The following is a 288,358-nucleotide window of genomic DNA, read 5'->3' on the forward strand; positions in this document are numbered from 1 at the left end:
TTGTACCACTACCAGCTGGAGGGTGTGATTCTCCCGTGGGGGCTAGCTCATCTGAGAGAGGGGGGGGTCCTCGGGATAGGGAAAACGTACTTTTGTTAGTAAGGAATCCAGCCCCTTTAGGGCAGTCTTCCAGATTTCCCCCCCGTTCCCCCCCCCCCGTTAACCCCTCCCCCCCTTATATGGGCATTTAAACCTCATAAGAGCCACGGAAAACATTACTTGACTTACACTAAGTTCTTAGAATCAATGACTGTTTCTTAGAGAAACCTGCGTTCAGCAGCTCGGGTCTTCCCCTTGGCTGGATGCTAATTTATCCAAGGCTCGCACGTCTAACTCTGTCCCTCCTTAGTTGGAATACGTTCAGATTTTACCTGACAAGCGGTCCAACTTACTACTTGCCGATGCCTCACAGTTGGGGTGACTGGATAATTAAGTTCCATAGATGAGATACGAGGAATGTTCCATTCCAAATGACCTAAAGTGACCCACATGGACAGAAGCTTATGCAACCCGTGCAGAATTTTGGTTGGTAGCCAAGAATGACCCATACTAGAGCTACTCGAGCTCCTCCTCTCTTACTCATTCCCTCGTACTGTCCTTAGGTTAGGTAGTCCAGGGTTGACATATGGTGGTGGCTCTAATTGAGTGCGGGTCGTCATCCTGGAGCACGATAGATGCTTTGTATGTTTTAGACTACTTGTGGCATGGAAAACAGGTAATGCTTGTTCAGAACCACCTTATGGTGCTGTTCAGATATACATAGTGCTATATGACCAGTATTACGATTGTGGCAGTGCATTGCTTACGCAGGCTAGTTCCGCCCGTCAGGGCGCCCTGATTGCCCTTGCGGGTATAACTGCAATAGGTGATACTCCATCGGTGAGCGCCGAAACATTTTGCACTGGGGTCGTCAGCCTTAGCAATGAAGGGCAGGTTCGTCGTTTGACACTGCTGGAAAAAGGGGGACACTGGCGACCCACTGGTTGTATCTTCATATCCAGCCTGGGTGGTTACGGCGGTTAAATGATGCTTGCAATTTGATCTTGACTGTGCCTGACTTTTCCATTTCTCTCCTGTGCATTAGAGTGCCCTGCCAAAGTGGTGGGGCGAATGGGGCATGTGTCCCTGACGGTCGAAGAGGTGCCGCTCACCGTGTCTGCCTGCCTGGGATGGTATTTTCAAGAATAGAAATCGCGTTGTCAGGACGTATGATGCCACGCAGGGCGGAGCGCCGGGTTGTGCTCAGCGAAGGGCTGCCCGTGTCGCATCTCACACCAAAGGGTTTCCTGAGAGGTGCTATATCGCTAGAAAGTACCCAGAGCGCGACCACGCGCGTCGAATATCATGGTGTGAATGTGCCAGTGAGACGTCTCAATGGGGAGTTGGCGAAGTCGTGCTCAGCGAAGGCCGCTTGCTGCACCTCCCTCACTAAGATGATTTCGGAGCTGCTATGGGTCACTGTGATGGAGTCCATCTATCTGCCACTTGTATGGATACATGGAGCAAAGGGATATGGTTTCTTTGTGCTGAACTGGTCGGAAGGGGGGGAAGGGCGACGGACCTGTGGGCCCTAGTCACCCTTGTGGCGGAGAAGAGACATTCGACCATTGATAGAGACATACAAAGATAGACGGGAGTCCGCCCTGCGCACTCCCTAGGCCAGCACTGAGGGGAGAGAAGGTAAGCTCTCCGCAGGGGGATGGAGACCACTGGCTAGGGGAGGCTAGGGCGACAGGTACGAGCCTCCTAGGCAGCCTGGTGGACGAGAGGTGGGGCCCTGGAAATGGCGGACAAGGACCCGAGGGCTGGGGCCCATCGCTCAAATGGCGCAGGTGGGTTGCACCTTGCGTGGGCATCTCAACCTGGGGAGATGCGGACCAGAGGGCCCCTTTGTGCTGGGGGAAAGAAGAATATCTGTACAGTTTTGAATAATAATGCAATTAGATAATGCAATTGATAAACATGCTTCATTAATAAAGTCTTGCTCATAAATGTAATTTTAATGTAATTTCAATGTAAGTTTAATAATCATAATCTGTCATGTTTATGAATGTTGACATTAAACATGGCCTTTTTACACCCACCTTATCTCAAAGTACTGATTAATTGGTGGGTTTGGGCGGGCGTGGAGCACGCTGGGGGATCTGGGTCCTATACAAAGAGCGAGGCTCGACGAGCTCGCCTTTAGGGCCCGGCCCCCCGGCCCACGCAACGCCATTTATTGAATAGAGAGGGCCAGCCGCTTTATGGGCGGCCGGCCCGAGCAAGTACTTCCGGGGCAGCTATGACGAATGTCCGGTGGGGGCGTGGGGGTCAGAGGCCGTGACCTATTTAGGTCGAGGGCACAGGGGTCTCGGCCTCTTCCTGCGCCCACACCGGACCTCGCTGCACCCTGCTCGTGCCCGCTCCCTTGCCTGATCCATTAGAAGCATTTTTAACTCCCACCCACCGTCCCTTTAAGGCAGTAGTTCGGAAGGGTGTGTTGCGGAGAAGAGACATTCGACCATTGATAGAGACATACAAAGATAGACGGGAGTCCGCCCTGCGCACTCCCTAGGCCAGCACTGAGGGGAGAGAAGGTAAGCTCTCCGCAGGGGGATGGTGACCACTGGCTGGGGGAGGCTAGGGCGACAGGTACGAGCCTCCTAGGCAGCCTGGTGGACGAGAGGTGGGGCCCTGGAAATGGCGGACAAGGCCCCGAGGGCTGGGGCCCATCGCTCAAATGGCGCAGGTGGGTTGCACCTTGCGTGGGCATCTCAAACTGGGGAGATGCGGACCAGAGGGCCCCTTGGTTCTGGGGGAAAGAAGAATATCTGTACAGTTTTGAATAATAATGCAATTAGATAATGCAATTGATAAACATGCTTCATTAATAAAGTCTTGCTCATAAATGTAATTTTAATGTAATTTCAATGTAAGTTTAATAATCATAATCTGTCATGTTTATGAATGTTGACATTAAACATGGCCTTTTTACACCCACCTTATCTCAAAGTACTGATTAATTGGTGGGTTTGGGCGGGCGTGGAGCACGCTGGGGGATCCGGGTCCTATACGGTAAATACACCGGAGAGAGTACGGCAGTAAATAAAATAGATGCGATTCAAATCATTGCTCTATATTTCACTGTAGGCAAAGTCTCTTCTGGCTTTCCAGGGAGCAGGGACCTGTCTTCAGGAGGAGTAATCATTGCCTCTACACCCATGGGAGCTGTCCCTGGGATCCTCTGTGCCACACACAAAGTGCACCGCCAGCAGTGTTCTAACATTCCTCCACTTCCTAAGTAGCACACAGTTCAGTGTGTCCCCCTAGCACAGTCATCTCCTTTGTCTGTAATTGTGTACAGGCTCACAGGCCTACTTGCAGTGCTTAATTTGAGCGGTGGTTTCCGTGCTCGGCACCACCGCTTAATTGTCAACACCAAGCTTGTAACAGTCTGCCACGTGGTGGCTTTGTCAGTCTAATTTAAAGGTGAGCACATCATCATTTGTTTATTAATTCAATATACATTGAAAATGGCTATTGTCTGCCGCCCAAGCCATTCTTATAGCTTCAGGGGCCTGGACTAGACTGAATTGTCACACTTGAGGAGTGTCATGATTAGAAATTATCGTTAGCAGCGCTGGGAAGAGCAATGCGTAGTGCGAGCTGGAGTGGGCTCCAGATGAAGGCCCTGGCCTTTTGTTTATATAAATTAAGCACTACATACTTGACCATTCCACTCTCGATATGTTCACAGACGTAATACATATTGAAGAAGGAATATTGTAAGCTGCTGCCACTCCTATAGTTGAGAGTGCCTTTGAGTGCAAAATGAGGCAAACGCTTTTCTGCGCTCCTGCTGTTGCTTAATCCGCCCCTTGGCATCTAGGCCTCTAGTGAGAGAGTGGCAGAGTGTGTGCGTGATGTTCACCGGGACGTAAGGATCTTGCGAGGCCCCATATTCTTTGTTTGAACATGGAGCCTAGTTGGAGGCGGACGTCGCACAGTCCGTTTTCTCTGCTTACTTTCCAGCACTGACTTCACCTACCATGTTCAACCTGTAGAGGTGACGTGCCTCCTGCGTCCACCACTAATTGTTTATTGTGTTTTCTGGGATTTGTCAACAAAAATGCCATTATGGATCTCTGTAGCAATCCCGGTCAACCGGAATGTGATTCAATGTGATGCGTGCTCTGGATAAACCAATCAACAAATCATTGCAGGGGAGTGGGGGGCCGGGGGGAGGATGAGGGGGTGGGCAGAGCTTCTCTTTAATTGATGCGGCTGCCTTCCCCTTTGTGGGCATAATGGGATACCCCCTGGGAGACTAAATGTTTCCCCATTAAGACACTTGCAGCCGTAAGGCTAGAATAGCAAAGTAGGTGGGCAAATAGACACAACATGCTTTCGTTTGATCGTGCGAGGATATTCGAAGTGGAGCATAGCTTCAGAAAACGAATATTACAATTAGTTTCAATGAATTAAAATTACCTGAAACTAAGCTGTGTGAAGCATTAGGTGAAAAAATGTACATTTGACTTAGATTAACTGACTAGAAATTCCATCCTGCATGCTAATAGCAAATGCTTACATTCACTTTTTGCTCTTTTTTGGCATTGGAGAATCTGAATTGCGCCTCTTCGTCCCAGTGCTGTTTTGCTGACAGTTCAACGTCTGTCGTTTACATTGGTAGTCTTGGGGAGGGGTAGTTAGAATGGTTGGCAAGTTCCAAATGAGTTTTCTAAAATACCTTCCAAATATCTTCCAAACGAGTTCCACCATGGAAAGTTACTAAGCTGAGATGCGAGATTGGAGATCGTTGGCGTCTTCATAATTCATTTTTAGCTTGTGTTTTGTGGGAACCCATTAGTAGATGACATAAAGAAACTCAATCATTTATCTTTCAATGGAATAAAAACCTCTGACTTCACTATAGAAATCTCAAGTTGTTCAGTTTTTAGGTAGGCTACCTTACTCCATGACATTACAGACATTGTTTCCAGTCCTGGGCTTTAAGCCCACACATCATTGGTATCAAGAGTGTTAGTCTAATTAACATAATGGAACACAAAGGAAGCAAACTTAGACTACAACATCCAGAATGCATTTTGGTGCCACAATAACGCACAGGACTGGAAACAGTGTTTCTGATCATATGGGTGGAGCCCCCCCTTGCACCCCCCTCATTTTGGTATACATGGCTCGCCTAGTTCTGTTTTTTCTTTGCAATCTGGTACTTGTATTTCTACATTCATAAAAGGAAAACCAAACTATAAGCTCAGAAAATGAAGAACAGAATCGGGAGAGGAGAAACAAATAGTAACTAGTATCGGACAGCTTCCTGCACCTCTGCTCATTGCCATCTGTTTGTGTGTCACTTTGAAATGGCTGTCAGAAACCCCATACCATGAAGATGGGCTTTAGCTTTTCAACCAACAGCACTAAGGGGCAGATTTATGTTAACTGGTGCATCCCCAGGGATGCGCTAGTTAACGTGCGCCATAGTGCGCCACAGCTCCGCCACCCATGGTGCGCCGCATTTATAATGCGGCGCACCATGGTTCAAAAACGGCACAGATGCGTGACGCATCTGTGCCGGAAATGTGGCGCATTGCTGGAGTTGCGTCACAAGCGCGACACAGCTCCAGCAAGGCTCGGGGGTACACCATCTACACAGTGCTGCGTCAAGACCTACGCCTGCTTCAAGCAGGCGCAGGGTTTTGACGCAGCATTGCCCGGAAAGTGACTAAGTGAAATCTCATAGATTTCACTCAGCCACTTTCAGGAGGCGTTCCTGCGCAGGAACGCCCCCCCTGCGCAGGAACGCCTCCTTATGGCGCAGTGCTTTACAACGTGACGCATCTCCTAGATGCGCCACGTTGTAAATAGGGCGCATTGTTTGCGCGGCAGTTGCGTCAAATAAAGTGACGCAATTGCGGCGCAAAGAGGCGCAACGGCCTCATAAATCTGCCCCTAAGTGCCTTGTGAGTTGTAGGGTGATACACAGAATGGGAAAAGCTAACCTGCAAGGCCCAACATGCATAGTGCTCTTGCCTGAAAAAGCATCATTGACATAAGACATCCGGAAGACATGGGACCGGTTGAGAGCTACACATTATAGATCATTCTGTACCCTGCTTCTCTGGGACTGGAATTTCTCGGTCCACTCTACTCCATCCGACTTTATCCAGTTCTTCATCACTTGCAATCCGACATAAGAACTCTGGCACGTGCACGTGATTTCTTCGTCATTTATAAGGTGCGGTGACACTTGTGTTGGTATCAAAGCTACTTATGTACACGAAACCTCCAAATATTTTCTTTTTCGACAGAGCACGAATCCCTTCAGTAATGTTGGCTTTGCTGCGTTTGTTTATCTGCACCTATTTAATTAGTTAGCATCTCCAACAGTGTTTGTCATTGAAAGTGCTGCAGTAATTGCAAGCCTTTAGGTTTTCACTAGGAACGCTATTGTTCTGCATAAGGGTGTTCAAAGTAAAATCTGGAAGTCTGGATACAAGCCAGATGATCCGGAAAGCCATATTCTATGCAAAAAGTTCAATTTAAAAATGCTGTATAAATGATTTTTAAATACATATTGTTGAAACGCGACAAAGATCCGACCTTCCTAGACCTATGTTGCACCCCCCTGTTCGATATGTGTTTACAGCCTAAATCACAAAGCTTTTTTTCCATAAGAGTATCTCTCTCATTGAAATTCAGGAGTACATCAGACCTAAGTCAGAAGTAAGACAGACCTATTCACACAGAACGCTTTGTGATTCAGGTCTTTATTAGCAGCCACAAAAAGTACACTTAACATAAACCATGTTTTAATGCATCTCTGCCCAAGTCCAGTTTCTGGGCTTTAAAACCCCGCTGGGATTAAATCAACTCTAAAGCCTTGTAGGGGTTATGTTTTTTCCCTCTCTCCTCATGTTTGAACTGAGCAAGAACCAAAAATAACAGCATTTTTCAAGTAAGCGAAACTTTTGTAGAATACAAAAGAAATTAAACATTGCTGGAAGTAAAACAATAAATGAAGGCTCTGTCTATTTGGGCGCCTGTAGCAAAAATCTTTCCAGACAAGTTCTGTGCGTTTTAAAACTGAAGAAATGCAAGGTGGTCCGAGGAGGCCGAGATCTGTACCACATTTTAAGAACACCACATAATTTAAATACAATGGATATAAATAGAACGCATTTCACAGTCAGTGGTTACATGGACATCTGGCATGTATCTTACCTTTTAGTAGCTATGTTAGACAGCCCTATTCTAAATATTCTATATGAAAATGTTAGCAAATGCTAGCAGGAAAGCTCAGTGAGATTAATACTCCTCTGCGATTTGAAGTTCACTAGTTTAAATCCCACAAAAGCCTGTCCAGCCTACCAGATTGAGTAACATTAGCAATCAGAAATTAAAGCATAATGAATGGCTTACTAAAAAATGTTTTAAAAAAATGATTAAGGATTAACTTTGCTGGGGTAACCCATCATTAACTATATTTGGTATTTCTCAGCCAAATGTATGGCCACTGTAATTATGTGGCATGGAGGACCAAAGCATGTGGCTGGGTTGACTAAATTATGCTGCTTATTGTGGCACCAACTGTGGCAGATTTGTTTCAATAATTTATTTTTTTAACTCAGGTTAGTATTTCCTTGCAAAAATGATATAGCTCATGCTACCCCTATTTAGAATGCTGAAGTGGCATAATTTCAATAGTTGAACGCCTTAATCTTCACCTGCAAGGATACCAGTTAAACTTTGCAAATTAACTTCAATTGTGCGGCACCAATTGTCGTATTGTTATGTGCAATTTTTGGTCCATTTCAACTAGAAACAATGTTGCTGAAATCTGCAAATTATTAAGTACATTGTGCATTATTCAGCAAATGCATCATTATGTGGAAAACAGTATATTTGCCCTATTACATAATTCTATTGGCCCCGGTGATATTTCCTGAATTAAACCACTGTGTTGATGCAGCTTCTTAGTATGTAACATAAAAATTATTTCACAAAAACGATGTTTCTTTACAGGTTTAAATAACCATATAACTAACTCCAAAAAGCACAACTTACTGAAAAGAGCTTAGTATAAATTTAGAAAATTCTCAGGTTCTTGGTTCCGGGTTACGACGGATCGCGGGCGGTGGCGACGAAGCTCCTCGCCACCCGCGATCTCCCTGGCCTCACCCAGCAGCCCTTGCCTCCCCACTTCTATGAGAGAGGCAGCCGATATATCAGAAACACTGGCGGTGTGCATAAAGAACACTGGGAGTGAGACGCAGTGCCTGGGGAACGCTAATTATGCAGACTCCTACACTCACAACGGAGCCAAGATGGCGGCCCCTCTATGATCAAGCAGGCAGTCCTGATAGCACCAGTGGCCGCAGTGTTACGTTTTTGTGGGGGAAGTGCCTCCTTCCTGGCAGAATACTACGGGGGCCCATAGACCTGATCGACCCCCTTCCAACCACAACCCGCCACATATACAGTGGCGGTGGATGGAGCATGGACTTTTGGCACTTTCCAGAGCACTTGGACAGACTTCTTCTACCTTCTGCTGCGCAGATGAGTTTCAAGGAGCTGGTGCTTTCTTCTTTTGCTGCTGCTGTGGGGGAACTTTTGAATTGGTCGGCCGGCTACCCTTCCCCACTCCATTACCCTCAATACCTCCTAGCTACATCCCCTAGCACCATGACTAAGCTGGCGGCCTCCCTTTGATCAAGGGGGCCACCCTTCTTACACCTGCAGAGATGAATTTCTTTGTGGAAGACGACCCCACTTAGGGGGGTCACTTTGGGGCGCACCGCAGACTGGCTGGCTCCCATTACTCCAGTCTCTCTCCCACAGCACCGAACCGATGACTACTTTTCCTCCAATTACAAACTCTCCTACACCTGCTACGGAGCCTCCATGCTCTACAGCCCCAAGCTACCCCCCTCCCTCTAGTTGGCGCCCAGCATGAGGTCAAGAGCAGCCCAAGCTCCAGCACGCTGCCTTCACCCACCATCACCCGGCCCTCTACCCCCATGGCCATCACCAGCTCGGGAGATCCCTCCAGGTCCTATATCACCGCCAGTGAGTGCAACAGCACCCTGAAGGCCTGGCTAAATGAGCACCGCAAAAACCCCAGCAATGGCTAGAAGTTCTTGCTCTGTAAATATGTAATACGTATTTGTCCATATGGTAGAAGAGTGTGGTCTCTTGAACACAAAGGACGCGCTCTTTCAACATGAACCTAAATGGTTTTTCTTAAGATTCAACTGTTTCAGTTTGCATATTCACAAGAAAAGGTTTTCACACATCTTTTTGAGCGTGGCGATTATTTTTATTTGTAGAGCATTTCTTTAGAAATTGTCATCATTTCTAATCAAAAGTTCATTGGAGTTCAATAGTATTTCACGATGTTACATAATGCCCAATGCATTTCGGGTTGTCAAGAGAACCCTTCGTCAGGGGCCTGTGGCAAACGAAAAACATACAAGACCTTAGCATTCAAACAGAAAATATTGGTGTTCTAACAGTATTTAGAATTCATTAGTTACATCCTAATCGTGCTATATACATGTTCTATGTTATGTCTCATTACATCAAAATCAATCCGATACCTTAGGATCTTTAGTCAATGAGCATTTTAAACAAAACAGTCTATGCGTTGCGGCGGAGGGGGGGGGGTTAATAAAACGAATGGTTACTAAAGTAAACAGGATATTTGTCTGAGGATTAGCATGCAAAGCGGTAACTTACAGTTTGTGAACGATCGCGGGGGTCTCGGCAAACGATTCAAACGCGGAAGCGAAGGAATAGTTAGTTAGCCTATCAGGTGAGGTTATGTAGTGTGGTAGCGGGGTCATGTGATCGTAAGCTCGTGGAAGTGAAAGCACATTCAACAATTAATAGAATGTGCCAAAAACACAGTCAAAATGGAATGGGATAAACGTTCAGGGAGAGAACGTAAATTGATAATAGAGAGGGTGAAGCAATATTTAATACAAAGACACGAAGTCTATAGCGAATAGTGTGAAGGTGAAAAGGTTCCGATCACGTGATCAGGTTAACGGTGTTTTGATAGGTGAATCATGACGAACCCGTAGTCAGGGAGACGAGGTTATTGGCGCATCGTACACATGACGTTAGTGAGCATGGAAGATGTACTTGTGAGCTCTACGCATGGAAAAGAGACTACATACAAGCAGTACTCTGACTAATTGTCAAACAATATAAAAATATGATGAATGTTAAAATGTTGAAAAATAAATAAATGAATAAAGAATGGGCCGGGTAATGCAAGTTACAGGCAGCATAAAATGAAAATGCGTGTGTGTGTTGAGGGAATAGATTCAGCCTAACAAGTCAGAAGTTGTGTGAGCTGAGTTGCAGGTTTAACAAAACAAGACATTTCAATTCCGTCATTAATTCCAGTCGGTTGCAAAGCATTAAGTTTTTTAATCCAGAAGAATTCAGCTTGCAAGCGTTGTTTTGTTGGGTCCATGTCGCAGCGTTGCGGAAGTATCTCCAGCATAGTATATTTTAATTGAGCAATTTGATGGTTGCAATCTAGCCAATGAGTGGCTAGAGCAGATTTCATGTTCTTAGTCCGGATGTTACTCTTGTGTTCTGATATTCTTATTTTGATTTTTTGTTCTGTTTGCCCTATGTATATTTTACCACATGGGCATTTGATGGCGTAGATGACATTTTCAGAATCACATGTGCCTGTGTACTTCAAGTTGATTTTGTTTCGTTTGCCACAGGCCCCTGACGAAGGGTTCTCTTGACAACCCGAAATGCATTGGGCATTATGTAACATCGTGAAATACTATTGAACTCCAATGAACTTTTGATTAGAAATGATGACAATTTCTAAAGAAATGCTCTACAAATAAAAATAATCGCCACGCTCAAAAAGATGTGTGAAAACCTTTTCTTGTGAATATGCAAACTGAAATAGTTGAATCTTAAGAAAAACCATTTAGGTTCATGTTGAAAGAGCGCGTCCTTTGTGTTCAAGAGACCACACTCTTCTACCATATTATCAAGGCACTGATAGACACAGTGTTACAAGGACTGCGCCAACACAAAGAAACCACTACCGGTTCTCAATAACGTTGGCACACGGAGATACAAGCTAACTATACGTATTTGTCCAACTATAATCTCTTCAACTTTTCTTAAAATGTAATCTTGAGTGAAATTGCAACTTGTATACATGTAACTCTAGCCACTAGTATTTGTAGCAGACATATGTACTTACTACCATTCTTATGTGAGTTTATCTGTTTTGTATCTTTCATGTAATTCATGTACTCTGAGGTTCTTAAGTAATACATAAACAATGGTCTCCATTGCATTAACCTTAAGAGGGTAGAAGGATCCGAAGGTCATGCAAGGATTCAGACCTTTGACTTGAAGATTTTAGATGGGCCACAGCAGAGAGGAGTGTTAGCTTTAACGCCTCTCTTTACTTTCTGAATGCTAAAACTACTGGACAAAGAGTAGCCATGTCTAAACTATCAGGATTAATGTGCTATGTAATCAGCATTTTATTGGACTTACTCAACCAGCGCTTAATCGGTGCATGTGGTTGTGAGTGGTGTCCTCTGGCATCCAGCTTTAGGGACTGGGACTCATTTTTTTTAATGTCTTCCTTACCAGACAGCGCAAGCTGTACATTGGTAAAAAGACCAATGCCTTTTTCAGTGGGCTTAGAGCCCGCCCATTGCTAACTATTGGTTGGTTTAACTGCCTTATTTGCTTGATTTTATTAATCAGGTTGCGTGGGATTTACTTACTCTTCTTATGTTTGTCCCTCCCCTGGAGCACGGAGGCCTCACTTGTGTCCTCACTTTTGTAGAATTGCTTTTTTCTTTTTGAGTAAGCACTAAATGAGAGGGAATGTGTTTTCTAGCTGTCTAACTCATGTACTCCTCTTCCCCCCTCCGTTGTACTCAGTGTTGTTTTCTTTCTCCTGTGCGCTTATCACCCTCACATTGCTTTCTCACCAGTGTCCTTTCCCCCAAACAGCTCCATGTTCTTCTCAACCCTGTGTGCTTCTCTTTCTCCCCATGGTCTCCTCGTTCTTCTCTCTCATCCGTATTACTTCCCCCTCCCCCCTGCTTCCCCCACCCTTGCCCTCTGTTTTGCTTCTTCCCCCCCCCTGCCCTCCTAGCTACTTCTGCCCTGTGTTGCTTCCCCCCATCCACACACCCCTCCATCCCGCCCAGGGCCTAGGTGTTGCTTCCCTCCACCTGCACCCTCTGTATTGCATCACCCCACCTGTGCCTAAAATAAAGAACCTAGGGTTTATGCTTCTTTTTATAAATCTTTTACTTACCGATCCTACTCGTATTGACAAAAAAGTAAGAAAAAAAAGTGTCTGTGTCATTTTGCAAGCAAGGCCATGAATGTCGCGCTTGCCTGCAAAATGAGACGCACAGAGGTGGCATAGTGTCTTTATTTTTTGGACTCTTTAGCCATGCTGCTCCGTACTTGGAGTGATGCACAGCATCGCTAAAAACTATTGGCAAAACCAACAGGTCCAAAAGGAGAGACCAATGCTATTCATCATTCGACTTTACCCCAGAGGAAGGCAGCACGGAAGAAAAGAAAGAACAAGCAACAGAAAGATAGGAAAACACAGGCAAAGGGAGAAAGCAGGGGTGAAAAAGATGAGTGAGATAAATCGACAGGAAGTGTAGGGTGGAAGAAGAAAGAGGTATGAGGCGGAAGCAAGGCAAGGCAGCCTCGGTACCCGGCAGCCCCAGAATGCAGAAGCAGCGGGGGACTTAGAACAACTTCGGGCGTCTGAACTTATATTTTTACAAATGAAGTACGTTAACGGTTGTATCGGGAGATTCAGATGAGCATCCTTGGAGATTTTAAAAGACGAAGGAGGCTTGACTTTTATGCTCATGACAGAGACACGTCATTCCCGCATACAAACGTGGCATCAACTTTGGATCTGTTTGACTCTAAAAATGCACTCCATTTAAAATCTCTTGAATCTTACTCGCCTAGTATTGAATTGTCTCCAGTAGGTTCTCGCATATCGATTTCATTTCTGACTGAACGCCTGTCGCCTGCTTCAGGAGAGGTTAAAGACGGTAGGCACAGAGAATCCGTAGCGAGCAATATGATTTCTAATCTTGGCTTCTGCAGTCGATGCAATGGGAGAGCTATTGGACAAACATTTGTACCTCGTGTTTTCTAGTTCCATGCTTTGATTAACACTGGAAGAGCTTGGAAAGGGAAAACACTAATTAGCAGCATTGAGCCCTATAACAATAGACTTTTCTATCGCTATATGTTATGTTATTATGTTAATATGACTTGTCTAGCGCGCAGCTGCCCCAGCAAAGGGGCGTCCCGACGCTTGCAGCTAAGAAGTGGGAAACGCACAGTGGTCAGAAATCATAGTGGCTGTCAGAAATACCTAAGTTAGGCTGAAGGAAAAAGGAAAGTTTTAACAGCTTTCCTGAAAGCAAGTATATAACAATGGAAAAGTCCTCACACAGAACCCCCTGTATGATGAACAAACTGGTGCAGGTTTAGTTACAGAGAGTGAGATGCATTTTCAGTCTGCTGTAAGTATTTGGAATTTCGGTAGACGGCAGAAATGAGGCACGCGGGGATTTGCCGGAGATCACACAGTTTTGGTGATGAAGTCCAATCGAGAAGGAAACACCGCGTTCCTGGTTTCATGATCACAGTTTTGCCCCGACCACATCCCCTATTCATAGGGAGAATGAAACATTGCTCTATTCCCGCGTGAGGGGTCTTCTTGCTGTAACTTTGACACGACACGACCTCCACGAAAGCGAGTCAAAATGTCAATGTGGTCGTTTTTCATCCATACCTCCCTTTTATATGCACATTATTATTCTTTCGAAGTCGGTGCTGCTTCAGTACAAGAGAGTGCCGGGGAGTCGATCCAGAAAGCCGTCTCAAGTGAGGGGTTTTCTGTGGGGAAGCTCCAGTTAATGGCATTGTTACACTTTGTCTTAAGGGGTGCTGACCTGTGTTTACTTTAGGCAAAATGAGGCCACAGAGGGGAAAGTGATTGGCTAATTGAGTGTGTGACTGACACTTGTAAATGCTTGCTCCGGAGGGGGTGGAGGGAAGTGGCGGGGGAGGGAGGGGCGGGGGAGCAGCTGCTGCTGATTGGCTGCTGCCCTCTTCAGAAGCTGTGTCCTGCCAGCAGCCTGGCCATTCCACACCATGCCGGGCTGTGAGGAGGTGCCACAGACGCACCGGTGAAAGCTGGATGCCCCACTCCAACTCAAGGGAACAGAACAGTCACATCGCGCTGACTGCGAAGTTAAAAAGCCCCAGCAACAGGGGGAGGGCGGATTCCCACCCAGCCCAGGCTGAGCCGAGGCATTGTTTTTCGTTCTGAGTGGAAACAACTGTCAAGCAAGACAGGAGAGTGGAAAACGCCAGACTTTTGTTCACTACTTTCCTTTAACATGGCTCGGGTGCAGAATTTGGGGGCATGCTGTTGGAAACTTTTGGGGGTCCTGCTGGCATGCACATCTGGACTCTCTGCAGGCAGCAAGGCGACCGAGTATGATTATGTAAGTTTCCAGTCGGACATTGGCTCATACCAAAGTGGTCGCTTCTACACCAAGCCGGCACAGTGCGTGGACATCCCCGTGGATCTGCGCCTATGCCACAGTGTGGGCTACGATAAGATGGTGCTACCCAACCTGCTGGACCACGAGACAATGGCCGAGGTGAAGCAGCAGGCCAGCAGCTGGGTGCCACTGCTCAACAAGAACTGTCATGTGGGCACCCAGGTCTTCTTGTGTTCCCTCTTCGCGCCTGTCTGCCTGGACCGCCCCATCTACCCGTGCCGCTGGCTGTGTGAGGCTGTGCGGGACTCTTGTGAGCCTGTCATGCAGTACTTTGGCTTCCACTGGCCCGAGATGCTCAAGTGCGACCAGTTCCCCCAGAATGACGTCTGCATTGCGATGACAGCCCCTAATGCAACAGAACCCTCCAAACCGCAAGGTAAGTTGTGCCTTTACCAATGGAAGAAGATGTAGTCTTCTGTCTCAAATGTTGAGCTTAGACTTTGGTTCAAATTTTCCAGTTGAGTAACTGGGGTGATCATGGGCAAATCACTTCATCTCTTGTTGCCTCTGTTCCATCAGCTGCCAATAATGCAAGTTCATAAAAACAGGTTAAATGCCACTGGTCAGTTATACCCACCCTCATCAGCCCTCCTGCTTTCCCTCCAAGCTGGCACCCACTGCATTACTGCTCCATCAGATGAGTTACTAGCATTTTAGAAAGACCATGGCATCCACGAGGTCCCTTCCTGATTCTCTGAATAATGTCCCTTCATTTCTTCTTTCCTGATTCCTCTTTTTCATCTTTCCTGTCCTCTCCAGTCCTTTATTCAGTGTTTTAAAGTGAAACTAAGGTGGTGCAAAGTGTTATAGTTTACAAAAAATTGCTTAACAAACATAGTGTATTTCCCTTCACAAGCCATTGTAATCTGGCTTTCTTGAACAGTTCGCTCAGTTAAAGGTTTGGATGACTAAAGCTCATGGAATGCCAGGATCTGAAACATAGAGCTGCTGATTACTTGGAATCATCTGGTAAACCTATTTCCATGCCAGCTTTAAAAATGCATTATTTATGAGTTTGTGAGCAAGCACCATTAAGTGGGGGTCTAGTTTGATCACTGTACAGCTAAGGTACGGACCAGAAATAGTTTCACAGTGTCGGAGTACAAGTAGAAAATGTGATGCTCTGGCTGAATGTGGGCTATTCGAACAAGGCAGCGTGAGCTTTAATCATGGCTGCCTCACTTGATCAAACTGTATGATCCTGGGCAAAACATTACATCTGGCAACTCACTCACTGTAGATCATATAAGGACCCTCTCATGCAAAGCTGGCTTTGTGATCTGTTGAAGGCTGAACAATATAGCGCTTGCACAATAATTATTTGAGTTATTTTGAGGCAGCACTGGTAGCACGTGATGCTGTACAATAGACCTTTACAAATATAGTCTTGAGTGTCAGTCATGTACCATAGCTGCCACCACCAGGACAGCTCAGAAACTGGCACCCTTGTAGAGAACCGACAATCAGTTCTATTACAGACACTTTGTTTTAATGGACACCTAACATAGCAACATGACACTGTTTGCAAAGTGGCAAATTGTTTAGCTTTTGGCATCCCTGTTAGGATCATTTATATTACAAAACGTTCCAATGGCTAAGTGAATTGTGGAATTGCTGCTGACGATTTAGAAGTCACCTCAATATTTAATAATCTGTAGTTGGGTAACTTGATTATCACGAATTGGCTAATAATCACATATGATGTTTGAGGTGCTTAAAAGTTCACTTTGAAGCAATAGTTAAAAGACAAGGTGTGTCTAAAATCAGGAAACAGAAAGTCAGCCAAACACATAATAGCCACGAATAAATGTACAGTACAGCTGCAGAAGCCTTAAAATATAAACGCCTCCTTAGGAGTAACCTTATAAATGCACTTGCAATACAGTGCAATAAAATAATAAAAAGAACCCACGAGCCAAGGGCTAATAAACACTTTAGATGTGGCTAGTACATTTGTGACAATAGCCAATTCGTTTTAAGGTGACGGAGTTCATGTTTTACTCCTCGGCAGTATTCGTGCGCCTTGGCACGTGAAAGTACGACTCGACGTGCACGTAATCACCGTTCACGTTTTACGCACAGTACGTCCACATAAAACTATCATGAGGAGAGCAAGGACTGGGCTTCGAGAGGACGCACTAGTCCTGTGGCTTTCGGGGAGCTTGTAGGGAAGGATGCAGCTGGAAAAACAACGGGCTGTTGGCAAAACAAGGGGCGCACACTTTCCCAGGGAGGGCGAATGCCCCGCTCTAATAAGTAGGTATTTACGGCTTCATCGCTGGGCACACACGCTGCCGGCTCTGCCTGCTAGACTTCTGTGTGGGTGACTCATAAACCATGTTCTGTCATGTTCCTAGCGGTGGAAAAGCACTCTGGCTGCCTTTGTTTTGCTTTCACCGGTTCCCAGTCCCTCTTTCTAATTGCTTTTCCATATTGAGGGGTTCGCGTTAAGCAGATGTGGGCTGCTTTCCAGGGGTCCCACGTGCATGTCTTTTCTTTTCTCTGTGATGAATCACAAAATATGAACAAATACGATGTTCTCTCCGTCGATGGAACTTCCTTGACGGTCGTTTTTAAACCTCGAAAGAAATCAATGTACACACCAATGGTACGGCAAGCCGCTCTGTACATTTGGGCACAGTTAATTTATTCACAAGAGGAAATTTTTGAAGCCGGGAGGTTTTTGTTTGTTAGTCTTTCCAGCATATGAGGATTTCAGAATGTTACATGTGTTCTTATCAATCTAACTGTGTAAGAATGATAGCCCATGAGGTTAATGTGCGCGCTGCAGAGGTGAGCGAATCGCCTGAAGGGAATTTTACTCCTTTGTGGGGAAAAAGGCGCCACAGAGTTTGGAACACACAGTGGTATCTATTGTTAATGTGATCTCAAATGTTTGAATCAGGGTAGGAAGTCCCCTCTGTCATCCTTCCAAAGTCGATAAAGTTGAGCGCTATTGAGTTGGCGGTAATAACGTCTCTTTACAGCAGTTCATTAGTAGTTCAAAGTCTTAGGTAGCCAGCGCACTGTAGTAAATACAACTTTCTGCAACCACTACAGGACGAGACAGGCGCTCCCACAACATAAATCTAAAATACCACAGTGATTGACAACAGAGAAAGGACTCTAGTACATCAACTGCAGAAATAGAGCAATGGACTAGTAGGAAACGGGACCCAATGAATAAATACCTGAACTCACAGGCCTCTTCGAAGTCTTTGTAATGTGGTGAGCTGCCAGCACTCGTTTTTAGCTCTTAGAACACTTTCCCTTTAGCATAGTTTTACTGATTTCGCTAATGCTCACCTTTACCCCACAGTAAATGCAGAGGCCATGCTCTCCGCAGACCCTGGGCAGCTCACCCCAATTGTGTCGCTGGCAGCAAGATTCTCATGTTTACAAGTGATAGGACCCGGATCCCCCCAGCATGGCCCCGCCCCCCCTAGTTGACATACTAACCCACAATTGAATCCTTCAAAGCATTGAGTGGGTTATAAAAAGGCCATGTTTAATTTCAACATATCATAAACATGACAAAAGCAAAGTAACATGCATAATCATCATCATCACAGACACTTTTAATATTCATCTTCATAACTGCAAAATCATAAATGCAAATTCTCTCATCGCCCCCCAGCACCAAGGGGCCTTCTGGCTCGCATCTCGCACTGAGCCTACCACGCCAGGTGCACCGCGCCTGCGTCAAAGAGAAGTGGGCCCCACCCTCTGATCCTTGTCCGCCAATTCCAGGGCCCACTCCCCGACCACCGGACTGCCCAGGGACCCAGGAGGCTCGTGATCTGTCGCCCTAGCCTCCCCAGCCGGTGGTCACATCTTCCCAGCGAAGAGCTTACCGTCTCCCCCCTCAGTGCTGGCCTATGGAGTCCGTAAGGCAGTCCCTTGTGTTAGTCAATGTCACTGATCGCAGGTCTCTCTTCCGCCAAAAAACCACCCCCTCCAACTCTTAAGCAACAGGGATGGTGGGTGGGAATTTAAATTACAAGTAAAAAGGTAGGGGGTGGAAAAAGGAGTCGCCCGGCGAGGTCGTCAGCTGGGGTGGCAGAGGGCAAAGAGAGACAGAAGCCAGGGTTCCTGACCCTAAATAGGGCAAAGGTCTCCGCCCCCTGCCCCCCCAGCCGGACATACGTGTGCCTGACCCGGAAGTACTTGGGCGACCGAGTGCCGATTGGGCGACCGGTCGCCCCAGATCACGTGACCGGGGGCGTGGCCCGGGGGGCCCGGGTCCTAAGGGCGCGCTTCATGATATTCGCGCTTGGCATAGGACCCGGATCCCCCCAGCATGGCCCCGCCCCCCCTAGTTGACATACTAACCCACAATTGAATCCTTCAAAGCATTGAGTGGGTTATAAAAAGGCCATGTTTAATTTCAACATATCATAAACATGACAAAAGCAAAGTAACATGCATAATCATCATCATCACAGACACTTTTAATATTCATCTTCATAACTGCAAAATCATAAATGCAAATTCTCTCATCGCCCCCCAGCACCAAGGGGCCTTCTGGCTCGCATCTCGCACTGAGCCTACCACGCCAGGTGCACCGCGCCTGCGTCAAAGAGAAGTGGGCCCCACCCTCTGATCCTTGTCCGCCAATTCCAGGGCCCACTCCCCGACCACCGGACTGCCCAGGGACCCAGGAGGCTCGTGATCTGTCGCCCTAGCCTCCCCAGCCGGTGGTCACATCTTCCCAGCGAAGAGCTTACCGTCTCCCCCCTCAGTGCTGGCCTATGGAGTCCGTAAGGCAGTCCCTTGTGTTAGTCAATGTCACTGATCGCAGGTCTCTCTTCCGCCACAAGGGTGGCCAAGGCCCTCAGGTCTGCCACCCTCCCCACCTGCGCTCTGTATAAATGACCAAAGTCCTTTTATCCATGTGTCTGTGCCCAAGTCCGACAAATGCACCCCGTCGTTGTGGTACATAGCCTCTCCCGAGATCATCCGGTGCGGAATGTGACACAAGCGGCCCTTGACTGAGCACAACCTTGCCATCTCCCCGTTGAGTCGCCTTACTGACACGTTCAAGGACCTTGCGCGGACTCCTGGGCCCCATGTCCTGCGCGTTATCATTGCTGACCAAGCAATCCTGGCCAATGGGAAGATCTTTCCTAACCACGCAAACTCTGTCAGCAACGCCTCTTTGACTGCCAATCGACCACGATCAACCATATCATTCCCCCCCAAGTGAAGGATAATCCAGTCTGGGGACTTGTGCCCTTCTTGATCTCTTAACTCCTCCACGAGCCGCCTCAGGTGACGAATTCGCATGCCCCCGATGCCTCGCCACAGGAATTCGGTCCCGCCCAAGTCTGCCGGTTTCACCACTCGCCGTTGATGTAAACGCACCGTAGCGCGACGCACGAACGAGTGCCCCAACACCCACACCAGTTTTGCGGGCATACTAATTCAGAGAAGAGAAATGGAAAAGTCAGGCACAAGTCACAGTCAATCATTGATCAATCATCACAACAGTTCAGGCCTCACATATCTGCGATAGCAATCGGACGACCAGCGCCCCACCCTTTTAATCGCATCGCTCTGCAGGCCCGCCCCTGCGGCCAAGGTAGCTGCGCCAATCCTAAATGAATGAGAAGAGTATCCTGCATCTCCCAGACCCAGTCGCGCTAGCACCAATCCCAGGACCGCCTTAAACTGAAACTGGGACAAACAGTCCCCGTTCTCATGAACAAACAAGGCCTGCCCGCTCCCTACTGGGCGCAGGGCCAGATACGCTCTCATCCGGGTTACCGGACAGGCCGAGACCCCTGGCGCAGGACCCAGACGAATGGTGACCCCTTTTCCCAATTGGTCGGTCTTAGATCTCCTTAAAGTCACCGCCAAACTACTCGGTGATAGGCAAATGTCCCTGTGTTGAAGGCCCCCTTCCTGGTCTACTCTAGAGGACCCTACCACTTCACCCAGACGGAATGCCCCATAAAAGGTTAAAGTGAAGGCCGCCCCCAACAGGGTGCCTTCGAAGGGGGAATCACAGACCAAGGGCAAAAGGTCCACCATAGCACATAAGGTCGGGATGGTCAAGGGCCTACGAGAATCCCGCCTAGGTCCCTCAAGTCTAGCCCAGCCCGCCACAGCTTTTCTGACTAAAAAAGAGCCACCCGGGTCTCGAACTCCTGCCAGTTTAGCAAAGAAGCCTATTGCTGACAAGTTAGCTTTAACGAAAGAGACAGCCCTGCCCTGATCCCTTAATGTCTGTAGGTACCCATGAATAGCATCTGGGGCAAACAATTGAGGCAACCCAGCCTCCTCCACAAAAGACCTGTAGGAATTAAAATGCCTTTGGTAAGATTTTTTGGTGCGATCGTTCATGGAAGCACCTACCAGCCCCGCTAATGCGGGGCACCAATTGTCCACAGTGATGGTGGGAACTCCGTCATTCGCTCCTCTGCCTGCGGGTGAAACCTCCGGAATTCCTGCAACTTGGAACGAGACAAAGCATCAGCAGCATTGTTGTCAACTCCCGGTATATGTGCCGCCTTGAAAGTCAAGTTCAGCCTCAAGCATACCAACACCAGTTGTTTCAGCAGTCTCAGCACATGCACACAGGAGGCCCCCTGCCTGTTGATAGCTTCCACCACAGCCATGTTGTCCGACCAGAATACTACTGCCCTGTCCCTAAAGCGGTCGGCCCAAATTGTCACAGCTACAACAATAGGAAAGAGTTCTAGGAATGCTATGTTTTTAGTCAGTCCTGTCCTGTGCCACTCTGCTGGCCACTCTGCTCCACACCAGGCAGGGCCTAAAATGGCCCCGAAACCGATGCTGCCGGCCGAATCAGTAAACAGGCCGAGTTCCGAGCTGGACACAGGAGGGGCAGGCCACACCACCCTGCCATTGAACTCGCTGAGAAAGCTGCGCCAAACCTTAAGATCTTCTTTCACCTCTGCCCTCAGCCGAACACGGTGGTGTTTGTGCGTTAACCCACCCATTGACCTGGCTATGGATCTAGAGAAAGGGCGCCCCATGGGAATGATTCTTAGGGCAAAATTGAGCTGGCCAACAAGTACCTGGAGCTGGTGAAGAGTAACCTTAGGTCCCGCCAGAGTGGCGTCAATCGCTCGGGAAAAGGCCTGAACTTTGTCCACAGGCAGCCTGCACTCCCCCGCCACCGTGTCAATTTCTATCCCCAGAAAGGACATGCACGTGGCCGGGCCCACTGTTTTTTCGGGGGCCAGGGGGACCCCGAACTCCCGGAACATCAACACCAGTTCATTGAGTGCTCTAGCGCACTCCCCTGACTCCGCCGGACCCATCACCATGAAATCATCTAGATAGTGCACCACATTGACACAACCTGTCCTGTGCGAAAAAACCCATTGCAGCATGGAACTAAAGGTCTCAAAATACTTGCAAGACACAGCACAACCCATGGGCATGCACTTATCAAAGTAGAATTGCTGCTGAAACTGGAAACCCAACAGTTTGTAATCCTCGGGATGCACCGGCAACAGACGGAAGGCAGACTCGATATCAGTTTTTGCTAACATAGCCCCCGGCCCCAGTTCCCTCACCAGCTGCACAGCAGCATCAAAGGATGAGTATGTCACAGAACACAAGGCTGGGTCAATGCAGTCATTCACAGAGAAACCTTTTGGAGCTGAGAGGTTGTGTATCATCCTAAACTGCCCAGGATCCTTTTTAGGTACTACTCCTAGGGGGGAGCAAACATAACCTGCCATTGGAGGAGCGGGGAAAGGGCCAGCCACCCTACCCAAGGCCACTTCCTTCTCTACCTTTGCTGCTACTATTGTTGGGTGCATTCTAGCTGACATGAGATTGTTGCATCGGTCAACAGGAGGAACGCCTAGGGCGGGAATGCGGAAACCTACAGAAAAACCATTGAACAAAACCTTGGCTGCTGCCCTATCTGGGTACTGATTGAGCCAATAAATCAATTTCCCTATGTCTACAGGAGAAGGAAGCCTATTGCTGGGGAGGCTTGCGTTCCTTGTTCCCAGCCCCCCCGCGTTCTTTGAACTTTTTATTACATTTAGACTCTGGATGCGAGGAGTGACCACAATAGGAGCAGACATGTCTGAATTTACACTGGCCTGTGGGATAATTGCATGACTTCCTATTGAATGCCCAGCAAGCCCCCTTCTTCTCCCCTGGGCCACCCTGTGAAGTCCGAAAAGGCTGCTTGGTGTGGTGCCCCCCACCATTAACGTTCTCAAGCCAGGCATTAATTTCCACCTGGTCCCAGCCAATACTCGGGTTCTCCTCTTTAGCCCACCGGAATTCCCTATCATAATCCAACCATGCTGTTCCCCCATGAGTCGCATGCGCTTTCACAATCTTATTTGTGTAGAAAACCAATGGAATCGCCAACTCCGGCCTTTTCTCCAACAAGACCGTCGTGTACACATGAAAGCCAAAGAGCCAATTAGTAAGAGACTCCTCAACCCTCAGCCTCCTGTCTTTGGAGGAGCCCTCTTTTCCTTCCCTCTCCCTGAACTCCAGGTCCCTCCTAGTAGGTCTGATGAGCGCAAATATATCCACATACGCCCCTTTCCAGATTTTTTCTTTCATTTCCGTGGACACATGCGTGGCTAACATTCCAGGTTGAGATAACACATTCCCGTGACACACCCCCGCCACTAACCCTGCTTCCCCGGCCTTGGCCGCCACCTCGCATGCCTTACCTCCAATAGGCATTGTCGCTATAGCTGGTGTCGCTCCTGTAGTCGCACTGGGCTTCGCACTCCGCGCCTCAACTACAAGTGCCAATTGCCTCTGGATTTCTAACAGCGCCCCCTGTTCCACTGTCTGCCCTGGTGCCCACGGGGCTGCTGCCACTGTGCTGGGAGTCTGCCCCGCCGCCGGGGGTGCTAGTTGTCCCACTAGACTAGCTACAGATGCTAAGAGCCCCGCCATCGGGTCCTGCGCGCCTGCTGCCGCTACCACTGGCTGAGGGGGTGGTACTCCCATCACAGCCTGGTGCGGATTCACCGGGGCCAATGCTTTTAGTGCGTCCTTAATCTCTGCCAATGCTGAACTCACTGGGTCAGCTGGCGTTACTGCAGGTATTGGAGTTCCCCCCGTAGGTCCCGCTCCTAGCGGTAGGTCCCCACCTGGTAAGACTGGTATGAGGGGGGTAGGAATCAAATCTTCCAATGCAGTAGCAGGTATCTCCTCAAACGGAAGAGGGGCGGGACCGACTGGTCTCTCGCCCCCAGCTACCCTGCCATGAGACTTCTTACGTGATGCACTCCCCTTACGCTTCTGCTGAGCCCTGGGCTTCTTCACTAAGGGGGGAAAAGCAGCCCTTGGTGGCACCCCCTCCCTACGCGGTCGCTCGCTAATGACCTCCTGCTCAGGCTCCTCCTGGGAGACATCGCTATCGCTTGCGCTCTCCTGATCCTCACCTAGCTTCGCCAGCATTAGCTTCAATAGTTGTGCAATTTCGGGGTCCTTCCCCTTTCGTTTATGGCTGACCTTCTTGGGAGGCATCGCTCTCTGCTTATCACAATGCGGGATTGCGCGGGAAACTGTGCTTCCGAGATGCCTTAGATAACTAATTTCCCCACACAGCCGCTTTCAAAACAACGCAAATTGCGCGGGAAACTGACTCCTTGAAGTGGGCGCTCCAATTAAGTCCCCCACTGCTGCCCTGCGCACCTGACCCAGCTCCCGTGCAAATACCAACCCCCGCTCCCCAGCCGAGCCGCCCACGTTGCCACAAGGTACCCGGACCCCAGGAGCCCCACCGGCAGCCACCAACCACCGGAAGTAAGCCCACCAAAAACCCGCGAACCCCCTCCCGCAATCAGCGGCTGCAAGCAGGCCCCCCAGAACTCCCGGCCCCTTACCTGGCAATAATGGGCGTCTCTCCGTCGCAGCGCGCCGATCTCCCGCCGACTTTCTCCACAGCCGCCGAGCCTCGCCGCCGGGCTCCGGAACACCAGCGCCGCCTCCAAGCCGCTCCTCGCACTCCCTCGACAATCCAACGGGGGGTGCGAGCGCCGAAGGGACGAAGGGACAATTTAAATTTAAATTACAAGTAAAAAGGTAGGGGGTGGAAAAAGGAGTCGCCCGGCGAGGTCGTCAGCTGGGGTGGCAGAGGGCAAAGAGAGACAGAAGCCAGGGTTCCTGACCCTAAATAGGGCAAAGGTCTCCGCCCCCTGCCCCCCCAGCCGGACATACGTGTGCCTGACCCGGAAGTACTTGGGCGACCGAGTGCCGATTGGGCGACCGGTCGCCCCAGATCACGTGACCGGGGGCGTGGCCCGGGGGGCCCGGGTCCTAAGGGCGCGCTTCATGATATTCGCGCTTGGCAACCTTTCTGCAAAGATCCTCGTATGTAACCTGAACGCCCCAGATTCTAATTTTTGTGTTACTAACTCCGTGGTTCATCCTTCTGAGGTCGGTAAAAAATATAATGTTGCGTTGTGACAAAGTAGCAAATATTCTTTTCATCACTATAGCACACAACCATCTGCATCAGCAAGTGGTCTTTAAAACCACGCTATTAAATTCAAATGGCATGCCCCTCAAATAATAGATTGCAATTTAACCAATCCATAATCGTGTGGACTGTACATTAGAAAAATCAGGGCAGACAATCAAAAGCACAGCGATCAAACAAAGATTATACCTCCGCATTTGTATAGGAAGGGCTTCATACATGTGATGAGGCCGCAAAGCGCTCTGATTTGTGGTCAATTTCCTGGGCTCCCTTTCAGAGTGTGTTGTTGGAAGGGTGTTGGATGTTGTATGTACTTTGTTATAGATGCTGAATGAGGTCCGTGAAGTTCCAGGACATGTTTTAAACATGCATCACTCAGTGTAGGCGTGAAGTTTTGTGGAGACTTTGAGAATAGCTGCATTGGCGCATGTCTACTTAATCAATTTTCGTCAACCATCATCAGTACGTTTGTTATCCTAGAAGAGTTTGAGATCTGAAACAAATCTACTATTCAGTGTTATGCTGGTGCATAAAAATGTATCATAGGCTAGAAACATACAAAATCTTAAAGAAGCAACAGTGACATAAATGTCGTGTTGGCCATAAGGCATTAACTGCTTCAATTATTTGAGGCATATTTACAAGCCCCTATCACCACAGGAACGTCACTTTTAGTGACATTCCTGTGGCGATATGGGCTTCGCCTTATTTACTAGGCAGTTTTAAGTCACTTAAAGTGGCTTAACGCTGCCTTGTAAATAAGGCACCCTTTCACGCTATACTAAGCGTGATAGGGGTGGGCAATGGGTGTTGTGATAGGCTTTCTACCGCAACACCCATTCATTTTGACGCTGCCTCATATTTACAAGGGTGGCGTAAATATTGGCAGCACCAAAATTAAAGACCAGGGAAAACCTAGTCTTACCCTGGCGCAACAAGGAGAAATGCTTTATTTCTACTTGCTTTTTCTGTTCTATGTGTGCTGCATTGTGCAGAACACATGGAAACAGCTGAACGTCATTGATTGTATCCCTTCCTGCACATTAACAATCATTAAAAAAACGGACAAGTTGTAACTTCTATGTGTGCTGCACAAAGTATGACACAGAGAAGTCACAAAGCAGCATTTCAGATTTTTTATGTGCAGGTAGGGACACCTTCCTGCTCATAAACAATCATTCCCCTCAATGCAGGCTCCCTTGCACTATGGTGCCAGGGTGCCTGCAATGGCACTAAGCAGATAAATTAGTGCCAGAGCAGGGGGAAACGCAAGGCTGCACCATATTCTTGTACATACGGTGCAGCCCTGCTTTTCCGAAGTAGCGGATTGTGGCGTTAAGCCAATGAGGCTGACGCTACGCTCCGCCACTTCCTTGTAAATATGCCCCTTAGTTTGAGGAAAATGGTTGTTAGGCAATGAGTGTTATGTAAGAGAAGGCTTGGCTAGCCTGCAGGCCTCAGAGGTTTGAATAAAAATGATTTTGCTTGCAGCCATGGAATTTCTCCCGGAGGTTGGCAAGTGATCTAGTGTCTAAAACGCTGCCCTCTGTCCCGGAAGACCTAGGCCCTAATTCTGGCTTTTCTGTGCCACCAACAACAATGTGATCATGGGTGGAGCTCTCAATTTCCCTGTGCCTTAAATTCTTAATAAGTAACACAGTCCTCAGTTTTAGGCACTTTTAATGAGATTTGGTGTCAGCCCAGACATTTTGACTTTACTAAAATTATATGTACCTTATTGGCACTTGTAGGGGCTTTCGGACGGCCCTCATTTGTTGTTCTGTTATTGTGTCATTCACAATTTTCTTCAATGCACTACAGCAGACATCATGGGACAACGGGTCAGCCCACTTCAGTTCCTGGCTAATGTCACTGTGAATGGCACCACTCTGGCCTTTAACAAGGAGCACATCCGCACTCAAGTTAGTTTCCTTCAGTCCCAGGGAGTACCATAGCAATGTATGATTTTGGAAACCAAAAATATATGTTTTCAGTCAATTACTTGTATTTTGATTGAGGAGTGTCTAACAGCTTTCCCAACAGTACAATTTGGCAACGCTATGACAAAACAAGCTTTGACAAAGCTAAAAGGTGACAGCTAAAGACAGATCCATTGCTTTATCAAAGGTTTGTATTTTTTGTTCATAAAACCAGATCTTTGGAATGTCTAGGGGCATTAACAAATAGTGATATAGCTTTAAAGGGGGTATTTGGGGTGTTACACCCCTAATGCATATATTCTGTAGAAAATAGTTGGATACAGGTGCTTTCAGTTGGACACAGTGAGGTCTCTGGTCAGATTTCACCTGGATTTTTAAATACACACACAGGTGAAACCACAACCACACTCCCTCTCTCCCACCCTCACCTGTTTTGGAGGTGTATGAGAATGTTGATAGTTTTAGCAAAATATTGTGTTTCTTGCCACTTAGAACTCATAATAATCAACACACCTCTCCCTCCCCACATCCTCACAAGCCTCCCTCATGCCCTGCTTGTCATATAATGACTGAACATACCAGAGTGATTGTAGGAAAGTCTGAAGGTCACACCAACTCAATTGTTATGAGCGTCTACTTCTGAATGAATTTATTATGTGTGGTGTACTGCTATAAGGAATACAGAATTCATAGAAAAGTCCCATTTACTAATATTCATCGTCACTACCCTTCTATGTAACCATTGGATGCCAGTGCCCTAATAAACGTCAAGCTACTATGTACTCTACTTTTGTTAAAAACAATTTATAATAAGATGTATATTTAAAAAAAACACATATAGCATCCTATATTTATTATTTACTGCATTGAAAACCCCTTTATTTTTTGGAAGCCTTGACTGCTGGCTTTCCAAACATGGTGTTGGATTGCATGCATTGCACTTGTGATTTAGCAATTTAGGGCCCGATGTAGGTTGGTCGGTAACGGCCGAAAATCGGTATTTTTGGCCGTTACCGACCGGTATACAAGAATTGGCATGTAGGGGCACAATTTTACAGAATATGTAAATTTACAGATTCGGTAAATTTACCGATTCTGTAAAATACCGAATTGGTATTTTTACCGATTCGGTAAATCTCAGATGTAGGTGGGACTCTTCTGAGTCCCAAAGGCCCTACAAAATCGGTATTTTACCACACAATCCTATTGTGTGGTAGAATACCGAATTCAGGTGTGCATGCACATGTGTGCATGCACACCTAGCCATGTGACAGACAGACATGCCCTTAGGGCATGTCTGTGTGCCACATGGCACACATGCCTATTTGTGGGGTGCCAGAGGGTATCAAAGTGACACCCCCTGCTCCCTTGCAAAATTCGGTATTTACCGATTCTGTAAATACAGAATCGGTATTTCCCATTGATTCCTATGGGCTTCAAAGCCCATAGGAATCAATGGGAAATACCGATTCTGTATTTACAGAATCGGTAAATACCGATTGTTACAGATTCGGTATTTCCACATCTGGAAATACCTACATATCCACCCTTTAGATTTACCGATTTTTAATTACCGAATCGGTAAAATTCGGTAATTAAAAATCGGTAAATCTAATTTACCTACATCTGGCCCTTAGTGCCAGTGATTAAGCAATTTTGCAATTTCATTTGCACAAAGCAACTGGTGAAAAAACAGTATTTGAACTGATAGATCACTGCAAGAATGACATTAGCACTGACGGAAACTGATATTTCGCACTCATTGGTAATTACAACGGGGGTGCAAATTTGCCTAGCCTCTAGTGCAAAACTGCTCATACACCAGTGCTGTGCTTGGCCTCTGGTGCTGAAATGCTCATTGCCTGATCAGGTAGCGAAACTGACCACGAAGAACTGTCTTCCAACATTAGTTCACAAAATAACCACTTTCAAGCAACACCGAGAAAATCAGGTGGCTCCTGGTTTGCTGGAGATCAGACTCCCCCCCCGCTCCTCTCTGAGCTCAAAATTGCAATTTGAAGATGCAGGGCGCTGTTTAAGAAAATTGCTACAAAAAGCAATATGATGTTTCGTTCCCATCCTTAAAATACTCATGGCGCATGCTGTTAACGGAAAATTGCACCACATCTTACAAATTGGTACCTCTCTATCTTAAAAGCGAACTTAAAGTACACAATCCCAGATGAAAGATCAATCCCATTGATCGTTGCCTTTTAAAGAACGTGAGAACTCAAGGAAATAGAGCATGAGGAAGGCTGTTTGCCAAAGTGTCTAGTGAATTTAGAAATTTCCACCTGTGGTACCTCAGGAGGAACTGCAGGAGGTGATCATCTCTCTTCCCTTTAAGAAGTAAATTATGGCCTTGTTATTGTGGTCTACCTCACCACAGATTCCATTGGCTTGTTGTGGTCAATGCAGGCAGGTAGTTGTGGACTGGGGTAATTTTCATCTTGTGATTTCATAGTTACTATATGTTGCCTATGCTGATTGCCACACTGTCAGTGTTCAAATATGTGCTAAAACATTCAGTAAATCTGGTACCATATTTACCACATATTTTAGTAACTTTTGCACACAGCACATGATCTGACATTTAAATGCTCTGTTCCTACTGTGTGAACTGAATGTAGTAATGGTTTTGGTTAATGGGGCACTCTTCATAGATTTTGAGCCAGACTGTTAGTGATATTGTAGGAGTCTCCATTAATGTTAGCCTGATTTGGAGGTGCTAAGCCTTAAATATATCTAGATTAGCATTGTTGTTCTTCTGTTAGCGTGGAGACTCAGAGGTACTCATGAGTTCTAAATCGGTATCGTGTTAACAGTTGGAAAGTATTGTAACTATTTACTGGTGGAATATTTTTGATGCATTTTGGGTGCTATGTTGTTGTCCAATTGCTATATACAAATTACTTTAAATTATCTCTATTTGCTAAGCTATAAATGTGTTTGGTGTTGGTTATTAAGACTTGGGTAGATTTGGGGGTGCAAATTGTTTGCCTTGTCAACAGTTGCAATTTGTTAATTACTATTTGGTGATGCTACATTTGAGGCAGTGCTCAATTTGTGCCAGTGGTTTCCGGTGCTCGGCATCAGCACTTAATTCTCAAAAACTGGCACTAATGACTGTCCACCACATGGTGGTGCTGACTGTCTAATTTATAGTAGAGCACAAATACAGTGGTTAGCAATTAACTGTACATTACAAATTAATAACACCTGTTGCCCACACCATTCTTATAGCTTTACGGGGGTCTGGAATAGCCTGAATTGTCACACTTGTAGGAGAATGATGGTTAGTAGTTAAGTTGGTACTGTTATTGGAAGCAGGGGCAGTGGCTGGTCCAGGCTACAGTGGTCTCCAAAGAAGGACCCTGGCACTTACTTTTTTCTAAAAATAAATCACTAGTTTGAGGCATCTATGAAGATACCATGTTGTCTCATAGAGTTTAGAAAGTGATTATACTTACTTGCCTGTACTAGGTAAGTCTTTGATGGGTATTGTGTTGAAAAGTCATTGTCCTTTTGGTGTGTTAAGGCTTGAACGGATTTCGGGGTGGCAAGTCTTATCAAGAACTGCACAGTATTATCATTATAAATAGTGGTATGTTTTGGAAATGTTTAGTGATACAATGTTCTTGCCTTCTGTGTTTGGAAAGTGCTTAAATTACTTCTGATTGCTAAGTTGTAGACTTGTTTGGTGTTTTAACGTCATGGTCCTATTTGTGTGTTAAGATGTGACTCTACCTGGGAGGAGCAATTTCTTTGCCTTATTGAAGAGTTGCAAAGTTTCATAGCTAATTATCAGTGCTATGCTGTATGAAGATTTGATTATACAATGTTGGGGTCTTTCTTGGTGTTACTGAAGTACTTATTATTGCCTCCTATTTCTAAGTTTTAGCTGTATTTGGTGTGCAACGTCATTGTTATATTTAGGTGTTAAGACTTGGGTATACTTGGGGCTGGCTCCTGGATGCATTTTCAGGTTTATAGTCTTTCTTATTAAAGCTTTATACATTTTAGAGGTATTACTCGGTTGTAAGTCTCAGGTATGATGATGGTGCAGTGTGTTCTGTGCTATTTGGACATTCACAACTATGTATGCTTATTTGACGAAGCAAATTCTTAGATGTACACATTTTTATTGTTTCAGTTTTTTTCTTCTTTGAGTTGCATTATTTTTCAGGACGTGCTACAACTCTATATTTCTCTGGTCAGTTCAACCAGCAGGAAAGCGTTTCAGTGAGTGAAATGGATACTTGGGTATTAATGAATAGTCATTCTATATACAAATATGCTGATTAAAAAAAACTTGACAACTTAATTACGATATTTTCTCCTCTTTCCACGGGCAAGTACACATTTATTACCTTGCTGTTATTTGAACGACCTTTTTAACTGCGCAATAATGCCTAGTAATCCATCAGTAAATTGTAACTGGCCATACAAAATGTATTCTCTTAGAAATAAGTTTTAGAGTGTGGCTCATGCCGGGATTTATGGCGAGCCCCACACATGACACACTGCATATAACTCATTTCATGGCAGCATTTCAAGAATGGAGACTGCAAAAAGACTAGGAATTATTAAACGAGCTGCAGATGGACCAACCTTCATGACAGAGGGGCATCAGAGTTTTTATGACCTGCGACCTCCCGTCTGGAAGGGAAACATTCTTCTTTTTTATTACTTTTTGCTGTTGGCATAAAAAGGGAAATACATCTTCCAGAAACTCAGCCAGAGCCTGGGGAGTAATTTGTGAAGCTAAAAGTTGTACAATAGTGGTCTAAATCTTACAGGGGCACTTGTACGGACGATGGAGGACAAAACCGCCCATTCTTCAGGAGCTACGCGACAACTACCACCTGGCAGAGCACGCTGTGCATTCTGGGAGTCTGCTAAGCATGTGAACACTCACAGTGGAGTAAAAGGAACTCCAAAGGCTTGGCTATTTAATGGCATTGATAAGTCAGTCCGGGTCCTGACTACAGGACTTAAATGTGGTAAATCTAATTTTCCTCTGGCACATTTAGGCTTCTATGAACGAACTCCAGAGGTCACACAAAACAAACCTTGCACCTGTGAATTAATATGGCAATTCGATTGGCAGAATTGTTCTTTTTTTTTGCGCAGTTCTGAAGGGAGCAAATGAATTGCACATGCTATGTCATATGCTTTTTGCTATGTTTACCTAACAAGAATAATAATTGAAATAACACGTCAATGGTTATTCTAGGGTTAAGACAAGATTATTTTGTTCCGTGCTATATTACTACATAAGTGAGAAAACAGTATGAAATCAATTTACTATTTTTGTTGAGATGTTTTATCTTAGACAAAGGCTTCTTTTTTATTGAGAGAGAGACAATTGACATTAGCAATCATCGCTATGGCACAAGTAAAATGATTTAGATTAAAATAAAAAACTGCTAAATGTTTAGCAATTGTTACACAAACAACTTTTTACTGATTTAAAGTGTTTGTGAAGCATGACCTGGGGCAAAATGTGCGTGCTGTTTCTGTATTACACAAGCAAAAAACAGCGCAAAATTGATTTACCCTGTTTTTTTGCCTAAGTAGCGCGACCCCATGGCACTAGTTAGTGCAATAGCTGTTGGTAGCTGTCCTTACTATCTCAGTTTCTTTCCATGTGCAAAGAATGGAAGCAGGAGCTTTGCTGCACGCACAGACACTCGTATTCATCTCAACTTTAATGTATGTAGCTAAACTAGCTGGATCTTTAACCACCGTGAATGTACTGGGCAAAGATCCCAAGACCAAACATCCCGGGGGAAGGTCTTTGTCAGTAACTGCTCATAAACGTGACCATTTCGGCTGCAGATGCGGCTTTAACCTTTTAAAAAGCCACATCACATTAGTGTTTAATGTTTCAATGTGAAGAATAGTCTTATATATAGGAAGTAACATAGGCTTTAAGTTTTCACAAAATTGCCATTCAAAAAATAACGTGTTCATTAATTGCTTGTGTGCAAATTAAATACGTGTTTTGCACACTTTCATGATGAAAATCGGGCCTGTGGAGGAGCAGCCGGATCCGATGGGGGCCCAGAGTCAAACGGCACCCGGAGGCGGGAGGCCCTTCCCCCTCTGTGAGAAGCTTGCAAAAAAGGTGGGCGCACTGGATTGGTCACTCCCGAAGTAGCTGCTGCTGGCCCCCCAATCAGGGAACGAGACGGCAAGAAGCTGGCGGTGTTAAGAAGAGGCACAGGGCCCAATTTCTGCATTTGACCCCCCAAACCAAAGACAGAATCCCACCCACCCCAAAGGAAGCAGGCGTCGCAGCCGCAGGGTCGAAGTGAGGGGCGGAAGAAACCCAGAAAAATTACACAAAAGAGAAAATTACTAGAGGTAGATGGGCGGCTCACACAGTGTCCTTGGGATCCCTCACGGCAGGGGCACTGAGGGAGCTAATGATAGCACACATCCACAGGCACAGTAAATGAAATGCTTGTACAGGTTCGGTTCATTGGGATGCAACACAGCAGGGGCAATGAGGAGCAGGCGAGTGGTCAACAAATGGGCCAGGGCAAGCGGAATGGCGCTTGCAGCCCGGGCAGGTCCCAACGGATGCCCACGAAAATCGGTAGCAAGGGAAGCCTGGAACCGCAAACACAGAATGCTGGCAAAGGGGCATCTCGAGCAAAGACTGTGCTGCTGGAAATGAACCAACTACAAGTAATGTTACAAGGACAATGAGAATGTAGAACGACATGAATGTTTATGAATGACCAAAAAAATTGTGAAATGTACAACCATGCTATGTTTGAATGAACTGCGACCTTTCTATGCACCAAATCATGTTGTCACTGGGATGATTAAGGGAGAAAGGATGCAGTTTGTGGGCACAGGGAGGGGTATGAAGGCTTGCCCCTGGGAGGGGTTTATTATTTGTTTGGATAGTGAATATGCATATTTCTCTTGTGCTTAAATCACACATTTATCCTTTGCAGCAATTGTGTTATGATGTAGCAGATTTGGCAGTTGATAGAGTGAGGATCTGTCAGGTGCCTATCACATGCCTCTGTAACTCATATACAGCAGGGATGTGCCACCTTTCAAAGCGACCTTTATTCAGCCCCATGTCGTTATATAGCCCCGTTGGTCCTGACTGAGTGCTGGTAGCGATCCCAAACATAAAAAGAATTTTTAGAGGCTCATCTCCAAATATTGCTGGGGCAGGACCACAATTTTCCATTTGGTGACATGAGTCCATTATCATCATATATATATATATAGGTTTAAATCTGTCCATATCTCTAAATTGTACACTAGGATCTAGCGCTACACGGAAAGTGCTCCACCTACTCCCATTGGATACGTTTACAGCATTTTTGCATATTTCACACGTTGTTGTGGTTCTTTACATTTTGCAAACCTTTTCTTACAGAGTTGGGATTTCTAATTCTCACCCAATCACCAAATTTCAATATGGACTTTCACTAGTGCTTGTGGTTTAAGTTTTCCTTTTTATTTACATAACTTGAAATTTTGTTTGTTGTCTCCCACACCTTTTTCAAATTACACCCCTCATGGAATAACTTAACCATCCAAAATGGACTTAACTCCGCAGATGCTTTCCTCCCCCTCGTGAGTTCAAAAGGGCTTTTAGAAGCAGCTACACGTGGTGTTGTGTGGTACGACCACATTAAATCCTTCACAGCTTGATCCACACACCCATTGGTCCTATGTGCTGCTTGAATACATTTTACTAACACACTATTAAAACGCTCTGCTTTGCCATTACTTTTTTTAAAACATTTTTTATTATTAAAGATTTTGTATACATACAATACAGGCGAGAGTTGTTATGTGGGCTACCCGTCTTTGAGAATGCAAGGTAACTTTGTGGATGATACAATAGGGTTGTGATGTGTTTAATTCACACTTCCTCAGAAAATTATTAATCCCTTTCAAAATAGAATGGACACCAATATCAGTTAGAACTTCTCCTGGAAAACCTTCTCTGATAAATATATTTAAAAAACAAATGAACCACACTTTTGGTAGTGGGAAAATTAATAGGTTGTAGTTCAACTCACCTAGACAAATGATCCACTATAACTAGAAAATATTTCATAGTATGAGGTAATATGTGAAAAAGTCCTAGATTTTTTTCCATGCTCTACCTGGTGAGGGAAGAAATGATTCAACTACCTCTTTAGTATCTAGTGCTTTATCACTGGTATTCATCTTATACACCTTTCCACGTAATCAATGATTTCCCTGTTCATTCTCGGACACCAAAAATAATTTCTTATCTTTCTTTTGGTAATGGTTTTACCAAATGGCCAGTATGACCTGTAGACATTATTCTCTGTCAAAATCAATCAATTGGAACTAACTTGTTCCCCGTACTACTTTCCTACTGTCAGTCTAATAGCTCTTCTGACACCTTCCAGAAGACCTGCAGACAATTTGTTTTCTTAAGGCCATCCCTTCCTAATCAAAGACATTACTTCTTTCAGAATGTTGTCCTTGTCTACTGCAGCTACAGATTCCTTTTCATCACTACACATGTGATTATCATTAATGCAAGAACCAAACATTCCTCTATTCCCATTTCTAAATCTTGCTCTTCATCATCTTCAATAGATAATTTTAACAGTCAATCTTCCCTACACTTCTTTCCCCGTGAATATACTCTATTGTAAATGTGTACCCCAAAATTTCGGCAGACAATTTTTCTATACGAGCTGTTGTACATTTCACTTTCTTTCCTGACTAAATGTCAACTAATGGTTGGTAATCTGATTTTTACATCAACGGTCTAACCCACAGATATTGCTTACATTTTTCCACACTCCACACACATGCAAGAAGTTGTTTTTCAATAACAGAATATTTACACTCCACAGGACGCAATTTTATAGAAGCAAACCCTATGGCATTTTAATATTTGCTTTCACTTTGAGATATTATAGCCCCTAAAACATATTCACCAGCATCCACCATTACAACAGTCTTCCTCCTTTCAACAAATGGCTTCAAAGCAGGTGTTTTGATTATATTATTTTTATATCCTAAAATGCCTATTCACATTCATTAGAACACTCAAAACATTGCCTTTCTTTAGAAGTGTTCTTAAACTTTCAGTATTTTTTATGAAATCAAAATAAATAAATTGGCATAGAATTCACACATTCCTAAGAAGGAAATCAGTTGTTCTCTATGTTTTGGAGCTGGAGCTTCCACAATGCTCCTAACCAACCCAGGTCTTGATTTTACACCCTGTTCTAAACCAATATGTCCTAAATATTCTGTTTCACAACTCTTGAAAATACATTTGTACTTCATTAATGTTTCTTCCTTTTTTCTAGGATGCTGAAAACCTCATTAAGATCCTGCCCATGTTCTATTTCATTCTTGGAAAAAATGAGAATGTCCTCCTGAAATAGTACTACATGCTTGTTGTCCTGGAACATTTCTGACATTAATCTTTGAAAAACTGCTGCTGCTGGAGCTAAAACAAAAGACAATCTGAAAAATTGAAAAACTCCATCAGGAGTTATGAATTTTTGTAAGGTGGAATGACTGAACATCCAATTCTACCTGATGATTGGTAGCTTTGAGATCTAAGTTAGTAAACCAACTAGAACATCAACTTGTGGTTATCAAATCCTCTATCATTGGCAGTGGAAAATTATCAACCCAGGTGGCTTCATTTACACTTCTTAAGTCAACACACATTCTTAAGTCCCCAGTTTTCTTCTTCACTAGAACTATAGGAGAAAACCACAGTGCTTCGACCTTCTCAATAATTCCCTGTTCACATACATCTTTCAATACTATAGTAAAAACTGGCCTAACACTGAGCGGACCATTGTGTAATTTGTGCTTAATGGGTACTGCATTTTGATTTACTCTGATGGTGTGCCTGAAATCTGTAATTTTACTTAGAAGGTCTTGAAAAACCTTTAAAAATTGAAGTTCTAAATTCTCTTTAACATTGCCAGTGCTTATAAGTGAATTGACATCTCTTTTGTCTATAAAAACAGGGTTTTCCCCACTAGGCTTGATAGTTAGATTAAACTCTGCCTGGTGCACCCAAACAAGAACATTAGTTCCTTTTTTCACTACATACACCTTACCCTCAATAACTTTCCCCAATACTCCAATGGAAGCCCAATCATATCCTAGTAGATCGATATGCTCCCTTGAAAGGCTACTGTTAAGACATCAGGCGGGTGCAACACTTTTTTGTCCCAGAATTGAAAACTTTTGTCATGCGAAACAATGGTAATATGTGTGCCTGTGTCTACAAAACGTTTGATTTTAGCTTCCTCAATTAGAACATAAATGACAGGATTGGCAATTTCTTTACTATTCTTATCGTTGGTGTCTTTATTTACTAACACATTTTCCATGTTGCTTTTATCTTTATCATAGCCATTATTTTCACTTTCATTTAACACGTATTGAATGCCTCATCTTCCTATATTGTCCACATTGTTAATTAATGGCAGGACAGTTTTTGAAAGCTGAGACATGTGACAGAGAACCACATCTGTAACAGCTAATTTTTTAGTTGAAAGTTTTGGCTTGACTCAAGGATCCCTCTCCAACCTGTGAAATTCTGTTCCTTGGTGACACTAATCTTATTTGAAAACAACTTATTAGATACTACACCTGATATAGACGTGTTAGATAATGGCACTTTATACTGCTTTGCATCTTCCAATGAGCATTCAGTGCTTTTCACAATGTCAAAAGCTTTTTCTAATGATGAGTCTTTACAAGTTAATAATATTTCTTGGATTTGCTTACTAAGACACCTAGCAACCAATTGATCCCTTATTAATTTTGAAGTGAAATTTTCAAACTCACATTTTGCAACCAAAACATTTAGAGCTTTTAATGAAAGTACGTAGACTTTCATTAGGATTTTGTTTTCTCGTGTAGAATGTGTACCCATGTACCACAATGTTCTAGGTCTTAATGTAGTTTTTTTCTAACTGAGCAATCGCTATTTCAAAGTCATCTGGATCTTTGCCTTCTGGAGGTTTGTAGGCGGGCAAGTAATCCAAAACCTTTTGACCCTCAACCCCTAAATAATAATACATCAAGCTTTTTTTTCTTTCAGGTGTGAACCTCTGACCATTAATAGCTCCTAAGTATGCTCTAAAGGACCACTCACAATTTCCATTCTAGTGGTCGATCACAAGTCTCCAGAAGAGAAGGTGCAGGAGGAGAAACATTCTGCATGTTGAACACTTTTTACTAAATAAAAAATGAGAAAATCTACAAAACTAAATTTACAATTTTTTTAAGATGTGTAAATTACTGAGGATTTTTTGAAAAATTGTTAAACTAAAGTTCTCCTCTAAAGAATAGAAGAGTGCAAATCACTGAAAATGCAAATACCAAAATAAATGGTACCTATTAAAAAAAATATGGTTAGCACACACAAACAGCAAGGAATATTGACCAGAGCCTAGCAGTTATGTAGAATAGTGTATTCATCACTGTAGGTATCTTCGTGAAGAAAACCCTGTTAAATCAGCACAGAATAGTGCGCTAATCACTGTGAAAGATAAAACAAGGCTTCAGATCAGCCGAAATTCAGTACCAAAATATAACCAGGCGGTGGCAGGGTATAACAAGCTTCCCAATTGTGCAGAGAGAACTTTTGCCTATGTTTATTCTGGTGATTTTTTCTGATTTACTCAAAGACCTTCTACGCTTTTTACTACTTTCAAGTTTGTAGCAAGCCAGATGAAGTAATGGAACATGAAGGCCTCCCGTCACAAAAATTTGCAGGAATTGCCTAAATTGGCATAAATCCCATTGAGCACTTCCTTATATGGAGCTGGAGAAGTTGACACGTGCTGAACTCGAGCTGAAACAATAGTAGGTAAGCGTGGAATATGGCTTGAAAAGCAACGCGCAAACACTACTGACAAATGCAGCCTGATGAGCAACAGGCCAACATTGCTGTGAAATGTGGCCGCAGTTTGAATAAAGCCGCCGTGCTTGTGTACCTGTAACACATAGTCTTTAATCTTTGATCAGCCATGAAAAAAACAAATTCTCCCTTCTCCTTGCACCTTTTTATGGAGGCACCGATAAACATTTTCGCAATGGTAAACTTTACACAACTTGGCAACCGCCACTCCACTATACACGATTACAGTCCGCGCAAGGTTGCCAAAACACATGCAAAATGTACTCCGCTGATTAGTGCGCTCCCTGTGCCCTGAAAACATTTCTGTGCCCTTAATAAACTCAGATATTTAAACCAAATATTATAACAAAAACTTAAGCCAGTTGCAGGAAGCTGTCATTGAAACCCTGTGCTGTCCTAACAGTACTATTTTTCACAAGAGCTTTAGTTTTCCTCTGTCCCCAACATTGTAAAGACACTTTCCACAATCTTCAGATAGAAGTAAGAAAATATTCAAGAGACACAGGGATACATCTGGTAATTAAAGAGCAGAGAAATGTACTGCCAGGGAAAGGCATATAACACACAAACCTCACACATAGTTGGATGTCACCACATTCCATGCCTCGCCAGTGGTTTAGTGACATCACATACAGTGACATCACCATGCCTGCAACCACCATGTCATTGGAGGCCATATTCAGAGGTCCCTGCCAGAAGTCTGGGATCTTGTTACCTTCAGTGCAGGACTGCATAGGTTCCATTGAAGACCATGAGACCTTGCAGAGCTGGTGCTATGTGTGATGCACCAACTCATGCAAAGTGTTTTAGCAGTAAACTGAGAAAGCAGGAGTTTACTCCTGGAAAACAAAATATCAATGACCCCAACATGCAGGCACTTTTCTCCCTGTGTTTCTGGGTCTGTAAGTAATTGTCTGGTGGGCCTCGTAAGAAAAACTAGTGACGGTCGCTCCACTCTCAATAAAGCATGGCAGCTGTCACTATTTCACTATGACCTGATGGCCAAGTGCGATGCAGCGCGCCCAACGAAATTCGTTTGATTTATTTCTTAGTGTACTTACCTCTGTGCAGCCATATTCCGGAGTTTACTACCCCCCACCCTGCCCCTCCCCTGCCCCACGTCAGCGTCCGGCAGCACTCCCACCACGGGCCGCTACCGAGTTAACCCCAACCTGTAACCTAAAGGTAGTGCTTAATTTGTAAATAAATAAGTGCCACGGCTCGCCCACAGCTCCTGCTGCTGATGGCCAAATGGCAGTTCCACAATTACCAATTAACAATCACACTTAAACAAGAATGACATCCCAAGCTGTAAAGATGGTATAGTGATAACCATGGATGGCCGATTATATTATTTTTTAATTAATTGATTTGCTACACTAGTCCTATGCTAAAAAAGTGCCAGTGTTTAAAGTATTTGCCTGTGCTAAACACCGGCAAACACTCCTACAAATTAAGCACTGCTTAAAGGCTACACATGGATTCCTACTTTTGGTGACCAACCGACTTGCCTATCTTGCCATCTAAATGAATGGCGTACACTTTGCATGACAGCATAGATATAAAGTGACTCAATTTCTTGTGTGAAACCTTAAGATATTCTTGATGTTCTATGCAAGAGCACTTTGCATTCTAGGACTCATAGTTTAATTGTAAACATTGACTCAAAATCCAAACATCCAATGTGTTACTAAGTAAAAAGATATAAGTGCCTGAAGATGTCACTCGTGACATAGATTTACTTGCCAACTGTTCAGTGCTTAATTTGTAAATAAATAAGTAACAGGGCCCCAGGTATTTATTGCTCAGGAGTCCTCTGCAGGTTGCATCACCTACTGGAACTGCCATCTCTGCGATATGGCAATATACATGCTCCCTACTAAGCATAACACTCCTAGAAATGTGGCCCTTTGAACAATTCCAGCCCCGCCTCCCCAAGCAGTAAGAATGGCGTGGCCAGTCTAGATTTTTTTTTTAATGTGCATTTGATTTTTAAACTGATTTCTTTGTACAGAAATAGAAGGCAGTGCCACCTTGTGGTTAACTGTTATAAGAAAGTGCCACTGTTAAAAATTAATTGCTTATGCCGAGCAGAGTAAAACCCTAGGAAAAAAAATAAGCCATGGTGTGGGTGTTAGTTGATTAGCATGGACAAACTAATTAAGGAACAATTCAGATTTAGACACACGAATCAAAGACAATAGCCATTAGCCACTAAATGATCTAACTACTCCCATGTCCCAGTGCCATGTGTGATGCTTTGCACGATGGGACTTGCAGTATTGCTTTGCTAAGTTCCAATATGCAGACATATCTATGCGTATCTAACAGCTGAAGAAGGTTTTAGCAGCAGTTAACGATTTGTAAAAGTTGTGTTGTCTAATGTGAAGGAGAGACAAATCTCTTACATACTTTTGCAGCGGACACATTAAGAGTCAATCATGAATTTTGCACCTTCAATCACAATCTCACCCTTAGCCAGTGTCAACCGGTCGACTTAAACGGAGAGTAACAATTGGGGAATCAATGTACTTTTTTGTTAAAACCTTAATATTTAATCAAAAACCCTTTATAATCACCATTGTGGACTCTTGCAACCTTAGATCTCTGTTTCCGAGGCAGATAAATGTTCTACATTCTAAATGGCCAATCGAAAAAAAAAACTGAGTTAGAAGAGACATAAACATTTTGAGTTGGAACAACCCATAATTTAACTTGCCTGCTGCATCCCTGGCTGCAGGTAACATGATTTATTCCTTCTTCTATGGCATGTGTAGCACAATAAACTCTTGCAGGCCGCCAGGAAATGAATAGTCACTGTTGTGCCCCCAAGAGCCAGGCATACTGTTTCCAACATTTTTACCCTGTCCGACTCCCCAAGCTTTCACTTTGCGAAATTCCCATCAAAGGCGTGCCCTGCAGAAGAATTCAGCCTTAATGAGCTGAATTCAGGGGGCAGTAGCTGGGCCATAAAACCGCTAAAGACATAATGTATTCTATTAACTCTAACGATTAACTTGAGCGTTTTTTAATTAGGCTTAAATGCCTGTGACACGATTGCAGGATTGGTTTGTGAGACCATTAATGTGACCAGTCAGTGGAATCCATCATAGAAGTTCCACAATTTGGTAGTTAGGTCTGAATCATAGCAGCGGGGGCAACAGTATTCTTGAACAATGCAATATTTAGTGGTGTGGAGTTAGGGTCATCTGATTAATTGTCATTACGTAGTGTGTCAAGAATTGGACTTGGAAATAAATATCAGTGCAATGCTGAGGCTGAAAGTGGAGAGACTTCCTCGTAGGCCAGAGCATTTGAACTGCTGGGTTAATGCAGAAGCAATGAGGTTTACGATATAGAAGCTTGTCACAGAACATGTCATGGACATCAGGGGCGGCTCTAGGCTCATGGCGGCCCGGGGCAGGGAGCGTAGGTAGGGGCCCCGGAAGAGGGGGTATGGGCAGGGCGGAGCCCCCCGGAGCTCAGGAAGGTGTTACAGAGCCGGAGGCCTCCAAATCCCTGCCAGGGGCCGCCAAGCAAATATGTATCCATTCTCAGAGGATTATTATATTAAGGATATATTTTGGCGTGGCGGCCCCTGGGGTTTGGCGGCCCTGTGCAGGTGCACAGCTTGCACATGCCTAAGGCCGCCCCTGTGGACATCAGAAAATACAGTTCTACATGGGTACTACCGGAGGTTTAAAGCAATTACCACAGGTGGTAAAACTACATACATCCGAAAGTATGACAATACAGCATTACCGCTGCATTATATGCATTGGTCATGTTATCTCTGGTGTTAAATGGATAAGTAATTGTTGTAATAGCAACTTCATCCACAATCTGGCTTATACTACCATCAGAATGGTGGTGCTTAAAAATAAGATTAGCTCTGACCAGACCCATCTCCTTATACAATCTTGGGTAGGTTTTGACTGCCCAAGATGTGCTTGGGTTATAAAAGTGGACTGCTTTCCCAACGGGTACCACCATTTTTGTGCAGCAATACTTTGTGGTGGTGAAATTGCACCCCAGGCGGTATTTCGAGATCTACCTACAATAATGCCAGCCTGCTGCAATGATGAATTCTGCTAATTGAACTTTTTACAGTAAACAAATTTATGGCAATGTTTATTCCATTCCACTTATGGTAGTACTTTATCATTGTGATTGCTTTCTGATTTATTGGTATTCTCAGTAGAGCGGAAATATTTGTATAAAGTACTTCTTACGTCATGAGGCTAAAAATATCTAATTTAGGAGCTGGTTAAATTTTTATTTCATAAGTGCTGTTTAAATATTTTTGGCAAAATGCGGGTTGTCACTTTGGCTATGCTTAGGCCCTCACTTAATTATCTGTGTGGGCTTTAGATGTCACTGGTAAGATGCTAGTCTTTTGTATGCGAGTTCATACCTTGCTTAGCTTTCTCTGTACAATTATTCTGAAAAGGTGTTACACTGACAACTCACAAGCATTTTGAATGCGAGCGCACACCATTCACATTTGTTTCTTGTGAGTACTCTTGAACTGTGTCATGCTGGTAACTTGCATGCCTTTTGTAAGCATGTGCTTACCTTGCTTAGAGTTTCCTCATGAGTGATTTTTTACTTATTAGTGTTGCATAAAACATACTTGAGAAAATCCTTATTTTCACTCGAATCCTTATTTTCACTCGAAACTGAGCTCGCATAGAACTTTGCACCCTTTATGTATTTTTGAAGTTTTATCAAGGAATGCACAACGTTTGTTCTCATTCACATACCTTTAACTCTAGAAGCTACTTACAACACACATTTTCAAGGAACAGCACCTCCTAGTCTCCTTCCTCTTTTCAGACTTCCTATTTGGAAAAAAAGCACATCAAAGACCTGAAAATGGCAAAATATTACCCAGGTTCTTTAGCAAGAAAATATTTAGAATCTGAGATGACTCAGAGACTACTGCATTGAAGACTTACACACCCACGTTTCAGAAAGTGATTTTAAAAATATTGCTTCTAGTCTTTTCTCTAAAAAAAACAGAAAACACGCTCATGATTACTTACCAACCCAAACTCAGGAAAAAAAAATAATATCATTTAAAGTATGTTTGATGAACAAACAGGAACTTAAAATTGCGCTTATTTGCAAATGTTTAGATGTAAAATTGGCTTAGGATTTTAAAACTAGTGTGGCATAGGAAAACGTAAGTTATAAGTTAATGAGAGAGAGCACAATCAAAGGCATTTAAAAACAAGTGCATCTTTGAGTGATGAAGCTGCTTAAAGGTGAGAGCTTGCAAATTTAGCATTCCCCTTTGACGATCCAGTTCAAACCTCCTTATTTGTTAGTTTGGATTCCTTCACCTTTCCTAGTGTGTCCACATTTGGAGGTTCAATAGATTGAACCTTTTAATCTTCACTCCATACCATTATTTTTTTTCCTCAATATGGTCTCAGCATCTAAGTGTTTATAAACGTTTCTAAGACTGCCGTTTCTTTTGCGCTTAAAGTGGAGAGCACAGTAATTCTGTGACAGCGAGTGATGTTAACTGAAGGGTCCTTTATTTTTTTATTTTTTTAAATGTTTTTATTGATTTTTACATATTTATTCCCCCCCCCGGACAGGCAGACTTTCTGTTCATTAACATCATGAACTTTTCGTTGTGTTTGACATAAATAAATATACATTATAGAGAATTTACAAAATAAAATATATTCCCAGCATCACGAGAAAACCAATTAAAGCAGTAGCATGAATACATTACAGTATCGATAATAAATCAGTTTTGTAGAGCTCGCCAGTGTGTGAGAGGAGTCCAGATTTTCATACCCCTTTCACGTCGCCGTCTGCCTTTACGCTTATAAATAGCTGTCTCGATATTATGCACAGCTAAGAGCCTAGCTAGCCACTGTTGGAAAGTAGGTGGTAGCGGGTCTAGCCAAGCCGAGGCTAGGCATAGCCGCCAAACAGCCATAGCAACAAATATAAAATCGTGGCCGCTCTCAAGATTATCTGGATCCTCCACCCCAAGTACCATTACCTCTGGTGACAAGGCAACCTTTCTGTGAAGAACTGAAGTTAGAAACCTCTCTATACTTTGTATCAAAGGTATTAACACCGGGCAAGAGGCAAAGATATGGATGGAGTCTGCCTTAAATAGATTGCATCTCGGGCAGCAAGTCCCATTACTGGTTCCCCATTTTGCAATTTTATCGGGTGTATAGTAAAGAAAAAAACAGGTTATAAAATTGTGCCTGGAGTCTAGTCGAAATAAGAATAGTTTGAGCTATCTGATAGGAGTTCAAAAATCCTTCTTTAGAAATCTCGAGTTTACCTTGCCACCTCATTGCCGTTTTATCTAGATCATCCGGGAACCTGTCCAGCAATGACACATACACTCCACCTATTGACTGTTTCCTTGAATGTATAATTGTCTCCACTACAGTAGATTGTTCCCAGAGTGTCCTTGCTCCAGATTTGTGAGTTAGGAAGTCCCTAATTTGGAGATATTTAAAAAAATCCCGCCAGTCTAAACCAAATTCTCCCTTCAGAACTTCAAACGATTTAATCCCCTGATTGGTATAAAAATCCCGCTCATGATTACTTACCAACCCAAACTCAGGAAAAAATAATATCATTTAAAGTATGTTTGATGAACAAACAGGAACTTAAAATTGCGCTTATTTGCAAATGTTTAGATGTAAAATTGGCTTAGGATTTTAAAACTAGTGTGGCATAGGAAAACGTAAGTTATAAGTTAATGAGAGAGAGCACAATCAAAGGCATTTAAAAACAAGTGCATCTTTGAGTGATGAAGCTGCTTAAAGGTGAGAGCTTGCAAATTTAGCATTCCCCTTTGACGATCCAGTTCAAACCTCCTTATTTGTTAGTTTGGATTCCTTCACCTTTCCGAGTGTGCCCACATTTGGAGGTTCAATAGAGTGAACCTTTTAATCTTCACTCCATACCATGATTTTTTTTCCTCAATATGGTCTCAGCATCTAAGTGTTTATAAACGTTTCTAAGACTGCCGTTTCTTTTGCGCTTAAAGTGGAGAGCACAGTAATTCTGTGACAGCGAGTGATGTTAACTGAAGGGGCCTTTATAAACTTATTTTTTTCTTTCTTCATTTAAGAGGTGATATGTATGTCAGTAAACAGGTATGCTGATTTGCCACCCCTCATTACGTGTATTTAGCAAGATGTCTGCAGATTAATCATGTAACTGGCAAATACGTTTTCTTCATGGTTAAGAAAAGGTTTTGAAAAAAAAAATAAGAAGTACACCGCAAAAATGGGATATATCCCTGGCCGTCAGTTTTCTATTTTTATACAATGTAAGGCTTTTCTGTTGTAGGCTATCCTTTGGTAGCAGTCTGTCACGGTAAACATATAGGGGCTAATGTAAATCGTTTCTACATAAGGAAATAAATATTGGAGAATTACCTCAATAATTTTCAACAAGACTTTCCAACTCCTATGAGAAATGTAGAAGTGAGAATACCTGTGGAATGAAAAACGAAATTCCCACCCACCTTTAATACTAAATCTAGGTCAGAAAGATAATATAAGTGCACAATAATACACAGACTTTGTTGATCTTTGGTATGGACATGACGGTGGATTTGAATGGTTGTCTGAGGTAGCTTTCCATTGTTTTGCTATAAGCACATGCTGACAGTTTAGGCTTATATCATATTAGAACAGCGTAATCTATAGAACTGCTTTGAAGCCTTCATTGTTGGATGAGCCTTAACATGTCTGAAAAGATTGCTCATTGCACTTCAATTACCGGCCTGCAACCTATTGCTACATCAAAGCTAGGTTTAATAGAAACACCCTCCAGACTAACATTTCTGGCTGTTGGAACTAGCCAGTGGTAGGCCTTGCAGTATCCAACACTTACAGAGTGGCTTGCGATCTTGTTGTCAGTCACCACCCATGCGATTTCCCAGCATAGCCTATCCTGATGTCAGGTTTTGGTGTTTGTAATGCCAGCCCTTTGTAAAGAAGTCCAAAGGTAGATTATGGGTTGAATAAGTATTTATTATAGTAAAGGATCCCATCCACAGGATAAGCAGTCACCAGTAGTCAGGTCCAAGATCAACTGCCTAGATACTCTAAACATCACAACTATAGAATCTGTACAGAGCATTCCAATGCATGTGGCAACCTGGCAACAGGCTGCATGACCAGGATGCCACACATCTCCCTCCTTATAACAGATAAGAATAAACAGAAAATATTATCTTACAAAGTCATTAAAACGAGTAGGTATACGTGTAATTCTTGAAGATTTCCTCGCGATGACAGGACCAACCACATCCTATCCTCGTCGCCAATGTAAAGAAGTCCAAAGGTAGATTATGGGTTGAATAAGTATTTATTATAGTAAAGGATCCCATCCACAGGATAAGCAGTCACCAGTAGTCAGGTCCAAGATCAACTGCCTAGATACTCTAAACATCACAACTATAGAATCTGTACAGAGCATTCCAATGCATGTGGCAACCTGGCAACAGGCTGCATGACCAGGATGCCACACCCTTACCACAATGAGCCTACCAAAGTGCTAACAGCTCCACGGAGCTACCTACTAAAACCTCCCAAATCTTGAATGTAGCAATCTTTCCATATTTTTACTATTATCTTAAAATGCACATAGTGCGCAGAATAGGCCCCCCTTTTATTCTAAGTCTACTTTATATATTAGGATTTTAGAATTGACTTGAAAGATATAAAGTAAAATCATTTTTATGATGTCCTAAATTGATAGGTGTAGGCACACACTGAATAAATGACACATTATCTGGCTTAGCTTGATTTTAACTGTTTGTATATGTTTTTGCTATATTGTTATGGTTTTAAATAACTAGAAACAATAAAAACGTATTTGACCTTACTTTACCTTGATTGTTGGATAGTTCATCTCTAACGAAAGTAGGGGCAAATCTCTTAAATCTGAATTGAAATACAAAAGGACCTTGCTTACAAGAAATCACTGTGAGCAATGCATATGGCTTGGAACATCACATGGTTGGTCACTGGAAGCTTGTTTGGGGCTTATGGGGCTGTGCATGCCAGTTTAGCTGCTATTAGGCAAGCCAGAGATGACTCTAACTGCCCAATCCAATTCAATATATTTTTTAAAGATTTGGAATTCCAAGGAGGTCCACATAAAATGCAAGCATATTATTACAAGTAATAAAACAAGACAAGCACAATCCATACACCATCATTAAAAAACTAAAATCTAAAAATTTAATTTCAGCTAGAAAATCAATTTAGAAATAGCAGCACAAGAATGGGAGTAATAGAACATCACCTAAACAGTGTAAAAGGCAGAATGAAATCACCACATCATATGCAATAAAAAACAGAATACAAATTCAACTGATATTCGATTTGGAGTTAGTAAAAGAAGAGGAAGACTAGGCATATCCAAACCTGTGCAAAAAGCAATTCAATAGCAGCCAGTTCATGTGCGAAGTGCCTCCTGGATCCCACTGCAGTTGGGTTTTGAGGTTATCAACAGACACATAGTGGGAAACCATCACAACCCGACCCTAATGGAAAAACAGCTGTAAATAGATGCCTATCAATGTGCAGATTATGAAATTCCTAAAGAGCTGGAAAATGGTACTTCATATAAGAAAAGACAGGCTAAAAGTATAGCTGCCCAATTAAAAAAGTAGCTAGAAAAGTTTAAAATATGTACATAAGCTCCTTAAAGTAATTGAAAAGTTTCACACACACTGCTTCGTTTTTTGGACAAAGAAGATAGTCTCGGGCTGATGCTACTTTTTTCACACAGTTTTGTAAAAACATTGGTCGAAGCCAACAACGGCTGCTCAGTACCAATGCTGGACAGACAAACAAAACATGGTCCAGGGTTTGGGAGCTCAGCATGCACAAATTGCAATTTTTTCCGTTATTCAAATTCTGGGACCAGTTTGCAGTAGGGTCATTTAAAGGCAGAAGGTTCATACGATCTAAAATGAGGAAACTTCGGATTCCATGTTCTAAATTCTGAAACAAGTAATGTTGCACAACTCCAGGAGAGTTTGTCCTGGTTATTAGCTGTAATCTTTTTTTAGAGTTGCAGGATTTAATGTCTCTATCAAAACTAATTTTGCCACTTAAAGTTTTAAAAAGAGACTTAAATCCCGAAGCCGGAAGGGTAAACGCTATTTCGTCTTGTAGACCAAAGGCTTTTAGTGCCAATGAAAAGTCACAAAAGAAAAAGTAATTGCCTGCCTTAGCACCAAAGATTTCATGGCACAAGACCCCTCTTAGTGAACCTGGCTCGCTATGTTTTAGCAGAAAACCTCAACTTAAAACCCTGGACAAGCCTTGAATATAGGAATTCTAACTGCCCAGTTCTGGACCTGTTTTAAGTGGGAGACAGAGTTTGACATTAGGCCCAAATAGAGTGCATTGCAATAATCTAGATGAGAATTAATGGGTGCCTGGACACAGTGCTTAATGTGAGTCGGTGGTTTCTGGTGCTCGATGCCAGCATTCAATTCTCAACACCAGCAATAATGACTGTCTGCCACATGGTGGTGCTGTCTGTCTAATTTTAGAGTTTAGCACACCAGTGTTAAATAAATAAAAAAATGAATAATACTTGCCACCTACGCCATTGTTATAGATTGGAGTGGCATGGAATAGTCTAAATTGTCACCCTTGTAGGAGTGTGATGGTTAGTAGTACTGTCATTGTCAACTTTGGCAGGAGCAAATGGTGGTTTAAGCAACAGAGGCATCATGAGAAGGACTTTGACACTTACTATTTTACAAATTAAGCACTGCATGGACAGCTACCTGGAAGGATTGTATCAGCAACCGAGGTAACACTTTGTGAATCACGTGTAGGTAAAAAGCATGAAGCAGAAACTGCATTGCTTTGTTTCTCCAAGGTAAGTTCATTTTCAATTAAAAAGCCCAATTATTTTGCTGAGTGAGCAGGAGTATCAAGAGTTCCCAGCTCCATAGGCGGGCTATATATAAGAAGCACAGCTATTTCTCCATTTCAGTTTAGGGAGTTCGTGCACATCCACAGTGTGACTGAAACCAGAAAAGCATGGACGTTAATGGCAGAAGTGACTTAATCAACCAGGGAGACTACAAATTACGAATGACATTAAGCAAAGGTCAAAGCCTGCAATCAGTGTAGTTTGTGGGTAAATAAAGATTTTATATAATGCAGGGATCAGGGTACAGTGTTTTATTTTATAGGTCATTGCTTCTGTCTTTTTTAAGTTAAGCTCAGAATTTATCTTATTTTGCCTGATTAATAACAGCATTTTCAGGCAGCATATTTTCCTTGTTTTGTTTCTGAGGATCTAGTTTCAGCTGTGCAATCTTCCGCTTCTGTAGAGGGTGATATTTGCAATTCAGAGCCAATGTAATTTTAAATTAGCATCTGTAATATTGCCGATACTTTTTGAAAACTGGGCAGATGTATCGCAACTGTGGATATTTTCAACGAGAAACAATCACTGGCAAAGCCATTCGGTCTGGTGTTGGACGCTAGTCTTTTGACTTTGTCAATGCTTGTTTTATTTTGTCATAGTTTTTACAAAATTTTATTTTTGGGAAAGCTGCAAGCCCTTGTCAATCTAAAAAAATAACAAACAATGGCAAAAAGCAAAAATATGTTTGGGGGTCTCAAAAAGCACACATTGCCATTGTCTGATTTATGTGTGGATTTGCTCCATGTGAAAAGCCAGAATGCCGTCATTCACAGGGAAGTTAACTAGTGGATTAGGAGGGCTGTCCTGCTGCCACATGCTGTATGCTGTATTGGGCAGAAGAAAAATGAGAATGATAAAATAACAGACCAATAGATGAAGCTGCTGTCTGAATACCCTTATATGTACGTATACTATGCATATAATTTTAGTAAAATCAAAAGGCTCATGGCTAGTTTCAGACCTCAAAACAAGAGTTACCGGAATCCAGAAGGAAGAATTCAAATCTGTATGGTTCCAGGTAGATCTTTGACAACACAATTGAATGCATTTCCTTGGAAGGTTTACCTAACAGATTTAAAGGCATTTCGACCTCTTTCGCCCTCTTTTGTTGTGGTCAGAAATCTGGTCAAAACCCACGGCGAAGTTAAACAAGGAGATCCTAAAAGATTCTATGTCCCTGGACAGGTCTTCACAAATGCCTTGGCTCAAATACATGAAGGATCTCTTCCAGAGGTTTGGAAGGTGTGAGCTATATAGCTCACCAGACAGAATCACGAGGGCTGATCTAAGGTAGGCCAAATAATTTTTTTTCACCTTAGGTTTTTCACCTTAGGTGCTTAAGGAGAAAAGGGGATGCTCTTTGCAAACCCTGTATCCGTGCCCATTTTAATTTTTTATTGAAGTCCACCACACTCATAACAGCACTTATTTTTTGCTGACCAGATTTAGGTTTATTCTTTAACATTTCATGTTGGCTTATCCACCAGTGAAGAACTGGGTTTATCCTGCGGAGCCCTGCGGCTGCGACAAATTGTCTCTGCAGGACCCCATTTTTACATATTTTGTACATTTTATGAGGCTCCAAGGAAGGCATTTATTATACCCTTGTTACAAAAACAGAACCTCCATCAAGTGCGTCCTGCTCTTTTTTACCTGCAACTGTTACCTGAAGAAGTCATAGGGTCTCACCTACGCAGCACGCATGCGTTGCAAAGGCAAAAAGACCTTTTGCGATCGCTTTGGCTTTTCAGCCAAGCACGTGTACATGCACGCGCTTCATTGCCTTCAATGGCAACGCGTGCACGTCTGGAGATTCACTTGCAGGAGCGAGCACCGCCATATGGTAGCAATTATCGCTCCCGCAAGTGAATCGCGCAGGCCACCCCCCTCCTCCCCCCTGTTGCCACACGAGCGCTTGTTTTGTAAAGCGCTCTGACTCCTTTGGGTAAAGTTTGCGCTACATAAAACTGCATTAAATAACATAGACTTAAAAATACAAGCTGCCCTCCCGGGGTCACGGATATAGCTGAAGAATGCACGACCTTCCATCTGAAAGTTATCTGTCTTTCTTTGATTTGAAAGACACAGCGCCAGTCGGGGAAATAAGCGAATAGCTGCAGGGTGTGAAATACAGGGAGGCCCGTAAAATGTTCCAAGCAGAAAAAGAAACACGCTGGTCAGCAGGAAATCTGCTGATAAGCAGGCAGTTTATATCAGGAAAGGCCTGGGGGCTCGCCCAGGACCACAAACCTTAATTAACCACCGTACCCTTCCCCCACCTTCCTAGACATTCAGCTGTGAAAACAGCTGCAATAAATAGGCCTCAGTGCGAGTGAACATTACTCGAAACCTTATTTTACTATCACATTTACCAGTCTTTAAGGATGGTCGCTTGCTTTTTGTTTCTTTGTATTTGGAAGGATGGCATTCCTACAGATATCTGACCTTTCCAGGAATCTTGCACATCCCATGAAGTAAGAAAACCTTTTTATCGGAAGTCTGTAATTTTACTGCACTCAGCAACTGGACATTAGATCTAATGTTCTGCCCAAAAAAGCTCAATATTTCTTCTTGTCACGAGGTCACGAGATAGCCCTGAATATATTTGTGACCCTCGTGTGTAATTATTGTGGTGTCCGTGCCCAGTATTGTCTAATGTGCCTAATAAAAAGATGTTTATATATATATATATATATATATATATATATATATATATATATATATATATATATATATATATATATATATATATATATATATATATATATATATATATATATATATTCCTTCTTGTCAGTGAATAAATGTTGAGAGGATGCACCACACCATCTCTCTGAGGTGCAGTGTAAAATTTAAACATGCTGAACCCGTCCAAAATCTTAGTTCCACCACACTTACTTCACTTAGTCGAAAATCCACTGCCTTTCAGGCTGTGTCTTTTGTGTAGCTTCTCTATTGCACAAAGCCATGAGCAACAGCACCATTAGCTTCCTTAACACTCACACAGCAAATAAAGCACCTGCAGCAACACACACAAAATAAGCTTCAACTACAAAACAGCTAAGCGTGCAACAGCAATGCAAGATTTACAAACAATACACGAGAGGTGGCTTTGAAATTGGTACACGATATGGTAGAGGTGCCTCTAAAAGTTGTGATCTGGGTGGGGAGAGTGAAAGAGGCAGCTGACATTTAACTGTGGCTACAGTGTAGTGAGTGCTACGTAATACTGCTCTGAACTTAATCTGCAGCTTGCTCCTTTGTCCTAATAAATGTGTATTAAAAATTAATAGTGTTAGAAATCTATTGCAAAACTGAATATTTATGACACAAAGTTTGGTTATAATGTTAAAAATAGGGTCACTACAAAATGAGTTTGTCCTTACCGATTTTGTGGGATTTTGTGCTGCAGTGACCCTCTCAAAACCTTCCAGTAACAAACCAGTATATCATAGTATTTCCACATGGCGTGTAGCCCAGTAACCTCTGAAATAAGTGGGGTTTATTTTAACTGGAATGCCAGGAGCTGCAACAGTGCAATATTCTCTTGACCACTTGTGAGTTCTTATACTGGATGACTTTAAAAGTGGGTACAGAATATAATCAAGCAGGGACAAAGACGAGCAGTCTTCCCTTTTTGAGGGTCAATGTCGTTTGTAAGGGTTTTTTTAAAGCTAAGAAAACAAGCAGTGGCATAGCCAATAGGTCTCGCCTTTGGGGCCTTATAAGTGTTTAACCATGCAACAGTTAATGTTGTTGCACCAAGGATATTGTACTACATAACTAAATTCTTATAAGGTCCCAAAAGCGGGAGCTATTGGCTATGCCAATGCTTGTTTTTAACTTGCCATGTTTTCTGAAAGCCGCAATAAGATTTCAGAAAACCTGTGATTGATTTCATCATAGGGTTGTAAGTTTCTGGATATGTATTTATTGATATTTAAGTGTGTGGCTTATTGTCTTTGCTTGCACATTTTTATGGATCAGTTGTATGACAGAAGCACAAATGGTTTCACCACGTGTGCCTCCACCATGCAGCCCAAGCACAAATGCCTCTTAACCACGCATTCCTTTACCACGCATGCCTTTACTAAGAAATGTAATGGTATAGGCATGAATGGTAAAGGGGTATGTGTGGCTATGGTCACCACTACCCTGCTTCCTCCTGACCATCTCCACACCCCAGCCCCAGCACTGTCCCTTTAATTACCCCAACCCCTTCAACTGCACTAAAATCTACCCGACCCCCCCAACCCAAAAATCCAACCCCACTACCCATTCCCCTCCCACTGCCCTAAGGCATAACATTTTACACTGCCCCGACGCCCCTGCCCCACCGTCCCTTATACTACCCAAACCCCTTCCAATACCCTAAAACCTACCCCAACCTGCACTAAAAACGAACCCAACTACCCATTCCCCTCCCACTGCCCTAAGGCCTAAAACCCTGCACCCTAACTTACACTACCCTGCCCCCCTGCCCCCGCCCCCACTCCCCCACTGCGCTGTCCCTTAAACTACCCCAACCCTTTCCACTGCCCTAAAACCTGGCACGACCCCCTCCCAGTCCTTAAAAAAACCAGCCCCACTTACCTCACTGCCACGTCTTCCTGTAGCTAGATCACGCACTGCCTTATCGACCCATATGCGTGATTAAGGCATATGAGAAAAAAAAAAACGATTTTTGGGGAAATGAAGCATGGACGTTAAGTTGCATCAGACTTAAAGTCCTGGCCAAATTAGGAAGTGAAAGGGATTTACAGTTTTACAGTTATCGGAAGACAAACAAACTGAAACCTGAAGCTTTTTGGAAGCACAAAGGGCCCGATGTAGGTAGGCAAATACCGGTTGGTAACGGACGAAATTCAGTAATTTCTGCCGTTACCGACCGGTATTTGGAAAATGAGATGTAGGTGGGCATTTTACTGATTCTGTAATTTACCGAATCGGTATTTTAAGGAATCGGTAAATTACTGATTCCTTAAAATACCGATTCGGAAAATTACCGATTTTGCTACGTAGGGAGCACTCAAATGAGTGCTTTTCCCCTTTTAGGATTTGTTATTTACCACCAACTACAAGTTGGTGGTAAATAATGAAAACCTTGGAAAAATCATTTTTTTTTGCTTTTCTAACAGTGTCATGTTGCAGACATACATGCCCTTAGGGCATGTATGTATGCAACATGTGCACCCATACACAATTGAGGGGTGCAACAGGGTGTCAAAGTGACACCCTGCCACCCTTCAATGTTTCCCCCTTTTACCGAATCGGTAAATACCGATTCGGTAATTGACATTCATTCCTATGGGCCTCCAGGCCCATAGGAATGAATGCCAATTACCAAATCGGTATTTACCGATTCGGTAATTACCGAAACTTACCGATTCAGTAATTTTTTCGGTAAAAATACCTACATCCCATTTGCCTGTTCTTAAATACCGAATCGGTATGATTCGGTATTTAAGAATCAGTAATCTGGGATTACCTACATCGGGCCCAAAGTCTTGACTTGCTGAAACTAGAATATTGCAGAAAGGATTTTGCTGATATTTCTCCTTAAAGTTAAGCCATTAGTCAGATCTGAAATCCCAAATCTAAGTTTAATGATTTAGCTCAATCACTAAGCTGGCATGTAAAAGAAAAAATATGAAACTAAGTTTACACAAGGATTGTAAGAAATTGGTTTACAGTGGAACGCAAAATAGGGGAACGTATGCACAGATTCATTAACCCAAACAGGCATTGCATGACAGTTTCAGGCTTCCTTGTACAAGTAGACCAACCAGCCCATAGGCGCCTATGCAGTATGTACACAGAATGCTCATATACAGATTCCGCTGCCTACAGGAAAGACATTCTAAACAACATCAATGAATATAAAAGCATATAGGAACACAACCTGACATAGGGCTATGCGAAGTTCTAAATATTGATGCAAAGCGACTTTGCATATTTTTTAAAAGATTGGGAGCTTAGCAAGAGAAAATCTCAAAGTTTTAAAAAAGAAACTCAAAAGCAAAACAGACAGATTTTGGGAAAATGTATTCTTTTGTTCGAGTTTGTATAGTTCGTTTTGCATTCAACTAAAATGTAAACGGTGGATTAATTTTCATTGTTCGGGGAAAAAAATGTCTTGCCAATCTTTTTAAAATCTTCTACAATGTGATTACTTCGAACTGTCTGATGTGTTTTCCTTCTTAAAACTGCTAAGATACACTGCTTGGGTTAGTGTGTTAAAACAAATAATGATGCCAAAGCACTTTTTTCCTTGAGTTTTGTGAGTTACTGTGGAATACTTATAATCCCATGCTCGGATGTGTATAACTGATTTTATATTATTGTATTTTTTTAAAAAATAATTCATGACACTGCCAATGAACACATTTTAATTGCTACACTATTTTACTTTTCTTTAAAAAATAATAACAATGTATATTGCTTAACAGGTCATTCACCATATTCACGGTACAGTCATTCGCCGTATGTACTTGCAAGTGTAACTTGTGATTCTCAGTTTGACAAATAAAAGGATTTGAATGACTAACTGAGCTACGCCTAAAACAGGATAATATACAAAGTGCAAGATTAGATGGACATTTTCCAGTAATGTATGCCCCCCTTCTTTAAAATAGTCAATTCCATGAAACCAATACTTACAATGTAGATGTTTGAGAAATACAGGACACTAGGGCTTAGTTATCATATCATGCATACCCCCTGGACAGACCTTTAAAAGAGCAATAGATCTGGACTTGAGCTCACTAATCGAATTATATCACTGTCTGTATACTCGTTGGGGATGCTGGTCATTCTGGCAATTGGCAATACTGATGATTAAAGACCATGCAGAATTCCTCTATCCCCAAACCCTCCCCACCCCCAGAACCTGCCAGTCCACTTTTTCCCAGATTCTAGATGTGAAAATGATGTATTGTTCTCATTTAGAGCCGTTCAAATTTTACTTATGTTAGAATTTCTTTGTCAAGTTTGGGAAATTCGTTTAGATTACTTAACAATACACATGTTGTAATTCTGCCTGGTGACACACAACACAAAATCACTATGTCATACTCCTTATTGGAGTGTCATTGGAACCAATATTTCAGTTGTACTCCTGCCATTTAAGCTATCTTCCTCATATGTGAAAAAATAAAAAATAATTTCGAAAAACCCAAATAGAAGCATTTGGCCATCATGAAGCAAAGAATGCAGGTATTGAAACTGATTTCTCTAAGTAGAACTGTTTCATTTAACTGCATACACCAAAGTTTGCTTTCTGCGAATCTTATGTCAACCCTGAACACACATTCATCCACAAAAAATTGAAGCACAGATTGGCAGCTCACATGTTGAACAAGCGCGTTAAAAACAAGGCTTCCTCTAGCAATTTAATCTATTTTAGCACAATGCTAAATTGGATTTAATCAAATCCACAAATAATATCAAAGTAATAAAATGTTAGCCAGAATAAAAACTGCTCTAATTTAGCAATAAACTGATGGACGGATAGTCATTGATTCACAACAGTGATTTCAATCATATGCAGTGCACAGTGCCTTACGCAGCTGAACGTTAATTTCGTAATCTTAAACTAATAATAGATGAAACCATAATATTCTTGTCTCGCCCCTTTCCTTGCAATTCCTATATAATCACATGATCATCTTTGTTTATGTTGCAGGTCACTTTGATTTCTGGGATAATTTTATTCTGCATCGATGTTAAGGCTGACTTTAACGCTAATATCTAATAATGTTATGTTATGCTGCACTGCTTTTTAAAGTGTAACATCTTCAATTTACAGTTGTTCCCGGTGTTGTTTTTAATATTTCACTTACTGCCTCCACATCATGCTCTTCCTACACTTACATATAATGCATCCAAACTATAAGCCTTATTTTTAGTAAAAATATCTCCTCCCTTTTGGAAAAGTAATTCTGTATACAACAATAACAATATTTAAAAATCAAAACATTTCATAAAAAATTCATGAAATGTTTTTTACAGAAGAGACCACAGACAATGTTATACTGGAATATCATTCCTATATGTAGTAGTCCTTTATCTGCACATCAATTATACTTTGCACATATTTAATGTTTATTTTTTTAATATTTAATGTTTAATATTTAATTTAAGTGAAGTAGTGTGGCTCACTGGTTAGAGGCGGCAGACCCGAGAGCAGAGGACGGCCCGGGACCAGGGTTCGATTCCCGGCGCGGCAGGTTTCTGGACCAGGGTCAGCGGACTCGATAATTCTCTCGCCTCGGTGCCCACTCTGATCAGCGATCACACTCGGCAACTCTGGGCATTAGTTTGCCTCATCTTCACTAACGGCCCCACCAGACAGCCCGGGATGCCTGGTCTCACCCTGGAGATACCCATTAAGGGACCATCTCTCAGGGAAGCCAGGAAGGGTTTCGCAGCGGTCGAAGCGCCTTGGGACCCTCCGGCCGGGTAAGTAGTGCGCTATATAAATGCCTATACATTTACATTTACAATGTTTTATTATAGGCAAAGAACCACATTACCATTTTCTTCACTACTACATATATAATAATAAACAACCGTATTCAGATGGTACATCTAACAATAAGTCTCCAAAGTAAAAGCATACACCTAATTTTGAATAATAAAACAATACAATAAAAAGAGTTATCAACATGGCTTTTCAGTGAACTTAAACTGGTTGACACCACCTTCTTCAGGACAGACTTTGGATTAAATAGAGTATTGTTCACTTTTCAGTTTATCTTATCAATTGTGTAGGTATCAATCTTGTATGGTAATTCATTTCCTTTGGATTTAATTCACCAATGGATCAGGGGTTTCCTCTCATCTCTCCCTTGTTGTCCTTGATTTCAGGATATTTTAAAACTTAGTCCATTGATCAATTGGCTGTTTATGGCTGCAATCTGATCCTCGATTTAGGATTATGGTGTGGGCCTCCTTAATTTCCTAACCCTTAAGCCTTATCCGGTTTTTAGAGCCACTTTTTACTTATCATCAGCCTCAGGATCGCACTTTGTAATACTCGTCCCAATGGATCGAGAGTCCCCCACATAATAGTCATCTTTAATTTAGACACCCTGGGACTCATTAGTATGGTGGGCGGACAAAGTCCGCCCGCCATAGCCCCGGGAAATCGGACCGCCCGCTATTCATGCAGCGGTCTCGCACATACAATTAGGATGCGTCCACCACACTGGCGGGCGCATCCCACATTTTTAACATTGCGGCGGGCGGTGCAATGCCAAAAAAGCAAGTTATGCATTTGAATGCACAACTTGATAGGCACCGTCCGGTGCCTGCCATATTGTACATGCAAATGCAGGGGGGTACCATAGTGCACCATGCGCACCCCCTACCCCCCAGAATCCCTGAGGGCCCTTTACAGGCCCCCAATGTTAAAGACCGCATGCCTTTCGGTTTGCCGCCGCAGAAAGGCAAATTCCGGCATGCATCTTGATATGGATGGCAGTGTCTAACAGACACGCCACCATATTAATAGCTTTTGCGCCCGGTCGACTCATCCACCAGGCGGAAAACCAGCGGATGATCTTTCCGTCCGCCGGGGTCCCCTGCCATAGTAATATGGCAGGGGGAAATTTGCATGTGGGCGGGACAGAATGTCAGGAGGATCACCCGAAATTCTAATGGGCCCCCCTGTTGGTTAAAGGACTACCTTGGTTACCAGAGCATTGTCAACAGGTGGGAGGGTTGGGGGGACTTCTTGTAGTTGAGCTTCTATGTGCTACTCTGTGTGTATCAGCAGTGTATCAGCAGTGGAATCTGCACTTAATGTGTGATTATCCATGGTCACGCCGTATGTGTGTTGGATCTCTCACTCCAGTGACATTGTTCATTATATGGGTGCTGAGTGTGTGACGGGTGTGTAACTTGGAAGTGTATTTATTCCTAAACTCCTTATCTTCCTCCATCAGTGTGTGTACCGCCTTGCCACAGTAATAACGGTACCATTGTACCCTTGCCCAGTATAATTGCTCATATTTCTTTGCCCCTGTAACGTGTAATACTTGCCCCAGAATCCATTAATTTCTGACCAGCTACTGTTGTGAATGGCTCTCTGACCCATTCTCTCTGTCTGACGTCAATAAAGTATACCACTGACCCCCTAGTGTCCAATTGATATTCTATTAAATAATGTTATAACACTGATGTAGAAGCAAGTACAATTGTATTTAATATCTGACTATCCAGCCCGCTGCTAAGGATGAGTGCAGTGTCAATATTCAGGTTCACATTGCATGTGCTGGGGGGATGCACCCAGTAATTATGAAAACAATTGATTTAGGGCTCAAAGTTATAAAATCTGATTGAAACTGCAGTAGGCATTAATCCATGTGAAGCAATTCATTACCCTCCCCTCGACACCAGCCCACACATTAACCACATCGATCCATACTGCTTTGATCATTGCTTAGAGTCTCACCCTTAACATTACAATTCTACTATCCAGCCCATTATTCAACCACATACTCTTCAAAACACTCATGTGTACTCCAGCCCACCTGACCAGACAAGACATGCAGGCTCCTGCCAATTCATTCAGATAAGGGATGCATGCAGTGGTTTGCAACCTATTGGACAAGGAAAGAATGCTGAAGACCACCCATGTTAGCAGTATACTATACAAATGACAAATAGCATAACATTTGACCACACGATCATGTTACTCCCACACTTGTCAATACGCATTGGCTAAAATATACTTCAAATCGGGCAATCTGAAGTGCAAAGCCATACACTTTGACCTACTACCATATACAGGGGAGTTAGAACCCCCCCCCCTACTTTAGCAGCTTAATCAGGTGTTGGTGCTGCTCGGGGTGCATGCAGCATGAAACTTGTTTATTATCCTTTGAATGACTTTGATTGTGCAGGTCTCTAAACCAAAGATCTTAGAATCCACTGCAAGAGAATAGCATGGTAGAGCAGTTGAGTGGGGTAACGTGAAAAAAGAATGCGCAAAATCAAAGATGGAAAGAAGTGATGTATCGAAAGAAAGCTGAGGGAGAGATGGATGAGGGAAGGATTTATTTATTTATTTATTTATTTATTGACATTTGTAGAGCGCGGCGAATACCCGTGGGCGTCTCGGCGCTAGTTAAGGGATGGATCAGCAACTGGGGTAAAGAAGATATACAAGGCGCTAGTTAAGGGATGGATCAGCAACTGGGGTAAAGAAGATATACAAGGCTAATGGTCAAATAACCACGTCTTTAGCTGTTTGCGGAATGTGAACAGGGAGGGACTTGCTCGGATATGTGCAGGAAGGGTGTTCCAGAGTCTAGGGGCGGCAACCAGGAAACGCCTGTCGCCCCAGGTGACTGTTCTAGTGCAAGGCACAGCCAAGAAGTTCTGAATAGAGGAACGAAGAGATCGGGTTGGGACATGATGGAGAAGATTCTGTTAGAGAAAGTGGGGACCTTGATTATTGAGTGACTTGTAAACAATACACAGCGATTTGAATTTGATACGGCTGCGTATTGGGAGCCAATGGAGATCCCTAATGATGTTTGTAACTGGTGCGAACTTGGGGATCCCAGCCAGCATTCGTGCGGCTGCATTTTGGATTGACTGCATCTTATTTGTCACTCGGACTTGGGCATTTAAGAATAGAGCATTACAATAGTCCAAGGAGGACAGGACTAGTGAGCTGACCAGTGTTTTCCCGGCCGTGTTCGGTAGGAAAGGTAGTATTTTCCTAATCATTCTCAATTTCATATGAGCTGAAGCCTCAGTTTTATTCGCATGTGCCATAAAATTGAGGCCAGCATCGAAGATGACGCCTAGATTTCTCACTTTGCTAGCTGGACTCGGCGGGGGACCGAAAGATGGTGGCCACCAGACAGGTGACCAGCCCAGGGAGAGGTGACCGAAGATGACCACTTCAGTTTTTTCTGAATTGAGTTTCAGACAATTCGTGGCCATCCAGTCACCTATTGCCATCATTAAAAGCAAGATGGAGACGTGAATGGTGAGAACGGGGAGGGTAGCTGGGTGGGTGAGTTTGTGACATGGAAGGAAGGATGACCACTTTCATTTAGAACTGAGGTGTAAAAGGAGCCATTTGGCCAGATTGTATTTAGAATCGAGTTAGGAAAGCAACCGAATGAGTGCTGCACTCGCCACTTCATTTGCTGAATCAGTGACATAAGGGATATGGTTCTAACTGGTGGTGTGTTATTTTTCTGGTACTCCCTGGACCACATCTCCCCAACCTCCTCAATCTATTTTATGGACAAGAGAAATTAGAAACAAGAACGTGCCTCTTCTGGTATGTCCAAGATTCAAAACAGCCTATATGCAGCTCAGTCATTATTCGATCCAGCCACTTCATTCTGGAGCTCGTTTACAGTGGATGTGGTAACTAAACTTTCGTTTTAGCTGTCTGTCAAAGACAAACGGCTATTTTCTTGACTCTTTTTTTAAAGCAAGCCCATTGGCTGCCTTATACTTCGCAGACCTGTTTCACCCACTTCACATAAACATATGACTTTTTCTGAGTCCTTTTATTTTGTTTCTCATTTAAAAATGCGGTACTTTTTCTTCTTTGAAATAATGTAAAGCACCCCAACAATTCCAGTGCTTGAGCTCAATATAAAAGTGTTACATAAATTAGATGACAACATATAAAATACGTAATTTATCAAAAAGGAGAAACAGACACTTGTAACACATCAGACCAATGGTAAGGAAAGTTTTTAGAGTAACCTCAAAAACCCTATGCCGATGTGGTTTGTGCGGTATATCTGGTTCTTCCGCCCCGCATATGGGTTGTTGGCAGTTATCATTGGTTACTCCAAAATAGTGATGTTGCCAGCCTCAGCCCGAGGCACCTCTGGTCTATAGTGCAGTGTCCAGAGAAGTGAAAAAAGTGTGTCAAAATTAAATTCTCAAAAAAAGGAAAAAAGGTTTAAAAACTGGAAAATCACCCTGAGTGATTTTTATTATTGGTGTGATTACCAGGATGGTTAAAATAATTCCGGTACTACTAGATTGATCGAGTTACTGGATGAAAGTAGTTTAAACATTTTACACAAACGTCGACATGTTTCAGCTCTGTCGGCCCTAGGGGTCTATAGAGCTTTCGTCAGGACTAACACATAAACAAACAATGAACTTCTTACTCACACCATTTGTGTTGTTTTTTAGTAGTAACCTGTATAAATTCCAGGGATAAAGACTCCTCCAGTTTCTGAAATAGAATAGGGAGAGTACATAGAGAAATACACACTTGTTTGAAACATCCTGATTCAGGTTTGCGCATTCAGTTGAATAAAATTATTATTCATTGAATCCAGAGACTTTTCTCAATGGAAGGAGGGGTAACAGGGTTGAGTTTATTTACACTAGTGACATAGTTGTAAAGCTGGGGATTTGACGCGCTGGCACATGAAAGCGCTGATTTTCAATTATGTTAGCAAACATTAAGATTTGGAAAAACAAATCACTATCTTTTACGCGCTAGTGTATAGAGGGGCGCAAGGGTAGGTATTGGTTTCCCTATTGAGCGGGGGACTGATCGTAAACGCAGCGCGTTGTCCTACCTTGTAACCGGAAGGCACTCGCTTGCATCGGGGGAACCCACTGGGCACAGAGCTGTATTTGAAATATGTCGCATTAGTAGATGTTACTCGAAGTCACCTTACCGGGATTCAGTAGTTTTTACAGCCTCGCTCCGCCATTACCCGCGTGTGGAAGCAACCTCGTCTGGTGCTGACTCTGCCCCCGGAAATGGGAAGCTCAGGCTCAGTATTCATTTTTAAAGGGGCAGGCGCTCAGAGCAGCGTATTCTGGGTATTTCAAGTGGAGTTTCTTGTTTTTTATGTTTGGGAGCAAACTTTATTAGTGCATGGAGTTGTTGACATGAGTCATTAATGTCCACTCAATGATATATTATGGAAGTAGTCGGTAAAGTTTGTTTTTGCAGTTTTTTGTGAGTCAGTGTGCTTATAGACATCATTTGGCAAACTGGTGCCACGGAATACAATCATTGAGGCCGTTTTCGTAGGTTTTAAGGCGTTCCACCCACCTCTGTTCCTTCTCAAATAATATTCTTTCACATCTCTGAGATTTTTCGTTGAGCATTTCAATTACTGTCCAATGGATGTCATCACAGGAGTGACCTGCTTGCACGAAATGGGAGCACAATTTGGTGGTATTCTTTTTTAATCTAATATTGCTCCGATGTTCACCAATTCTTGTTTTTACTTTGCGACATGTCATTCCGATATAACGCTTGTCACAGGGACAGCTTACCATATAAATGACGTGTGTCGAATTGCAGTTCGTGTGTTGACGCTGCTGCCAGAGGAGTGTGTCAGAAAGTTGTAATGTTTTGGAAGCTGTTGTTGTTTTACATGCTACGCATGACCCACACGGATAGTGTCCAGTTACAGGTGACATGGTTATATCTCTGGTTGGGACCGTTTTTGTTTTTCTTATCGGTCGGGTATGTACTAAGACATCTTTGATGTTTTTCGATCTTCGATTAGCGAACCTTGGTCTAGGCCAATTGAAAGATCCTGTGTGGAGGATGTGCCAGTTCTTATTAATCAGTTTCTTTACTTCATAAGAAGCCTGGCTGAATGTTGTAACACAGGTAGTCAAATCTGGTGTTAATTCTTTTTGGAATGTTTGTAAAAGACACTCTCTCGGTTGATTACTTGCTCTTTTCTTACAGAGTCTAATTGTTTTCTCTGTGTAATCTCTCTGCCTCAGTCTATCGCTTAGTTCTTTAGCTTGCATTCTGTAGTCTGCGTTGTTACTGCAGTTTCTCTTTAGGCGCAGGAACTGGCTGTAGGGAAGATTATCCCTCAATGGTTTTGGATGGAAACTTTTATAAGATAGAATACTGTTTTTGGCCGTTGGTTTTCTGAAGGTCTTTGTATGCAACACATTGTCTTTTGCAAATATGGTTATATCCAGGAAGTCAAGGTTGTTACTTGTGGCTGTGTGTGTAAACTTTAACCATGGGTCAAGATTGTTGAGCCAGTTCATAAAAGTCTGTAGGTCCTGCTTTTTGTCCCAAATCATTATGATATCATCAATGTATCTCTTCCAGTATAATATACTGGAAGAGAACATGTTGGTATTACTTGTTATGTGTAGTTCCTCAAAGTGGCTAACGTAGAGCCCTGCCACCGAGGGAGCGAAGGCGCTCCCCATGGAGGTTCCATGGATTTGGAGGTACAAGTCCTCACCATAGGCAAAGAAGTTCTCTTTCAGTGCTAGTTTACAGCACTCGAGGATGAAATGTCTCGGTGTTTTAAATTGCCATTCTCTCGTGAATAATACATCCTCCAGGACTTGTATGGTGTCATCTTGGGGGAGACTCGTGAATAGAGCTTCAACATCTAGGCCCACAAGGAGCATCGTATTTGAGTTAAAGGGCATTTTCTCAATTTGTGCTAGAAGGTCACGCGTATCCTTTAAGTATGCTGGTGTTTGTTGGACAAGCGGTTTGAGAAATTCATCCGCAAATTTGGAAAGCGGTTCTAGTATTGATCCGATGCCCGAAACTATCGGACGGCCTGGTGGTGGGGTTCTGTACTTATGCGTTTTAGGCAGAGAATAGAAATAGGGAGTGACGGGCTCTTTTGTCATCAGGTAGTCTGCCTCCCTAGATGTAATCCAGCCTTTGGTCTCTGCTTCATTTACCATGATCGAAATGGTATTCCTGAGTCTTTCAGTTGGGTCTGAATCAATCTTTTGATAGAACCTCGTATCAGATAGAAGGGCTAGACATTGTAAGTTGTATCCATCTTTACTCAAGATGACTGTTCCTCCCCCCTTATCCGCTGGCTTGATCACTATTTCATCATTAGTTTTTAAAGCCTCAAGGGCTAAGCGTTCTTTTTTACTCAGATTTTGGTAGGCTTTTTTATTTTTCATTTTGTCCACTCCATTTAGAAGTGCCTGTTCGAAGGTCTGTAATTCTGGGTGTACAGTTGAAGTTGGAGGGTTGAAGGTGGATTTCTTCCTCAAAGTGGTATCACCCTGTTCAATCATCCCAATATTGGTATTTTGATTGGAAAAGAAGGCCTTCAGCTTTAGTGTCCTACAGAATTCTGCTAGTTCGCTCTTCAATTTGAATGTGTCAAGTCGGGGGGTAGGCACAAATCCTAATCCTTTGTTGAGGATTTCCATCTGTTCATTAGGTAATTCAAAACCTGAGAGGTTGACTACGAGAGATTGGTTTTGCTGGTGGAGGGGTGGGATGCTGCCATACTGCGTGTCTGCACATTCCTCTGTTGGTCTTGCCATCTGAGTGATTTTTTCTTTCCTCTTGGTTGGTTTTGGCCTCTCGATAAAAAATGAGGTTCTTTTTGGGTAGTGTGCATATTCTGCCCCATCTGTTGGTCTCCCATTGGTGGCATTTGTTGCATACCAGGATTGAATGGATCCATCCATCCTCCATATGGGGGGACGAATGGCTGGTAGTATGGCATATTATAGCCATGAAAGAATGGTCTCTGCCATCTGTTTCCTCTCCTTGGGCGATTTTGTCTGTAGTTGTTCCTGCCTCTCCTGGGGAAATATTCATCCGTACTGCTTAATGAGTTGTTTGAGGAGTTATTTGATTCATTGTCTGATCCTGTGTCCTGTGGGGAGTACTCCTCGGCAGTATATGGGTGCATCTTCTCTTGGCTGAATTTTTTTAAATCTTTGCCAAGTTTGTTCAATTTACTCTGTGTGAGAAATTCCCGAGTTTCCTCCATTTCTTTATTAATTTCATCCAACCTCTGTTTGTAGACTGCGGGATTGATGCCTTTCTTTAATTCTTTCTCACAATCTTCTATGTCTTTTAAGAGCCTATCTGATAATCTTTTCGCGGTTTTGACAATAAGAACTAGATAATCGAGGGTGCATTTCCACGATATTGAGGACCAATCTCGTCGGAAAACTAAGTCGCTCAAAAAAATCCTTGGGGCATTATTGACCCAGAGACCTCTTGGTGCTGCTTTGACTCTCAAGTATTCTGTCATAATTATACCGTGTATAGATGTTCTGATCTGTTCCCTTTTCTTCTCCGTCAACTTGTCCCAGTCATCTGCCTGTGCTAATGCTTCCGTGAGTTCGGTGTTTTGTAGGAGTGACTGACCTGCCAGGATTTCTTCTATGTCGTTGGCATCGAAACTCAAACCCAGGTTACCCTCCATTTTAAGTTTCTGGGGGGTATATATGTATACGGATGTATATATATATTAGAATCCCGCTGCTGCACGCAGCTTAAGTAACAATTGATCAATAGGGGGGATTAGGGATTTGAATGTCTGTTTCATTCCCCAGGGTAAGTAGGTAATTTATCAAAAAGGAGAAACAGACACTTGTAACACATCAGACCAATGGTAAGGAAAGTTTTTAGAGTAACCTCAAAAACCCTATGCCGATGTGGTTTGTGCGGTATATCTGGTTCTTCTGCCCCGCATATGGGTTGTTGGCAGTTATCATTGGTTACTCCAAAATAGTGATGTTGCCAGCCTCAGCCCGAGGCACCTCTGGTCTATAGTGCAGTGTCCAGAGAAGTGAAAAAAGTGTGTCAAAATTAAATTCTCAAAAAAAGGAAAAAAGGTTTAAAAACTGGAAAATCACCCTGAGTGATTTTTATTATTGGTGTGATTACCAGGATGGTTAAAATAATTCCGGTACTACTAGATTGATCGAGTTACTGGATCAAAGTAGTTTAAACATTTTACACAAACGTCGACATGTTTCAGCTCTGTCGGCCCTAGGGGTCTATAGAGCTTTCGTCAGGACTAACACATAAACAAACAATGAACTTCTTACTCACACCATTTGTGTTGTTTTTTAGTAGTAACCTGTATAAATTCCAGGGATAAAGACTCCTCCAGTTTCTGAAATAGAATAGGGAGAGTACATAGAGAAATACACACTTGTTTGAAACATCCTGATTCAGGTTTGCGCATTCAGTTGAATAAAATTATTATTCATTGAATCCAGAGACTTTTCTCAATGGAAGAAGGGGTAACAGGGTTGAGTTTATTTACACTAGTGACATAGTTGTAAAGCTGGGGATTTGACGCGCTGGCACATGAAAGCGCTGATTTTCAATTATGTTAGCAAACATTAAGATTTGGAAAAACAAATCACTATCTTTTACGCGCTAGCGTATAGAGGGGCGCAAGGGTAGGTATTGGTTTCCCTATTGAGCGGGGGACTGATCGTAAACGCAGCGCGTTGTCCTACCTTGTAACCGGAAGGCACTCGCTTGCATCGGGGGAACCCACTGGGCACAGAGCTGTATTTACAATATGTCGCATTAGTAGATGTTACTCGAAGTCACCTTACCGGGATTCAGTAGTTTTTACAGCCTCGCTCCGCCATTACCCAGACGAGGTTGCTTCCACACGCGGGTAATGGCGGAGCGAGGCTGTAAAAACTACTGAATCCCGGTAAGGTGACTTCGAGTAACATCTACTAATGCGACATATTTCAAATACAGCTCTGTGCCCAGTGGGTTCCCCCGATGCAAGCGAGTGCCTTCCGGTTACAAGGTAGGACAACGCGCTGCGTTTACGATCAGTCCCCCGCTCAATAGGGAAACCAATACCTACCCTTGCGCCCCTCTATACGCTAGCGCGTAAAAGATAGTGATTTGTTTTTCCAAATCTTAATGTTTGCTAACATAATTGAAAATCAGCGCTTTCATGTGCCAGCGCGTCAAATCCCCAGCTTTACAACTATGTCACTAGTGTAAATAAACTCAACCCTGTTACCCCTCCTTCCATTGAGAAAAGTCTCTGGATTCAATGAATAATAATTTTATTCAACTGAATGCGCAAACCTGAATCAGGATGTTTCAAACAAGTGTGTATTTCTCTATGTACTCTCCCTATTCTATTTCAGAAACTGGAGGAGTCTTTATCCCTGGAATTTATACAGGTTACTACTAAAAAACAACACAAATGGTGTGAGTAAGAAGTTCATTGTTTGTTTATGTGTTAGTCCTGACGAAAGCTCTATAGACCCCTAGGGCCGACAGAGCTGAAACATGTCGACGTTTGTGTAAAATGTTTAAACTACTTTGATCCAGTAACTCGATCAATCTAGTAGTACCGGAATTATTTTAACCATCCTGGTAATCACACCAATAATAAAAATCACTCAGGGTGATTTTCCAGTTTTTAAACCTTTTTTCCTTTTTTTGAGAATTTAATTTTGACACACTTTTTTCACTTCTCTGGACACTGCACTATAGACCAGAGGTGCCTCTGGCTGAGGCTGGCAACATCACTATTTTGGAGTAACCAATGATAACTGCCAACAACCCATATGCGGGGCGGAAGAACCAGATATACCGCACAAACCACATCGGCATAGGGTTTTTGAGGTTACTCTAAAAACTTTCCTTACCATTGGTCTGATGTGTTACAAGTGTCTGTTTCTCCTTTTTGATAAATTACCTACTTACCCTGGGGAATGAAACAGACATTCAAATCCCTAATCCCCCCTATTGATCAATTGTAACATATAAAATACCGCAAGGATTGTAAGTGGCACCAATCCTAGAGGTGTTTTTTGCGTCTTTGCCTTATCATGTGACAAACTAGAGCTACAATTATTCCATCTCCTGTGATTTGTGACCTGGGGAAATTCTCAGGGCAGCAACAATATGCAGCATTTTAAGGGGGTCGCCATCCTTAGTCGATGATAATGTGTGCTTTTATGATGGGCCCCATGCAACTTAGAAACATCTCAAAAATGTACTGGTAGCCTTTGGATTTAATGTGGCAACCTTGCACCCTCCTGTTAAACCGAAGCCCATACAGGTGCAGAAACCCTTGTGCAAACAGTGTAAAATAGCTTTGCACGGTTTCACATTTTCTGATCTGATAGACAAGTATTGCATGACCAATGTTAACCATCCTCGTTAAATATTTAGACTTCCTTTAAGAAGCAACATTGCCTCGTCGCCTTACCTACTTTGCAATGCACCTCCCTTAAAAGAATCATTTAACACGTCACTTAATTGATAAACCCAAGTGACTGATGTGCACCATAAGCCAACATTCTGGTTTATAGCGTACACCAGGGAACCACTAACCTAGCACTGCCTGGCTTTTAAAGCAACAGCTGTGTTGTGTTTATTGTCACATCATGGATTGCACTAGGAAGTATTGCTTTTTTATGCAGAACTGACATGAGGTTGAAATGTTATAAAACTTCTCACCTCCAGTACTCGGCTTGATCAGAAAAATATGCTAAAGTGCTGCTATCATACCCTCTTATGATCCAAGGAAATATGATACAGGCACCTAGTCACAATCATTTCAAGCGAATCTCACTGTTCCTAACACTGCATCAGCCAGTAGCCCCTCCTTCAACTACCCATGGTTCCAATCAGTCCCCTATTATGAGTGGCCTAGAAAATTGCCTGGAGTTTCCCCACCCCAGGGGTTACTGCTACTTGGGATACTCATAACACTGGGGGTGAGGAAACTCCGGCCCATTACGAGTTGGATACGGATGGTCTACTAAAAAATGGAGAATCACCAAGGAATCAGTAATTCCAATTCGGATATTCCTGGTAATTCCTCATTTTGTGCCAGACTTCCACCCAGAGATTTTGCTGCTCATAGCAACTGAAATCTCTAGATGAAACTGCTGTTACTGGCCCCATTAGAATTAAAGAGGCCACTCGCAACAAGACTCTGAGGGGTATACTCACAAGAACGTGTGATAAATACCGCAAGAGTAGCGTAAAGCAACTTTCAACATTGCAGCCTATTGTGGGAAAACAACTCGGTGACAACCTGGAATTCGCAACATGGCAATAGCATGCAATAGTTTGCCAAAACCACGGCCAATGCCCGCGACACAATCACCTCGACGGAGATAAAAACACAAACCCCAATGCGAAAAAACCTGCGATGGGCAAAAGCGCGACAAGAAAAAAATGACAACCAGCGCGAGGGCAGCAATACTCACACGCAAGGCAGGTAAAAGCACAAGAACAGCATACAGAAAATGCCATAGAACAAAATTCATCAACAGCGGAGTACCACGGATGCAACCTGGCCAATGGCAGAGGACAACATGTACACCACAACATCCACGCACCGTAGAAGAACGGAATCGACAGGCACACCGCATGAAAGACACCAGTGGCAGGCACATCAGAGCCGCAGGAGCTACACACCCACTGTGAAGCGTACACACATAAGCAGGAGTGCACCTCCACATTGACAACATCCCGGTACAAACAGCAAGCCCTCCACATTTGAACACAGGACCCAATGGGTTCCGCAAATGTGCACAACCTGGCAAATCACATCAGAAATCACGGGGAAATGTAACATGACAATGTACAAGTACAACCCGTAACCTGCAAATACGTTTTATTCACAAATGCGGTGCAGTTGGACATCTTATACTGTCTGATGATTGCCATGGACAGTCACAATGTGACGTGCTCATGAGAAGTGTCAATGATGGTATTCCTACGGGCCATTCCTGGCGCCGCTGCAGTGGAATGTGGGCCACCTGCCCCATCACCACCATCATCAGCCGGTACCTCTGAAACTGGGATCCATGGGGCCCTGGTGTGAACACAGATGTTGTGCAGCACACAACATGCAACAATCAGCTTGCACACGATGTCCGGGCTGTACAGGACCTTCCCACCTGTGCCGTTCAGGTACCTGAAACGTGACTTCAACATGCCAAATGTGCATTCAACAATGCACCTGGTGCGTATGTGGGCCGCATTGTACTGCTTCTGGGTGGCTGTAGCCGGGTCCCGGAGGGGTGTCATCATCCAAGGGCAGAGTGCATATCCTTGATCACCTGTGACAGTGCAGGGAGAAAAGAGTCAATACTTGGTTCAGCAGGATGTGATGGCAGGTCCACCAATCCAGTGGCACCTGTGCTAGCTGTGTGTGGGGTGAGTGTAAGCCAGCCCTCAGGGAGTAGCTGATGCTGGCAACTACAACCACAGTCATCAGGCACTCAGAAATGGAATGCCAGAACTACAAGGGGGATGACTCGAGTTGCCCAGGGCTAGTGGCCCCAGATGCACAGCGGCCGACACGGGCCCACCGCCACGGGACGCTGACGTGCGGGAAACTGGGGTATGGTCATGTGGGCAGAGCAGTGCCTCAAATGTGTCATGGCTGCATTCCGCATCTACACACGTTCAGCTGGTATGTGGCAGTGGTGCCATGAAATGTCTGTATTGGGTGCAGGGGTAGCCCAGGATGACTATGGAGTGATGTCGTCATGTGGTTTGACATGTTGAATGTGGTTTAGTCATGTGTGCATCCCCATAGTTGTGCTTTGTGCGTTGGAGGCTTTGGGATGTGTGGTGTGTTGATTTGGTACTTACTAACGAGCAGTCCCATTCCATATGTGCCATCCTGGAAGTGCTGGTTGATGATGGACTGTCAGAAGATAAAGAACTCATGCACACTGCCTGGGTAGTTGGGAACGACATTGGTGACGAGTCCCCGGTTGTCCACTATTGCCTGCACATTAATGGAATGCATGTGCTTTCTGTTGCGGTAGTGGTGTTCAGTATCCGCAGGGGGCACAAGTGGGACATATGTGCAATTGATTGCCCCCAACACAGCCGGGAATCCGGCTATGGCGTAGAATCCTTGCTTTGTCTCCAGCTGTTCCTGTGCAGTGTTGGGGAAGTGAAGGTACTGGGGTATGAAGCTGAGGATGGCATCTAGGACGGGTGTGATGAACTTTGACAGGGTTGGTTGTGAGACCCCTCTGACTCTGGCAGTTGTTGATTGGAAGGTACCAGAGGCCAACAGGTGCAGCACAGCAAGCAGCTTTGTCTGCGGAAGGATGTTGGTTCTTCGCTGTGTTTGGACCGTCATCTTGTGGGCGATGTGGGTCATGATGCGGTGAATAGTTGTTCTTTTGAGCCTGTAGTGGGCAATGACTTCCTCAGGCGTTAGGTCTGTGAGAGTGGTGCGTTTTCAGTAGGTCCGCTGTCTTAATCTGCGCTGTTTCTGTGGTGGTCTGGGGGACAGGTCCAGGTCCTGGGGGTGGTGGCGGTCCTGGGGGGGGTGACGGTGGTGTTGTGGCCCTATCGGGGCTCTGAGCTGCATGATGAGTAGCCCCATGGCGTCATTTGTTCTTCAGGTATGGCTGTGTGTGGGGCTCCGTTGCCTACTGCAGGTAGTCGTCCGTCTTTACACCTGCATGAGGCAGGTGTTAAGTACCTGCGGCTTATCGCCTGTTTTTGGTTTGCTTCGCGGATCTGTCAGTTCATTATGAAAGTGGTGTTGTTGTTTTTTCATGTGTTTCTGCACAGGGACGCCTACTCTGCATCTCATTAGGGTTAGTTGGTGGTGTCCGCCGTGGTGTTAGGTTTTGGGGCAGTTGTCGCTGGAATACTGACGATGTCTGCTGTTTGCACCAGCTTGTGAATGGGGTGTTAGTTCTATCTCCACTTTTGATGCGTTAAGGTGGAGATAAATCAGAGGTTGTGAATATGTCCCTTAGAGTTTAATTTATACAGAAAAAAATCAGTGCATGGGCTCAGATCTTTTCTTAGGAGCCTTTCATGTTGCTGCTGAATGCTGACGTTGCCTAAGTTCTGAATCCAGCTCATGCCTTTTTTCCACCTCATGCCTTTTCCTTCCATTAAAGTACACTTCCTGTCTCATTATCTCACTCTTGCAGGTTCATTTGCATACTCCTACCCCCTTATCTCGCTTTTTCCAACCATTCTCTTCCTACTCCTTTCTTCTTTTCACCCTTTCCTCTTGCTTGCTCTGGTTCAAAGTGCATTGATTCAAAATATGTTTTCATCCCTAAAATGAGTATCAGTACCCGCCACCAGCACAAATTAAGCAATGGTTTCATTCTGCCGATCCTCTGCTTAAGGGTTCCTCAGAATTGTATACTAATGAACCAGGCAGACCAAAGTTTTCTCTTCCGAAAAAATATAGAATGGATTCATATCTATTTAATTGTATTATATATAATTCGAACTGCTAAAGTATTTTTGAGGGATTAAATAGATATTGTAGTATAGCGACCTTGTGTTCTTAAAAACAGAATATTTGTTTTACCTTCCTTTGTATTAAATATTGCCAGTGCTGTACACTGCAAACATTCTGTTCTGTCCAAGAGTTGAAATGAGTTAAAACTAATATTATTCAAACTTCAAATAGACCTGTTATATTGGCATATCAAGAACAATATCCTAATTCACTTCAAAAAGAAAATAAACAATTGATGGGTCATGTTTTGCAAGATTTCAAGTTGAAGGAGGAATATCAAAATCTAACTAAATGAGTCTCTGGCCTTCTATTGAGACCATGGGTGGCTACAAGCAGAAAAGACTAGGGCAAATCTTTGGTAGTGCAAATACTATCAGACAGTAATCAAGGCTGAGTTTGCTTTGCACGACCGATCATTTCCATGTCATATATTTAAGGATTGCCTGAGCCTCGTGCTCTTTGTGTATGTGTGCAGTCATTTTACTAAGAAATTGAATGGCTTAAGGAGCACAAAGGACACAAGGTGAACATTCTTCTTCTCTGTGAGCCGAAATCACAGAGAAACATAGGTGTCAAAATATATTTTATTGAAATGGACAATATTTCACTGCACTGTGTGTCACGTCTCCACTCACCTGAAAGCCAGGAACTAAAAACCGGCATATGGATAGAGGTAAGTAAACAATTTAATTATTAAAACGAATTTCGTAGCGAGCACTGCATCGCATTTTGCGATGCAGGGCACGCTACGGAATTTGTTTTATTAATTACATTGTTTGCTTACCTCCAATTATCCATATGCCGGTTTTTAGCACCCTCCACCCTGCCCCTCCCCCGCCCCGCCTCTCTGTCCCACCGCAACTCCCTCCACGGGCCGTGGCTGTTTTGTGGCGTCCCGCCCCCTCCTCCCGGGAGTGAGTGTGGCCCCTATGCAGTCCGTGTGGTAACACTGTGATTGTCTGGAAAATATGAAGGACTCACAGTGCCTTAAAGCTGAGTCATCATGAAGTAAATGAGGTTCTCACACCTGAAAGCAATGATGCTATCAAGTGAAATTGTGATGCACCTCCTCATACTCACAGGTGCCCTTTCTTGGGATAATTGGTAAGAATTGTAACGGACTCTACCAGAGTCCGCTGGTGGTTCCACCCATTCTGCATTGGTTGGTAAATGTCGGTGAACATAACAATCTTATGCTTCAAATAGATTGTGGCAGGTCATGACTGCAGGCAAAACACCTGTGAAAGTTAGCTTGAGGTTACTGCTATCTCAAACAAATGTTCTACCCTTTCAGTCTCACATCACATCTTCCATCTTTGCCTACTTAGTAAACAAGTGGTTAGAATTACATTTGCTGATCATCAAAACATGCCTATGAGCGGCATGCCTGAATTTTTTCTTTTTTCATACAATATTCCCTCCTGCAGGATCCGCCTCATACCTACAGGCTACGGGTCTAAATTCTCTGGTCTATAACTCAGGCAGAGATCCTTTAATGTGGGTAAAGCCCTCATCAGTGGGCTATAATGCTATGTTATATACTCTCCTAGAATTAGACTTGTGGGGAAAGCTATGTAATCACTATTAGAACATTGGAATGTGGAGCACTCGGTTGAAGATAATGGAGTGCTCCGTGCTTCTACAGGCAGGTAAAGGCTCGCAAAGCAACATTCAACTGTTGTTTTCACAAAGGCCTCTCTGAGCAAGAGGGGATTTAAACCTCCTTGGGCTCCGAGAGGCCTTTGTTTTAATTATTAGAACATTCTGCCCTCTAGTGGCAGAATGTTCTAATAGCCTTAATGCCCTTCGTAGCAGGGCTGTACTGGCTATTAAAGTCCAGCTCCCTTGTTAAACGCTGGAATGGGCCTTTAATAGCCAGTATAGCCTGCTACGGCAGGCTATAAGGCTATATTAAAGTTTTCTGTTGCTTCAACCACATCAGTATTAATACTATTTATGCCTTCTGAAACATTATGTCAATCGAATCTCGACTAGTGTAAAGATAAGATCTATGTAATGCAAGACTTTCTTGCAGTGTTGATGCACAAGTACTATGGCAATCCCTTTGATAAGTGCATGCACAACAGATTCTCTGTTATTGTTTGTTAAGAGATGTTCTTTCTTATCAGGTAAAACTCACCTTAACTCTAAACATGTTGAGTCGGGTGCGTCACTCATTACATACATGTAATTTGCAGTTTGACAATACAGGTCTAAAATTATAAATTGATAGAATCTGCTTGTGAGTGGTCAAGTCAATATTCAGAGCTGCGTTCTAGGTACCAGCTAAATCTCTCATCCTTAGCACTTAAAGATTGACCTTGTCCTTTCTTTTACTGATGTATAATTCTATTCCTTTTTTGCCAGGATCAGCTGTGTGCCCTCCGTGTGACAATGAATTGAAATCGGATGCTATCCTCGAGCACCTTTGTGCCAGTGAATTCGGTGAGTGAACCTTCTTATTCCCTGGTCATGTTTTACTAGTTGAAAATATCCAATGCATCTTGAAGAGACTGTCATTTGAGGGAGATTGTTGTCCTACTCCAGAAAGAGGATAACTAGGATACATCCATTCAATATTTTAATCTTTTTGAATCTGAGGATCCAATATGGTCGATCACCACATTACGACCAATTTTATCAAATGCTGCTAAGCAATCCAATAGAATGAATGTAGAAGCTTGTCCTTCGTCTCAGACACCGATTAGATCTTCCCTGATGTCAAATAATGTGGGATCAGCCCTACTCTATGGTCTGAAGCCAAAAAGGATATGTTGTGGGTCTCCAAGTAGAAGGCAGTAAGAGTGAACACTATTGGTTCAAGAACTTTTGTGTTGCAGAGTCTTTAATTGGACCAATGCATCATGATCAACAATCAGCATGTGTGTTTTTAGGATTGAAGTGATATTGGTCTTTAGGTTTTGTGGAGGCTTCCTTGTTGAAGTAGTGCACAGTGAAGAGGTAGCCATTAGGGTTTAGACCAAACTGATTTATGATACCTTATTATCTTTAAAAGGCCTGGTTTGAGTTTGGGTTGGTGCAGAGAATTGGAGGTTAGGCGAAGGATAATATAATCTTAAATAATAATTCCACCTGACATATAATCACTCAAACTTTTCTCTGTCTTCCATTTCAAGCATGGGAATGAGATACTCGAGGTACTTGGCACCTCTACTTCCATTTTCACTTGCCGCATTTATAATGGTAAACCATCTGGCAGGCAAAGCAGTGATCGTCAGTGTAGACAAAAGGTCTTGTTTAGCATAGCTGTTTATGAGGAAAACAACAAATAATTTAGACTCCACATGTGTCTTCTCGTCTTTGTTTACCTCAAATAAGATCTGAAAACTGAATTCTGATAGCTTTGTGTTATGCAAGATTTCATTCAAATCTGTTTATTTCGGAAACTACCCCATAAAACATAGCAGACAATTTTTAAAACATTATACATATAAAGAAGTAACAATAATAAAAATAGTCATATGTAAAAATAGCCAGAGTTTAAAATATACAATGTCGGCAATGTGTTAAAAATTATGAACACTATTTTAAAAACAGTAATAGCAGCAAGAGGATAATTCATAAGATTAAAAAGGATACAGTTTACAGGACATAATGCCCGGCACTCCTTTAGGTTAGTACAAGCGAGTGACAGCATGGCTGTTAATGTTGTGGAAAACAACACACAATTTAGACTCCGCATTTGTCTTCCTCTCTTTGTTTACGTCAAATAAAGAAAAAAAAACTGAATTCTGATAGCTTTGTTTTATGTAAGAGTTATTCCGCCCCTTTCACATTTCATTGAATAAAATCGTCCCCCCCCCCCCAAAAAAAAAATATTTGATGATCGAACATAAAGGGACACCCATCTGCACAACTGTCTGTCGTATATTAAAAATCAAGCCGTTTGACAAGAAGCGCCAGGTAAAGTCAGATTACTACCTCAAGCTATTGGAACAACTTAATGAAAATGCCTTACAAAGTTATTCCCAAAATGTTGAAGGAGTGCACAAAATTATTATTCACAATTTCATACGTTGGACATTTACACACTATGCCGCAACATCCATTCAAGGTACTGATGATGGTTTCTGAAAATAATAGTCACCCGAGGAGCCATCCTGTCTTTTTCCCTAAAATGAAAAACCACTAAAACGGACACCACCTTTTTTACAAAAAGTAAACGAAAAACACTAACATAACATGGAGGAGAGGAATATCTATGACGGAATGAGCAAGTAAAGACACCATTGGTGCAATTTCAGTAAAATTAGAAGTAGCAGTGGAAGTGACATTAGAGTGTTTTTTGATCCACATAAGAAAACGGAAAAGGACATCCTACACATTTTAACTTGCACCATGGGAGTCAGTTAAGGGTAAAAAAACTAATTATTGACAACTCAAGTCCACAGTATGTCTATAATTTGATATCAATAACAAAAAAAGATGGCTGAAAGTAGAAATGCGCATAGACTTGTTTATTTAAATAATTAGTAGGCAAACTAGTTAAATTGCTGTGGGTCCAAAGCAGGATATAAATGCTGCAATATCCTAGGAGTGGTAATTGCCACCATAAACCCCTCCCCCTCAAATGACTTCCCTTAGGAGGCTTCTGAGTGTTTGGTGTTGTAAAGGAGAACATCTTTGGTAATCTTGTGAGGATTCATCTCCTAAGTTAATGCTCACTGGCTAGTTCATGCTGCTACATTTATTGTAAAATATGAATGAACAAAAAACATCACATGATGATTTTGCGCAATATGCCTGTCATTATATACAAAATGTTCTTGCCAAGTTTAGCTATTTTTTAATTGTGATCACTCTGTATTCAGTATGTACAGATGTAAAGCTTTTTAGCAGAATTTCAAAATACCGAAGTCAGCAGTGTCCATTGAAACACCAAGGATTCAATTATGATGCCGTTGGGAAGGGCTCAGAATCGGATTCGGGTTTGCTGAATCCGATTCGGAACCCTTGTTTCCAGCCGAATCATACACAGTTCCCAATGACCGACTACAATGCTTGGAAAATTGTTAGGGCTGTCCGAATAGGTTCTGAAAGGTATTCAGACAAGTTGAGTCTTTCGGATCCGAATCGTATAGCTCTATGGACTCGGTTTACGAGAAAGGGATTACGAATGATGACCGATTCCGTCTGCCTGAAACAAACCAGCTGTTGGAATCTGTCTTAGGGAGCACTTAGCTCGCTCCCCTTCACCTGGGGCCTTCAGAATCGGGCCTGTGGGGGTAACCAAGGGACCCTCTTTTTCCAACCATGCACAGTGTGGCAGGCATGCATGGTGCCCGCCACAGGGTGCCCGATTTTCGCCAGCCACACCTTTCTTCAATGGGAGCTTGTGATCTCTTTCAGAACACAGGGTCCCATTGAAGTCAAGGGGAGTCCAACCGAATCGACTCCGGAAGCATCCCGGTGCATCAAAATTGCTCGGTCGGACTCCCCCGGTCCAAGTAGTTTGGAATGCATTCCAGAACCAAATCGGTCGGAATGCTTTCCGGACGAGATCGTAATCAGCCCTCAAGAGTCTGTGCAACAACGGAGTGGGGAGCACACCAATTACTGGATATAACATTTACTTCCCCAAACTACTCCTAGTACCTAGACTCTAAATGTAAAGAATACAAAAAAACAAGGCAGGATAAGTGAGCTGTGATAAATTCTATCAAACAGCAAAACATATGAACATGGGAGTCCAGTTCTAGGAACTAGCAGGTCGCAGTTCACCAAAACACAAGAACATGGACCACGAATAGAATCTTCAGTTCTAAAAAGTCTAATATGATGTTGTTGAACTCTTTATTTCTTGGAGTCAGAGAGCTCACAAGTGCATATTAAGTTTTCTAATGAAATACGCAATCATCTCAAGGAATGAAAAGGAATAACATTAAATCCGAAATTAGAACCAACATTCATTAAATCCACATAAAAAAATTAATTTTCATTTCCTTAGGTTTTGCAATGGTTTGTATGTGAATTTTGGATCAGAGACATGTCTCTGAGGAACTAAGCAAACCCAAAGACAGGGTGCAAAGTAGGGTGTCATCCCACCTTCAGGTCATTACAGACACTATTTCCAGTGTTTCCGGACCTGCACTTTTCTATGATAGCCTACAGTATTCTGGGCGTTTTAAATCTTGTTTTCCTTCCATTTAATTAATTAGATTAACACACCTGAAATCAATAATTTGTAAGTCAAAAGTACAGGACTAGGTACAGTGTCTGCAATGACGTGAAGTGGTGGATCTGGGACAAAAGGTTAGACTCCTTGTACAGTATAACTTGAGTTGGAACGGAGCCCAGAGACCAGAGTCCCTGGGGGCAAAAAGAGCATTTAGGCCTGTTTCTGCACCCTGGCACACTTTAGTACTACAAAGAGGTCATTGACTGTTGTGCAACTCCTTCTGTATTACAGATCCTTCCAGCACACATTTAGCGCAGTGCTATTTTAAGGGGGTAATCCCTCATTACCTTGGGGGTGAGTCCCCAGGGCAGTCAAGAGCTCACGGCTACTTCAGGGGCTTGATATTATCTTTAATAGGGTGTACTGACCTGGCACAGCTGTGTAAAGATGTGCAATGGCTCAGAAAAAGGCAGTTTGTCCTAGGAAATATTCCACCACAGGTGAGAATAATTGTTGAGCATGCTGACTGATTAAAGTCTCTACTAAAGGCCTCAGTGCAAAATACTCAACTGGAGATTAAAAATTGAATCAACTCACAAAACGTTGCAAAGTTTCATTTTGTGGAGTGGATTCCTGTTTTGCTAAAAACTGTGCTACAACCTTGACAGACAACTCACAAAAAGATTCAATACACTTCCAAATATTGTTGTTTCCACACTGCACGGTTGGGTCAAGTGACTTGATTTTTAGGGTCCTATTGCAAACAAGCTGCACCTTTCCTGTGGCGTATCCACTCATTTCGAAAGCTGTTGTTGGCTTTTTGATGATGCTGTGGCTTGCATCTCAAGCTTCTTTTGCTTCTGTATCCCTATTTCCACAAGGATTGATTCATACTGTGGTTTTCTTCACTGCAGGATATCTCATTAGCTGCCTAGTGTCTCAAAACAGCAGGAGTTTGCTAGCCCTTGGCATAACCTTTGATCATAAGGCTTGAAAGTAGTCATACCAACCCATTTGTAAAAAAACTAAGACTTGTTCAGGAAGTGTCATGCTAACTATGCTGGACAGCAGCCCAGTGTGATCTGAACCACAAACTCACTTCTTACAAAAAGGGTTTTGATACCAATGGGTGAAAGTATGCTCTCACAGCACACAGCCCTCCAGTAATTCAATCTGGTGTCAGCTTGTGTGCCATGTCAAGTAAAGCATTAGCATTCTGCAAGAAGAGACCCTGGCTAGTGCATGAATAGAAAAGGCAGGATCTCGCTTAATTACATCCATTCTCTACAAATACATTCACTGTCACTATTTTCCTCTCAAGCACATGCTGCTTCACAAACTCTTCAACCTGGCAGCCATATTCCGGGATTTTTTCTAAGATGGTAATAGATCAAGACTTAGCTTCAAAAAATGTAATAACTACAAGAAATATTGCCATTCTCGATCTTCTCACTATGAGTTTCAAATTCAGTTCTGGAGTACACATATCTAAGAACATGACAACACATCAGACAGTCCATATGAATGCTACTGACATGTCCAATATAGGCATCCGCAATCATACAATGAGAGATGGAGCCCAAGACTTCACAAGCCCATAAAGGTTCTGTATACATTGAAACTTGTATAGCATCATTGACCATGGGGAGCAGCGAAACACAGTACAAACTATGAGTAGGGTGCAATTCCGGATTTGTTATCCTGGGGGGAACAATGGAGAATATGAAGATCCAGAGGTTCTTGTTAAGTGGCTAATGCAATCCTCCTTGAAGGTATGTCTATGATACTAATTTGGAAGTGTTGGGTGGAAGGAGATAATCTCATGCGTGGCAGGCAGCATGTCATTTCAATTTCTGGGTGTGCACCATTAGCAGGATTGTTCTACCTCCCTTTCATTTTTTTAAACTCTTGATTTTCAACATTGAGACTTTACAGGTTCATGAGTTGTTTTGGAATGCTTACAGGGTTATTTTTTTTGCCAGCAAGGATTTCATGAATATATTTATATTCATACTGTATAGTCCTCTACTAATTTTGAAAAAAAGAGCTGAAGACTATCTAAATTAGTTTAGAATAAAACAAGAGCAAAAAATGTATTTCTTACAACATTTCCTAGAAAACATTCCATAAAGCGAATTTTGCCACTGATCCAGCATGGCTCCAAACCAAACCTCCAACCCATCACTATACTTCCTAGGAGCTATCACACTTTACTCGTCAGTGGGGCTCACAACATCGCAAGTCACTCATTCACACAAATCACCCTGTTCCCAGGATTAGTGAAAACTAGAGGAGGAGATGCTGGATGTTAGCGCAGTGTCTTATTTCATTCTAAAATTTTATACACTATATACATCTGCAGTTTATCAATATTACCATGGTTTTATTCGTAAGAAACATTAAAACACCCCATCATTTGGTCAATGGATTAGCTAGTAAAAGTTAACTAATGGACAACAAGACCAGCTTAATTCTCCATTTATTAAATTTTTATTTAGAGACTAGTTCTCCTAGCATGACCTTATTTTATTTAGCCCTACTTCAATAATTACTAAAACATTTAACAACCTGTAGAGAAAGAGAAGTTACATTTAAACAGTTACATTTATTAGCAGAATAGTACAGAAAAATAAGTTAAAACAATATTACCAAGTTTTCAGTAAATGGACATCAGGGTTAGGACAGCAATGTTCCCAAACAAGACCTCTCTATTCTTTCTTGATGGTCACCTCCCATCCGAACTCCGCACCCATCAAAAATTAAAGTCAAGAATAAATTCAAAGTCTTTGCACCATAGGAAAGTTCATCAGTCCGACAGCATGTCATGGTGCGAAAATAAAATCAAAAGCAAGCTTTTTTCTTACTTCCAATAGTCTTCTTTTATACCCTTTTTCCCTAACTTATCTATCTAAGATTTGAAACTTGGAGGATAAGCATAACCTCATCTTCTCATTGTCCATATTTCCGCCAAGTCATTGTTATAAGCAAAAAATAAGGGTTCGATTGCTCTTTAACAGTTTTTTCACTTGTGTCCTTTAAATTGTCACTTCAGGATAGATTCCCATGCTCACGACGCGGTCATACACATTTTTGGCACTCGCCTACACTCCAGGCCACGCTGACCTTGACCCACGCTGTACAGGCACAGGCTGCTTGCACTTCTCTCGAGCAGAGTCGCGCATGCGTAGATCACCACTGTTTTGGAGTCTAGCAAACCTCCATTATATAACAGGCCCCATGGGCCATAATGGTAACTATTATAGAAACAGACACAATTAAACCTTAGATCTCGAAGTATAGCCCTTCTGTTTACTTCCCACCATACTAAGGTAACCCTATTAGTTATTACCTAGCAATTTAGCGACAATTAGGCTTGTTTTTTTTACCATTCTCCATCATTTCGGCCACAATAAGACATACAATAAGCATATACACATATATTATGACATTTGCGTACCAGATTAGTATAACAATTTCACTTAATCAGTAGGTTAAGATTCGCAACACAAGCAAATTAGTATCCCACATGCGTTTGTGTGTGTGAATTCTGTTCTACATTGGTTAATTTCAAAACCACATGATTAATACATATTACTGTTATGGGAAAGAGATTTTGAGAGGGGTATACACACATTTTTGTTTTCACCCTCTATCCATCACCACCAACTTTCTTTTTTCTGGGGATATTGTCTTTGCCAATAGATTCAAGCACTTTCTTTAAAAATGTTTCCAATTTGGAGAACCTCATTGTCTACTCTGTCAGATTATAATGAACTTGGTTTGTGTTTTCAAGAAGTAATGAAAAACATCTGCTGACATATTTAGTTCGGCCATGGCTATTCCTTCTGTAACAACAAATGTTACAGATTCAGTGACTCCACAGTTTAACTTTTCTATTGTGCACTAGACACCTCTTTGGAAAATGCTAATTAATGCCAGTCGTCTATATCGCCTAAAAATAATTTGCCCATAGCCTTTTTTAATGGCCAATGCTTCCTCTCGAGAAATAGAGATGGCCGGTGCCACCAAACCCAGCTCCTGATATGAAAAGCATTTACAAGTTAGAATATGTAATGTAAGGTGCACTTATATAGCGCAACTGTCACCCAAAGGGTATCCTGGCGCTTTAGATTCCAAGACAGCGGGAGCGAAAGAAAAGGCAGATCTAATCTCTAGGGAACAAGCTGGTTCGTTCCTGAATCCGGACAAGGTGTTCAACTGTCTGAGCCCCAGGGGAAGAACGTTCCAAAGTCTGGAGGCAGTGAAGCTAAAGGATCTGCCACCTGTACGTACTTTCTTAACATGAGGGACACACATAAGGTTTGCGGAGGAAGAACATAAGGATCTAACCAGCGCATACCAAGCAAATTTCTTCTGAAGTACCCTAGGCCCAATTTTATGTACTGCCCTGAAGGCAATGCATAATGCCTTAAATTGTATACTTTGTACAACTGGCAGGCAATGAAGGTCCCTAAGGGCTAGAGAAGATGACGCATCCCAAGGTCGATTTAATGCAAGTTTTGCTGCCATATTCTGCACTCTCTGCAGCTTCTTGAGCAGAGAGACTGGAGCGCCCAAGAGCAATTCATTGCAGTAATCAATTCTGCTTAGCACAATGCTCCGGACCACTTGGGGCCTAGTGGCGACTGGCAAGAATGGAAGGATCTTACGCAAGGCTCGAAGCAGAGCCATACAGGTGCAAACTATTTTATTCACCTGGGAGTCTTGCTGGACATTAATATCCATCATGACCCCCAGGTTGTGCACCGTTTTAGTAAGCAGTAAAGAATTATTAGCCGAGTCAGGCCAGAAATCTGTAGGAAGAGGACGCTGAATACGGCCAGTCCTACAGCACAGAAATTCAGTTTTATCCTCATTAAATTGTAGAGAATTCTGTTTTAACCAGTCTGCCGTTTGGAGTAAACAGTCATGAAACTTTTCTAAGGACACTACATTGTTGCCCTCAAAAAAGAAGACACGCTGAGTGTCATCTGCGTAATGGATTACATTAATTCCAAACGATTTTATCAGAGCAATAAGGGGGCGAAGGTATAAATTGAACAAAATAGGGCTAATAGCTGAGCCCTGAGGGACCCTTGTTCAACTTTGCTATATTCCGAGCAGAAAGGAGGCAAAGATACTGCCTGCTGCATATCTGAAAGATAAGAATGGATCCAATCTCGAGCCTTGCACACAATACCCAATTCCTCCAGCCTCCCGATCAGGATCTGGTGATTAACTGTATCGAACGCGGCCGACATGTCAAGCAGCACTAAAAAGGCTGCCTGGCCACTGTCGGCCCGCATTCTCAAGTCATCCAGGACCGCCACCAGGGCAGTCTTGGTCCCGTGTGTGGGACGAAACCCAAATTGGACCTCTTCCATCAACTGATTATCTTCAACAAACTTAGAGAGGGATTTAATTACTACCCTTTCTAGAATCTTGATCGGGTAGGGTAGCAAGGAGATGTGAGGATCCAATGAGGACTTCTTTAGTAAAGGAGAAACCATGGCCATTTTCCAGCAGTCTGGGCCTACAGCTGTAACTAAAGATTGACAACAAATCTGGTATAAAAGCGGGAAATGTTCGCTTCCAAACAGCTTCCAGAATTTATGAGGAAGCGGATGCCTAGGGGAACCAGAGGAAACCCCAGCAGCGATTACACCGAAGCCCTCATAAGAGGGCATCGGGAAATGATTCAAAGATGACATGTGTTCTGTATTAATTATCTCACTGCTTGATGCAGTCACATTATCAATCTGTGTGTGCCCATCCTCTTCGCCAGTGGGTTTCAATCCCATTAAGATGTTACTGATTTCCTCCTGGAAAAAACTTGCCAGGCTATCACATAATTCTTGTGAATTCGGGATGATGTCTTTAGCACAGTCCGGGTTGGATAAGCCTCTAACTAGACGAAAAAGGTTTGAGATTTATTCAGGGCAAGAAGAATAATCTCCTCAAGGTATTTAGCCTTGGTTTTGCCTATTAGTGCTTTATAGGAATGGAGCAGATATTTAAAAGCTGCCTTATCTGCCTCAGAATAGTTCTTCCTCCACTTCCTTTCAGCCTGCTTTCAGCTGGTCTTCAACAGTCTGGGCTCCACATTATACCATGGGGCAGATGTTTTTTTTTCCGGTTTTAACTTTCCTCAGCGGAGCAAGCTGATCAATCGAATTGCGAATCTGATCACACAGATTCAGATAATTCTCCTCCGCCGAGTCATGCATAGCAAACTTCTCATTCACAAGCTGGGGAAGGCGCACTAGCCTAAGTAACCTTGACCACTCTCTACTGATTCGGGCGACTGAGGAACTGCCGACTACATGACCCCAATTGACTATCTTCAGTGAAAAGAGGACCAAGGAGTGGTCAGTCCAACATTGAGGAAGTATGTTTTGACCAACTGTTTCCTTTGCATCAGCAAAGACAAGGTCAAGTACATGTCCTTTCAGATGAGTAGCATGTGATATCAGTTGATGGAGGTTGACACTCGCACAAGCATGACAAAGCTCTTTCAAGGCAGTGTCAAGAATGCCATTCTCCCAGAGATTAAAATCTCAGAGGATCAATAGTTTAGACTGTGAGTGTGCTAAGCTATATATCATGTCTATCAAAGATTGATGAGAAAAAGTAACGTAACGCCCCCTAGAGGTCTATTGCAAAGCAAACCTGTACAGAAAACACCATTGGAGCCATTAAGTGTAAACCCCAATTCTTCAATCCCCGGTATGTCCTCTACACACAAGGAAGAGAAGTTGTATATATATCCTACTCCTCCTCCCCTGCCATCCTTTCTTGGCTTATGGCAGATTTTGTAGCCTGGAGGACAGGCAAGCCGAGCTCCACTTCCCTGTCAACATGTGTCCAGGTCTCCGTTAAGAAGAGGACATCGAGATCATAGTCCTCCAGCAAGATGCAGATCTCCCTATAGTGTTTTATCAGTGATCTAGCATTAATCATCCCACAGATAATAATCCCATCAGTAGAGATCCTAAGTGAATTCTTACCCATCACATCATCTACTTCGGTGCTACAGTTCCTGTTGCTCTTGCTGTTCAACATAGCAAGCTCCTCTCTAGAATATATTAAACGTGGGCCATTTAGGGCAGCGTGGCTGACGTGTCAGGGCAGCGCGGCAGACGGGCTTGCCTTTAGCGCGCCTTCGGCGCTCCCGATGCGCGCGCGCGCTGCGCGCTTGCACCGCCTCCATTAAGTAGGAGGATGGCGGTGAACAACTAGAGCGCTACCCAAGATGGCCGAGCTCTGGTGACTCGCTCTTACAGAGTAGTACACCGGCGCATCGACGGAGCGTGTGACGAAAATGACAATAGTAAGCAGTAGGTGACAAATAAAAAAAATACGTAATAGCCCCCAAAGCAGTGCCAACAACAATTTTAATGTTTTAAAAGTAATTCCCCCGAGGTCTTGACACACTGGCAATAGCCTTCACTCACTCGCGCTGCAAGAATCAATCAATTGCGCGCTTGCACCGCCTCCATTAAGTAGGAGGATGACGGTGAACAACTAGAGCGCTACCCAGGATGGCCGTGCTCTGGTGACTCGCTCTTATAGACGAGTACACCGGCGCATCGAGGGAGAATGTGGCGAAAATGACAACAGTAAGCAGTATGTGCACTAATTTAAAGATTGTAGCAACGAAAAAACTAGGTGCCAATTTTTTTCAAAAAACGTAATAGCACCCAAAGCAGGGGCAAAAACAATTTTAATGTTTTAAAAGTAATTCCCCCGAGGTCTTGACACACTGGCAATAGCCTTCACTCACTCGTGCTGCAAGAATCAATCAATTGCACGTTGGCACCACCTCCATTAGGTAGTAGGATGACGGTGAACAACTTGAGCGCTACCCAAGATGGCCGTGCTCTGGTGACTCGCTCTTACAGATGAGTACACCGGCGCATCAAGGGAGCGTGTGACGAAAAATGACAAACAGTAAGCAGTATGTGCACTAATTTAAAGATTGTAGCAACGAAAAAACTAGGTGCCAATTTTTTTTTAAAAACGTAATAGCCCCCAAAGCAGTGGCAATAACAATTTTAATGTTTTAAAAGTAATTCCCCCGAGGTCTTGACACACTGGCAATAGCCTTCACTCACTCGCGCTGCAAGAATCAATCAATTGCGCTGTTGCACCGCCTCCATTAAGTAGGAGGATGACGGTGAAGAACTTGAGCGCTACCCAAGATGGCCGTGCTCTGGTGACTCGCTCTTACAGACGAGTACACCGGCGCATCAAGGGAGCGTGTGACGAAAATGGCAAACAGTAAGCAGTATGTGCACTAATTTAAAGATTGTAGCAACGAAAAAGCTAGGTGACAATTTAAAAGAAAAACTGAATAGCCCCCAAAGCAGTGGCAATAACAATTTTAATGTTTTAAAAGTAATCCCCCCGAGGTCTTGAAACACTGGCAAAATAGCCTTCACTCACTCGCGCTGCAAGAATTAACCATCATTTATAAACAAGCATTTGCAATGCAATCGGTTGCACCTTTGGGACCTTAAAAGTATTTAGCCATGAAGGTACATGGAAACTTTCACCCTAATAGGCACATTATAGTGCTGCTTTTATGCTGATTCAACTCTTTCAGCCATGTAGCCCTACATTTTAATAGATTATTTTTTTAAATAAATAAAATGATATTCAAACGCCAAATGCGTTTCAGTGAGCGCAATGAAATTCGTTCTATTTATTTATTTCTTTACATTCCTCCGGTCGGCAGAGAGCCGGAGTTTACTACCCCTCACCCTGCCCCTCCCCCGCCCCGTCGGGGGAGGGACAGGGGCAGGGTGGCAATTTCAGCACCAGGTTTACTAGGATAGATCCGATGAGAGAGATCCACCGGACCCGAGCTAAAAAGGATTAAAAAAGAGTTCTCTCGAATAACAGAGAAGCACAGCAACTGTAAGAACATTGTACTCATCCGGTGATCGCCTGTGGAAAAACGGGACTGACATATTGCGGCGCAAACCAGTTAGGAGGCAGCAATGATGAGGGACACTGGATCCAGCCTATGGTCAGCAGCAGGCGGGCTTAAAGTCATTTATTCTGTAACAAAAGGTCTTGCAAACAGCACATTCGCGCTGCCTAGGCTCGACCTAATGAATGCCAGTAGAGTTATGAGCCTGCGCACCAGCAGTAGCATAACATAAGGTAATGGACCCTTCGGCAGAATGTGGTGAGGGTCTCATGAGACTTCCATTCCACACAGAAGTGCGTAGAGCTTAGGTTGTAAGAGGGCCCCTTGAAGCTAGGGTACCCCCACGAATCTTGTAACTGTCTTTGCATACCTTGCAACTACCTCCTGAGATCTTGATATTGCATAACGGCCCTGAATTTGCACACTGCTTTGACACTGCCTTACCCTTCAAATAGCCTGTGTGTGTGAAATGGACTAATTCAATAAAAGCACCTGAAGGTCTTTAAAATTGTCTCCAGTGATCACATTAGAAACTTGGCACTCTGTCCCTGTTTGCCCCATTGTGCACCTTTACCTATGTGTGTTGGGCTACATCAGGGATGGTTCACCATATTACAGATGTGTTACTCCCAGCACAGCTGCAAAGTTGCGGTTGTCCTGGTGCAGCCCACTAGTGAAAGGTAGAGCGGCTCTTTGATGCAGCAATTCCATCTTTCACAGTGCAGGCAGTAAGTGTCCTGCTTTACGAGGCGGGCCAGATATTCCCCCTGCAGGTGGTGTGACTGCTCATACCTGCAAGAAGATGTCTGGGAGGGTTCATGGGATCCCCTTTCCCTCTGCCGATGTGCAGATAATGCACTGACTTTGCAACTCCTCTTTGCAGTGCAGAGTCAATTTGCCTCCTGACAGACACACAATTGATGGACGGAATGCAGAACAAATCAAAACATTCACCCCCAGTCAAGAGATCTGGGTTAAATCCATCATTCTTTTGCTCACCATGCCACCTCAATTTAGACCTGGCCATATGCAAATCATTTTTGACCCTGTGCCTCATGGGAAAAGTCCAGCCCAACCTGCTAAGCCAGTTCCTCCCTGGACCCGAAACAAGCATCATAGGCCCGGTTTCTGGGTTCCACCCCTCTTCAGCCAGGATAGCTTGAATCCAGCAGCACAGTGAGCCCGGGACCCACATCTGGGCATACCCGGCGCACTTATGGCGAGGAAGCAAACGACACACAATTGATAGATGGAATGCAGAACAAATCCAAACATTCAACCCCAGTCAAGAGATCTGGGTTAAATCCATCATTCTTTTGCTCACCATCCCACCACAGATTAGACCTGGGCATATGCAGATCAGTCTTTACCCCGTGCCTCATGGGAACAGTCCAACCCAAACTGTTAAACCAGGTCCTACTTTGGACCGGAAACAAGCATCCTAGGACCGGTGTCGGGGTTTCACCCCTCTTCAGCCAGTATAGCTTGAATCCAGTCGCACAGTTAGCCCGGGACCCACGTCTGGGAATACGCGGCACACTTAGGGTGAGGAAGCAAAAGACACACAATTGATGGATGCAATGCAGAACAAATCAAAACATTCACTCCCAGTCAAGAGATCTGGGTTAAATCCATCATTATTTTGCTCACCATGCCACTCCAGTTTAGACCTGGCCATATGCAGATCAGTCTTGACCCTGTGCCTCATGGGAAAAGTCCAGTCCAAACTGCTAAGCCAGGTCCTCCCCGGACAGGAAACAAGCATCCTAGGACCTGTTTCGGTGTCATCCATAATGCAGCGCAGACTGCAGAGTAAATGCTAGTCAGATGTGCTGAAGCTATATGGGGGCTGGCACTATCTGTATTACAGAAGGGGTTGCACAAGCATCTGTGGCCCCTTTTGTAAAATCAAAGTGCCCCGGGGGGTGCAGAAAAGGCGCTCACTCCTGTTGTGCTTTCAGAGCACTTTGTGTAATATGCCCCCTGGAAGCTTAAAAATACTTTTATGACCATTGAAAGTGCATCTGTGAGCCTAGAAATATCCCCAGTTATGACAGTTAATCAGTATAGAAACTGCAACTAAGTTCAACATTCCTCTTGGTATAATTAGTTTTTCAACAAGGCATAATGAAACTGTCACGAGTCTATAATCTACTTCAAGCATTCTGAATTAGAGACTGATATCATTGTAATAGTTTATGAGCCCCAAAATGGATCCAAAAAATCAAACCTTAAAATGTCTAAAGATATCTTGAAAATGTCTCTGTGCTTTCAGACAGTGTATCGGCGTCTAACTTATCAAGGCATTTTGAAATCTTCCACTGCAGCCTTCAACTAAGACCTGAGTCTTCATACAAAATCCATAATGTATGAAATTGACCTTATAAGTATAAACATTTCTCTTCAGGCCTTTGGAGCAAAGACGCACCCACGTTCCAAACACAAGCATTAAGCATAAGTATTGATTTGAATTATAGTTAGGTTTTGCTTATTAATATCAGAAAGCTAATGCAAGGGTCAGCTGCACATAGAAAGTGACACAACTTCCAATTCCCTGTTAGCTTAGATGGACTAAAATGTTGTTCATGAAAGGCTGGTATTTTAAGGGGATAGGGTCTCCTACGTCAGTATTGGAGGGAAACATCCTTTACAACGAATGTTTTACAAGGCGGTACAATTACCGCGCAAGTTTTACAATGAAAGTCGTTACAACGACTTTCGCTGGAGGGCGCTCTAGGATAGGGAATAGTTTAATTTACTATCCAACACCTTCCCTACTATCCACGGGGATTGGAGTTGGAATAGTAAATTAAACTATTCACTATCCAGAGCCCCCCAATGCAAGTCGTTGTAACGACTTGCGTTGTAAATCCTGCGTCGTAAAGGTAGACGTTGTAAAAGCACGTGTTGTACCGTCATACATCCGTATTGGAAGTTACAGTAAGACATGGAAGAGGAGAGCATTGAATAAATACTGAATGCCAGGATGAAAACAGCCGTTGGGGAATCTAGGGTATGACCAAGGTTATATTTACAACTTCCTTGAGGCATAAAATCCTTCCATCTATACTGTACACATGCAGTGCCATTTTTAGATCCCTAGCTATGTCTAGACGTGGTGTGGGGATTATACCGCACTTCGTGAAGTAATATTTTGTCACATAACTAAACACTGGAAAACTGGCCACATTTTGTGCGTGTAGGGCCATTCAATTGACTAATTGTAATGGCCAACACATCTGCCTAGTATTTCTTTTCTGTAGCTTTTACTATCAGCAATATTTTTGTCCTACAAGACCAGCAACATGGAGGGGCATGTTTACAAGCTCCTATTGCCACCTCAACGTCACTTTTAGTGACGTTGTGATGGCGATAGGAGCATTGCCTCATTCACAAGGCAGCGTTAAGCCTCTTAATGTGGCTTTATGCGGCCTTGTAAATAAGGCACCCTTTCACGCTACAATTAGCGTGAATGGGGAGCGCAATGGGTGTTGTGGTGGGCATTTCACCGCAACACCCATTGATTTTGACACTCCCCCCCTATTTACAAGTGCAGCGTAAATAGGAGGCAGTACCAAAATGAAGACCAGAAAAACCTGGTCTTAATCAGGCAAAACATGTAGAAATGCTTTATTTCTCCTCGTTTTTGCTGCTTCCATGTGTGCTGCCTTGGGCAGCAAAATGCCAGTGATTGTTTATTTGTTAAAAAAAATGGCGTTTTGCATCTTCTATGTGTGCTACATTAAGCAGCACACATGGAAGTTACAAAATAAAGATTGTTTATGTGATGAAGGGGACCTTCCAACACATAAACAATCATTCCCCACAACGCAGGTACCTTTGCACTATGGTGCAAGGGTATCTACGTTAGCGTTAGGCAGCTTAATTTAGCACCAGTGCAGGGGAAAATGCAGGGCTGCACCAAATTCTAGTAAATATGGTGCAGTCCTGCACTTCTAAAGTGACGAAGCGTGTCGTTAGCCGTCTTGGCTTAATGACACGCTTTGCCTCTTTCTTGTAAATATGCCCAGAGTCTCACTCCATTCTGAGCCTGTGTGTCCCAGAGCCTTCATTATAGTCTAGCATTAATGGTATTTTACCTATTTCACAAGGTGAGACCCTGGAGGTTCAGAGTGATGAGTCCCCACTAAATGAAAGTCATGCATACAGCATATTTTGCTACACAGAAAAATGCTTCAAATAATTATGTCTGAGCAGTGATTCTGCGGTTAAGAAAGCACCCAGAAGGAAAATTCTACCACTTTACCTCCATTCTTAGGAAATCACTTTAGCTAACATGACATCCCCTCTCCATATTAAATATTATCACTAGTGAATGTGAGGACGTACCATGTAACATCTGCATGGAAAATAGCTTTACCTTTCTAGAATTTCTAGAATATTGGACTGTTATGAGACCCATTAGAGACAACAGAGTGCAGAGAGTCCATAATGACTTTTAAAGACCTCCTCAGACATTCTATTGCTTGTCCTACTGTTTCCTTCTACTAAATGTAGAATATTGTACAGTTTGGAAGGGGAATGCTATAATAGCACTACAGTGTATCGAGGGACCTCCCACATAATTTTATTTATTTATTTATTTAATGCGATTTTATATAGCGCGAACATTACCCGAAGGTATCAGAGCGCTTTACATAAGAACCAGTTGCGATACATAAGGACTTAGGGTTACATGAGTTACATAAAAGAACAAATTGCAAATGTACAAGTGGTAAAGTCACACAAGGAAGAAATACAGACAGAAAAATTGCAAATGTACAAGTTATAGAGTCACACAAAGAGGAGATACAAACAGAAAAAAAAGAAAAAATGTTGCAAATGTACAAGTTGGAACGTCACGCAAGGAAGAGATACAAATGGATAAGCTCTAAGAATCACATAGGAATGGTAGAGAGTACAGATCTACTACGTATGCTAGTGGTTAGAGTTATCTCTGTATACATATATATACAAATAAAAGATTTTCTCAGGTCAAGACCCAAAAAACCAGGAGAGCAGAGTTCCATTAAGTGGGGCCAGAGGGGGGACGTAGTCACAGTACCAAGGGAGGGTGGGAGGGATACAAGGGAATGGAAAAAAGGCAAATCAGAGGATCGTCAAGGGGGAAAGGAGGAAAAAGGGTAAAGGACAAGGGAATGGACAAGATGGCGGGTCAGGGTCCAGAGAAAAGTAGCCGAGAACAGCAGTAAAATGGCAGGCAGCACAAAAGTAAAGAAGTCCATGAGAGTGACCCGTTGAGAATCAATTAGAGTGCCAAAAGAAGTCAAGGAGGGTACATAGTTCGAGAAATCAAAGTCAGGAAGGGAGAGGAGGCGTGCAGGCTCAGGTCCACTGGAGTAACGTCGATGACAATCAGCCGTCGTGGCTCACGCGCCCCCATACCTGGGAAAAGCTCAATGAGGTCTCCAAATTCGATGACAAGGCGAGGCAGTATCCAGGAAGATAGCCTGCATGGGTGGGGGGGGGCAGCGGAGCGGCGGTGAAACTGGCAGGCAGCCGGTGTTCAATGGAGTCTCCAAAGTCGAAGACGGGGCGAGCCAAAGTCCAGGAAGATAGCCTGCATGGGGAGGCAGCGGGGAGGTGGTGAAACTGGCAGGCAGCCGGTGGGAGAAAAGCTGCGCCAAGGCAGGCCCCACTTTCAACAGCGGCGACTCGGTCCGAGGCAGAAGCAGTAAACAGCAGCGGGACGCGGAAAGTCCCTTTCCAGTGACCAGCCGGGTCGGGGATGGCCACGGGAGAACCCATGCCCGACTCTCCAACAGCCGAACCAGGCGGCTCCACTGGACATCAGCAAAGACGTCCCGCTGTCCCGGGAAAAGGGGAGAACACGCACCAAAGCCGCCCCCCATCATCCGGAGCCACATGGAGGAGCTGGAGCAGCTCTGAAGCAATAATGTGTTGCTTGATAATTCCTATTTCATAAGGTCCCTTTTAGACCTACTTTAAGAAGGAGATTGCTCAACTACTGCTGCTGGGATTGGAATCTACAGCCAGCAGATTATATAACACTCATATTGAATTTATCAGCCGCCATTCAATGCATTGAGCATCTTGCCAGCAATTCTTGCTTCTAACACTAGTCTCTGCTCTCTTCTGCGTCTCACACATTAGTTCAGCCATGACTACGAATGAAAACCATTTAAAATCTGCAGAGCTATTTTTAACTGCTATTAGAACTAGTGTATGTTTAAAACATCTGCTTTTCATTATTTCTCCTACTACACAATGTGACCAGTGAATGCTAAAAGCTGTTTGCTTAAAGAACTCTAAACAACCGTGCTTTTAATTTATGAACTATAAATCTGCTCCTTGTGCTTGGCCAGCAAACCAAGCATTCCTCGACTCCTTCCTCATCACAAGAGATGGCAAATGAACAATTCTCGCACTGTAGGAAACGATAACTTCAATGGCTTTCACTAAACTTACAAGTATAATAATGGGGCTGAGAGAATCACAGTTGATTATTATAAATTAGGGGAGTACTGGAAAATATTCTTAGGGCCATTAAGCAAAAACAGGTTTTGAGTTGAGGATGGCACCTTTAGGTTGAGGTGAGGTAGGGAAAGCTTGGCTTGTATTGTTAGATGCGACCAGAAAATAGAGCTAGTGACATGATGGAAGGGCCATCCTGTCAAAAGTACTTTAATTGATTGAATTGAGCATTGTTTGAAGCGTACTCTGCACATCTGCGTGCGTATAGCCATGATGAGACATGTGTACCTTTGTTCTGTCTTATTTTGTATGATGATAGTAAAATAGTCTTATCAAGGAGAAGTAGAATGTGAGGTTGTTCTCAGACTTATAAAGAGATTCCAGCAAGAATTATAGCATTGGTTTCTAAAAACTAATCATAAGCTGTAGGCAGCAGAGGAAAAACTTGTAGCCAATACTTTACTGCTGTAACTAGCCATTAATGATTTTCTCTGCCATGTATACATATTATGTATATATGTGTATAGACAAAGCAGATGTTTGAATCAGAAGACTTGAGGAGTGGAAATGACATCTGGGTGGCAGAAATGTGACAGTGTTGTTTAATGAGATGTGGGTGCAGCTTCTCAGAGTATTGGAGAAGAGATCGGATTTTGTCTGATCTGGAATTGGATGACATTCTAGATCACAGGAATATAGCAAGATAACACTTGGCATCTCCCGCTCACCTCGCTGCATTTCCTGGCTTCCTCTCTGGTAATGCTGCTGCTAAATGCCTTGAATCTTTCTTTAGAGGTCTTAACATTGGTCAAATTGCATAATGTGGTGCCAGACTTGGCTACTTTGTAGATTGTGCAGTGGGACTTGAATGTGATGCAGCTGAGCATTGGAATGCAGAGGAGTTATGCGATGGTTGGTGTGCTCCTGCCATAGTTACAAAGACCGTTGATGAAGTGTTCTGCACCGCCGAAGGCACTCTTCAGTGGAGCCACATAGGTTTGATGGATGCCAGCTATCAGAGCCTCATTAAAATTGAAAAGGACTGGAGCCTGCATTACATGCCTGAAGGCATCTCATCTAGGAAAGGTTTTACTCTGCAGAGCTGCTCCAAATGTTGCCAGTCTTGCATAATCTTTGGCAAGTTCTGAGCCCTGACGCAAAGGTAATAGTCACTGTAAAAGTGCAGGCAGATGGCAATGTTGACAAGTTGAGGACTGAAGCTTTCAAGATTCAACGCAGAGAGACGGATGAATATATATTGTTATTTCAGTGACTGGTGATACGTAAACACTTCATCTTGACATCACAGTGCTCAGAAGTGATGCACTAATACCTTCCACCATTGCCTGCTTTCCCAAGTCTCCATGGATGCAAGAGAAGTAGATGACTGGGGGAATTTGATTGCAATGCATGTATCCTCTTCGGCACTACTGGTCGGAAGACACTGGTGGAATAAGGGATGGTGATGCCTGATCTCTTTTGTCGTCCCTTTCCTTCGATGGGTCTCCATTGGCCTGGGAGAAGTGCTGCAATAGCTGGTACTATTATAATAGCACACACCTCACACTTGTCTATGCCGTCAAGTAGGATCTATTGGATCTTTTCTGTTTTCGGCAGAGATTCTGTCACAGCAAGTGCCGCACATGGTGCTAATTTCTCCCTAAATGCAAGATAGCACTAACAGCAGGAGTGAGAGGGTGGAAAGATCAGAGGGACGTTGAGGAGAGGCAAGACACAATATATTTTTTAAGTTTTAGGAAAAGAGGAGGGGAACATATAGGAAAGGTGGGTAGAAAGATTGGATACATGGTGTATGTTTATATAAATTTCATGAAATTTCACACAAGAGGCTAAGCCTTTAGCGAACCATAGAGGTGAAAGCAGAGAACCCACGATGTGCCCTTATTCTACAGACACTGCCCTATTGGCTAGTATAGATTTCAGGGACAGAACACAGGAGTGCAGGGGACCCTCAGCTCTTTGGGACCCTTAACTCATCAGGGGCAGTCGAAGACCAGTGAATATTTGTGAGATATTGGGGCCTCAAGGGCCCGTCTTCACAGTCTGAAGGGGGGCTTCATCATTATGCACTCTGCCACTGGTACATTGAAGGCAAAATTATGAGATGCTGGATTTTTGCTTGTTATTTCCATCTCTGAAGTTCTAGATTCCTTGGCTTTTGGTTACTCAGCGGGGGAAGAGGGAGAATGCTGGAAGGGGTGTTGGATGGAGAGCGGCTATAATCTCCGAGTGAACACACAACAGCTCCTAGTTTTGATGGGTTTGGCAACTCCTATTACTGACCTATCTGGATTATAGGGGACACCTGGAGTGAATTCCTCATTAAAATTGCCCACTGCCCTTGAAGAGCCATATGGTTAAACCGCTCTTGTGTCATCAGTGTGTGCTAAGATCTTTGAAATCCTGGGGCTTCCTTAATTTTAATATCCTCTTGGCCGATACCCAATTCCACACTTTGTGTGCACAGTAAATAATAATGTGTTGCTCCATTGAGTTCACCCATGGCCTGTTGGTGTTACTATTTCATAAATATTAAGTAATCATCATACGAAGCACTCGAAGGTGGTCTTATAACTGAACATGTATACTCCATGCAAGGCCATCATACACACAACATAACAGATCGGTCTCAGGGCAAATGACTAATTAATCCCATTATGACTTGCAGGACACACACGCCGTCATAGTAGCTGCGCTACTCTGATAATTTACCATACATGAAGACCCAAAAGTAACCAACAACAGTCAGATCCATTCCTCCCTGCGCTTCGTTTACTAATTCTATTTTCTGCCAATGTCCTCTTGCATCAGTCAGTCCTGCTCATGAAGTTTCAATCTAAATGTATGTGGAATACACATATTTCTCAGGTTGGGCTAGGCAGTGTGAACAGCCCGCAGCCTATCACAGGATGCTTGCTATAAGGATACCCAACAGTGGATACTTGCATCATTTTATCCCGAAGAAAGTAAATGGGTTTGGTAATACCTGTTGAGTTGAGTGATGTCAGCTGTGGTCCCTTCTGAGTGGCCATTGTAGAGCTACATGAGCATTATTTGTTAAAACAGTGTCCATTTCAGACAGCTAGCACAAAACGTTAGCCCTAGCACCTTTAGAATGGGCGCTTGAAGTTGTATTCAATGACAGACAACTGCATTTTAAGATTAGCTGCTGGCAGTGATAAGCAGCATTCACTGTGATGAGTTCAACTGACATAAATTAGACCAATTTATAATGAAAAATGGATTTCAGGTCAACCACTGGTGGCTGTCAGTTCTGGACTTTAGGAAATGTATTATATGCCAATATATATTTGACAACGTTTGACAAAGTTGGTTCTCTCATGTTAAGTCTAGAGCCTTGGGCTTCTTTCATAACCTATGCTGCTGAATGATTTTCTATCTGTCCTCCTTGATATTTAGGGCTGATTTAGATTTTGGTGGGCGGAGGTAAGTCTGTCGGTATGTTTGAGTGCTTTACTCCTGCCATACTGAGATTCCTCCGCCTGCCACGTGTACAGGTGTCCACCAGTCCTGCCTCTAAATATTGTCCGGAACCGCTATCACCATGGTTCCTGTTCTTGTTGTAAAAGTTTGACAGACGGATCTGTCAAAGATGATGGCTGCCCATTAAATATAACTGCGGCCCATCAAACTTTTACAATATGTCCCATTTTCCCAATAAAAACTTCCAAAGCAGGTTTGTTTTTTTAGGAAAAGTTTTTAAAAGGGATGGCCCCTCACCATGGGAGTTACCTCCTATGGTGTGGGAGTCATTTTTTTTTATTGTCCCGCAAGAGAAAGATATAACACTGGCCACTCTAAATTAAACGGACGGTGTTATATGTGAACATATGATGTCCCATACTCTGTCGGAGGAGTATGCCAGCGAATGAGCCATTGCTGACATACTTAAGGTCCACCCTCCTAAAATGCAGGCGGGCAGACCTTCAATTTTGCAGCGTACCCTCTTCGTCAAACTCTTAATCATCCCAAAAGAATGCGAACCAAATCAGCACACTGATGAATGCCAATCAAAATGGAAAACTCATTTTTAAAGATCAATTTCTTGCTCTCATCCTCAATACAGAATACAAAATATATATTCTGACATATTGGTGTATGTCCCTTTATAGTTGTTCTCATGCTTCTGAATATAGCTACTTATTGATTGACTGCATGTGTCTTTGGTGTTTCTTGGAAAGAGTCTCAGTAAAGTGGGCCCTGGCATGCAAGGTATGTTTAATTCTGCAGCATGTTACACAGTCAATTGTTTTTCCCATACATCTTAAGCATAAGTTACTGTGTAAGGGACTTCAAAAGACGCAAGATCAGTGAGACGGCAAATATGATCAGAATGAAGTCTTTACCCTCGGAGTGAGGTGGAGTTTAGAGGAGCTCTCTGGGAGGAATGAACTTTCAGGAAGCAGGACAGCACTTACAATCAAAGAACAGACTGTTTTGTTTAAGTTCTCATCTGCAATCCTCTCCCGCAGCTGTTAGTTAAAACCAGATTTAGCCCATCATTTTCTGCTGTGGAGGCAATTACCAATTATACTTTCTCCTAACACACCCAAGAGAGCCGGTTGCCCAATCTGTCTCTTGTTACCATCCTACAAGTTTACAAGACTCGTGCATAGCTTCAGAGCCCTCCATCTGGCACAGAGACACATTTGCACAATCAACATCATCATTGTTTAGCACCTCGGGGCTACAGGCAGCACCTCTTAGAATCACCAGGGCGGAACTTTCCTATACTAACCAACTAGGGGAAAATCCTGCTCTCACAATGTTCATTTTTCGCTGCCTGGTGTAATATTCGAAGCAGTAACCGGGTGTTTGCTCGATGCGCTGTATATGCACTATGCAGATACATATGGCTTCTCAGGCAGGCAGAATGCATACTGGGAGATGCTTTATAGTGATGCCTATGCACTAGATCATACAGAGGTAGAAAGTGTGTACATTGATATTGTTAGTCTCTATTTAACATTGACTACTTGCAGCAGAGTCGAATGTCTTTTGTACACAGTTGTATATCTTGTGGTTTAGGATACCCCGCATGGATGACGTCAATGTTTTAGTGTGTGCATGGCGTAAGAAGTTGTAGCATTACTTTACAAACCCACATTTAGCGGTATCTGTGGTTTACTGAATCAATGTTTTTGCTTTAGATTCTCCGGATATGAATGCTGATTGCAATTTCGACATTTTAATGCCATACAATTAAATACAATTTGATTTCTATCCCTGTAATAATCGCCTCCTTATTTGTTATCTTAGGAGGAGAATTAAGTCATTTCGACTTTCCAGCAACTTATGACAAACTCCAATGAATGCTAACCAGGGAAGTAACAAATTCAGAGACATAGGGAATATGATCTTTATTGTTCTACAAAAAATGTTTATCCGTTGTTCAAAAGGAAAAGGGAATTTTGGCCCTATTTTCAGCCTAAACGTTTTTACTTTCCAGATGTTAAAGATCTAAGGCCTAGATGTAGGTAAAGCGATTTTTCCGATCTGAAAATACCGAATTTTACAGAATCGGTATTTTCAGATCGGAAAATGAGATTTAGGAAAAAATTCGGTATTTTTTACCGAATCGGTACGATTCGGTAATTACCGATTCTGTAATTACAGAATCGGTGTTTGCCATTGATTCCTATGGGCCTTGAAGCCCATAGGAATCAATGGCAAATACCGATTCTGTAATTACAAAATCGGTAAAATTACCGATTTTGCAAGGGTGACAGGGTGTCACTTTGACACCCTGTTGCACCCCTGTTTCTGGCTTGTGTGCCACATGGCACAGGTGTACATGCACAGATGTGCATGTACACTGGAATTCGTTATTTACCATGGAATAGTATTCCATGGTAAATAACGATTCGGTAAGGGCCTGTGGCACTGATTACAGTGCCACCTACATCTAGATTTACAGAATCGGTAAATTTACCGATTCGGTATTTTACTGATTCTGTATATTTACCGAATTGGTAAATATACCGATTCTGTAAATAAAATGCCCCCTACATCTCAAAAGCCAAATACCGGTCGGAAACGGCCGAAATCGGCCGTTACCGACCGGTAATTGGCGACCTACATCTAGGCCTAAATGTATTCATTCTGATAGACGCCCAACTCTTTTCTTTGCTATGTCCTTGCTGTAGATTTTCGTTGAATGTCTTGATCACATTAGAATTACATCATCTGATTTGAAGGGAGGGTGCCTTCCTTTTCCATAGGTATCCTTCCACCACGGAAATCTGAATTCAAAGATGTCCTTATTAATGACTTTCCTACAATAGTTTAATTTTTTGCAGAATTATGAGTTTCATAAGTTTTTAGTCTTTTTCCCCATCCAATTTAAGTAGTTGTATGTTACAATTCAAGATAGATTAAATCTCCGGATCAGACAGATTTAGGAATGCTAAATTTGTGCTGGTGATCCCAGGTGGTGGATAATAACACTCATTTTGGAAGATGTAACCTTATTTTTCATCATCAGTCTTTGACCCAGAGCAAGAGAGATAACGGCAGAATAGGGAGAAAGATGAAAGAGTGCCCAGTCACAGCTCCTCCATTGGAATTCTTGCAGGAAGGCAATAGCTTCCTCTGTCTCAAGATCTTCGACAGCCTCTTGCCACTGAACAAAAGTTCAACACAGGTACAGGGATTCTCTGGCAGGGCCTAGAGTCCTGTGGTCCTATAAGTCAACTGGGGATGGTAAACTAATCCTCAAGCAGCAGCAGAGGAGCAGTGAGTGAAATATTCCTTTCTCTTCAGTTCCATCCAAATTCTCACCTTGTTTGTATGAAGCAGTGAAAGGGAAAGCAATTCAGCTATTGTCTTGGAGGCCTAATGAATCCTAATAAATGTTCCAGGCTCCCCGCCCAAATTTTACAGTCAAGGGACATACCTCCTTTGCTGGACCAGAACTGGGGGAACAAAACTGTCAAAAAGATCCACAAAGTCAGAAACCAAGGTAAACAGGAGATCCATTTATATGGAACTGTTTCCTAACCCTCAACTTCACCACCAGACATCCCAGCCAAAGTAACTGCAGAGATATCTCCAATCATGAGCCAGGACATGGTCCAGGCTATTTGTAATGACTCGCTACAGTGAGGTTTGAGGAACCTCTTTTCAGAACAAATGCTATAAGGGCATTTTCAGACACAAATGTCCCCCTCATAGATCCTAGCGATTTTGCCTCTCCCACTGGACTCCTGTCCATTCTTTTGAAATGTTTGATGGCAGGCCCAGTTTCCCAGATAGTGTGCAAAAAACTGTGATCGTGGACAGAGATATATATGACTTTCCAATTCACTTCAGCCTAGCTGAGTCAAAGTGCATATTTCATATCCCCAAACTGGTAGAAGGGTTATAGGATATGGAATGTAAATAAATTCATCACTTAACTTTTCTGTGGAGAGTATATATATATATATATATATATTTGATGGAAATTTGGCTGCATTAGCATTTTAAATACAATTTACTCAGCAGGGATATGATCTGCAGCACATGCTGAGAAAAACATACTCTAAAATCATATACAGTGCCTTAGTAGTAGTTGGGAAACATGTGCCCTTTTCTCCTGCACCCTACTTCTGTAATCTGTGCAAATACACCAGAGCCTTATGATCAGTTGTTTTCCTAAACTAACATATATGGTGACTGGGAAATAAGAAAAAAAAGATTGTCCTCTACCATAGAAAAGGACTATCAGCCAGAGCCACATAAAGATGAAAATACCTGATGTCTCAAGCAAAGGAAAAGAACATAGAAGCGGGGCAAGAAAGATAGATTGCACTGTTTATTTGATTTTAGTTTCCTTTTAGTGGTTTTACATAACCTTTCTGTTCATTCACCAATCTCTTTATAAGAAACAAGGATTTAAAAACACTCTTAAATTTATATCTGTTGTTTATGGATTTGTTCCAATGCAGATTTTACCAATATGGTGACAATGCTATCCAGGTGCAATGTGGTTTCTAGAATAAAGCCTAAACACAGTATGGTAAAAGTACTAGATTTCAACGGCTTTCAACTGGTATGGTAAAAACACAAATTTACAACAGTCTTTCGAGGAAAAAACAATAAAGAACCTATGACACATACACAACAGACAGATAATTGCAAAACTGTGTCTCTTCCAGTTTCCCAAATATAATCATTATGGGTTATTAAAAACGTATGCCATTAACGTAACCATTGTACATATACCTCAGCCCCACCAGGAATTACCTCAACATTCTTTTGTTATACAAACTAAGCCACATGCACAGAACAAAGACTACACACAGAGAGTAGATGTAAATACTACAACAGCTCAGGCTTTAGTGCTATGTAAACATTTTATTTTTTTACATATTTGGAATAAGTCATGCTTAGTTCAGTGCAATAAATTCATACACAAAGATTCACTCAAGTTGATCCTTTCCTGATGTAAAACGTGTTATCTAAAATAGTAACTAACTGGGTTATCTTAAATCGTTTTTTAGGTCTCGCCTGTCGATGCGCATGCGCATCGAGCAAGCGAGAGTATTGCGACTTATCCACTCTTTATCTACACTGCAAGGAATCGTGGCGATTCCTTGCAGTGCCCGTGACTTTTAAGGTCAATGCGCATGCGCATTGAGCTTATGCGCATGCGCATTGACCTTAAAAGCGCGTGCGCGTGCACGTCCGTCTTTGTTTACCCGCTCCGCCCCCTCCCGCCGTGTCGCATTTCTCCTCCCCCTCCCCTCTCTTCCTTCCGTCTAACGCCGTCTAACTTCCTTCCGTGTAACATCGCCGCAACGGTCACATCACTCGTCTTTCCTAACACTAAGGCTAACCCTCCGTCCTCCAAGCCCACCCCCCCCTCCCCCGGTAAGACTCCACGCGGTTTGCGTCCCTCGCGCAGCTCACCCGCTCCGCCCCCTCCCCTTCCCGCCGTGTCGCAGCCTACAGCAAGACTACGTCTCAGTCCGCCGCGAGCCATGCTCATCTACCGGGCTGCAGGCACACTGATCCTGCCAGTCATTCCCACAGGCCGGTCGCAGCTCCCTCGGTGCCGCCCGTCCTCCAGCTGCAGAGCACAGCGTCACACGTATCTTGTGTGTGTAAAGGTGCCCCTCCGATCCCTAATATAACCATTTGAGGGTAAAGGGCTTCTCTCGGGTCACCATTTAGAGGTTAGTGGTGCCGAAGTTTAATTTTAGATAAAGAGAGGCCCCCAAAGATAAGGCAGTCAAGGCGCCCCCAGTGACCCGCTCACCGCGATGAGCCGCTTCCGCTCTTCACTCACCGGTTCAGGGAACGTTCAGGAGCTTTCAGGGCCTCGGGCGCAGGCCTCCTGACTACGTTGTTGAATGTGCCTGCCATCTCCATCAATCACCCCCTGTGTTCCCCGGCACTCTCCACTGTTACTGGAGGGACACACGGGAGATTGTGTGGCTCACAGGTCTTCCCCTTCGCTCTGAGTCTCCGCTGCCACTTCAGTGCAGTGATGTCAGGTAGAGGACCCTTGCCAGGCTCACCTCCAACACAGTGTCTTGGCTCCCTGGGGGCTTGCAGTTCTCCGCCACCCTCCCGATGCTGCAGCAGGTCCTCCGCGTCGCCCCGGCAATGGGCCCTCCACCTACGCCCTCTCCGACGCCATCTTGATTCCACGGCGGCCACCAGTCTGGAGTCTGATTCACGGCAATCCTCACCACTGGGGTATATCTCTCGCAGCGCCGACTGTTCCGCTGATTCCCTCAATCATTGAGAATTGAATCACGTGTTTTGGAGGTGGCAAGCGCTATGGATGCGCTCTCCTCAGGCTGTTTGGAATGCTTTTAAGATGGCAGCCTCACAATGGTCAGTCAGACTTCCAGCTGTCCCGCAGTCAGCATTTCTTCAAAACGGACAATGCGGGCATGTTTTGAAAGGTGCTGTGTTCCAATGCAGTGGGTCATCTGCCAAGTCAGATGATAGAAGCGTGGGTCCCGACATTTAGTCGTGAAGCTCCCAAGCAACACAGAGCTCTACAGAGCTGCGGCCATCTTGCGAGTCCACGCCCACTCCCCTTTAGGCGCAGGGACATTAAGTGGTTTGCCCAGAATCACAGGATGTTGATCTGAAGCCGGGAATCGAACCTGGTTGTCCATATTCCAAGGTTGGCAGCTCCAGACAGTAGGTCACATCTCCTCTTCTACATAAGGCAGCACTGATTAATTCCTTCACCCCCCCCCCCAAAAAAAAATGCCACTAACAAGAATAAAAGTAGCAAAGAGTTTGCTGCTAAGATGTGTTATCTGTAGGTTACGACTTTGAATTCTAGCAAGACCAACTCCGCCTATTATTCTTCAGATCAATAAATTGTATGTTAATGCTAACACTCACCCTCACTCTCACTCACCCTCACTCACACTCACCCACCCTCACTCACCCTCACTCACCCTCACCCTCACTCACCTTCACCCTCACTCACCCTCAACCCCTCACCCTCACTCACCCCCACTCACCCTCAACCCCTCACCCTCAACCCCTCACCCTCACTCACCCTCACTCACCCTCAACCCCTCACCCTCAATCCCTCACCCACACTCACCCACACTCACCCCCACTCACCCTCACTCACACTCACACTCACCCACCCTCACTCACCCTCACCCTCACTCACCCTCACTCACCCTCACTCACCCTCACCCTCACTCACCCTCAACCCCTCACCCTCACTCACCCTCAACCCCTCACCCACCCTCAACCCCTCACCCTCACTCACCCTCAACCCCTCACCCTCAACCCCTCACTCACCCTCACCCTCAACCCCTCAGCCTCACCCTCACTCACCCTCAACCCCTCACCCTCACTCACCCTCACTCACCCTCAACCTCATGCTAAAGATTTACAAAAAAACCCATAAACAATTCTAAAAGCACTAACTCTAATGCTGCGAGACCTATTGCATTTCTAATGCTTGTCTTAGATTGCTGCAGTCATATTCAGGTAATATATCACACGATAAATTCTAATTTGACACAGCTATAGATATTTATAGAAGATTGGATATTGTCTTGGGACACTATGTGAAAATAATATTATCATCATATATTAGATTTAATTACATTATTTGACTTACCAGTGTCTTGGTTTTCTTGGTGATGTTTCCTTGAGGGTGACATCAGTATCCAGAGTAAGACATTGTCCAGGATGAATCTGAAGGCCTTGGCAGTGGTTGAAAGTTGTGGTTTCAATCCTTCAAGGTTCATGGCGGTGAGCTAGGTTTGGACTAGTGTTACTTGTGTTTGGCAAGTAGCAGGAAATCTGTTTTGCAGGGGTTAAAGTTCAGGTAGATGATGGACATCCAGAACTCGATGAGACGCAAGCAATGGTTGAGGTGTTGGCAATTTGGAGCAGATGAGTTTTTAAAATATAGTCATGTGCTACCAGCATATTGGTGAATGTTAATGTTGTTGTTAGTGATTAGAGTCTCAAGGAGCTCCATCTAGTACTTGAGGATTACAGGGGAAGAATCATGGAACCCAGGGGAACACTGCAATTCATTGCACTCTTCTGGAACCTGGTGGTGCCCATGTGAACAAACTGATGTTGGATAGAGAAGAAGGAAGAGAACCAGTGATGAGTGTTTCCAGTGAATCCCATTTGAGACCCCTGGATGCAGGTAAGGGTGGGGTAGTCAATGGAGTCAGAGGTAGCTGAGAGGTCCAGTAATATCAAGAAACAGAATTCATCCTCATCTGCTGTCCATAGGGAATTGTCTGTGATTTGTAAGGAAGCTGTCTCCATGTTGCAGATGTTCTGAAGCCAAAATGATAGCAGTATAGTAGACTGTTTACAATGATGTGATCTTGAAGTTATGTAAAAACAGCTTTTTCAATGATCTTCCCATTGAAGGGTTGATGAGTAAAGGATCAACAGTTGGCAAGGTCATCAAGGTCTAGTGTGGGTTGGTTATGGGTGGGAGGACTGGCCTGTTTTGCGAGGTTCTGGCTAAATGATTTAAGTGAATAAGGCACTGACATTGGTGAGTAGCAGTAATTACACCTTAGATTATTTTACTTCCAGATATTCATTGTCACAATTATTAAGATCCCAGACAAAAAATATCAAGTAATATTTTACTCTAAAGGCATGAAAATGTTTATTTCACAGTTGTCTTGTGTTTTATGCCAGTCAAAGGCCTCTTTATACAATATACCATAATAATAAATGTGTGCACTATATGGAACAGCTGGGGCACTGTTCTTTAATTGAAAGATGGCGTGCACTGCATATCTTAAATGCCATAGTTCAATATTTTACGGGTTTACATTCTCGGAACAATAACTACATTTTAACTGAGTTTTTTTCAGTGAGTTCAGTGAGTTTAATAAACAGCTAAAGTGCCATTATGCTATTAAATTAAAACTGAAAATCCACTGAAATTTGCAATTTATTATTAGAGTTATAATCCATAGCTCATCCGACAGCAATGCAAACTATAACTCATGCATTAAATGCAATTCTCCTAACCTCACCCTTAATGTAAAAGATGCAATTATGAATGTTGTAAGTTATCTTACAGATGACATTCCATATCACAGTATCCTTACCTTTCTGTCAGAGACGACTGTGAATGTACTTTCATTTATTGGTTTGAGGATGTGTTTAATTGCAAATTACTTTTAGCTGATGCTATTTATTGGTATACATATTGTGAGATCAAAAGCATTGCATTTGGTGTGTGATGTATGGTTTGCATGGTGTTGCCCGAGTTATAGACTGTGAATTACAAGTGTTTTTTTTTGTTTTTAATTTATGACCATGACTGGACGTTATCAGTGGTTTTTAAGGGAATTTGTAAGGGTTCTTTTAAACATATGTTAATATGTTATAACCAAAGCTAACCATAACTTTACTTCATACTGTTTTCTCAGTGGTGTATAGTTCCCTGTGCTTTTTGCCATGCATAGTGAGGGTGAGCTATAGTGCTTTTCCTTTAGCCAGATGAGGCTCCACCACTCTTTGCTAGAGGCCAACCCCTTCTGCACATTAGCATCTGCCATCCGCAGAAGTAATTTGCAGAAGGCAGCCAGGCCTTGCATTCAGCTCGCAGCATAGGCCAACCCATGCCGAGCAAGGCCTTCATAACATTGGTTGCTCAAAGAGCCCCTTCAGTCCAATCGCAGCTAACCACAGCTGCACATATCTGGACATTGACAGTTAGGACTTGACCTTCAGTCAGGCCATTCTCCCAACCAGTGGCCTGCCTTAAACACCCACGTGGGCTGTTGGCCAAGCAGAGGAGTAGGGCTCTGAATGCCTTTTTATCCCATTTTATTTTTCACAGTATTCACTAATCCAGCACAGGTCCCCAGCTATTTTTCAGTGATGGACAGCCAATCAGAGCATGGTGGTTTCAGAAATCTGCAGCCAAATTCATGAGTCTATAATGCAAAATAAAAAATAAGAAAGAGCGGCCATATTCCAAGGTTTGCCTTTAACCCTTTCACTGCGGCGGCTATTCCGCCGCAGCGCTAACAGGGCGGGGCGGCCGGGCAGCGGCCGCATGATGGTGACAGAACCGCTCCGTCACCAGCCGCGGTTGAGCTCTGCTCGTGATGGAGCGGTTCTGTCATGGCCCGCCCCGCTCAATAGAACGCGCCGCGCAGGCGCAAAATCAGTGCTACGCAGGCGCGGCGGCCAGGCCATGACGGAACCACTCCGTCATCAGCACAACCCAACCGCAGCTGATGACGGAGCGGTTCCGTCATCAGCATTGATCTGGTTAATTTTATGGAAACTACTGAACATGTTTACAACAACTAAAAACACTTGCTTAAGTAAACTTCTTTTAAATGCCAAGTTTGGTATAATTCCTTTCAACTGTTAGATCTGTACACAGGAGCAAAGAATCCTAGAAGTTAAAGGGGCAAATTTCGATTTTAGAGCACCATTTTATGTTTTTACTTACCTGCATTCATCCAAGGGCCCACTCTTATCTCTGATTAATACATCTTCTGTATGCCATTTGAAACTAGATGTAAATGGCCGTGGTAAAATCCCGTGAGAGGAAAAGGACAAGGATTTAGCTATTCAGAGGCATGCCAGAGCTGCTGCTCAGTGCCTGACCCTCTCTCCTCAGAAAATGCAGAATTTCGTGTTTAAATCACGAAGCCACGTTCTGTTTTCCTGTGCTTTCAATAAATATTCTTATTTATGTTTGCCTTTTTCAGTGCGCGCTAAGCCTCCTACGTTTAAATTCCATTTGCACAGAGCGTTTTTCATAAAGTATGCCTTAAATACGTCCCAGCCTGCTAAAACAGACATCAATTAAAGCTGCATTAGCATTGGAGGAAGCTCTTCAAAGACCTAGCCTTGCTCAGTAAATGTGCAATTCAGAAACTCGATGACATACGTGGTTCATCAAAGAAGGCTGCAGAGAGAGAGCAACCCCGGGTAAATAAAGACATTACTTCTCAGTCGCTACCGTTGCCACTCCAGTTAGGGTACCAAGAAGGCTGAGAATACTTAAACACTAAAAGCATTTGGGCTGATTCTCAATCAATACATACATTATTAAATACATAAATGCACGCACAGGATTACTACTCGCAAGGGTGCACATTTACAAAGTTTTTCAAAAATTCTAGTGCAAAAACATCTTAGTTCCAGGGTTTAAGCCCAATTTCCCAACTCAGCTGCAACTCTCTTTAACCTCGATCATGACTGCTTACCCCTGTTAAAATCCATTGCCTCTTAGTTTGGAATTTAACAGTAGGAATAAGTTATATCTATTACAACTTGTCCTCTTTCAAATGGGACCATGTACATTTTGGAGGTTCCCACATAAAAATCTTGAAGTCCTAGGCCTGTTTTATGTACAGGGCACACTGTCCTCGTCGCTACCATGGAATTGAACACTTTTCACTGAGTGTGCCAGGCATAGGCCTGGTCATTCCCTCTCTTACAGTTAATGGGGTACTCCCAGTGCTGCCCTGAACCCATGCCAGCCCTGGGTGCAGTGCATTAGTGAAAGGTAAAACCAGCTCTGTGAAGCAGTTGTGACATCTTTCCTTTGCAGATGGCAACATGCCCTATCTTTCGTGGGGGGACAGGAACCCCCTACAGGCAGGTGCATTGAGTCACTGCATGCACCTGCATGTGGATGTCTGAGGGTTCCCGGGACCTCCACTTCCACCTTTCATGGGGCTAACCTGCAGGCGCATTGATTGGGCACACAGTGAGTGAGTCACCCTGATATCTCCTTCACCTCTGCGCACACATCTATAATGTGACAATTTATGTAAAAACATCTGTATGATTTCGCCAACAGCCTTGAAAAAGTCGCGCACAGCGACGAAACACGTGTCGGCTGGCTGTAGCTGGATTGTAAAAGTTTACTTGTGGAACAAGCAATATGAAGATTGCATGCTGAACAGAATATACGATTAAAAATTTCTGTATCAAAAATAATTTTTGCTGGTTTGAATTGATCAGCTGTTAAGCTGATTGTGCTGTGCTCTGTCTATGCTAAAAAAAAGTCTTGTCAATTGATGCAGAGGCTTCTGCAACATATTGAGTTGATACTGTTGGTGGCACGGTATTGAGATATGGAGCACGCCAAGAAATATTAAGTTGCTTATTAACATTAGTGCAAACTATTGGAAGGTGCTGGCTGTTTGTAATTCCACTGCCATCTTTTCTGTGTATGAGTGCAAATGCAAAGGGTTTTCCAGGAACATTTTGAGTTGAAAGCACTGCAAACCAGTCCGTTAATCTACCATGAATGTTTGAGGGTGAGGACTCTTTTCAAGAGGGAAGCTGCAGGCTAATAAGACATATTGTGAGGATGCCAGCCTTACTTTGCCTGTGAAGGATCTCCCACTATATTATTCCACCATCGTTTGAGTGAGAGGGCTCGTTTCAAGAGCTGCGAGCCAACCAGATAATGGTTGAGGGCACCATCCTGTATTTGCCTGGGAAGGTTTTTCCATATTAAAACTCCCTGAGTTCGGGCAGTGAATGTTTTACTGATGATTCCACATCTGGAGAGAGGACGAAGTTTATGGTCAAGTAACTTTATGTGGGGTATTGAATTGTGGCATTCCGGGCAAAGGTGCACGCCATGAAGAGAATTTACTGCAGCAACAAAAAGTGCAAACAAATCAGGTGAAAATTGTTTACTATGTCCACTACACAGTGTGAACAAATTAAGATGCCCAAGTTGTAGTGAGGTTATTTACACGTGATCTATACACAAAATTATAGTGTGTACGCTGGGACACCACCAGGAAAGAAAAAATGTATTAATGGTGTAAATAAAACCAAATGTAAAGCTTCTGCTCTTCAAGACCGACCATACCATTACCATAATGTTCTAAAATGGTTTTACAACCTGGAAGGTTGAATGGGTTTATGAAAAGTGGGATGAGTGAGAGGGTATAATTGATTAGTTTGTTTTAATTAAATGAAGAGGTTTTGTTCTATCGACATGGATGAAAAGACTCATGATGCTTATTGAGATTTGTATAAGTAGCATATAACTTAGTTCTTGATGTTTTTGCACAATAATGAAAATACGTAACAATAAAATGTTAATTTAAAAAATGTTGATGAAATAATTTAGTATGTTTTGTTGGAACGCTTATGCAAGAATGATGTATGACTTAATAGCTTTTGGAAACTAGGAAGTTTGCCAAGGTTTGTTCTAAGAATGAGCTCTGACTGGGCACACAATTGATGAGCCACCCTGATATCTCCTTCACCTCTGTGCTCGCATCTATAATGCGACATAAGCGCAAATGCAAAGTGTTCTCTCATTTGCATGGAGACATGCCTCTTTCAAATGAAGGAATGCCCCCTTGAGACACTGGTGTAACGAACCTTGAGGGTGCCTCCCCGCAAGGCAGTGGAAGGGCCCCCTCTGGGCTCAATCAGGCGGTCTGGGGCCAGAGTGCTGGCTGAGTGGACCCCTGGAGCTTGCCCCGCCGCATGGGCTTGTGTTATTCCCCTGTCTTGGGATTGCACTACAGCTACATGTGTGCTGGTGCGATCTGTGTTATAGTAGGGGATGCACAAGCATCTACAATCCCTTCTATGATACCAAAACTCACATGCGCCCCCAAGACCCTTTCCCATATTACTGTCCTTGGAATGTATCTCATTATATGCTGCCAAAAATGAGGTATGCTGACTTTATTACACTTCATAATTAGTGGGTGCAGCAATCTTCAATCAACTCCTAATTGTGACCGCAGCACAGGAGCTTGCACAAGGTTCATAACCAATGACTGTCAGCCCAGGCACACCTGTCCCTTGAGTGGAAGCAGTGGTGGTGCGTCCATTTGCGGCGCTGGGGCGATGCCCCACTAAAGCCATGGTCCCCATTCAAATTGTTTGTTCTACTTCTCCGACGCTAATTCGAATCAGGATTCCTTTGATTGGAATTAGCATCAGAGAAGTAGAACGAGGGACATCACGCTGAAGGGGATGGGGGATGCGGCAGCTCTCCTTTTCTCGGGGTGTTTGAGTGACAGCAGGCACGGCACTAAATAGTCACGTCACTGCATTACTACTGCGCATGTTCTTGGTTGGGCTGATCATATTTACGATCAGCCAGAGCATGCGCCCTACCCTTTCCCTTAAGAGACCGAGGGTTGTGCCATGCCGCAGCCCCCAGTCCTCTAATGGGCAGGAGTATCCCTGCCCTCAAGCCAATCCTGGGCCTGCAACGTTGAAGGATTGCCAGTGACGTTGCAGCTGTTCATGTTTGTTGAGGAGGCGGGACCCCGGCCCTGGAGCAGTCGAGCAGAGGTGGCAGAGGCGGCGCGGACCTGTAAGTTTTCTTTCATTATTTTTTCATTTTAAACTTCCCCTTCGTCCTCCATTGGAGGTAAAGAGAGGGGTTTCTGTGCCCTGCTGCAGTAGGCACATTTTATCAGGAGTCCGCGATACTGAGTCACAGTAGGGCAGTGTACCCTGTCACAGAAGGCTTCGAGGAGGGCAACACAGCATGTATATTGCTCAGAGGTGCGTGGCACTGGCAGGACCTAGCTTCAGGAACCATTGCTCTATTAACCCCTTGCGCGCTAGCGGTTTTCCCGCTGTGTGCTGGGTTTTTCGAAAACCGGCGTTACATGACGAGCTCAGCTCGTCATCAGCATACGAGCGCCGTAGCTGATGACGAGCTGAGCTCGTCATCAGCATCGAAGGGGTTAACCTTCTTGCTTCTCAAATTTGCTTGAAAATGCACCATTTACCCACTGTTTTTTCAAAATGTTCTCGGGGAACATCCCCCCGAACCCTGCTTAAGACGGTAGGGCTCACTCGCTGCTCTCGCTCGCCTTGATGCACTACGACAAAAGTTTCCGCCTTACCACTTTCAAATGTCACCAGCCGATACTGAGTGGAAGTACCAAAAAATGGTCACAGCGTGGGCATTAACCATGATATACATAAATGGAAATGCATAGTTGTGAATGAGAATCTGTAATATAATATAATTAAACACAAGCTGTAGAATGCTCCCATTCCTAATTACCTAGCGATTATTTGATTGCCTGCCATTTGTGTGCAGAATGTGAGGGTGAGAATACTTCACACTTCTGTATTTTTTGCTCAAACTACAGTAATAGTGGGAATGGTCAGATGTCCCACTGAAAATATCACCATGGTGCCAAGGCCTGAATCACTGACCACCATGGACATGAATAACTATCCCAGTTCAGCAGGTGTGGCCAGATGCAAAACTCTGCATTCTGTGATTTCCAATCCTCCTGATCCTATTAAATAAGGAGGACTACATGTCTCAGAATACAAGATAAAACTTGAACTGGGTGAACTGCTCAGAGACAGGCCAGTAAAGTTGAGTAGTCTGTGCATGTTGCTGGTTCCTCAAGATTTGTTTTAGAATACGTGGAGGATACCCATTTTAGTAGCTCCCATTATGTATTTTTAGGAAAAGAAAAAGACTGACACACACCATGTAAGAACGGATGCTGTCTGATACAGAACACAAAACAATGAATTAATCACCTTGTGATCTCTATCGAAATGCTAACCAATTTCAATAGTTCTGGGCACAGTGGGAAAGCTGCCATTGTGCTGAATGCTGTCGGCACTGAACCACCAGAAACATGGTGAGGCAGTTAGCCGGGTTGTAAACAGTTAAGGGAAAAAGTTAAATTTGATCCATATGCCAAGATCATGTCTATTTGATGGGTCAACTTTTAAGATTCGCAAACTCTGAGCTACGGGCCAGTTGTACTAAGCAATGGTTGCAAAATACTGATCGCAATATGCTCACATATGTGCTATGTGTTTACATAGAGTTAAATGCTATGAGAAACATTTGGATAGGAGCTGCTATTACTCGTTTTACATCTACTTACGTTTCTAATTAATCAGAGAGTTTGATAAATCCCAGAACCACAGAAATTTGGGCAAAAGTGAATGAATTTGTAGAGCATTTTAAATTGATAGTTTTGAACAATAGTAGGTAGGGTGACTATCTATCAGAAAGACCTGTTGACACGCTGTTTCATTTAGTCACCTTATCCTTTCTGACATTCATCTGTCCCATATTAAGTGAGTTCCTTGTCAGTATTATGATACTGTTTTGTCCTTTTCACTACAACAAAAGACATTCCCTGTGTGGATTTGTAATTTTCTGTTCCTATTGTGAAGCGCTCTGACGCTTTCGGGTAAAGTTTGCGCTATATAAAAACGGATAAATAAAATAAAAATAAAATAAATAAATAAATCCCCGTCGGCCAAAGCGGCCCTGTGTGCAAGGCGTGCTGATACTGCCATAACTGAGCACAGACCCACTTGCTTTACCGGAGCCGACTCCACTGTTGGCAACGCCGGCCCGAGGAGTGAGGATCACCGACCTCCAGAGCGGCTGCTCTTCGTGCAGGTACTGTGCCTGCAAGGTCCGGGCAATTCACTCTCCTCTTCCATGACACAGAGGGCAACTGGGGGAATCTTACTTTCCATTCCGGTCCTCGTCAGGCCGATTCAAAGTCTCCCTGTTCAACGAGGCAAAGACGGCTATGGTGAGGAATGGAAGACACTTACTACCCTGATCCCTTAAAGGGAACGCCCGCAATTTGCAATGAACTGGGACATTGCTTGCTTGTTCTCACAGACACTTCCATATGCGCTCAGGGAAGGCTTCAGGGCGGTGCGACCGGACCTGGCGCTGACTTTGGTGGGGGTCACTGTGTATTAAAAAAATCCTTATGGGTTTAAAAGCAATATAACTTCATTGTGTGTCCAGCAGTTTTTAGGCAGCAATGAATGAATGGTGATTAATCTTACTGCTGGTGACAGATGGAATTCTGTCTAGTGGCAGTTTTGACTCATTATAAAGTAGTGCAGAGGGTTAATGTGCCTGCTGCAAAGAACTTGTAGCATGCAAATCACAAAACTGAGTGTGAGTGAACTATAAGTAGCACTTTAAAGAAAAAATGTATGTCAGAGGGGGCAATGGAGCGGTAAGGAGCACTGTTGGAGAGTGGCAGTTATGCAATTCGTTCAGAAGGAGGTAAGGAGGGTGCCAAAAAAGCCTGGCGCCCCAGGTGCTACCAGCGCTAAAGCCTGGCCTGCATGCGCTACGCTGCTAGCTTGGATTACCTGAACTGACTGTTGTTCCTTTACTTCTGACCCAAGTGGGTCCAACGTTCTACACTCACAATAATTGCCTGTAATTGGGGACCCTGTTTTTGCTGGCCTTGTTGGAGAACACAAGTCCCAGGATCCCAAACACCAGGAGGTGCCGACATCCTTGTGAGCGCAGGACTTTTCACCATGCTATAAAGTGTAGCCCTGATTCCTGCGGCGCGGGACACCATTGTGCTGGCCATGTTGGGAACTACAAGTCCATATCTCTCTAGTGCCAGGAGGCGCCGACATCCTTGTGGGGGCAGGAATTTTCACCGCTCTATAAAGTGCTGCCCTGAATCCTGTGGCAAAGCCCTTGCCAAGAGCTGGCCCGTCTTCGCCCCTCACATTGGATTTAAGGTATCTTTACAAAATTCTTTACCCTGCACTGCCTTCTCCCTGTAAGGGGGAAGCGCAAAAATATAGCCTCTTCTTGTGGGATGCCCAGGGTCTACTCTCGATGGCTTCTTAAAAAGGATGGTTGGGGCTATTGACAAAGAAATTCAGCGTGTAGAATGCCGCATATTGCTTTCACCTCCCTCTTAGTGCTTTTAAGCCCTGCTCTGACCTCAGATGAGGTAATAAATTCAAGCTGTAATACCCAAGGTGCAACACATGCTGTTGAGGAGAACTCAAGCTCCTTTGTACCCCTAGCTCCATTAAACATCAGTGTTACAATTGTCGCTCCCGTGGAAATACTCACAACACAGCATAATGACCCCAAAACTAGAGCTCAGGTGGGGAAAAGGAAAAAGGCTGCTCCTGTGGTGAAGCCTAATTGTGCATGCATCCAAAACCTTCTACCCAACCCACTCTGCAAACGGACGTGGTCACATCAGCTGATGACACTCCTGCGATACAAATAAAGGAGATCTGCCAGGACATCAAATTGTTTCTGGAGAACAGTTTGACTCCATATTCACCCATTTAGAGGCTATTGAAGTGAAATTAGAATGCCGGGGTGCACCCAATCCTGCTGCCAACAAACCACGTTCGCACAAGCTGCTTCTTGTAGCAGTCTCCCAGGCAATACTATACCCTCTACTAATTTCAGTAAATGCCCAATTCAAAAGTTAATTGCTAACGGGAGGGGGGGGGGTGTCTTTCCCCCGTGCTCCAGAGCAAACTCTTTTGTCAAATAGCTCTGGCCCTTGTATTGTTGATGCAGCACCTGATTGGTTAGGAAAGTGTTATATCCTCATATTGTTTATGTATGTTACTCAGCATAGCTTTCCCCAAGCTGCTCAGCCAGAGTGAGAGATGGTATCTGAATATTGGTGTGCATGTGATGAATGGAATGCCTGGGTGCCTGTGTGGATGAGAGGTGACAGTTGGAGATGGGTTGAGCAGCAGGGAGGCTGGTCCTGGTGGGGCTGGAGTGAAGGCTGGCAACTGGAATATGGACAGTTGTACATATTTGTATGGAACCAATAAAAAGTCTACTAAACACTACCTGGCTACCTGTGTTAACCTGTGTAAGGACGTAACATATTTTGGCAACAAGGATGGGATAACAGAAAGGAAGGTGGAACTTCCAATGACAAAGGAGTTGGCAGGCCTATGGGGGAAACATTTGTTAAGACGGGGACAAATGTTACTGCTTTTCCACAACTTCCCCCGATTGCTCTCCGTAGGTCTTGGTATTGAAGAATGTCTCACTACTTCCATTGCGTAAGGACTCTAATGGTTTAAAGAACAATTCTATGCTCTGGTTAAGTTTGCCCGTGGGGCAGCTTCCTGGCTTACAGTCCGAAATTAAAATAGTCCAGAGAACACCTTGTATTGGCCCGGGGATAAAAGAAGAGACTAGTGACTGTGTGATTATAAGCTTAAGCTGTATAAGTGGAATGTCTCCTTAACCCCTTCACTGCGGCAGCTATTCCGCCGCAGTGCTAAGGGGTTGGGGCGGCCGCGCGGCGGGTGCATGCTGGTGACGGAACCACTCCGTCATCAGCCGTGGTTTCGCTGTGCTCATGGCGGTGCGGTTCCGTCACGGCCCTGCCCGCTCAATAGAATGTTCAGTGCAGGCGCAGCGCGACCGCAGCTGATGACGGAGTGGTTCCGTCACCAGCAGGGGAGGGGTTAATTCTCTTGAATTGCCCTGTTCTCGTTATCCCAAGAATTGTATTTAGGAAGTCCCGCTTGGTCATTTTTACAGGCCATCATTGCAACCAGGAGCTTATTTGTCAACAAGCAAAAGACAGAGAAAACTGAACTGCACAATGTTTATGGTACCAACTAATAACCACTTTGAGCCCTACAAGACAGCCGCGGTTGGCAGTAGGAGTTCCTGCAGGGCGGTGACGTGGGGAGGGGGAGGGGCAGGGTGGGGGGTAGTAATGTATAGATTACGGAGTTTAATAGGCAAGTAAACATATAAATAAATAAAATGAATTTCATTGCGCGCACTTCATCAACAAATGCGATGCAGTGCACGCAACGAAATTCGTTTTGAGATGTGGACCAATCCCCACTGTATTAAGAAACATAATTTGATGTCTCTTAAACAGAGATATAAGCACTATATATGTACCCAGTGGTTGAACCTGAACACTGTGGAGGATTTAACTGGCAGATTTTTGGATTTCAAAGATGCCACGCATTGTGAGGAGTTCCTGAACCAGATTGAACCCTTGCAAGCATAATCCTTATCCGTACAATTGAGATATGACATTTTGCCACTTAACGTCTTTAATTGTAGATGGAATGGCGAAAACATCTCACACATATGTTCATTCTGGCCAGATAGCCCCAAAACAGTGGAGCATTTTCAATTCCTTTGATCCAGTTATGCTGTGAATAGGATATCTTGGTTAGTTCCAATTTGCTCCATCTTATCTGTAAGACAAATGAGGCCCACCATTAGGATTTTCAGAAGTGACACAACTGCATGGCTGATTTTTGCTCTATCAAGATATTTGTTACACGCATGGCGTCTTAGATGCAAGAGCATGCCACAGTGTGATAAGTAATAGTGGACCTTTATGAATTAATGTTTTCCACCGAAGGAGTGGGTTGGACCCTGAAATGCGTTATAATAATGGGGCTCTTTCTCGTATTGACTACCTACTTGTTCACTCTTCTCTTGTTTTGTCCTCCTCCTCTCCGCTTATTCATCCTATTCTGATTTCTGATCATGCTGCGGTTACTTTTACATTGTTGTCTTTTGCTCCTAAATCACGTGCTCGCTCCTGGAGATTAAATACAGAAGTTTTGCGGGATATTGCTCAGGTTGATGAATTCTCTAGTGCAATAGAAACCTTTTTCCTTGAGAATGAAGGCTCAGTTTCTTCCCCAATTGTCCTCTGGGATTCGTTTAAATGCACTTTCCGTGGCCAGATTATTAAATGTATGTCCAAAAGGAATTCTGCTATTAAAAAAGAGCTTACAGATTTATCAACTGAAATTAAACATCTGGAATCTACCTTTAGACAATCTAAGGATAAATCTTGTCTACAGTTAATAAAACAATTAAAATACAAATATAATACTATAGTTACCAAAAAAGCCCATATTGGTGTTCAAGTGCAGAAATCCAAGAGGTTGTTGTTAAAGAATCGAGCTGGGAAGATTCTCGCAGCTACATTAAAATTTCAAGATTTAAGTCCTCTCAAATTTCTTCTATTACTGATCACTCTGGCTCTAAAAAATTTCAGACTGGAGAAATTCTCGAAGTTTTTCGTGATTTCTACAATAACTTATATACCCCTGGAGTTCTGGACTTTTTGGTTCCGTCCAGAGGTGTCAGGGAACAACACCCAAAGACCCCGGAGTTCCACCTGCCTTGGTGCACAAATGAACAGAAACACGGGCTTCTCGATGGTGGCGTCAAAGACCAAAGGTTTATTACTGCAGGGACACAGAAGTCACAGAAACTACGCATAGGCAGTAACCAGGAGCCTGTTCGATTTGTACATTGAGGGTTGCTCCTTATATACTAAAAATTGTGCTCCAGGCAAATATTTCACATGTTAGTACATTCCCAAACCTTTGTGTCTCAAACAATAAATATTTGGCGTTACACAGGAACTGTCGATAATATCTGATGCCAAACATCACGAAGAGGGGTTCCCACTAGTCCATCACAATCCCTTGTCAATATTGCATTCAAGAGCCGGACCGCCTCATCGTAAATTTCGTTACCTCCCCCTAATAAAGGCCCAGAAGGAAAGGAGCAGAGCCAGGTGCAGGAGATAGGAAAGCGGGATAAGAGATGCTTGTGGGTTGTAAATGGGCAAGGCTACCGGCTTCGGCCGCCTAATCATGATCGGGACAATGGACACGAGAACCAGTTCAGGTGGGCTAGCCTCGGGCAGAGGAGGCAGCCTTTGTTGAGTCATGCAGCTACAGCGTGATCTGGTTTAAGGTACACGTGTCGTGAAAGAGGTGAATCTCCGGCTAAGGCTACGTGTCCTTAATCGAAATGAAGTGATCAGAGGTTTATTGCGTATGTGAGGGCAAGAAACACAAAATGGCGGACATGATCTAAGATGGATGCCGTGGGTAGATCAGAAATGTGTTCATAACGGGAGTGCTCTTGCTCGTATCGTAGCGAAAACACCAGGATATGCTAAATGGATCATTTGCGGTTCGCTGATACTAATATTATGTATTTCCGACAATATTAAAAACACGGGTTCAAATCGTCACGGAACCTCAGACCCTCCTTTTGCCCTTACATAGGCAATTACTCAGTCTATATCAGAGTCTAGTTCTATACTCATCAGGTCAGTGACATGTTGTTGTATCATCATCCTTTCTCGTGCCTTTTCTCCAATCGCAGGTGGTTTCCTAAAACAAGTTGCAGCACAAAGACTACACAAAGCTGGACCACACTGGATAATCAGGCAGCATGAGAATAGGAATACTAAGATGACACCGATGACCATTAGAACCTTCCACCCCCATGCTGAGATCAGAGTCCAAAACCACTCCATAAAGGACCAGTTTCCCTTGTCTACATGTATAGAGTCGGAAATCTTGTGTAGCTTAGAGATCGCCTCATAGACTGTTGAAGCATTATTAGGAATAAAGACACAGCAGCTCGATTGGATCATTCTGCATACCCCACCTCGATCTGCAAGTATGACATCCAGAACCATACGGTTCTGCAACGTCATGAGTCTATCCGCCTGAAGCTCAGCTGTCAAATTACTAAGGGCACCAGCAGTTTCAGTAATAGTAGATTCAACTACCCGTGTTAGCTGACGTATGTTTCTACTATTGGCCATAGGCCCCCAGAACGGAAGGAAGCCTTTGAAGAAGTCTCCAGCTTCCTGACCAGCAGTATCTTCCTTGCTGAAGACACCTCTCGCTATTCTGGTTCTGTGGTAATCAGATGAAGCAGTGTATGTTGGAGGCAACAATCGAGCAATATAGCATGAACCTGAAAAGTCAGCAGGTAACCATGTATATGCCTGGTCTCGACAAATGAAGTAGGTACCCCTAGCAGTAAGGAAGGCAGGGGAAGAGTTAGCCGGAAACATATAAGTCTCAACGCACTCACTCCTCCCTAGCTGAGCTCTCGGATTTCTCCCGTTACCTTGCAAACAGACCTGACCTCGGTGAGGTACGACCCAGATTGGAGTTGAGCTTTTACGCTTGCTTTCTCCTAAACTAAGGCGATACTCTGAAGTATTCCAACTTAAATACACTCGCAGTTCGTCTCTAGGGTATGATGGAGTATTATTGACATCCTTGATCATGTCAATAATTCCCTGGACTAAAGCTTTGTTGGCAGAGTTATATCTAGTGGAACGTGGTGGACGTGGAGGATAGGTCTCAAGGGCATAAGCAAAGATGGTTTGAAGGGCCTGAAATGATCCATTGTAGCTGAAAGGCAAAACCAGATAGGGAATACCTTTATCCATAGTGTGGGGTATCAAGCCACACACCCAGCAGTCTGTAGTGTTAACTACCAGTTGGTGTTGGTGCAAGAGCTGTACAAAAGTGTTGTTAATGAACTCTGAGCGTCGGGCTTGCTCATGTTCAGGAAACGGGTGAAAAGAGTGTATAGAAGAAACAGTAGAAGTGGCAAGATCAAGGGGAGGTACTGTAGTAACTGGCACAAAAATCAGATTTATACTAAAGACGATTCCACCCACCAATGTTGCTAAAATAATCAAAAATGTAACGGCACATTGCATCAAAAAGCATTTGCTACGAAGAATTCTGTAAAGTCTGTTTCTGCGAACATAAATCACATTTTCTCGTTGCAGCGCAGGAAGCTCCATCTTCTACAATCCGCTCGCGACCACTGATGATGTGTACGTAGATGAAAATGCCTCTATCAGCCCTGGGAGTTCCCAGAACCAACAGAAAGATCGACCTTGTGTCAGACCCCTGCAGATTCAAACTAGGCACACAGCCACGACCCTACGGCTACCCAGACGGCAAGGCAATTTAAAAACAATAAACAATAGCAAACTTCCTGGCTGAAGGCAAATGTTCAATATATCAAAATCACAATATGCAGTTGCCTGCTTTATTTGTCCATTTTACGTTTTCTCAAGTTGTATCTCTGCTTCGCAGGTACTGTCTGATCGGAAAATAGTGTATCACTAGCAGCTGTTGTAGTGTTTAAGTTCGCAAGCAAAGTTTCTTCTGATGCTGGAGACAAATGTTCAGTGTTCAAAGTAGTCTTTTCAGGAGGAGAGTCAGGTTTTGAAGTGTCAGTAATCAATTCGGCATCACTGAAAGAGATGAACTTCGGTGTGCTTTCAGATTCGGAGGCACCAATTCCCTTCTTTACCCAGTCGTCGTAAGGGAGCGGCAGGGGTACACGCTTTACATGTGATGCGTGTACCCAGTGTTTGCGGCCAGCTACACGAACTGCTGTCCTCGTTGCCAGTAAGATCTGGAAGGGCCCCACAAATCTCGGTTGAAGGTTCTTCGTCCTCGCGAAGTTCTTGATGACAACAAATTCTCCTGGTTTCAGCTGATGCCCTGGACTCTCCGGAGGTTTTGGCAAAGCATCGAAAACCTGTTGATGAATAAGACTCAATTTAGCAGTCAAGTCGTAAAGGTAGTCTATCAACATAGGATATTCTAGAGAGTTAAATTCCTTAGGCCTTGGCACGCCCCAGATATTTGCTGGGCGGCCAAAGACTATTTCGTATGGGCTAAGCCCCACTCTAGAATGTACAGTTGCTCTTGTTGATAACAAAGCCAAAGGAAGTGCGTCTGGCCAGGCTAAACCCGTGGATGCTTGTATTTTAGCTATCTTCAGTTTGAGGGTACCATTATAACCCTCCACTAAACCAGCTGACTGGGGATGGTTCGCACTGTGGAATTTCTGTTTCAAACCTAGGCCTGCACATACACTCTGCATAACTTTCCCTATAAACTCACTTCCGTTATCTGACCATACAATCCGTGGCATTCCAAATCTAGGGAAATATTCTTTGAGAAGAATTTTGGCAGTTGATAAGGCAGTATTGTCCTTCAGTGGGTATGCTTCTATCCACCTGGAAAAAGCACAAACCACCACTAGGACATATTTTAAATTATTACAGCGGTCCATGTGAATGAAGTCTAACTGTATCACTTCAAAAGGGCAGGAAGGAGGAGCGAAATGACCAGCAGGAGTTGGAGTTCCCTTGCCAGGATTATGCATCAGGCATACCATACAGTTTTTCACCACTCTTTCTGCACACTTACTGATTCCCTCATTTTTCCAGACTGGAGCCAACATCTTACAGATACCTTTAGAACTTATATGTGCTACTCCATGCGCCATTGTCACTACTGCAAGCACATACGCATCCGGCAACATCCAACGCTGCTGCTCTGTCAAATCAATCCAACATCCATTCGAGTCCAACTTGCCCATACTTTCTCTCCATACACGTTTCTCTTCCTCAGTTGCTTCTTTCTGAATCTCTTTCACACTTTCCATTGTGTCCTCACACATCCCAGACTCAGCGATCCATCTTGCAGACGTTGCAACATACATTCTACTCATCATGTCTCTAGCTGTCTGTTTAGCAATTTCGTCAGCAAAAGCATTCCCACGACCAACATCATCCGTGATTGCTTTATGAGCACTGCACTTTACAATCGCAACTTCAGTCGGCAAGGTTAGAGATTCCAACAAGTCGTTAACTAGCTGACCATGTTGAATCTTAGTCCCATGGGATGTAATGAAACCTCTTTCTCTCCACAAACGGCCAAAACTATGGGCCACGCCAAATGCGTACTGACTATCTGTAAAGACATTTACTCTCTTTCCCTTAGCTAAAACACACGCTCTTGTTAGGGCTATTAATTCTGCAGCTTGGGCAGAATTCTGACTCACTCTTGCAGTCTCTACAATCGTCTTCAAAGTCGTTACTGCGTAAGCAGCAGTCACATCACCATTCTCCAATTTAAAACATGACCCGTCCACATACAGCGTGCCATCTGGATCTGATAATGGAGTATCCCTCAAGTCAATGCGTCCTTTTGTCTCTTCCTCCGTTTTGAAACAGCAATCATGTGGCTCGGAATCACTCGACTCTTGATTAGCCGGCAACAACGTTGCTGGATTCAATACATTACATCTTTTGATCTGAATATGACTCGCTAGTAATGTCAGCTCGTAACCAGATAATCTCGCACTAGTAAGGTGTTGTGTCTTAGTTCGGTTCATGAGTGTGTCCACTGCATGAGGAACCATGACCATTAGCATGTTGTTCATTACCAGACCAGCAGATTGTCGAATGGAAGCCGCAGCTGCCGCTGTAGCCCTCAAACAACTAGGTAACGCTCTAGCTACCGGATCTAATGTTGATGAGAAATACGCACAAGGGCGTTGTTTATCACCAAATTTCTGTGTCAGGACACTCAACGCGCAACCTTCTCTCTCGTGAACGTAGAGCGTGAATGGCTTACTGTAATCAGGTGTACCCAATACAGGAGCTGAACACAATGCTTTTCGTAATTCAATAAAACTCTCTTGACATTCATCAGACCATGGCACCGGACTCGGAACATTTTTCCCAGTCAAAGCTACCAATGGTTTCGCTAAAAGAGAAAAATTTGGGATCCACTGCCTACAGTAAGAGGTAATACCTAAAAAGGCACGTACTTCTCTCTGTGTGCGTGGAACACTCATTTGCGTAATTGCTTTTATTCTTTCTGGGGTCAACTTCCTTCCCGCCTTTGACAAGAGATGACCTAGGTAGGTCACTTCTTGGCAGCAGTATTGCATCTTGGAAGGTGACACCTTGTGATTCAAATCAGACAAATGATGCAATAACGATACTGTAGCTGCTTTGCAAGTTTCCTTGTCATCGGCAGCCACTAGAAGATCGTCTACGTACTGTACCAGGGCAGAACTTGGAGGAAGGACAAAAGAATCTAACTGGCTTTTTAATGCTTGACTATAAATAGATGGACTTTCACAGTAGCCCTGTGGAGCGCGTTTAAATCTGAAACTTCGACTTCCTAGACAGAAGCCAAAAATATCTCTGCTTTCCTCGGCTATCGGAATGCTGAAAAAGGCATTCTTTAAGTCGATGACTGAGAACCAAGTGGCTGTAGCAGGAATCAATGTTAACAGGGCAGTAATGTCTGGAACCACAGGAAATTGCGGAACCACAATCTTATTAACTTCTCTAAGGTCTATGACAAACCTGTACACTGGAGGTTTCGTAGGATCAGTTCGTTTCAGAATCGGCAATACAGGACTATTACAAACATTTCCTCGAGTTTCTTCAACCACACCTTTTTTAATCAAATCTTGCACAATCAATAAAAGTGCACGTTCTCCTTCACTAGATATTTTATATTGGGGAATTCTTGGAAATTTTACATTTGCTTTCAAAGTTACTACATACGGTGGTATTTCTAAAAGGCCTACATCGTTAGGACCAGTCGCCCAAAGAGAATCAGGGAGTGAGCGCAGCTCTGGCGGGAGTGTGTCCATTGACAAGTACATCGGAGAAGTGATTCTTTTACCCAAAGTAAGCTGTACCCCTTCCGGAGAACAGTACAATGTCGCATATAGTCGTTTTAACAAGTCTAAACCAAGCAGATTTTCATTACAACCCGTCGTCAAAATCAGGGGTGCTTTCAATTGACACGGTCCAACAGAAATAGACAAAGGACCAGATATCGGGTTGTAAACAGGGGCGCCTGAAAAACCTACAGAAACATTTGTTGAGCCAGACAAAGGTGCGCCAGGGAGTTTCGCATGAATGATAGAACTTTTTGCGGCACCAGTATCCAACAGAAACGGTTCGACTACACCTGATGTTGCTACTGCGACATAAGGCCCACTCTGATCCACTGGAACTGATACTACTCCCTCTCTCTGTCCATGGCTGTCCTAGTACCCATTTTGCTGAAATCCCTCATCCGCTTCACAATAGTCTTCAACAAGATATTGTTGAGATCTATTCTGCTGAGCTGACTGTCCATTTCGCTGATCAAAGTGATTGGAAGGACGATCATTCGTCTGCAGAGGTATAACACCTCGCCCTCGACCTCTAGAATTCTGCACAAATCCACCACGACCTCTCTGAGCTGCTGCAGCATTATTTTGCGCTAAGATCGGACATTCATTTTTGTAGTGACCCTCTTTCTTACAGTACGCACACTGATTCCACTGATATTGAGGCCTCGTTGAACTATAATCTGTCCTCTGATACGAATTCTGTTGCATATTAGTCTGATTCGTGCGAGGCGGATACGCCTGCTGTAAAAGAACTTTAGTTTTTAAATCTTTCGTTTTCTTTTCTGATTTTTCCTTTTCCTCTTTATCCCTATTTTCGTAGTACTGTGCAGTCGCAAGTATTTGCGCAGTTGTAGAAACAGCCCACGCACTTTCTGAATCCTTTAATTTATTACATAATTCAGGTAACAAATTATGCACAAATTTATCGACAAACAGTCTCTGTCCTCCTTCAGTGCTCATATCCTGACCACTATGATCTACAAAAGTCTCTTCGAACCTCGTGAAGAAGTCGGAGACACTTTCATCTTTCTTTTGCTTGCATGCTGATAATTTATCCCAGTTAACACGTAACGCAGGCATCAGAGTCTTCATTAAGTCAATTATTCTACCTGGAAGATTAGCAATTAGAGGTTCGGGTTTTGCACCACCCGTTTGCTGACCATCCGCTGCAGTGATAGCTGCCCAATCACCACCTAAGGCTGCTTGATGATCCTCCCTACGAATTTTAGCCCACACTGGTTGTGGAACTACATTTCCAAATAACATGTCAATGTCCGCTAAGTTCATTATACAAGCCTCAACTGTCTGTGTTAATTCCTTGTAATATCCAGCAGGATTTTTACGCGGATCTGGCAAGGCCTGTTTCACCGCTAGCACTTCAGCTCGCTTCCATGGAATGTGTATCCACACTCGTTGGAACTGTGCTGGAGCAGCTGCAATACCCGCATTATCATCACGTTGTATTGCTTCGCGCCAGATTGGAGGAACCTCCCTCATAGGATATTGGCGACTTAGCTTCATTTTACCTTTCTCTAAATCTCTCGGCGAACGAAGAGATGGATCATTCCTAAAACTTAAAATAAGTTCCATCGCTTCTTTTATATTATCGCCCACTATCATTCCTGCAGCAAACTCTTTTTGAATTTTAATTAAATCTTCTAAGTCTGATTCAACATCATCTTCCTCTATTTCCTCACGTAACAACGAGCACATCTCATCAAAGACGTACCGTTGCGTTGGTTCCTTCCACTGCATAAATGTGTCTAGCACATCTCTCGTACTATATCTTCTAACTTTCGTAATCCATCTGAGAGCCGTGGAATCTAAAATTCCCCGTTCCTCAGTACTTGGATGCTGACTACGTCTCTGAACTGAATCAGGAGTAGGAGTCTTAATTAAAGTCTTATAGAAAGGAGATAACATATTAGTAACAGAATCAGTGATTCTTCGACGAACAGAAAGTGGAGTTAACACACTTGCAGACGTAGAGAACACAGTAGAGGTAGGAACGGATAGCGAGGCAGTAGGAGTATCGAGAAAAATAGTTTGTGAAGTAGTAGGTGTAAGCGAGACAGATACAGGTATAGAAGTCGGCAACCCAGGGAGAGGAGGAGCCGTAGGAACATTCACATTAACCACAGGAGGCACAGGGGCTTGATTCTGAGGAACAGGAACACCAGGTTGTCCAGCAACCGGCAATTGAACATTCGGCACAAATTGGGCCGTAGCACCTTGTGCATACGGTGGAGGTGACCGTAACAGATAAGACAACAGAGGATCGTTTTCGGGATCCTCTAGTATCTTAGCTGTTTTCGATGGCAAGGCAGGGTAGCACTTGTCAATCGCTAAATTATGCTCCCTAATCGCTACATCTATAGCCTTCTCGCACTCATTATCCTGCAACTGTTTAGTTGCTTGCTCTAGAGTTAGCTCTTCTTTCTCTTTCTGTTCTTTCTTAAATTTCTTCATTCCTCTCTGTTTGGACTCCTTTCGCCAATAACGGAAAGAATCAAACATTGCCGGCCGGGCTTTCTTACTAAACAATTTCGTTTCTAAATTATCAAGAATCTCGGGCTCAAAACTACCATGTAGTGGCCAACTAAGGACACCATCCTTCTTAGTATAGCGGACCCACACCTCGTTATAGGATATAGGACCCACACCATGTTTACAATATAAGTCATAAAGGGGAGTCCCAATCGGAGGAACCAGACAGGAATCCTCCAATCGTGAGTCATGGTTGCAACCGAAACAAGACAACATTTTCCGACTTACCATTTTCAATCCGGAACACAAGACAAACAAAACACGGAACAAATATGTGCACTCGAACCAAGAACTTAGGCCTACCAAAACCAAACTAATGTATCGATACCCAAACTGAACCAAATAGATTATCGTAACCAGAACAACTAGTGATAACCTTACGAAACTAAACCAAACCAAGAACTGATCAAGGATTTTAACAATCCTCACAAAGTAACCAGCTAGCTATTACTAGATACTTAACTGAGGCACTGAAGACGTCACCAAGGAGAAACCCGTCACGTTTCGCTGTACTAAGGGCTGCACCTCGGGTCCAAGACAGGGCGACGGTCAAGGCAACGGCCCACTGCAGCCGTCCTGAACGGGAACCCTCGTGGAAGAGAACTTCGGGCCACTTTTGCGATATGCCGGGATCGATGAAGTGGGGCGCCTCCCTCGGAAATCTTCACACGAAGCCTCTCGAACTCTTCAGGCTTTTGGACCGGTACCGAATGACGTCGCCCCACGTTGGGCGCCAATTGGAGTTCTGGACTTTTTGGTTCCGTCCAGAGGTGTCAGGGAACAACACCCAAAGACCCCGGAGTTCCACCTGCCTTGGTGCACAAATGAACAGAAACACGGGCTTCTCGATGGTGGCGTCAAAGACCAAAGGTTTATTACTGCAGGGACACAGAAGTCACAGAAACTACGCATAGGCAGTAACCAGGAGCCTGTTCGATTTGTACATTGAGGGTTGCTCCTTATATACTAAAAATTGTGCTCCAGGCAAATATTTCACATGTTAGTACATTCCCAAACCTTTGTGTCTCAAACAATAAATATTTGGCGTTACACAGGAACTGTCGATAATATCTGATGCCAAACATCACGAAGAGGGGTTCCCACTAGTCCATCACAATCCCTTGTCAATATTGCATTCAAGAGCCGGACCGCCTCATCGTAAATTTCGTTACCTCCCCCTAATAAAGGCCCAGAAGGAAAGGAGCAGAGCCAGGTGCAGGAGATAGGAAAGCGGGATAAGAGATGCTTGTGGGTTGTAAATGGGCAAGGCTACCGGCTTCGGCCGCCTAATCATGATCGGGACAATGGACACGAGAACCAGTTCAGGTGGGCTAGCCTCGGGCAGAGGAGGCAGCCTTTGTTGAGTCATGCAGCTACAGCGTGATCTGGTTTAAGGTACACGTGTCGTGAAAGAGGTGAATCTCCGGCTAAGGCTACGTGTCCTTAATCGAAATGAAGTGATCAGAGGTTTATTGCGTATGTGAGGGCAAGAAACACAAAATGGCGGACATGATCTAAGATGGATGCCGTGGGTAGATCAGAAATGTGTTCATAACGGGAGTGCTCTTGCTCGTATCGTAGCGAAAACACCAGGATATGCTAAATGGATCATTTGCGGTTCGCTGATACTAATATTATGTATTTCCGACAATATTAAAAACACGGGTTCAATCGTCACGGAACCTCACCCCTTCTAATCAAACTTCTTTTGAGCAATGTCAGGACTTCTTAAAATCTGTTCCGGTGCAGACGGTTTCCGTGGATGATCGTACTCTTTTAAATGGCCCGATTTCCCCTGAGGAAATTATTACCGCAATTAAAGCTACTCGTTCTGGGAAAGCCCCGGGCCCTGATGGCTACCCTATTTTGTTTTATAAAACTTTTCTCTCTGCGCTTGTTCCCAAATTGCAATCTGTCTTTGATACTTTTATTAAAGATGGGTCTGTTTCTGGCACTGCGGCTGACGCTACAGAGGGAAAAGATCATTCAGACCCCAAAAACCTCCGTCCTATTTCTCTTCTCAACATGGAGGCTAAGATTTTTGCCAAAATCCTGGCCAAGAGATTAGAATCCTTTATTCCTAATTTTGTCCATCCCTCTCAAACCGGTTTTGTAAAGGGTCGTCTTGCGCGCGATAATATACGCACTTTTTGCCATATTCTTGGATCAGCTAAACGATCTCAACTCCCTGCCGCGGCCTTGGCCCTTGACACTGAAAAGGCCTTTGACAAGGTCTCTTGGCCTTTTCTTCGTGCTGTCTTGTATGCACATAATCTTGGTGACTCCTTCATTAATATGGTAATGTCCCTATATTCTCAACCTAGAGCTAATATAAGAGTTAACGGTGCTACGTCATCCTTTTTTAATCTTCGTCAGGGCACTAGACAAGGTTGTCCTTTATCTCCGCTTTTGTTTTTATTATCCATTGATCCTCTCCTCAGATTGATTGAGATGCACCCAGACATTAAAGGTTTTTCTTTTGGGCCTCATTGTATTAAAACTGCTGCGTACGCAGATGATGTTCTTATTTTCTCAGATAATATTGTCTTGGCAAGTCCTGCTATTTCAGATACCATCTCCCTTTTTTCAAAGGTTTCAGGTTACACCTTAAATAAGGATAAGACTGAAATGTTCCCTTTGAATGCTTATTGTTTCCCTTCACATATGGGCTCTGCTGGTTTTAAATGGCAGCCTACACATTTAAAACACTTGGGTATCTATTTTTGATCTACCTTATATGCCACTACTGCCTATAATGAGTCCCAGACTATTCTTAAAGTGCGGCGTCTTTTGGACACGTGGTCTCCGAAACATATTTCCTGGTGGGGTCGCCTCCAGACTCTTAAAATGATGATAACACCCATTATTAATTTTGTATCCTCCATGCTTCCGGTTAAGCTATCGGATTCCTTCTTTCATGAACTTGATGTTCTGACCTCTAAATTTTTATGGAATGACAAAAGGGCTAGAATTGCTTACAAATTCTTGCGGAAACCTTATGAAATGGGAGGTTGCAATCTTCCTGATTGGGAAAAATACCAAATTGCCTTTTTGGCGTCTCAAGGCGCTCTATGGTTCTCTTCTCCCCTATTCATGTTCCCTCTTGGTTGCTAATAGAACAGGAATTAGCGTCTCCATTGCCGACTGCCTCCTTTTGCACTGCATCTACCTTGTACATCCTGTTCTCTCGCTCTATAATTCTTGATACTCTTGCTGCGGTCCGGAAAGTCGACAAGAAAGTGGCGATTCCACTCCATAAATCTAGGTGGTCGTCTATTTGGCGGAATTCTAAAATTAAACTTAATATTACTCCCACTCTCATGTCCTATTGGGCAGCTAAGGGGATTTCGCTTGTTAAACATCTTTATGGTTCTAAATATGAGCCATTACCCTTTTCCACCTTGGCTCAACAACATTCTTTAACTAACTTAGATTTTTCTACTTTTCTTAAAATTAAAGTGGCACTTGCTAAGGTACGTCTTCATCCTACCTCTCCTACCATTTCTCTCTTTCATATCTGGACTAAATCTGGTCACGTAGCCTCCAAAATTTATAAATTTTTATCATCTGTTTCATTACCCACGCATACGGTTGCTCAACAAAAATGGTTACATCATTTTGATCAAGGAGTTACGGATCATATTTCTTCAGACACCTGGCAGCTGATTGGTAAACTTTCTCTTCGCAACAAAATCGCCCCATCATTAATGCAATCTAAATTTTTCTCCGTCAACCTTCTTCATTGGACGCCTGTTCGTTTACATTCGCTCAATCTCAAAGATGATAATTTATGCTGGAGCTGTGGCTTATTGGCGGGCGATTTTCCGCATATGTTTTTTGGATGTTCCCTTCTCCAGCCTTTTTGGGACCTCATTCATAAACATCTCACTCTCATCTTTGGTATTGAGTTCCAACTCTCTTTTCCATTAATTCTATTAGGTCCATTGGCTGCCCCTGTTCCTCTCCCCTTGGATCCCATGAAATTACAGTTGATGGATCTCCTTTTGACTATTGCAGTGAAAGTCATCCTTATGGAATGGAAATCCTTTTCCTCTGTTTCCTATCATACTTGGTGGGCTTGGGTTTGGGGTATGTTACTGATCTTCTAAAAATGTCCCCAGTACTTTGCTGGATTAAAACCTGGACTAATGAAGAAATCAGCCTGAATCACTGCATCCTTAAGGATTGTATCTCTACCGCAACATCTCAAAAAAGAGGATGCAAAGTGGGTGAAGCAACATTTTCGGTCTTTGTTGGAATGCGAAAGAGAATCGGCTGAACTCAGTAAACCTACAGTCAGATTACTTTTTCAACTTTCCACCACCACAGCGATGGAACCCTATTTAAAATATGTCACAAAGCCCTACCATCGATTTCTGCTCATAAGGTTTAGATTTAATTTGATCCATCTCATCCTTGGCACGCATACAGATTGGGGCACCCCAGAAAACTTTCCCCCTTGCACATGTGACTGTTTCTCAACACAGGACACTTTGCATCTGGTTATGCTGTGTGAGCACTATTTGGTCCCGCAGGAAAAAATTCCTTGTTCCTATTTTAAAACTTCTGAATTTCGTTCAGGTACGGCCAGCATTACTATATTTACAGATGTTGAACTCAGTGCCAGTTGCATATGGCGTAGCCTGTTTTTTAGTGGCTGCCACCAGACAGAAAAAACTAAGAGCTGCCGCACCATTAATTCATCAAAATTGATTTTTTAGTATACACTCTGGCGAAAATTACATGTTGATATCCTTAGGTGATCCCTGTATCTACCAAATCCCTTCTTATTATTGTCCCCTTTCCTTTGTTCTAAGTAGGAATGCAATCAATTCTCTCTACTTATTTAATTGTTTTTTTAAAAAACTTTGATTGTATTATGTACTGCTTTTATGGTTTTAATTAACCGAATAAAGTTTTTTGACTGACTGACTGACTGACTATTAGGTCCATTGGCTGCCCCTGTTCCTCTCCCCTTGGATCCCATGGAATTACAGTTGATGGATCTCCTTTTGACTATTGCAGTGAAAGTCATCCTTATGGAATGGAAATCCTTTTCCTCTGTTTCCTATCATACTTGGTGGGCTTGGGTTTCCTTTTTGCGTAGTGCTCACACTTCGGTTGATCATGCTCACCTTTCTCCATCTATTTCTAGTGGGGTTTGGAAGGCATTGGATAACTATATGGATTTATCATCAAAAGGGTTGGTTGCACAATATCCCTTTGCTTTGTCTGGTTGAATGGCGTCTTGTGTGTCGGATTAGTCCGTTGGAAATCCTTCTTTCCCTTCTTCTTCTTTTCCTTTCCTGTCTTCTTTCCCTTTCCATCTTTTCTCTTATTCTCTTATTCTCACTTTCTTCTTTCTTTTTTCTTTCCCTCCCTTACCCTGATTATACCAACTGATAGTGATACTTTTGACTATTGATTCTGTATAAGACACTCATTTTGCCTTACCTAATTCATTTTTTTTGTTTATGGCAGGCTACTTTTATTTAGAACTGCATTTGCTGTGCTTATTCTTAAAGTTTAGCCTCTGATTGCTTTTTTATCTGGTGTCAATTGTATCACATGTATTGTATTATGTACCTCTTCTTCTTTTTAGCTTCTATATAAAATAAAATTCTTTGAAATAAAAAACATAATAATGGGGCTCTTCTTATTTACTGGTCACATGTTAAATTTGCTGGTAACTCCTCAATAGCTTGTGTAGTGTCATTCACTGTGCTTGATTTTATTATGTACACAATGTGTATTAACTAATTTCGACCCTTGCACAGATTATTTTTATTATGTAAGATGTTAATGTGAGTAGGATTCTCCATTTTTAAGATGTAATTGATTTTTACTGTTTTACTGTTAATATGGCAATAATATGCATGCTGCTAATATTAAATTATGTACTTTTATGGTTTTATTATGAACCTATGATTATTACTACTACTACTGTTTTGTCATTTCCAACAAGAGATCTGACAACGGTTCTGCAATCCTATAATTGCCAAGTTTGTCACTCAGACATCTAACTGACAAATGATTTGAGATCCAGCAGCTCAAGGGATGTGCGAAATTCATATGATTTGCTTTTAGATAATATGCAAAATTACTGAAAAATAATGCAAAATTACTCGTAATTACACAAACTGCACCTAGCCAACTCTTGGTGATGAAACTGGGAGTCTAGTCCCACACTCATGACGAGTGTGAAGAAGGCCAAGGGTAATACTCGGAAAAATACTACACACTAATCTTGGATGCAAGAGGGTGCCTTCAGATATTGTGATCCATCAGCCAGCCTCATATTAATGGCCTGATCTTCTCCCCCTTCAAATCTTTTCGCCTGCACACAACATTACAAAGATGTTAGCTGCTGCTTTGCACATAGCTCACACACAGACTCTGACAAAGACACATCAACTACACACACAAACCCTCTCAGAGACAAAGGCGTCAGATAAAATGCAGACCCCAAAAAATAAATACATATTTGAAAATGATTTCCAACTTAAAGATAAAAAAATAAAATAATGTAGCAATACTTAATTTAGAAAGAAAGGCATTTTCCTTTTTAACATTCCCAAAAGAGACTTCCTCTTATTATTCCTATTAATAAGCTAAAATAACATCCTACCTTCCTCCCCTTTGAGGTATAAAGTTGTATTCTCTATAATCAAATATTCCTACCCTGTCTGAGGATTTGACAGTGACAATTCATCTCCAATATCTGTGTCCCTCGCCCATGCCTTTCCATTGTCTTACTCTATTGATCTTGGACAGACGTAATAAAAAAATCTTTTGGCAAAATCTTGAATGTACAAAAACATGTCAATAGTTTGAATAGCCCTTCAGAGAGCTGCTGGATTTTACATCTAAGTTGTCTAGTGCTAGTACTCTACAACACGTGTGTGCATCCTCCTGAGAAATACTTACAAAAATAACTTCCATAGTCTATGAGCCGTCTTATGAAATGAATCTGAAGCAATTTCAGATGCTGAAGTACCAATTGGACCAGACTAAACCTTCCTACTTGGTCAGTTATATCTTAAAATATAGAGTGAAGTCAGCATGTGCCAGCTCTGCCAAGTTTCACTAGTCTGCACTTCTTCTTTGAATTATGGGTCTTGTAGCATTGTTTATTGCACTGTAAAACAGGATTACAATTCCATGAATTCAAAGAACAAAACTGGACTGGAGCAGAGCATAATGCATGAACTCAGGACACTTGGCAAATATGGTATTTACTTATTTTTTGGGGGAAAGAGGAACAGTTGGAAATGCATGTTAGTTACAACTTGCTTATGATTTCATTCGTCTTGCTTGTCATTTTTACTGGCCCGTGTTCCACAGGGAGAAAAGTTCACAGGCTCTAGTCATTTGCCAGTGCCTTGTTTCCCAGGAATTGGACTCCCCCTCTATCTTTCTCTCTCATTGCATAGGATTTTGCAGATTGATGGGAACCATTGCTCAGCGTGTTTCCTTATGTTTTATTTATATTTCTTGCACTTTCCTATAAGCCATGCAGACCGGTTGTGAGGGATTGCTTCTGGGTCCCGTTGAGCACGGATCGCATCTTCCAGAGGCGGCTTGAATAAAATAAATACATTGTATTTGTGTTTCTGCCTGTGACTGACAGGCCCTTGCCAGCAAACTTCTCCTCTTACAGTCCTAATGTGTCTTCTGGCTGGGATTTCTGTTTTGAAGGATTATTAAAGATTGAACAGTTCAGCTTAAGAAAAGAAGAACCTCGCCTTCTCCTCACCCCCCACTGCCTTCAGATAGCATTTGATGCTAATGCCAACACGGTTGGGAAAATTGGATCTGGTGTAAACCTGTTTCTTTCATTACAAAGATGGCTTGCCATAGATGTCGTGTGCAATTTCTTGCCTTTTCTTATATAAATCCCTACTATAAACTCCTACTATTGATTTCGGTGAATGTACATGCTTGTTGAAACAGAGTAAATGTTTCCCTAAGCATTGAAAGGACCTACTTTGTTGACGTGAAGTGCCATGTGTAAGTGGTATTATGGATATCTATTAATAGTTTTAATATTTAAAAGATAAATACAATTTGAGGATGTTTCAAAGGACAACAAATGAAATAAAACGTTGCCACTAATGGATGGACAATTTTGTAGTGCCACATAGAGAAACACAAAGAAGATCCCCTTGTAGTTACACAGTCCTCAAACAGTGGTCTCTGCCTTCATCCAAACAGGCCACATGTCCTCTGCTGGAATGCACTGCAACCCGCATAAAAGGGTTACATCTTCCAGGAATCTGCAAAACGCAAGTAAATCTTAACTGATGCGGCATGATACCAATGAAAGATTGAATTATGACATACAGGTGGAACGTGGTTAACTTAGAACACTTTTGTCTCGAAGAAGCACTGAAACACACAGAGCTAAAGCATCTAGATTAGCGACCAATGAGAGTCCGGTATATGAGCTAACCAGACGCCGTTGTCACGTCATCCCTCAGACCATACTGTTTATCAATAGGGAGTGAAGTGCAGCTGGTGGATCGGCGGTGCTCACTACCTTTATCTCCCAGGATGAACCATGACTTTCGTCAGGCAGAGTCTGGCACACAGGTGAGATTGCAGGAGGGAATGGGCATGAACATTGAAAGAGCTGTGACCATAGCCCAACTGTGGTACTTTATGTATGCTGCAACATTGTCAAGTGTTATTAATGTCTGTAAGGTAAGGCTTGAAGCTATAAGCCACAGGATGTTCAGTGTTGTTAACTTAAGGTGTCAGACTTGCATAAAAGGCCACAGATGACATGGGGCCACCTGTAGTGCAGTATTTATATCGCGTTTATTACCCCTATATGGCGCACAGAAGCTCTTGTCTCCGTCACCCATGGGCAGCAAGCTACCTTTAGTGTGTGTTGTTGGACGGACGTTGGCTTTGTTTCTTGATCCTTTGGGGAAAGTGTTTCCATGTAGTGGATGTTGACAATTGAGGTGTGGTTATTGTGCTATGGGATGCAGCACAAAGAAATGTGTTGGATAAAGAGGTGTTTGAGATGATGGATTTTTTTTGTTTGTGGTTCTATACAGCGCAAACTCGACGGTATTGAAGTGCTTTACCTGAGCATCAGTTACATTACACAATGAAATATACTACTTTATTAGTATTATATTTTGGTTAGGCACAGGTAGGTTAAGTGATTTGCCCAGAATCAGGGGTGTTGAACCAACGCAGAGACTCGAACCTGGTTTCCAGTTCCAAACTCGGCAGGACTTTCCTTAGTGCCACATCCTCTTCCACCCTCCGATAGAGGCGCAGTTGATGGTTTTGAATAAACTGGCAGCTTTGATCACCTTTACAGGCCTCTTTATAGGATTTCATATGACCGTAGTCACTTTAAATGGTTACTGCAATAGGTTCTCCAATCTGATATTTTGTTTAACATGAGCAATTACAGAAGACTTAAGTGGTGGGACTTGATCATGCAGAGGGGTTATCTTAGCACTTGGAATATTCCATCCAATATTCCTTTAACTCCAGCTATAGATGCCTTCATCTGCATTGTTAGATTAGTAGTATTGTGTTTATAATTAGAATTAGGTGTGCCTCTCATTTTAAGACCATGCACTTGTTTGACTTTGATATATTGCAGTGTATTTCTAATACTACACCACACCTCCCAGAGTAAATCTTTGATGTGTCTGCCACCCCGTTGATCGAGTCCTAAAGAGGTGTACTTCATGCTCAGTTTTATTCCTTTGATAGTCACAGCACGAGGACATCAGCGGTCAAAGGCTCCAATTAAAGCAGTTGTAGCCCAGTTATGGCATTTTTGTGTTTGGGCAGGAGGCTGCTGCCTATATACCTTCTATGTGTATTTGATGATTAATGTTAAATAGAAAAACCTGTGGGTTCTGGGAATTTGAGCTGTTAATTAGAAAAGAGTGACAGTACTATGGTAAGCAGTACAGTGGATGAAGCTGAACTTTCAAGCTGTTCAAGGGAATCCTTACCTTACTAGCAACGCAGAACATATTTCCACCAGAGTAGGCTGTATCTTTATTGACATCAAGAAGCATGTGTGCTGTAAGCAAATACCTTTCCACGTCATCCATCTGTGGTCTCTTGTTTCCCTCTCCCTCTGGTGAGCCCCTGTTGTAGGGCACCCACTGTTGGGCTTCCTGAATTGCCTACTATGGCTAATTTGCTTCTCAGACCAATTGGGTTGCACCTTCTTTTAATTGTGTGGTATTTTTTTACCCCTTCTATTGTTTCTACCTCCTGTTGCTTGCTTTACTGGGGTTGGGTGAACTTAACGTCTCTTTGCTGATATCAAACAATTAACACCACCTAGGTGCACAGGGCCAACATGTGTCTGCCTTACAATGTCCCAGCAGAAATAAACAAAAAGTCCCACTTGTACATGGGCGAAAGAAGGGTGCTTTCTTTTCCAGCCCATTGTACCCCCGCTTAAAGCAACCTGAAGTGTGAGGTTGTATTGTGACATTCATTTTCTAAACCTGGCTGATGAGTATAGATGTGATGATTTAGATTCGAACAAGTGGGTAGTGAGGTCCTTTTACGCAATGTCTGGTGGTTTAGGTATCTAAAAATTGACAATATATACTGTGCTACAAAGGGAACCCAAACAGCCACCACCCTATGCTGCCAGGTCGCAATATGTTTCAATTGCGTAATATACTTCTTTTGGGTAAGGGTCCCTGAGCAAGAAATGTTATTAATATATCATCACAAATTCAAATAGAAGGATGACTTCAAACAATAAAAATTTCCAAACAAAAAAGTCTGTTGTTTCGTTATTCTTCACAAGTCTTTCACTTTCTCCACACGGACTTGTTGAGCAAATTCTCCAATTCATACATTTCGAATCCAGATCATAACAATACAGCCAAAGATACAGCCAATATGCATGTTTCGTCTATGGTTAATCTCCAAAAAGACTTCATCAGGGCTGCAATACAAAATATACTCAATAAATTCCCTATACTTTCCCACTCCTAACGGAAGTAAAGCCTAACCTCCACCATATAGGAGCAGTGTATACCGAGAAAGTAAAAGAAGTATCAAGGAGATTACAAAAAGTAAAATAAGAAAGAGGAAAAGAAAAAGCAAACCATCCATTTGTGTATTACAAAAATCAATCACCAACCCGTGTTATAAGGGTTCAAAACAACAGTAATTCTCCTGCATTTCAGGAAATTGGGCAATCCATCTATTCATTTATCTACTGCATGCAGTGCAATGCGAATCCCATACCTATTGTAGGATACTTCCACTCACCTACAATAAAATCAAGACCTGCACTTTTAATATCCGTATTATTATTTAGTTGTATAGTTGTCGCTAAAAACAAAAAACAATAACAATATACATCAGTGATACTTTCCGTGTACATTATACTGTAGCCCATCAGTAAACCAAAACGGCTAATGGCTCTCAGCTTACCTTATCTATTATATTCAGGTCTCCTAACTTTATAGTCCAAGATACATCGCCTATTTGCCCAGCACCATATTCCTTCTTCACAGTTGTAGTACCCTGTTTAGAAAAATTCAATTGTAAATAAAATTTGTATCCTCATTTAAGTCCATTAAAATCAATTGCATATAGTGGCGTTCCTCTACACCCGACAAGGTTCTATTGGTCAACACTATGGCCACTTGGCGTGAAATATACTCCACATGTTTCAAAGGAAGCCATCCGGATCTAAATCCAAGCATTGATGCTGACATTAGCCGAAACAAAAATGCCCCGAGTAACGTTACCAATCCCACATCTTACGATTAAACTTTATAAATAATTCCCAAGTCACCGCTTGGTATATATAAAAAGAATGCACATATTTTACCGTCAATATTTCATTCTCCCGACATGTATAATCCGCGAGTCAGTAAGCGTCTTACTCCGCCGCCATGCTGTATAATATATGAAAAACTGAAGGCGGACTACTATTACGCGACGCTCCCCTTTCCCGTAAGCGCCATCTTTGAATGGTTAAGCCCTGTTTATTTCATTACATTTAACGGGACTGTTCTTCTTTTGGTATTAATGAAACCAATTCTTCCTAAAAAGAAAATTACTCTTGCTAAAATTCACATTGACCAACTCTTCATATTCACGCTACCTGCATGCCATAAATAAGTGTGAGCAAAGTATGTACGATCATACGGAAGTCATGCAAGGAATTGCAGAAGATAAACAAATTAGGAATTAAGATTATTTGAGGGAAGAATCACACCCAAACAAATAAAAACCCGAACTATTTGTTGTGTTCAGCAAGAAAAAAGAGTGAACATTTTTAACTATATATGAATACTGTTAAGAACATAAACGAGACGGATATGATAACTTATAGCTTGCCTCACAAAAACCTTAACAATTAAAGCTTCATACATATTATTCATTGGTACAGGGAACATCACATTAGTCTGTACCCTAGATCTTATTACATTAAATATTTGGATTACTCCTAGCTGATTCATTTAATCATCACGTGTTATTAAGTTTATACAGAAATTATGTTACAGATCTATACTCATCATTTCATGGAGTTACAGTATATAACTTGTACACACAGATTTAATATAGTACAGTTAGCATCCTAAGAAATACTGCAATTCTGAGTCAACATTAATCCCTTGTTCAACTGCACGCAATTTAAGTATCCATTTAGCCTCACATTGACGGTCCTTGAGCTCCCTATTTCCACCTCGCCTGTCGCCTGATATATGTTCTATACCATGGAATGTAAAAGACAAAAGGGGGTGCTGATGACTGGGTGTGATTGTTTGAATGGTTCAGATGCTCCGTCCATCACCACCCCCTTTTGTACCGCTTTGTTCGCTATAAGTTGGCACGGTATGCTCAGACGTGAGTCCCTTGCTCACTTTGCCACTGGATTGAAGCAAGCCTGGATGAAGACGGCTGTAATGCCAGAAACCGGTCCTAGGAAGCTTGTTTCCGGTCCCGGGAAGGCATGGCTTGGCAGTTTGGGCTGGACTGTTCCCATGAGGCACAGGGTCAGACTGATTTACATATGGCCATGTCTGAACTGGGGTGGCAGAGTGGGCTAAAGAACGGTGATGGATTAAACCCAGATCTGTTAACTGGGTGTGAGTGTTTGATTGGTTCAGATGCTCCGTCCATCACCACCCCCTTTTGTACCGCTTTGTTTGCCATAAGTTGGCAGGGTATGCTCAGACGTGAGTCCCTTGCTCACTTTGCCACTGGATTCAAGCAAGCCTGGCTGAAGACGGCTGTAATGCCAGAAACCGGTCCTAGGAAGCTTGTTTCCGGTCCAGGGAAGGCATGGCTTGGCAGTTCGGGCTGGACTGTTCCCATGAGGCACAGGGTCAGACTGATTTGCATATGGCCATGTCTGAACTGGGGTGACAGAGTGGGCTAAAGAACGGTGATGGATTAAACCCAGATCTGTTGACTGGGTGTGAGTGTTTGATTGGTTAAAATGGTCCGTCCATCACCACCCCCTTTTGTACCGCTTTGTTCACCATAAGTTGGCAGGGTATGCTCAGACGTGAGTCCCTTGCTCACTTTGCCACTGGATTCAAGCAAGCCTGGCTGAAGAAGGCTGTAATGCCAGAAACCGGTCCTAGGAAGCTTGTTTCCGGTCCAGGGAAGGCATGGCTTGGCAGTTTGGGCTGGACTGTTCCCATGAGGCACAGGGTCAGAATGATTTGCATATGGCCATGTCTGAACTGGGGTGGCAGAGTGGGCTAAAGAACGGTGATGGATTAAACCCAGATCTGTTGACTGGGTGTGAGTGTTTGATTGGTTCAGATGCTCCGTCCATCACCACCCCCTTTTGTACAACAATGAATGATGGCATCACAGCAACAGTTAATGGACCCATTAAAATGATAAGATCTGTCGAAACACTATATCTTTTTGCTTTCACCTGGAAATTTGTGCTGAAAACTGTTGAAATCTCCATGTGAAAGAACAGAGGAAAATGGGGAATTACCAGGAGATCAGACCCAGAATTACAGATTCCCAGGTAATTCCTGATTTCTTACTGGACCTTCGAGGTCTAAGTTCTAATGACCTGGACGTTCCGCACCTCAGGAACTAGTGGTACCCACGGTATTGGTATCTCCAGGGGTGGGGAAAATACAGCTTATTTACCAGGCCACTTATAATGAGGGCGTGTGCAGTCTATTTTTACAGGAAGCACATTTGTGATATTCAGCCATGCAGTTTCTCACTTAGTTTGCTGTTTGTTTCACTTGTCACTCTATGCTCTATTTACTTTCGGTACTTTAATAAAAATACTTCTTAAAAAAACGAATTAGACTTTTATTAACGTATGTAATCAGGAAGAAATTCATGTTTAGGGTGAGAAGACTACTATGGGATAGACAATAGAGGATGATTTCTTACCTTTACTGCTGCATTTCCTTTAGTACTCTTAAGAACTTTATTAATTTTTTTATATTCGGCTGAAACCACATTGGAGGTCCAAGGCTTCAATTGGAAATATTAAATTGTACGTTCTGACTAAATAATAGTACCCGCCTACTACCAATAAGTGCCGTTATACTCTCATTGCAAATATTGCAGTAGTTTGCAGAAGTGTGGGTACTCCCTTTCAAATTGAAGAAGTGTTAGTAGTAAGTTGTAATGAGAGTGTACTGACAGTACCTGCTCATTACGGCACTGCAATAACCCAAAGCAGTACCTATTTTACCAACTAATGACGAAAAGGTCTGCGGGCGCAGCAGAGTTTTAAATACATGCCATGCAGGAAATATGCAGACTTTCGACGGCAGGGACACCATCAGTGCTTAATTTTAGTCAGTGTTTTCCAGTGCTTGGCACTGGCACTTAATTGTCAACACCTGCAATTATGATAGTCTACCACATGATGGCGCTGTTTTTCTAAACTAGAGATGAACACAACAACAGTTGTTTACTAATTAAATATACATGAAAAATGACTAATACCTGCTGCCCAAGAGGTTCTTATAGCTTGGGGGTCATGGATTATTCTGAATTGTTAAACTTGTAGGGTGAGATGGTTAGTAGTTGTGTTGTTTATGTCATTATCAGTGCTAGCAGGGGCAATGGGTAGTGCAAGCTGCAGTTTCCTCCAGATTTGGGCCCTGGCATTAATTTGTTTTACAAATTAAGCACTAGAGCACTGATGCACTGCGGAAACAAAGTAGATCAAAAGTTACAATTTCTTCTTTTTCGACCGTAACTAATTCCCACAGAAACCAACGCAATCTTTAGAATGTCTGGTAAGAAGTCATCCACAGCCTTCTTGAATACTTCAGGAAGTCTCTGAGGAACATTAACTTGAGTTTGGAAATAGCCATAAAATGCAGACGCGGTCACTTTGTGAGCCGAATTGTTCTTGCTTGTGGTCGGTTACTGTTATACCGGGGAAATGTTGCACAATGTCTTATTACTGTGAACAAATCTAGCGTTTCCAGAACTAACAAGCGGCATGCAACTAACATGAGGGGCCAGGCATTTCTCTTTTGTATGCTTCTATGTGATTCCAAAAAGGACAGGGCCCCCTTCACAGCCTTCCATATTTATTTCATGCATCTGTTTTACCCTTTGTGATGCACAATCTCAAACAAGCAATGGTTGTAGTAGACATAATGAATCTCAGCCGACATGCGATGTGATTTTTAGGTCTCGCCTGAGCCAGCGCATGCGCAGCATGGCGAGGCTTTTAGTAAGTGGGCATTCAAAAATCCGTGGCTTCAAGCGTGCGGTTACGCGCACAGTTACGAACAGAGGCGCCATCTGGCTTACCTCTCTCATCATGTGCTCAGCGCATCGCTCGCGGGCACCCTTAAACTCGCGGGCGCTGCAGCTGTTTTCACTTTTGCAGCTGTGCGCCCACTCGCTCCGCCCTCTCCGAATCCTTTTTGAAGACCACTTGTTATTTTTTGTAAACACTGCTGGATGCCAGCTGACAAGGGGGTGGTTGCCAGTTTTCAACAGTTTTATTACATCCAATTTGTACTAGTTACATCTTTCACCAGCAACATGTCATTTAATAATTAATAACCGAGCTCTGTATTCTCTCACACTGCAAGCATGTGTTCGTCACCCCATATTTCACATCCCGACCTACTTACAAGGAGAGACAGGGAAACAGTTGTTTAAGTTATATATAAACCAAACTGGCGCAGTGCCTCATGGGTAGTGATCTGCACTGTTTTGTAGTGTTACTGCAGATCTTTATAAATCTAAAACAGCCTCTGAAGCCAGTACACCGTTGTAGCCAACTGGTGAGGCTAGGGATGCATGAGAACTCCGAACATTAACGCTCTACCACCATATCCGCCAATGAACAGAAATGAGACATGGTGTACATTTTAAGACTGGCACTCATTACAGAAAGGTTACAGGCAATGCCTCCCCTTTCACCATCTTGATGAGAATCCTTGTAGTAGGTATATGAGGAGATTCTATCCTTTGGGTTTTGTCACTCTAGATATCAAACAAAACCCGAAAGCCCCAGATTTCCCGACTTGGAAGTCGGCCGCATTGGGCACACTAGGGAAATTTCTGCAAAGCTATTTTCTGCCATGATGAACGACTCCTTTAAAGCTGGTGTTCACAACAGTTATTCAGCAAAAATGCCAAAAAACAGGATTCGGCAGCTTCTGGCTTTAAATAGGCAATCACAAGCAAAATACTTGGCAACATTGTTGTGTTTTCTTCCCATGAACTTAAACTGCGTATTTTATTTCATGCTCCACCTGGATTCATAAAAACACATTGAAGCAGCTCTGGGAGGCTTGAAATGCCGCTGTTTTTGCTGCTCCTTCGCTATATCGATATACCGCTATACCCCTTACCCCTTCTGTCTTGTCTTTTCTCTAGCTTTCCACAATTCTCAGCCTCTCTATCCACCTCTTTCTCTACCTCACCTACATCTTGCTCTATCATCCATTTCCCTGTCATGTTAACACTTCTTTACCTCTCTACTTTCTGTCTGCCTCCCATTAACTTACTCTTAGCTCCTGTTTGTTTTGCCTCTCTACCTCCCACCTCTACTCACATTTCCCTCCTTCATCTCTCCCTCTTCCGCTCTTGTTGTAAGGTAACTCTCTTTACCTGACCAGAGACTAAATCCCTGGTCTTCTCTCTAACTTTCCTCTCTACATACCACACTCTGTGACTAGCTGTCACTTCGCTATACCACCCAATACATTTATTTCTCTGTCGCACCTTTCTGTCCCATGTCTCATTCCTTTACCTAAACACTCCCTTTTTACCTGTCTATTTATACATGGCTATGTACCTACCACACTATTGCTCTACCTGTAAACTCTCTCTGTACGTCACACCTCTCTTTCAATAAACCTCAGTGCCCCAGAGCACTTACCGCTCATGACCTCAACTTGCCACCTCTCTCCGATCCTGCCTCTAGATCTCTAGCTCTCTGTCAGCTCTCTGCCCCTCTCTTCTCCTCAAGTGCCCCCCTCTCTCTCTCTCTCTCTCTCTCTCTCTCTCTCTCTTTCTCTACTTTCTCTTCTTTCTGCATCTTGCTGCTCTGTTTGCATCTCATCCCCCTTCATTTCTCTTCCATTTACTTCACCTCCCTCTTAATTTCATCTCTCTTTATCTTACCCTTTCTATCATTTTTGCCATCTATACCTTACCTTTCGCTACCTTTCCCATGCCTCTTTCTACCTCACCATTCTCTCTTTCATTTCTCTCTCTACCTCACGACTCAATGCCTCATCTCTCTCTTCCCCACCTCTCATACACTATCTAGCCTCTCAATTTACCTCACCTATTGGCCTTCTATGTCTCTCTTTTTATTGATATCCTCTTTACCTCACCTTTCCCATTATTTTATTTCTTTCTCTCTACAATGCTCTCTCTACCTCTTCCACTCCATCTATCACTCCCTTTGCTTTCATCTCTCTTTCTATCTCCTTCACGGTTTCCGTTCACTCTCTCTGCTTCCAATGTCTCGCTCGTATAATATATCTGTCTTACCTCTGTCTCTCTCTCCCTATTTCACCATTCTCTACTTCTCCCTCGCCCTTCCTCTGTATTAGCCTCATCTCTTTACCTCATCTGCACCTCTTTTCTCTCTACTTCTCATATCTCTCTATTTTTCATCCCACCAGCTCTACCTGCCTCTCTGCCTCGCTACTTTGTTTACCTGACCTATCATTCTGTGCTTCACTTTTCTATTTGTGCTATCTCATTATAACTCACCTCTCTTCCTATCTTAATTCTCTCTAGACCTTGCCCCTGGGGTTGGCACTTTTCTTACCAGCCTACATTTAAAACTGCATGCCAGGCCTCTAAAAACAAGCATTGGCATAGCCAATAGGTCTCGCCTTTAGGACCTTACACGTTTTTAGCCATGCAACAGTTGATGTCATTGCACCAAGGATATTGTGCTGCATAACTAAATACTTATAAGGTCCAAAAAGCGAGACCTATTGGCTATGCCAATGCTTGTTTTCCTAATGATCAGCGCCATTGTTCCTGTTAGCTACCCTTCCTCTTCACTTTTGTTAACCATGTTACTTATCCCTTTAATCCATTGCCCAAATATATATGTATAGTTCAGCAACAATGCATATGAATTATTCCAGTAATACGCCTGAGACATCTAAATAGAAAACCTGTCAACTGGTCAAATGAAGTGTGCCATTCTCTTAACTTAAAGTTATATTAAGTGCTTCAGCAGTTTACTTTTCTTTTTGTATTCTGTTTTATTTAAAATGGACGTTGCTTCTCATTCATTTACATGTGGTCTGGACTCTGTATTTTCCAAGGACATTCTTAGGATGGTCAGTATGCAGGTGTGGTATATTATGCCTAGTCCTGGGGGGCATCTTTGTATGGACTAGTACTGTTTTCGTTCCCGCAGGTCATTACCATAGATTCTCTTTGAAAGAGAATTTTGCTATGAACACTACGGTTTAAAACACATTGGGCAAACTACTGGAAATAGATGGCGTTTACGTACTCACATTGCAGTGGAACACTTAATCATTTGCTGCTGTCATTGGTTCTTAAAACGTTGCCAGTGTTTGTATATGGCCTCTGTTGATTGTAGGCAAGGTTTTCTAAGTTTCATATACACGCAGTCCTTTTAGACCTATATTATTCAATGTCCACTATTTCCATAATTCAATGCACACCTTTATATAGCTTGATTTTTCCTGGCTAGTGAAAGTAAGGGGCCCATTAGCATGGCGGCGATCCACCCGCCAAAGCTCCCCAACGGACGGCCTTGCACCCCCCCGCCACATTATCATGGCGGGGGTACAGCGGCGGACGGAAAGACTGTCCGCCGCTTTTCTGCTCGTAGGCAATCATCACGATTGCCTACCGGGCGGAAAAGGCCTATAATATGGTGGTGGTGCCTTGCAGGCACCGCCATCCATATTATGATATGGGTGGTGTTATGCCTTTCAATGGCGGAGACTCCGCCATGGAAAGGCATGCGAGAATCGCTTTGGGGGCCTGTTGTGGGCCCCCAGGGGTGGGGGCTGCACTTGAGGGTACCCATGGTACCCCCTTACAATGGCATACACAAGGTGGCCGGCACTGCACGGTGCCTGTCATGTTGTGCATGCCAATGCACACCATGCATGTTCTACATTGTGCCGGGTGCTGCTCACACCCCCGCCCACAAAGTGGAATATGTGGGATGCGACCGCCAGGGTGGTGGTCGCATCCTAATTGGTGGTACGGGACCGCCACACCCCTGGCGACCGGTCCCAGCACATCCTAATGGACCCCTAAGTATTGTCAATATTTAATGTTAGCAGGAGAGAAAATGCAATTCCAGTCCTCTTGGGTAAGGTGCTCTTAATATAATAGGGTATATAGCTGGTCACTGTGCTCACAACACGTCCTTTTGCCCCTGGTGTAGAATTTTGCAGGGTGCACATTTAATAATAGGCCTAAATCATCTTAATTACCTATGTTAACATTCATGCATGTTCCCGATCACTCAAGGCAAGAGTCTATAACCTTGCTGAGGAGTTTTACACATTAGTTTTTTAAGTTATGTTATAAAATTTCTAGAGCACACGTACACCATCAAGTCTCTTGGTGCTGAGTTAAGAAGTCACCCTTTGTGGAAGTTTTTGTCAAACTATATAATATACTTGGGTAAAAAGCCATGTTTTCAGCTTTTTTCTAAAGCACATGCAGTCTGTTTCTTGTCTCATAGTAGTGGGCAAAAAATTCCAAAATTGGGGTCCTTGTATTGAGAAGTGTGACCCTCTTGTCCGTTTACATCTAAATCTGGGGACCACCAGTAGATTCCTATGTGCAGATCTGAGAGTGCACTTTAGGGAGTATCTGTAAACCCTGGAGGATATATACTTTGGGCATGTGCCGTGAATAGCTTTAAAAAGATACAGCCTGTCTTAAACATGGATCGCTGCTCTACTGGGAGCCAGTGGAGCTCCTTCATCAGCGGCCTAACATGACAGCGCCTGGGTTGTTGGTAGATGATTCTGGCAGATTGATTTTGTATCAGCTCTTGTTAATATTTTTGGTTGCCTGGAAGGCCTAGATAGATTGTGTTAGCATAGTACATTTTTGACAGGATCATGGCGATAATAATTTGAATACTGGCCTCTCTGCTGAAAAATGTTCTAATTTTTCTGAATTTTTGCAATTGGAAAAACATAAGGAAGTAACCAAACCGATCTGAGAACTTATGGATAGATCTGCGTCAATTTGTATGCCTAGGCTCTTTATTGTGCTCTTTGAAATATGTGCAGAGCCTAGCGCTGGAGGCCAGTGAGCAGGGGTCCAATGGATGAGTTTGTTGCTGGGGATAATAATCTATTTTTTTCAGAGTTTAGTTTTAATTGGTTTTGGTTCATCCAGTTCCTGATGAACAACATGGTGTTCCTTAGAGACCCCTTGGAGTCAGTTGAGTCATCGATAGTAAATATCAACTGCATGTCCTTGGCATAGTTATAGATTTTTACCTTCATTTGTTAAAGCGGGCATATCAGGGGTCGAATATAGATATTGAAAAGATAAGGAGAGAGAGAGGAGCTCTGTGATACTCCGCAGTTCATGCTGACAATTGCAGATCTGTGGGGCAATAGCCATACTGATTGCTTTCGAACCTGTAGAAAGGATTTAAACCAGTTTAAGCACCACCTCTAAGACCCGCTGCAGCAATGCATTCCATCAGAATGTCATGGTTGACTGTATTAAATGCTGCAGATAGATCCAATAGGATCAAGGCCTGAGCGTAGCCCTCCTCAGCCTTTCCTTTTAGGTCGTCCACAACGGACTGTATGATGGATTAAGTGGAATGGAAGGGTCGAAAACCTGCCTGGTGGGGGTCTAAAAAATTGGTTTCTTCTATGAAGGTGCTGAGAAGTTTAGCTACATATGTCTCTAAAAGTTTGGCTGGGAAAGGCGGAAGGGATATGGGCCTGTAATTATCCAACTTCTGAGGGTTTACGTCTTGTTTGTTTTTTGTAGCGTGATGTTCACAATCCCTTGAGTCAAGGATGAGTTCAATAAGAAGGGAATAGTCTCCGGGAAGGCTGTAAAAATGAGTTCTTGTACATAAGGGGGACAGCCATCTTTGGGGGAGCCTGATTTTATTTTGTTAGGTAGACAGGGGAAAGGTGTCCATATAGTCAGGGATGTTGTTTCCTGGTGAGTTATGCATATCCTTGTGACTGGAATCTATGGATTCTTGAATTTTCTTGATTTTGTCTAGAAAGAACAAATTTAGATCAGTGCATAATTTCTGTGAGGTAATATTAGGTGGGGGTCACTGGATCAGGGTTAGATAGCACCCGTACTGTATTCAAGATGTCCTTTGTTTTATTATTTGAATTTAATACTTTGTTAATGAAAAACGTTTTTTAGCCTCAATGATGGCATGTTTGTAGGCTATCAGGCTAAGATTGTATTGCTCTTTGGATTCTTTCTTTATATTTATCTCACTAAGTTTGAAGAGCATCCAACTTTTTGAGTTCACCTCAACAATTGGTAGCTTTTCAGGCACAGATGAGTGCAGTTGCTAATTAATCATGAACATATTTACTTTTCTTTTCATCTTCAGGCAGTGGGTAGTGGTTACTACAGTTTCAGAAAATGCCCCCCCCCCAATCTTCCAATCGAAAATTCAGGTTTCCCTCATCTTGCTATTCTCCTGACTTTGAAGACTAATGTATACAAACTCCAATATCCTAGCACTACATTACATAGAGAAATAAATGTACTAAATATTTAGTTCAGTCCCTCACCATTTGGCTCACCCTGCGCTCACCCCATCTACATTTACATTCATTCAGTTGTGGTCTCTCCTCACAATCTGCCCATTCGTACTTACTTTTATCTTTCTTTTAGCCTCTTTTTTGTTGCTTCCATTTCTCAATCTGGGCCACGTTGTTCTTGTCTTCCTAACTTCAGTTTTGCCCCTCCACCCTTGCCCACTCTTCTTACTCTATTCTGCTATTTGTGAAAAGAAGGAAGTCTGTTGTCAGCTGTGTGGGAGAACCATGATCTGAGGCCCTACCATGAGATTGTAGGTCAGGATATTGTACAGCGAAATGTCACCTGACATAAATGTTGTGTCTTAAATATAGTTTATAAAAATATCATCCCTTTAGGTGTAGCTTTTCTATTATTACCCTCAACGAGAAGATATTTTGTTGACAACAATTAGGACACAATATTTGTATCAAATGATAGTCGGACAATGATATTCTGATGATTCTTCGAAAGTCCTAGAGATGAGTACGTTCTAATAAACTGTACCATGAAGCACTGAATACGATTCAGGTTGCTCTGCTCCACTCTAAACATTATATATATTTCACTCGATTTGTATTTAATCATTAAATTCATCCATGTTTAAATTTGATCTACACCCCGTCCAAAAATTATAATAGTCTGCAAACTACTATATAACAGTTCCACAAACAAGCCTTCACCCGCTCGCATGTACCAAGCCAACTGATACCTCAACCCACCATCCCAAGCTGAAATTTGGTGGAATGACCCATCTCTGTTTTAGTCGTAATATACATATATGTCTTAAAGTTTTTTTTCCCGAAAAGTCACTTTCCCAAATCCTTCTCGATATGACATGAAACTCAGCCTCGTCCCTCTAAATCAAACTTACTTTGAAGAATTTTAATGTTTTGCTGTATGTGATCTGAAATAGGCCCTGCATCTAAGCGTTTAAGTAAACAATGTGTTCTTCCAACCAAACTCTCATCTACTGCCTCCATAGGAATTCTATGAGGATTAAACCAGCTCCTAGTGAGGACAGTTGAATTGAAACAGACTGGCTTCTCTTTCATTTAATTGCTCACTTTTGCTCTTATGGCAAACAGGAATCTCAACTTGCCCCATCTGTAACGCGAGAGTGGCAACGTTAGTAATAAAAGTGTAACTTTCAAGGAAACATTGAATACAGAAAAATGGAGGAATAAGGGAGCTTTTTCTGATGTATGTGACCCTTCTTCAGGAGCCTTATGAAATAATGTACCCTGTGTGCTGGCTCCTCAAAAGGTCCGTCATTGCCATGTGTGCTTTAACATTTTATGGTATAGCAATGTATTTGCTCTCAAGCATTATGACTACTCAATTTGTTGCCTTCTGCTTTTTGGTGTTACTTGGCAGTGCAGCTGTCTGCCAGAGCATTTGTCACTGCTCTCCTAAGAAGCATTGGAAAAGCCAACAGGTTTTGCCTACGCAATGCCTGCTAGCTTTGCCAATGACTTTTAGGCATGGTGTACAGCAGCACGGAATTGAGTAAAGTTCATTGGAGTAGAGTGACATGGCGTATAGTGGTGTGGCGTAGAGTGGAGTACTGTGCCTTAAAGTGGCATAGGGTGGCTTGGAGTAGTGTAGGGTGGCATAGAGTAGAGTGCAGCGCGTAGAGTAAAGTGCAGTTGAGTGGAGTGGCGTACAGTAGAGTGTCATGGTCTGGCAAAGAGTAAAGCAGTTTAGAGTTGATTAGAGTGCTGTAGAGTACCGTGATGTAGAGTGGATTGACATAGAGTAAAGGTGAGTAGAGTATATTGGATTAGGGCACACTAGAGTAGTGTAGAGTTGTGTGGTATGGAGTGTGATGGGGTGGCAAAGAGTAGAGTGGTATTGTGTAGAGTGGTGTGGAGTGGTGTGTAGTAAAGTAAAGTGGCATAGAGTGGAGTGGAGTAGAGTGACTTGGAGCAGTGTAAATAGAGTGACGTAGAGTATAGTGGTGTAGCGTAGAGTGGCACATAGAGTAGAGTGGGGTACAGTGAAGTAGAGTAGAGTGGCGGAGAGTAGAGTGGCATAGAGTAGAGTGGCATAGAGTAGATTGGCATAGAGTAGAGTGGTGTAGTGTAGAGTGGCATAGAGTAGAGCGGCCTGGTGTAGAGTGGGTAGAGTAGATGTGCATTGTGTGGAGTGGAGTGGGGTAGAGTGGCGTAGAGTGGCACTGGGTGGAGTGGAGTAGCATGATGTAGAGTAGAGTGGCATAGAATGGTGTAGAGTGGACTAGCATAAAGTGGAATGGAGTGACATAGAGAAGAGAGGAGTAGCAGAGAGTAGTGTGGACTGGCATAGAGTGCAGTAGCCTAGAGTAGAGGGGTAGAGAGTAGAGTGAAGTGATGTAGAGTGTAGTGGCATAGAGTAGAATGGTGTAAAGTACAGTGTCATATGGTGGTGCAGAGTAGAGTGCCCTAGCATAGAGTGAAGTGGCGTAGAGTAGCGTGGTGTAGAGAAAAGCACAGTGGCATAGAATACAGTGGCATATGGTGCAGTGGCATAGAGTGGAGTGGCGTAGAGTGCAGTGCCATATAGTAGAGTTGCGAACAGTGCAGTGTCATAGAGTAGAGCGGTGCTGAGTAGAGTGCAGTGGCATAGAGTGCAATGGCATGGAGTAGAATGGTGAAGAGTAGAGCGCATTGGCATAGAATCCAGTGACATAGAATAGAGTACAGTGGTGTAGAGTGGTTCAGAGTAGAGTGCTGTGGCATACAGTAGAGTCTAGTGGCATAGAGTAGAGTGCAGTGGCATAGGGTACAGGATAGTGGATGGGAGGGAAAAGAAGCAACATGGAAGGGTTGCAGGTGGGAGGAAAAAGAAGTGAGATGAACGCAGGTATGGGAACAGACGGATACCAAAAGCACTCATTTGGAGTGCTTAAACACATAGAAAAAAGTAGCTCCCAAAACAGGAGCAGTGAATAGCAATTAGTGCCCACACCGCCAGCGCTCGCTCCACACTGCGCACGTTTACACTTACATACCAAGGAAACTCATGAGACATATTTTTGGGAAAGCAGTGGTGCAGGTTTATTTCGCACAACAAGTAGCTGATAAGGTGGGTCATCTTACAGGCGATCCAATGCGGCAGCCCCTCGCTGACCCGCATGCCTAAGGAGCCATTCTTGCACGGCGAGTCGATGCTCTGACGGTGCAGTAAATTATCACTTTATTTCGTTCTACACCCGCCCCCCCTGTCAGGGCGGAGCGATGAGGCACACCCCCGGTCGGTTCAGGCCCCCCGACCGCCCGAAGGACTAACGGAGCCCCGACGCTGTTTCCTGGAACCCCCTCGGCTCCAGGTTCTTGGCTCAGGCACCCTTACTGTGCCAGGCAGAGGTATTTAGACTGTATCCTTCTGCCGCAGAGGTACCCCTACTGTCCATCTGCTTCCAGATCGCCCTGTGACTCCGCCTGCAACACAAAACATGACCCTTAAAAGTTCACAACTTTCGCCCTCCGCTCTGCCGCTGGGTCAGGGTTAGGGTGGGAACAGCGCAGAGCAGCCCACGGCACCGACGCGGCAGGAAAGACCGAGCAACGTGCTGGGCCTGCTATAACATACCCCCGGGCACGCCCCCCCGCCTAGGAGCGCCCTCCCATTGGCCGTTAGTGAGGAGGGGGGGATGGTGCGCTGTATGCTCCTCTCGCGCGTCGTGTGGTACTAAGGCACTGTCTCGCCCATGCTCCCCTTTGTGTCGCTCGGCCAGCGGCATAGTGCCCACACCGCCAGCGCTCGCTCCACACTGCGCACGTTAACACTTACATACCAAGGAAACTCCTGAGACATATTTTTGGGAAGGCAGTGGTGCAGGTTTATTTCGCACAACAAGTAGCTTATAAGGTGGGTCATCTTACAGGCGATCCAATGCGGCAGCCCCTCGCTGACCCGCATGCCTAAGGAGCCATTCTTGCACGGCGAGTAGATGCTCTGACGGTGCAGTAAATTATCACTTTATTTCATTCTACTCCCGCCCCCCTGTCAGGGCGGAGCGATGAGGCACACCCCCGGTCGGTTCAGGCCCCCTGACCGCCCAAGGGACTAACTGGGCGCCGACACTGTTTCCTGGAACCCCCTCGGCTCCAGGTTCTTGGCTCAGGCACCCTTACTGTGCCAGGCAGAGGTATTTAGACTGTATCTTTCTGCCGCAGGGGTACCCCTACTGTCCATCTGCTTCCAGATCGCCCTGTGACTCCGCCACAGCTCTGGAGGAGACCCCCGTCGATGACAGAGCCCCCCACCCACCTAGCTACTTCACAACGCTGTCTCGTACCACTTGTACATCCAGGAGGGATATGTTCACCCTCAGTTTCTCTTGTACTGGTACCACCCAAACCTCCTTCCAACTAACTTCTGCATGGGACAGTTGCCCATCCTGCGGCATGCTCTATCGCTACCGGTTGTCTGGCCCTACGAGTGCCACCCTCAGACCATGGGAACTCGCTCGCTCTTAACCTACTGCCCACTGCTACCACATCCTCCTGCACGATACCCTCCTGTTCTTCTTGTAGGAGTGCATGTCTAAGGACCCCAGGCCTCTATTTTCCATCAATAATTGCCTGGATCCATTGCCCCACCCAATCCAAAGTGGCATGGTGGTAAAAAACCTATGGCTTCAACTACTCCCCGAGCGACTGCTGTTATTTAGACAAATTGCAACAATCGACCCATCCCCATTGCGTATATGGGAGCTCCTAACCTGCACTACCTTCGCCTGCCCAAACTCATGGGGGTGCTATCCACTCCAAGTGTTCTAAGCATTAGTATTACCACAGTGAAATTTAACACTCAGAAATTCACTTTCTGGTTCTACTCAGGGTTATGTCTTTGCTCGCCTGAAGTCTTATTACTACTCTTCCTCGTTCTGGACTTGAAGGAGGAAACTGAAAATTGAAGTGTATTTGTTCACATTTCCTTGTTCGCTGGACAGCCAAGACATCTGGAACTTACAGTGCCTCTGCCAGTGTATGGAGTGACTGGTCCCAAATAGTGCTGATACATCGTTATTTGGGTAAGTAAGGAACCGACAAGGCGTCTAGTAATCTACAGTACCTGGACTCATATATAGCCAGGACAAGTAACAGGGAAGCCTCTCTTAAACAGATACATTTTACCTGCCAACGAAGATTTCTTGCTATGGTTCCCAGGTCATGCTCAATTCCATAGTCACACCACTTACGGATCTTTCTTAGAACGGGTCTTAGGACTGCCATTATTGCAGTGCTCTCCTTGTACCTGTGTTTGGTACTCTTTGGTGCATGCCGCGCCACTTCTCTCTTAACACACTGTTTGCTATTTCTCGTATAAAGGCTTATTTTGAATGGTATATAATTGGGGAGGAGTCTTTATTGTGAATCCCTTCAGAACTCTCTGGTGTAACACAGTGCTTAGCCTGGTGATTGATAAAGCGGATTTGAACTGTGTTGAGGTCAGGAAAATCATACCCACCCATTGTGTGCTTAAGTCTAGCCTGAGTGGCTGTTTCGTCCCAGGAGGAAGTGTTTGCCTACAGTTTTAGTAGAATATGTTGAAATAAATTGTTCGTTAGTGTGTGAACAAACATTTGGAACAATACACTTTTGCTAGCGCTAACTTTGTCTACAGGGACACGCCAAGGCAGTTCAATATGGCATTGGCTTATTTAACATGAACACTCACTAGTATAGCATTAATCCTAACTCCGATGCAGGGGTGCCTACGCCAGTCCGCATACTGCCAAGTGTCGGGTTGCTATGTGTCACATTTTATAATTTGGGTGTAATTATGAGTGACAGTAATAGCTATGGATGACGCTTTCTCATACGTAAAGTCAAGCAATGAAGACGAGGGAAACAGCAGCTGCTCAGCAAGGGATCGTAATTATCCGATCCTTATGACTTGTGCCAAGCGTATACACTGTTTGTAGGCTTGCATATTCACACACCATTCACCCACATACATAATATTTATTTTAACTGCAAAACAAGTTAACCCCTGGTATTTCAAAGAATAGCATGCCACTTGTTTAACTTACTGGAGTAAGTGCCGTGACCTATACCTAGCTGGGGCCACACCTCCTTTACACAACGCCATGCATGTACCACCTCCGCACTAAGGGGTTGCAATACTCTTGTTCTCCAGTATAACAAGGGGACTGCACTCTTATTAGGACACTGCGAAGATTGAACCAGGGCATGTTTACCAACTGCAACAGGGATGGTAACTGTCAGGCTAAGCTGCAAGAAACATCTACCGTACTTTGACAATGAGAGATAGTTAACAGCAATTCTATATCAGTCTTTTTGACTATTTAATGTCCAAATTGTGATTTGCTAAACAGTTGAATATTATTTATTAAGTCCATACATTGAGCTGGTACGACTACTCAGTGGGTCGCGGAAAGCATTTGCATCCCTTTGTTGTTGCTTTATTATTTAATGTGCTAAATGCTGTCTTTAATGGTTGCAGGGTTAATGTCTTGTAACCCAGACACCTTGGGTTCGGGGTACCTGCAAGCCAGATATCAAAGCTTTGTGTTTGGGATCGACGTCTGCTACAGTGATTCATCGTGTAATGTGCAGAGCCTTGCATGTTGTTAGGTTGCCCTATCTCATAAGGCTCTAAAGCCACCCTCCGAGGGTGGCACGGGGCTCTTATTGGCTGAAATGGGCCTTCTGGCCCAGCATCATAGCGTGTGTCCCTTGCATCCCCATTTTAATTAGATCCCCTGTCCTCAATGCGAATACAGCTGTAATATTATTGGACTAGTTCTAACACATGCTATGCTGATGACATACTCCTACCCACACTATTGTAGTTAACTACCTGCAACACTGGTCTATGGCTCGGTAAGAGAGTACAATGATGCATTGGAAGTAGAGTTCAAAGCTATAGTATACAGCTATAGAAACCCGATGGATGTATGATATGACGACTAGTGTCACCTACCAACTTCCAGGATCTACTACTTCAGTTGGAATGTATTAGAGACTATTTTACATCACAAAACCACAGTGAATTATCACACTTTTTTTCATAATAAATACTTTATGTTACATAAAATTCTAAACCAACTCAATCATTTTTTACACTCCAGAATATGATATACATGTATATTTGTGTATGGTATGAGAGTCATTCAGCAAAATAAAGGTCCCTGTTCAACAGAAGTAGGCTGGAGTGGCCAGACAAAATGGTGCTAGAAGGGGTAGGGAATATATGGGTAATCCTCCCTATGTTGTTACACATGTGGCAACTAGTTAAAGCAGGCAGAGAGTAAACATTCACACAATGATAACTAAAAGTATACTCAAGAGAGTCAGTTTTTGTTGGTTGCAAAAAGATTAAAACAATTTTATTACCTCCCGACACGGGTTACAATCTAAAACATGGTGAAAACATGAAGGTTAAAAACCACTAAAGGTGGTAAAGTAATACTATATGATAGAGTCAAACGTGAACAGAAACAGTCTGATTACCCATATATTCCCTACCCCTTCTAGCACCATTTTGTCTGGCCACTCCAGCCTACTTCTGTTGAACAGGGACCTTTGTTTTGCTGATACAAATACCCCCCTCCCTGCTATATATACCAGGGGTACCTCCTTTTTTGTATTTTAATGAGAGTCATTCACACATACACCTTTTAATACATACCACTGCAAAACATCAAGTCAAGCTTCCTTTCCTTCTCCATGTTGCATATTTCTAAGAAACCAGTTGCGCATGTGACAGACAATACAAACATTGGTAAACTAAATGTGTCTGGCTTCAATATGCTGCCACATTCAAATACCTGCCCATTAAATTTCGACATTTGCCTTTGCTAGAAGTATGTTGGCAACTTTGCATGCACTGCTCCCACTGGCAGACTTTAAAAAAAAAGTCGTTATTAATGACTCTGGCATTTTCCTTGTGGGCGCAGGTTAGCTGGCTACTTTTAGAAGAAGGTGGAGAGTAGTAACAAATCCAAGCACACCGGGGGGACCCACTCTAGTCATGTGTTCCTGCTAAGTGCTTCTGATTTGAACATTTTTGCCAGGCCTGATTTTGGAAAGCAGTCTAGCCGGGACTATTTATTTCGAGAACCGTACGAACGCCCGGGTGTTCCACTGCCTCAACAAGTCCCTTCTATAACAAGGCCGGAGTCATTCCTCTGGTTCTCGTTGTAGTGCTTTTCCACAGAATGGATCTACACTGTTCCAAAACCCAATGAATGTCAGCATGATATAAACATATAAACACTCACTATAAAAGAACAATTCACTTCCATCTGTTTTTTTTTCTTCTACAAATTATAAACAGTACTGACAAAGAAAAATGGCATAATGGCCAATGGGAGCGTAAAAGTGTGTAGAAGAGCCAAGTGCTGGTATTTTGGTAACCGCTCCCACTCCCGGCAGGCATTGCGAATCTGCTGCTTGCTGCACCTACGTTTGTTGGAGTGTTCGCTTTTAAGTCCTTTCTAGGTTTGTCCAAGCATGATAATTATTACAAGACTGGAATATACAGTTATGTGGCTTTGAGTAATTTGTAGCTTTTAGCTCAACTTAATGAGACTTTGCATCCTCTATTTTATCTTCCCATTTGCTGCCTGAGGACATCTTTAATGGCCTTGGTGGGAACATATTGCACACCATGCCACTTTTTCCACTGTACCACCATGCCATAATTGAGCAGCTAGTTTGCCAAGTCTTGCCCACTGCGGGCAGCCACAAGGACCACCCAGGCTGAAAAGGTGCCAGTTGGCCAACCCTGCCTTCTTCCAGCTCCTGAGGAAGTATCCCCTCTCACGACCAGAATAAAAATTAGGAAGACCAAAGGATGACTCCACGGCTTAGCGATGTGGGGGTTGTTTGCCTTTTAAAGTTTTTTGGGCAGTGTTTCCTTGTTAAGACCATTGGCTGGTGCCCTCCTGTTACATACCACTTTCTCTCCATGTTATTATTGCATTACTGCCTGTCTGCCAATTTCGTGTCACTGAAGGCAGACATGACTGCCAAACTTAAAGGGTGACAGGTGGCAACACTCAATCTTCAACTACTCAAGTACTTCTTCTCCAGGACATCGAAAATGTGGGAAAAATTACCCAAGGAAGGATGCTTGGGCTCCTGGGGAAACATGGACCAGATTATATTTTTCAAGGGATTCTCCTTTGAAATCATTGTCTGGCACGCCTTTACTTTTAAAACAGGCTAGGGTGATATGACTTAATCATCCTTTTAAGCTGATCTAATGGTTTCAGGTCTGTTTTTCTGCTGTTTGGGGATTTTAATTATGATTTTATACAAAGGTTCATTGCCATTCTGTGGATGGATGGATGCATCTATTTTACTTTACTCGGATGGGCGGATGGAAGGATAGGTGGTGGGTGTATTGATGGAACTATTTCAGCTAAGTCTACAATGATCTGCTACAATATGTGGCCAGGACTATACACCGGCATTTATATTTCACATAATTCAGAAACACCACTATGAATGTTTGAGTGAATTAGTAGTATATATTTCAAATTAACACCACAATAGAGACCACCTGGTGAAATAGGAACAGAAAAAGGCTGTTTAGATTATCTCCTTTGGCATATACAGAGAGTCGAACACATATAATGGTTCAAACCAGGCACCACATCTGAAACAGCAGATCATTGTGTAAACAAACATTATCAGTACAAGGGCATAATGCGTTTGTATTTCTTTATTACAATCCTTGGACAATCAGAGCACGCAGGCGAGGAAACTGCACGGGCAAAGGTAGATGCCGTTCAATCACGTTTGCAGCTCCAGTCAGTGAAATGTTTCTGTCCAACCGTACAAACAAAGTAATTCGGCATTATGTTGTTGCTCCCTCTACTGGCTGGCGCATCGGGTAATTATTAAATTATCTAATCGGTTTTACAGATATTCGAGGAAAGGAATTTATTGTTGGGTTTTACAAAGTGGTGCTACGGAGAGTCCCTTTCTCTTTTTTATATGGCCTTAATCCAGTGGTCAATATCAGTTACGTCTTCAAGAGTTCAAACACAACAAATTATGTCCAATTGTGTTTATCAGTTTTAGCCACCATGCACTCAATTTTCAAACAAAACCACGAACAGACTTTAATAAGTTACGATGAACAACAGCCAGCAATTTTCTAAACACTTTGCAAAAACGTGTCTTACACCCACCAACATTTATTATCATTACATTTTAAGTCACCTACCTTTCAGGAGTCAAGAGACCTACCACTTAACAGCCCCCTCAGATCTCAAGATTCAATTTAGCTAAAACAAATGTCTGACTATGGCTGCTAGGAGTAAGGGCTTCTGATTGCCTCTCACACCCCCAGTATTGGTTTTATCCCAAGGGACCTTTGTAGAATTAGAATTGAATGTCTGAGGTGCTAACACCCAGTCTCCCAGACTAAGTAATCTAAACAGGCTCTTTCACAGTTTAACTGAAATTTAAATGTTCTTAGCAGCAATGGTCACTGAAAGACATCACCATTGGCTAGCCATCAGGCACACCTCTTAAAAGAGAATAGGTTTGAAGAAAAGGCACATGTCGCCTTGTTGTAGACAAGGCTTAAAGAAAAGCTTCTATAATTAAACGTCAACCATAACAAACAATGAAAAAAATAAAAAAGTTTTAATCTGCATAAATTTGAGATCTGGACATTAAATTATGGTGAAATGGAGCATCTTATCCAACAGAAAAGAGTCACCTACCACTAGGTTGTTGCAATATTGACGTTCGCTGGCGAACACTGAGGCAATCATTGTCTTGGGTCTGTGAACCGAATTGTTTCACACGCCTACATTTTACTTCTTTCCAGGGTGCCGTGGCTTCACCAGTTGTGAGTGATTCCCAACTCATAGGTGTTTAAAGTATCCACCGAGGTTTCTGTCTGATTGTGCTGCAGTCAGAGTCTGAGGGACCAATGGATGCGTTTGGAAAGGGATGCAGGTCCCGCCAACGCAGGTAAAATCATGATTTCCATTTTGTGTGAGTTCAGAATGAGTGAGTGCAAAGCCATCCCCGGAGAATTTCTTTGAGGAAGCCCATGATCCATGAGTGAGGTGGACTGGAGAACATAAAAAACAATTACTGATTTTAAAAAGAAACGATGGGACATATTTATGAACCAGTTTGCATCGCTCTTGCACCATGCAATGTGGTGCAAGAGCAACGCAAACTATAAGTCAGGTTTTTGAAGCCATGCAAAGCCACGTTGCCTGGCTTTGAATGGCTTCAAACATTTGGAGTAATGCAACACAGCACAAATCGCTGCGTTGCATTAGTTTGCTCAAGGGAGGCATTCTTCCATTGTTTTTGACGCATTTCCAGGTTTGGTAAACCTGGTAATGCGCCAAAAAAGATATGTGCCCGTCTGAGGCCTATCCTCTATTGGAGACGCCTATGGACCACAATGGAAATTAGACACTATGCTGAGGGGTTCTTAGCACTAGCCAAATTAGATGTTTTTCGCAAAATCACATGGTTAAAAATGCTAAGGGACACCCTTGCTGAGCTTGGGCTCTCCAAATTATGGGAAAACCCCCTTGGGGAAGTATTCCCAAGTAAATCCAGTATTAAAGAACTATATTGGAATTATATCGACCAGAAACTTTGGAGGAGCGCATCCTCGGAATCCATGGGGGGTAGATTTATGGAAATTAAACAAAGACCTTCCTTAGAAAAATATTGGGACAGCATAACTGTCCCATTAGACAGGAAATTATTTTTCCAATTAAGGGCAGGTTCTCTCCCCCTGAGGTGCATGACGTCGAGATGGAGAACTAATAGTGACTCGTGTTGTCCGTCATGTGGGGCCCCTAAGGAAAGCATCGCACACTTTCTTTTTTTTATGCGATGCTTATGTAAATCCAAGAAATTCTTGGCTGGCACCAGTTTGTAGGAACCTCGGTGTCCAAAGTGGTGTTGAGGGGCTGAGAATTATTTGTTCCTCCACTGAAATACCAATCGTAGTTGGAACTGCTAAATATCTGGGGTGGGCATGGTCTATAAGGAGGAGGGCTCTATCCTCTAATGTGTTATGAATTTTACACTTTCCTATGTACGACTTATCCTTGCAGACAACAACTGGGAGATATATATGAATTTTAAATTTAAAAATGCGGCTAATATGTATGGCATCAGTTCCTATTCTATAAACTTAGGAATGGTCCGCAAATTGGAGGTTGCTATATTGTAACATGCATTTAGTTTCCGCATACCATGAAAAAGCTATTTTTAATTTTAATTGATAACAATTTTTATCTTATATATCATGTATTTTTAATTATAAATTTATTGTTATAGGATGTTGATGCTTTTAGAAATGTATGCATTTTTATGTGTGTGCTTTTATGAGTGTATAACTCGAATAAAGCTTTTTCTACTACTACTACCAAAAAGATATGCCTCCCTAGGAGAGGCGTAACGAGGAGAAATATCTTTTTTTCTCCTGGTTACTTTCTCTTTCTATGGGTGCTGTATTCTGCAGCAATCAAAGATAGAGAAATATGTGCCTAAGGATTGTTTTTGTGCAGGAAGGCGCCCCTTCTTACACAAAAACAATCCTGCATGCAATGCAGGCACCCTTGCACTATGGTGCAAGGGTGCCTACATTGGTGCTAGGCAGCCCATTATGCACCAGCGCAGGAAGAAAGGACAGGACTTGCCATATGCCTTCCTGCCCTTTCCTTGTAATGCAGGGCAGCACTTTAAGGTGACTTGCAACGCTGCCCTCCACCTCTACAGTAAAGTCCTAAATATGCTGATTAGTTTATGAAAGAATGCACAACAATAAACTAAGGGATCATTCAAACCAGCAGGGACAGTCCACTGGCCCACAACAGAAACGGATGCCAAGCCTCCAATACACTGGGGGTGAACTGTGCATCCTATTTAGTAAGCCCTGCCCACTTGGCGGGACCTCTGTGCTATCAAGGGAGTGGCTGCTACGGTGACTTCCTTCACAGCACTGCAGGTTTGCCGAGAGGGTGCCATGTTTGAATTAACTGCTGTGCAAGTTTTCTGTCAGAGAGAATACAAATCTTAACTAGGAATTTATTTTCTCCAACAAAAATAACTTGACTCCTGACGTGCAGGGAGTTTTCTCCATGCCTACCAAGGCCATTTTAAAATGTACCTGTCTATGTCTGCTTCACTGACGCAAACACATCACTCACCCCAACATAAATTAGATAGGCAGACCTGCACGTTTGATGGGACACAAGCCTCGACAATCTATGGTGGTGCTTCCACTTTGCCAAACTCTAAATGAGGCCCTCAGTTTGCAAGAAATACTATCTTCCCCTCAGAGCTGGGCCACAAAATAATTTGAGGTAATAGGACAGGATAAAACATCTCTTTTTATGTGCATCACCATAAAGTGAGTGGAGAATAGTGCCTTAACACTCATTATTTTGTATTCTCTAGGTCATTAGATTTTTGCAGAATATTTGCATGTTTTTGTAGAAGCTTTTTTTAATAATAAGCCAATCCCTACCTATTTGTATTTTTTGTCCACTTGAGACCTTTTTTTTCTCAACAAGTAAGGCAGGTCTAGAGAAGTACCCAGCTGTAAGGAGGATGCAGGGTATTATCAATTTAATCTAGAATGACGGAAAAGCCAGTCTTGTACCATTGGTAGAGTAATGCTTCCAGGAAACAGGAATCGTTGTGAATGCAAAATGGAGTGCTCTCTGCTTATGTGAGAGAGAGGAATTAGGTATTCTAACTAAGCAGAGATACACCAAGGGTGTGGTCAAAGAGTGCAGTATTTCTAAGGTGCTGCACTTCTACAGGGCCTGTGACTGTGCTGCAAAATCTATTGATAGATTTTGAAGCAAGCCTTTTCCTATTCATAAATGGCGGCTAACATGGCGTAAATCACTAGTTTGCGCCAAATACTGACATTTGGGTTTAGCAGGATATTTTTTCCCCGGCCCTGCAAAAACGTCAGATGTGCCTAACCTTCACTGGGAAGGATGAGAGCACTTACCTGATGATGGCACCAAGGGTCAGTGGCTTCATGCTATATTTGAAGCCCTGGGGCAAGTTGGCAGTTTTATGAAATTGTTCTACAAGTACTACTCCAATGAAGGTCTCTCCATATTTTATTCTTTACTGGAGTTTATTTAAGCTTAAAATCCTTAGCCAGTTCTTGCCTCATATATGGGTTAGACCAGGCGCTATAGTTCCATCTATATTAAAAAACATCTCTTCCTCCATCTCTCGATTCTTTCCAATGGGGGATTTTCGAACACGCGCATCCCTGTTTTTGAGCTTCTGGGTGAATACTGAGCTCAAAGCCCACTCTTGAAAAAATCCCTCTTATGATCTATCTTCACCATATGTGAAGGTATGTACTGACGCAGATCATGCTGTTCCTTCATTTTTAATGAATTTCACTGACTACAGATCATACGCGTAACTCGGAAATCCTCCAAGTTAGAGCATGTGCTGCAAACAGCACAACTCAGAAACAGAGACAGCCAAACACTGCTTCCAGTTTTATAGCTGTGCCCAGGGTCAGACTGGCCAATAGGGCAATCAGGGAGTGCTGATGGGCTAAAGGGACAGGTCAGTGTGTGGCAGTGGTGTAGCATTAGACCCCAACAGCCCGAGCTCCAGGGGCCCCCATCCGGCACTATGCACAGGTGGGGGGCCCCTGGCTTGATGGCTTCAGACAGAGTCGAGGAGGAGGAGGCCTCCACATACTTTGCAGAGGGGGCCCCTCAAGTTTTGTTACCTCACTGGTGTATGGGCCATTTTTTTGCTATTTGTGGGCCTGCTTTATGGTTTGCTGGGCCGGGTTTTACTGTTGATTTTCTAGGTATTAAAACAAACATTGCCTGCAGCAAACTCAAACCCACTCAGTCTTGCATACTTTGCAAAGCACTTAAAGAGCATGGCTTTACAAATTGAAAGCTGTCACAATTTGCAACATGGGCCACAATGTTCAGCTTTATAATTCACTAAAGGTGTCAACTTTTATTTTGGTGCCATGGCCTATTTTTCAGTACGACCCTGGCTGTTTGGTCTGCAGTTCATGCACTAACTGAGAAATATGTCTTGGTCTTTAGACAGTACAATGTCTTAAAACAAGGTGCACAGATATGCTTTGAATGAGTGCACATGTTCATGGTATGAACCTATAACTTCAGAACTTCATTGCATGATTGTAAAACTATATAGGTAATGCATTCCCAGCCCTTAACCAGTACTTTACCTCAGGGTCGGACTGGGGTATAGGGCAATCAGGCAGTGACTTATGGTTTGGTCTGATAGAACAGTGTATGGGCCGTTTTCTGGAGGGCCTGCTTTGTGGTACCGTGAGTTGCTTTTTACTGTTGATTTCTATATTATTAAAGTAGACATTGTCTGAAACAAGCACAATTGCATGCAGTCTCCCATATCTTGTAAAATACCCTTACAGAGTTTTATTACAAGTTCTAAACTGCCCTATTTGTAAATGTGGGTCCCTTGTTTTAGCTATCTGATTTGCTAATGGGGGCCACTTTTATTTTGGTGACCCGTCCTATTTTCTGTCCAAACCTGACCGTGCTTTACTTAGAGGAAAATGCCTAGGCTGTGAGTTATATGAATAAAAGCCTTGCGGAGTGGGTGTAACTCTGACAAGGCGTCTGGAAAGATGCGTTTTTTTATACATATATGTATCTGCTGTTTCAAATCATAGACAGGGTTTTTAGTTCTATAGAGTACAGACAAAGTTTGTGATATCTTTACCTTTCAAGACTATATAAAGTACGTTAGTGAGGTGACACATTCTTAAAGCAAAATGGTCATTTTGGATAAAAATGTTTAATACGCAATTAAGATTTTCATCCCAGAATGCGTTTGCGCAAGTTTGACATCCGACCACAGAATTTACATTTATAATTTCTTTGCCATTTCTGGGAATGACTGCACTTGTGTCAATTGCAAGGCAATTGCATGCTTCTTGAAAAAATCCAGGGAGTTCGAGTGTTATTTTAGTCACTTGAGACAGCCATTTGAACAATGCCAAGAGTCAGCAGTGCAGCAGGCCAGTCGGCTGGACACTTGAGAGTTCAGTCGGTCTTGGACTGCTGAGGAACAGAGACCAGCCCTGCAGAGTGAAACAGAGAGAGGAGCGCCTTCCCCCTCTGCTCTTTGCAGGCTGGATTTGACAGGCTGCCATGATAAATATTGATAAGAACTGCTGTTAACATTGAACACATCTCTCAGGGTGTCTTCTTTCTTTCCTGTGAGAATCTACGTCAGCTTTGCAGGGGCCTCCTTTCCCTAAGCTTGCCACTGCCAGCACAAATTACATTTTGTGGTAACAGCACCCAATGCATCCTGTATCATCTGCAGCGGCACTCCACGAAACGCCTTTAATATATTTGGGTCTGGGCTCTGTCTGTCCAAGAGATAGCAGAGTTATGCTCGCATCTGATAGAGAGCTCTTTGAAGCAGCAGCCAAGGGCCTGCTTTGCATCTGAGTGGGGAAGGCAGGCGTGACCTGCTTGTCATACCCGTCTCTGTCCTTTCCTTCTTGTATCCACTCGTTTCCACGTAATGTCTTCTTGGGCCTCCCAGCACTTCTTTTATAAACATTGCCATGGAGAAATGCAGGCCATGAGTAATTATACGTGGCTTTTCTTGTCGTGCTCAAACTCAAACCCTACTGTGGCCTTCAAAAATAGGTACTACTTCACACTACTAAATGGTACTCAATTTTCGATCTCAAGATGTTGAAAGGCTGAGTCATCTCGACAGCGCAAGCGACTGTGAGTTCTAAGACCACACTGTTGGTAATTTGGTTATGATATCGGCTTAGAAACCTATAAACATATTGGGGCAGATTTATGTTGTGAATGCGCCACGTTTGCTATAAGATTTCACTCAGTCACTTTTAGGCCAATGCTGCGTCAAAACCCTGCGCCTGCTTGAAGCAGGCGTAAGGCTTGACGCAGCATTGGTCAGATAGGGCACCCAGAGCCTTGCTGGAGCTGCGTCGCGCTTGCGACACAACTCCAGCAATGCGTCACTTTTACGGCACAGATGCGTGACGCATCTGTGCCGTTTTTGCCCCATGGTGCACCGCATTGTAAATGCGGCGCACCATGGTTGGCGGAGCTGCAGCGCACGATAACTGGCGCATCCCTGGGAATGCGCCAGTTATCATAAATCTGCCCCATTATATTTTATTAGAATATCGACCTTAATTCTTAATATATGGACTATTCAACCATTATTGGAATGTCGTTTTACAGTTCTATGATAACCAACATTTGTTTTAATTCTTTGCTGCGCAGCACCTTTCTGTATTCTGCACCTCTAGTGTTAAATCGTGGATTCATTTTCACAGGTGAAGCCAATTCTGAAACATATTTTTATCACAGTGTGAATCCTTCACACTGTCCTAAGTGTTCCAAACACTGATAAACGCCTCCAGGAAAAATCCTTCTCCCCCAGGCAAAGCCCAGCTTGGCATTCTGAGTGTCAGGACAGGGCGGGGCCAGCGCTGCCGAGCAGCAGCAGCAGGGAGCTGAGCGCTTTAAAATGCGCATGTCTCTTTGGCCGGCTGTTTTGGGATTGCCAGCCAGACATGCACATTTTAAAGTTCTCTAACCTAGCTGTCTTAGACAGCTGGGTCAGAGATAGCGCAGGCCTCCAGTACTTTTAGGAGTGCTGGGAAAGCCTGCTCTATCCAATCCTGGCACTGCTTTCATGCAGTGAAAGCTGCGCCATGATTGGGTAGTGCAGTTTCCTGCATCAGGAACTTCCTGGAAGACACCCGAGGGAGGAGGACGTCGCGCTGTGAAGGTAAGGGAATTTATTTATTATTATTATTTTTTTTTTTGGTGCTCACCACCCTTAGTAAAAGCCAGTCACCACTATTGGAACCAATTAAATGCCGGTGCTGTGCACCAGAACCCACCGACTCAAATTAGGCACTTGTTTGGTGGAATGTTTAGGGTTTGAGCACACTCTTGTTACCAACTCTACGTATGTGCAGGCGGCTGAGATGCAGCAAAGGATGGATCAGTGCTCTAGTGGTTAACACCAAAGGGGTTGCCAAATGTTTAAGGCTGAAAATGTGGTGTAGCCTCAGAGGTTGGAAATATAGTGTATAGGTTGAGGTTACAAATATGGTCTAGTGGCCTTGGCTGTAGCTGTGCTTTGCCGGTTAGCACCCAAGCCATGTTTTTTTCATTTCAAAGAATTTTATTATTATGAAAAAGCAAATGAAGATACACAATACAAGTGTCAGTGATACAATTGATATAGGATAAAACAATCAAAATATAGTAGGCAAGCATACGTTGTAAAAGAGACATCTGTAACAAAGGTAGCCCACCAGAATCAGATAAATAAATTAAGTTTGGTAAAAACAATTAATATATATCAGAAACAAGAATCAAGAGTATCACTATCAGTTAGAGTACCCAAGGAAAAGAAAGGAAGGGAAAGAAGAGAGAAGAAAGAAGTAAAGAGAGAAAAGAAGAGAAGAAAGAGAAGGAGAGAAAAAGCAAGAAAAGAAAGAAAGAGGAGGATTTCCACCGGACCATCCCAAGACACCATTCAACCAGACATATCAAAGGGGTATTGTACAACCAACCCTTTGGAAGATAAATCCATGTAGGTATCCAAAGCAGTCCAAACACCACTAGCAATAGACGGAGAAAGATGGGCGTGATCAACCGAGGTATGAGCACTACGTAAAAAGGAAACCCAAGCCCACCAAGTATGATAAGAAACTGAAGAAAATGATTTCCACTCCATTAAAATGACTTTAACTGCAACAGTCAATAAAAGATCTAACAGCTGTAATTCCATGGAATCTAAGGGAAGAGGGACTGGGGATGCTAAAGGGCCTAATAGGATTAATGGAAAAGATAGTTGAAACTGAATACTAAAAATGAGCGTGAGGTGTTTGTGAATGAGATCCCAAAAGGGTTGAAGAAGGGAACAGTCAAAGAACATATGAGGAAAATCGCCTGGTTATAAGCCACAACTCCAACAAAGATTGTCCTCTTTGAGATTCAACGAGTGTAAGCGAGTAGGAGTCCAATGAAGAAGGTTAACGGAGAAAAATTTAGATTGCATTAACGATGGGGCGATTTTATTACAAAGAGAAAATTTACCAATCATCTGCCAGGTGTCTGAAGAAATATGGTCCGTGACACTCTGGTCAAAATGGTGTAACCATTTTTGTTGAGCTACGGTATGGGTAGGTATTGAAGTAGATTGTAAAAAAATATATAATTTTAGAAGCTACATGACCAGTCCACCCAAGCCATGTTTTAAATACCAAGACTAGAGATGTGGTTAAGACTTGCAGCATGCTCAAGCAGCTGGGGAGTGTTTAGTTGTTAAGGATGGAGCGATAGTCTAAGAGCTAATACTGCTGTGTTGGTCTAATGGATAATGTAGCATGTTCCATATAACGGATGAGGTTGTACTTGTGGTTCAACAAACTGTACCTTCAGGTCCAGGGCACAAGTCCTAAAAAAAGAAGTGGGGGGACGCTGTCACTGGAAGTGACGCCACTACAGGAAGTGGCGTCACGAAAGGTGGATTCGATCTCGTCCCAGAGAGGCCAAAAAGGTGAAGTCCAGCTGTTTGGCAGGGGAGATGGCGTCCACCCTGTAAAATAAGTGGGGGGACGCCGTCCACCCGCGTGGTACCCCGACTCGAGCCCTGTTCAGGTCTCATAGTACTGAAGACTGAAAATGAGGCTCAGTGCTTAAGACTGTAAGATTGGCCTAATAATTCATTCTTGGGCTTAGTTCTAAAGTGATGGTAATGTAACGTAATATTATGCTTCCCGCATTTGCACAGCTGCTGTAAACATGGCCTTGAAGTGCAGAGGGCAGTCTCCAAAGTGTACTCCCACATAGTACTACGCTTTCTTCACAGACCTGAGGCTGAGCATCATAAAATGATGGGATTTGGACATAGTGTTATCGTTCTATTCTAACAATATATTTTGTACAGTGTGACGAGAAAGTTGAGAATTGGGTTCTATTGCAGGAGAATCGCAGTTGAAGGTGTGGGCTAATCAATGAGGCCTAGACCTGGTTTAATAGATACCTATTTGTTAGCCCGAATAACCTTCGCCCAAGACAGTCAAAAATGTTTTCCAGCTCAGAATGACAATGGAGGTCCCAGTGCTCTAATATAGTACAAAGTAATTTTGATTGTAGCAGCAATTATTTCCTACCCAATGTTTGGCTGCTTCATGCTCCGCGGAAAGATTATACAAATTCTAATCAGATAAGTTTTTGTGAGAGAGATATCTACCAAGCCAAAAAAACAATGCTGCATCCTTTAGTTAAAGGTAACCCAGGTTTTAGATGACCACACAAAGGAAGATAATTAGTCCCAGTACTGCAGCGAGTATTGTTGGTATCCTAAACATCACTATCTATATTAGGAATGGTAACACAGTACAGATTCAAAGAGGAGAGGGATCAAGATCAACAGCCAATCAAATCAAGCATTTGAAAATTGATACCTAATGTATAGGAGATCATGACTCTGACGTTCTGCTTCCCTGGCTGAGTTCAGGATTCTCTACCTGCTAGTCCTTAGCTCGTTTATGCATTTTCAACACATTCGCCTTCTTCTCTTCAGCAAGTTGTCTCATCACTTACCCAAGCGATTCCTCTCTGTTCTCTGCACTTATTTTCCTTTGTCTAATAACCTTTCTGGGCCTACTCACCTCCCCATCGGAAATCATGTACTTCTCAGTCTCGCCTGCCAGTTTTGATAGGTTCCTGTTTTAGAAATCTACCAATTGAGAAATTATATGTTTTTTATTTCATTGTTAGCCTAATTGACCTTGATAGGACTCTCTTGATGCTGTGTGCACAGTGAAGGTATTTCAAAATTCCAAAACCATTACTGACATTTTGCACGTCGATGGTCATAATGAGTATCATTTTTTTTATTAATGTATAATTATTTGTTGGGATCTGAAAGTTTTATATTTCATGCCAAAAGCCATTTGCTCTCATTAATGGCAGGTTGTCTGTCTTGGTGTCTTCTCATGAATGTTAATATTTCATTACTCAAACAGCACTGACCATTATCCCACCGTTTTCAATGGAATAGCAGTGTTTATGTGGGCATGGCTAACAGATATGACATAACGGTATTGCACATCTGGGTTTTTCTTCTTTCTTAGGGGCATGTTATCAAGAACGGCGTTAATATTATCGCCTGTTTAGCGGCAGAAACTGCAGTTAAAGCGGCGATAATGGGCTTGATAATATGCCCTGGAGAATTCCAATATAAGCCCATGTTCACACCAGAACATGGACTTCTATTGGAATTCTCAAGGGCATATTATCAATCCCATTATCGCCGCGTTAGCAGCAGTTTTCTACCGCTAAACCGGCGATAATTTTAACGCTGTTCTTGATAATATGCCCCTTATTTTTCAAATATGCTTTCGGATGAATGTCTTCAAAACAAGCTCCTACGAATTGCCCAATTTCATGTGGACAAACTGAATTGTTCATGCAGTGTTTCACTGTACCATGGTCGAAGAGTTCATTCTCAAACTAGAAAAATCGATATGAAATAATAAATCTCTCGGGGACATCTGCAGCACAAGTTTCTCAAAGAAAAGGAGGTTTCCTGGTCGTGGTTCACGAGCATTGCATTTGGGGCGTTTTCTCAGTCTTTCTTATGCTTTTACTTGGACTTACCTCACAATTAACTGACTGTCACAAGGGGCCTAATGAAACTTGACAGTGCTCCTCAGCAAAGTACAGGGAGCCCCCCCCCCCCCCCCCCACGCCGGAGCTCAGGGGCCCGCCGCCCGTGCACTGTGCAGAAGGGCCCCCAGGGAGCTCGGTGGCTAATTTTACGCCACTGACATTTCACAAATGCAAAATCTTTTCAGAGTTACCTGTCAGTAGGGCGCATCTTCCAGTTTCCCAAGTTCACCGATGTGTTCGCCACTCAGATAAGCATACATACCTATTTATTTTTCCATAGAAAAAAGTGATTGTCAAATGGAGAAAAATTCAGGGTTTCGCTTTAATTCATTGACCATTTTTTATTCACTTCCCCGCTATAGTTCCTTTATGCCTTTAATTCATCTATGCATTAAGAGTATTTATGTAGAGTGAACCAAGCAAAGTGGTCAGGGGAGTGCTTTGCAATTAGCAATAAAGAAGAAATATAACGTAATTAGTAAAAAATGATGTGAAACAGCAAAATCAGCAAAACAGGGTGGCAGATGCGAAAGGTCAGTAGATGGTAGATTACAAGATGATCATAATACTCCTGTAGGGCAATTATGATTAGATGAGCCTTCAGTTTTATTTCTGAATTGGAATAGGGACTTGTTTGATCTAAGAGCTTCAGGTAGATTGTTCTAAGTTCTGGGTTCTAGACAGGAAATGGCCTAATTTTCTTTACTTTTGTGATCTTCAGCAGTAGAATATTTCTGGTGCTTCTTTTTCCTTCTGAGGGCATCAGTATATCTTTAATGTAAGTGGGTTAGCCTGAGTAAGGAGGTTTTTGGGTTAAGAAGTTTAGTGATATGAGCAGACATCATTATTGATTTAGGGTGAAGCTTAGTGATGTTGCTGATGGTGTGCAAGTCACGGTGAATCTGAGATCCTTACGTTTTCACAGTCTGCGTAGGGTAGGAGGTGGATTAAAGAGTGAGTGAAGTAGGAATTCAGTTTAACTAAGTTTGGATTTAAGAGAAAAAGTATTCATCAAAATTGGGAGATATTTAAGGAAAATGTTTTGAGTTTCAGTGTCTGGCGGGTTAGAAATGTTTATGTGTGCCTTTGTACCATCAGTGTATTGGTGGATTCTTATTCCTGTTGTTTTTAACATCAGGCCTAGTAGTTCCATATATATACATTGGGTAAAAACGGTGAGAGTATTTATCCCTGAGCTACATCACAATGGTATTTTATCAAGTGTATCAATATTAAGTGTAGCCTGTGGTTTGTATGAATATTACGTTTGTCAATCATGACAAGACAGATTATAGGAAATACATAGAGTTCCCTATTTTATCAGGCCCAAATGTCAAAGCTTGTTTAAATGAAATATGTTTTTCTTGCCAGAATTTTAAACCAAATGTCTATTATTAGCAAACATTTTTCATCAGGTAGACAAGTTTCTTCATTGTGGCAAAGGAGGACTCCCCTCATAACGGAAAGCTGAACTCTGCGCCACATATCCCTTTTTGCATTTGTTGCCCAAAGTTGGAAGGGTATGCCCAGACGTGGGTGCCGTGCTCGCTACTGCCACCAGATTCAAGCTAGCCTGGCTGATATGGGGTGTTAGCCCAAAACCGGTCCCAGGATGCTTGTTTCTGGTCCAGGGAACTCCTGGCCTGGCAGTTCAGGCTGGACTGTTCCCTTGAAGAAGAGGGTCAAGACTGATTTGCATATGGCTAGGTCTAAACTGGAATGGAATGGTGTGCAAAAAAAACGATGTATTTAACCCAGATCTGTGACTAGGGGTGAATGTCTGATTAATTCAGCATTCCATCCACCATGTGTTCTTTTTACATATCCCTTTTAGACGTCAACTAAATTTGCCAGCTGACATCCCCTATGATTGGATGTCGATATCCAACATGCAGAAGATAGAGGGCCTCAGACATGTGGTCTCCCTCAGCTGGCCAGGTCACTTCATCAATGCAGAGGTGGAATTACCACATTCACTTCATCAATGCAGAGGTGGAATTACCACATCAGAACAAAGTGGCTCCTTCATAACATGCATCATCACATCCCTTGTGTACACCGAGTAAATTTGCTTTACCAAGCACACTGGAGTCGGACATTCCCTGTAGCACGCAGAGGAGGCCGAAGAATGCCTAAAGACATGTGGTCTTAATCTACAAGTCATTTGGCTTTTAGAATACAGAGGAGGACTCGCCAGCTCTGGCACCACTTTTCCACTGCACCAGGCACTACATCCCTTGTAAACAATGAAGCACTTCACTTCCACTAACACTCCAGATTTGAAGCCGTCCCCACAGAAAGGGTTTGGATTAGCATAGTGACTGATACACATGGCCTTCCTCTGCCAACCATCTTCCTTTTAAGATGCAATCCCTTGTAGACAATGACACACATTCATTCCACTGATGCCCCTCCCCTCCCACACAGAATGCAGAATGGTTGATGCATATTTCCTCCCTCAGTCAACCATTTTACTTTTAGCATGCAAAGGAGGACTTGCCAGATGCTTAAAAATGCTTCCCTTTTGTTGTATAGTGCTGCATACTGTATAGAAACCTTGGATTCTCAAAGGATGAAGACATGAATTTAGGTGGTTTGATCTTGGAGTGATAATGGTCTGACTTGGGTGTTTCTGAATCAGAATTTACACACCTAAAAAGAGTTATCCCCTGGCAGTCTGGGTTGCTGACTTTGGATTATGGGGACCCAGGTTTGAATCTGGATCTCACCTTATTTTGGGATTCTGGGTAAATCACGTAACCTCCCTATACTTAAAAAGATAAAAAGGTGTAACATAGGGCCTGATTACGACATTGGCGCAGTGTGGCCTGCACAATGTCGACCCGCTGTGCCAAAGCCACTCAAGGACCGACAAACTTATTGCGAGTCAAAAATGCGTATCTCGTAATATGGCGGGCAGTCCTTTGCTATTCCCATGGCAGTGCCTGGAAAACAGGCACCACAATGGGAACAGCATAAAAGTTCCAGCAAGGCATGGACGTGGACGTCCATGCTGTGCTGGAGCTCTGTGGGGGTACAGACAGGGAGGCACATTTTGATGCCCACCTGAATGTATCCCCATGGCAGGGGGGGCAGGGGGGTCCTGTAGGGCCTCTTTGTTCCAGCACCGCCATTCTTTCATGGCGGTGCTCTGCCATGAAAAGGATGGTGGTCCAGGAACTCTTAATATGCTGAGTGGCACTGCCACAGTCCCCACTCAGCATATTGCATTGTAGCACCGCCACCAGGGAGCGACTGCTCTCTTGCGCAGGCCTACGGTTCACCGCCACAACGACTTTAGAAGTCGTAATACAGCGGATGGTGGACAGCTACTGCTGCCTCACCGTGATTCTGCAACATCTACATATTATATTTTCCCTTCAGTTTGTTACCGGCACCCAAATAGAGACAGTCATTTGATGATCTTGAATGCTTAAATTGTTTTTCTAATGCAGATGGTCAATGTGCTATATGTGTCTAAAAGTCTGTGATACATGCTATCACCCCTCGGTTTGCAAATAAGAGCACCCTTGTTACTGTGGCATCACTTGAGTTCATTTTCTTCTTGAAAAAGCATGCCTTGAAGAAAATGGTGACCTTTTGTAAAAAAAATAAAAAACAATTTGGAACTGAATGAAATAGAACAAGATTGGGCTAATTATAGAAAGGCGACTAAGAGAGAGCACACATTATGAATGATTAGATCTAAAAACGTAGCTTTTTAGTTGGTTGAAGGATGGGACAGTTAAGCCTTGCACAATTAAAGGCTTTCACAACACAAAATAAATTGAATCTTTTGTTTATGCACATAAATCCTACCGGGGGTATATTTCTAAAAGTCAGACATATTATTTTAGCTCTTGCATTCTTCTGGTTTAACACTGGGGATAGATGGGCAGCCTTTCCTTGCACAGAGAGGAGATGGTTTTTCTTGGCACATTAGCCAAGACCATTAAGCCAAGAGTTGATCAATCACGATAATTTGACGTCACTCATACATTTAACATTGTTGCTGCCTCATCATGGCCTTTTGCTGGTAGTTGGGATGTTTATTATAAGAAGGGGTGCCAAGCCTCTCGCTACTTTCCTAATCGAGGTCTGGAGGCATCTTCCAGCCTAAGCTCTGTCTATCTGTACACTGGAAAACCACAAGAAAGGCTGCGGGATTATTGCAAATGGAGACATCTCAGGTCAAATGTAGGGCCTGCTCTCAAAGGATTGAGGTTTTTAATTGCATGTCTAATCTTGTAATTTCGGATGCATGTGAAATGGAGCAAGGAAGAGTATGCTTCACATGCATGATGTGAGATGGTTTAGATTTCCATGTTGATGAATACCAGATTTAATCTAGCATTTTTAAATGACAATTGCTGCCTTTTGACTCATTTAGCTTTACTTTACAGTGCTTCGTGCTGATAAAGCATTGGAGGGCTATTATCCTTAGTAGTTCACTTGGGCAGATAACTATATGCAGTAGAGCAACAGGGTCAATTATGTCCAAGTACACATGGACGCTGACTTTCTCCATGTGTCTATCCAAGCAAATGCTACAGTCTCCCACGCCTATTTTACTGCACATCGTTACCTGCCTGATGAATATATTGAAGTCAAGAGACCTACTGACATTGTTGATTGAAATTGATCTAGTAGTATGGGAAATGAGACTATACTTATCTTTTTTAGCCTGTGAGGCTTCAGACCTACATTTGTTTGATTTTTGAGTTGTCTGGGTCTCTTTTACTTGGGTGGGGTGGCAAAAAGGGCTGTGTCCCTGAGCTGTTTTCAAGTTCTCAAGACAATTGCGTTGGGGAACTGTTTAAAGCGTTGGCCTAAATGGTCCGATCTAGGCTCAACCACCCCATCTCGTAATCGAGGTAAAATATAAAATAGTTCCTCTTCACTACTTTCACATGTATGACAAGTAAAGGATTGCCCTGGCAAGCGTAACATCAGAGAGGCAAGGCCATGAGATGATTTAGTGGCCTGAAATAAGAGTTGAATGTAGGGTGCCGTGTCAGAGGAAGTGAAAGGACTAGAATGAAACATCCTTTTCTCTGACCAAGCGCTACATTTATAGAGTCCCACGTATGACGTAAACTTTTGGGGAGGATATGATCTGAATTTTTCAAGGACTTCCTCATAAGAGTCTTCCTTTATGTAACACTAATTATGCTAATAGTACCAAAAAGGGATCCGAAGCGAGGACAAATCTCTCAGGGACTGAGAATATTAGGACGCGCATGGTCCAATTTACTAACCTTTGGTTGTGCCCATAAATGTGACATTGTCACAAAAATGTATTTGAGATCATACATTTGCAAAACTGTACAAATTCAAAGTGTACTTAGAGCAGTGCAAAGTCCACCATCATTAATTTAGGGTTTGCCATGGCATGGCGGCACTACAGGGAGGGTATGACACCCCACAGATGTGAGCACAAATTAGTAGCTTGCTTTTAGATTTGTGTATCATAATTGTTAAAAGCTTTTGCTATTGTTGTGTGATGAGCAACTAGTTTTAGCTAAATCAGATTACCAAATATGTTTGCAACTTCATGCAGATGTGAGGATTTCTTCTGTTTTCAAAGCCAGTGCCACAAACAGGAATAGATCATATGTGTCCGCAAATTACACCCCCCAAAGGGCAGTGCTTAATTTGAGCTATTGTCTGCCACAACTCGTTGGGGGGTCCTGGTTATGTTTGTACTGTCCTGGTCCCTAAATGGCATCAAGGAGCCCAAATTTGGCTTCCAAAAATATTTTGGGCCTTTGCAGTTTTTTTTTGGTTTTTTTAGTACAAATTTACCTTTGGCACTTGGAAAGGTTTATATATGACTCAGAATGTTCTGAGTCCGTCTTATTTTCTTAGAAATCTCTGTTTGCAGATCAAAAAGCATTTCCTTGAGTCTATCGGGAAAGAAAATGTATCACATCACTGTCTACCCTTTGCAATCAATGTTGTACATTCCACGCATTCCCAAAGCCATCAGTGGGCGCGGGCGTGGGTTTGCTGAAAATGTCAGCTGTTGGCAAAGAGTCAACAATGTAACTAAAATAAACTTTTGGTTATTTGATGCTGACAAAGAGCCTCTTGTTGCTGTTTGTTTTTCTGAAAGCTACAGTTCATATTGCTAAGAATCCACAAGTAAATAAAAAAAAATCATTCTTTTGGTCAGAATGTACCAGGACTTGTACTGGGAACAGCTGATGCTACTCTGGGTCCACCACACTGTGGGATTTTGTTGCCTGGAGTTTGTAAGTCAGAAAATTGTGTACAGAAATATCGTCTAACATAAATAATATAACCTAAATGCAATTAAAAAAACATAATCACATTGGGTGTAGATCGAAGCCAATTGCTGGGAGCAAATGATATAGGGCTAAAGCTCCAGTCACATCAAAGAAGGTGTTTCATAAGCAGCCCCCTCATGTGATCTACCAGCACTCTCCTGAATAGTGTCCTAATACAGCATGCCAAACAACATAGGACTGCACTTTTACAACGAGTTCAGTCATGCAAGGGTCCCATCAGAGTTCACCTTGCATGGCTGCACTTTTCTCCAAAAGAAAATTTCTATTGTTGGCTTAAACATTTGATACTTGGAATTTCCACAGCTATTACCATAGCATGGATACATGAGAGGAATTTATTACTTTCAATCCCATGTTTAAGACTTTCTTTGTTCACTAGATTGTGCCTATGGCAGTGGATTTATTATCTTGAATCACATTTGTGGTATTGGGTTCAACATTCTTACCTGGGCTCACAGGCAACTTGTCTCAAGGCCTGGAGTGAATTTAATCTGATGACAGGTTCTCAAATAAGTATTACCAAATTGCCTCATCCTTTATGGTAATCATTTTAATAACTTGACATGGGGGCACAAACAAGGATTTGTGACTCAGACTCTGGGAATGTTAATACCATATTGGCTCCACGTTTTAGTGGAGGTTTATGCCATTCTGAGTGTGTGCCTTGGGCACTACGTAACATGCCCTGATTTTTGGTTCCTTGGTAATGACTACACCGTCTTAATCCAAGAACTTTGAAATATTTGTTTGCTATTCCGACCAACAGATCTTGAGCAAATGGTTTAGCAATTATGCTCTGCTGGGTCACCCCCAAACTTTTGCCTCTATCCTCCACTGTTTGTGCTGAAATTGTTTTTGTTGGCCTTAGGACTCTGTGCACTTTAGAGGTAAAATACTTGTGCTCTCACCCTTAAACATGGTTAAATTGGGTTAAACCCAATTGGCATATTTGATTTACCTGAAAATCCCTTGTAGATTGGCATACCATATACCAAGGTCCTCTAAATAAAATGCTACTAGTGGACCTGCATCACGTATTGTGCCACCAACTCAAGTAACCCATTAAAACATGTCCTAGGCCAGCCAATGCAGCCTGAAAGCAGTTTTAAACCCCTATGTCAACTTGGCATTAAAACCAACTTGCCAAGCATTTACCTCCCTTTTTATTAAATATACGTCACCCCTAAGGTAGGCTCTATTTGACCTATAGGACAGGGTGCGGTGTTTATTAAAGGGTTGGACATGTACTTTTAAATTTTGCATCTCCTAGTAGTGAAAAACTCCCAAATACTTTTAAATTCATCCATAGGATGCAGTTGGAGATTCCTTATTACATTTAATAAGCTGTAATTTCTAATTGGGAGCTGGTAGCTATACTGTGTTTCTAGTCTTTGGAATTGTGGTGAAAACCCTATTTAATGGTAAAGTTGGGTTTTTGATCACAATTATAAAAATGTCACTTTTAGAAAGTTAGAACCCCTAAATTGTTACAATAGAGGATGACCCGCAGTGAGAACCGGCCGCTATCTAAATAAGATAACGGCATCTTTTGAGCCTTTGAGAAAGCGGAGTCCCATGACATATTGAGGCATTAAGACGTCACTGAGAACTAAAAAGATGTTTGTAATCGGTGGCAGATAATTGAGGAGTGACAGCTTTGTGCTGACTGAAGATTGTACAAGTAAATTACTTCCGGCGTCCTCCCTTGAATTTAAATATCCTGTTTTTAAAGCCTAAAGCTATTTGCATTATCCTGGAAGGAACACCTTTTACTTCAGGTTACACCGTGCCCCAACGCCCTGATGACAATCCCGTGATTAACCGCAGGGATTAGAAACGCGTCATCCTTTTCCAGTTTATCCACCACATAGGGCAATTAGTAATTCCTACGCTCCATAATAAGGGTGTACAATGTACTACACATCCCGCAGGAGTTAAGAGATATTTTCCCATGTGGCGCAAGTTTCTCCACTAAAATTTGCCTATTGAATGGTCAAATGGGGATCTTGTAATGAATGTGTTATGCTGGTGTAATGTTGTAGTTTTGTTGAATTTATTTTGTTTTTGTCAAAATTGTTGTATTGTGTTAACTATATATTCACATGACAGACGTATCTAAATTCTAAAATTTTGGGGGTGAATTGTATTGCTTCTCAGGCATGAAATGAATGTCCAGTGTAAATATGTATCATGAAAACAATGTAAATCATATACCAGGAACATATGAACCTAAAGGTCGTTGTTTCTTCTCCGCATAAAATGAATAGCGGTGAAACACATAAACCAGGTACTTTTCTTTGTTATATTTATTGAAATTTCGTCTATACCTGAATTGCTAAGGACGAAAAACCCCTATTTTATATACTTTTAGAAAGTTGTCATTTTGTTTGCCCTTATCCCTTTTGTGCCTGTAGCATGCATTGGGTCACACGACTGGGTGTAGCTCACAGACTTTGTGAATTCCTCCCAGACATGTCACACAATAGTGGGATTAGGTGTGCCTGAATGGGCCAACCGCAGGCAAGACGGGGCGAAGCTAAGCACAGCCCCACTTGCAACTGAATTGCCTGTGCTCTGCTTTAACACAAAGGGCCTAACAACGCCACATTGTCAATGCAGCCACCTTCAAGCCAGGACAGGGGAAGTGGAAAGTTCCATGCACTTCAATGCCACTGTGTAAAACCAGGGCACCAGGGTATAAAAAGGGCTCCAGCAATGCCCATCTGTGACTCCTGGCCTACTCTTCGCGCTACTCTAGCAGCCTCCCACAAAGCACTCCCTACTCCTCATGCCCCCTCCACCACAAATGGGAACAGATTTAAGAAGGTAAAACTTCAGCAGAGAAGTCTGGTGACTGCAGCCGAACTGCGCTCAATCATGGTCGGCCTGATCCATATATCCATAGTTGGTAGTTTGTGCTTTTTGTGCTATTTTTACCACTATATTTAAAAATGTATATCTCTTGTTTCACTAATTACATTTTTGCCAGTATGGTGTCAGATAATTTATTTAAACCTACTCTATTTTTCTAAATTTGTTCGGAATATCTCTTGTGTTGTGTTTTCATTTTTTTTCTTGTTAGTGTGCCACATAATGACTTTACACATTTCCTCTACGTTAAGCCTGACTGCGTTATATGCCAAGCTACCCAGGAATAAGCACAGGTCAATTTAGTAAATTTTTGTGGGTCACCCTTAAAGGGACTGTGGCTGTTGCTTGGTCAGGGCTCACACCCCAGTCAACCAACAACCCAATTTCTAACAATGGCTTTTAAATAATGTTTTCCTCAACTGTACATCAGTCTTGGGACAAATCGTTTACACACATGATTTTGCTTTCCAGGCACCTTTATGCCTTTCTGACTCTGGGCTGCTAGCAATGTCCCTGCATTTTTAAAATAGGGTCAAGAACAATGGATATTTAACCTTCTCTAGATTGTAGGCAACGGTTATATAATTCCAACACGGATCTCTGCACAATGGTTACACCATGTAACGACTTGACGTACCATGTAACGACTTGACGTGGGAAATAGCTTTGGATTTCTTACCCCTCTCAATCAGCAAAGCCTTTGGTTTCTCTAGCCTGGATCTCAGGCAATCCTGATGACATGCTGCCTACAGTGTCGAGATAATGAATATGACACAATTTTGCACTCTCCAAAGAAAAATACATTGTACCCTATTTCAGTCCAAATGTATTCATTACCTTTGTTACATTGTAGAAAGATGGCGAAAGCATCAGTAGAATAATGTGTGTGGTGAAAAAGAAAAAAGCAGGCCTTTTCCATCTCTGCACCAGGCCTGACCTCCTCAGCATTGTGAGTGGGTTCCCATATCTATTAGGAACACCCCTACGCGGCTCCAATTTAGGAAAGAGTTGAAAACCACTCGTTAAAGAACTACATCACAATGCATTAACAGCTCCCAATCCAGCAACCTCTTTTATCACTCTATGAACTCATGGAACCTGTACTGCACTCCACTGCCTTTTGGTTATATTTGCACTATAGAAATAACACATATATGCATACAAGAAAAAAATATATGCTGTTGTGTTACATTTTGTTTTAAGTTTGGGATGCTGCTGTTCAATAATGCAGTTTTCTTTGTACAGCAACTTAAACAATTAAAGTCAATTCAATACCATATTGTATTATTTATTTGTTATAGATTAACCTTCAGGTATAGAATCTTGCAGATGAAGTTGTAATCTTTACGTACTTTCCTACATACACTGTATCCACTCTTTGCAATAGATGTCTAAATAAAATGTGTCACTGGCATCCTTGCCAGTTTTAACAATTTTCGATTACATATTTCTAGATGATCATTGCCTAGATCGCAAAGATTGTGACAGAAATCATGAAATATGTTTCAACTAATCAACTGTGAAAACTACGTAGAAGTTAGCCTGTTTTAATTTCCTTTAGCTGCTAAATAATTGATTTGAACCCTCAATTCTAGAGGTGATTGTTTCAAGTAATATGTGAAATGAGTTTCCAGTCTCAACTATTGTCAACATGTGCTTGTGGGACACTAGTAAGTGAGACACTCACTAAACCAAGGTGTGAGAATTGTCCTCTTCAAGGGGGGGCTCTGTCTTTCAGACCCACCTCACGGGTCAATTCACCCGTCCTTATGGGTACAGGCCACATTGACCTCCCACAGAAACACACAACACTCTTCCCTACCAAAGATACTTTGCCCAAAATGAAATATAACCCACATTTGTCTGGCCTCGAGGCAGAAGGAACTGCCCTCATACAGTGTTATGGATTCCATATAGTGTTATGGATTCCATTGCCAATATTGTACACTTGTATGATAAACTGCAAATGTCATAGTTTTTATAGATACTCTTGCAGTTTTCTGTCTCTTGAGCATTGCATTTATACACATCCATTGTAGCCGTCCTCTCTAAATTATTTTTGATACATGCAAGTCTTGTAACCACAATGACACAATAAGAACAAATAAATTTTTTCCTAAACAGCAAACGTTCTTAATGGGTAGCTTGATTAGAAAACAAACATATTAAGAGGAATATGGCAGAAAGGCTCTCAACAAAACACACAAACACCTTTTAGAGAGAAAGGCCTAAGAAACTAGAATTTCTTGATTGTCAGTGAAGGGTAATAAACAACTCCTATGATTTAAAAATGTATACTTTACAAATTTGTTCTCACTAACTAAGATACAAAAATCAATGTAAAAAAGTGAGCAGGGGGTATGGCCTGACTCAACATGGCGTTAGACATGTTTCCCCCGTGCTCCTGACCCCTGAGGCCTTTCTCACCGCAGTTCACTGCATCGGGCCGACATTGTCTCCTCTAGTGATAGGATGGAGACCTGAAAGCCCCTGTGACCTTGCTGGACTCCGCCAACTGTGGGGCACACATTCCAGTGCAACAGACCGTATTCCTGCTGGAGGGCAAGAGCAGGGACTGCACCTTCACAATCTTGCCTGGGTCTCGGGATCCTGCAGGCGCGGGCCTCTGGTGCCTATCACAGATTCAGACTTGGCTAACCTGAGGGTGCATCAACTCTGGGGGACCGGAATCAGAGGGCCACCGATATCTCCTAGCACCCGGTCATCAAAAGGTTGACAGAGGCCAGGGATTGGTGGCATACTGACCCAGAGGCAGACCTGCTCTAGTAACTTATGGTGAGGGCCCGCGCCCTAACAGTGATCCTGAGCTGCACTGCGCTACACCTGAGGATGCACCTGATGGGTGGGGACTCCTTCGTACACAGGCACTCTCCAATCTCAGAGGTCCCGCACTGCTTACCGGAGGTGATGCAGCACTGAGTGAGGCCTGGCCAAGATGTGGATGGTGGTGGCACTTACCTGACCTGCTATGTATCCTGCTGCTGTGGGTGTGATCCCACAGAGCTCCTGTAGAGCTGAGAGCCTCAGAGCTGCCGCACACGCTGTCACACTCCCCCCTGCACGGGGCACAGAGCTGCATGCTGGAGACTGCCCCCTTGTCATGCGATCTACAAGCAGCCTGAGGCTGCACCCCACGCCTTACAGAGAAGGATCACAGATGGTGAGAGTCCCCTGAGTGAACTTCTGCTAATCCCCCCTCCACATAACATATGCAGCCTACCCTGGTGGCCCACGCAAAAGGATCAGGCTGGAGGGGCCCACAGCTGAGCCTGCATCCTACGGTTTTAGACACGACAACCCCCACCCCTCCTGGGACAGCCCTGTCGCCTCAAAGACCAACGTGTAGACCCCAGAGGGAGCACTGGGCTCTGTGCAGCCTGGTCGGGATGGGAATGGTGGTGGTACCCATTGTCCCGTTGTGGGCCCCGCCAATGCTGGTGTGGCCTTGCTGGTCCCGGCTGGGAGTGGCTGGCTGTGCCAGCCATCGTCTATCCCCTTGCACCAGAAACAACAACTTGAGCCTGGGGACTGGGCCTCAGAGATGGCAACTGACAGCGGTCTGACGCCACATCACAAACCTCACTGAGGAAGCACACATAAGGGGAGTGCTTGCGTGAGGTAGAGGACTTTGGCCCCCCCATGCGTGCTCATGCTGCACCCCTCTTCCTTATCAGGCCCACAGCGCACCATGACAGAAGACATTTGCGGAACAGTTTTGTGAGGCCTCAAGGTGGAGTACCTATCGGTGAGGCCCATTCTTGGTGGTACCTGCTCGGGCCGGAGCCCCTCAGCACCATGAGTGGAAAGACTGGGTCCACACCCCAAACACCACTGGGCGGCTAGACACACATTCCGACAAACCCCAGGGGTACCCATCATCACTCTCCAACTTATGCTTACAGCCTCTTGTTCTTTCTTCTTTGTCTTTGGTGATCAGCTATCCAGGAGCATAATTTCTGGGGCCACAGATCAGATGTGGCCCCCCTGACTTGCTACTGCCTCCCTGCTATGCCCTGCGGCAGGTCGACTAGAGCCACATCTAATGCCAAAACAAGGATATCTCCGTCATCTTCCTGTGGCAAAAATCTAATTTGCCAACTCTGGATAACTCTTCATCTAGGGCCTCTCCAAGGCTGCTACATCATTGCCCCCCACCCAAGCATACATGGACAATTTCCTCTAAGAACTTCGAGTAGAGATAAGCTCCCTTACGACTGAATTCAAATAATGCATCCATGAATTCAAACTCAATGTGGATAGGCTTGTCAAGTGAGTGAATGACATGGAACAAATGTTTGAAACCCATAAGGAAAACCCAGAGGCCCTAAGTGCCAGATGGCAACCTTAGAGCATTAGGACATTGACCTCCAACTGAAGTATAAAGACATCATAAATTGTAGCCCGAGGAATAATATCCACATCTGAGGCATCCCAAAAGGTTTGGACGGCTCAGACATCATGTCCGGACTGCCTACATACCATCTGGAGAGACTCGGATGCCTCTCCTCCAATGCTAGACAGGGCGCACAGGGTGGCAGGAATCACGGGAGACCCAGACTCTCCCACTGACATACTTACATCTGTGCACTTCTTTGTTGAGATAGAGGTCATTCTGCAAGCCTCACGAACGTAAGTGGATCTGGTATACAAGGGACATACCATTCAGTTGTTTCAAGATCTTTCACCTTCCACTCTGCACGCTGTAGAGACTTCTGTCCTATCACCAGCAGGCTTTGGAACTCAATATTCGCTACCACAGGGCCACCCCTTCCTCATCACTTTTGACTGGGAGGGCAAATGCATACCCATCCAGTCACTGAAAGAAACCCAGGGTCTTCTTGAACATTCCTCCAGTCTGGGAAGGGGGCATTCCATCCCCACTCAATTCGCCCGCCGGACAAGTTCATCTCCTTTTGTGGACCACAGTGGCATTCTGAAATGCCTCCAAACGCGGCAGGCACCTCCTGTCCCATGAAGCTAAGAAAGACATTATCCAGCATCTCTGCAATTTGAAGGAGTCCTCTACTCCTCCCATTTTGACATCAGAATCTGTCTGATCTGCTGAGCGGCCATCTGCTCCTCTGCACAGAGGGTGGTCATCAGTCTCTCTTGCTTCCCCACACCACCTGTGCCTTTGATGTCTGAGAACTTCGCTGCCAGTCTGCTTCCCTGCGTTTCCAGGGGCCTTGGTGATGAGATGCTGATTGGCTTCCCCGTGGCCAAGCTGTATGCAGCACTCACCGCTTCACTTCCCTTCTTCCCCGCTGCCCAAATAGGCGCTGTCACCTGCAGTATGAACTTGTGATATGCTGCTGGCCCCGATGGCCGGGGGGCCTTGGGGGTCTGGATGGCCTTAAACTCACAGTTGCTTTTGACCCATCCCTCTGATCCAGAACTTTGGGTATATGCTTTGGCCCATTTCAATCCTCAAACAATTGTTTTGGCCCGGTTGGCCTCTTCTTGGTGTTTCTCTTAACAAGCACTTCTCTCCATCTAGGTTATATGACACCCTGAGGGCACTTACCCCTCCCCTGTTTCCAATGCTCAACATACTGCACATCCCAGGTGGTGGCCTTGTATAGCTGGGGTGTCTCCCACCGACCTATCCTTCCTGCTCGACAGCCCCAAACACTTTGCAGGGGCAGAGAGTGACCAAATTATTTTTCGCAGCACTACAACTCTTGTTCTCATCCTTTATTCTGCACCAATGATCATAGTCCCAGGTGTTACATTTCTTATACTTAAAGTCCAGGGACTTAATGTGCCTAACAGAAGGAAACAGGTATGGCAGTATCTCCTCCAACAGAATGCAGACGTGATTTTATTACAAGAAACTCTCCTCCTCCTGCAGGACATTCCTTGCATGGTGCACCCTGTATACCCCATTCGTCACTAGGCTTATGCATCTACTAAGACAACAGTGTTTACGATTCTGTGCAAGGCCTCCTTCTTTTCCATGATAATGCAAGTGGTCAGGGTTAGGGAGGGTCGCTTCCTGAAGCTTATTGTACAGCATGGTTCACGCCCCCCACTCTTTTAAATATATACTCCCTTAACCACGCCCAAGAGGCTTTTCTTAGGTACTTGTTCAAGGACAGCCTGTCCCTGGAGGGGGGGGGGGGGGGGGGGGGGGGGGGGAAGTTGTATTGCTGGGAGGGGAATTTAATTTAGTCTTTGACCCTATTCTGGACTGCAGCGCCACCTCCTTCCAGGGAATCGGTGCTATGTCGGCGGCTCTCAAGCGCAATATAGTGGATTTGGGCCTGATTGAAGCATGGAGATACTGCCACCCTGATGCCTTGGATTTTTCATTCTTTTCCCATGTCCATCAGTCATAGTCTCATATCGACTATTTCTTGCTCACCCATTCCTTACGGCAAGACCTCAACACCTCCCTCATCTCAGACATTTTGATATCAGAACTGATATGGACTAGAGTGGAGCACACAGCTCGCTCAAGCCCCCAATGGTGATTTCCCCCACAAGTTCTAAGCGACCCTATAAAGAGATAGCACACTTCTTTGAGACAGACATACACCCACCCAGATATCTCAACACATACCCTCTGGGACAGGTTTAAAGCTACTGTCAGAGGTGCGATTACTGCTACCTCAATTGCCCAGGGGAGAGATGCCAAGCTGGCTGAGCTGGGTCTAGCTCTGATATCTAGGACCTTGAATGACTTGTTACTACCACTCCGTCCCAGCACAATAAACAACATCTGGCCCGCTTGAAGGGTCAGCTGAGGGCACAGCATACTAACAAGGCAGAATGAGCTCTTCTTGCTCTGAAACATAAGTACTTTGAGGGTCTTTACAAGGTGAGAACCCTCTTGGCGTGAAAACTCTGGCAGCACAATACTCACGCACATATTCAAAGCATTCGGATGTCACCAGATATCTTGGTTACTCTGAAACGGCCAAACAACAGGCTTTTTTATGACTTCTACCATCCTGTTTATACTAGCTATGAGGCCCCTCTTGATATCATTGACAACTATATTGCTGGTTGTAACTGGGACTCCCTTGACGCTCCCTACACAGAGCTGCTCAAATCCCATATCTCCATGGAGGTGCTTAAGCGTGTCATAAAGAGCCTCCCCTTGGTAAAACTCCAGGGCCTGCAGACCTGCTAGTGACCTTCTATCATAATTTCCTTCTGAAATAAAGAGCATCCGCTGGTTCTATTCAATACCTCCACAGATACCTCTGGGCTCACCCGCACCATGTCTGAGGCTGAAATCTCACTGATCCTAAAACCTGGCAAAGACCCCTCCCTTTGTGCCTCCTATCGCCTCATTGTACTTTTAAACACTGATTCAAAAATGTACACTAACATCTTAGCCAATAGACTGGAGCTCTGTCTCCTGGGTCTTTTAGATCCAGAACAAGTTGGCTTCATACATAACAGACACGGGGATGACAATATTTGCTGCTTTGCCCACCCAGTGGAGGAGACTCACCGCCTGCTATCCCGTCTTGCCTCCTCTAGCTTGACGCGGAAAAGACTTTTGACAGAGTTAGCTGTCCCTTTTAAAGGCAGTGCTCCAGAGGATCAGTTTGGTTCCAGCAATGATTGACAGGATTATGGCCCCTACATCTCCCCAACTGCGAGAATCCGGGTCAATGGAGGATTATCCCAAACCATACACTTAAGGAGGGGCACCTGACACGGTTGACTACACTCACTCCTTCTGTTTGCCCAGGCGGTAGATCCCTTGGCAGCCGCCACCTGGAAAACGTAGGATATTAGAGGGATACCCTTTTGGGGGTCCACCCATACTTTTGCCATATTCACTGACAACCTTCTCCTGAATCCTGCTCAGCCAACAACATCTCTCCCAGCACTTGTGTGGACTCTTCTTGCCTTTGAGGAAGGCTCAGGCTTCAAGATGAATAAGTCCCAAGCGCTAAATTTAATTATCCTTGTCACGGACCTTCCAGCACTTCCCTTACAACCTTCCAATTGGCCCCTCGCTCCATCCAATACTTGGTCCTCCAGCTCACTCCAACTTTGGCTTCATGGACAACGGCCAACTGGCCAAACCATGGGAAATCTGTCTTAGAGGACCGTCGCCATTGGAAACCCCGACAGGTTTTATGGCTGGGCTGTTTAAATGTGGTAAAGATTTCTCTCCTGACAAAAATACTCTACCTTTTTCAAAATTTGCCTATACCGATCCCCCAGGATGAGATCCTGTTCCTCCAATGGGACATTCGTTTCTTTATTTAGGGTGGGAAACGCCCTTGCTTTTCAAACATGGTGCTGATGCTCCCTCTGGATAGGGGAAGGCTGGGATGCCCTAACCTCCTTGAATATTACTGGGCTGCACATGTCTGCTTTATGTCAGAGTGGGTTGTACGAGAAAGCAATAAGCATTGATTTGATATGGACCGAGCTGTGACATGTCTACCCCAGTGGGACCTGGCATGGCTCCCAAGACATGCGAGACACCGTAGCGCATATATTGCCATCCCTTCAAAAACAGTCCTGGAAATATGGGTCAAGGTTGCAGAGAAACGAGGCCTTACCTCATATCCCTTACTTAACACCACCCCTGGCGTGCAGTCCAGATTTCTCTCCCGCCCTGCAACCACACTCCTATAGCCACTGAAGGAGTGTGACTGTCACACTCTTAGGTATCTCTTTGATGGCAACTCCCTCAGAACATTTGACCAATGTCGACTCGAGTTCCATCTCCTCGAGTCCACTCGGTACAACATTATCAAGTGCTCCACTGGGCTTTCTCCCCAAAAAATGAACTGGGGACAACTCGCCAACTGACAGCTTTTGAGGTCCTGGTTCAGTTTTTTGACTGGTCCCACTGGTTCATTTAGCGCACCTAAAAGGCATTCCAACATTCCACCCACATACCTACCAATCACAATGGCACGTAGACTTTGGCGAAGCCTTATCTATGAAACAATGGAAACAAATCTGGTGTGACATCCAGCGGATTTCTAAAAGCATAGCACAATGTGAGAAGGCGTATAAAGTAAAGATGTGCTGGTTTCTCCTGTCTACTTTGCACTATCTTTCCCTCTACTTCCCTAGTTTGCTTGCATTGTACTTCGGCACCAGGAGACTTTTTAAACATATAGTGGCCCTGCCCAAGGATTACCACCTTCTGGAAAAAAATTCTTAGCACATCAGGTGGATTATAGGCTTCCTGATCCCAGATTTCTACTTGACCGCTATACTTCCGACTATCGGACCCCAACACATATAAGCTATGACGCATGCTGATTGGCACTAATTCACCCACATGTTGGAGGGCTGCCAAGCAACTGATAGCCCTACATTGAAAAAAAAACCTGCTGCTCCCCCTAAAGCTCAATGGTTCACATGCCTGTGGCAAGTCCTAGCTATGGAATTGCTTTCTCATAAAATCACTCACATGGAGGGGAAGTTCACCCTCCTACAATACTAGGCCCATTTGGAATACTCCTGCCTCACGCCTCCTAGACTTAAAGCAATCCAGCTATTCGAAGAGCGCCCATTCCTAGCCTGAATCCCTAGCTGCTTTCCCCTCCTCCTTTGCCTCACTTCCTGGACCCTCTAGGGACATTTGATTGTGATGGATGGTTATTTTTCAGCCTAGAACAACATGCTTCTGTGTAGAGCACGCTTTTATCTTTTCTTTTTATTTCTTTTAAGTCGTTAGTGTTTTTTTTCTTCTGAATACTCTGCACTGGTATTCCACCACTTTTACTATACCCCTTTGCCGCCTTACTACCATATGTGAAGTGTGCAAATGATCTCACTGTCTTTGGAGGTCTTTGTCAGTGTAATGTAATGGAATACTGCTGCTTTGCTGTGCTCAAGGTAGAATGGCTCTTTTTGTTGTCTTTGTATGCAAAATTGTCAATAACGAGATGTACAGTGAAAAAAATAAAAGCGAGCAGAACTAGATATAAAGGTCGACAGGTATCTATTTATATATACAGGGCTCGAGTCAGGGTACCACGTGGGTGGACGGCGTCCCCCCACTTATATCACCTGGTGGACACCGTCCCCCCTGCCAAACAGCTGGATTTCACTCTTTGGCCTCTCTGGGACGAGGAGCTAGGAGCTAGGAGCTCACAGCATGCTGCTCACGCGCTGACTTCTCAGATGCAACCGCATCTAAGGGGTGAGCGAGGGAAGGCAATGAGCCCGATGGTGCAAGGAACCTTTCGTGACATCACTTCCTGTTGTGACGCCACTTCAGGTGAAAGTGTCCCCCCACTTCTTTTTTTAGGACTTGTGCCCTGTATAGATATATATATGGTCCAGTGGAAGGCAGGAGCCGAAACGCGTAGACCGTCCATTTGATGCACGTTACTTTTTGCACTGGTGTGTAAATAAAGAACGCTGAAAATCATCTGTTGCTGTGCCGTGTCCTTTGATCTACTTAACGTAGGAAGAAGAAAGCTGTGGCAATATATATATATATATATTCACAAACCCGTAGATCAATGAACAGAGAGAATGGACATAGTCAACTCTGATATCCTCTTAAACAGACTTAGCATGGTCAGAGTTTCTGGTGGAGCCATTACCTGGCGTAGGTCCTACCTAGATGGCAGATCAATTCAGGTGTTTGCAGGAGACTCTGAATCCGAGAGCCTCGCTCTTAGTTGTGGAGTGCCTCAAGGCTCTTTCCTGAGCCCTACTCTTTTTAATGTTTATATGAAAGCACTCGCATATGTTGTTCTGCTTTTTGGGGTCAAAATCGTCACGTATGCAGATGATACACAGTTGATGGTTACTCTCAACCACCAGCAGAACACTCCATCTGACCTGAAAGTGTGCCTCGAGAGAGTGGCATCATGGATGGACCACTTCTGTCCTAAACGCAATAATGGCAAAACAGAGCTTAAACAGAGCTTATGCTCCTGGGCAACTCTCTGTACTCGGACCTCAAACTGGCTTGGCCATCCTGCCTTGGTCCTGTTCCCACTCCCAACACTAAAATCAAAAGCTTAGATGTTTGGCTTGACAAAGCCTTAAAATTTGATCACCAAGCAGTGACGCTGGCAGAGGCCTTCTTTGGCATTCTGAGACTCCTGCGGAAAATCCTGACCCTCCTTCCCATGGGAGCAAGAAGAATTATGGTCCAGGCCTTGGTCCTCTCCCGATTGGATTATGGAAATTCCCTCTATTTGGGAGTGCCTAACTCTACGGTAAGGAAACTCCAAGTCATTCAAAAATGTGCCGCTCGGCTACTGCTTGGTATGCCCAACACTCAATCGGCTAAGCCAGCCTTGAAGTCCCTACATTGGCTTCCTATTGCAGACAGAATAAAGTTCAAGTCTCTGTGTATAGCTCGGAAAACCTTATGGGGAAAGGCCCATTAATCGATGAGACTCTCGTTACCTTTTAACATCCTATGAAATGCCTATGATCAGCTAATCTAAATACGGCAGTAGTTCCCCAAATCAAAAGGGTGAGATGTGGGGGAAGGTTTTTCACGTATAACGTAGCCAGACTCTGGAATACTCTCCTGGTACACCTTCGATTAGAGTCACGCCTTCTCCCATTCCAAAAACTTCTTAAAACTTGGCTGCTTCAAAATGCCTTTCTTTAGGCCATCTAGTTCCCATTTGCCTCTGTTGCTAGCGCTGGGATGCCTACGGGTAGCTATGCACTCAATAAATGCTATTTAATAATAGTAATGATAATAGTTGAGGGATGTGAGTTCGTCTATCAAATGTTTGTGGTCATCAAAATGCGACACTATGGCATCTGTGCATAATTTGTACATATAATATTTTTAGATTCTCTCCACAAGTAAGATTTGGTACTGCCTACATTCATTTTAGTAGGCCTGAAGCAGAGCTCCTAAATTGATAAAGTCAGCTTCATGTAGATGTTTCACTCTAACTTTTTATGGTTCACCTACAGTTAGATTTAGCTAACTGTTGTCTTGGGACCTATACTGTACAATATTAATACTGATAGAGTTTTTTTTGTTTGGCTTTCTTATCAATCTTGTTTGCCTGCATCTCAATCAATTGGTTTCCTTTCTCTTCTTGTATATGTCTGTTCCCTGAAACATAGTTTTGTTACCGTCCTTTTGATTGGATGACTTGTTACCTGTCACTGATTACATTTAGGGTACAACCTTTTTCTTTTGCTTGCAGCACTCGATGGGGGGAGTTAATGTGTTTACTTGCCCTTTTTCCCTCTTTCCTGTGTGCTTCTTATCCCTAATAGTCCTGGCCCCTGTTCCTGTAATTGTTATCCCACTCCCAACTTGCCCATTGCTTTCCCACCACTCATGCTTGACTTTTTGTTTTAAACCTCCAAGGCTACTTCGATGTTTCACTACACTTTTATCTGCTTCATTCACTCCTTCCTTCTCCTTGCTCACGAGCACTTTCATTACTTTGTTACTTTTAGGTGAACCGGTCAGTAGCGATTTGTTAACAGTCATTTTTCTATGAATGTGCTTGTGTGCACTTTTTATAATTGTTTTTTTTAATTTACTATTCCAGGGTGTCTGTATCTTGGAAAAGTAAATTTGAAAACAAGCAAAAATGGATTCCAGGCCTCGACATATGTGTACATACCGCGTGATGCATGCATGCGTATATGTCATCGTGGAGGAACGTAAAGTAAATATGGCTGCCTCATCATGATCTATCTGCAAGCATACAAGATGATGCATACACTTTAAGACGCAAAAAAGCTGGGTCGGGATTTATCCTTTATTTCTCGCATCCATTGTCATGCAGGCTGGATCTCGGATTTTATTTTCTGTTCCTATTCAACATCTGCAACTAGAATTTTTTTTCATAATTTTATTTTGTTTTGTAATGCTGGTCAGCATTGGCAACAAGAGTTGGAAAAGCCAAAATGCTTGTTTTACATCCATTATTGGACTTATAGTTTGCATTTCTAATGGAAAAAGCACAATTAACAGCCCCAGAGTTCAAAGTGTCAAGCAAGAACTGTACATGGTGCTACTTGAGAGCTCTGCTACGGGGAAGCCCATGGGACAGTGTGGCTCAATAGGAATGAATGCCTGGGGGCCACAGAGGAAAAGAGTTATTCATCAGAAGCCCATGGCCCACCCTGAAGGCTTTTATGGGCTCGATGGTGTCAATGGTAGCAGGACGGTAAGCCAAAGAATACAATATAGTTATGTTATGTATCCTAAATAAAGCGAAAGCCTTATTTATTGGATATCATTATCATTTGAATGATGTACTGCAGCCTTTGCAGGAAGCCTTTCTGCAAAGAAAACATGCATGTAGTTCTGGAAGGAACCATTGCAGCAATGGGGACCATTCCTCACAGAACACATACCAGGACAGTACCACTTTCAAAGAACTGGACTTACAGTTCTTAGAAATTCACTGCATGAAAGAAACTATTAGCATTGTGCAATCGATTGGAACATTTCTTTTCAGAATAAAGCAATGCTTATCATTAAACAGAGGGACCTCTTTCAGAAAAGCTATACTCTGAATACCTTTCCGTTCCACTTTCTTTGAAGAGTGTGCCATCTCTGTTGGTATTTACTCTGTAAAAATACATAAAACATTAGCGCAATATTAGGTGGTAAAATCCCTCAAACGAAATTGTAAATGTATAGTGATTTGCATTCCAAATTAACTTTTTCTGTTAAAATGGCGAATAGGTTGTGCAAACAACATTTGTGCTCAGTTTGGTAAACCAGCTAGCTGGTAATAAACTGGATTGTAAAAACTAAGTGAACAGGCTTAATTAGTGGTCAACTCTAGATGAGCACAAATAAGTTGCACTTGTGTTGACACCTTGAATCATGGTTTACATGAGGATTTGTCAAGGGATGACTTATCATCGAATAATAGTTGTTTATTGTCATCCAACTCAAAGGTACTGAATCTATTGCCCTCAGTGGGATAAAAGTCGAAGTGGACCCAACAGCATTTGAAGTAGGTGACTATAAGGTCACAAACAGATTCCTGTAATTAATACATTAGTCCAAAGAGCAATTGAATCGAGGGTCAGATTTACAAAATGCTGGCTGCAAATTGTGACAAGTATTATTGCAACCATTGTGGAATTTTAATAACAGACCTTTGTAATAATTGTGGTTCAGAAAATCTCCATTTGGAATGGTTCGAATTCGACATACCTCATATATTGTAATGAGGTACATCGCAATTTGTGACTTACTCTGAATGGATGCCATCACAGGGGTGATGCCCTGCCTGAGTTACTAGACCTGTATGTTTGCATTAAAAAAAAACATTTTTTAAATGCATCCCGTGTTGCGCATAGAAAACGGAGTTATGCTAAAAAAACTACTTTAAAAAAAAAGGTTGTTTAAAAATAGTCAGTGTACTCCTGGACCACTGCCTACTCCCCAGCAACCTTTTTTTAAAGAAATTCACACAGTGAAATGGGTCCCTTGAGGGCTCCTTCCCTTTTGCAAACAGATTCCCATCCCAACTGTGGAGTCAGTAGAATGTCAATGTTTTGTGACCAGATTTCGCTGGTCACAAAACATTGATACATCTTCTAAAGAATCGTTATTTGAAAGCTATGTCTATAACAAGGCATTTCCTTCGATATATTGATTCCTTATGAAGTCACAAACCCATTTTACGGGTGGGTAATACTTTACTGACTCTGAAATAGGGTTTGTCCTTATTAAAAAATGTGTTTATGGTTGCAAACAGTCCAAATTGCTGCAACCGTGTAAAAGCGCTGTGCATCTGGTCCCTACTATCTTAGTGGACAACATATGTTGTGTTGATTACCAAAAGGCTTCCACGTGCCACTCAACCCTTCACACAAGGCTTTTATTGCGGTACAGACACTGGCCCTAATTGCAAGTGCAGGGATACATTCCGATCCCTGGGTAAATGCATAGTTGCATAGGGATCGGAGTTGTGTGATATTTATCACATTCTCTAAGTTTTCTTTTGACAGACTCCAGGTGGTCCAAACTGCCGAAATGTAAATTATAAAAAAATAACACTACCGCCTGACCACCCAAAAAGTTGGGTAGTTTCATAGCTCTATGGTGCTATAGTTATGAAAACATTGCCCTTGGTACATGAGACTTTAAATTGTAGTTACTTACAATATACCCAGTTTATTAATTCTTCAGAACAGGAAAGGTCTTTCAAGCTCCATTTCTAGGCAAAAATAACCCCCCTTCCAATAAAAAAAAAAAAACAATTGCAGAAGAATCACGGGTCTCTTGGAAATATAGTACATGCCAGGCTCAGTGAGAATCTTCCATCTGTGTATTGCTTTCAGTATGCAGCTGCAAGTAATAGAATCTGAAATCTTTTCTGGAAACTACCTAATAAAACTAGGAAATAAGGGACATAAAAACCGACTGTGCTATAACGCTTCTGGAGGAGGATTACACACTGTGCCGCTTTTAGCTGTTAAATGTGTGACAAGATATTCAGCTCAGTATAAAAGCAATAATTTGTATGCTAAAGTGTGACTATTTTAGAAATGACTCTCTTACAAAGTCAGGTATCAGCTCAAAAAGCAACTAACATCTGTGTTTTGGTACAGAAATCAGGATGATGCTATTCAGTGCAGGTACATTTATTGCACCATGTAATATGACACATAAAAGTGGTCAAAGGCGACTCATTCTGTGGATAGCGCAGTGCCCAATAGTTTGTGGCTAGCATGTTGTAAGTGCTTATGTTGTGCGGGTGGTTGCAGGTGTAAGGCACAGGCACTCATTTTCGGCGACCGTGACTTACTGTGTCATGATCAGTCTTTGACCCAGAACAAGAGCGAAAAAAACAGCAAAGAAAGAGTAAGGGAGAGGCAGAATAATAGTGACAATGAGAGAAAGCATGGCTGAAAAAAACACACACATCCTATACAGTGAGCAAAGTAGACAATAGGTGTAGTGCGGTGGGAGAAAAAGGCTTGGGGTGGAACAAACACTAGACAGCCTCTTTAATAGACAGCCCACAGTGTGCGTCCCTATAGTTATTTTTTCACGAATTAAGCGTTGCAGCCTCTGGCACATTTGTGAATTAAACAAGTAAGACTTGTGCTGTTTGCACACGTTCTTGGCACCAGTCCGAAGAAGGCATAAATATTTGTGTCAATTTGGTGGAGAGACAGTCGGAATCTGCTGCTGCTAAGGATCAAACTTGGGCCCTTCTACCACCATTAGGGTCTGGAATTGTAAACGGAGCGCATTTCTAAATCTTCACATCTGTTTTCAACCATTGCTCCCCGGCGAGTGTCCACCTCTAAAATGGATGACAACCAAGGACCACAATCTTGGCCAGGTTCCCGGGCAGAAGGATGCGGCAGTGCCGCAGCCCTGCTTCGCTCCACAAAGTCAGTGACAGAGGATACAACATCCGCTAGATAAATGCGTCACGCCAAGGAAAGTGGACACACGGTATCTAATCACAAACCAAAATATTGTTTGTTCGCTTAATATGCATCGCCGAAAAAAGGTCTGCGCCGAATTCAAATGTGTTCACAATTTAGGCCATATGTTTCTTAAAGAGCAATGCCAAATGGCAGTAAATGCAAATCGTAATGTGCAACACATTTTTGTCTAGTTTTTTCGTTGTAAACTGCATTCCTCTGCACGGTCGTGACAACACAACATTAATCTCTGATCCAAATTATGATTAGTTTAAAAAAGCAAGGAGACCAGTTAAAACAGTATTTTCCACTGTAGGGACATAATGTCCACATTTACTACAACACTAAAATGGTTGCTCTACTGAGCTGTACTGAAAATAAACTTTTTTCATTTCTTAATCTTAAACGTTTCTTGCCCTTATGTGACACACAGCTTGATCCACAAAGCTGGTACAGCAAAACATATAACTAGCCACAAAGGTCCTCATTCACAAACTTTTTTGCTCACCCAAGATGAAAATTAGTGATTGCAAATTATGAGCCCCTGATTTGCAGCATATTTACGAATTCAGAGAGAACTTGGCACACTGAGAAAATCATCTGTTAGAACAGGGGTCCTAAGTGTAAGCCAATGGACAGACAAAGGGGTTTGTCTAGGCAGATGACTATTGAAGATACACAGAACAGCCACAATCAGGGTTGTTTGTGGGCATGCAAGAACATTATGCATGTAAACACACTGTAACAAGAGTACATTTGTTTCCATTGAGGGATAGAGGAGAGAACAGCCCCAAATTTTATTGCGCTAAAGGTAAAGGGATTTATACACAGGGAGAGAAAAATGTATGTTTATTGTGGAAATACCCCATACTTCTCTTATGCAGCTTGACTTCCTGTTAACAATTCTCAGGAGTTAGTGCATAGTAAAAAGGGTATAGAAACAAGTCTATGATTTACTTATATTTTCCTACACCCGCAAAGGTTTGTTTTCTGAAATCTTAGAAAGCCAGAAATATACACAAATCTGAGCTGAAAATTAGAGTCACCGGGTCCTCATCACCCCCTTCCAATTCGCCCCATTTCAGTCCTAACCTTGAGGGGCATTTAAGTGGGTATTGTAGAATCACTGGATAGGCATGGGGGCAGTGTCCTGAATAGGTTAGAAAGGATCATTCACCTTAACCACCTGAAAGCCCATCCAGGGACCTATGGAGAATGGGTCGATAATCTGAGTCCAGTACTCAGTATGAATAGGTGTGATTTGGGAACTTATCCAACAGAGCTGGTCTGTCGATGTTGGTTCTCAATGCACAGAGAATAGCCCTCTGACATTGTGATTTTGCACAATCATTACTTTACTCAAGTGCTCACCTATTTACCTGCTCATATGCTTATTTAGTCATTCATTCACCCACTTGCTCACTGAACCATGAACCAGCTTGCTTCCTAGATACAGATCCCTAGGTATTTACAGGAGTACTAATGTGTTCTAGTTTTACTAACACATCCACTGACTAATTCACATGATGACTTTGCACTAATTTACCTCCTCACTCGCTCATTTAGTAATTCACAAACCTCCTCACTTACTGCCAGCTGCTGATTTGCCTCTATTCGTTCATTTGTACACTAAATACATTCACTGCTCGGCACTCCAGTAGTTCGCCCATTCATTCATTTACTCAATAATGATTGTTTTCTATGTATGTTCAGTTTTCTCACTTAATTTTCAACATTTCATGAAAAAACACGACATATCTTCTTGAGCTTTCAGTAAGTGAATTCTCAAATAAATGCATCATATTTACAATACTTTTGTTCTATTCAACTTTGTGAAATGCAATGTTTATTCCTTTACATACATTTTCTGTTCATTAGTTACAACCATTTACTTGATAGCGTCTCAATGGATTGGTAATTCACTTGGGGCCAGATGTATCAAAGGGTTTTACCCATTCTGTGTCTATGGGAAAAGGTGTTCATACATATGGCCCTTGTTTCCTAAAATGAGTTCTTATTTCAGTACCAGAATGTTAAGGTTTATAATTTTTTGACTTTAAAAGAACCCTCAATCTGACTTGTCTTTTTGTTGGTAAAGCAGTTGCGCACTATATTAGACACTAAAGTTTACACTCAATTCTATGTAGAAGGTGTCATTATGGGTGATTCAATGAATCAGTGTCCAAACTGCTAGGCTGAATTAGAATTCTATGACAAAAAAAATAATGAGTATTTGTTCAGAAACAAAGCAGCTCCTTCCATACGAGGTAGATGATGCGCAGACATAATTTTATTTAAAGGTGTGTCATTTTGAAACTGTTCTTCTAGTATTTCTCATTGCTGCAAATTTCGGCCTGGCCCTTTTTTCCTCAGAAAGTTTATGGATTTTGATATTCAGTCTCTTGCTATCAAATTCCATGCATTTCCGTGCTTCATCTCTCTTCTCTTGATACCTGCATCACAGTGCCTGGGTACCTTCAGGGGTCATAAGTAGTGCTTTATAAGTACTACGTGATTGATTGATTGAGTCTCACTTCATAAACACAGGTGTAGTGTTTTTGTTTCCTTTTGTTTTTATATAGTTTCAAAACATTAACATATTTAGAAAAGAAACCTGTGATTTTTTTTAATGGTGTTCCAGATTTCGCCCATGGTATTTTCAGAGGCTGGATATTGTCACTATTTTTCCAACTGTCATATATGGACATTGTAACTAATTCCATAAGATGTGTATCTGCCCTCTACAATTGATTATAATAGACAGGGAACATTTGTTAGTTAGATGGCTCATTATTGATTGGATAATGCAAGATTAGATATTTATCGTGCTGAAAACCCTCACTACTTTTATATGTCTAAGCATCACATCAGAATTCCTGCGACTGTTCATTTTGCTGACAATGATAGCTAAGGTGCTAACCACATGATTACTCCAAAAGGCTGCACACTGACTAATTAGAGAAGGTCCAATGTTCACATCATGTGTAGTAAATCATTAGAGGTCCACACAGGTAATAAATATTTTTGCCATACACTAAATTAGATTTATATATTTTACTTATTGCAGTCTTGCTTGTCCTGAATATATGTGTAGTTCTTACAACAAATACGTCTTATTTTCCGTGGCTTACATTTGAATAACAGTCAATATACCAGATTTTATAATTTTTGCCTATGTTCTTTAGAACCCCATCATATTTTGTTATTTGTATGCATGTCCATAATAATCAATTGATTACAATTATATTGGGGCGAGAGTGAGTGGTTTCTGAATTTGAAGGACTAATGTATAAGAAAATGTCAAATTAAATTAAAAGCTTAATTTCATTTGGTTGTTTCCTTTTTCAGCAATTAAGATGAAAATAAAAGAAGTCAAAAAGGAAAATGGGGACAGGAAAATTGTGCCAAAAAAGAAGAAGCTCTTGAAACTGGGAACAATCAAAAAGCGGGACTTGAAGAAGCTTGTCCTGTACCTGAAGAATGGTGCTGACTGCCCTTGTCATCAGTTGGACAATCTCAATAATAACTTCCTCATTATGGGGCGCAAAGTGAAAACACAGTACCTGCTGACAGCTATTCACAAGTGGGACAAGAAAAGCAAAGAGTTTAAAAAGTTCATGAAGAAAATGAAGACCTATGAATGTCCAACATTTCAGTCAGTCTTCAAATGAGCAGCAGGCACTGCCACTTCTAAGACTTGCACAGCTCCCCACCTTATCCCTATAAGTGTTGATCCTTTTATAGTAAGAGATGATGTATCTAAATATTTTTGTTTCTTTTATTTGTAGACTTTACTTTTTTAAAGAAGACTTTTCTAAGTTCCATTGCAATATTGTCTTTATAACACAAATGGGGAGAGAATGGCACCTTTTATTGAACATTTGTCAATACTAACAAAACATAGAGCCTTGTGTTTACATGATTATTTTGTCATTGGTATTCAGTATGCAAACGCCTGTTTATAAAAAAATAAAACGTGAAATAAAAAACAACAACTTTGATGAACTTCGACCGAGTAAGACAAGGGAAATTATTTCAAGTACTTTTCTTTATCTAGGATTTAAGTCCACATATTAAACATGAACTCAATGTAAATAATTCATAGTAAAAACACACATTCTTTACAAAATGTCTTTCTTTCTTAGACCACTGTTGATAAATGTCCTATGGTTCAATTATTAGCACTGGTTACAATACAAAGAAGAAAGGAAGAAAGATCTCTGTTGCAGCATATAGCTCAGAGATACACTTACTTATAGGGGGTTGACATTTCAACACATGGTTTATTTCATGTTTCCAGTGCACTTCTCCTCAACAAAATCCTACAAGATTGTTTTTTCTTGAAACTTAGTCAAGGCAATTGGCAAATAGTAGAATTCATATCTGAGGATTTTTATCATAGGCATATATTTTGCTTTTTAAAAAACATAACTGTTATTCTCATGTCATATGGGCTTCTTTTACAGAAAAAAGGATATCTTCAAAAAATCATATCAATGCATCAGCAGGTTTCTCATCCATCAAGTTGTACTCTTCATATATGCTACCCTGGCACCAAACAATGTACATTTCCACACAAGGTTACTCAAGAATAAACTGTACCAGAAACGTAATGATAAATTCTTGAAAACAAAATCATATGACAGTCTGCACAAAGATAAACAAATCAAGGCCATCCTTTGGAAACCCTACACCTTGGACATTGAAGTCACAAGCTGTCAGGAAATCTGCAGACCATTTGCTGTGACAACAAAAGAAGATGAAACAAGAGTTAACCCAGCTGAGAAAAATAATTATTTTCAATTTAATGTGTAAAACACACTTTTGGTACTGCTTTTTAGTGAAATTAACTAAGGCAAGTAGAAATATCACTGTGGCAATGCTCAGCATTTTCATCTATAAAACGTAATATTATTAACTTGATTTTATGTCAAAGTATTTCTACAGGTCAAGTGTAATGCAAGACGTGTTGAGATCTATGCAGAGCCATACATGTATTATGAATGAAATTGTAACACTCTCAATCTACAAGATTTATCTTTCTGTATTAGTATTTTGAAAGTTCAATAGGAATTTGCGTTGAATCTGTTAAAAGGCAACTCTTCAAAAACTTGGGGAATGTTTTACATTGCTTTCCATTTTATTTGGGTATTTGATTCCGTTATACGAGTCTATTGTTTTCAGGCAGGGCAATTGAAATGGATCACCTGTAGTCCAAACTCCAGGATTAGAATGTTAACTATGAAATTGCCACCAGTGCATTACACTTTCTGGGGAACATCAATGAATGACAACACCAAGAACGTGGGTAATGCTTTTATGTAAATGCCTAATAAAGAAAATGAATAAGTTAAAATATGCATTTCAATGAGCAGTTAATATTTATAATTTATTTTAAGAAATGCCCAAAATAACATTACGTTTAGTGTGGGCCATAAATGAAATATTAACATGTTTTTCAAAAAGCACAAAATTGACATTTAATCAGTTTTGTTCCTTTAATAACCTAGATTCATAAAAGGGCTAATGGAAAAAGTAATATATTTGCTCACATGAGCCTGTTACTACATTCTAGTACTCATGTCTGGCATTTTGGGGATTCGCATAGAATCCAAGTGCTTCCAGAAAACTGTCATACTTGTTCATGAGTATTTTCATGTACACAAATTATACATGAGGAATTCCCACCAGTTGAACAATTATTCAAATGTAAAAATCATGGTAATGTTTATTTTTCCAAGGGAAAGCACCTTTCAAGTACATCCTCATTAATATGCGGATGGCCCATATTCTTAACCAGGAAATATGCTTGTTCCAGCCCTTTACAAGTTTAAATCTGTGTGTAACTACCTGCAAGGCTAATATGAATACACATACATTATCATATTTGTGGGTGTTTATAGACTTTTGCAGGTAGAGCACCCCTAAATGTTTACAAATCTGCACTATGCCCAAACCAGAGATTGAATTCGCAACATACTGTTTGAAAATCTGTATTTACAAAGTGCAATTTCATGGGTAAAATTCCTCCAAGCCTGACTCTAGGAATTTCCCCTAATAAATGTGATTTCTTTCACCGATATGGTAGGATAATGCAATAGTATTGTTCATTCAGGCCCTTTATTTTAAATGGCAATTGCTTTCATACTGTTCTGTAAAAATGATTGAAACATATCTCATTGGATATGTACTGCAAGACTGCAAACCCTTGCTAATAACAGAGACTATAATTATTTTTATGGTGTATAGTCTCGACAAATATTTACCAATGAAGCTGTTGGCACATATTGCTTGGCACAGAAATTACCCAGCAAAGTTGTCTTCACTGGCGTATTAAAAATATCCTCTTGTAAAAGATTTCTGTATAACTATTACCTCTCCCAATTCCAATGCAAAACTAATATAGATTTGATTATTGTAACACTCTAGCAAACTTAACAAATTAATCATAGACACACTAGTATCAAAGTTATAACAGCCCTACAAACACACCATTATAGTATTTTGCAATTGCTCTTTTTATAACATCTCTAATAGTGATGCCAAAGAAGGCATAAAAAGCACGTGGGACTGTTTATAGTTTAACCAATGACTTTCTTTATTATTTTTAACTTAATGTCTCAATGTTGATAGGGTACAATTCTTGATTGGGAGTAACGTTATCAGAACTGGGAAGGAGAAATTACTATCTGTAGATTGGGAATGATAGTGTGTCAGTGGAAATTGATTGTGTCACAATTTGGAAAGAATGTTGCATATTCAAGTGATTGAGTTTTCAATGGCAAAAACTAACTATTGAATTTGGAATTATTAAACTGAAGTTTGTGATTAATATGGATTTTCAAAAAGTACATCTTTTAAGCTGATTAGGGATGCTTGTCCCGAATGGATTACAGTAAATCCTATCTAAAATGATACATTTGAATACTTTAACTCAAGTGGGGTTCCAATAAAATCAGGCAAATTAATCAATTCAATCAATCAATCAATCACAGACATTTATAGAGCGCACTACTTACCCGGAGGGTCTCAAGGCGCTTGGGGGGGGGGGGGGGAGTGCTGCTACTGCTCGAATAGCCAGGTCTTGAGCTTCTTCCTGAAGGGGAGGTGGTCTTGGGTCAGGCGCAGGTCGGGAGGGAGGGAGTTCCAGGTCTTGGCGGCCAGGTAGGAGAAGGACCTTCCTCCTGTTGTCGTTCTTCGGATGCGGGGGACGGCGGCGAGGGCGTGGCTGGCTGATCGGAGATGTCGTTTGGGAGCGTAGAAGTTGATGCGGTTGTTGAGGTAGCTCGGGCCTTGATCGTGTAGGGCTTTGTGTGCGTGGGCGAGGAGGCGGAAGGTGATTATTTTGTTTACGGGGAGCCAATGCAGGTCTCTCAGATGTCCGAAGATGTGGCTGTGTCGTGGGATGTCGAGGATGAGTCTGGCTGAGGCGTTCTGGATCCGCTGGAGTCTCTTCTGGAGCTTGGCGGTGGTTCCGGCGTAGAGGGCGTTGCCGTAGTCCAGTCGGCTGGTGACGAGGGCCTGGGTGACCGTCTTCCTGGTCTCGGTGGGGATCAACCGGAAGATCTTCCGTAGCATGCGCAGGATGTTGAAGCATGACGAGGAGACGGCGTTGACTTGTCTGGTCATGGTGAGGGAGGAGTCCAGGATGAAGCCCAGGTTGCGTGCGTGGTCTGTCAGTTTGGGTGCGCTGCCCAGGGCGGGGGGCCACCAGGAGTCGTCCCAGGCAGAGGGCGAGCAACCCAGGATGAGGACTTCCGTCTTGTCTGAGTTCAGTTTCAGGCGGCTGGTCGTCATCCACTCGGCTACGTCTTTCATCCCTTCGTGAAGGTTGGCTCTGGTGGCGGCGGGGTCGTTGGTCAGGGAGAGGATCAGCTGGGTGTCGTCAGCGTAGGAGATGATGTTGAGGTTGTGTTGGCGTGCGATGGCCGTGAGGGGGCTCATGTAGACGTTGAAGAGGGTGGGGCTCAGCGAGGATCCTTGAGGGACGCCGCAGATGACTTTGGTGGCCTCTGACTTGTACGGTGGTAGACGGACTCTCTGTGTTCTTCCGTCAATTATTTTCTTGGGAATCTATTTCTATCAGTGGTGCGTGTGGTCTTCATAAACTTGATGTCATCTGGTAATTACATTTTAATTAGCACGTTTTCTGGCTCAAAGTTGATAATATAATCTAAACTTGTTTATGTCTAGTTCAGTTGGGCAGATTGGAATGGTTAATTCATTTATGTAATTTAATAGGTAAAGGTCTATGGAAAAAAAATAGCTGAATGATGTTAGAATCAAGTCTAAGAGCTATCTCCATCTGCATCCTCATTGGTATTAAACTCTAAGACAGCACTGTGTTCTTAAGGAAGGTGGCTATTAACTGCATCCGCCTATCAGATCCAAATTACTGGGCCTTTTAAGGAAAAGGCAGAAGGATTACCAAACTCCATTAATTTTTGGATGTTACTGTGTGCTACGCAAGGCAAAAAGCAAAAGGTTTCTTGCATTGGTGAAAATAGACCTCGAAATGAATAGAAAAATTTAGAAACGAGCAACTCTGACAAAAAGAAGGCAATAAGGGAGAAACGATTGCCCTAATAATGAACAAGATCATCTGTAAAAAGATATTGCATGTAAGGGAGGGAATTGTGAGGTTAAGATTTATGAAATAATATGAGCATAGTATTAAATTCTCCCACGTTCCAAAAATCATGACAAAATTTAATCAGATTAGACGAAAGCAAAATATGTTAGACACCCAATCTTAACATGTCAGAAAACAATGATTAGTACATTCATGATGCTACTCGTAAATACTATATTCAGTCTAATGGCCTGGATATTAGATGAAGCACTTGCACAGTAGACGTGATGGCTCAGCTTCAAATACAAAAAAATGGAAAGGTAGCTGGTATTAATGACATCATGATTAAAATACAACCTTTGCTGCTACACCATTGACTGTAACCATAATTTGTATACCTGAACACATCGACTACCTTAATAGCCTAAACCAGGGTTTTCCTGAAACGACCTTATCTAAACACCAACTGATTCAAACCTTTGCAGTTATGAAGGTGATTGGTTTGAAAATATGCTAATTTTTCTTACTAGTTTGATGTTTTACAGTGTGTATCCTTCATGGCAGTATACCTGACACACAGTATTGTATATGACGCTGACAAGTCGTGTTTTAGGGATAGATTTGCAAAACAATTCTCCAGTTGGCTTCCTTTCTCCAATTCCAGAACATTGTATATTGGATCAGGCTAGCATGTTCTGGAGCACCATCCTTCATAATGGTGAGACCCATGCTAAGGAATGCCTTCTCTACCAAGCTGCATGGGAATCAAGCTATTTCTCATTCAAGAAAGTGCTAAGAAACATTCTGTTTTACTGAACCCATTTTCTAGCACTCTCACTTTCTGTTATTTGTGATTTTATTAGCAGAGATATTTTTATTATTTGCCAGATGAAAATGATATAAATAATGATAATAATATGCCTAAACTGACAGTAATAGTACAACTTGTAATCCTAATTATTTTCCAAATCTTCTCAAAGCTTGGAATTCACAAAATGTAGCGATATCATGGCCTGATATTATGATGTAAATCGTATTAAAGATAAACAATGACCTCTGAGATGCAAGTCATAGAGTTACATCTTTGTAATAATTCATAAAATTCAGATATACATTATTATTTCACATGAGATACCTAGACCAGTACTATGAGTGTTTACCATGAGATATACTGACCAACCATGTTTCATTCATTCCGGAGTTTACTCATCCATGTTCAGAAACTAATTCGACAACTTTCCCTCTTCCCAGATCCTTACAAACATGCGGTAGAGCATGTCTACTGATGTTTCAATGTCTACCATCAGTGCCTCTGCAGGAATGTTGTCAGGTCCTACTGCCATTCCATTTCTCAAATGTTTGTTGGCTTTCTGTATTTCTTCCTTGCTTGGACTGCTTCAGTCGATCGGTAAGTCCTATTCAGCTGGCTCTATGTCTGAGGGAAACTATGGCATGGGCTGACAGCAGTGGAGGCGCCGGGTTGACGCTGTGACTCTTAAGTGACTTATCATGGTCATCTATTGGAATTAAGAATAATCTAACCCACCTCCACGAAGCATGGCTTTGAATTGATTAACCTTGAAAAAGTCTCCAAAGAGACGAAACACGTGTCGGCAGGACAAGCTGGAAACTATTTTTAAATGATTACGAAATAAAAAGATTTGAAGTCTAACACCTGGCTCTGGATCCGTGTTTTGGAAGTCCCTTTATCACGAATGAACTGTTTTTTTTGATTAATTAATGATTATTACTTGAATTGTTACATATTCTGTGAGGGTGCTTGATTGATGCCTGTTCTCCTTTTGATATGGCATGGGCTAGTTCAGCAGTTCTTGAAAGTGCTTCACCTATCTTTGCTGTTGGCCTACATTACCCATGATTGTCTTCCCAGCTTTGTCTTTAACAGGTCTTTCTGATTTCTGTATCTACAGGAGAGTTTCCCTGTTGTTCATAGAGTTTCTTTCAGGTTTCCATGGTTTGCTGCTACCTGGGCTTCTGTAATAAGACAACTAATGAATCTTCACTTGTATGCTATTATGCTCTTCTTTGCCTCCTTGTTAGTTTTGGTGTATTCACCTTGAACTTTTGATTTTTCTGCTATTGCTTTGATGTTGTTGACTGCAGCTTTCTTTTCCCTCCTCTCTTGGATTTTGCAGAGAGTCTCTGTGGAGAGTCAGTCTTTATGCTGGTTTGTGGTGTGACTCAGTATTTCCTGGACTGTTGATGCCACTGTTTCTTTGATGCTCTCCCACTGACTTTCTACTGGGTTGCTGTTGCTCTAATTCTTGCAGGACTTGAATCTTGTTAATGTGGGTAAATGAGCATTCACTCCATATTTGTGCATCCTTGAGGAAGGTATTGTTATATTGCTGTCATTGGTCTGTCTGTACCATCCATGTTTTCTTCAGCTTTAGCTTTAGCCTGGCCATGACCAGGTGAATGTCCGATGGCACCTCCACTTCTCTCATCGCTTTCACATTCTGCAGGGACCCACAGAACTTCTTGACAATACAGACATTGTGGATCTGATACTTTATTGATTGGTATAATGACACGCATGTTCCATTGTGTATTCTTTTATTCAGGTCACATTGATCTGTGAGCCTTTAATCATTCTCGTTCATGTCACCAAGGCCATGGTTGGCAATGACTTTCTTTCTACCCAGTGTTGTTGCTTCCAATATTGGCATTAAGATCCCCCATCAGCACAGAGATTTCTCCCCAAGGCAGTTCTCCAGGATGGATTGGAGTCTGTTGCAAAACTGTTCTATTTCCTCTTCTTTGATATCATTTGTAGGTGCATAGCACTCGGTAACATTCATGTTGATCCTTTTTTTTATTAATGCAGAAGGTCACAAAGAAGATTCTGGGACCGTGGGCTTCCCATCCAATCAAAGCTCTGTTGACTCTTGGCATTGGCATAAGTACTATTTCCTGAGTATTTGGGGTGTTCTCGTGCCCAGAAAACATCTGTAATTTAGCATTGTTTAGCTACACATGTTTGTTCTAGATGCAAATGCACTGATTCACAAAATGTATCCATGCACATCTCTAATGTACTCACAGAAAAGGTGGAAACCTCTGCAAGGAGAATGTGACCCAGCATTATTTTCAGGGCAGGGATGTCATCGACCTACGACATGCAAATTTGTCTGTAGTAAGGGTGCCTAAAGGAGGAGTAACAGGTACTCTCAGAGGAAGGGCAGGTGAGTTTGCTATGCAAATGAGATGAACATATACAAAATTGAAAGTTTGTTAATATTTGAAAATATTTGCCATTTTTCTATCATTCTTATGCACTTTTTCACTTGCACCTTAACAAACCAGGTGTGCTTGGTGTACTAAAAATGACACAGTACCCTCCCAAATTTCTAGTCGGCTTGAGAGAGAAGTCTGCATATGGAACATGATTTTTTGTAAGAAGAACAAATAAAAAACAGAAGGTGTTTGTAAGATTTATCAAGTATTCTACTTCTTCGTGGATTTTCTATAATGTAGTGAATTCACTATTGTGGAGTTTTGGAAAAAGGGAATGTGCCAGGGAAGCCACAAAGTCATACACTTCCGTTATGCAGGCTTATCACAACTGTGATTTATACAAAAGCCATAAATATTTGCTGGACAGAAAGATTAATTTCTTCTGAATGTGGTCTTAAGTGTTTAGGAAACAAGTGTTGTTTCCTTATATAGGTTTCAATTAAGTGTAAATGACCATAAGACAATCCATTATTAAATAATCACTCTCTTTTGCTAAACATATTAATTTTTTTGATGTGAGGAATGCAAATATTAAAGAAAACACAGTTCACAATACAAATCCTAGATCTTTTTTAATTTATTGAAGGGGTGTGGCTGATTGCAGACCTCTTAATTTCTGACTAACTGCATAATTAACTTTGGTGCCAAGAACATTGATTTTAATTGCTCACTGTTCATTTTATGGCAATTGTATTTAAGTTGAGTGCTGTGCCTTATGATTTTGATTAGGTGCTTCCTTTCACTAGTAAAATAAACATAAATGTCTTACATACATATTTCTTTTATCGAGAGAAATAGAAAAGCGTTATATTACTGTGAATATGTTTCTACATTCCATTACAAATTATCTTTCTTATTATTAGATTAGCTTGTTTTTGTTTTTCTTTCATGTATTTCTTGGCTTTGGAAACAGTATGCATGGACAATTCACTTCATTAAGAATTTCCGACTGTTGAAAAACATTCTAGTTGTGCCTTTGTTGTCATCTACAAGAATTAAAATGCAGACATTAATAAATAGATCATTGAACGCCATTACATTTCTACAGATACGTTACACTCCAGTTAGTTTTGTGTTTTGTTATTCATAATACATTTGTAAATGTTCAATAAAACATACCCTGTTATACTCTTATATGCACATGCAACCAATAATGTCTTCCAAATACACTCTGAACAGTTCTTAGGTTTCGTCTGTTATGAAATACAGAATAACGCATCATTAGGAATAGAATAAAACATTACCAAACGATATGGTGTCCTAAGTGTCTTACCTGTCAATTATATGCTCATCTTTATTTGAATTTTTATTCTTTTGGGATTGTAAAATCATATTGAACCAGTAGACAATGTTCTTTGGTTGAGAAAAGAACCCCCCAAAATTTGGGAGACCTGCACACATGATAATATTGACCATTTGCCCTAAATAATATACATTTTTGTAACACAGGAGGCACCTTGTATCCCCTCCCACTATATAAAATATAAAGACATTGATTTAAAAGACCTACATTATTGTTAGGGAATAAACTACTTTGCCTGTTGGGTTGTGCGATTTGGAAAGCAGGAATATCGAACTTGTTCATTTAACTAATTACTTTTTTGGAAAATGTACAAGGAGAAGGCACTATATAAGAGAAAAAGCACATTTAGGTCCCAATTAGTAGTAATGAGGCAAAATGTATATCACTGAAGTGGTATAAAAGAGAATATACTCAGGAGTATGCCTCCTATTTAGCAGTGCATAAACACAAGGTACTCTAGGGGTAAAATGTGATCATATAATGTTAGGTCCTAACTCTAGCCATTGTGTCTCAGTGTGAAAAGGATCTGTGGTCGCTAAGCTGATAACTTAAAAGGATGAAAGGTCGTCACTCAAACATTTGTGTCAAACCTCATTCTAGTGCCCATTTTTGCATTATATGACACCTTCCACTGGATGTGGGCTCAACCTTACATAGGTGGACTCTTTCAAACCACAACCTATAGGTCACTAGATGGTAGGGGCAATAAAATACTGTAGGGAGATAATGTCACCCTGCTAAGAGGTCGACGTGCTTCAACCCACAGAAAAATGCCACATTTCTGGTCTAGGGGCTTTCTTCGGGACCGAGGCTCTTTCTGCATAAACTACCCCTGTGGACTACGGTCTACCACCAAGGTGTCAGAGGTCAGAGTGAGCAAAAACAATTGTGAAGACTTCTACTTCTAGAAAAGGAAATATCCATATACTGAACCAGAAAATGAGGGACCACAAATGGGCCTTTGCACCAACTGTCAGAACCCTATCCCAATGGATATTTCTCCTTCATGCTCATTGTGTTAGGAATGGGACTGCCAGACTGTAATGAGCAAGAGTTGGTGCAAACCTACCCTGTGCACCTATATGTTTTGGGGTTCTTGTTGTGACACTAATGTGCGTTGGGGCACAGCCGGTCGTGTTTGATCTGCACAATCGCTTGCTCATTGTTTTATTGCAGTTCATGAACTCTATAGAACAATGGCCAAAATGTTGTTCATTCAGTGACTTAGAGCATACACACTCTGTTGAGGCTCTCCTGACCGGTAACTTGAATTAAACCAGCTTGTTCCTGTTTTGCCAAATGACTTTTGACTTTTTATTTGTTTAAGGTAAACTTATATCCAAGCATTACTATGGCGAGCCAGATTGGAGAGAATGGTTCATTGAGCCCGACTGCTGTCGAATGACCCCGCCCCAAAAGTATTCACATCTGGGCAAAAAGATCAGTGAGCAGACGCCATCATTGATTAGAAGTTCTGCTGAATCCACGGGATGAAGGTACATCAAGAGTCAGCCGTCATATGGTACAAGACTGCATCTGATCCTTAGTCTCAACATGGAGAGTATGGTAAACTAGGACAAGTGCACAAATTGCTTTTGTTTTCCACTATTAAGGTTGCTAGAAGAAACCTACCTGACCTTGGGCATGCAGCATAAGGTACGCCTCATCCCTGGGTGTTAGTAAGGGATCGCCTGTAGCATTGGGCATGGAACAGGGTACTCCTCATCCATGGGAGTTAATAAGGGATCGCTTGTACCACTGGGCGTGGATCAGAGGATATGTCCCGGCCCTGGGTGACAATAGGGGATAGCTTGGACTGTTGGGTGTGGAGGCAAGTTGGCTATGGATGTGATATATAGCTAACATCTCAAACTTATGTTGTTTAATCACACAAGTTTTCTTAATGCTATCGATTTCACACTGGTAGCATCTAAAAGAAGTGAAAGGCATTTCGCTTTTTCTCTCTGTTTGAAGTTCTGGGCATTAGGCCGTGATATGCACAACCCCTGGGTGTGAAATAGGGTACAATTCAGAAATGCGGGAAGGTTTGTGCCTTGGTGAATCACGTGTAGCTTGTGTAAGGACACAGTGGACCAATAGTTATCGGGTTAGTCCTTTTTCTCTGCTTAAGGACTGCTCGTTGCTAATTTTTCTCAGCCAAGCCGATATTGAAAGACTATCAAGCTTACTTAGCATTCTACACAGAGCATCCCTTCTCCGTAGGAGCATCCTTTCTCCGTGGGAGCATCCCTTCTTCGTGGGCCAATGTACTAGGAGAAGGCCCAGTTTTTTGGACAAAAGATTTTTTTTTACTGTCAACCTGTTTTAGTCTCTATTAGATTTTTCCCATTTTTTGTATTTATTGATGTAATGGTGCTGCTGAGATTTTGAAAATCATGTTGCATGTTTACATGTTATCTCTTGTTAGTAAGTCTATGCTTTAGGTAATAATAACTTTTTTCAAATCAGTGGTTTATGATTGCTAGTTTACTGTTACAAATCAATTTGTACTGCTAACTAACAATTAAACTTTATTTTATAGGTGGTTAATATTTCATTGCATGTTGGTCTCTATTTGAATGTTTATCGATTCTTTTGATACATCAATATTTTTCCAGCTCATGACCAAGTAGATTGGTTTTCAGTACCACCCTGTATACACAGATCTTCAAAATTAGAGTAGAACTGTGATTATTTAAAAAAGACTTGAGAAAGTAAAAATTTTGAAAGACCTTAGACAAACAAGCTTTCCAATCCATCACGGAGCGGTCACTAGACCACACGGAAGCAAGGTTCTCCACCCAGACCAGGACACCAGATTAACCCTGCCTCCAGTGGCACACCCATACCAAAGCCCACGCATTAACCAGCACCATAGAACACACAAAGACGCACATACAGATCAGGTATACAGGACATAAGAAAGCTAAGTGGGAGGCCCTACTAGAACTGTGGGCCGTCTTCGAGGTGGCCCCAGCCTACAGGACTATCCCTGAACCAATGAATAAGGAATCTGAATCTCCCCCACCATACACCTACAGAGATGTGCTCTGACTACTGCCGCCATCCCAGTTTCCCCTACACTGGGTTACACCAATCCACCAGTCGAGGAGGCTGCTGAAACCACCCGGGCAGCAATCGCCATATAGGGAAAAGGATCCCAGGTTCCACCAGCCTGGGCACCATCGGCCCTGGTTCAGACCAGTACCACTCCCTCTCAGGGTTTGACCCCTCACCCATCGGCCACGACCCAGAAGGGTCCGAATTGAACAAGGAGTGCCCCACTGGGTGCCATAAGGTCACACAGAGGTTGGGGGCCCTCCTAGAAGGAGATTCCACCAGTGGAGGAGAAGAAAGAAGCACCATTCCCACAAGCTATGACTCTGAATGGGGAGCCATGGCTTCACCCCACCTAGGCAGGCATATGGCATGGAGGACGGGAAACATCCATTACAACACATTCATTACAATGACTTACCTTTACAACGCAACTGTTACAACGCAACTGCCTTTACATCCCATGCCATTACAATGCATGCTATTACAACGCATGCCACAACAACGCATGCCATTACAACACATGCAATTACAACGCATTATAAGGTAAGTAATAGAGATTTATTTAGTATTAGGGTGGGTATGGCTTTTGGGATACATGGGAATAGTAGTTTGTACCCCTACACTATTCAACACTTTCCCTACTACTGCACTCACTGGAGTGGAAATAGTAATGTTTACCCCTACACTATCCAACACTTACCCTACTGTTGCCCTAATAGTAATATGCGTTGTAATGGTATGTGTTGTAAAGGAATGCGTTGTTATGGTAGTTTTGAAAAATGCGTTGTAATGGCATGCGTTGTAAAATCATGCAATGACATGTTAGTTGCAATGTAAAGACTGCGTTGTAAAAGCATGCATTGTAATTGCAGGCTTTGTAATGTCATGTTCGAGGCATATGGGCTGCAGATGGTACATTATGAATAGATCGCCATCTGGTGTTGGGATCGGATGATTGCACTTTGTTTTTCTCTTGGAGAGTCTTTGTCTCTTGGTGACTCCTCCCTTGGTTGGTAGTGCGCATGGGCATCGCTCCATCCTTAGATTGTTTTTTTCCGCCATCGGGTTCGGATGAGGATCGAGACGCTCCAGATCAACTTCGGAAGAAAGTGATTTATCGGCGCGTATTCCCTTTCCAATTCGACGGTATTGTTATCGAACGTGTTCATTTCCATTCCGGCGCGTAGCAAATAAAAATCGAAGAGAAAAACTTGGATCTACGTCGAAGAACAGGAGGCCTTTCTCGACGCAGTCAAGCCCGGAGTCCATGGAAAGGACTCCATTCAAAAAATGTCCAAAGTGTGGTGCTAAGTTCCCACACAAGGACCTACACGAGGTGTGCAACCTCTGTCTATCGCCTGAACACGAATCTAGGGACTGCGAAGCCTGCGCAGCATTCTCCTCCAAGCTAACGATTAGAAATCGTCGAGCTCGAAGACACAAGGTTTCCAGAATGCAGGCGGAAGCGATCCCAGAGTTGTTCGGAGACGACCAAATCGAGGAAGAAGAAGAAGAACAGTCGGGGTCGGAAGGGGACCAGTCGGAGACCGAGGAACTCATCGATCAACAAACCGTGAGTGACGACGTCCCCTTACCGAAAAACCGACCCCGTGCGGTAACGACCCCGCCCTCGGGCCCGGTCAAACCGCTGAAAAAAGTTTCCGACGCCCCGCCCTCGGGCCCGGCAACGAAACCGAAAGTGAAACCGAAACACTCGGACTCCCACCATGTCGGATCCGAGAAAAGGGCGACATCGACTTCGACACCGAGGCTACATGCAAAGGGAAGCTCGGTATCGAGACATTTCATGTCGAAACACAAATATGACTTATCGCCCAAGAGACACTCGATACCAAGAAAGTCGGAATCGAGCAAACATTCGGTGCCGAAAACAACAAGATCTGACGATCAAAAACAAAAGCACCTCTCGGAACCAGGACCTTCGGTACCGATTCAGGAGCAACAGACAGATCCCAAACAAAAGATCTTGTTTATTGATCCACAGACTGGGAAAGTGGTCACAAAGAAGAGAAAGAGTGAACAGTCAGAAGATAAACCTCTTCCTCCAAAAAAGAGAGCAATGGGGAAGAATATAACTCCTCCTGCTTCTCCTCGTCCTAGAGTCACACCCTCTTCTCCTATTCCTCACATTAGGCCAAATATTCCTACACCTTCCACACCAAGACCAGCTACACCTCAGTCAGATGTAGACAGTGATCTAGGGGAGGGAGAACCTCAGGGGGATGACGAAAATATCCCAGATGAGGAGGACCCATGGGATAACTATGATGTAGGTTCAGATGAGGACAATGACCCAGAACTATATCCCTCAAAGCCTTCACCACCTGATGATAACACAGGGTTTGTGCAGCTCATTAATAGGGCAGCAAAATATCACAAGCTAGATATGCACACAGAACCTCAAATAGAAGATTTCTTGTTAGAGACTCTACCTAATGCACAGAGAACATCAGGTACTCTTCCTATGTTAAAGGGTCTTCTTAGTCACACAGAGGAAATATTCGAAAACCCAGTGAGGGCCAGGGTGCTAAACCCGAGAATTGATAAAAAATACAAAGCGGCTCCAAAGGACCCAATTTTTATTAGAGGACATGTACCCCTAGACTCGCTGGTGGTCTCAAACGCTCGTAAAAGAGCAAACTCACTATCTACAGGAGAGGCACCTCCACCAGATAAAGAGTCGAAGTTAATAGATGCATCAGGCAAAAGAGTAGCATCACAGGCAGCGAATAGCTGGCGTATAGCAAATACACAAGCACTACTCGCACGCTACGACAGGGCACATTATGATGAGTTAGAAAAACTTCTCATACATCTCCCAAAGGAACACCAGAAGAAGGCAGATCAATTAATACAGGAAGGTAAAATAATAACCAATACTTCCATTAAGTGTGCATTAGACGCAGCAGACACTGCAGCAAGGTCTATTAATACCAGTGTCATGCTAAGAAGGCACGCATGGCTTAGAATCTCTGGATTCAAACAAGAAGTACAAACAGCCCTATTGAACAAACCATTTGATCAAAAAACATTGTTTGGTTCAAGCACAGACGAGGCATTAGAAAAAATGAAGAAAGATACGGGAACGGCTAAGTCAATGGGAGCATTGCAACAGCCAACACACAGAGGTTCCTTTCGTAGATCCACCTATAGAGGGGGCTCAAAGAACACAGGAACGAATCAGCAATCCACATCTTTCACACCAACATCACCCAGAGGTAATTCAAGAGGCGGTTACAGAGGTAACAACAATAAGGGTAGAGGCCGCGGAAATAATAACAACCGCAACGCCTCAACACCAAAACAATGACTTCATAGAACTCCCCCCAGACCACATAACACCGGTCGGGGGACGTCTATCACAGTTCCTACCTGTCTGGGAAAACATCACGTCAGACAAGTGGGTGAGACAAATTATCCAACATGGTTATTGCCTAGAACTCACAGCTACCCCACCAAACATCCCCCCCAAACAGCGTCCAATGAGTCAAGATCATCTGACATTGTTAAGAGAAGAAGTTCTAGCACTTCTACAAAAGCATGCAATAGAGAAGGTCCCAAAAGATCAACAAGGAACAGGAGTATACTCTCTTTACTTCCTAATCCCCAAAAAGGACGGGTCCTTAAGACCAATATTAGACCTCAGACCTCTCAATGCGTACATAAATTCAGAGCATTTCCACATGGTCACGCTCCAACAAGTACTCCCTTTACTGAAGAAAGGGGACTTTCTTTCTACACTGGATCTAAAAGACGCTTACTTTCATATCCCAATTCACAAAGCCCACAGGAAATACCTAAGGTTTGTGTTAGAAGGACAGCACTATCAGTTCAAAGTCCTTCCGTTCGGTGTCACAACAGCACCAAGAGTTTTCACAAAATGTCTAGCTGTGGTGGCAGCACACCTAAGAAGACAACAAATACATGTCTTCCCATACTTGGACGATTGGCTAATAAAGGCCAAGTCAAAAGAAGAATGTCTTCACAACACACAGAAGACAATTCAATTGCTGCACCACCTAGGGTTCACGGTGAACTACAAAAAATCACACCTGCAACCAAACCAGATTCAGCAATACCTGGGGGCTACAGTAGACACAGAAAGGGCAATAGCATACCCCAACCCAATCAGAATACAGACAATGGTAGGGTTAATACAAAAATTTCAACCACAACACTCACTACCAGCACGAGTGTTTATGCAACTATTAGGCATGATGTCCTCCTGCATACTGCTAATACCACATGCCAGACTACAAATGCGCCCACTACAAGAGTGTCTAGCGACACAGTGGAATCAGGCTCAAGGTCAGATTACAGATCTGGTGTTGGTACACGACCGGACGTATCGCTCTCTGAAGTGGTGGAACACAGAAAACATTTCCAAGGGACGGTCGTTCCTAGAGCCAATTCCACAAGTGGTAATAACAGCGGACGCATCGCTCTCCGGATGGGGAGCGCATATGGACAGATACACAGTACAGGGGAAGTGGAGTGTGCAGCAAAAGAAACTGCACATCAACTACCTAGAACTATTAGCAATATTTCTAGCACTAAAAGCTTTCCAAATGCAAATAGCGGGAAAAGCAGTCCTGATCAGAACAGACAACATGACTGCAATGTATTATATTCAAAAGCAGGGGGGGACACACTCTCTCCAACTGTCCAGACTAGCACAGGACATATGGAGATGGGCCATTCCTCAAAAGATCTACCTGTTAGCGGAACACCTACCAGGAGTTCAAAATCAAATAGCAGACATCCTAAGCAGACAGTCAGAACAAGTACACGAATGGGAGCTGCACGACCAAATACTACAGCCATTCTTCCAAAGATGGGGGCAACCAGAGATAGATCTGTTTGCCAATCATCAGAACGCAAAATGCAAAGAATTCGCATCCAGGTACCCACACCAAAGGTCCCAGGGCAATGCACTGTGGATAAATTGGTCCAACAAATTTGCTTACGCGTTCCCTCCTCTACCACTAATTCCATTACTGGTTCGGAAACTACAGCAACACTCAATGACAATGATACTAGTGGCACCTACATGGGCAAGACAGCCGTGGTTCACCACGCTGCTACACCTCTCACAAGTACCACATCAAAAGCTAAGGTTATTACCCATGCATCTTACACAGAACCATGGAGAAATAATGCACCCAGATCCCAAACAACTGAACCTAGCGATCTGGCTCCTGAGGTCATAGAGTTTGGGTATTTAGATTTACCACCAGAATGCATGGAAATCATTAAGCAAGCAAGACGTCCTACCACCAGAGCATGCTATGCAGCAAAATGGAAGAGGTTTGCTATACACTGTAACAGTAAGCACATCAACCCTCTGGACGCATCCACTAAACAAATCATTTGCTATTTATTACACTTACAACAATGTAATCTAGCATATACCTCTATCAGAGTTCATCTCGCAGCTATAGCGGCGTACCTACAAAACAGGCAACATCTGTCACTGTTTAAAGTACCAGCAATTAAAGCTTTCATGGAAGGACTCAAAAGAGTCATTTCACCAAGAAGACCACCTTCCCCAGTCTGGAATCTCAACATAGTGCTTACCAGGCTAATGGGACCACCCTTTGAACCTATGCATAGGTGTGAAATACAATTCCTCACATGGAAGGTGGCCTTCCTCATAGCTATTACGTCACTTAGAAGAGTAAGCGAACTGCAGGCTTTTACGATTCAGGAACCATTTATGCAGCTACACCAAAATAAAGTGGTTCTTAGAACAACACAAAATTCTTACCGAAGGTTATTTCAGCATTCCACATCAATCAGTCAGTGGAATTACCGGTTTTCTTTCCAAAACCACAAACAGTAGCTGAAAGAGCCCTACATACACTGGACGTTAGAAGGGCCATATTGTACTATATAGAGAGAACACAAACTTTCAGAAAGACAAAACAGCTATTTGTTGCGTTTTCTCCTGCACATAAAGGCAATCCCATCTCCAAAGCGGGCATTGCCAGATGGATTGTAAAATGCATTCAAATATGCTACTTAAAGGCAAAGAGAACATTAACTGTTCCTCCTAGAGCTCACTCTACACGTAAACTAGGAGCATCTATGGCATTTCTGGGAAACATTCCACTAGATGACATATACAAAGCAGCTACCTGGGTTACACCGCACACCTTCACAAAGCATTATTGTGTAGATGTGCACACAACACAACAAGCTAGAGTGGGTCAAGCAGTATTAAAAACATTGTTTCAGACAGTTGCAACAGACACAGGCGACCACCGCTAGGGAGAGAACTGCTGTATAGTCTATTCATAATGTACCATCTGCAGCCCATATGCCTCGAACGGAATATGCTACTTACCAGTATGCATCTGTTCTTGGCATAGAGGGCTGCAGAGTGGTACATGCCCTCCCAGCCTCCCCGGGAACCTGTGTCTGTTCCAACATTATCTTATTTAGATACACTTACATGGGCATTCTTATCTGTATTCTACTATACTACTCCATCTAACCCTACTATGGCAAAACAATCTAAGGATGGAGCCAATGCCCATGCGCACTACCAACCAAGGGAGGAGTCACCAAGAGACAAAGACTCTCCAAGAGAAAAACAAAGTGCAATCATCCGAGCCCAACACCAGATGGCGATCTATTCATAATGTACCACTCTGCAGCCCTCTATGCCAAGAACAGATGCATACTGGTAAGTAGCATATTCCATATTCATGGAGGACACAATAGTGAGTGAGACTGAGGCTAAGACATTGTCTAGAAGAAAAACACGTAGCACTGAGAGAAGGAGGTAGCCCAGGTAGGAGTTAGGGGAAAGGCGAGAGTTAAGGATGGAGAGAGGGAGAGCGCTTGTCTGAAAATGCCCAGCAAGGAGGGGGAACAACTCCCCCTCTCCCGGAGGGAGAGCTTAGCCTCAGACCCCATACAGAGATGAGCCCAGGGATGAGTCATGAGGAAAGCCCCTAACTGCAGCCCATACATCACCAGGCCGTTGACATAGGAGAGGGGCTGACCAGGAAATACGTAGCCAGGAAAGCCTGACACAATTGAGATGCAGAAGGAGCAGCTTGGCACCTTTACACGTACACGAGGAGAGCGAAGCTGGGGACATACATCGCTCCCCCAAAATGACTGGTCAGACAGGCAAAACCCTAGAGACATAATATCCAGGGAAGAAGGTGAGGCCTACTCTCAGCCTTTTGTCATCTGCTGGACTGAAAGGAAGGCGTGGAGTGGTGAATTTGAACCCCAGTGTAAATATTTTTTATCTGAATTGTTTTAAATTGTTTTAACATATGTTTGTTGTCTTAAAGGATAGTATAATGTAATTTAGAAAATCATTTTGTAGTAATTTATTTTTTATTCATATTTTATGTTTCTATTATATATTGTTCAAAATATGTTAATACCTATTGTTTGTAATTATTATTAACTGTTATTTATATTTTCTATAAATCATGTTTATATAATACATTTGTAAATGTCATGCTAATTATTTTTGTGATCATTTTAAAGTATATATTTCGATTTTTTGTTGTAAATTATAATTTTGTATATATTTCTTATAAGTATTTTCTATTGTGAGATTGTTTTTAAAGTTAATATGTTTTATTGTTAATATAGTCTATAATAATTAAAATGTTATATAATTAACTACTTCTTGATGATATTGTGGTCTTCCATATTTTTGTTGTCAATATTTTTGAGTTAACATGCAAGGTATGTAAAGTTGATCTTTGTACCCTTCATATTTTTATCATTGATAGTCTGCCATACAACCATGGGAATACCACATCAATATTTGTTCACCCAGAATAATGTATACCATAGATATAGGATTGCCCCGAGAAATGGGGAATAACATGTATTTTTTCCCACACACACACATACAGAAATGTTATTCTTAATTTTCCAGTTTTTATCCCTCACACATTTGACCTGTTTACAAGAGATGAAATGTCTGTGTTTACCGTGACATGCATGCAGTTTTTCCACATTCCTCATAGTCCCAGTTCTTCTGATAACATCCTGTTAGAGCCCTAATCAGACTCAAGAGATTACAGGTAGCGGGGGTTTGAAATTGTATAAATGATGCTATAGTTAGCAGGAAGGAATGGCATTGTCCAATTTGAAATCATTTGGTTTAATTGCACATATGAATATATCTTCGCATTAATTTGACTGCACTTTTATTTTAAATATTTTCCCCCGCAGACCCACCAATTTTGTTTACTTGCTATTTCAATCCTAAAAATGCCTTTGATATAAATATATCTTAGAGTGTTTTCAAGGTAGGAATTGATCAAAGACAAGTTTGTGAATACCTACAAGTACAAGTGCACAATCTTTCCTCAGTATTCCCACAAGCCAATTACTTCTGTCAGTTCATGAAACGTCGAAAACGCCATAGTGAATCAGGGGCACTGCTCTTGAAACTTTCTAATGTCATTGACTGTCTGGGAAGGCTATCAATTTGCTCTGGTAGCCATTACTGCTTCAGCTGCACTAGCAGTAAACAAATGTGGAACTGGACAGTTTGGTTCACTAACTAAGGAGCACATTAGGATAACGGGCAGATCGCCACCGCCCGTATGGCGGTGTGACCTGCCCTCCAAAAACCTCTGCCTGCTACCAATTTACCCCTGCCACATTACCATGGCGGGAGCCCCGGTGGACGGGAAGACCGTTCACCAGTTTTCTGCCGGTAGGCAATCCGCCAGATTGCCTACCAGGCGGAAAAGCAGTTTATATGGTGGCGGTGTCTGTTAGACACCGCCTGCCATATTACTATGAGGGCGGAAGCATGCCTTTCCGTGGCGGCATTGCTGCCACCGAAAGGCATGCGGGAATTGCTTGTGGGGGCCCATTGCGGGTCCCCAGGGACTCTGGGGGGTTGGGGGTGCACATGGGTGGTACCTATGGTACCCCCTGCAGTTCCATGCACAACATGGCAGGCACAGCGCGAAACCTGCCATGTTGTGCATGGAAGTGCACAACATGCCACAATGTTAGGAATGCAGGCTGCGCCCGCCACTGTGGCGGGTGCATCCTAATGGCACCCACAGGACCCCCGCCCTTAGGGCAGGCGGTCCCTTTTAAAGACTGGCCATTCTAATGTGCCAATAAATTTGTCTTTCATTAGATGTTGGCAGTAAAAGCATTATTGTGGTGCAATGACAATGGCTAGCCAATATCAGATCTTTCATAACGTCACTATAAAGGCCATAGGTTCAAATATGCTTTTCAAGGGCTTTGTAAGGATATAGCTCTAGCCATTGATTTGGTGTCTTGAATGTAAATGTTGTTGAAACAAATTACATGGTGGTCTTTTAAATGGTTCCCCGAAAAGGCGACATAGTTTGAGAGCTAAGCATTTGATATAAACTTGGCAAAGAAATGCCTACCAGAGCAAAAATCATTACTCTCCTCAGAAAGTGTGGCTATAGTTAGGTTAGCGTTTCCATAGGAAGACTCTCTGCTGATTACTTTGGTGCCTTTTGAAGCATCTGCATGAAACTTTCTAAAAAAAGTTTATCTGTTTAGTGGGGGCAGAAAAAATGAGGGATTCCAAAACATTATTACTGTCTCCTGGTTGTTTGGCACAGTTGCCAACACCATGCCTCTACAGCATAAGGCTGTGCACGTCAGGGGACTACCCACCCACTGGGGATAAGGTATAGGACCTGGCTAAAGGCAGTGTGCAGCAGCGTTGGTCATCTTGGTGTGTTTGGGTGCATGGCCTGGCCCCAGGCTAGGTCTTGTGCCCAGCCCCCACCAAACACAGCCAAAAGCTGGGCTCAGCAGGAGATTTGGGCCTAGATTTAGGTAATTTTATTTTACCACTTAAAAACCGAATTTTACCGATTCGGTATTTAAGAAGTGGTAAAATAGAGGGGGGGGGATGTAGGTATTACAGAATCGGTAAATACTGAATCGTTAAGATTCGGTATTTACCGATTCTGTAAATACCGATTCGGTAATGCCCATTGATTCCTATGGGCATTGAAGCCCATAGGAATCAATGGGCATTACTGAATCGGTATTTACTGATTCGGTAAATACCGATTCCAGCAAGGGTGCAGGGGGTGTCACTTTGACACCCTCTAGCACCCCAAATACAGGCATGTGTGCCATGTGGCACACAGACATGCCCTAAGGGCATGTCTGTCTGTCACATGGCATAGGTGTGCATGCACACATGTGCATGCACACCTGGATTCGGTATTTTACCAGCCAATTGGATTGGGTGGTAAAATAGCAAATCTGAAAGGCCTTTGGGACTCGAAGAGTCCCATCTACATCTGGAAGTTATCGAATCGGTAAAAATACTGATTCGGTATTTTACTGATTCGGTAAATTTACCAATTCGGTAAATTTACCGAATCAGTAAAATTGGCCCTCTACATCCGAAAAACCCATTTAGCGGTCGGTAATGGCCGAAATCGTCCGTTACCGGCCAGTAAATGGCCACCTACATCGGGCCCAAGGTATATATAATCATCATAAAACCCCAGAAATTCACTGAACTAAAGAAACGTTAAAGAGATGTTATAGTTAGGTATAGTCATAAGATTTCACTTTATGTTGAAATAACCAACCTAGAAATTAATGGAAGAACACAAAGGTTAAAGTGACGTTATAGTGACGTGCTGAAATAAGGTAAGCACTAACATTAAAAAAGAAACACAGAAGTTCCCCAGTTATAGTTAACATAATTGATGGCATCACTGATGACATCTAAAATTACATTACAATACTGTTGACATCATTGAAGACATCATACAAACATTGTGACATCATCCTATAGGTTTGTGACCTTTAAGTAATTCAACACACAACAGCAGGTAACAATTTTGTATTCAGCTAATAGAAGTACCCACATAAAGACTTCAAATCATCCATAATTTTAAGTTAAGAGATTGGCAGGTGCAAATGGAAATACACCTTCTTTGAGGCCCTATTGACAACCCTTCTTAGTTTACGAGAATATACTACAGATGTTCCTGAGATAGGCACAGTCACCTACGAGTCATGCTTTCAACACCAGTGTGAGATTAACCACCTGTAAGTGGGACATCCTTACATTCTGTATTACTTACATATCTGCAATACCTCTAAAAAGTCTGTGAAGATCTGTAAATAAACATCCAAACCTTATAAACAATATTGCTACAATGACTTTGTGTATAACACTGAATTTTAACTATTTAATATGGGAACATGCCCATATATAAACTAGTGGATAATGTATTTTCAACAGAAGGTTTGACCTTTCTTGCAGATGTTATGGAACAGGAGCTATCTTTCAGCTACAATCTGCTTTCAATCAAAACCCCACATCATAACCCATAACATCATAATATGATACAATCATAACTCTAAAACCTACAATAGGTGCCTTTAGCCTTCTCTTCGTTTAACTTTGAGCACTATTTAGGTTCTAAACTTTAGTGATTTCTAAAGGTTGCATAATATAACTTACAATATGGACTATTACTATTGCCTTCAATGATTTTGCTATTTCTAGTCTACGGATCAACATGTGTACACTCAGTCACTCTCTATGGCAGTGGCTGTATTGGAGAGTGAGAGCGTGTGTGAGCGTCTGTAACAGTGAGTGTGTGAGTGGTTGTGTGTATATGTGAACGAGTATGTAAGTGATTCTGTGGGTGTCTGTGAGTGTCTGATTGGTTGTATGGATGAGTGAGTAGCTGTATTAGATGCTGTGTGGGTGAGTGGGTGTCTGAGGGGATGTATGGTTAGCTAAGTGGGTATGTGAGTAGCTGTATAAGCGATTGGGAATGTGAGTAGCTGTATTGGTGAGTGAGTGGGTGTGTGAGTATCTGTATGTGTGAGTGAGTGGTTGTGTGAGTAGATGTATGAGATAGTGGGTGTGTGATTGGTTCTTATGGATGAGTGATTGGGTGTGTGAATAGTATATGGGTCTGTGAGTGGCTGTGTGGGTATTTGAGTGGGTGTATGACAGGCTGTATAAGGATGTGAGTGATTCTGTGGATAATGTCATCAGTGATTTGTTTTGAGATGTCATCAATTATGTCACTGATCATGTCATGAGTGATATATGTAAGTTCATAAGAAGTACATTGAGGGGCTTAGGTTATAGTTAGCTCAGGTAACTATACCTGCTGATTTCCTATGGTTTTGTACAAGTGAAATGTGAGACTAACCTTGTTTTCTAGTGAGTTTCTAATGTCTTTTTTTATTTTATTTCCTAACTATAGCATCCTTGTAACCTTTTTTTTCAGTGAATTTCTAAGTTTTCTTTAAATATTATTTCCTGACTATAAATTCTCTGCGAACTTTGATTTTTTAGTGAATTTCTAAGTTTTTTTTCATTTCATTTCCTAACTGTAACCTCTGACAGTGTGTATCGGTTTGGCTGTATAAGTTAGAGACTGGGTGTGTGAGTCGGTATGTGGGTTTGTGAGTGGATGTGAGAGTGGTTTTGTGGGTATGAGGGGCTGTATGGGTCTGTTAGTGGGTGTGTGAGTGACTGTATGCATCTATGAGAGGATGGGTGAGTGGCTTTATGGGTTGGTGATTGGGTGTGTAAGTGCTGTATAGATGTGTGAGTTGTTTTGTGTATGTGAGTTGGTGTGTCAGTGGGTATATGGGTGTCTGAGTTGCATACTACTAAGGTGGATGGGGCGGTCCTAAATAGGCTATATGCCTCCAAGTGATTTTGGAATTTTGCATATTTGTAGTCATTTAAACCGAGAACAATGGACTCTGCTCTCACCAGGAGATGTCAAGAAAGAACCCATTCACCTCAGTCACTACAAATTGTGCTCTGATAGAGGAATCATGCAATAGCCTTTACCAAGGTTATCATATTGATTTTCAATGTGGAATTGCAGAGAAAACTCATTTTGTTTGCCCTTGTGGAGCCCAGGAATTTAGGATCATTTATCTTTTACATAAGCAGAGCTTTTACTGGGGCACCTGCTATGTTAATATTTGTGAGTGCTTTCCGTTGATGTTTAACTTCTGTGAAATGAGCCTCAGAGCAAGAAAGGAACATCCCTTGCTTGTTTATCCAGCAAGAATCCACACTTCTGAATCAAATACCCACCCAGCTGGAGTAGTTTATACTGGTTAATTCATAAGTGTTGTGGCACAGAATTAGCATTAACAAAACTTTAGAAATTCACTGAAAAAACAAAAATAACAAGGATGTAATATTTGGGAAATAGGATTTAAAAAAACGTAGTAATTCACTGAAAAAAATCAAAGGTTACAGGGAAGTTATAGTTAGGAAAACTGATTTACAAAAATCTTAGAAATTCACTGAAAAACCCAAAGGTTACAGGAACGTTATAGTTAGGCTGACATAGAAATTCAGCAGTTATAGGTAGCTGAGCTAACTATAACTTATGCCCCCACAATGCACTGCTTATGACCTCACATATTACATCACTCATGCCATGGTCAGTGACATCACTGATGACATCTCAAATTATATTACTGATGACATCATCCACAGAGCCACACACACCCACTTAGACCCTTATACGTCTCATACACACACTCTCATATAACCACTGGCATACCCATACACAGACCCATAGAACCAAAAACATATATACTCACTAATTCATAGAGCCACTCAATTATTAACTTACCAATACAGCCACTAATGTAACCACTACCTCTTTGCCAATTGTACACTAATAATGTCAACTATTGTGCAGATTTTTTGTTGTATAACATAATTGTATATTATCAAGAAATGCAAGTTTCAGAATGCCTCCTAATAGGCAGGACGGGCAGTTGTGCATCTATATGTGAAACTGACAAAGGACTCACTGACTGTGAGCAAAACTCACAGGAATTTAAACGCATTAGTGTTTGCTGTAATAAAATACATCTGTGGATTCTATTGGAGGCTGGTGTGTGGAAGCCTTTTTCTTAAAATGGATGTGCAATTGACAGGGGATCTGGTCTATCCCCACTGCTATCATCCATAACAGAGTGCGCCATAAACCTTTCAGACCACTATGTACAAGAATGCATCTCTGTGTTCTCCCATGTTAATGATATTTAATCTCAGGATTGTTTCTGAGACCGATGTTAACACAATCACTGCTGATGGTTTTCCCCTCCTGTGCTGGCCCCGATTTATTCCCATTGTTCATGATGAGCTCAGCTCGTCATGAGCACAGCTCCACTGTGCCTCATGACGAGCTGAGTTCGTCATGAGCAACGAAGGGGTTAATGTCTGATTCACCTCTATATATATACTTCTATACATAGAGATATGCTCTTTTTTGTCAGAAAGTTGTCAACTCAAAAATCCTCAGTTTGCTATGAAATAGTTTCAAAACAGCATTACTGACAAAATGCCATGCACTACTAGGTGATTGGAAGGAGCAAGGCCTACTGAGTGTTGATGACAACATCTTTCTATATATGCATAAATATGTTGCTACTCCTTTTTAATTATTACCCATAATAAATAAGGATTCAGTTAGTTCACTGGTAAGGCCTATTATTTCAGCCAACATCAGCCTTCTGGAAAATACTTCTTTTTACTTGGATTACCTTTTTCTACCTTATGTACTCATCTTTCCATCCTATTGTAGAGACAAAACTGATTTCCTCAATAAAGTCCAAGGAATACATTGGGAAGTCATTATCTACTACTGACTATTGCTGTGTGTTCCTTATAACCTGAATCTTATACAACTCTGGAATACAGGCATATAAACACATCTTCAGAGATAAACCAGTATACATGTACCAACATTCTTTGATGCTATTATGGATGTTATGGATGCTATGCTTTTGTTTGGAAAATAACATCGTTCTACTCAATGATCATTGGTTTAGACAACCCACTGGTAATGTGACTGGGCGATTGTTTTTAATTGAGTTATCTAAATATCATTATGGAATGATAGGAAGGCTCAAATACTAAGGATAAGCAAAAAGGAGCACATAACACAACACATAGTCCTTTGGGCCTGATACATTGATGATCTCTTTTTGAAGTTAGATGGATGAATAACTTAAGCAAACAAATCTTGAAATTCAATTCAACTAATAATTTGAATTTGAAATTTAAATATAAAATACATCCCACAGAGATAGGTTTTCTTGATGTGTTTGTAAAGATTAAGGACAATTATATTCATAACAGCTTATATCATAAACCCAACCCACAGCTAGACAGCTTACATGTTCACAGCAAGCAATCTCTTCAATTAAAATGGTACATCCCATATTGAGAGATTCTTCTACCTGCAGTACTGACGCTATTTTAAAAGGAGAGGATGATATGCTTCAAAATGAGAGGCCCATCAGACTCGCATGGGTGCTGCAGTGGCGGTCCAGCCACTGGCTGCACTGGCAGTCTCACTACCCAATTATGACTTGGGTGGTTGGACTGCCCTGGGACTGCCATACTCTAGTGGTGGCACGGAGGTCAGAGGTGGTGTCATGGAGCCACCTCCTCCATGTACACCGTGGAGGAGATGAAACAAATGGGGTCATACAGGGCCCCCTGTGCCTCCTCCGCATGTGGATACACACATGGGGGCATAACATGTGCCCATCGCTGTGTGCATGCACACCAGTTCCTGCACGGCATGGGTTTTCAAGTCCATGCCATACGGAAACCTTGTTGTGCAGTCCCTTTGCATTGAAAGGATTGTGGCATGTGTACGAGGGGGTGACAGAGAGGAAATTATGGAAAATGGAATCAAAATATATTATTTCTCTTAATACTAAGCAGACGTTAGGATTAAACATTGACAAATAACTTTATGTCCACATTGGACAAGACAGATTGGTACTTTGGTCTTTAAAATTAGATATCAAGTTGTTTCCATTTCTATGCATTATGTTATTTGTTCAAACTTACAGCCTCTATTTTCCCTCTTTCATGTTTACCTCTTGTTGCTTTTGTTGCCGTATAATTACAATGTTGACTGTAAATGTGATCAAGCAATTAAAGTTATTTCTTTAATTGCACCATGGCCTCTTTACATGTTGATGCAGGCAGCCAATTGATTTTCTTTTTGTTTTCATTGCCATTACAGCATGATAATAGTACTGTTGTAATATATATTAGACAAGGCTTTTTGTTTAAATTCTACAAAGATTGACACTGAAAAATTAGGATGCTCTTAGCATACACAGACAGCGCATGAACCATGCACCATTTTTGCATTGATGCATTAACTGAGAAGCTAAAAAAGTAGGCCTGCATTTTCTGGATGTAAGCAATTGCAATTGACGCATGAATTTCGTATTTACATGTGACAGTTTAATTGATGCATATAATAGCTCATGTGATGATTATGACAAATATTAACTTTCTCTCAGATATATGACATGAAAAATAGTGTGAAGGTTATCAAGGTATTGGTAGAAATATTTTCAACCACTATTTTTAAGTACTTGAAAAGTATACACTGTTAACAATCAGATTGTTCATAATCCGCTTTCTATACCCACGATTTTTGCGTAATAAAATATGCATTTTTAGATTAAACCGTGACAGACTTGTGGTTGAGGATTGGGACATTTAAAACTAAAAACACTGAAATTAATCTTTAATGGTTAAAAACACTGTTTTCGTAAGACCTTTCAATGCATGCCTGCTTGTTTTATATTTTCAACTGTTTGTCTATTAAGATTCCAGTGGTGACTGAAATAATAAGTGCTCAAGTTCAGTGGTTTCGAGTATTTGGGGCATATGCACAAGCACCTATCGTCATGGGAACGTCACTTTTTGTGATGTTTCCGTGGCAATAGGGGTTTTGCCTTATTTACAAGGCAGCATTAAGCCACCTAACGTGGCTTAATTATGCCTTGTAAATAAACCCCCTTTCACGCTATGCTTAGCGTGAAAATGTTGGGCAGTGGGTGTTGCAGTGGGCATTCCACCGCAACACCCATTGATTTTGATGCTGCCCCCTATTTACAAGGCCAGCATAAACAGGAAGCAGCGCCAAAATTAAAACGAGGAAAAACCTGGTCTTGAGTTGGCAAAACGAGTAGAAATGCTTTATTTCTGCATTGTGCAGCACACATGGAAAAAGCAATAAGCCTTGGATTGTTTATGTACAAAAAGATAACGCTTCCTGCACATAAAAAATCTTTTTAAAAAAATGAAATTTTGTGACTTCTATGTGTGCTGAATTAAGCAGCCCACATAGAAGTTACAAAATAGCATTTCAAGATTGTTTATGTGCAGAAAGAGGGACCTTCCGACACATAAACAATGTTCCCCTGCACGCAGACACCCATGCACAATTGTGCAAGTGTGCCTGCGTTGGCGCTACACTGCCAAGTGTAGTGCCAGCGAAGGGGAAAACGCAAGGCTGCACCATATTGCTGTTCATATGGTGCAGCTTTGCATTTCTGAAGTGGCCTAGTGAGGCGTTAAGCCATGAGGGGCTACGCCTCACCCCCCTACTTCTGTTGTACATATCCATTCTATCTCTTAACCATAATGTCTTTCAAAATGTATTTCCCTATTCTGGTTAAAATATTTTTGTTATCTAACTGTATTTTTCTTTTTTTTCTGAAAGTTCATGGAACCTACTTTGTGGTTCACAAGCCACAACTGATTGCAGTCACTATAATGAGGGGGTAGGATTGTGAACTGGGCTGTGATGAATGAAGGACAAGTGATCCTGATATTTAATTGTGGTTCCATCATTGCTGTGGGCCCAGTTTAACAAGATCACTGAACAGGTGTGAAAAAATTGCATTATGGATTGACTGGAGTATGAGCCCTGGCGAAGCAACAACTACAGTCCCAGACAGGGTGAATCACAAAAAGTCACTAAATTAACCTGTGCTTAACCCATGGTAGCTGGCACAAAAAGCAGTCAGGTTTAACTTGAATGGCATTGTGTACAGTATTTATGCAGCACATAAACAGTGACTAAGTGAAAACACATCCAAAACAAATTGCAATTTTGAAAAATAGAGTAAGTTTTAATGAACTACTTGGCACAAAATAAAGAAACTCCACTAAGTAGAACTGGAAGTATTATTTTTTTTAAAGTTTTTAGTTGAAACTAGTGCCTGAAAGATCGGAAACACTGGGCGATCCCCGAGTCTTTCGGAGGTCCAAATCCTGGGACACAACTAGAATACCCTTGGTGAGTGAACACGAGGGTCAGAGTGAGAGTCCTAACTGGAGGGGGGGCTGAAGTACAGGTGATGTGGCCCAGAACCTGCAGCATAAGAACCACAACTCGGCTGAATAAGGCAGCTGCCACCACACAACTACATCAGGGCCTTACTACAGAGTACAAGTACACCAACTTGGGATAATCATGGGGACGGTACCCAGGAAATGCAGGCAGAGCACCCCTGACTCAGGCTTGGTCTCTGTGCAAACCAATGAGGAAAAGGAGAATGAACTGCCCCACCGAGAGGCCCCCCCCAGGGCTAACCAACGCTATCTTACGGCCATTACTGCACCTTATGAAGTACTGGAAGCAAAGATAGATGCCATAACCACTGATCCTTATCTACTTAAAGACGACTGCCACTGATTGGCAGAAAGGGTAACATCCACTGAGCACACACTGACAGACATACCCCCAGAGATTACAGCACTGCAACAATCACTGTCCAAGACAGAATGTAGAGTTCGGACCCTGGAAATGCGGGCAGAAAAAGGTCCTGCAGGAATAACATTCGAATCATTTGGGTCCCTGAGAGCTTAGAGGAGGACAATATGGTGGCCTACATGGAGGCCTGGTTGCGTACAGTGGTGACACTGGCTCATTTTATGCCCTGGATAGAGTACCGGCATGCCCACCCAAACCTAGTGCCCCCGCACCTGATAGTAGCCAAACTCCTTAATTTCAGAGACTGTGATCACATCCTGGTACAAGCCCATCAGTGGAGTGACTTTCAGATTGATAACAGTAGGATCATAATATTCCCAGACTTCATCCGAGGAGTGCAGAGGCAAAGGGCCACATTCCTAGCTATCAAAAGTTGCCTTTGACAACTGAATGTGCCCTACGCAGTAATATTCCCAGCCCATCTGCAAGTGATCATATCATCTGTTTTCCAGTTCTTCCAGGCCCTGCAAGACGCTTGGACCAGGATTGAACCTAGGATTGAACCTAACCCGGATGCTGCATCGAGGGAGGTATTCCCGTCCTCCACTCCTCAGGGAAGGAAAGCAGCCACAGATAGAAAACATGCACTGTTGCTGACAGAGGCCGGAGACAAAGGCCACAAAGTCATTAGGGCAGTGGTGGAGATCAGCAATGGCGGTGCGAGCCCCGATCTTCGCACAGTGACCAAGATGATCGGTATTCAGATGGCTGCCAGGTTGCTAGCTCTGCGGAGGACTCTGATGCTGACCTACCCAAGGTTACTCCTAAATCAGCAGATGAGATTATATGAAAGTGGGTTATGAGTGACATCGGCCAACGTACGTGATGGACTGGATCCTCTTGGACAATATGTATGAATTCGGTCTCTGTCTCCTCTCCTCATGTCTACGGGGGGCTGACCCTATTTTCACATGCCTCTAGATGGGGAGGAACCGGGTTGGTATGTTCTGCATGATCACTGGCTGCTCTCTTTCACCCCTTACTACAGTATCAGGGGTACTCCTGCGAGTAGATAGCTGTTGGTATTGTGCTTGGATGTGATCTGGACTTCTAACTGTACTGGTGAAAGGGAGTTTTTTTTTATTGTTTGTTGGTTTTCCAGTTGGGCCTGGGCATGCCTGGTGAGCATAATGTAACCTACTACTAGAAACATATAGGTTTAGACCAATGAGAAAGGGGGCAGATGACATCGATGGACACATGGTGCCCACCGTAGAATTTAAATGTCTCTCATAGAATGTTAGAGGGATGACCTCCATGACCAAACAACATAAGGTATATGCCTATCTTGTTAGGAGAAGGGTTCACATTGCCCTGTTGCAGGAAACATATATAACTGCCAAAGAGGGGGCTGCACTACAGCGAGGATGGAGTGGTCAGGCCTTCTATACAGTCTACTCAGCCTTGGCCAGAGTAGTGTTGGTGTGGATTAAATCAGTGGTTCCCTTTCAGTGTACCAGCTACCTTGTGGAAGCTGAGGTACATTACGTAGTGGTAACTGGTAAATTACTTGGACGAAATGTGACAATTGCGAATGTCTATGGCCTGATGTAGACCAAATCTCATTCCTATCAACCCCTTCCAGAGCATTAGCACCATTCCTGGTGGGGTCGGTGATCCTGGGACGAGATTACAATTGTGTGGCAGACATTGTCTTAGATCGCTCTAACCCCCTCTCTGAGGGAGTCCTTCATTGTCAGAATTACTGAGGTGCTGAAAGACTGTCAGCTACACCAGGGTCTTATTGACTCATGGAGAACGCTACACCCAGAAGACAGAGTCTATTAATTTGTGTCTCAATTTCAAAATGTACACATCCAGTTAAATGCTATCCTTTGTATGCCTGATGTCCATGACCTGAGTACTTAGCTAGAATAATCTTGGACCATGACCCCCTCCTGTTGGGATTTTGTTGGTCATGAGCTAGGCAGTGTATTCCCATCTGGCGGCTAAAGCTGGGTTCCTGGAAGACCCAGTGTTTCAGTCAGTAACACGAACTTCCATAGAGAAATACTTTGCAGAGAACAAAGATACAGCATCCAGCCCGATTGTGATATGGGTTGTCTTCAAAGTAGTAAAAAGGGGTTGATGTATCTCTGAGGCAGAGGAAATTCAAGGGACACTGCTAAGGGAGACATTGGCCACATAATAAAAGCTAAGAGAGATCGAGATAAATAGACCAGAACGTCGAGAACTAGAGGAGATGTTGCTAAAAGCTAAAGAAAAGTTGGCAAAGCAAGTTGAAGACTGAGCTGCTTCGACTATAGGAATTCCAAGATCTGAGCGCATGCAAAAAGAGACCATTCTGAGGTGCTCCTAGTGTGGTTAGCGAATATGGCACTTTATTCCGCATGCTTTTTCCTCATGCAATTACAACGTGTTTGTTACAACAACCACATTGTAACAACGCATACCATTACACGGCAAATCATAGGAACGATTTGCTTTGGGGGGTGCTGGATGTTGGAATAGTATAATTTACTATTCCAACTCCAGCATGTGCAACAGTAGGGAATGTGTTGTATTTTGAAATCCAACACCTTCTGCCCCATTCCGCAAGTCGTTGTTCCGACTAGTAGAGTAATGGCATAAGTTGTTACAGCACAGTTGTTGTAATCACCGCGTTGAATTTCCCTGCAGGGAAAAGGATTTGTGGTAAACGATGTTTACTGTGGTTAGCCAATCCCATCAAGATTAACATTGTCAGAGGATAGACGTGGTTCATGACTATCTTAAAGAGAACCCCATAGCACCACGTGAACTACAACTCCCTTGATCACTTGTGAGACCTTGACATACGCACATATGCGTGCGTCAGGGCAAAATACACAAGTTTCCGGGCTCTTGAACTTTGCAGATCATTCTGAATCCTGGAGAAGACTTTGCATACAGAATTATGGTCCGGTAAGGGTGTGGAGTGCAACAAAGCTTTGGTTTAAGATCTAGTCTAGCTGCAACAACCTGTTGTTTTGTCAAACTGGGCGCTATATAGCACATTCTCCTCTCCAGACGTGATTGGGGAGATATTGACTGTCATTCACTTCTGTTGGCAAGCTGTGCGGATGCGGCTCATGTAGAAGTGAACTGGCCGTTCGGAGAGGCAGTTCTGTTAAGGAATGTATTGCCTGTCGGAGGGACGCTTATGTTCCTCCAAGGCAGGGAAAAGAATAATTCTTCTGGTAGTTGGATCTTGTGACTTGGTATAGTTTTCTAGTACCAGGAACTTTGAGGTACAACCTTTTTGAATACTGTGAACTTCATTTTGTTTTCTATTCTGGATTTTCAAAGCTAAAAGAACAGTCATTACATTTGGTGCTATGCAAGTAATAGGCATCATCTTAACATTTTGTTGTTGTCTGTGTTCTGCCTATTAACAGGGGTTGTTCGAGAGCACCCAGATTTCAGTGACTCTCCACCACCCTGTCAGCTTTACTATCCACATATAGAGGGTAGGTGTGCATAGAAATTGTTCCCTTTTTCAAGTATCACAGTTCCTGATAGGGTAATTGATAGAAGAATTTTACTTAAACTTTCTATTTCTGTCTTTCTCCTCAATAGAGCGTGAAGAGTGGGTATCATTGATCAATGCACCTGGTTTTTGAAGGCAGAACCCAGTTTTTATTTCAGGTATCCCAGGTTTCATGGCAACTAAAACCTATAGAGTTAGTGATTTCCATGAGTGAGCATTTCTATTTGCATTACTTTTGTTTTATTTTCTTACAGGTCTCCTTCCCTGCTGTTCCCTGCCTTACCTTCGCCCGCTTGATCACTTTAATAGTCTTTAATGGTGCAATCCAGACTTTGGGGCTATCAGGAGGTGGACCATATTTAGCATCATTCCGATCCTGAGGATAGAAGGCGCTGACAGCAATGAACACACTTCAGCACTCTTCGGACAGCAGGATATTAATAAAGCATTCCATGATTATTATGCTGATCTGTATCAGAGCAGGCTGTCAGGCACAGACGCAGACATTGATTCATTTTTGAGGCCCACAAGGCTTCCAACCATAACCGAGGAAGAGGCAGAATCACTCCGAAGGGATATAGAAATACAGGAAGTCAGGGCTGCCATTAAACCAATGGCCAGGAATAAAACACCCAGAATAAAAAAGCAATTCCCTTGAACAAAGTCATATACATAAACACTATAATTAAGAAAAACATTTTTAAGGAACTATGGGGCATATTATCAAGGGTGTTTATCTCCGCCTTTTTGGCATTAAAAGCCAAGAAAGCAGAGATACAATTATCTCCCTATTACCTAGCTGTCGCTAACACCAGTTAGCGACAGCTAATAGGAGATAGCGACCATCTTGGGCCCCACTTTGCATGTCAGTGATATTTATCACTAATGACATGCAAAGTGGGCGTGCCAAGATGTTAGCGATTGGAAACAGTCGCTAACATCGCTATCTCCCATTACCAACTTTTGGAGATATTTGCGCTAAGCGCGAATATCTCCAAAAGCTAACACCTGCCCTGAGCAGTTCTTAGCCATGTTATCCAATGGGATGTGGATTACATGGCTAAGAGCATTAGCTCGGTAATGCATGAATATCGCTGACTTTTCAGCGATATTCATGCATTGCGGCCGATTTTTATCGCATTTGCGATAAACCTTGGTAATAGCAAGGTCAGCGGTACATTTTTGTCTCTAACCAAGCAATAGCGATAATTATCGCTATTGCTTGGTAATATGCCCCTATGACAATTAGATCTGGAGTAAAAAATTGTATTGTATACAGTAAAGTTAAAAAAGCAGAAAATATAATAAACTGCTTAACACAGGTTAAAATAGGAATTATAAAATAACAGTACATAAACAATATTGACCCGCAATATTGCTAGGAACAGACAGAAAAACAGTAAGACATATGATTTTTACAATACAAGGCGTGTGTTCTGATGCTCTTTTGGGACAACGTAATGTACATATGTGGTAATACTGTATCAACAACGAAGTTTGAGCCACGAATCACACTGTATTAAGGCGTCAACGCGTTTCGGTGGTCTTTTGGAATTCTATCCACCTTTATCAAGACAAAAAATCAATTTCTGTTGTGGTGTACATATGGTCCTAAAAAATGGATACACAGTGCAATTAATTACATGGCAGTGTACTTGTTGTTAAGATTAACTTGTTTACGTTTACATAGATACTGTTATTCATGTTATTTAACTAAAGATACATACAGTACATGTCTAGGTACAGAATTTCATGATGTCATACGGGGCTAAACAATTTTAACACATTGTGCTTATTCAGATTTAACACACATATCATATCATATGCACAGTGTTTCTCTGGGTACTGAGTTTCAGAGTGGATTAAGCAAGTTCTTATCCAACACAGCTATTAATTCACATACATCCTGTATTGGCACATAAGGGTGTCTTGCCTATGTGGTGAAGGAATAGCTGTTACATGCACATCTAGGGCCAGTTTCTCAGGATCCAAAGGGACAGGGAAAGTTACTAGAATCTAATCTATAGTGCTATTTATTGCCTATCTCTTGACTTAGCCCATCTGGTAATCAGAATTTGTTGTTCCATATTGAATAAATCGACTATATCTCAAACGGTGATTGTTACCTAGATCTAATTGCTTAGATGCACTGTTTAAAGCATCAAAGGCACATTAATTTCTATTTGTTTAATGATGATGCAGAGGGATAACTTTCATATGCCAAAAACTAGAATTAGCTTAGGATTTTACCTCTTTGGTATGAGAGACCGATCTGTATGGTTAGAATGATCTTACTCTGTGGTGTCGTGGTTGATTGGGCCGAGAGTGTCTTAGAGCAACGTTCGGGCTTTGCCTTTGTAATTGTCCCTGATGGGTAAATTACATAGTAATGTACAAGAGGGAGTGTATTCCATTGTTACTATGTAAAGATTAACGTAACCTGTGTTGATACTTGAATTATAAATATTAGATTTAAATTTACCTTATCCGTAACTTGTTGAAAGTTTATGGTAAGGTGATTCAGGTCTGGACACAAAAATGATTCCTTGTATAATAGCTTTTATTCTGGCCTTGTGGTTCAGAGTACCTGCGATCTGTAATCATGAAATGAATTTATTATACCCGAAACTACTTTCTATAGTTCCTAACTTATCTCTAGTGCAGACTCTGGTATCATACCTGTTAGGTTGGATGGCAGTGTAGAGTCAAATTAATTTTGTTGCACAGCGTTTTAATTTTCAAATGCGCTGCGTTAGACCAGAGGTGCCTAAGTCTTGCCCCAGTAGCGTGAGTCTTTGTTCCCTATCAAAGACAAGATACCGATAGTAAGAGAAAACAAAGAGGGCGTTTTAGTGAGCGTCCTCAAGGATACTGAATTAAGCAGTAAAGTTTAACGTGGAAACCTCTGCCCCAAGTGCTTACCTCTACGTCTGCTGGCGGCTGCACGCTTCTCTGGTCCTAGTTCTCCAATGTGTGCCAGAGAGCGGCTCGCCTTGGTTATAACCTATGCCATCGTTCTTAATTGGTTGAATTGTTGACCGATTGGAACTTAAGGGGACAAGCTATAAGATTAGCATAACAGGGCTCGAAATGCCTCTGTTTAATTGGATGAAAACGCTGGTGTTCTTCATTGGTTAAGTTGTTGACCAATGAAAGTAAAGGGAACAGGCTGTCAAAATAGCATAACAGAGCTCGAAATGCCTCTGTTTGATTGGATAAAAACGCTGGTGATGACGGCCTGCGGTAAAGACATATTTATTACAAACCGTGGTCAAAGTGCACCTTTTGTTTAAAGCTCCTTCTGAGATTTATAATAATAAAATGATTCTGTCATGTTTTAGGCTAAGTTGTTGTTTTTAACTACCGAGCTATATGCTCGTGGAGTGTCCTGATTCATCTTTAAATGTCGAAATGCGGGACGGAATACATATTTTCTATTAGTAGAAGACACCTAATAGTTATATTAGGCTGCAAAAAATGCGTTTCTATTTAGTGAAACAAGGTAACGGTTTCCTATGTTATTTCTTTTTTTATATAATCTGACCAAAAACGGTTAAGAAAATCTAACACCATATAGATACATGCAGTGTGTATTAATTTACTGGTTAGAGGTTATACACCACATATAAAAATGTTTCCCCGATAGGTTATCCCTTAAGAATAAATTCAAAAAGATTCCAACTCTTGAACATACAAGATAAAACATAGTACAGGACCCCTGCCCAGTTGCCTCTCAACCATGATCAAACCTATTCATTCTGGGACATTTGTTTTCCCTGCTTCAATTTCCCAAGCCTAAATACATTTGTTTCCAAACGTCTTTCCTAACCGATAACTATTGGGTTAAGATGAGACAGAACACAGTTCCCTTGCATTTTTTCATGGGAGGCTAACATAACGTGTGTTCTTAAACCATTAACCTCTAACCAGTAAATTACTGGTTAGAGGTTAATGGTTTAATGGTTAATTGCTTAATCCACTCTGAAACTCAGTACCCAGAGAAACACTGTGCATATGATATGATATGTGTGTTAAATCTGAATAAGCATAATGTGTTAAAATTGTTTAGCCCCGTATGACATTATGAAATTCTGTACCTAGACATGTACTGTATGTATCTTTAGTTAAATAACATGAATAACAGTTTCTATGTAAACGTAAACAAGTTAAACTTAACAACAAGTACACTGCTATGTAATGAATTGCACTGTGTATACATTTTTTAGGACCATATGTACACCAAGACAGAAATTGATTTTTTGTCTTGATAAAGGTGGATAGAATTCCAAAAGACCACCGAAACGCGTTGACGCCTTAATACAGTGTGATTCGTGGCTCAAACATCGTTGTTGATACAGTATTACCAAATATGTACATTACGTTGTCCCAAAAGAGCATCAGAACGCACGCCTTGTATTGTACAAATCATATGTCTACTGTTTTTCTGTCTGTTCCTAGCAATATTGCGGGTCAATATTGTTTATGTACTGTTATTTTATAATTCCTATTTTAACCTGTGTTAAGCAGTTAATTACATTTTCTGCTTTTTTAACTTTACTGTATACAATACATTTTGCTAAAGTTTTTTACTCCAGATCTAATTGTCATAGTTCCTTTTTTTTCTTATTTATAGTGTTTATGTATATGACTTTGTTCAAGGGAATTGCTTTTTTACACTGGTTGGTGAACCCTATTTCCCTTGACTCTTGTTAAGGGGTACCTCTCCTATTTTAACCCATAAAACACCCAGAACCAATGGCTTACCGGCCACATTTTTCTCTATGTATGTTGAGGTGCTCGGGTACCAGCTAGTGGAACTCTATAATCTTGTAAAGCACAGAGGGAGGCTACCTGAGACCACGAGGGAAGCCCTGGTTATCCTGTTGTAAAGCCTGGAAAGCTGACTTTTGATAAAACAGTCTGCTATCAATGCTCAATCTGGATTATATAAATTCCTCAGCAAAATTCTAGCAGCACAACTTCTCCAATACACGATGACCCTCATTCACTAGGATCAAGCAGGGTTTATACCAGGTCGTAACACGGCCCTCAATGTTTGGAGACTTCTGCAAGTGTTTGAAGCAGATTTCTACTGTGAGGAAGAGGCCGGCATCTTTGCAGTTGATATAGAAAAGGCCTTCGAAAAGTCTGGAATGGCTGCATTCTCTTTAGGGTGATGCAGCAGTTCGGACTGGGCTCGGGCTTTGTGGGATGGATGGCTTTACTACACATAGTTTAGGCTAGAGTATGGACCGGGGAAATTACATCGGAGAGCTACCAGGTGGGCAGAAGAACTAGGCATGGTTGTCCCTTATCTCCCCTACTATTTGCCCTAACTATGGAGCCTCTGGCCGCTCGGGCCAGAACAGGTATTCCCTACCAAGGCCTGGAGGTGAGGGGTAGACATCACCATATCGCGCTGACAACCTCTTATTTATTCTCCGAACTGTGAGGGAGGATTTTGAAGGGGCAAGAGAGTTCCTTGCACATCTTGGATGAGTATCGGGTCTATTAGTTAATTAGAAAACATTTTGCCTGTTCCCTACTGCAGCAGGTAGATATAGACCAGCTGTAGTGGACAAAGTGATATGGGAACTTTTTTGTCCCATACTTTGGGATCAAACTCTGCCACAAACAGGCGAACATTTTGGAGGGTAATATCAGGAAAGCTATCTGGGGTTTGAAGACGAATATAGAGTTCTGGGCGACCATCCCCATCTTGGTGATGGACAGAGTTGCCCTATTGAAAATGGTGACCTTGCCACAGTTGCTACACTACTTTGTTGTACTTCCAGTGTGGATCCCGGCTGGGCTATTCCACAACTTACAATCATTGATAACAACCTTTATTTGGGGAGCCGATAGGCGTAGAGTGGCACTGACCACCCTTCAGAGATCTAAAGTGGGGTGGCTGGCACCCCTGGACTTTAAGAGTTACTATTTAGCCATGCAGCTACAGTGGCTCATGTAGTGGGTAGCTTGAAGGGTCCGCAGGACAGAACACTTGAACTCCTCTATGCCAAGCCTGAGGTTGCTATCCCACATCGTGATGTGATTGCCTGCCTCGGGGGAGGAGGACAGCCCTGAATTTAGAGTACTTTACAAGTGTTGGGTTAGGAGACTAAAGAAGCCAAAAATTAGCCATCCATACACCCCAGACATTCAATTGGAATATCTTCTGGAACTTCCCCATGGGGGGACTGGTGTGGTTTGAGAGAATGGGTGGTGGCCGGAGCGACAGCTATCGTAGCGCTATATGAGGATGGCTCCCAATTACCATTCAAAGACTTCCGAGAATGTTATGATTTGCCGCAGGGTCACTTCTTGTTACAGAGAGACCTCACAGCAGCAATACACACACACTGGGGAACAGGGATTACTGAATCTTTACTCTTGGGTGGGTGTCAATATGCAGTGGCCTCCTCTGGGATGTACAAGGCAGTCACTATTTATACCACCGGCTTCGGAGCAAGACATTACCCACACTTAATAATTTAGGATTACGCTGGGAGGGAGCTCTTGCCATCAATGGCCTGACAACAAGCTAAAAAGGGGGTTACTTTGGAAATAACTGGTAATATTATCCTGCTTCAGGAAAACCATCTTGCATGGTCCTTCATCACGGGGGATATTACCTACTGGTTCATGCCAGGTTTTCCTCTGGATCCAGGGGGGTGGGAATTCCAGTCTGCAGGTCGCTCCCACTGCAGGTCACCCATTCCCGAGTAGATCATTTGTGGTGCCATGCAATGGTGAGTGGGAGATGGAATTGGGAGTTCTTACTACAAACAATATGGTACTTCCCCACTGGCCTCCAGACCACAGAACTGGTGAAAGTGGGAGGATGGGTTGTGAAAAGTCTGTAGGCCTTTTTGCTCATTGAGGGAGACCTGAAGCTAACATTACAGGGAGAACTAGACAGGTTTACTGCATCTGGGAACAAACCCAGCACGGACCATTGCCATGCCTCCTTCTTTGACTCATTGGGTATGGTGGATTTTTGGCAAAAAACACCCAGGACACAACAGTATCCCCACGTCTAATAACATGCACTGCTATTCCATCTTAGAGTATTTCTTGGTGCCCCATGATCATCTAGGGTGGTTCTGGGACACTGTTGTTCTCCTGGTGGGCATTTCTGAGCACTCGACAGTGATCACACTTATATTGACATCTCTATCAGGGTCGAGGGGGGAATACAAATCTGGCCCCTGGGTTCTGACTGACTGGAATTCTAGGAAAATACTACTGGAAAATACAGAGCTTTATTTCCAGGAGAACACTGTTAGTATGGACTCAGAGGTGAACCACTGGGAGGCATACAAGACGGTCATACTGGGACAGCTGATTACACATGAAATTGGGGAAACCAGGGAAAGGGACAGGGAAAGAAGAGAGTTAGATGCACAACTGACCCTCCTAGAGGAGGAATACATGCCTTCCCCCTCTCCGAGGCTGGCCCACAGACTAGAGACTTGCAAAATCTACTTCACCAGGAAGCAAAAGTGAAATTCAGGGACAAACATGGCAAACTCTACAAATTGGGTAACAAGGCAGAGAAGCTCTTGGCTTGGCTAGCCAAAAAGGAAGAGGGGCAGACATATTCAAGCCATCCAGACTGTGACGGAGCAGTTAGCAGAAACCCCCAATGCAATAGCCTCAGCGTTTGCTTTGCACTTGGGGGACCCTCTACAGGTAAAAACTTAGCATGGAGGAGATGGAGTTGGAGTGCTGTGCAGCCAGCATCCAGCCCCTCAAATCAATTCGGAGGTGAGTCAGACAATGGAGGGGGAGATTTCAGAGACGGACATATCAGAGGAATTGATGCAGCTGAAAGGAGGTAGATACCCTGGCCCTATGGTCTACTGGACACATTTTTCAGTGTTTAAAATAGCACTTGGTTGATCCGCTCTGTGCGCTGTTTAATGGGGCATGAGGGGAAGGCTGACTCCCTCAAGACCTAAAGGCGGGTAACACATTAACAAGAGAGGCAAGCCAGAGGAGGATTTCACCTCCTACAGGCCAATCTCATTATTATACATGGAGACTAGGGCTTTAGCAAATGTGCTGGCCAATCACCAAATGCAAGTGATAGAAGCTCTTATGGCCTACCAATCAGTCAGTCTTCATGCAAAGAGGCAAAACCTATGCAGATTGGCCAGATGCCTAGAGTGGAGTGACCGTTTAGGGGAATCAGCCATTCTTTTGTTGCTTGATGCTAAGGCATTTGACTCCCTTGAGTGGCTCTATCTGATGACAATACATAGCAAGAAGGGGATCGACCCAGCTTTCTTGTAGGGGTGAAATGGCTGTACACCGACCCCGTAGACAGGGTCAGGGTGAATGTGACATTTTCAGATGAGTTTAGGATGGGCAGGGATGCCCACTTTTACCCATACTTTTTGCACTTGCAATTGAACCCTTGCGGCATGGATCCGAGCACGGCATACATCATATAGATTCAAAGCTGTACCATGTGGGTAGGTCAGACAGTGATCTCTGTCTAGAGACACACTCTCTTCAAATGCTCTGTGGATTTCTATAAATCAAGAGTGTTTGAGAAAAGGTGGACCTCCGAGTTTCACTGGTTATGGACTTTAACCTATAACTTTCTCCACAATTGGTGACCCTGTTCCTCAAAGGGAAGAAACGTTGGAACATTATGCACTACAGTTTTGTAGCATTGCCCTGATGATGGCTCGCTGAGATGTAATTGTATACTGGGGCGAGTATGAAAATGCCTAGGAGGCACCCAGCCTTCTTGGTGGGATCCTGATGATGAAGCATACCACCAACTAGGTTGGTGAATGAGTGTTCTTCTAAAAAAACATCTGGTTTCCCTGTAAAATAGGAGGCTAATATTCAACTAACCCCTTGAAATTGTGTTTTCTAGAGAGCAGCTCTATGCTCGTTCTCTTTTGTTGAGATGTATTCATGAATGAGCTCCCTAGCTTCCTCCTCTTTCTCTCCAATTTGGTTTTTGATCCCCACCAGATACCTTCTTGTGAACCCTGGTGCAGAGCCAGAAGTCTGCCTTCTTAGCATGCTCCCTGGGTTCAGTGACCTTGCCACCATACAGGTATTGGCACAGATCTGCAAAGCAAAGACAACATGTTCTCTCTTGCAATCAAGTTATACATCTTTGGTATTCCTTCACATCACTGCCTTTGACCCAATCATCCAAAGCCTTGCAAAAAGAATCTACACAATCCACCCAGGAATGATAGACCAGCTCCAGGCTGCCCTAAACTTTTGCTTATACCTTTCAGTAGTGAGTCTATATTTCCTGACAAGAATATCCTTTTGGGGGGGAATACCTCATCCTGTCCCTCTTCTCTAAGGCCAGTAGGATATCTCTCCCCTCACTAGAGATATGCTTCCAGAGACTACTCCCTAATCCTCCTCAGGGATCACATGCATCTGAAAATCTATCTCATAAGCTATGAATCAATTTTCAATGTTGCCCCCATCACTAAGTCAGGCACTGAGCCTTTGGGAATGTGGACCGTCTTGTCTCCAGAGGGCACTGCGGTATCTCAGCTGGACCCTGTCTGCTTGACCTTAATTCCCAGTTGTTTAAAGCTCCTCACATTGGCCAACCAGGCCAAATTATTTCTTTCCTCCATGGCCAGTTTTTCCCTGGCTAGGGTCCTCTCAGCCTTCTTTTGTTATGTCTCCTTGACCAATTTCTTTTCCTTCATTCATTTTTAACTGGGCCATCTGTAACCTAAAGTGCTTTTTGGCCTTCCTGTCCAAAATCTCTCCTCTGGAGACAGGTCCTGAGATGACACACTGCTCTCTGTTCTGGTAGGGAGCTCCAGCCCAGGCGACAGCTGTATCTCTTGACTCTCCCTGCCTCCCCAACTTCTCATCTCCTTCTGTTGCTGTACCTAGTGAATGATAAACTTCTGCCCAGCTCCTCAGCGCCTTTTAGAACTCCAGCTTTCTGGTGTTGACCTTGGCTGGAAATCGCCTCTCCTTGCAGAACTTCTTGAGCTCAGCCACAATGTAGACATCTTTGTTTGCAATCTAAAACTCCATCTGTGCAGGTATGGTTTCATGCACAGGAGTTAGTAGAATGAGAGGGAATTTGTAAAAAGCAAAAAGACAATCATGGAGAAATTTAAACTCGGGGGGTGTGGTCTGGGTGCCGATGGCGGAGGGCGGCGTGAGCGGCGAGCTCCGTCCCTGAACCCGCCGATTATCCTGAAAAACTGCCCTGATAGTGATGGAGAGCGCAGTGGACGTAGGAAGGTGGTCGGAAGCTTTTGTGCCCACCAGGTAGTGAATTAGCACCTCCGGGAGCCTTTGGTAGCGTGTTAAAGTCAAGAGCTGAATCAATGTGAGCGGAAGCAAGATGGCGGCTGGACTCGATGGTGGGAGCTAGTTCGAGACCACTCCGGATCGAGGCACAAGGGCGCGCCTCTGGGCACAATCAGCAGCGGAGGGGCGGTCGACCCACTGCGGCCTCGCAGGAACTTTGAAGCGGACACGAATTAAGGAGGACTGGGACTCAGCAGGAGGAAGAGATCCGGAGAGACCAAAGCAAACAAACTGGTGGCCGTGACAACGACGGCAGCAAATAAGGGGCCCAGCGCTGAGGGTACAGCGCAGTTGGGAGCAGGCCGATTGTGAGGTACGAGTGACCCCGACACGCTGAGCGAGAGAGCGGTGGGCCACGAATCTTCACGGGGATCCAGTGCCTCGGCTTGAAGTCATTGGGACTGCGGTGTACCTCTGAGGGCACGACAACAAGGGCCTGGGAGGAGGAGACAGAGGCAGGAGCGCTCTGGAGCGATGCAGCTGAAGTTGAGGTGCTCGAGGCGCCCTAACTGGGGTCGTCGGTGAGTGCGGTGTAGCGGGCCTGTTCTTACTGCTGCGGAGGTGGGGGCGGGAGCAGGCTCGCGGCGCTGTGCAGCCGGAGGCTATGGAGGGAAGACCAGTGACAGGTACCCACGGCGGACGCTCAATACGGTCGGCAAAACGAACTGATTCCAAGTTTGGAGAGCCGAAAACAGGGGTTACAAGCGGCTGAGACATGAAACCCAAAAATAGGAAGGAGGAAGATGCGGACCCAGCGGGAGCCCATGGCGGTGGAGATGTCGATGAAACGTCGACATCGGAGCAGAGACTGAATAAACGCTTTGATCAGATCCTGGAGGCTATAAGATCGACAAAAGAGGCCCTCCATCAGGACATATCTCAGGTGGCAACGGGGCTGGGGTTGTTACGAGCGGATCATTCGAAACTGGCAGATAGGGTCAAAGAAACCGAACTATTTCTTCAAGACCTCAAACCGGCGGTGGTCACAGCAGAACATAAACTGGAAGATGCAATAAGGTGACTGGAATCTCTGGAAAAGAGGGCCGAGGACGCGGAAAGTCGCAATCGGCGCAACAACGTCCGAGTGGTAGGACTGCCGGAGCGGATTGAGGGGACGGACATGGTGGCATATCTAGAAAACTGGCTTAAAACTACAGTGGCCTCAACGGGTCTATCAACCTTCTTTACACTCGAGAGGGCGCATAGAGTTCCGGCCAAACCGCCTGCGCCGGGCCGCCCTCCTCGCCCGGTGGTGGCTAGAGTCCTCCATTATAAGGATAGAGATCTCCTCATCCAAAATGCACGCTCGGTGGGGCCTTTTCAGGTGGACAATAGTGCTGTAACCATATTTCCAGATTATACTCCAGAAATACAAAGGCGCAGGGCATCATACCTATCTGTCAAGAAAGAGCTAAGGGAAGAAGGTATACAGTACTCCTTGTTGTTTCCTGCTAAACTGAGGGTGATAATGGATGGATCGACACAGTTCTTCCAAACACCGGAGGAAGCGTGGTCGTGGCTTGAAAAATACAGGGCAGGCACGGACCGTAGGACTATGGGAGATAGCGGACTGCCCAAACCACCACGAATGCGCCAATCTCAGCGTCTCTGCAAGAAGAGTAAACTACAAAAAGAAATGCAACGTGCGCGGATGGCAGCGGATAAGCAAGGAGCACTGGAGGTTATGGCTGCGATCACTGGTTCGCAACAGGAGGATTCCACAAAGGGGACTGACTCCGAAGGAGATAAAAGACGATCTGCATCGGAACCATCGGACGATGAAAGCACCAAGGGCCCGGAGGTGACGCCTAGATTGGCTGATGATCTGTAGGTGGTCACTAGCTGACTGAGGTCACGGAAGACGAACTGTATTACTGACACTGGGAGGCCTGGTAACAATTGTGAACTTTATCATTGTGCCTTAATATTGCGGGGTGATGGGGGCGGGGGGCTGGCGCGGGAGCTGCCCCCTGTCGGAGTCAGACCACAACCCCACTACCCTTAAGGCAGCCTGTAGTGGCTACTGCAGGATAGACGTACGTGTTTTGATATGGTAGTTTGGACGGGGACTAATGTTGTGTTATTGGGACCCGTTCTGGGGGGGAGGGCTAGGAAAGTTTTAAGGAATTTTTTGTGCTTGGGGTTCAGCAGTGCTGGTGTGGGCACACGAAACATGATAGGGAAGGGGGACTGGAGGGGTTGCAATGGGAACGTTACCTGAGTTAAAATGTGTCACGTCTAATGTGCGAGGATTACATACTATGTCGAGACGTCACAAGGTACATGCATACTTACTGAGAAGGGGGATACAAATAGCGTTGCTACAAGAGACACATCTCACCAAACAGGAATGTGTCGCACTACAGAAAAGATGGAGGGACCAGGTGTTTGGTACAACTTATTCTGCATTTGCAAGGGGAGCATTGGTGTGAGTGAGGGCGGGAATCCCGTTTCAGGCCACAAACACAGCGGTAGACCCTGAAGGCAGATATGTGGCGGTGGCGGGGAGGCTATATGGCATAGAAATAGCACTATGTAGTATATCCGCTCCAAACGTAGACCAGCCCCGATTTTTTGACACCATATCAGGGAAATTAGCATTTCCTGGCTGGTCAGGTAATATTAGATGGGGACTTTAATTCAATTACAGATGTGGAGCTGGATAGGTCACACTCCCCGTTAGAGGAATCCCAGGTTCAAAGATGGCAAAGAAGAGGGCGGAGTGGCAGAGTGGATGGGGGTTAATTGATGTGTGGCAAGTGCAGCACCCTGGGGATAGAGATTACTCGTTCTTTTCAGCTCTTCGTGAGCTGCACGTTAGAATTGACGCAGTGCTGTGCACCCAATCACTGGTACCATTGGCAACACATTCAGAGTATCTAGCAAGAACAATTTCTGATCATAATCCACAGTTGGTGTCCTTTAAATGGCAACAGGTGAGAGCAGAGATCCCCACATGGCGGCTTAGACCGGATACACTGGAAGATCAAGCCTTTAGGGATGATGTCCAGATGGGTAGTGAACAATATTTCACTATTAATAAGGAATCAACATCTGCTAGAGGAATGGAATGGAATGCTTTTAAAGTGGTAGTGAGAGGGCTTGGTAAATATAGGGGAGAAAGGACGGTGGTGTTGAAGGATGTTCAAAAAGCAGAGGAGGAACTGAGGGAAGTTGACAAGTTGAGACCGGAGCAGAAGGAGTTGCAGGATCGGCTATCAACAGCTAGGGAGCGTTTGGTCACTGAGACAGAAAGGTTACGAAGCTATGACTATAAGCAGTATAGAGCAAAGGTACACATAGAGGGGGATAAAGTAGGCACGCTCCTGGCAAGGCTGGCGAACCCGAAAGAAGGGGGATCCCTAGTCCTCAATATCCGATCAGAATCTGGGTAGGTGGTCTACTCTCAGACTGAAGTAATTTTGCGCTTCTACAGGTACTATACCACTCTATCAGAGTCATCTAGAGGCTGAAACGTCTGACATTGAGGATTATCTATCAGGGCTCGAGCTTCCACAGCTAGAAGAAGAGGACGTTAAGGAACTTGGTCAGGCCATTACGATAGCTGAGATCAGAGGAGCAATCAAACATATGGCTAGAAACAAGACCCCGGGAGTCGATGGCCTCCCGATAGAATTTTATGCAACGTACATCAATTCTCTAGCTCCCCAGTTGCAGGAAGTTTATAACGAAGCGTTTAAGTTGGGTGTTAGACGGACCGGGAGGGTCGGCCGAGGATAAGGGGAGAGGTCTCCGGGGAGAGCCGTCTCCAGCGATCGTACAGACAAGTAACTTCCCCCCCCACAGACGGACACCACACAAGGGTAAAGTTCAACGAGACTTTATAGGCAATTCTTTAAGTATGATGGGATGGTACAAGGAGGTCTGGACTCAGGGGTCCCCTCGATTCTGATCTCTGGTTTGGGAAAAGGGTAGCGGGACAGTCTTGTTACCAAAAGGTGGAAATAGCTCTCAATCCTCGAGCTCGGCGTTCTAGATGATCGGGCCGCGGCGGAGCCAGCAGGTCCCGAGATGGACGAAGGAAACGACGGTCCGCGGCGGAGCCAGCAGGTCCCGATGAGATGATGGTTGCAAACGGTCCGCGGCCACGCCAGCAGGTCCCGACGACGATGAAGGATCGGAAGGTTACGAAGGTTGCGGCAGCGCCAGCAGGCAAGACGAAGGTGCACAAGGCAGAGCTACGGCAGCGCCAGTAGTCCGTCAAGGATGAGTTCTTCTTTGCGTCTCTCGACTCCAAGATACAACTGCCTTCCTGCTCTGGAGCTGCCCCAGTTATAGGGCTGATGTTCTTTGATGTCCGGACCCTCGCACCTGGAGGTCGGGAGGTCCGGGACGAGGGTGTCCCGACACCCAGCAGGGGGGTGGAGCCAGCGCCCAGGGAGGCGATGGCCGAGCGGCGCTTGGCGGGGGAGAGCCATCGACACCTCTCTCTCCCATTGACTTGCCAAGTAGCCCGCTCACCTCCTGGGTGGATGGTGGTGCCGGGATGTCTGAGGCCTGGCTAGGCCCAGGGTTGAGGTCGATCGGGGGCCAGGCGGCCTCGTGGTGGAGTGTCCAAGATGGCGTCCCGGATGGGCGCGCGGGCCAGCAGTGGATCGGGCCCACGGGGCCGATATGTTCGAAGGCAGGGGTCCCTGAGGGGACGGAGGACGTGCAATGGTGGTGTGTGGTACTTGCGTGACCGGGCTCGGGCCTGGTCGGGCCGGGGGAGAGCGGCCCTTCATGTGGCCTGTCCAACATTGGGTATGTTACCGGAATCGATGAGGGTGGCGCTGGTCGTCCCCTTGCTGAAACCAAGAAGAGAGAGGGAGGATCTGACTTCCTATTTACCACTGTCTATGCTGACAGTGGACTACAAAATACTGAGTTGCATTCTTGCCTCGAGGTTACTGCCCCACATGACTGCCTTGGTTCATGCTGATCAGGCGGGGTTTATACCAACTAGGAACACCTCACATAATGTCCGACGCCTGGTAGGAGTATTAAGCACTGACCTGGGGATGGAGGCGACTCCAGCAGTATTATCAGTGGATATAGAAAAGGCTTTTGATAGCCTCGAATGGGAATATCTGGATAGGGTTTTATAGAAATTTGGACTGGGCGAGAATTCAGACGTTGGACAAAGGTATTGTACTCCTCGGCAGCAGCAAGGGTGCGCTTGGGCGCGACCATATCACCGGAATATCCAGTAAGGAGGGGGACGAGAAAAGGGTGCTCGCTATCACCACTGCTATTTGCATTAGCAATTGAACCTTTGGCGGTCTGTGCCAGGTCAGGGACAGAGTATAGCGGTCTGGTCTGCGAAGGGATTCCGCATTTTATATCATTATGCAGATGATTTGCTCCTGTTCTTAGCGAACACGATGGACGCCTTGGAGGGAGCAGTGGGCATGCTGAGGAACTTTGGGAGGATTTCGGGACTACGGGTAAATTGGAACAAAACATGCGTGTTCACACTGAGAGCGGATACGCCCCAGCCGCAACTGGACGTTGAACTGATATGGGAGCGCTCGTGTTTCACTTATCTGGGGGTGCGGATATTTCATACGATAGAAGATATGTTGGAGGGAAATATTGGGCGCTGCATAAGGGCACTTAGGGGCAACATGGCATTTTGGGCAACACTGCCCCTATTGGTGTTGGGGAGAGATGCACTACTTAAGATGGTGGCCTTGCCACGCCTACTATATTACCTCCGCACACTTCCGGTGTGGGTTCCTCCTCGGTATTTCCGGGAGCTGAGGACGCTCACCATCAATTTCCTATGGGGAGCAGGACAGAGAAGAGTAGCAATGGATACGCTGTTGCGACCGAAACAGGAGGGGGGACTAGCGGTCCCTAATTTTGAACTGTATTATTTGGCGGCACAGCTGCAGATCCTAACCCAATATATAGCACAGGAGTTTAGGGGCCCAGAGGAAGAACGCAGATCAGGGATGCTGAGGCATATCTTATCCTATATAGTTATGCAACAGCACCTAGTAATCCGGGATTTAACCCTAGAAGAGAAGACCCTGAGGATGTGCTGGAATAGGAGTCAAAAGAGAGCGAAAGTGGTGCACCCGTACGCGCCCGAGATCCCTCTAGGCATGTTGACTGCATAACCACATGGAGGGGACTGGTCCCAATTACTGGAATGGGAGGAGCTGGGATTGCAGATGGTGGGCGACCTATATGCCGATGGCGAATTGTTGCCTTATGAGGCATTACAAGAACAATTCGGACTTCCAGATGGGGGTTTTCTATTGCACATGGCAGTCACCACTTCGATGCGGAAGCATTGGAAGACCGGGCAGTCGGAACCGCAGACCACGATGGCTTGTCAGTATGTGGTGATGGCGGCGTGAACGGTTAAAGCGGTCACTTGCCTGCACACACATATGCTAAACGAAGGTTTGGCACCTCTAACAGGTCTCAAACAGAAATGGGAAGCGAGCATAGGGAAGTCGATACCAGATGCAACTTGGGGCCGCATTATGTTGCGAACGTGGAAGGGGTGTAGGAATGCATGATTTCAGCAGGTACATTTCTTTATGATCCACAGGGCATACCTAACACCGGGAAAGATTAGGAAATACTTCCATGTACAGGACGCGGCATGTCCCAGATGCCTAACACCCGATGTAGAATTAGAACATATGATGTGGGTCTGTCCAAAACTGGGGACGTATTGGAATGAGGTGGGTAAGCTTCTTAATGAGGTTACGGAGAGGCAAGTGGAATATACTATGGCAACGTGTTTGTTGCTGTGGTTTCCTCACACCAGGAAGACCAAGATCACTAGCAAATTCATCGATCTGGGCCTAATTGTGGCCCAGAGGGAAATAACTTGGCACTGGAAGTCGAGGGAGGGCCCATCCAGTAGGCGATGGGCGAACAAATTCCACAAATGGGCCCATAGTGAGAGCATGGTCAGGTTGCACCAAGCAGCCCGAGCGGCTAATGAGAAAAGTCTGGAAGCAGCGCGTACATGGTCTGAACTAGTAAGAGTGTTGAATGATACCCTGTCTCCGGAAGACGAATAGACTGGGAAAAGTCATGAGAGGTGTTCCATGTGACACACAGACACATAGTAGAAACTCAATAGGTCTCCTCTATTTGAATCGTTGAAATATTTGTTGTAGCCCACACCACCTTCAGTTCGGGGAATGAGGGAGGGGGGCGTTGGAAGGGGAGATTGAACGCTCAGTCTATTTAATGTGATAGCTCCAGTTAGCACTCAACGGATGGTATACTCTTAAATTACAAGCAGCAGGTCTGAGATGATGACCCCGTGGGTAGGGGATGGGAATATTGGGCTATTGGTAGATCACTACAGATAGATGTAATACCGCTAGGACAGGAAACCTTAAAGAACAGGTACTTGAGTAATACACACCACTAAGTGCATGGATTAAGTTGTATGGATGAATCGAAGAGCAGGGAACTAAAAAAGCAGTTGCTAGATTTCTCTGACACACAGTGACTAAGGTTTGCCACGCAGAGATTGACTGCAACATTAATAATGAACGCCGCCCGACCCCCGGGTTGTGGGCTAAATGGCCATGTCATACTTATGCTGAACTGTAAATGAGCAGGTTGCGATTTCCGCTGCTGAGTAAACCAAAATGAATAGATATGTAATGTCTAGCTCTGCAACAAAAATAAAGTTTAAAAAACAAAAATGGAGACATTTAAACTCAAATTAGTCTTACATTATTTATCTGGGATTTTCAGTGTACCAAAAAATCATTTTATGGCATTGCACAAACATAAGACCTAATCCTCACCACTGATCACCAATGAAAGCAATTGGGATACTGATTGAGGGAGGTGACGCCCTACTCAAACAGGAACCACAATCCTCGTCAGGGTGAAGTCACAAGTAAACCCTAAATTAACCCGTGCTAAACACTCTGGTACCTTGACAGAGAGCAATCAGACTTAATTTAGAGGCAGAGTGTAAAGTATTTACTCAGCATTTCAAACAGAAATAAAGTAAAAACTTAGCACAAGGAAGATCCCACACCAATTTAGAAAAATAAAATAAATATTAATAAATAAATCAAGACCAAAATGACAAAAAGACAATTGGTAGAACTGGCGAGATACATGTTTAAAGATTCAAGTGGAAATAGTGCCAAAAAGCACAAAGGGCCAACTGTGGTTATCTGGGCACGTCAGACTGGGACAAAGTTAGAAGTCAAGGCCAACCACAATGGAGTGCAGGCTTGATACAGGGACCCAGTTAGGCCTGCTGAACACAGAACCTTAATCCTGATTGCGCAGAGATGCAGAGTTCTGTGATGAGGATGAGACGCACAGCAGAGGCAATATGATATCTGCGAGAGGAAATGCGTCATGCAGCGGTGGTAGCAAGTAGTTGCAGAGTGTGATGCAATATCCTGGTGAGGAGAGGTGTTGCGCAGAAGTGATTTAGGTGGGCAGCATTGGGCGAGGCAAATTCCTAACGAGGATGCGTTGGCTACAATGGGCTGTGACAGTGATGTAAATTCTTTGCATCTGTGAAATTCATGTAGAAGTGACATTGCATCAGTCTGAGGGTGGTGTGCCAGTTTTGCTGGAGAGGTGCTGTGGAGGTGATGCATTGTTTCTGTTTGGTCCACAGAATGGCTGGCAGAGCACATTGAGATCCACTTCCATGGGTCCAGGACAGGTATGACACCAGTTGAAAGGGCAGGACTCAGAAATGGCAGAGCACAGGTGCTGGGTTCATGGTTTTGGAAGCCTGTTTTGTACCTGAGGCTTATGATCAGGAGGTCAGCCAATTAGATCTTTGAGTCACACTTGGGTCCTTGGTTTACAGAAGGAGGCCCAGTCCTTCTCAGCCAGGCAAAGAGGGCAACAGGTCAGCACAGCTGGGCAGCTGTCCTCTAGAGTAGCAGTCCAGCAGAGTTAGCAGCACAGCAGCACTTCTTCCTGGCAGAGCTCACAGGTCCAGAAGCGTACTGAAGAGTTGGGGTCTAAAGTCCTACACTTTTACCTGGTGCTCACTTTGAAATGGAAGTAACTAACCTGCCCTGCACTAGCCCCAGTTTGTCTAGGGTCACAAAAATCTATGGCAAAACCCATTGTGAGAGTACTCATGTAGAGTCTTTGTGATGTGCAGGTATAGTAGGTGATAGCTCCTCCCCCTTGTTAACTCAGAAGCAATGCACACAGACCAACTGCCAGCCACACCTTGTCATATGACCCACGATCAAGATGCAGACACCAAATAGTTAGCACAAGAAAATGGCAACTTTTGAAAAGTAACTACCAGTGACAAGGATTAATCCAAGCAATCCATCCATGACATTTTTGTATTCTTAAGTCTGTCACACTATTGGGGACATTATGCCCAGACGTGGGTCTCATGCACACTATGTCACTAGAACCAAGCAGTATCGAACTGATAAGCCATTACTAGGACAAAACTGATCCTGGGTTGCTTGTGTTCTGGTTCAGGGAGGACCTGGCATTAGAGCAGGCTCACAACTGATTTTCATATAGCTGGGTCCAAACTGAGGTGTGCAAAACAATGAGGATTGGGATGTGGCCAGAGTAATGATCACTGACAACATATCGAGGGATAAAATATTGTGTTCCCAAAATGTCGGGGCATACATTTCGATGTCAAAAATATCGACATTGTATCTTCATAATGGTAAGTACTAAAATATAAAAAAAATATATAGTTGTTAAAAATATTGAAGTAAAACAGTTTTTTTTAAAAGTATAAAAAATGATGTACAAAATTAAACATACATACATAAAATGTAATAAATAATTATTTTACTAAATTATAAAATGTTACAAATATATTAAAAATTATAAATATATATATATTCACTGAAAAAACCATAGGTTTCACACCAGTTATAGTTAGCTGGACATTTTACTGACATAAAACCATTGAAATTCCCACGTTATAGTTAGTTGGACTCACTATAACTTGCGCGTGCAATGCACTGCTGATGACGTCACATATTACATCACTCATGACATGGTCAGTGACATCACTGATGACATCACTGATGACACCATCCAGTGAATGTGTGTCTTTCTTTTAAATAAATATTAGTGAGTAATGTTTACATTTTTAAATATATGTATTAGTGTTTCACTTTGTGTATAAGTAGCTGCATGGGTTGGTGAGTAGCTACATGTGTATGTACATGGGTTATTATATGTTTTTTAGTATCATATGAGTGTCTATATGGTTTGGTGGGGGTATTACTTAGCACATAGATGCATGATTGACTGACTCTCTGTTTGTATAAGTTTTGAAGACAGCATATGTGCAGGACTGTATGGGTGAATGAGTGTGTATATGTGTATGTTAGTGAGTGAATGACTGTCTCACTATTGTCTTTATCAGTAAATACATATGTTTTTATCTAGTATATGTGAATATTGATGTATATAAGTGAGTATATGTGAGAGTAAGAGATTGTAAGAGTTCCTGTTTAAATAAGTATGTGTTTCTATATGTGTTTGTTTTAGAGAATAAATATGTTTTAATTTCAATAGAAGTAAGGTGGTAGTGTGTGTATAGCTCTATATGCAAATAAATGGATGTTCAATTGTTTATTTGCATGTGTGAGTATGTGTGTAAGTAACTTTTGGATGACTGTCAGTGTGTAACAGGATGTATAGGTGTATCAATACATATGATGAGTGAGTATATATATAAGTAAGTATATTGAACTGTTTGTGAATGAGTAGATGTGTATATAGATGGTGGAATTACTGAATTTGTTGTTGTAACTGATATGGTTATCTCCATTTAAAAAAAAAAAATTAGTTTCTATTTTTGAATATGTGTTTCAAGGGTTACATTACAGTGAAAGGAGGTCTGTCACTCTGTCACAAGGATGGTGTCATCAGTGATGTCATGAGTGATGTCACTGACCATGTCATGAGTGATGTAATATATGACGTCATCAGCAGTGCATTGCACGCGCAAGTTATAGTGAGTCCAACTAACTATAACGTGGGAATTTCAATGGTTTTATGTCAGTAAAATTTCCAGCTAACTATAACTGGTGTGAAACCTATGGTTTTTTCAGTGAATTTAATAGGTTTTTTTAATGCTAATTCCTAACTATAACTGGTGTGAAACCTATGGTTTTTTCAGTGAATTTCAAAGGTTTTTTAAATGCTAATTCCTAACTATAAGTCTCAGTTTATATATAAGACTGTTAGCGCTCTAGTTGTTCTTTAGAACACTCTGGGACATTCTGTCATTGGGCTACATTGGGCTACATTGGGCTACATTTGGGCTATTTATATATATTTATATATATATGTTGTGGCCAAATATAGCCCAAATAGGGTCCCATCTTATATTAGTTATACATCTGTGGTACATGGGCTACATTTGGGCTCTAACATATATATAGCCCAATGTAGGCCAATATATATTTTTTTCAAAGTTAATTTTCGTAAAAACCACTTGAGCATATATCTTGAGACATTGCAAAGGCACATTAAGCTACCAGTCCCTACAATATTGCCCAATTTTTTTTTTGTATATTTTGTATTTAAAAAAATTTTTTTTTGCCTTGGAGCGCTCCCGGTGCGCGCCCCGGTGAGCTCCCCGGAAACCATAGTTTAATGAAGTGCCCCGGGGCGCACACTGGGGAGCGTCCCGTAAGCGCCAATATCGCGAACGAAAACATAATCGTGACGTATTGCGTAGCCACGTCCGCGTGATACGCACGGCGTAAGCGCACCCGGAAGCACTCGAGCGAATACAATTGCGCAACGTAAGCGTATGACGCGCTTACGCGACACGCCCCGGGGCGCGTAGCGTAAGCGCGTTGGGTCATGTGACCTGAAAATAACCCTTTTCATTGGTTAATGACAGTTTTTTTTCACAAGTAGGGAAACACCCCACCCATTTCCCTCACAACCTGTTTGCTTTTGCTGAGACAACACCTCTTGTCTGTTCCTGCAAAAACAAAACTTCTACCATCACGTCTGATTCCCAGAACCCTTCCCAGGACCAGTCCTCAGAATCTTCGGATGGATTCCTGCCTGAGGTCCCCCCAAAGAGAAAAGTGAAGGACCACTTCATTTGGAAGTTTTTCTCTGTTCAAGAGGGGAGAAAAAATGCAATGCAGCAAAAGTGACGTGTAAAATTTGTGACACTGTACTCTCACGTGGAGATCCCACCCGGAAATATAGTTTTGGAAATGCAACATTAATCAGACATGTTGAGAGGAAGGAGGAAGCACCCGATTAATTTTGCACGGGAGAGCACCAGGGCCCTGGCTCGCAATCCACCACCCGATGGCCCCTCCACTTCCACCGGAGCTTCAACATCATCGGTGAGAGGAAGATCAGCAGTGATGATCCCAAATATTCAGCCTGTTTTTGCAGATATTACATTTCGTTGTAAGCAGTATGACCAACTGCTCTGTTATGGGGAGCAGAGCGTTGATCTGATTGTTAGAAAGAGGGAGGAACACCGCTGCACCCCTCAAACCTAATTTTTTTTTGCTCCTGTTGAGCAGTTTTGCATTCCCTAGTTTTGTTTTTGATCTGAAAAAAATACCCAAAAAATTTAAAAATGTTCGGAAAAAGTAAAAAAAAATGTTAAAACTAAAAAAGAAGAAAAAAAACAGTTCTTTTTAGAACTACCTCCAATTTATAAAAAAAGGCTTCATTTTTTGAAAAGTCTGTCATTCTTTTTTCCCCATGGTACGCTCCCCGGTCCGCTCCCCGGTCCGCTCCCCGGTGCGCGTACCGGGCGCTCCCCCTGTGCAAATCAAAATAAAAAAAATATGTTATTGCCCCGCGGGGCCCTTTTATAGCCCTCACACCAAACCCAGGGGGTCAGGGGGGGTCTACTCTGCCCCCTTATGGTCATTTCCCCCCTTGATTTTTCCACCTCTTAGGTCTCGATTTTACCGAGACACAAGATGGCGGCCGCTCCGGACTGTTTCGAATGTTTACAGACACCCGAGAGCCAATCACCTTTCCGTGCGCAAGTCGCGTAGTGCGCCCGGAGCGCTCCCTGGTGCGCGTACCGGGGCACGCATATAGATATAAATATTTTTTTGAACCTAAATTACTCAAAATCCACTGGAGCACATATCTTGAGACATAGCAAAGGCATATCGGGCTACCAGTCCCTACAATTTTGCCAAGTTTGGTGGAAATCCATTCAGCCGTTCGGGCTAAAAGTGAGTTCGACCGCCTTATGGAAATTAAAATGGGGAAAACACGTTTTGGGACCCCCCTTTTATCTCGGCCCCCGCTTGACGAATCCCCCCCAAACTTTCAGAGAAGGACCGGAGCTCGACGAGGAAAATTTGAGGGAATTTTCAGGCAGATTCGTCAACCGGCGCCAAAGTTATTCCAAATAGAATTTTGAGATTTTGCATTGAAAAAAATCCTAACTATAACTACCTACTGGCGACCACCAGTAGGTTATATATATATATATATATATATATATATATATATATATATATATATATATATATATATATATATATATATATATATATATATATATATATATATATATATATATATATATATATACACCTGTAAAATAACAAAATATATATTATAACATTATTTATTAAAATATTTATTAATTTCCAAAACTACATTTTACACTACATTAAGTGCAACAGTAGGAAAAGTGTTAGATAGCGGAGGTGAATAAATTACTATCCCCACTCCAGAAAGTGCAACACTAGGGAAAGTGTTGGATAGAGGAGGGGAATAATTTACTATTCCCACTACAATGAATGCAACAGTAGGGAAAGTGTGAGATAGCGTAGGGGAATAATTTACTATTCCCACTCCAAAAAGTATAACAGTAGGGAAAGTATTGGATAGCGGAGAGGAACAAATTACTTACTATTCCCACTCCAGCAAGTGCTACAGTAGGGAAAGTATTGAATACTGGAGACAAAAATATTACTATTCCAAATCCAGCGAGTGCAACAGTAGGGATAGTGTTGGATAGCAGAGGGGTTAAAATTACTATTCCCACTTCAGGGACTGCAACAGTAGGGAAAGTGTTGGATACCGGAGACATAAAAATTACTATTCCCACTTCAGCGAGTGCAACAGTAGGGAAAGTGCTGGATAGCGGAGGGGTAAAAATTACTATTCCCACTCAGGCGAGTGCAACAGTAGGGAAAGTGTTGGATAGCAGAGGGGAATGATTTACTATTCCCACTCCAAGGAATGCTACAGTAGGGAAAGCGTTGGATAGCTGAGGGGAATAATTTACTATTCCCACTCCAATTAATGCAACAGAAGGGAAAGTGTTGGATAACAAAGGGGAATCATTTACTATTCCCACTCCAGTAAGTGCAACAGTAGAGAAAGTGTTGGACAGCGGAGGGGAACAAATTACTTACTATTCTCACTCCAGCAAGTGCTACAGTAGGGAAAGTATTGAATACTGGAGACAAAAAAATTACTATTCCAACTCCAGCGAGTGCAACAGTAGGGATAGTGTTGGATAGCGGAGGGGAATAACTTACTATACCCACTCCATTAAGTGCAACAGTAGGTAAAGTGTTGGATAGCAGAGGGGTTAAAATTACTATTCCCACTTCAGGGACTGCAACAGTAGGGGAAGTGTTGTATACCGGAGAAATAAAAATTACTATTCCCACTTCAGCGAGTGCAACAGTAGGGAAAGTGCTGGATAGCGGAGGGGTAAAAATTACTATTCCCACTCCGGCGAGTGCAACAGTAGGGAAAGTGTTGGATAGCAGAGGGGAATGATTTACTATTCCCACTCCAAGGAATGCTACAGTAGGGAAAGTGTTGGATAGCTGAGGGGAATAATTTACTCTTCCCACTCCAATTAATGCAACAGAAGGAAAAGTGTTGGATAACAAAGGGGAATCATTTACTATTCCCACTCCAGTAAGTGCAACAGTAGAGGAAGTGTTGGACAGCGGAGGGGAACAAATTACTTACTATTCTCACTCCAGCAAGTGTTACAGTAGGGAAAGTATTGAATACTGGAGACAAAAAAATTACTATTCCCACTCCAGCGAGTGCAACAGTAGGGATAGTGTTGGATAGCGGAGGGGAATAATTTACTATTCCCACTCCATTAAGTGCAACAGTAGGGAAAGTGTTGGATGCCGGAGGGGTAAAAACTACTATTCCCACTCCAGCGAGTGCAACAGTAGGAAAAGTGTTGGATAGCGGAGGGGAATGATTTACTTTTCCCACTCCAAGGAATGCTACAGTAGGGAAAGTGGTGGATAGCGGAGGGGAATAATTTACTATTCCCACTCCAATTAATGCAACAGAAGAGAAAGTGTTGGATAACAAAAGTGAATCATTTACTATTCCCACTCCAGTAAGTGCAACAGTAGAGAAAGTGTTGGATAGCGTAGAGGGTACAATTACTCTTCCCACTCCAGGGAATGCAACAGTAGAGAAAGTGTTGGATAGCAGAGGGGTAAAAATGACTATCCCCACTCCAGCGAGTGCAACAGTAGGGGAAGTGTTGGATAGCATGGGGGTAAAAATTACTATTCCCACTCCAGCGAGTGCAACAATAGGAAAAGAGTTGGGTAGCGTAGGGGTAAAAATTACTATTCCCACTCCAGCAAGTGCAACAATAGGGAAAATGTTGGATAGCGGGAGGGGGATAAAACCAAATATTACAGTTTTTAAACCTAAATACCCAAATAAAATGAAAACAAAACAATTACCCAAAATATTTATCAATTAATATATTAATATTAATGATCAACTAATGATTAAGCTCAAAGGTCCTACATGTATACTTGGTGCCCACTTTAAAATGGAAGAAACTAACCCCTTGAGGTGTCAGCCATCCCCTTCTTCCCTGCCCTGCACTTGCCCTAGTTTGTCTTGGGTCACAAAAATATATGGCAAAAGCCATTGTGGGAGAGCTCAGTATATTAGGTGATAGCTCCTCCTCCTTGTTAACTCAGAATGGCCCATTCTGCCAATGTATCAACCCTTTTGTCTCACTGCCTGGAAGCAATGCACAGAGACCAACTGCTAGCCACACCTAGTCATATGACCCAGGATCAAGATGCAGGCACCAAATTGTTAGCACAAGAAAATGGCAACTTTTTAACAGTAACTACCAGTGACTGGGATTAATTCAAGCAATCCATCCATCACTTTTTGTATACTTTAGTGTGTCACACTAAGGGGCCTATTTCGATGTCGGACGGACCTGAGTCCGTCCGACATCGGGCAAGAGCTGCAACCGACTGACCTGCTGTCGTCGGATACAACCCTGCTAGTACAAGGCAAATGAACAGGGTTCGGTCGTATTCGTGCACCTTACAATGCAAGCATGCTTTCCGACCGGAAAGCATGCTTGCAATGTAGAAAGTAGGGGTGCAGTTCATCCCTGCACCCTGTGGCTGGCACCCCACGGTGCCTGCCACCAGGTGCAGGGATCAATGGAGGGGCACCGTAGGTGCCCCTAGGCTGCCATCTGGAGGCCTCACACCCATAGAGTCCCTGGTGGGGGCCCCCAGAGACAGCTTCCGACTGCCTTTTTGCGCCGACAGACCGGCACAAAAAGGCAGTGAAAAGCTGCCATCGTACTCCCTCGGTCGTACAGAGGCGACCGGGGGAGTACTGGAGGATTTCGGGACTGCGTACAGGCTCTGCTAGCCTGTCATACACAATCCAGAAATCCGTGTCGGATTCCTTTCCGACAGAGCCCATCAGAATGACTCGGTCGGAAAGGAATCCGACTGGCAGTGATCGATTCTGTCGGAAGGGCTCCAAACACGGTTTGGAGCCCTTCTGGCCGAAATCTGAATCTGCCCCGAAGCGGGACATTATGCCCAGTTGTGGGTCCCATGCACACTATGTCACTGGAAACAAGCATTACCCAGCTGATGAGCCCATTATTAGGACAAAACCGATCCTGGGTTGATTGTGTTCTGATTCAGGAAGGACCTGGCATTGGGGCAGGCCCAAGACTGATTTTCATATAGCTGGGTCCAAACTGAGGTGGCATGGCGTGCAAAATAATTATGGATTGGGATGTGGCCAGAGTAGGGATCACTGAGAAAATATCGAGGGACAAAATATTGTGTTCCCAAAATATCGGGACATAAATATCAATGTCAAAAACATCAACATTGTATCTTCATAATGGTAAGTACTAAAATATTGAAAAAAATATATAGTTGTTAAAGATATCGAAGTAAAACATATCAGTTTTTTTAAGTATAAAAAATAATGTAAAATAAATTAAATAATACATATAACTTAAAAAATATATTTATAATTATTACATAATGTTAACAATTATAAATAATACATATAGGGGCCGATTCCGATTCGGGAAAATGCCCTCCGAATAGCCGTACAGAGCTTTTTCCCCTACGATTCATATGGAGCACCGTACTCGTACGTACAACCTAGTATGATGTGTACCCAAAGCAGTTCTCCGTACGAATCGTACTGAGGACCGTACAACTCACTGATCCGTACGAATCACATTCAGAATGGGCAGTACACGACGTCTATACGGATCAAAGCTGTATTTTCCGACCCAGCAAGTACGAATCGTATCGACAACACTCCGTACGACTCTTTTTCTACGGGAGCATAAAACATCTGTTAAAGCATATTTCGCTTCAAAATGCATACGAAATGGACCCCCCGGGTACTGTGCGTACACCCCTGGATTTCAGGGGTATGGTGCGTATGTCCCCCTTGCGTACACCCCATGAATGTTGGCAGACGACACGCAGGGGTACGGTGATGCCCCCCAAGGCCGTAGGTGCACGGTGCATACACCCTGTGCATACACCCCTTGTGTTTAGGGGTACGGTGTGTATGTGAATGTGTGGCTCTCTGTACGAATTGCCTATAAGCAACGTGTTCCGTTTGAATCGCGTATTCATTACCCGGTCCGGATCGTACTTGGCGGGTCGATCGGCATGTTTACGAATCGTACGGTTCAATGTGAGAGTCTAATTCGTATGGATTTTGCCTTGTATTTTGTACGGTTCGCACAGATTTGGACGTATTTTTATCCTACGGATCGTACTACGCGATTCAGACAGATTTGTATGTATCGTACGGAAACGGCTTCGAATACGAATCGTCGTACGGATTCGTTTCCCGAATCGGAATTGACACCATAATGTAAACATGAATTAAACATACATATATAAAAGGGAATATATATATTTACTTAATAATAACTAATAAATAATAATTTTAATAAATTATAAAATGTTAGAAATATATTACAAATAATAAATACACACATATATATATATATATATATATATATATATATATATATATATATATATATATATATATATATATCCAGCTCACGGTTTCCATCAGATTTACCAAAGGAATAGAAAGAGAAAAATAAACCACGCACTCCGGGGGTAGTTCTTAGATGGTTTAATTTAAAGTTCGCAACATATATATTGTTGGACCTGGGGTCTCCAAGTCACATAGGGTAGCTTGGCACTAAGTAGGAAGGCCTAACTCAAAGGTACATGTGTTAAGTTTGCGTCACACCCTTTAGTAACATAACGTCCATCCACTCAAAAATAAGGACACTACACCAGTCTTTGGAAAAATACAAACTGTTTTATAAAATCTCTATGTAGTTCTTTTTTTTACTTTTTAGCAGTGTTACACGTATAGTTCTACTTTAGTTCATTAGCAAATGCACAATCACATATCCAGCACTAAAATCAGCAAAGTATGGTACACAACTCTTGTTGAGGTAATTAGTGAAATTGGAGGTTCCTTGAAATCATACACAATGATGCTTTACCCCAGAGGATTCAATGCTATACTTGGGAGGAAAATACAGGTTTCAGTCACTTTTCAACACTTAACTCACTAGAACTGGGATTCACAGTGTGGTGTCTGGACTTAAACAAGCAAGGTATTTCAATAACTCACCCAGCCATAAAGCTGGGTCTACACCTCCAATGTATTTACAGTTTGTTCTAATGACTCTCCTGGTTATTTAACGATTTCTGAGGGAAAGAATCCCTTCTCAACTCAGGTTTCCCTTTTCTCAGTACAGCTCTGCGAACCTGGCAGTAAATCAAACCCCCCTCCCCGTAATGGCTGTAAATTAAGGTAACCCCACTTTACTGAAACAGTCTCGAAGGCCCTCAGTTGCACTTCTTCTCAAGTAATGCCAGAAGCGCCTGCTGGAAGTCGGAGATTGTCCCAGGCTTCACTGTCTGATTCACCAACCACGGACCGATAGGCTACTCGGTCTCTCCTCTGAGTTTCCCTCTGGAGGCAGCCACAAGGCCCACTCAGCCCAGGGTCCCCCTTCCACTTCTTAGTCTTACCGGGCTCCTACAAGATCGTCCCGGTCAGCTCACCTGTCAGCAGGATCTCTGCTGAATACGTCGCGGCTGTTCACAGGAGTTTCCCGGCTCTGGCACGGCAGATCCCTCTCAGCGTGCCAAGACGGGCTTCCTCGCCTCTCTACCGTCATTTCCTCCAGCTCCGTCTGAAGAGAGGGAGGGTGCTTTCGCGGGACAGCCTCTTCCGGTCTCCGCCCCCTCCTCATCTCTCACGCGTCGGCTCCGACTGGCTTCTGCGGCTCTGTCCTCAATGTCGGGCTGCACAGCTGTTGGTCTCCCGGTCCTCCCCATGGATTCTCCTCAGCGGGAGGCCCGCAACGAGATGGCCGGACTTCCCAAAGCCGTTATCGCGGCTCGCAGGTGGGTCTTGCTTCGCGGACCCTTTTTCCTCAGACTGTTCCCAGGCTCAGCGACAGAGTCGTCACTAGTTCCTTTCCTGCCTCTTCCTGGCTCCCTGAAGATTTCACTGGAGGGTACACAGGGGAGAAGGGACTCCCAGTCAGACTCTTCTCCCAAGGAGGGTTCCCTCGCTAGCTGCCCACAGTTCTCCGCTAGCACTTTAGGGATATACCTGGCAGGCACTGCGATGTTTAGGAAGTTAGAGGCAAATTCCCCCAGGGTCGGGCTTAGTCGATAGAAGGGGGGCACGTCAACCAATAGCGCAGCCAGCCCAAAGGACGATCTTTACACTAGAAGTGCGCCTTCCTCCCCACACTAACGCTTCACTCCTTCCCTAGATCTCTCAAGTTCTCTGGTCACACTAAAATGGCTGCCCAGCATTCCGCCTTATATAGGCTGACCCAGGAAGGTCCAGAAGGGTCCAGAGGGTTCTGGAACGTTCCTATGCTAACCTATGGGTCCAGACTCTAAGGTGGCAGTTGTGGCAGTTGCTGGCCACCATTTTGTGGGTCTGGTAAATCTAGTCAGAAAGGCGCCTAGGCCTCAAGGAAAGACTATGAGGGCAAAGATCACCTAACCCCTAGGTCAACACCTGAAAAATCCAGTGGGCATAAAAAAATGAAAGGTTATGAGGGGCAAAAAGGGGACAAAATAAATAACTACTTAGGAGGGACTACCCAAAGGGCAGACAGGTCTAACACGCGTCCCCCCCAGCTGAAAGTGGGGAGAGCTACCCAACCCCTTGGGAGTCCTCATCACTAAGGCGGAAATACCTAGAAAGACCGTCTGCATTGGCGTGGTCCACTCCAGGCCGATGTTCCACCCGGAAGTCCATTCCCTGTAGGGAGATGGACCATCTCAACAGCTTGGGATTCTCCCCCTTCATTTGCATCAGCCAACGAAGGGGTCGATGGTCAGTCTGAACCAGGAAGTGCGAGCCAAACAGGTATGGCCGCAACTTCTTCAGAGCCATACCACCGCAAAAGCTTCCCGATCAATTGCACTCCACTTCTGTTCCCGGGGAAGCAGTCTCCTGGACAGGAAGACTACAGGCTGATCCAGACCCTCTTCATTGAGTTGCGATAACACTGCCCCAATGCCATGCTCTGATGCGTCTGTCTGGACAATGAACTCCTTGGAGAAGTCTGGGGCCCTCAGGACCGGTGCTGCACACATTGCCTGTTTCAATTTCACAAAGGCTTGCTGACAAGCCTCTGTCCAGACTACCCGTCGAGGTTGTTTCTTGGATGTGAGCTCTGTGAGGGGCGCTACAATAGTGCCATACCCCTTCACAAAGCGACGATAGTAACCTGTGAGGCCCAGGGAGGCTCGGACCTCAGTCTGGGTCTTGGGGGGTTCCCAGGCCATGATTGCCTCAATCTTTTGCTGGAGGGGCTGCACTGTTCCCCTACCCACCAAGTGGCCTAGGTACACAACCGACCCCTGCCCAATCTGACATTTACTGGCCTTGATTGTCAAGCCAGCCTGTTTCAGGGATTGGAGAACAGCTTGCAAGTGACGCAAATGGTCCTCCCAACTGCTGCTGAAGACGGCAATGTCATCCAGGTAAGCAGCGGAGAAAGCATCCATTCCAAAGAGGACCTGGTTCACCAGCCGCTGAAAAGTGGCAGGGGCGTTTTTGAGCCCAAAGGGCATCACACAGAACTGGAAGTGTCCCTCAGGCGTGGAAAAAGCTGACCTTTCCTTTTCTCCATCTGTAAGGGAGATCTGCCAGTACCCTGAAGTAAGGTCAAAGGTACTCAGATATTGGGCAGCTCCCAGCTGGTCAATCAATTCATCCGCCCTAGGGATCGGAGGAGCATCAGTCTTGGTCACTGAGTTCAGTCCCCGGTAATCCACACATAACCTCAGTTCTGGAGTGGTGCCTGGTGGGGCAGCTTCTGGTACTAAAACCACCGGAATGGACCAGGGGCTACTGGAAGCTTCAATGACTCCTAGCTCCAGCATCTTGGTAACCTCACCGTGGATGCTGGCCTTCACCTTGTCTGACAGCCGGTAGGTCTTTGACTTCACTGGTGGGCTGTCTCCTGTGCCCACATCATGGGTACACAGGTGGGTCCTTCCCGGGACAAGGGAGAACAACGAAGAGCACTGCTCCAATATCTGGCGGCAGTCCTCCCGCTGCTCAGGAGTTAGGGATGGGGAGAAAATCACTCCCTCCACCGACCCATCCTTTTCCTGAGACAAAAAAAGGTCAGGGAGTGGCTCGCTTTCCGCTTCCTCTCCTCCATCAGTCACCATCATCAAGATGACCTCGGGCCTCTCATGGTGGGGTTTGAGGCGATTAGCATGCAGCACCCGTAGGGGCTGTCAAGGGGTCTTAAGATCCACCAGGTAGGTGGCCTTACCCTTCTTCTCCAACACCTCAAATGGGCCTGTCCAGCGATCCTGGAGGGCACTTAGCTCTCCAGGCTCCATCACCCACACTTTCTGGCCAGGCTCCAACTCCACCGGGTGAGCGTTGTGCTCATACCACTCTTTCATTACGGCTTGACTGGCTTCCAAGTTGTCAGAAGCTTGCCTCCACAACTTTGCCATTTGGCTCCGGAAGGCCAGCATGTAGCTCACCACATCCTGGGGGGGGCTTTCTGGGAGACTTTTCCCATCCATCCTTCACCAGGCTGAGAGGTCCACGCACAGGGTGCCCGTACAGTAGCTCAAAGGGGCTGAAGCCCACTCCCTTCTGCGGCACTTCCCTGTAGGAGAATAGCAAACAGGGCAGGAGGACGTCCCATTTCCTCCGCAGGCTCTCAGGCAGACTTCTTATCATGCCTTTTAAGGTCTTGTTGAACCTTTCTACCAGTCCATTGGACTGGGGGTGGTATGGAGTGGTGAACCGATAGGTCACTCCACACTCCTTCCACATTGCCCGCATATACGCTGACATAAAGTTGGTCCCCCGTCGGAAACAACTTCCTTGGGGAAACCCACTCGGGTAAAGATCCCCATCAGGGCCCTAGCCACCACAGGTGCAGTGACAGTCCTCAGAGGAATTGCCTCTGGGTACCGCGTGGCGTGATCCACGAGAACCAGGATAAACCTGTGACCAGTGGTAGTTGATGGATCCAATGGCCCCACAATGCCGATGCCCACCCTTTCAAAGGGTGTGCTAACGACAGGAAGTGGTTCCAGGGGAGCTTTCAGCTTCACCCCTGTCTTCCCACTGGCTTGACAGGATACACATGTCCGACAGTATGTGTTGAATGCCACTTTCATCTGAGGCCAGTAAAAGTAGGGGACAAGCCGGGCAAAGGTCTTGTCCTGACCTAAGTGTCCTGCCAAGGGAATCTCATGAGCCAATTCTAGAAGAAAGGCTCGGTATCGTTGAGGGACTACCAAGGCCCGTGATGAACCGGGCAAAGGTACCTTGGGTTCACTGTAGAGGAGTCCGTCCTCCCAGTAAATATGGTAGTGCCCTGCAACGTTCCCTGCTGCCTGGATTTTGGCCTGTCGCCTCAGTCCCTCAAGGGTAGGGCACTCCTTCCGGCCCTTACAAGACTCCTCCCTGGTAGGCCCTCCCTCCACATGCCACTCAGCAGGGATGGGTAGGTCCTCCAGGGAGACTACTTCCCTCTCCACGGACTCCTGGCCCACCACCGCAGGTGGCCGATCTGTCTCATGGGGCGTGGAAGCCGAAGCAGGCTTCTCCTGTCTTCGGGTCTTTCCCTTTTTGGCAGCGGGCTGGGCCATTGTTCCAGGCTCCAGCCCAGGCGAACTCCCTCTCCGGGTAGTCGCAGACGTAGTGCTTGCACAGGTCCAGTCAGGTGTACCCAGCATCTCCGAATGAGTCCGGTATTCCACCTCCTTCCAAGCATTGTGCTCCATGTCATTTCCCAACAGACAATCGACTGGCACGGCAGGGCTTACGGCAACTCGAAGTGAACCTGCAACCCCTTCCCACTCAAAGGGAACCTCAGCCACAGGGTAGTCGCCCAATCTGCCGTCAGCCATCGTGGCAGGGTGGAGTACATGTGGAATCACCTGCTCTGGAGACACCAGTTGACTCCTTACCATTGTCATACTTGCTCCTGTGTCTCTCAGAGCCTCCCCTCTTTGGCCATTGATGGTGATCCACTGCCCATACTTGGTAGTATTTGAGGGCACCTGGATCTTAGGAACCATCTCCCGATCTCCCAGGGACACTAAGGTGACACTCGTCCACTCACCCCCCTTATCTAAGGGCAACTCCTCCCGAGCACTACACTAGCTACTCCCGGGGCTTTTCCTCCGGTGGGAGGGGGTGGTCTCTTTGGGCACTTGACATCTCCCTTATAATGTCCAACACCACCACACTCAAAGCAGTGGACAACCCTTGGCTGCTGGCTTTGGCCAGGATGAGGGTTCCTGGGTGGGTTAGCCTTAGGGGTGAATCCTGTTCCCTTTCCCTTTAAACTGTTTTGGGGACCTTTTGAGAACTCCCGCTTTTTATCTCTCCCCTCCTTCTTCTGGGGGGCGCCCTGTCCGGCCCTTTGGGAATCCCCTCCAGTCCCCTTTGAGGACACCCGGGTACTTGCCCAGATGTCCACCTCCTCTGCAAGCTTCCTGGGGTTGGACAGCTTGCTGTCCACCAGGTGTTGATGCAGCTCGGGAAAACATTTCTCGAGTAGGTGCTCTTTGAGAATAAGGTCGTACAATCCCTCATAGTCCCTCACCTCGCTGCCTTGTATCCAACCCTCTAGTGCCTTTCTTGCATAGTCCAGGAAATCCACCCAATTTTGTGTGCCTAATTTGTGACTTCCCCTGAACTTTTGCCGGCACTTCTCTGGGGTCAGCCCAAACTTCTTAATTAGCGCCACTTTCATGGTGGGGTAGTGGGTCTGCTCTTCCGGTTACAGGGCCAATAGTGTGTCCCGTCCAGTAGGAGGCATGTATTTGTACAAACCACCCCCCCCAGTGTTTTTCCTGGATCCCATGGGCTCTTAAGGAGACCTCATAGGCAGCCAGCCACTTGGGGATGTCATCCCCTGGGCTGTAGCTGGCAACTATATCTTTAGCTAGGTAGGGTCTGGATTCCCTGGTCAGTTCTTTTGTTTCGCTGCCACCATTTGGAGAATTGTAGTGTCCTATCTGTAGGGCCTTGAGTTCTAGCTCTCTAAGTTTCAAATCGTGAGCCATCCTCTGCTCCTCCCTATCCATTTCCAACCTGGCTAACTCCCACTTTAGCTGTCTTTTTTCCCTCCTGTCCACTAGTTCAGCTTCGGTCAAGCTTCTTCCGGAGACACTGCTGCCTTCCCTTGAAAAGGTCCTAGGTCCTGGTAGTAGGTTCCCCATCTCAGGTTGGAACAATCCATCTACCCCTATGACTGTGTCCCGGTCCGTCCCCTCTTCCTCCTCTTTTCCCTCTCCATGTGCTGCCACCCAAGCCCTCAAACTGGTCTGGAGTTCCCCCTTCTTTGCACCATGCTTAAAAAATACTCCCATCTTCTGACAAAAGTCTCTAAGCTGGTCTGCAGTATAGGTTTCCAGTTCCTCCAGAGCAAATTCCATTTTGCTTATGAGAGATATAGGGACAACCACTCGGGAAGAATTGGTTTAACAGGGGCAATTTGAAGGTACCTCCACCCACCACCATGAGTAAATTTGGAAACCCAAAACTATAATTAGGGAGTCCGCAAGGAGAAAACTCCAGTCGTAGGCCTGTGGAGTACACTTTATTACTTCAGAGGGAAGCAAACACAGTTCTGATCCCACCACTAGACACCAATCACGTTGGACCTGGGGTCTCCAAGTCACATAGGGTAGCTTGCCACTATGTAGGAAGGCCTAACTCTAAGGTACATGTGTTAAGTTTGCGTCACACCCTTTAGTAACATAACGTCCATCCACTCAAAAATAAGGACACTACACCAGTCTTTGGAAAAATACAAACTGTTTTATAAAATCTCTATGTAGTTCTTTTTTTTACTTTTTAGCAGTGTTACACGTATAGTTCTACTTTAGTTCATTAGCAAATGCACAATCACATATCCAGCATTAAAATCAGCAAAGTATGGTAAACAACTCTTGTTGAGGTAATTAGTGAAATTGGAGGTTCCTTGTAATCATACACAATGATGCTTTACCCCAGAGGATTCAGTGCTATACTTGGGAGGAAAATACAGGTTTCAGTCACTTTTCAACACTTAACTCACTAGAACTGGGATTCACAGTGTGGTGTCTGGACTTAAACAAGCAAGGTATTTCAATAACTCACCCAGCCATAAAGCTGGGTCTACACCTCCAATGTATTTACAGTTTGTTCTAATGACTCTCCTGGCTATTTAACGATTTCTGAGGGAAAGAATCCTTTCTCAACTTAGGTTTCCCTTTTCTCAGTACAGCTCTGCGAACCTGGCAGGAAATCAAACCCCCGTTTTTCCCCGTAATGGCTGTAAATTAAGGTAACCCCACTTTACTGAAACAGTCTCGAAGGCCCTCAGTTGCACTTCTTCTCAAGTAATGCCAGAAGCGCTAGCTGAAAGTCAGAGATTGTCCCAGGCTTCACGGTCTGATTCACCAACCACGGACTGATAGGCTACTCGGTCTCACCTCTCTCGTTTCCCTCTGGAGGCAGCCACGAGGCCCACTCAGCCCAGGGCCCCCCCCTTCCACTTATTAGTCTTACCGGGCTCCTACAAGATCGTCCCAGTCAGGTCACTTGTCAGCGCGATCTCTGCTGAACATGTCGCGGCTGTTCACAGGAGTTTCCCAGCTCTGGCACGGCAGATCCCTCTCAGCGCGCCAAGCCGGGGCTTCCTCGCCTCTCTCCCGTCACTTCCTCCAGCTCTGTCTAAAGAGAGGGAGGGTGCTTCCGCGGGACAGCCTTTTCCGGACTCTGCCCCCTCCTCAGCTCTCACGCATCGGCTCCGACTGGCTTCCGCAGATCCATCCTCGATGTCGGGCTGCACAGCTGTTGGTCTCCCGGTCCTCCCCATGGATTCTCCTCAGCGGGAGGCCCGCAACGAGATGGCCAGACTTCCCAAAGCCGTTATCGCGGCTCGCAGGTGGGTCTTGCTTCACGGACCCTTTTTCCTCAGACTGTTCTCAGGCTCAGCGACAGAGTCATCACTAGTTCCTTTCCTGCCTCTTCCTGGCTCCCTGAAGATTTCACTGGAGGGGACACAGGGGAGAAAGGACTCCCAGTCAGACTCTTCTCCCAAGGAGGGTTCCCTCGCTAGCTGCCCACAGTTCTCCGCTAGCACTTTAGGGATATACCTGGCAGGCACTGCGAAGTTTAGGAAGTTAGAGGCAAATTCCCCCTGGGTCGGGCTTAGTCGATAGAAGGGGGGCACGTCAACCAATAGCGCAGCCGGCCCAAAGGACGATCTTTACACTAGAAGTGCGCCTTCCTCCCCACACTAACACTTCACTCCTTCCCTAGTTCTCTCAAGTTCTCTGGTCACACTAAAATGGCTGCCCAGCATTCCGCCTTATATAGGCTGACCCAGGAAGGTCCAGAAGGGTCCAGAGGGTTCTGGAACGTTCCTATGCTAACCTATGGGTCCAGACTCTAAGGTGGCAGTTGCTGGCCACCATTTTGTGGGTCTGGTAAATCTAGTCAGAAAGGCGCCTAGGCCTCAAGAAAAGACTATGAGGGCAAAGAGCACCTAACCCCTAGGTCAACACCTGAAAAATCCAGTGGTCTAACACACATATATATATATATATATATATATATATATATATATATATATATATATATATATATATATATATATATATATATATATATATATATATATTACCTACTGGCAGTCGCCAGTAGGTATATATAGTTAGGATTTTTTCTCTATGGAACTTTTGAAAATTCTATGTCTAATAACATTGGCGTTTGTGGACGGAATCGGCTGACATTTTCAGGAAAATGGCACATTTGGTTTCTGAGCAGCCCCTGAAAATTTGGGGGGTTTTCGTCAAGGGGGGCCGAGAAAAAAGGGGGGTCCCAAATCGCGTTTTTCCCATTCATTTTTCCATAGGGCGTTTGGCCTCACTTTTAGCTCGAACGGCGGAATGGATTTACACGAAACTTGGTAAAATTGTATGGACTGTTAGCCCGATGTGCCTTTGCTGGGTCTCAATATGTGCTCCAGTGGATTTTGAGAAATTATCGTTTAAAAAAACAGATATATCTGTGACAGCGTCCCAGATAGCGCTCCAGATCGCGTACTTTTCGCGTAACGGAGCTTTGCGAAGCGAAGCTGATTGGCTCTCCGGTGTCTGTCAACATTCTAAACAGTCGGGTGCGACCGCCATCTTGTCTCTCGGTAGGATCGAGAGACAAGAGGAGGAGAAAAACGAAGGGGGAATTTAATGAAAGGGGGCAAGGTAGACTCCTCTTGACCCCCTAGGAATGATGTTGGGGTTATTAAAGGGTCCTGTGGGGCAAATAAAAAAATTTGATTTTTCGCGGTAGAAGCGCTTCTCGGTTCGCGAACCGGGTTGCAAACTGGTAGCGAAACGGGAATTTTGTCACTTTGTGTTTCAATTTAATTAAATTACAAGAAGGAGGAAAAGCAATGTGAGTATTGGGTATAAGGGGGTATGGGAGATGTATCCTGACCCCCTATGTTTTCTGAGGGTGGTTGAGGAGGCTCATATATGTTGATACTTGTCTTCCGGCGGTTGCGCGTGAGCGTTTTATTTTTTTTTTGCCGCTTGACTTCTGTTAAGGTTCGATTCGAAGGAAATCTGGAAGTGTTGACCGCCATTTTGACACTGCAAGTAAATATATTGTTAAAAATAATTGTTATAAATTAATTTGTATTGATAAACATTGTCTGCGCCATCTTGCTTTTTTTCCAATGCCACACTTTTGTCGTGCACGGCAGCCATTTTAGATGCCTTGACCAGACCCACTCTCTGCACGCCGCCGATCCTCAGCATGGCTCCCCACCCTCGCAAGCATCTCCCCCACGCACTGGTCACCCCCGCTCTCTGTCTTATGCATGGGCCATAAACCTCCCCCCATCTGCGCTGCTCTTCCCTGAGAATCACACCTTGTGCCCGCCCGACACCACCCTTTCACCCTATTCACTACCGCACCCTCTGACACTCCTCTTCCTCCGTGTCCGATTGTCCAGGCCGGTCCCAGGCTATCACCTAGCCCTGCGGATGTAGTTTATGGCCCCAACTGTAAAGAATCACCCCTGTTCAAAGGAGTTACAGTAGATCAAGGTCCCCACCTCATGAGATCCGTCACACCACACGTGTTCCTACTATCTGTTAACGATCCTGTATTGTGATTGGGGAGGGGATTCTCACTGTAAGGGTGTGTGGGACCGAGCCTGAAGCGGAAGATTCCAGGGATGCCTTTTTGTACATCAAAGTCTTCACAATTATGTGTCACATTAAAAATATAAAGCACTCTAACTAAGTAGTAGTATTATAACACTTTAATAACTTATAAATATATACAACGCTCCAACAAAGTAAACTTGTTAAAAAATAAACTTTTAAAAAAACTATTTACATGACATTGCTTTAACCAGGAAAGACAAAGAAATGACACAGTGATGTAAAAGTTTCTGAAAGAAATGCCAAGAACGTCCCATGTGAAAGTGAATTTTATCTGGCAATTTTTTTCTTTTCCTTCTCATGAAAAGAAAGTTAATGCCAGGTTCGTTACCTGCCTCATCTGCAAAAAAAAACTCTCGAGAGGGACCGAAAAAAAATATAGCTATGGTAATCATACCATGCATCGGCACATGGAGAGGTGGCACCCTCTTAATTGTTCTAAAGCACAACTTCGAGATTTGGTGGATAATCCCCGACCGGCAAAAACATCCACCAATGACTTAGCAATAAGTGAGTCAGAGGCAAGGGAAACGGTCCCAAATCTGTAAAAGAACTTTAGGCAGATGAGATTGACTTGTGTAGCATGTGGAAAATTAATTTCATGCGGAGAGATGAGTATTACTTTAATAAATAGATCATATGAAAATCATCAATGTCCAAAACGTCCTAGAAAGTAATTTTTGTCATTTTTGAGGAAGAGAGATAACCTACAGTGGTACGGGTCGTTTTCGTTCGTACTAGGGGGGCCAGGTGACATTCGTTCGGGGTGGCTTAGGGGCATTTAAAACAACTTCCCTGATACAGGTAGCATATAAAGTAGAGGTTAAATACCAGGATCTTTATCGATTGCTTTATGCTGTACAAAAATGAAAAACACATACAACAAACCTGGACCATTCATATTTTCAATGTTTCTGCGTACTATACTTTTTAACCCTTAACTAATTGAGCTGCTTCATTTCACCTGCTTTTTAAAAAAAAAAAAAAGAAAATCGGAAACAGTGGCCATTTATTCGAAACTTACCAATCTACGCGTTACGACTACGTTTGCTTTTTCAAAAACCTTTAATAAAAATGTTGGTGCCCAAATACGGGCCTACAACCCCGTGGGCCGGCCACGGAGCAGGCTGGAACTGTAAATGGGGGGGGGGGGGTATTTATTTGTGGAAAACATAACAGAGAGTCAGTGGTCGTTGATTTCATAGTAAAAAGTGCGACAAGTGCAACAAAATCATATCGATAATTCATTGTGAGCAAGTACCAAAAGTTTCAACAATTCGAAAGTTCAATAATAAATACAGTAATCAATGATGCATTAGAACTTAATATCAATTCATTGTTCGAACGTGTAATCAGTACCCGTCCCATGTCAATTCATTGTTCGAACGTATAATCAATACCCATCCTGGATCAATTCATTGTCCGAACATATAATCAGTCTTATTCCATATCAATTCATGTGCTAAAAACTGCATACATATCTCATGATATCAAGGCTGAGCAATCGGGGCACAACAAGGAATTGAGAGTTTCATTTGTACCGGCGCTATTTTGGGTGAGGTCAGGAAGGTCCAAGTATAGTCAAAATGTCTCCACCAACTCGTGGTTGGACCGGGACCTCTTTCGGCAGTCCAAAAGTTTTCATTGAAGGGTAGCAGAGGGGACTGCCGACATGAACCATCAGTCAAAGTGGGGTGGGAGTCAACAATCTCTCCTACCGGGTCATACTGGTGTACCACCGGAACTGATCAAGTTGGTAGTCTTGCAGGATTTTGGTCATTTCAAGACTGAGGCCGGCACCGGCATGAGCGTGCCAACGTCCCGCGGCTACGTCCTGGTCGTTCTGTGGGTGATCATGGCAGTCATTTCCCATCGGGGGTGTCTGCGGGGGTCGGGGCCCCCGTGGCTCTTATAGAATCTTCAAAGTTGAGGAGAACGTTTCTGGACGCAGGACTCATTTTATAGTTGAACTCAGAAGCGTTGTTGCACCGGAACAGTGGACGAGACCCCCGCTGGGTGAGCGGAGCATCATTGCCTCGCAATAGTGGACGAGACCTTTTGTTGGGTGAGTGGAGCGTTCGGGGTGCAGCTGAGGGGCCCCCACCTGGGGGGGTGAGAGAGGCTCGTTCGCGCCGCCTCTCCCTCCCAGCGCACCCCACGCTGACACCTGGCGTTGATATCCGTGATGTCCGGACCAGGCGATAAGAGGGGGGGGCGGTCAGTGGCATGTGCAAGACATCCCCCCCAGTGTTGTCGCAGCCATTATTGAAGAAAGAAGAAGATACCGTCGGCCTCGGCTCCTCTCCTGGTGCACCTTACGCGACAACCCTTTTGTTGGGTGAGTGGAGCATTGGGGGTGCAGCTGAGGGGCCCCCACCTGGGGGGGTGGGAGAGGCTCGTTCGCGCCGCCTCTCCCTCCCAGCGCACCCCACGCCGACACCTGGCGTTGATATCCGTGATGTCCGGACCAGGCGATAAGAAGGTGGGGGGGGTCGGAGGCAGAGGCAAGACATCCCCCCCGTGGCCTGCAAGGCGGCAGAAGAAGGGAATCGGTAGACCAGTACATTTTGGGCCATCCACTCCACGGCTGATGGCGGTTAGCTGGGCCCCGCCCTGCACGTGTCGAGGCCCCATCTTCCGGATGGGCGTAACCGTGGCCCTGTTGCACTTCAGGAGTTTCCGGAATGGGGGTAGGTATCTGCTGATTTGTATCTATTTCATGTTACCGTTAATGGGCGTGGCGGGCGGTGGGACAGACATGCTTGGAGCAGTGGGGGGGTGGCGGAGCCTAGCTACCTCGTGGCTGCCGTAACGTCAAGCTTGGCTTCTTTCACTACTTTCATGTTTCTTATTTCTAGCGAAGTCAAAAACTCATCAGTGGCCTACTGATTTTGTTCGATTTCTTTCCCTTCCTTTTCAAGTGTGTTTCATGCTAAAGTTTCTGTTTAACAGGATACAGTGATTACTTCGTTTTTTACATATGTCTTCTTTATTAGGGGTACTCTCCGGTTGAGCAAGATGATGTACCTCTAATAAATGGTCCAGGTGGAACTAGTTTCTCAATCAGTGGGGAGTAGATGGGCATGACAGATTACAACGGGGGACAAAGGTCCGCATTACCCACCCTTCACTACTTGCAAAGACTAGACAGAATATGTCTATTCCACGTTATTTGCAAACAGAGAATATCTCAAGAGAACTATTCCTTGAACAATAAATGTCCAGCCAATCAATCAATCAGTGGGGAGAAAAACAGGCATGACGGATTACAACGGGGGACAAAAGTCCGCATTACCTATCCTTCACTATCTGCAAAGGGAGGCAGAATATTCCTATTCTTCTCTGTTTGTAGACAGGGAATATATCAAAGAGCAATAATCGATAAAAAATTAGTAGGATTATAACACTTTAACAACTTATAAATATATACATCGCAACAAAAACAGTAAACACCTTAAAACATTTTTTATTAAAACAGAAGCAAAAATGACAACTAACAGTAGTGATATCCTGGGCGGGTGATGGAACTGGGATTGTTAATGGAAAAAGATCTACAGAGAAAGGTATTGGTGAATTATACTTCTCCGGAAATTTAAAACTCACAAATGTTTTATTTGTGTAATCGTTTCAGGTCAAACGGGTTGTGGGACAATGTTCAGAATGGAAGAGTCACCAAAAGGCAAAAAGTTCCGCTTGCCCCCGGGAGCCGGCCGCCTATGTCGGGTGCGATCTCAGGCCACACCAGGGCAACAAGACTTGGGGAGGGGGTCGGAGCCAAGCGCCTTCTCCGAGTCCGCGCCATCACACCGCCCCTCGGGGGCCTCCGTCAAGCGGTTTAGGGAGGTACCGTATCACATTGTTTTCAAATGCAGTCAGGTCCACAAACGGCCCCCACTTACTTTGAGAATAGTGAAGCTGCAGCAGGTGCAAATAAGCTTCAGACAGTGTTACAAGCGCTGCTCAGAACTCTGAACTATGGCACCCAACATCCAGGACTTATGCCATTTGTGCAAGGCAGTGACATCGAAGCAACTCAGGGACCAAAACCATGAACGTACACTCATGTATGAAAATCTTACTATTGATGCTTGACTGAGGCCAAGGAGATCAGAGTGCATGAGTCTCATGCTCGATCGATTGAGCTAGCCGGATCGGGCAACTAAAAGTATAAAATAGTTATGTAAATAGTTATTTAATAAAATGTTTTACCCTGTTACTTTGCTGGTGTGTTGTATATATTTATAATATTTGCATAGGGTTTGTCGTTATTTTGGGTGGGGTGGGTGGCGGAGCCGAGCTGTCTTGCAGCCATCATCGTGTGGAGCTCAGTTCATCTCACTAGTTTCGTATTTCTCATGAGGGGTTGTTCTTAATGTTTCTATTTTAGCAAGGTCAAAAAGAGATCCCATTAGTGGCCTACTGATTTTGCTCGATTCCTTTTGTTTTTTTAAACGATTTTTCACTATCTGCAAAGACTAAACAGAGTATTGCGACTCTGTGCTTGTTTGTAAATAGAGAATGAACAAAGAGAACCAATTCTAAAACAGTAAATGCTTGGATAACAATCAATCAAATGGAGAGAGAAGCAGGCACGACGGATTACAACGGGGGCAAAGGCCTGCGTTAACTACCCTTCACTATCTGCAAAGCGAGAGTACTCCTAAGAGAAAAGCAGCGGGGGGGCAGGGGGGGGGCAGCGTTCAAAGCACATCAGCGTGCATAAACACGAAAATGTTTTTACCTTTCACGTACTTGACATTTGACAGCTTTTGATATTTGCTATTAAAAAACCAATGAAATTCACTGAAAAAACCATAGGTTATAGACCATATATAGTTAGGAATTAGCATTTACAAAACCTAGAAAATTCAGTGAAAAAACCATAGGTTATAGACCATATATAGTTAGGAATTAGCATTTACAAAACCTTAATTTACTCGCACAAAACCATAGAAATTCGAATATATAGTTAGTTGCAATAACTATATATCGCGCACCCGCAATCCACTGCTGATGATGTCACATATTACATCATTCATGACATGGTCAGTGACATCACTGATGACATCACTGATGACATCTCAAATGACATCACTGATGACATCTCAAATGACATCACTGATGACATCACTGATGACATCTCAAATGACATCACTGATGACATCACTGATAACATCTCATTTGACATTACTGATCACATCACTGATGATATCATTCATGTGATAATACGATGAACCTCTTCAGACTCTAATATAACCTTAGATACAATCAGTGTAAACAGACACTCACAGAGTGTCACTCATCGATGGAGTTACTCACACACCTAGTCAGTCATGCAAAGAATCAATCACACCTCCATTTCCTCAACTATACAGTTATACACACCTTACTTAATCAAACATATACTAACACATATTTACTCTCTTATACAATCACTGATACAAGTTCACAATGATCCATACAGCCACTCACACATTCACTGGCTCTTTTGCACAGTTATTTATATATGTCAACTCTTACATGTACTGTGTTTTACATATGTACTTACTTTGACATGTAGCACTGAGAAATCCAATCACTCACCAATACACTCATGCAGACAGTCATCCGCCCATACAGCTGTTTATACATGCACTTTTGAACCCATACATCTACTAAATCAACTGCTCACACATCTATGCACAGAGTCACATACCTCCCAGCCACCCCCACACACACACTCACTCTCCCATACAAATATTTGGGCAACCAATCAATAACCCATATAGTTACTCATATAGCTACTGATCAACACATGCAGCAGTTTACAGAACTACAGAAATAATGATGCACAAATTAAGGCAGTTTAGTCACTAACCCATGCACTCAGTGAGACACATTTAATCATTCTCTCATACAGTCAGTCATGCACCTACTAAATCCTTCATCCAAACACTTATACATCCACTCATTCTTCAATATGTAAGACATATTTTAACTTTACAGAAACATACAGTCACTGGATGATGTCATCAGTGATGTCACTGACCATGTCATGAATGATGTAATATGTGACATCATCAGCAGTGGATTGCGGGTGCGCGATATATAGTTATTGCAACTAACTATATATTCGAATTTCTATGGTTTTGTGCGAGTAAATTAAGGTTTTGTAAATGCTAATTCCTAACTATATATGGTCTATAACCTATGGTTTTTTCAGTGAATATATATATATATATATATATCAAACAAAGTGCCCTGAAGCTTGGAAGCACACTCGAAGTCACTCTACCATCCGGCTCTTTCATGTGCAACCTGCGCTCTGTTTCACGTGTTTATGCAGAATGCCTACGCGTTTCAGGGTTTCCACGACCCCTTCTTCCTGGGCAAAACAAACAACAGCATTTTTACTTTTCATGCTTGCATTTCCGGTTTTATTCATTTGCAGGTAACGTGTGCATTTTCAACATCATTACAATGCATGATGGGACATAGGGTTCCTTGGTTAAGTTCAAATGTGCAGTCCGTAATTTTAAGTTCATCATTACCTCCAGTAGGTTTGTGTCACAGTTTGGCAGGTTTCATTTAGCACCGAGTGACTTGCAGTTCCAATTTTGATGAGTTCAAATTTGCTGCCTCGCCAGCTGGTTACAGATACTTTCACAACTGGCAATGGTGCTGCTTCCCACGGCCAGGCTGCCGTGTAGAAATGTGTCAAACAAAGTGCCCTGAAGCTTGGAAGCACACTCGAAGTCATTCTACCATCCGGCTCTTTCATGTGCAGCTTGTGCTCTGTTCCACGTGTTTATGCAGAATGCCTACGCGTTTCAGGGTTTCCACGACCCCTTCTTCCTGGGCAAAACAAACAACAGCATTTTAACTTTTCATGCTTGCAATTCCGGTTTTATTCATTTGCAGGTAACGTGTGCATTTTCAACATCATTACAATGCATGATGGGACATAGGGTTCCTTGGTTAAGTTCAAATGCGCAGTCCGTAATTTTTAAGTTCATCATTACCTCCAGTAGGTTTGTGTCACAGTTTGGCAGGTTTCATTTAGCACCGAGTGACTTGCAGTTCCAATTTTGATGAGTTCAAAATTGCTGCCTCGCCAGCTGGTTACGGATACTTTCACAACTGGCAATGGTGCTGCTTCCCACGGCCAGGCTGCCGTGTAGAAATGTGTCAAACAAAGTGCCCTGAAGCTTGGAAGCACACTCGAAGTCACTCTACCATCCGGCTCTTTCATGTGCAGCCTGCGCTCTGTTCCACGTGTTTATGCAGAATGCCTACGCGTTTCAGGGTTTCCACGACCCCTTTTCCTGGGCAAAACAAACAACAGCACTTTAACTTTTCATGCTTGCATTTCCGGTTTTATTCATTTGCAGGTATCCCTCTGACAAAAAGAATCAAAGCACATTTTGAACTTCAGAACAATGACACCATTTGGGCTGAATCAGTCAGAGGAATTGTACATACACTTATAACTGTTAAATTGTTGTAATCATCTTAAACTATTGAACCTTCCATACAAGAACATTCCGCCACCATAATTCACTTAAACATTTTATGTCCCCTCACTCCCCACCACCTCACCATTTTCTCACCCTTGTATATAACTCACAGAAATCGATTTATCTGATTGGAATTTCAAAGATTGCCCACTGGAGGGCAGCACTTAGACATAAAACTACATGGGCAATGTTGAATAAGCCCACTGGAGGGCGGTACCCCATTTTTGACACACAAATCTGGAAACATTATTTTCAAATTGCAAATTGTAAATTCAACTAATTGCCTGTGATTCCATGTTGAAAAATGTAAAATGTTATAATTTTCAGGCACAACAGCTCGCCCCCTCAACCCCTTTTGAATTATATTGTTTACTAAAGTAAAATAACTAACTAACAGGGGTATTCCAAACTACGAGTCCCAGAATGCTTAGCCAAAGTGGGAGGACTTGAGTAAACATGAAGAAGGGGCGTAAAACAATGTATTGTGACCTTTAAAAACTGTGAGTCAATTGCACTAAACTGACCGTGACCAAGACAGCGGACGCTGTCGAAACGCGTCGGTTGTTTTTTGTTTTGACCCCCATGGATTTGTAAAATAAACATCACGAATAACTAAACCAAGCGATTGCAGTCCGTCTTTATCTGCGACTCCACGCATCCCCGGGATCGGGGAAAACCTGTTTGAAATATATATATATATATATATATATATATATATATATATATATATATATATATATATATATAGTTTTACATCCCTACTCACGAAGAAATCAGAGGCCAGAGGGGAGTCCAATGAAGTTAACACACTTTATTGAGCACATCACAGTGGCGGCGGATGCATTTCGGCATGGCACCTTCCTCAGCACCCTTCACTGCATGGAGTCCTTCTTCCTATTGCCCAAGTCCTGCTGCAAAATAAGTGCTTGCACTCCCTGAAATCTCCTCCCCCACACTGATGTAACACACCCGTTGGCCGCTGTGATAAATGCACAAACTTCAACTCCCAGAATGCAAAATGTTTATGCATCTGGGTCGGCGGTGTGGGGAAGTGAAGAACAAGTTGTTGCGGGCATGACGATCATATGCAGGTAGGTGGGTGGTGAAGGAATCCCCAAGTCAATGCACAAGTCCACGGTCACCCCCTTGGGTCCCCTATACATACATCTGTAACATAAAAAATATATATTATAAATTAAATTATTAAAATATGTATTAATTTCCAAAATTACATTTTACGCTACATTAAGTGCAACTGTAGGAAAAGTGTTAGATAGTGGAGGTGAATACATTACTATTCCTACTCCAATAAGTGCAACAGTAGGGAAAGTGTTGGATAGCGGAGGGGAATTATTTACTATTCCCACTCCAGTGAATGCAACAGTAGGAAAAGTGTTGGATTGCAGAGAGGAATAATTCACTATTCCCACTCCATAAAGTGCAACAGTAGGGAAAGTGTTGGATAGCGCAAGGGAACAAATTAATATTCCCACTCCAGTCAGTACAACAGTAGGGAAATCTTTGGAAAGCTGAGACATAAAAATTACTATTTCCACTCCAGCGAGTGCAACAGTAGGGAAAGTGTTGGATAGCGGAGGGGAATAATTTTCTATTGCCAGTCCAGCAAGTGCAACAGTAGAGAAAATGACGGATAGCGGAGGGATAAAAATTACTATACCCACTCCAACAAGTGTAACAGTAGGGAACGTTTTGGATAGCGGAGGGTAATAATTTACTATTCCCACTCCAATAAGTGCACAGTAGGGAAAGTGTTGGATAGCAGAGGGGTTAAAATTACTATCCCAACTCCAGGGACTGCAACAGTAGGGAAAGTGTTGGATAGCAGAGAGGTAACATTTTCTATTCTCACTCTAGAGAGTGCAACTATTATAGGAAAGTAGTTTTAGAACTTACTATCCAGATGTTACTTAAAACATTTCAGTATCAGCCTCTTCGTATTGGTCAGCATTTGACAGCCTGAGCCAAACTGCTCCCTGAGTAGGTGTTAAGAGTCCCGGGGCTGCAACAATACAGCCATTTTGTGGGATGGTATTTGCTTCCTGGAGAAGCCAGAGAGAGGAAGGGGACTGGGCAGACAAGCTGGACTTCAAAGGCAGGAGAATAGATGTGTGCTCTAGTCAGCACAGTATGCCCCAACCTGTTATCGGATAATGCATATCCTTATAGAAGACCCCTCACTCACCAACCTAGTTGGTGACATGCTTCATCATCGGGGTCCCACCCCATAGGCCGAGTGCCTATAGGGTGTGCTGCGACACCTGACTACAGTGGAGCTGGTAAGTATTTTTTCTTTTATGTGTGCATGACTATCAACAAGTGTGTTAAAAAAGGTTCGGAACTGCTCACTACAAGTGTTTATTCTTGAGTGCTTGAACCCTTGTTAAAAAGATTTGGCACCTGTGCCTAATTAGGAAGGCTTTGGTGTCATAAGAAGTGTTTTAAAAATAGCGAAGTGTGCTATGTGAAATGTGAAATTTACAAAAACTAATGATTAAAAAGGTCTACATGTTTCAACCATTATATACATTCAAAGGTTTTCGTCAGGACCATGAGATTCTGAACTTGGTGGTCCGCACACGCTAAGGCGCGTCCTGCCCTAGTCCAAATAAGGGACCACAAATTGTGGTCTCGTGTAAAAGGGTGCGTTTTTCCTTAATCGGGAAAAAAACCTGTAAGGGAACAGGAGAGTGAAAGAAAGGAAGGGGTCACATACCAGGGTAGACTAAACAAATGTACAACATTTAACACATATATTACTAGTCTATACCCCAGTCGTCTGATCAATAGATGGGGTCATGCCTGTGTTTGTGACCAAACAGTAGGGTCCATCTATTGCGGTAATGCAACAATGCTACTGTGATTATTGCCGAATTGTGCCTACAGTAAATGACCAGCGCCAAAGGAGAGGTGTCGGACTGGTTTTGGCATCTGGCGATATTGTGTAGAAAGGGAGAGTGATCTTTTTGTGCTGCGGTGTGAACGGCTGCTTAAGTTTATTAGTGAGCAGTCGTGACGTCGCTATAATGAATCATAAAGGCGACTTGATTTAGCTTACGCTTAGTTGCGGCAGTACCGCTTCATGGGCACCAGCGTTTCCAAGATGGCAAGGTCCGTCTCCTGTGAAGAGGTAAAGAACAGATGCAAATTGTGAGCTTTGAGCTGCCCTGCTCCGGCAGTTTTGTACAACTTGCGGGATCGTGTGTGAAATCATTTCCGCATTCGGATCAGCCTGATTGTACTTACTTGTAACTTCTGTTCATCAAGCGGAAAACCTACTTGGTTTCTGCTGGAGGTGCCCCGAGGAATGACCGGAGTCTCCGCGCGGTACCGGTAATGTAGGTTGGTTGCATTTCCTGGTTGGGCGTGGCCTCGTCACGTGTTCTCCACACGTGGTTCAGCGAGAGCCAATCGGAGCGTTCTGACGGAGAAACTAGGAAGTATACTCCATCCCCGAGCACCGATTGTTAGATGCCCTAACACGTTGCCATGGAGATTCACCTGGCTTTTAGTTCTTTAACAAGAGATGATAGTGGTATGTGAAACATACCATACGGGTGTAAATGGGATTATGAACGGAGTGCAGAAAAAGGGTTAAAACACAGGGGTTATATTCGCAATATTTGCAGATTCTTTCCAAAGATAATGCGTGTAACAGTGGAGAGTAGCCACTTGATTTAGGTTGGTATTTACAGTACTTAAGCCATCACGCTGCTCCACGGAATATTGTCGTTCAGACCGGACTTGTGGGTGGAGAGTCTGTAAACCCACCTCTGTTCTTTTTCGAAAAGCCGTTGGGTTATGTTAGCTCCTGGTTTGACTTGTTCAATGATTGTCCAGTGAAGGTCATCTGGTGTGTGACCTGCGGACAGAAAATGTTCAGTGAGTCTTGTATTGTTTTTTTTGCATCTAATAGTGCTTCTGTGCTCCCCAATGCGTAGTTTAATCTTCCTACTAGTCATTCCTACGTAATGGAGGTCACAAGGACACGTTAGTCTGTAGATGACATTTTCACTATTGCAATTTGTATGCCCTCTGAATGTCCAGATTTTGTTCGGTTCCAATTGTAGTGTTTTAGTATTCTTGGTGTAAGGGCAAACACTGCAACTTCCGCATTTGTAGTGGCCTGTCACCCTCGGTCGACCACATAAGTTCATTTGTGTTTCTTTTTCTGGGGACTCCTTTATGGGTCTTGTATTGACAACTGCATCTTTTATGCTTCGTGCTTTCCTGAATGAGAAGAGGGGTTTCTCCCATCTCAAATTGCCTGTATTTAGGATGTTCCAATGTTTCTTTAATATTCTGGACACATCATTGGATATGGTGTTATATGTGGTAACACAGGTCAGGGGGATTTCATCCACTGTTTTGTTTGTGTGTTCCAATAAGGCTGCACGCGGTTGATTCCGCACTCGCTTCTGCATTTTTTAGAGGATTCTGTTTGGATACCCCCGGTTACTCAATTTTTGGGTGAGGTCCTGGGCTTGTTTCTTATAGTCTTCCAGCTCGCTACAATTTCTGCGGATCCTTAGGTATTGCCCATAGGGTAGGTTTTCCCGTAGAGGTCTAGGGTGGAAGCTTTCAAATCGTAATAGATTGTTTTTGGAGGTTGGCTTATAATGGGTAACAGTTGTCAATTTGCCTTCCTTTTTTGTGATCTTCACGTCTAGGAAAACCAATGTTTCTGTGTCTTTTTCGTAGGTGAACCTTAGGTGGTCATCACAGGTATTAATCCAGTTGAAGAAGGAGGTTAGTGATTCTTCAGTGCCTTTCCATATGGTCAGCGTATCGTCGATGTACCTACGCCATAATAGAATATTGGAACTGTAGGGATTGGTATTACTGAGGATATATTTCTCCTCGAAGTCGTACACGTACAGTCCTGCTACGCTCGGCGCAAATGTGCTGCCCATGGATGTAACCCCCGTCTGTAGAAATATCTTATCTTCTAACTCGAAGTAATTTCTTTTGAGTGCTAGTCTGGCACACTCCATGATGAATTGCCTAGGGGTTCTGGATGTCCACTCCTCTTTCTCTAGCGCTCTTCCTAGTACATCCAGAGTTGCATCCTGGGGGATGCTGGTGTACAGGCTCTCAATGTCAAAACTCACTAGGAT

At 43.4% G+C, this 288,358-nt stretch overlaps 1 protein-coding gene across 1 annotated transcript; it reads left to right on the forward strand.

Moving 5' to 3' along the window:
- Positions 1-14,165: 14,165 nt before the first annotated feature.
- Positions 14,166-202,071, forward strand: SFRP1 (secreted frizzled related protein 1). Its single transcript, XM_086943562.1, has 3 exons — positions 14,166-15,003; positions 76,272-76,349; positions 201,411-202,071. Exons 1-3 carry the CDS (start codon positions 14,460-14,462, stop codon positions 201,731-201,733), a joined length of 945 nt encoding a protein of 314 aa, XP_086799688.1. The 5' UTR covers positions 14,166-14,459; the 3' UTR covers positions 201,734-202,071.
- The last annotated feature ends 86,287 nt before the right edge of the window (positions 202,072-288,358 follow it).

The sequence above is a fragment of the Lissotriton vulgaris genome, chromosome 11, assembly GCF_964263255.1.
Source record: "Lissotriton vulgaris chromosome 11, aLisVul1.2, whole genome shotgun sequence".
NCBI lineage: Eukaryota > Metazoa > Chordata > Amphibia > Caudata > Salamandridae > Lissotriton > Lissotriton vulgaris.

What these genes read in the sequence shown, in the direction of transcription:
- SFRP1 (XM_086943562.1), top strand. Translation starts at nt 14,460, where the DNA reads ATGGCTCGGGTGCAGAATTTGGGGGCATGCTGTTGGAAACTTTTGGGG. An exon ending in AGAACCCTCCAAACCGCAAG is followed by an intron (nt 15,004 to 76,271) that starts GTAAGTTGTGCC and finishes CTTTTTTGCCAG; the next exon opens with GATCAGCTGTGTGCCCTCCG. An exon ending in CCTTTGTGCCAGTGAATTCG is followed by an intron (nt 76,350 to 201,410) that starts GTGAGTGAACCT and finishes TTCCTTTTTCAG; the next exon opens with CAATTAAGATGAAAATAAAA.